At 43.2% G+C, this 288,358-nt stretch overlaps 2 protein-coding genes and 1 non-coding gene across 9 annotated transcripts; 1 reads left to right on the top strand and 2 right to left on the bottom strand.

The window, feature by feature from the left end:
• Nucleotides 1–130,902: 130,902 nt before the first annotated feature.
• Nucleotides 130,903–134,017, top strand: GADD45A (growth arrest and DNA damage inducible alpha). The gene is made up of 4 exons (XM_065928488.1): nt 130,903–131,186; nt 131,712–131,813; nt 132,061–132,298; nt 133,343–134,017. Exons 1-4 carry the CDS (start codon nt 131,143–131,145, stop codon nt 133,454–133,456), a joined length of 498 nt encoding a protein of 165 aa, XP_065784560.1. The 5' UTR covers nt 130,903–131,142; the 3' UTR covers nt 133,457–134,017.
• A 14,763-nt stretch (nt 134,018–148,780) lies between these two features.
• Nucleotides 148,781–281,658, bottom strand: GNG12 (G protein subunit gamma 12). 7 transcript variants are annotated; one of them, XM_065911222.1, is made up of 4 exons: nt 281,524–281,658; nt 228,647–228,699; nt 154,783–154,895; nt 148,781–152,640 (listed from the first exon to the last, which is right to left on the bottom strand). In XM_065911222.1, exons 3-4 carry the CDS (start codon nt 154,873–154,875, stop codon nt 152,515–152,517), a joined length of 219 nt encoding a protein of 72 aa, XP_065767294.1. In that variant the 5' UTR covers nt 154,876–154,895; nt 228,647–228,699; nt 281,524–281,658; the 3' UTR covers nt 148,781–152,514. The 7 variants fall into 7 exon arrangements, with proteins under 7 accessions (XP_065767294.1, XP_065767296.1, XP_065767295.1 ...); XM_065911224.1 differs by having other exon boundaries at nt 281,552–281,656; XM_065911223.1 differs by having other exon boundaries at nt 281,517–281,646.
• Nucleotides 167,668–167,774, bottom strand: LOC136156702 (U6 spliceosomal RNA). Its single transcript, XR_010661189.1, has one exon. It is a non-coding gene; the product is annotated as a U6 spliceosomal RNA (small nuclear RNA).
• Nucleotides 281,659–288,358: the final 6,700 nt, after the last annotated feature.

Below are 288,358 nucleotides of genomic sequence, written 5' to 3'. Positions count from 1 at the left end.
AGGCTGAGTTTAGCCCATTGCGGGATGGAGCCTTTGATGGGTAAACCCCCGAGTGTACACTGGAGACTGGGGTTAAGAAATGCAAAAGGAGGTTTACGAGTATTTACTTAACCCAAGCTCTGGTCCTTACTTCTTTCTCTATGTATCAGTCAGGAGAAGCCAGGTCCTGCTGTGATAACAAGCCTCCCCAGTCTCAGTGTCTTAACACAATAACAGTTTACTTCTCACTTAATGCTGTCATTAGTAGGCGGTGGACTCTGCTTATTTTAGTCCCTCATTGACGCAGGAAGCAGCGGCTTAATTTCAACATGTGCTTCTAAGAAAGGTGGCAGATTCTTAAAGCTTCCATCTGGAAGTGCTATAGACAACTCCCACTCACATTTTATCAAATAAAGCAAGTCACATGACTACACCTAACTTCAAATGGGGGCCGGGAAGTGGACTCCTGCCATCTGATGGCCATTTTAGCATGAAACCAGCTGTGTGACCTCAGGCAATTCAGTTATGCTCTGAAGGTATCTGTAAAATAGGGGATATGTTCACTGGTTCACCGTTCATTCATAAGAACACAAACATTGGAGTCCGCTTACATGACTTCATTCTCAGCTAAATTACACACTACCCATATAATCTTAGGATCTGTGGACCTCAGTTTGCTTATCTGTAAAATAGGAATGATAATATCCAGCTCATAGCATGGTTGTACCGGTACAATGCATGTATTACATAAGTTACATAAAGCAGATAGTGCTAAAAATAGTTCCAGACGTATCATAAGTGTGCTGTGCTTATTAACTTTATTATTCATGTACCATTTATTTAATGAATATTTATTCAGAATCTTCCCCAGTTATCTGAACACTCTTGTGAGGACTGAAGGAAAAACAGATGTAAATCCACAGTGCAAACGATGGGGTATTCACAAGAAAGCCTAATAGGAAGAAGTAGCATTTTTGTAGGACTGGGATTTATTTTTGCTTCCATTTACTGAGCTCCTAGTATGTGCTACTGTGCTCAGTCAATTTAGTTGTGTCCGACTCTTTGCTATCTATAGACTGTACCCCGCCAGGCTCCTCTGTCCATGGGATTTCCCAGGCAAGAATACTGGAGTGGGTTGCCATGCCCTCCTCCAGGGGAGCTTCTGACCCAGGAATCAGATCCATATCTCCTGCATTTCAGGCAGGTTCTTTACCCACTGAGCCACCTGGGAAGCCCAGTATGTGTTAGGCTCTATGCTAAATGCTTTCATAGCAACCCTAAGAGGTAGGTTTATAGGTGAGGAAATTATGGTTTCCGGATGCTAGGTAACCTGTCCCAGGTCCCACAGATGGTGACTGGTGGGACCTTTCCAGGAGATAGAGCCAGGGTATGTCTGCCTCATATGATGATTTTGCTCTTTCTCCTGCATATCCTATTAAGAATCATCTGTTCACTGCTTAACCTGCTGGTTTCTCTAGTAGACTGAAAGGTTCTCAAAAACAGAGGTGTTCCCTTTAATTCTTGGTGTTCTTATGTTGCCCAGCACTGTACCCGCCACATCATGGGGTGGCCATGAGAAGCAGGAGGAGGAGGAGAGAGAATTAAACCAAAGATCAGTGTGTTGGATTAAATCCCCCCTACCTGACTGATAATCTTCAGAATGTCACTTCTCTTTAAGCTCCCATTTCTTAACTGTTAACATCAGTTCCATGGGCCTTTCCATCTATAAAGGCTTCATGAGCCCCAGTTTTCAAACACTTATCAACTTAATAGATACATATTAACTTGACAAGAAGACATGACTGTATTTTAAAGACTTTATCATCAATTTTAGGTCATGTGGCTTTTCTTTGACATACTTCAAAGTCAGAGAAAAAGCGATATTATCTAAGACACATCACATCTTCCTTTACCTGAGCACAAATTTTCCATTTGCCTCAGGTTCTGCCAAAAAAAAACGGGGGTGGATGGGAGGGAGAGAAAGGGGATGTAGCCAAGACTGTGGTACTCACGAGCCCTCCTGCCATGTGTCCAGAAGGAATTTCTCAAAGGCAGGCCCTCACTGGGTAAGCACGTAGACCCAGCCTGACCTCTGGAGGAAAGGTCCCCTTGAGACAGTGTTGCAGAGTCATGCACTCTAGGCTTGCCAGGGCTGCAGAACAATGGGTTCTGGACAACCCCCCTGGTCTTTCCTGCAGATACCAGCCTGTAGAAAACACAGTTTGGGAGCCGCTGGTCGGGGGGACACGGTACGTGCGGCTCTGCCCGGGAACAGCTGTGGTGGTGCGGCAAACAGCCTCTTTCTGGGGGGAAGTGGTGAGGAATCGGCTGGACTCATGGCCACCCCAGACGCTGGGGCTCCACTCGTAATTCTTCCTCTTCCTCACTCACATAATAAGAGCTACTGCTGTCAAGCACCTACGCAGGGTGGGGACTGCTCAGCATCGTGTAGACCTTAATTTTTTAAATCTCACATCAGCCTGTTAAAAATAGGTACATTTCCCCCCATTCTACAGAGAGGACCCCAAAGCTCCGAAAAGCTGCCTCACTGGCCGCTGTTACGTTGGAGAGACTGTGACCAGGACCCGTCCTCCACGTCCACCCCTGAGGTTTCTCACAGAGGAGAGGTCACCTCCAGACCTCACCTCTCTCCCTGGGCAGCTGGGCTCGCTCTGGCCCATCCTCCCCCAGGGAGGACCCCAGGGTCCTGCCGGCGACTTCCCGCCCTGGCTGGCTGAAGATGTATGTACAGCAACACGACTTCCTGGGAAACTTCAGCGGCCCTGGTTTTCCGTGGGCTGAGTCATTGCAGCTTATCCTGGTGTTCTTAGCTGAAACAGTCAGAGGAAAGTAGCTGGAAACTCCCCCAGGTTTTACCCGCAAAGAATTTGTTGAAGACAATTCAGCCACATTCCTCAGGTTTCTCAGACCTCACCTTGCCCCGGGGAGGATGAGAAATGCTGGGAAGGCGCACGAGCTTGAAAATGAGCCCTGGAATTAAGAAGGGCTTTCGGTGCCAGGCTAGGGAGCTGGTTCCTCCTAAAACACAGCCCAGCTAGCTGTGAGGGCCCAGAGACAGTAAACCTGTGTCCAGCACTGCGGTCCTATGGAGAGCTTCCCACAGGAAAGCTCTTCCCATAGCAGCTTGCCAGTCCCTGCGCCATGCTATCCACCCACCTTGTCAGCTAGCATCCAGCGCCTCCTCTGGGCAAGGAACTGAGTTAGGCATCGGGGACAGTAAAGAGCCCCGAGGTTAAGAGGCTGTTAGGCAGATCTGGATCAAAGCTGGGATATGCTGCTTGTTGGCTGTGTGACCTAGGGCAGGTTATTTGGCCTCTCTGAGCCTTATTTTCCTATTTGTCATTTATCAAACCTCATGAGTTTGTTGTGAGGATTAAATGAGTAATGTATATGCTCAGTATAGTGCCTGACACATCCTAAGATTCAAGTAATAGTAGCTATTTTATTATTGCTAAGTACAAAATCATGTCAGACTCTAATGTCTTCAGTGCAGTTCCATGACATGCAGAGAGCACCTGGTCTGTGTCAGGAGCCATGCTTGGCTCTGGGGAGGTGGGGACGTGGAAACCCCTGGTTTCCAGGGGCTCACAGGAGACAGTCCATCAATAAGTCATTAGTATGCAGTGAGGGAACCGCAGCAGCAGAGACACCCAAGGAATGTTGTTGTTATCGCTGTTTAGTCACTAAGTCATGTCCAACTCTTTGTGACCCATAGCCTGCAGACCCACAGCCCACACCAGACTCGCCTGTCCTTTACTATCTCCTGGAATTTCCTCAAATTCATGTCCATTGAGTCGGTGATGCCATCCAACCATCTCATCCTCTGTCGTCCCTTCTCCTCCTGCCTTCAATCTTTCCCAGCATCAGGGTCTTTTCCAATGAGTTGGCTCTTCTCATCAAGTGGCCAAAGTATTGGAGCTTCAGCATCTAGGGGTATTAAGAGGGCAGAGACACAGAAGAGGGGTTAGTACAGGTTTCTGAAGAAGGTGATACCTGAACTGTGTACCAAGGAGAGTAGGAGTGAGCCAGGTGAAGAGATGGAGGGCTGACAGCCCAGGGCAGGGAGCAGGGCATTCCAGAAGAGGCGACAGCTTGAGCAAAGGCAGGTGCAGTAGTCAAGGTGATAGTGTAAATGACCTCAAGGGAGGTGAAATGATCTAAGGCAAAAGAACTCAGGGCTTGATGTAGAAGAGCTGGGCTCCAGATCCACATCCTTCCCTTCCTAACGATTGTTTGCCAAGTCCTTCCCCTCAGAGACTTAATTTCCTCATCAGTAAAGCAGAGATTACACTGGCTACATAACAGGGCTGACTCCAATCGCAAATGCTGCTGTGTTTACACAGTGACAGCTATGTTTGCAGCTGTGTCTCTTGCACTCAGCCGGGCGCCGGGTCACTTGAGTACTCCAAGACCTTTGAGCACTCAAGAGGGCATCACACGAGCTTAGCTAGCAGAGGACTCGGTGTGCACGAGGCGGCAAGGTAAACACCGTGGGAGTCTTCTAGACCTGCGTCTCCATTCTTCCCTTGCAAATTGGTTCACCTGTACCATTTTTGAAATTGAAATTGAAAAGTGAAAGTCTGTCACTAAATTGTGTCTGACTCTTCGCAACTCCCTGGGATGTAGCCCACCAGGTTCCTCTGTCTATGGGATTTCCCAGGCAAGAACACTGGAGTGGGTGCCATTTCCTTCTCCAATATATGTGCTACTATATGATACTTGTTTTTCTTTTTCTGAGTTACTTCACTCTGTGTAACAGCCTCCAGGTTCATCCATCTCACTAGAACTGACTCGAAGTCATTCCTTTTTATGGCTGAGGAATATTCCCTTGCAAAGGGGAGAGTGGGACCAATGGAGAAAGTGGCATAGACATATATACACTACCGTGTGTAAACTAGATAGCTAGTAAGACGTTTCTGTATAACACAGGGAGCCCAGCCAGGGGATGATCTAGAGGTGTGGGATGGGGGGATGGGGGGATGGAGGAAGGCTCAAGAGGGAGGGGATATATGTATAATTATGGCTGATTTATGTTGTTGTAGGGCAGAAAACATGATAACACTGTAAAACAATTTTCCTTCAGTTAAAAAACAAAACAAAACAAAAAAAAAACTCCCAAACATCATAGGAGTCTTATGCAGTTAGGTTTCACACCCCAGAAGCTGAGAACCATCTTGATCCTCTCCTGGGTGTGCCCAGGCTGGCTGAGGGGCTTCCCAGTCTTTGGAAAATCCAGGGTAAACCTGGATGAGTTGGTCACCCAACAAATGCAACAAAGGAATTTACCTAAATATAATCCTGCTGCAGACTGGTGGCCAGGCTGGAATTTGAACCCAGGCCTGTTTGCCCTTAGTACCCAAGTTTTTAGCCACTGCATTATTACTTAACCGATAAACGATGTCCTTTCAAAACAGAGGGATCGCGGAACTCTGATTCATTACCAAACAGACGGATTAATCTTCCCTGTCTCTAAACTTACTAATTCTCCTTCCGCACAATGGGCCTGGCATTCGGTCTTGGGATATGACGCCCATATTTCGAATACTTCAAATATTGTCCTGCGAATGGACTGTAAACAGAGAGGGCAGTGGGGGTAGAAGAGGAAAGAGGGGATGGGATGAGGCCACAGCCACTAGCACCTGTCCTCCTGGGGCCACGGCCGAGTGGTCTCAGGCCCTCTGCCCTGGTCACCTCGCTTCTCTCCAGAGCTGGAGGCATCAGATGCAAATACTTGGCAGGCCCACCCTGGGAGCCTTACAGTTGGACGGCAGCTGTGAAATGAGAGTCCAGGATGGAGAGCGAGCTGAATGGGGAGCAGAAGCCATCAGGACCTTTGCTTGCTGTTCCAAAGCACGTTTGAAACCAGCAGCGCGCTGGTGCGAGGCCGGCGGCCCACGGCGCAGGGTGGACTGGATGCCTGCTGGGCGACAGGCAGGAATTATGACACAGGGGCAAAGTATTATTTACTCCCTGGGAACAGGTGCTGCCCGGGACGCGCAGTCCTCTCTTGCCTGACTTCCCTGCCCACGTGTCCTCGGAGGCAGCTCCCTCCAGCACCCCACGCAGTCCCAGCCCTCAGTGGCGCTGCCTGCTTCTCTAGCCCCCGGCCCTGGCGGTGTGCAGCTCACAGGTGCCCCAAGGATGCCATCGCTGGCCGGCTCCCGCCTGGGGACGTGAGCTTGCTGGAACCAGCTCGTTTTACATAAGCTGTTGCTGAAGATGTCAGGTGATAACAACTTTCGGCTCCAGCTAACCGGCAGCCGCCCTGTTTGTGCCCACGCAGATGCATCAGGCAAAGGGAAAGTCATGGAGGAGCAAAGGAGAAAATAATCCTCCACGCAAGTGTCTTTGTGAACTGGTAAGTTCAGCTCTGGAAAACTGTCCTAGGCTGAACCAAGATCAACTTTTTTTCTTTTTTTTATGAGAGGGGAAACAAACAATCAGGCAGGCAAGCTCCAACTACCACCAGCTGGTTTTTCCTCCCCTGATTATGTGTTATTTCCTTAAAGCACCCGTTGGTAAACATACAAGACTCTTCTGTTGATTTACAAAACAATACAGAAGGCGGTTAAGATTTCTTTGCACAGTTTGATTAAGGACAAATACAGAAGGGAAGTGAGTGAACAGAAGGCCTGGAGGTCTTGTTTGGCTCATGAACAGGACCACATGCTGTGTTCACCCTATGCCCTTCTTTGCAAACCCCATGACCCTCAAAACACATCAGTGCCAACTGTGAACCAGCTCCAGGGATTCAGAGAAAGAAAAGTGCTCTAAACCTGGCAGAGGAAGGAAGACAAATATACAGATAATCACAACACATGGCCCAGGGTGGTGGGGGCCATGAGTGAGGAAAAACATACGCTGTGGATTAAGAAGAGGATAAGGTTGCCTGTGGTTGAGGAGCTCTGGAGAAGATGGCCACATGGTTTCCTAGTTCAGACCTGCATGCTCTCTACTGGAACAAGAAACTGCGTCTTCAACAGCATTCTACTTCCAGGCTTGCCCCCACTCCAACACATCTTGCACTTTGCTGCCAGGGGTGTCTTTCTAACTTAAAAATTAGACACAATCCTCCTTTCATTTAAAATCCTTTATTAGCTCCACTCACTCTAGGATAAAGGCTAATTATCATCATTTAGCCTTTGTCTCCCTCCCCAGCCTCATCTCTCAAACTCATCTTTTCAAACCACTTTTCACTCCAGCAGTGTTGAGCCTTATATCATTTGCCCTTCCTTAGATTGCCTTCCTAAATTGAACTCCTATTCATCTGTCAAAACCCACCTTCCGTATGACTTCCTCACAGTATTAGTCATTCTGTCTTCTGTGCTGTCTTGTTTGTGTTATAATTATGTGACTTAAAATGCTTTACTTTCCTGCTAATGTCTTTCAAAAGACTGGAGCTTCTCAGAGTAAGAGTCATATATAGTTCAAAGTTGTATTCCTGGCATCTAGCACAATGCCTGGCACTTAGTCATGCTCAACACATGTTAGTACCTTTCCTTTCCACCAATGGAAAGTTGATGCCCCACTTGGGGTTGGGCGTACCTAAGGTACTGAGTGTCTACCTTCTTTCTTCTTGGGGCTTTCCTTTGCAGTCCTCACCACACCTTTTCCAAAACTTTATGTTCCCTCCATCTTTAGCACCTTCCTCCCCCTGCCAGGGGGACAAAAAAAAAAAAAAAGGCCTGATCTCAGGTCTCAAGTCTCAAGGGAAGATAATTAAAACTCTTCTAGTGATTTAGTTTGATTTGTTCTGTCTCCAGCTCACAGCCTGTCCCTCATTAGGGAGGTATTAAAGGACTCCTCAATCTGGTGGGCCAAAGAAGAGGGCCCAAAAGAAAAGCGATTAATCATTAATTAATCTTCTGTGTCTCTCAGTGTACCAGTTCTTTTGGTCTCACAACAACGCGGTGGACAGAATATTGTTACTTCCTTTTACAGATTAAGACACTAATGCTCAGAGATGGCAAGGGACTGTCCACAGGTCATTCACCTGATAAATGATCAGCCCAGATTGCCTGATTCCAAAGGGCTTTCCCCTCTCACTGCTATGTGGAGGGAGAATCTGTGGAGCTGGGGTGTGTGACATTTCCCAGTCACTCCCAGTCACTCTCCACACACCAAGATGGAAAGCCACTGTCCTGATCATTTCTCCACCCTGCAGATCCAAGAGGCCCCTACCTGGTTCAGCCAGCCCAGGTTAATCCCATTTTCTGATCTCCTATCTCTTGCTGTGCTGTCTGGTTTGAAATGCATTCTGTATTAAGCTGTTTCTTGTGTATACACATTTTCATCCCAACCCAAAGACTGGAAACATAACTTAGGTTCCCCAGAAAAAATCTCGGACAATGGCAGTCACAGGGCAAGAAGTTAACCTATAAATCCTTTCATTTCCCAGGTGTATCGATTCATAGATGCAGAGACTTTGGTTACACCTTCAACTCCTTTTGTGATCTTGGACAAATCACTTGCCTTCCTTTGGACTTCAGTTTCCTCATCTCTAAAGCAAGAGGTTGGACTAGAAAAATCTCTTATAATAATATTTAACACTTATATAGCATTAACTATGTGCCAGGCATTGTTCTAAGTGCTTTTCATCTACTAACTTGATTAATCCTCAAAACAACTTAGGAAAGGGACCCTCTCATGATCTCATATTCTAGATACAGGAAACCAAAACACAGAGAGGTTAAGTAACTTTCCCAAGGTCACAGAGCCAAGAAGTGGCAAAGCCTGAATTCAAAGCCAAGCAGTCTGGTTCCAGAGTCAGTGCTCTAACCATTATACAATATTTCCTTTCTTAGATTTCCTTTTAAAATGTAAACATCTCTCTTATTCATTTCATAGCCATTTGCTGACTCTGTACCCTATACCAGTCACAGATACAAATTGTGGTGGGCACCAGAATACAAAATTCCATAAACCCTGCCATTGGGGTCCCCCGGGTATGATAAGGAGAGGGAGCTGAGTGACCCTGAGCCATCTAGCTGTTCTGGGGATCTGAGCTGGCTATGGTAAGGCGCAGCTGTCATATGCACCCCAAGTTCAGTTCAGTCGCTCAGTCATGTCCGACTCTTTGCGACCCCATGAATCGCAGCACGCCAGGCCTCCCTGTCCATCACCAACTCACGGAGTTTACTCAAACTCATGCCCATCGAGTCGGTGATGCCATCCAGCCATCTCATCCTCTATTGTCCCCTTCTCCTCCTGCCCCCAATCCATCCCAGCATCAGGGTCTTTTGTACCCTAAAAGTGACCATAAATTGGGTTTTTCAGTACTGTGTTTTATTTTCTCGTGATTCACATTTTAACTCAGAGATCTTTGTCAGGAAGTAGGATTAAGCACTAATAGTCTATGGATGCCCTGTTCTGGCATCTGTACAGTGGCTTGTTGGGCCCACCTGCTCAGGCCTCATTCAAGGGCCTCTCCTAATGGAGTCCAGATTCTCCTGTCACCTCATTCCCCAGAGTCACCCTCCGCACGATTCCCCTGGTCTGGACTGAAGACTCTCTTGCCCTCCTAGCCTTGGTCTCTGCCCATCTTGGTTCCACTCATCCTTCTTGGCTCATCATAGAATCCACCTCTGTGAAGCCTCTCTTGATTCCCTAGATGCAATCACTGCTTCCTCACCCTTCCGTGCAGAGTTCACATTCCTCACAGGCGAGAACATGTTTTATAGGCAATTTTCCAAAGCATGCAATACAGCGATTCCTGGTACAGAGTAGAAACTCTGAGGCACAGTAGAAGGTACAATTAAGTTGGCTACAAAGTCTTAACTTCTAGTCTCTTTTCTATTAGATACTTGGATGACATACAGAAAGTCAATAACTATTTTTTTTTTTGATGTTTGTTTCTTCTGATCACTAAAGAATACAGAGAAGTGTAAAAAAGGTATAAATTATCCATAATTCCCACCATCCAATGATAGCCACTATTGTTATTTTGGTATATTTCCTTCTTATTTCTTCTCTATGGATGGAACACACACAGAAATAAATATATTGTAAATATTAGTTTTCAAACTTTTCAATTAATATTTTAGGAACATTGTTCTTGATAAAAATCTTTTCTACAGAAGTAGCTTTATAAATTTTTTTGCGGTATAATTTACTTATAATAAATGCACCTGGGCTTCCCCGGTGGGTCATTGACAGAGTCTGCCTGCCAATGTAGAAGACACGGGTTTGATCCCTGGTCCAGGAAGATCCCACATGCTGCAGGACGGCTAAGCCCATGGGCCACAACTACTGAGCCTATGCTCTGAGCCCAGGAACCACAGCTACTAAGCCCGTGTTTGGCCAACTACTGAAGTCCATGTGGCTACAGCCCATGCTCTACAACAAGAGGAGCCACTGCAATGAGAAGCCTGTGTTCTGCAAGTAGAGAGTAACCCCTGCTCACAGCAACTAGAGAAAGCCCATACAGCCCGTACGAAGACCCAGCACAGTCAAAAGTAAATAAATATAATTTTTTTAAAAATGCACCCATTTTAAGTGGATAACTTGATGGATTTGGGAAACTGTATGCACTAATGTAATTATTACCACAGTCAAGACATAGAACATCTCCATCATTCTCGAAAATTCCTGAAGACCCTGTTTGAAGTCAGTCCTCATATTCCTCCCAAGCCCAGGCAAACATGGATCTACTTCTACAGATTGAATTTAATGATCAAAATAATATTCCATCATATGGTATTCCCTAATTTGGCCCTTTCCTGATCACTGGACATAGGGATGGTGTCTAGTTTTCCCCTTCAATAAATGACAGCTCAGTGAGTAATCTTTGGTCACTCCTCTGATGATTTCCTTGGGATAAATGCTCAAATCTGAAATCATTGAATCACAGAGCATGCACAGTTTTAAGGTTTATGATAAATGTTTGAGCAAGTTGCTTTTAATCTTGCCAAGGCTGTTTCCTCATTCGTTAAAAAAAAAGGGGGGGGGTTTAAAAATTCCAACCTTGGGGAGTTGTCAGGATTACATGGTATCAGGTATAAGACACTTTGAGTAACTGGTAAAACTAATCCACAAATACATGGGGGAGCTGAGTAGGAGAGAGTGCAATGGATCTCAGTCAGATGACTCTGGATTTGAATCTTGACTCTGCCTTTTTTCTAGCTGTTGAACTTGAGTTAGCTATTTAACTCAAGCCTCCAAGTTTTCACTTGTCAAATGGGAGTAACAAAGGTTGTTATGAAGGGTAAGTGAAATACTCCATGTGAAGAGCTTGGAATAATTCCTAGCTCATAGCTGCTCAATAATTTGCAGTGATTAGTTCCAGTCAGGGTTATTGGTTGCAAATAAATAGGTACCAAGTCTGGTTAACGTAAGGAAAATAGGAAGCTATTGAAAGGATTTTGGGTAGTTCACAGGACCAACAAGAAGGCTGAAGAACCAGGTGTGGAAAATGGGCAGGAACTAAGGTAGATTGGGCAGCTGAGAACACAGGCCAGGTCTAGCCCCAGGAACTGTCTGGTTATGACGCTCACTGCTGAGGCTGCTATCAGACTTCCAAACTGTGAGGCTGTGATTGTCTTGAGCCTTCCCCCTGTCTTTATACCACTTGCTGCAGGTTGAAAGTCCCAGATGGAGACATCCAAATAGCTGAGACAAGGTACAGATCAGAGCTCTGGCTGCCAGGGAGTGGGTTGAAAAGATGCCTGTTTTGTTTCAACTTTTGTTTAAGGAGAAATGTCTCTGCTTCTTCCCTAAACCCACAGAATGAAAGAGTTCCCTAATGTAAGAGGCAGGGTCAGGTACTATGAAGCTGACAGTAAGAGTCTATCCCACTACTATTTTTCATATTATGAAGACTAAATAAATATCTAGTGAATTGTATTTATTCAGTATGGCTAAACATATGCTAAATGCTGTAGGGCAAGCATTATTTTAAAGAAACTTCTTGATGGAGGCTCTGATAAAAGATACAGCAAATTTGCATATTCAGATGGTGTCATACTGGGGTTTCTTCCCATGGGAACAGGTCTGCACAAGATTCTAGTGGTCTGGAGGTGTGTATGCCTGCGTGCAGTGGGGAGTGGGAATGGAGAGAACCAAGGGAAAAGGTAGAATCTCTTGTTTATTTAAGATGAGCACTCTTGATCAAATCTTCAAATCCATTATTTACTTCCTTTTGGTTTGATTTGATGTAATTTTTTAAATTAAAACTCGAGTTCAGTCACCTATGATGAGACAGTCCACTTGCTCATAGATAAGCATGACCTGAGGGGCTTCCCTAGTGGCTCAGATGGTAAAAAATCTGCCTGTCAGTGCAGGAGACGCACATTCGTTCCCTGGGGTTGGGAAGATCCCCTGGAGAAGGGAATGGCAACCCACTCCAGTATTCTTGCTTGGAGAATCCCACCACAGAGGAGCCTGGTGGACTATAGTCCATGGAGTCACAGATAGTTAGACATGACTGAGAGGCTAACGCAGACACACGAGCCTAACCTGGGGGCTGGTTTGATTTCAGTAGGGATCAGTTGAACATTGACTGATTCCTATTATTTATCTTTTTTAAAGCTATGATTTACTGGACCTATCTTCCCTGGTGGCTCAGATGGTAAAGCATCTGCCTAAAACACCGGAGACCTAGGTTCAATCCCTGGGTCGGGAAGATCTCCTGGAGAAGGAAATGGCAACCCACTCCAGTATACTAGCCTAGAAAATCCCATGGATGGAGGAGCCTGGTGGGCTACAGTCCATGGGGTCGCAAAGAGTCGGACACGACTGAGCGACTTCACTTTCACTTTCAATGGGTATTACCTTTAAAAATTCTTATGACCACCCTGTGATGAGAGAACTGAGGCTCAGAGGATAAAGATAATTTTTTTTTTTAAGATCACACAGCTAGTGAGTGAAAATATAGGTATGTGGAACCAGTTCTGCCTGCTGTTGAATTCAAAGCTCTTTGCTATAAGTCCAGCAAAGCAAACAGTGTGCTTATGACTGAGGATCTGCGGATAGGGCCGCAGTGTAGACGGACACGCTGGCTGGGTGGACGCGGCATGAGGACGGAGAATAGAGCTGGGTTCTCTGGGAGATGAAATCTCCAACAGCCATCTCAGGAGTCCAGAGCAAGTGTCCTGAGCGCTCCTCCCCCATCCTTTCAGGGAACTAATATTACTAGTTTTTACATTTTCTTCCTGGTTCTTTCTGTGCATTCACAAATTTAGATAACTATTCATATATCCTTCTCTTGATGACACAAATGGTACCATACTATGTACATTATTCTCCCATTTAACTTGTTCACTTAATGCCTTAGAGATCTTTCCATAAGAGTATATATAATTCTACTTCATTTTTTAACAGTTGCATAATTCTTCTAGGATGGCCATTGTATGAATATACCATAATTTACATGACACTCTCTATTAATAAAGATTTGAGAAGCTTCTCTGACTGGCCCCCAGTCCTTGAGATAGGCACTTTTTCCTCATGTCATTCTGTTTTTTTTGTTTTTGATGTGGAGCATTTTAAAAGTCTTTATTGAATTCGTGATAATATTGCTTCTTTTTTATATTTTGCTCTTTGGGTCAAGAGGCATGTGGAATTTTAGCTCCCTGGCCAGGGATCAAACCCACACCCCTTCCATTGGAAGGCAGATCTTGACCACTGGACCACCAGGGAAGTCGCCTGGTGTCATTCTCTATGCATTTCAATCACTGTGCTTATCATTCTGAAGTGTAATTATTTACACACTTCTACTTTTTCTGCCAGATTGTGAGTTCCTTGAAAGCAGGGACTACACTTTCTGTGTCTCCAACCCAGTACCTGGCACATGGAAGGATCTATAAATATTTGTTAAGTTGAGCTGAATCTATATGCCTAACACTCCACCGGCCGCTTCAAGAATGTAAAGGCTTTGTTACTCTCTGTCTTGTGCCAAATCCTATGTATGAAATACATACAATGTGTATATTCTCACAGAGAAACTAAACAATCCTTGAATTCAACAGTGTAATACTTGAATTCAACAGTGATTAGGAAGGACATAGATGAGGTTCTTTTCTGTCTTGGTCTAAAGAAAAATTGCTATTTACTCTTAGTGCTGCTATAACAAAGCACCATAGCCTGGGTGGCTGAAACAACAGGAATTTATTATGTTACAACTGTAAAGGCTAGAAGTTCAAAATCAAGATTTTGCAGGATTGGCTCCTTCTGAGGGCAGAAGGATCTGTGCCAGGCCTCTCTCCTTGGCTTGTAGATGACTGCCTTCTCTCTCTGTCTTTTCATATTTTCTTCCCTCAGTGCTTGTCTGTGTCCAAATTTTCCCATTTTAGAGGGACACTAGTCGTACTGGATTGGCACCCACCTGAATGACCTCATTTTAACTTGATTACCTCTGTATAGATCCCATCTCCAAATAAGGTCACATTCTGAGAGACTGAGGGTTAGGACTTCAGTATATAAATTTGGGGCAGGGGAGAGACAAAATTCAACCCATCATAAAAAAAAAAAATTCAACCCATCACAGTCTAATTTTGAAAATTATTTAAAAGATCATATCAAAGAATTATGATCAGCAGGAGTCTTCTGGGACTACAAAAATTAATAATAATAAAAAAAAAACCCACCAGTCTTTGAGTCTGTGATTTATAGATGGTGGAGTTTGCTAAAACGTTCCTTTCCCAGCAGGATCTGTGAGTTGAGTCACTCCTTCCCCATTCAAGGCCCACAGCACCTGGAGCCCAAGTTTTCTCCACCCTCGAAAGCGGGAAGTATTCTACTCACGGCTAATTACACTGCCTGCCCTTCCCCACGGTCTTGAAAATATTTCTTTGATGATGTCAAATCCGTACTCCCGTGACTGATAAAAATTTTCAGGTTTCACTCTGGTTCTCCAAGTACTTTTTCAGATCAGGAGAAATCTGACAGACTAGCTATGTGTCATCAGTACGTGTGCTTTATTTAGGATGAGGCTCTATCGTGGAGCCTAGCTTTGGGTCTAAGGGGGACTCCTAGCCTGGGTGCATGTCATGGGCCCCTCCTTGGTGGCCCTGTGCTCACTGGGCTTCTCTCTGACCAGCTTCAAAGAAGATGTAATCATCTCTCCATTCATTTGTCTCTCTCATTGGACTGTCTGTCTTATTCACTGTGTCTCTGATGCTGAGTAGCTGAACTTTCTGGACTAGTGAGCAAATCTCAAACTGCTTGTGTGAGGAGACCCTGACTCCTGAGACAGTATATGGCTTTGGCAAATGACCATCTAGGGGGAAGGGACCCAGAGAGCAAGTGTGGCAGAATGAAAGTTGGAAATAAGGTTGCACATTGAGGGTGTGTGATTGGGAGATTGAAGAGGGGAAGGCAGGAAGAAATGGTCATAGAAGTCTCCCAAAGGGGGTCAGTGGATCCATCTACCCACCCATCTACCCATTCATCCATCCATCCATCTACCCATCCAACCATTCATCTATCCATCTACCCATTCATTTATCCATCTACCTATCCATCCATCCACCCATCCACCCACCCGTCCACCCACCCATCCATCCATCAGCTATTGCTAAGCACCTCCTAGGTGGTAGACACATACTGGGCACCAGGAATGATACAGTGAATAAAACAAGGCCCCTGCCTTTTTTGTGTGGACACAAACAAAACTCGAAGTAATGCAAAGGTGCTGTGCCTGGATGTATACTGTAAAGTATAGTGCTGAAACCCCAAACAGGGAAAGGAGTGTGCTCTTTCAGATTGAGTCCAAAGGAAAGGCTTGTGAGGCAAGGCTGGGCCAATGTATCAAAGCAATTGGAGGGGACCAGTGAGCTGGGAACAAAGCAAGTCAGCAATGAATGGTGATGGTTTAAAGACCTGACTCTTGTAGGGTTTTAAAATTTCTGTTAAGCTAACATTTATTAAGCGCTTACAATGTATCCAACTTTAAGGACTTTAAAGACATTAATTCATTTCTTACACAAAAATTTAGATAGGTATTATTATCATCCCTAGTTTATGAGTGAAGAAATTGAGGTACAGAAAGATGAAATAGCTTGCCCAAACACACAGCTAGGAAGTGCTGGAGCCCAGGTTCACACACTCCAGGCGTGCTGCATAACCACCACCTGCTCTATGGATCACAGCATCCGCTTCAGTTAGACAGCAAAAGCTCCACCCCTTCATCTGCTCCTCTCCAGCGCTGCAAGGAGCAGCTAGTATTCCTTCATTCCCTCAAAATAGTGGGGGTGTTTGCTAACCTCACTATGTAGATGCAGGAGTGCTAGGTGCATGGCAGGAAACAGTGAGGAGGAAGGCAGGAAGTTGAAGAGGTGATGACTGGGTGGTTAGAACTGCAAAGGAGAGAAGCACAGATGTTATGAGCACAGAGGAGGACCACGGAGCCGTCTTGGGGTGAGTCAGGAGTCACAGAAGCCTTCCTAGAGAAAGTGACCTGGAGTCAGGTCATCCCGTGCCCCAGGGGACAGGCATGAAAAGCCTTTCTTTCACCTCTTCTCTCCTGCAGAGAACCTTGCCTGCAACAAATGCCCCATCACTACCGACCACTTTCCAACAATCCACCTTTAACGTTCTACTAATCACGATTATTCTCCCTCCCCAAATGTGTCTGCTTTCTTCCTACCCTTCGCCCTACCTCCTACCTCCTTCTGGGATCTCACGTGTTGGAGCCCCTAAAAAGTGATCCAAAGCAGAGGAACTCTGGAGAGTTATGGCTTTGGCCGGTGAATGGGAATGGGGGAGGATTTTGATGTGGCAGCATTTTTTACAATGCCCCTACCCCTGAAGTCACAGCCTGAAGGCAGGGTGACGAGGCGGTTGGAAACGCCTTGCCTACTCATCAGGCTGGTCCTGGACAGGAGACAAGCAGGCAGGAAGGAACCGCGAGGCCTTGGACGCACAAGAAAGGGAAAACTGACAGCAGGGTCCAGGAACCCCTCGGCCTGGCCGGCCCTGAGGTTTTCTCTGCCAAGCATAAATCCTGGGGGTGCTGCAGCCCACAAGCCCTGGCCCTTACTTTCTTCCTTGGGGGGGGTGGGAGGAAGGTGAGGAAGTGGATCACTCTTAGAAGACTGTTATGATTTCAAAGGAAAAAGGAGCTGTTTTTGATGTCTGCCCAGAGATAGAGCCAGGTCCCAGGGGGCTGCATTTGCGGTTCCGGTAAAAGGAGCCGTGTTGACACGAAATTCTTGGACTGGCCTCATTTCATTAAAAACAAGCTGCCAAACCAAATGGGAAACGGAGTTTAGCAGCGAAGTATGTGCTTGCTCCCCTCCCCCCTCCAAACTTGGCTCCGACTCCAAGCAGCGAACGACTTAGGTTCTGGGACCAAAGTCCCAGCATCAGAGAATTGTGCTGACCCGTCCCCGGGTTCACAGGACATGCAGTTTGCTCTCCCCATGAGCTATTTCCCAGCAGGGTCAGCCTGTGCCCATGGCCTGTCACTTCTCAAACTTCCTGTTCTTTAGTGAAAGAAAAAAATGCTAGGCAGAGAGGTGATTGGAAATAGACCAGCTGCCCTAAGTAGGTGTTCCAGAGTCCATAGATCTCTAAAGAAGTTTCAGACTTCTAATTCTTACTCAACATGTCCCAGGATGGGGGACACTTTTCACACTCCAGTACTCTTGCCTGGAAAATTCCATGGATGGAGGAGCCGGGTGGGCTACAGTCCATGGGGTCACAAAGAGTCGGAAATGACTGAGTAACTTCACTTCACTTCCATGGTTAAAAGTTAGGCCAGGTACCTACGCACCTGTCATGGAAGATGGAAGATTGATTCCATTCCTACTTTGCCACCTCCTGGCTCTGTGACCTTGGGTAACTTTCTTAACCTTTCTGTGCCTTGGTTCCTTCAGCTGTTGAATGGAGATAAAAGATCCCATGATATAGAATATCTCTATCATTTCAGGCAGCCCTATGGGACAGCTCTGGTCTAGAAGACCCACTCAGATAAAGAATAAAGAATCTTAGTGCCAGGTTTTCAGTTCCTAGTTCCAGCTAATGTGAAGCTCAGCTATATATATCTCCTGCACTTAGCAGGTAAAATTCTAAGGTATGGTGTTCACACACAGAAGAACTCAATAAATTGTACTGGTTGCTGTTTTTTTAAATGCTAATATCAAAGTATGTTCTTAGGTAAGATTCTTTTGAATATAAAAAGCTAAAATAAGAACCAAAATCCACTCTAACTAGCTCATGAAAACGGTAGTGATGGGAGATGTAGGGTGGTAGATGGAAATTATAAAGGTACAAATGATCTCATGGAATACAGTGCAGGAGATATATATAGCCAGCTCCACTGGCCCTGGCAGCCAGCGGTTAGGACTCTGTACTTTCACTGCCAAAGGTGCAAGTTCCATCCCTGGTCAGTGAAGTAAGATCCTGCAAAAAAAAGTTCTACATCCATGCAATGCACCTGAGAAACTGAATCTTTAACTTTTAATGTTACTTAAAGAAATTAATTTAAATTTAAATAAATTAACTTAAATCAATTAGTTAAAATTATTATGTAAATAGGCTTCCCAAGTGGCACTGGGGTAAAGGATCCACCTGGCAATGCAGGAGGCACAAGACACTCAGATTCGATCCCTGGGTCGGGAAGATCCCCTGGAGAAGGAAATGGCAACCCACTCCAGTGTTCTTGCCTGGGAAATCTCACGGACAGAGCAGCTCCACTCACCTTCTCATTCCAGGTTGCAAGTTAAAGGCTACTCTACATAAGAAACACTTCCAGGTGAAGTCTTCACACCTGACCATCAGGTCATGGAATCTTACACTTTCTCAGCAAGGGCCAGGTGGGGCTCTCTAGGAGGGGCTGTGTCGAGCTGGTAGTTCAAGGGCGCTGAGGCTTTTGTGCGAGGATGGCAATGATCCAGTGGTTGGTGTTGACACCTTGAGTATGACCATGCCTTTCCCAGGCTTCTGGGGGTGATTCAGGCCTTTGTGAGGAAAGCCCAGAGATCCTGTGTTAACTAGTGAATCTGGAAGGAAGCAGATAAAGTGTGAGCCACACTCTGCCTAGTGTGAGCTGCTGGTCCACACCTAAGTCTGGGTGCACCTAGACTTGGAAATACCAGGTTTAAGAAAGAATGTTTTTACCTGAAACTATCACAACATTGGTAACCACCTATACCCCAATACAAAATAAAAAGATCAAAAGGAAAAGCAGAAAGAATGTTTTGTTTTCTTCCAGGTTCCTAGAGACACACGAACTGTAGCCTAACACGGAGAAGAGAGAACAATAGCAGACTTGGGGACTCTGTGTCACTGTGAGCTCTTGGCTTTGCCCTGCTGATTTAGCTTGACAGGCCCTCTTGGTCAAGCAACTGACCAGAGCCGGCAAACAGCTGCTATGTCTGGGCTTTGTTTTGAGGCCTTTTAATTGGTTTGTCTGATTCTTTGAATAAATGGAATCAATGGGTTGTTTAACTTATTAGTCAGACATCAAATATTATTAAAGGGACAGCTACATGCCCCAAACTGTGCTCAGCTTTGTGGAAGGATATAGAAATCAAATCCCATTGAAAACTGGGGTTTAACTCCCACCTCTCTCGGTCATCGTGAGGGAGTGAAGATTGTGATGACAGACAGCAGAGAAGTGGAGCTAGAACAGGAGGGGGCTGTGGCTTTTCATTGTTGTTTCTAATCCTGCCAAAGGCTGCCCTCCACACAGCAGCCAGAACCATTGGTCATATAGATTCATTGAGGTTTGTTGTTGTTTTGTTGCTAAAGTCGTGTCCGACTCTTTTGTGACCCCATGGATGGTAGCCCACCAGGCTCCTCTGTCCTTGGGATTTCCCAGGCAAGAATACTGGAGTGGGTTGCCATTTCCTCCTCCAGGGGATTTTCCTAACCCAGCGGTCCAATCTGTGTCCCCTGTTTTGGCAGGCAAATTCTTTACCACTGAGCCATCTGGGAAGCTCAGAGAGATAAATAGATAAAATGACTCAATTTTTGTTAAAAGTAGAAAAAAACCTAAAATGCTCTGATGACTTCCCATTGTACTTAGAATAAAATCCAAGCTCTAACTTGCAAGTCCCCTGTTCTGACCCCCACCCCACACCCTGATCCCATCTCCTGTGACTCTTTCCTAGGCTCACTCCACCCCAAACCCCAACTACACAGGCCTCCAATTGCACCTCCACATTAAGCCCCATCTCACCTTAGGGCCTTTGCGCAGGCAGGTCCCATCTTTTCCTGGATTTTTTATTTTTATTTTTGCATGGCTGGCTCATCTTGTTATTCACAACACATCCTCAGAGAGGTCTTTCTTCATCATCCAGTTTCAAGTATCTCCCATCACTCCCGTCACTCTTGATTGTACCTGTCTTGCTTTCTTTTCATTGTAGTATTTACTATTCACTACCTGACATTCTCCTGGTTGGTGTTGTTGGCTGAATTTCTGTCTTCCCCAGTCAAAAGAGCCTCTTCAATAAAAGAAGTCATTCAAGTGGGACTTTGTCTCGTTTGCTGTATGTATTTGCAACTCCCAGTTCTGCGCAAAGCACAGCTGGGTCCTCAGTTATTGTTTGGTGAATAAATAATTGACTTAGTGAGAGAACTAGTTCTGCAAAGATCCGGGTTGTATGTTGTGTTTAATTGTATGATCTAACTAAGGGATTAGCGTTCTTGGCTGAAGGTTTTGGGCTTCAGTTCCCTCTGCTGGCAGTCGTGATTACCCTATCACCTTCCTAGTTCACTAAAAAAAGCATCATTTATTTAGTTATTTGGCTGTGCTGTGTTGCAGTGGTGGCTTGTGAAATCTAGTTACCTGACCAGGGATCAAACCTGAGCCCCCTGCATTGGGAGCATGGAGTCTTAGCCACTGGACCACTAAGATCACTGGACCCTAAATCCCTCACTTTTAAGAAATGCTTGGAAAGGCTGATTCTGGATTGAGTTCAATTCCATGGGTAGCCCCATACTCTCTCTTAAATATCTAGTTGCCCTTGAAACTTAAGCATTTGGATGTTTGCAATGAAGATCAACATCTTCCACGTTCCTTTTCAAAACCACTCCTCCTCCTTTCCCTGTCCCAGCCTTGGAGAGTAATAGCTGGAAATCTGGTCTTAATTCTCTATGCCTGCTTCCCCCTCTACCTTCGTGTTGAGTCAGATTCTACCTCCTATCATTTGAACCTGCACAAATCTGCTTTTGTATCCCATCCCTGGTATCCCACCTTTTATTTCTTGTTTTAGTTACTGAAATAGTCTCTTGCTTCCATCTTTTCTGACTCCATTCTCCATACCACAAACACATCAATTAAAATTTGAATCACAAAACTTTTCCTTCTGTGGTTCCCTGTTGGCCTTGAATGAAAGCTGAAACTCCTGAACATGACCTAAAAGGCCATAGCATTGTTACTTCACTGGCCTTGCTTCTTGCAACCTCTCTTTCCCAATTCACCCTCAACTGTTACCTGTTCTCCAAACAATACATTTTTCTCATCTTCAGTGCTGTCTTTATGCTGTTCTTTCAAGAATATTCTTGCCTTTGTCTTTGCCTGATTGCCTAACAGTTCCTTCAGGTTTGCCTGCATGTCAGGATTTCAGGTCTCCAGCTCTTAGATATGTATCCCCGCCTCAGGACACCATAAGTAATTGGTACTTCTAGAACCACTGCTCGTATTAATGAAATTAAGATGAGTCTTAGTTAGAATATGACAGTTGCTAGGAGCTTAAACAAGATAGAAGTATATCTCTTTCTCATTATTAGACTGGAGGTTGGGGGCTAGGCAGCAGGACACGTCTATCCTCAGGGTGGTAGCCCTTGTTGGCCTGGTCCCAGTTGGCTCACCACCACATCTGACATTCCAGCCATCTAGCCAGTGTGGTGGTTTCTATAGACTGAATCTTTGTTTCTCCCCCCCACCCCCCGGTCTTTGTATGTTGAAACCCCAATCCACAATGTGGTGGGATTCGAAGATGGGGCCTTTGGGAGGTAATTAGTTCATGAAAGTAGATCCTTCATGATGGGATTAGTGCCTTTATAAGAAGAGACATCTCATGTTTTTCTCCCCAACTCCCCCTTCCTACTTTCTTCTGTCCCCTCTCATCCTGCCATGTAAAGATACAATGAGAAGATGGTTCAGTTTGTAAATCAGGAAGAGGGCCTTCACTAAGAACCCAGCTACGCTGGCACCCTGATCTCATACTTTCAAGCTCCAGAGCTGTGAGAAATAAAGATTTGTTGTTAACCCACCCAACCCTTGGCAATCTCTTACGGCAGCCAGAGTTAACTAAGACAGTGTATGAAGGAAAGAGAGCGAGCGCCTTCTGCCCCTGGCTCTAAGGTGTCACCTGGAGGTAAGTAGATAATTAGAGCAGAGAAGAGGAGGACACATAGGACAAGTTGCCGATATTTATAGAGCACTGTGCTGTCAATGCCTTTTCTCATTTGACCCTTTTCACCACCTTATAAGGGTAAGTACTGTTATTATCCTCCCTCCTATTTTTAAGCAAATGATGTTTTATCAACAAGCTGACTTTGCAAATCTGAGAAATAACATGAAGGGCCAGTCAGCCTGGCATACCTGTGATAGTGGTTCTTTCTCAGAAAAGTTTTCATGAGATGGGCACATGACTTTGATGATTGTTAACAAACACAACAAGGAATTCCAGCACTTTCTGTTCTTGTGTGGCTATAATTTAAAGTTCAGTTTTAGTAAGTAAGTAAGTTTATATGTGCAGGTAGTTAAAGAGTCAAAATGTTCTGCATGGTTTGATATAAGAGATGGTCATTATGTCCCTATTCCCTATTCTTTCCCCAAACCTACACAGTGCAGTTTCCCATGGTTCAGAGACAACCACTGTCAACGCTTCAGCTGACTTTTTTTGTGATTCACCTCCATATCTCTCAAAAACATGCTTATGTTGCTACTTTGTGATTTCTCAGTTTCAGGCATCATTTACTGGCTCTCTTCCATGGGAAGATGAGGATTTAGCTGACATCAACCCACCGCCCCACGTGCAACACACATACACACACTTTCTCCCTGTTCTGCTATCTTCTCAATATAGCTGCAACTTAATTTTAGCCAGGTCAGCATTTTCACAACTGTGTCATCTCCCACACTAGATTTTTTATTTTTCTGCACAATTTTTAATTTCCCGTGGAGTCATTTTCTTGTTTTTTTTTTTCAAGCTTGCTTAATTTTCTGTGTACTTAGCTCTAATCCAACCTCAAACCTGTCTGGCAGTTGCATAAATCTTCTCTGAGAAATTTCGAATACATGTGGGATTCTATCAAAGCTTTCGTTTTTCTGTCAGTGCTTTCATTTTGAAGCAGTCTCTCTGGGGGCCTTCTGACCGGCTCTGACCTGGACAGGTGGCCTCTGAGCCTGGTACACAGCTGTCATGCCAGGATGCTTCACCGTCATCCTGGGCCTTCTTGTGCCTGTTAGGTTAAAGCGCCTTAATTCTGGGTCCTGTGCTTTCCTCTTTCTTAGTGTTTCCTTTTGCGGTGTGGGAAAGAGGACATGGGAGGTTTTTGTTTGTTTTAACCATATGCACAGATGTTTGATTTGCCATCTTTCACAGAAATTCGTAGCCTCATGTCAGAGATGAAGCAATTGCAATTCAGGAATATTAAGCAACTTGGAAATTATCCAGTCAGTGTAGGAAGCTATTCCCCCTGTCAGAGCACCCTTCATACTGTGTTTTCTTATCTGTTTTTCCTTCTGATCCATGGGATCCCTTAAGGAAAGAGCTGAATCTGTCTTATTCTTTTATGCATCTCATGTGGCGGGCCCATCCTAGGCACTCAGCTAATGTTTCTGAAGTGAGTTTATGAGGTCTAGTTTTGGAGAAAGTTGTTTATTCCACCCCAGCACTATGCATTTTGATTCTAATATCTGAAACCCAAATTATCTGTGCTTGATGTAATTAATTTTCACCCCCACCACTTGAGTCTGTTCTCATCTTAGGAGAAAGATAGATGTTTTGTCTGTACCGGAAAGAACTCAAGAATTTCCAGGGGAAAGTCTTGCTCCTGCCTTGCTCCTGAATCACACAACCCTCTTCCAGAGTTTATTTGTGTAAGATATACAATAGCATAACGACAAATTATTTTTTCCTGAGAGAACAACAATTACTCAACTGAAAGCAATGCTGTATTTATGACATTTTCCCCCTTGTTTTTAGGATACCTCATGGAAACTTGATAAAACAAAGGATTTATTTTTGTTAGGTTAAATCTGTGTATCAGGCCCCATGTACTTGCTACCCATTAAGTCTGACCATCTCAACTAGGGGAAAAAAAACACTCTGATTAATAAAAACAACCTGAAACAGATCCCTTGAGCCGGGAGTAACTGTGTATTATGTTAAAACGTAATGTAACAAACACGGCCCAGGCGCCCTCCCCAGAACCCACACCTACCACAGCTAAAAATAGCCCTTGGTCTTTCCCTGAAGCTCAAAAACAGGAACAGCAAAACTTGTTTGCCTTATTATGTGTTCTGCACAGGGATCCAAGCCCTTTCACGTCCTGGCTCTTAACACGTGTGAGCAAATTCCAAGTCGGCTGGTTGCAAATCGGAAGGCCAACAATAGGAAGTGAGTTTTGCACAAACATGGCTTCCCGGGTCCTTAAACAATGCCCTGCTCACCCTGGGTTCCCGGATGAGAATAATAACCAGAGCCCCAGCTAGAGGAGGCCGCTGTGAACACCAGCCAGGCTCTGTGGGCACGGGGACAGGCACTCGCATGTATTAACCCTTTTAATCCTTACCGTCCATGAGGGTAAGTCCTGTTACTACCCCCATTTTATAAACAGAAGAGTCAAGGCCTTAGGTGACAAAGGAACTTGCTACTCACCCAACTTGATAGAGGAGTGGTATCCACACCCTGCTGGGTTGACTATTGAGGTCAAACCAAAAGCCCTCACCTGAGCTCCCATAACGCCATGGCCACTTCGAAGTAGGGGAGGATGAAGGAACATCTTTGCTACGCCAACTAACCGTAACTACTGTTGACCCATGAAGATAAAGGTAGAAACTATATTGTCTTGGAATCACGTAGGACTATGAAAATTGTCTATCCTTGAATATCTTTCCTTCTGTAGCAGATCTGACTAGTGCCCACCAACTCCATGGGAAAATCACAGGCTTAGGAATTAGCTAGGCCTGGCTTCACCTCTTAGTTCTCCTATACGTTAATCCTGTGATGTTGGACAACACGGATAGTGATGACAACAAGTAGATAATGAGTGTACTCCATGTGCCAGGCACTGGCTAAACTCTTCTCCATGCATTAAGTGCGTGCTAAGTCACTTTAGTCGTGTCCAACTTTTTGCAGTGCTACGAACCCTAGCCTGCCAGGCTCCTGTCCATCATATTCTCTAGGTGAGAATACTGGAGTGGGTTGCCATGCCCTCCTCCAGGGGATCTTCCTGACCCAGGGATCGAACCCGTGTCTCTTACGCCTCCTGCATCTCAGTGCAATATCTTTTCATTACTCATGACAACCTCTGAAGCATGTCATTGCCCTCATTTTGCAGTTGAAGACCCTGAGACTTGAGGAGATAAAGTAAAGGGGTCACATTAGTATGGTAGTCAAAAGCATAAGCTATGAAATTAAACATCCTTGGTTCAGTTCCTGCTTCCTACTGTGTGACTTTGAGCCAGTTACTTAACCTCTCTGAACCTGTTTCTCCATAAATAAATAGGCATACATAATGATATATACCACATAGCATTATGAGAATGAGAAAACCTTTTGTAATGGGTGCTAAATAATAGTTCCTTGAAACTTTTCCCCTTTTAGAAGAGCCCAATCCTTCTAAGTTCTAATTTTTTGAAAAGCCTTTTTTTTTAAACATTCAAAAAATACTATTGGACTTCTGTCCAGTGGGTAAGAGTCCGCCTGTCAGTGCAGGGGACACAGGTTCAACCCTTGGTTGGTTTGGGAAGATTCCACATGCTTTGGGGCAACTAAGCCCAATGCACAGCAACTACTGAGTTCATGCTCTGGAGCTTATGCTCCGCAACAAGAGGAGTCGCCGCGATGAGAAACCCGTGCGCTTCAACTAGAGAGTAGCCCCTGCTCTCTGCAATCAGAGAATGTCTTCAAACAGCAGTAAAGACCCAGTGCAGTCAAAAATAAATTAATCAATTCAAAAAACTGAAAAACAAAAAAAATACCATTTTCCTCCTATTATTAATACATTGAGAATCTAAGTTTGATGCAGGAACACCAGGAAAACAATAAACTGAATTTTTTAAAAAATCTGAAACATGGTAAAAGTTGAGAATATTTTTCTTGCATATTGTTTTTCTTACAAAATGATAATGTTATCATTACCATTGTGCCATTATTTGTACTGTCATAAATGGCAACCCACTCCAGTATTCTTGCCTGAAAAATCCCATGGATGGAAAAATCCCATGGATGGTAGGCTACAGTCCATGCGGTTGCAAAAAGTCAGATGTGACTGAGCAACTTCACTTTACATGCACTGATTTTAATTATATTATAAGTGGTATATTTTCTTATTACAATAAATATTCTATATATCTTTTATTGCAATAAATATTCTATATATCTTTTATTGAGATATAACTGACATACAACATTATGTTATTTTCAAATGTACAACATAATGATTCTGTATTTGTATATATTGTGGGATGACCACCAAAATAATGTCTGTTAACATCTGTCACTATACATAGTTAGAGTTACTTTTTCCTTGTAGTGAGTACTTCTATAACATGCTTTCAAATATGTAATATGCTATTATTAATTAGAGTCACCATGCTGTACATTATATCCCCATGACATTTATATTATAACCAGACAAACCTTTTCATATTTTGTCTGAAGTTGTACCATTTGACTCACATTTCACCAGCCCCTGACTCCCACCTCTGGCAACCACCAATCTCTTCTCTGTTATCTATGAGCTTGCATTTTTATTTTTTGTTTTTAGATTCCACAGGTAAGAGAGATCATACAGTATTTATCTGTCTGACTTATTTCACTTAACATAATGCCCTCAAAGTCCATCCATGTTGTCGCAAATGGCAAAATTTTATTCTCTTTTATGACTGAATAATATATATATCCCATTTTCCTTATCCATTCTTTCGTCAACAAACAACTTACGACATCGTGGCTATTCTAAATAATGCTGCAATAAGCATGGGGTGCACATATCTTTTTAAGCTACTGTTTTCCTTTTCTCTAGATAAATACCCAGAAATGGATTTATTGTGTAGTAGTTCTGTTTTTAATATTTTGAGGAAACCCCATGACATTTACCATAGAGGCTGCCCCAATTTACATTCCCACTAACAGTGTACAGGGGTTCCCTTTTCTCCGCATCCTCACAGACCCTTGTTATTCCTTGTCTTTTTGATGATAACTGTTCTAACAACTGTGAGGCAATATTTCATTGTGGTTTGTATTTGCTGATGATTACTAGTGTTGAACGCCTTTTCACATACCTGTTGACCATTTGTATGTCTTTGGAAAAATATCTATTGAGATCCTCTGCCCATTTTTATTTGGATTATTTGTGTTTTTTTGCTAATATGATTTGCATTTTTTTTCTCCCATTCAGTAGATGTCCTCTGCATTTTCTTTCTGGTTTCCTTTGACATGTAGAAACTTTTCAGTTTTATGTGTCCGGCTTGTTTATTTTTGCTTTTAATGCCTTTGCTTTTGGTGTCAGATCCAAAAAAATCATTGCCAAGTCCAGTGTCAAAGGGCTTACCTACTTTATCTTCTTTCAGGAAGTTTTTGGTTTCTGGTCTTACATTCCAATCTTTAATCCATTTTGTGTTATTGTTGTGTGTGGTGTGAGATAGTGGCCTGGTTTCATCCTCTTGCATATTGCTGCCCAGTTTTCCGAGCACTGTTTATTGAGGAAATTGCCCTTTCCCTATTCTATATTTTTAGCTCCTTTGTTGTAAATTAACTGACCATTTATGCATGGATTTATTTTTGGGCTCTCTTTCATTGATCTATATGTCTGTTTTTACAGCTACACCATACTTTTTTGATTACTAGAGCTGTGTAATGCAGTGTGAAATCAGGGAGCATGATGCCTCTAGTTTTGTCCTTCTTTCTCAAGATGGCTTTGGCTATTTGGGATCTTTTGTGGTACCATGCAAATTTTAGAACTGTTTACTCTGTTGATCTGGAAAATATCATTGGAATTTTGATAGGGAATGCATTGAATTGTAGATTGTTTTGGGTAATATGGACATTTTAACAGCAGTAATTCTTTCAATCCATGAGCATGGAATATCTTTTCATTTATTTGTGCCTTTTTCAATTTCAAAATGTCTTATATATAGTTATTAGTATATAAGTGTTTCACGTCCTTGTTTAAATTTACACTTAGATATTGTTATTCGTTTTGATGCAATTATAAATGAAATTGTTTTCTTAATTTCTCTTTCTGTTAGTTCATTAGTGGTATATAGAAACGCAAAAAGTTTCTGTATGTGGATTTTATTAGTTTTAACAATTTTTTGGTGGAATCTTTATGGTTTTCTACATATAATATCATGTTATCTACAAATAGTAACAGTTTTACTTCTTTCTTTCCAATATGACTGCCTTTTATTTCTTTTCCTTAACAAATTGCTCTGGCTAGGACTTCCAGTACTATGTTGAATAAAAGTTATGGGAGTGGGCATCCTTATCTTGTTCCTAATCTCAGAGGAAAAACTTTCAGCTTTTCACTGTTGAGTATGATGTTAGCTGTTAGCTGTGGGCTTGTCATATATGGTCTCTATTATGTTGAAGTATATTCCCTCTATACTCACTTTGTTGAGAGTTTTTAATCACGAATGAATGGTGAGTTTTGTCAAATGCTTTTTTTGCATCTATTGAGATAATCAAATGTTTTTTCATGCTTCATTTTGTTAATGAAATGTGGTATTGTTTCTTAATGTGGTATATTAAGTAGATTAATTAATGTATTTGAACCACATTAGCATTCCTAGAATAAATCCCTTTTAATCATGATTATGATCTTTTCAATGTACTGTTGAATTTGTTTTGCTAATATTTTTTGAGGATTTTTGTATTTATGTTCATTGGGAATATTGGCCTGTAATTTTCTTTACTTGCGTCCTTAACTGGCTTGGTATCAGGGTAACACTGGCCTCATGAAATGAGTTTGGAAATGTTCCCTGGTCCTCTATTTTTTGCAAGAGTTTTAGGATTGGTACTAAGTCTTTGAATATTTGGTAGGATTCACCAGTAAAGTTGTCTAGTCCTTGACTTTTATTTGTTGCTCTTGGTTGCTCAGTCATGTCCGACTCTTTGCAACCCCATGGACTATAGCCCACCAGGCTCCTCTGTACATGGGATTCTCCAGCAAGAATACTGGAGTGGGTTGCCATTTCCTTCTCCAGGGAATCTTTCCAACCCAGGGATCAAACCCAGGTCTCCTGCATTTGCTTGTTGAGAGGTTTTAAATGACTCCTTTGCAGGCCTTTTCATATTTTGTCTGAAAATTTTTCTCTTGGCTGTTCATGCTTCCCTCTCACAGTCAGTCCATCTAGCTACAGGTGCAGATTCTGCACTTTGGAATGTAAAACACGTAGTTTATAACTCATTCATTCAACTAGTATGCTTTTGAGTATCAGGTACTCTTCTAGGTTAGTGAACAGGAAAAGGTGTAGATTACAGTGTATGTGTGACAGGTGTGGGGAGAGGGAAGTAGACAGACAATAAATAAATGTTATAAACAGAAAAATTTCAAGTGTTTTTTTCCTTCAACAATTCTGATGAAAAGATAACAAAATAGTGTGATATAAATGACATGCGTATGGTGGTAGAATGATTTTTTTTAGGTTGGATGTTGAGGAAGGGCCTCTTTAAAGATGCCATACTTCACCTGAAACTTGAGAAGGATCCACACATACAGAGATCTACAGGAAGAACATTCTAGGCAGAGTAGAGCTAGAGCTAAGGTCCTAAGATTGGAACAACCTTCCAAGTCCAAGTACAAAGGTCACCAAGTGGTACAGAGTGAGCAAGGGGAAGAGTAGGCAGGGAACCCAGCATGCAGGACTCTGTGAGCTGGGACCAGAGTGTTGATTTTACTCTAAGTCAGATGGGAAGACACTGGAAGATTTAAAGAGCAAATGCTTTACTTTTCAAAGATAATTTGGTAGGAGCATGGAAAATTGATTATAGGAGGAGGGGCAAGAGAAGAGGCAGAGAGCATAATTAGGAATGTTTTTGCAATAGTTCAAGTTGAAACATGCTGCAGACATGACTGGGCATGTTATCAATCATAGTAGAGGGAATGGATACTGGGAATATTTTGGAGAAGAAAGGGAAAAGCACCAGCTCATGGGTATGAGGGAGGGGAGGAAATTAGGACCACTCCTGTTTTTGGTTTGAGTAACTAAGTGCGTGATACTGTCGTTTACCAGAGTTGAGAAGACTAGTGAAGTCCATGGTGGCAGGGGATGAAGGAATGAAGGGCTATGCTTTGACCATGTTAAATTTGAAGGTCTATTTGTTATCCATATGGAAGTGTCAAGAAAGCAGTGGGATATGAGTCTTAGAATCAGCTGAGAAGTTGGTTCTAGAAATAAAGGTTCAGAATACAGACTTAAATTGGTATTTGAACCATGGGATTGAATTGGGTCATCAAAGGGGAGAATGAGTAAAGAAAAGAACTCCAACATTAAAATCAAAGAGGAGAAAGCCAGCAAATGAAATGAAGAAGGAGCTACCAGTGAAATGAGGGTAAAACCAGGAAAGTTTGCTGTCACAGAAACTACAAAAGAAAAAAAAAAAATCTTTTTTTTTTTTTTTTTCAGGAAGGAGGGCCTGGTATCAGAAATGTGCTGCAGATTCTAGTAAGAGCAAAGTGATCAAGGGTTTGGTTATCCAGAGGTCACCAGCCACTTAGCCAAGAGCCATCATTAAGAGAGATGGAGAGCTAGAAGCTCAGAAGGAATGGGGGCAGGGGAGAATAGCATTTGAGGTAGGATAGAGCAGACAGCAGCTGTGGAGAACCACTTCTAAGTGAAGTAGAATAGAGCTTGGGACTGTAGTTGGAGGGGAATGGTAAGCTAAAACATAGTCTGTTGTTGTTGTTGTGTTTTTGTTTTTTGAGAACCTTGATTCTTAACCCTCTGTAGAGGAGGGGGAGAGGAAAGGCAAGTGCAGTGAGCCAGTAGAAAGGAAGAAATTGATGCAGGAAAGAGAGGAGATACTTACAGAAATACTGTCCAAGAGAAGACAAGAGGGGACTCCCCTTGGGCATGGGGGGAGGGATGGGTTGACCTGGGATTGGAGCATGGATGTGCCCTCCATGGAAACAGGAGGAAATGTGCAGAATATGAGCACAGATTGAGTTAGGTTGCCTGTTGCTGTTAAGTCACTAGGTCATGTCTGACTCTTTGTGACCCCATGGACTGCAGCATGTCAGGCTTCCCTGTTCTTCACTATATCCTGAAGTTTGCTCAAACTCATGTCCATTGAGTTGGTGATGCCATCCAACCATCTCATCCTCTGTCACTCCCTTCTCCTCCTGCCATCAATCTTCCCAGCATCAGGGTCTTTAACAATGAGTTGACTCTTCACAACAGGTGGTCAAAGTATTGGTGCTTCAGTTTCAGCATCAGTCCTTTCAAAGAATATTGAGGGTTAAGTTGGAAGTCTTATCAATGAGAAGATGAGGCAGTTTCTAAGTGATTGAACTGTTTCTCTTTTTTTCTCACTGAACTACAAGTCAAAGCTATCATCTGAGATTGAAGGAAGGAGCAATATAGGAAGTTTGAGGAAATGAAGAAATGTGAGCAATAGTTTTGGGAAGAGTTGGGAAGTGAAGATGCTGAATAAATGTTTGCCAGTCAGTGGTGAGAACCCACATGAGATTTGTGTCCCTAAATGTGAGAGGAATCCCATTGTCATAATCTGTGGATTCGTCAAGAACCCATAGCTGCTTGGGTGCTGGAAAGTTGGTGTTTAGCAGGTAAGGCTGTTGGGGGAAGTTTGCAGGGGAGTGGTTGTAAGAGAGAACCATTAAGCTGAGGGAGGTGAGAGAGAGGTAACTGATGAGAAAGTTCCAAGGTTAATAATCATGGAAGGTCTTTGTGAGGTTGAAAACTTACAGGACTAGAGGATCAGATCAAGTCAGCTAGAACATAGAGACTGGGATATTAGAGGTTGAAATTTCAGAGATGACACAGTTAGTGTGGTTCGCAATGTCAAAGGATAGAATTGAGGAAGATGATAGCTAAGTAGGATGGAAGAAAGGGTCATTAGTGTGAGTTGGCTGAAGAACAAGCCAGCCAAGGTATTGGATGGATAAGCCACAGGAGTTTTGAAGTAACCAAGGATGGTAACAGTTGAATGAAATGTAATAGAAAGGGTGAGACATGATGGACCGGAGAGGGTGGTAGTCCAGAAGAGCTGGGTGTACATAGGAGCAGGTGGAGGGGGGAGTCTACTGAAATAAAACTCCATGGAAGAGAAGTTAAAGGAGAAGGGAATAAAATGATTTGGAAGTGGCCATGGGAAGCAAGGCACATACTCATCCTATCTCCTGGTTGTGTGACATGGGCAGGGTATGAGAAAAAGAAAAAAGTCATCTGCTTTCAGGTAGCAGCAATGGAAACAAAGTTTTAGGGCAAATTCAGACACTAGACAGGACAAGAGGTGAGAGAAACACTGTAAGAAGGGATTAAGGATAAAGGAGGGGAGGCTGCTGAAAGGATGGGCAGGGTGGCAATTGGTCAGACTAATAGATGTGCAGAGGACATGGAGCTAAGGTCAGCGTGTTGGTGATTGACTTAGAAGGTATCTTGACTTTCTGTAAGTGACTGAGGTAAAAAGGAGGTGAGAAATGGTGGGAATAATGATGATCTTCTAAAAAAGAATCTGGTTTTGTAGCAGGAAATTTAGTGAAATCTATTCATTTCACTTCTCTAATTAAAACCCTGCAATGGGGGGCAGAAGGGAGGCTCAGAAGGGAGGGGATATATGTATATTTTATGGCTGACTCTTGTTGTACAGCACAAACCAACACAACATTGTGAAGCAATTACTTTCCGATTAAAAGTAAAAAAAAAATAGAAACAAACAAAAACCCCCAAAACACTTCAGTAGCTCTCACTGCCCCCAGGATCAAGTGCAGGCTCCTCAGCACTAAGAACTAAGTCCTGCCTCCCCAGCCTTCCCTCTGGGTCTGCTGCAGCAATTGACTGAACCTGACTGACTTGTTTTTTTTTTTTTTTCTGTTTGTTTGTTTTTGCTTTTCTGAACTCTCAGGCAGCACAGTACAGAGGTTCAGCACAAAGATTATAGTTCTGGACAATCTGGGCTCAAGCCCTGGCTCCACCTCTTTCTGACTTGAGCTTGGACAAGTTATTTAACTGCTCTATGCCTTCATTTTCTCACCTGTAAGATGGAGCAAATCATAGTACCTACCCCAGAGGGCTGTGTGCATGCAGAGCACTTATATCTCCGTTGCATGCTTGGTTATAATAGATGTTCCCTCTGCATGTGATTCCCTTGACCTGGAGAAGTCACAGCCTCCTTGCTGCCCCCAGCCCTACTCTTTCTTCTCCCTTCATCCACCTTCAAGGGTCACCTAAGATATCATTTCCTTTTCTTGGCTCCCTCGAGTGGTCACTGGCTCTACCCCTGTAATCCTATGGCTGCCTGTTCCACTGTGATACCACTGTGCCCTTGTCTGCCTGGCACACACAGGGGGCTCATAAAGGTTTGTGGGGTGATGGAATGAATGGATGGCTCCTCCAGAGGGAGAGATGGTAGGCCCCCAGTTAAAGGGGTGCAGGGTTTGCAGATATTCATGGTGTATGAGTGACAGAGTGTCTCAGCTCAGATCTGCCAGGGTACATCTGGGGTAAGCTCGTCCCCTGGGTACTTGCTTGTGTAAGGAGATTTCTTGGATTTCCATTGTTCTCTCTTTTTAAAATTGTATTTTAATTTAGTTTTGTTTTTTTTTAAAGATGCTGCCCCCCCTGCCCAACCCTAAATTTTGAAAATCACTGATCTTATTGCTCTTTAAATTCTCCCCTAGCTCAAAGGTTTATCATTAGTTCATCAGCATTAAGTTTTTGAGTACTGGGGACACTGAGGGATAGCATTTGTTCCTTTAGAATCTATGTATTCAAATATTGACAAAAAGTCTTTTATGGCATCAGTAGCACAATCAAAAGAAAATGGGTTTATCCATGACTCAGTGAACACAAATCTGAGTAAACTCTGGAAGACAGTGAAGGATAAGGAAGTCTGGCATGCTGCAGTACATGGAGTCACAAAGGGTTGGATATGAACCAGTGCCTGAACAACAGCAACAAAATATGGTAAATGCTTGTAAGAAACATTGAATTTTTAGCTCCCAGACAATGCTGTGTGTGTGTGTGTCTGTGTATTCACAGCCTGCTTGTGACACCCTGAGATGGCTTAGAGTGGTAGCCTTTGGACTGGGAACCTGGAGCCAGGCCTACCCTGAGTTAATACAAACTGAAGCTCTCTGTTCACCAAAATGAGAATAAAGGCCCACAGCTAATTCCAGGGACCTAACAGTGAGAATATCAGCTGCCTTTAAAAATTTGGCTCAGACCAAGCAACTCACTCCTGACCTCTGATGCTGCAGACATGCGTGCTGCCCACCACCCTGGCGGCAGCTTGTTGTAACAGGCGTGGAAGAGTCCAGAAGCACCGCAGCCCACGTGCAGACAGGCATCGTCTGAGCAATGATGTTACTCAGAGGGAGAACTTGAAGATGAAGCACTTGGAATGAGGTCTAGGACTCTCTTATCATCAGGCCTTAGCCAGTCTGTTGGTTTAACAACTGTCAGTTTCTTTTCATAAATATCAGCAGCCCCCAGTGATCACAGGTAGATGGAGTCACAGTGGGGGCATACACTTGATCCCCCTCACCTTGCTACCTGGGGGTATGCCACTAAGGAAGTGGATCTTAGATCAAATTCTGCCAGACTTGTATTTATCAGCAAGTTAGGCAGAAAAAAATCACAGTCAATTCTTCTTAAGTCTTAAGAGGTAGGAAGGGTGAATCCCACAAGCACACTTCATGTACAGTGCACCTTAAAATTTGCTGATTTGTCTACCTTGTTCTGCAAGCACGTGGAACTGTATAGTCCTTCTAGAGAAGCTACTTGGAGCACTGCTCTTATTTCCAACAGAAAATAGTTAATTAATAATTAATTCCTAATGTTAATTAAGAACCCCCCGGGGACTTCTCTGGTGGTCCAGTGGTTAAGAATCCACCTGACAATGCAAGGGACACAGGTTCTGTCCCCTGCTCTGGGAAGATTCCACATGCCATGGGGTAACGAAGGCCCTGCACCACAGCCACTGAAGTCCGGATGCCCTAGAGCTCGTGCTCTGCAACAAGAGAAGCCACCGCAGTGAGAAGCCTGCACACTGCAACTAGACAGTGGCCCTGCTCCCCGAAACTAGAGAAAGTCCGTGCACAGCAGAAAGACCCAGCGCGACCAAAAATAAATAAAATTGTAAAAACTAAAGAAACCCCTCGTATAGATTTCTGTTTGAAAAGTTTAAACAGTCTCCACTACAGTGTGGATTTCTAAATAGGACACTGAATATTTAGCTCCCTGGAGGGTATAGATTAAAGTTAGAATACACACATTGATTCCACTTTTTATACAAACATGCTTTTAGGCCATTGTCAGGCATACAAACAATACAGTCACAAAGATGAAAGGGCCCAACAGACTCTCTAGTCTAGTTGGTTTTGTTCATTTTTCATGTATTCATATAACAGAGCTGGAACCCCTACCTAGGCACTGTTCTGGGCACTGGCGTTAGAGTGATGAATAGGAAATAAAGTCTCTGACATAACTGAACTTACATTCCAGTGGGAGAGGCTAATAATATATAAATGAAATAGAAATATGTCATCTAATGTCTGGTGGTAATAACCCTTATAAAGGGAAATAAAGCAATGTCAGGGGCTAGAACAGATAATATTTTTAATATAGTGTATTCTTGTTGTTGTTCAGTTGCTCAGTCACGTCCAACTCTTTGCGACCCCATGGACTGCAGCACACCTGGATTCCCTATACTTCACCATCTTCCAGAGCTTGCTCAAACTCATGTCTATTGAGTCGGTGATGCCATCCAACCATCTCTCTCATCCTCTCTCATCCCCTTCTCTTGCCTTCAATCTTTCTCAGCATCAAGGTCTTTTCTAATGAGTCAGTTCTTTGCATCAGGTGGCCAAAGTACTGGAGCTTCAGCTTCAGCATCAGTTCTTTCAATGAATATTCAGGATTGATTTCCTTTAGGATTGATTGGTGTGGTAGCCTTGCTACCTAAGGAACTCTTAAAAGTCCTCGCCAACATCAGTTTGAAAACATCAATTCTTCGGTGCTCAGCCTTCTTTATGGTCCACCTCTCACATCCATACATGACTACTGGATAAACTATAACTTTGCCTATATGAACCTTTGTCGGCATAGTAATATCTCTGCTTTTTAATATGCTGACTAGTTTTGTTAAACCTTTTCTTCCTAGGAGCAAACATCTATTAATTTCAAGGCTGAAGTCACCATCTTCAGTGATTTTGGAGCCCAAGAAAATAAAGTCTGTCACTATTTCTATTGTTTCCGCATCTATTGGCCATGAAGTGATGGGACCAGATGCCATGATCTTAGTTTTTTGAATATTGAGTTTTAAGTCAGCTTTTTTACTCTCCTCTTTCACTTTCATCAAGAGATTCTTTAGTTCCTCTTCGCTCTCTGCCATGAGGTTTGGGTCATCTGTATATCTGAGGTTATTGATATTTCTCCCAGCAATCTTGATTCTAGCTTGTGCTTCATCCATCCTGGCATTTCTCATGATGAACTCTGCATGTAAGTTAAATAAGCAGGGTGACAATATACAGCCTTGACGTACTCCTTTCCCTATTTGGAACCAGTCTGTTGTTCCATGTCTGGTTCTAATTGTTGCTTCTTGACCTGCATACAGGTTTCTCAGGAGGCAGTTAAGGTGGTCCGGTATTCCCATCTCTTGAAGAATTTCCCAGTTTGTCATGATTCACACAGTCAAAGGATTTAGCATAGTCAATGAAACAGAAGTAGATGTGTTTCTGGAATTGTCTTGCTTTTTGTATGATCTAACGGATGTTGGCAATTTGATCTCTGATTCCTCTGCCTTTTCTAAATCCAGCTTGAACATCTGGAAGTTCTTGGTTTACATACTGTTGAAGTCTAGCTTAGAGAATTTTGAGCATTACTTTGCTAGTATTTGAAGTAAGTGCAATTGTGTGGTAGTTTGAACATTCTTTGGCATTGCCCTTCTTTGGAACTAGAATGAAAACTGACATTTTCCAGTCCTGAGTTTTCCAAATTTGCTGGCATTTTGAGTGCAGCACTTTTACAACATCATCTTTTAGGATTTGAAATAGCTCACCTGGAATCCTATCACCTCTACTAGCTTTGTTCGTAGTGATGCTTCCTAAGGCCCACTTGACTTCCCACTCTAGTATGTCTAGCTCTAAGTGAGTGATCACACCATTGTGGTTATCTGGGTCATTAAGATCTTTTTGTACAGTTCTGTGTATTCTTGCCACCTCTTCTTAATATCTTCTGCTTCTGTTGGTTCCATACCATTTCTGTCCTTTATTGTGCCCATCTTGGCATGAAATGTTCCCCTGATATCTCTAATTTTCTTGAAGAAATCTCTATTCTTTCCCATTTGGGAAGACTTTCTTATGTTTACAATTTGCAATTTCAAATTTCCTAGTTGTCACATTTAAAAAAGTAAAGAGAAACAGATGGAATTCATTTTAATGATATATTTTGTTTAACCTAATACAGTATGTTAAAAATATTATCATACCAGTTGGTATGATATAATATTTTCACTTCCAGCTCATCTCAGTTTGAACCAACCACATTTCAAGTGCTCACTAGGCACAGGTGGTTAGTGGCTATGGTGTTGGACAGCAGAGAGCTGGGGAGTGAATGGACAGTGGCCTCTTTTTATACAAGCTGTCCAGAGACAGCCTCTTCTCTTAGGAGGTGACATTCAAACGCAGATTGGAAATGAAGTGAAAGGCAAGCCATGTGGATATCTGGAGAGGAAAAATATGAAGAACAAAGGCTGTGAGTTAGGGACTAGATTTTGCCTGACAGACAAACCATAAGAAGCCATGTGCCTTAGCTGCCATGTACCTTTTGCCCTTTCCCTTCCCTTCCTGCTCCTTGGAATGCAGATACAGAACCTGCAGGGGTGGCAGTCATCTTTCCATCCTGAGGACAAGAATAGTCTCTGGAGTTACACTGCACAGGTCAGATCCCAGGTCTGCTATTGCTAAAACTGTCTCATTGCTTATCCAACTACCTGTGGCAAAGGAGCAATTGTTTTCCCCCAATACACTGTTGGTCAATGCTTTTGTAAAATATCTTGAAGTGAAGAACAGTCACCCCTCTGTATTTATGGGTTCTGCATCTGTAGATTCAACCAACCGTGAATCAAATATATTGGAAAAAATATTCCAGAAAGTTCCAGAAAAGCAAAATTTGAATTACAACATACCAACAACTAGCATTTACATTATATTTACAACTACTTACATAACATTTGCATGTATTAGATATCTAGAAATGATTTATGGGAGGATGTGTGCAGGTTATTTGCAAATATGATGCCATTTTATATAAGACACTTGAACAACTATGGATTATGGTATCCTTGGAGGTCCTAGAGCCAATTCTTCTCAAAGACAGAGGAATTCAGTAAAAATGAGATGAACTAGAAAGATAAAAATTCATTTAAAATGAGATAAAATAAAAATAAATGAATATATGAAATATAAGACTAACTTTTACAAATAATTTTACTCAACAGACATATAATTATTGTATCAGATTGCTACAATACACTAATACTCTATTTCTGTACTTACTTTGCAGCAAGCCACTGACAAGCCATTAAGGCCAAGGACAATCCTTTGAGGAGTCTTGAGTTATAGAATCCAGGAGAAGTTGAATAATCCATCAAAGTCTCAGTCTCCTCATCTGAAAAATGAAGTTATAATAGTACCTCCTTCATAGGCTACATTTTGTCATGGATTAAACAAAACAACCCCTATGAAAGCTAGCCGAGCAATGTCAGTAAATGTCAGCTATTACTACTTTTCATACGTTTGTCTCTCCTGCTGGCTGAAAAGCTCCCCCCGAAGACAAGGTCAACCATGGCCTGACTTTATAAATCCAGCTCTCTGAAGTGCCTGCAGATTAGCTATTCAATAAATCACTGTCAAATACTTGAAAAGTACTTGGAAATCCTCAGGTGAAAGACATTTGGAAATAACAACCCTACAGTTTTCATTCCTTTCGTTTATTCATTCACTCATCAATCCATTCATTTACACTGTCCCAATGTAGCATAATGGATGGCAGCTCTGGACAGACCTAAGTTCAAGTCTAGTTTCTTCCACCTACTAGTTTGGGTAAGTCACTTTACCTCTCTGAACTTCAGTTTTCATACCTAAAAAGTGAATATAATAACACCCTATTGAGTTGTTGTAAAGATTAAATGAGATCATATATGCAAAACACCAGGACTCTGTAAATGAAATCTATTGTTCTTGCTCTGCAGAAAGACAGTGCAGAGAGTCAGTGCAGATGGCTGAGCTGGGTGCTGACCGGGGTGCAGGCCTGGCATTTCTGGCTGGGTGAGCATTGCTGAAACTTTTATTGGCAGCCCTGAAAGATGCCAGCAGCTGGTAGCAACCTGGCACCAGTGTCTGGCAGAGACATTAAAAATGAGACCTCACCCCGTCAGACCCTGTTCTTGCCCAACCCTGCCTGGAGGCTAGTTCCAAACACTCCCTGGGCCTGTGGGCTGTGGGTGGTGAGAGGTGTCTGCTTTGTAGTTGGCAATTGCACCCAAAGTTCTCTCTGCTTAAAAAAAAAAAAAAGACAAAAACCAAACAACCACCAACAATAAATCTCTCTGTGTGGCCTGCCACACTGGATGAAAGTCTTGCAATGCTCGGCTCTTCTTTAGAGGTAAAGGTATAGAAACCCTCTCTTAAAGTGCAGTCTGAGGTAGATTCTAAGGTATTTGGGCCTTAACCTCTTCATTCCATACAGTTGATGTACCCGACTTAATCTTCTCTACTCCTCCTGGTAGATTCATGAGCTTCTTTTTTCAAAAAAAACTGTGGTAAGATACACATAACATTAAATTTACCTTCTTGGCTGTTTTTAAGAATGCAGTCCAGCAGTGTTAAGTATACTCACATTGTTGTGGATATCTTTTCATCTTGCAAAACTGCTCTCTGTACCCGCTGAACAACATCCCATTCTCTGCCCCCCACACCTGGCAACCACTCCTCCACTTTCTGTCTCTATGAATTTGACTACTTTAAGTACCTTATATAAATGGGATTATATGGTATTAGTTTTTTTGCGACCGGCTTATTTCACTTGGCATAGTGTCTTCAGGTTTCATCCATGTTGGAGTATGTGTTAGAATGTTTTTCCTTTTTGAGGCTGAATAATATTCCATTATGTGTATAGATCACGGTTTGTTTATCCATTCATCCTTGATGGATGCTTGGGTTCTTTTGACCTCTTGACTCTTGTGAATAATGCTGCTATGAACCTAGGTGTACAGATACCTTTTTGAGAGCCTGCTTTCAATTCTTTTGGGTATATTCTCAGAAGTAGAAATGCTGGATCATATATGGTCATTCTACTTTTAATTTTTTAAGGAAATGCCAAACTGTTCCCCAGGGTGGCTGCACCATTCCCACTGCCAGCGCACAAGAATTTCAAGTTTTCCACATCCTTGCCTATGGTGGTTCTTTTTCTTTTTCCCTTTTTTTTTTTTTTTTTTTAAATAGTAGCCACCCCAAAGAGTGTGAGGTAATATCTCATTTGGTTTTGATTTACTGGTTTGTTTTCTTAAATTGCCATTTTGCAAACAGGAAACCGAGACTTCGAAATATGAGGTAACTTGCCTAAGGTTGTTCAGCTAATGGGTAGAGACGGGCCTGCACCACACAGTGTCCTTGGGGCCAGTTCTGAGCCGCAGCAGCTGACGCCCACAGGCCGAGCACGTGGGCCCTGCTGTACCTGAGCACCCAGCTCTGCAGAACAACCCTCGCACCGCCTCTCCCTTCCTGCACATAGCCGCCTGACGACTGTCAGCGCGGTGGGTAGGCGAGCCTGGCTGTCTGCTCTGTCGTGGCTCTGCTCCTCGCGCCCCCTCCCTAGCTGTAGACTTGCTGGCAAGTCAGGAATCCTCCCGTGCTACATGTTCTACATGTGCAGAAAGTCCTTGGTAAGAGTTCCACCTTGTAAGGTTCCTGCAGGAAAACTTCAGGGAGTGCTGCTTGCCCTGAGCCCAGGTGTAAAAGGCAGCATCAGGCTGCCAGGAACCCCAGTCAGGGACGCTGCCGTCTTGCAGGTCACTGCCCAGCGGGGGAGACAGCCGTTAGCTAAATATTTACACAAACATGTGCTCTGCCGCAGGACTGATAAGTGAGTGCCCGGAAGGAGCGAGGCCAGTGAGAACCAGTCCTCTTCACAGTCACAGGACAAACTCTTCCCCCATATCCAAGCCAACCAGGCTCCTATTTACATAACAGGTGACACTCTGGATAACATACCATGTAGCTGAAGGGGAAAGGTTACAAAATGTACTCCAGCATTTGCACTTTAAAATTCTTGGCTGATTTGGGGTATTCTAAACAAATCCCCTTTAATTCTTAGAGTAGATTCAATTGTCTTTTTCTTTTAGGCAGATATACTTGTGAGCAGGTTTTAGGCTTTTTTTTTTTTTTTTTTTTAGTTAAAAAGTGTTCTCAAGTCTTTTAAGAGAAGAAGGAAGACCCTGGGGGAAGATGTGAGAGTTTATGGAGGTTATTGTCTGATATACACATCAGTCCTGTGAGGGCAGAGGTGTGTCTGTGGCTCATCATAGTACACCCAGGATATACAATGCCCATTCCCCCTGGCCCAGAATAGATAATTCAACAAGCTTTTGTTGAATGAGAGAGTTCAATCCAGTCAGTATTTCAAGCAGCTATTATAGTCCAGGCACCACTATGACTGATTAACATTCATTTTATTTTATTATTATTTTACTTTTTGCTTATTTATTATTTAATTTTTAGCTGTGCTGGGTCATCGTTGCTGTGTGCGGGCTTTCTCTAGTTGTGGTGCATGGGCTTCTCATTGTGGTGGCTTCTCTTGCCGCAGAGCACAGAGTTAGTAGCTGTGTCACAGGGGCTTAGTTGCCCTGAGGCATGTGGGATCTTCCTGGAGCAGGGATTGAACCCATGTCTCCTGCATTGGCAGGCAGATTCTTAACCACTGGACCAAGAGGGAAGTCCTGATTGACATTAATTTTAAAGCACACTTATTCCTGTCCAGCGTGAACAAATCTAAGCTTTGCAACTCTGAGGTAGGAAGTATTATCCCCATTTGGGCCAAGGATGAACCGGAGCCTCGAGGGTATCGAATGTGTGACCTAAATTTTCCCACCTAGTAAGTGATAGTCAGGATTGACCTTGTGTCCCTCATGGAACTCACTTGACCTCTGTGTATCATTAACCCCTGTTCAGGCACATCAGTCCATGTTGAGAAACAAGGGATGGTGGTTGTATCTTTTCCTTTTCTCAGTCAGTTGAGAGAGGGACACACATTTTTTCCTGCACCCATGAAAAGTCACAGAATTCTAAGGCTGAAGGAAAACATGGATGGTTCTTCTATGAGTGCTTGCTGCAGTGTTAGGCAGAGTTTGCAGAAACCCCTCCCAGGAGCTCTAACCAGCTTTCTGGTGAGTCCAGGGGGCAGAGCCCAGCCTGGACGGGCCTGCCTGCGGTCACTGCTGGCCTCGCTAATTAGATCTCTTTTCATCTACTGAGCTCCAAGAGCTTTTACCCACATTAACTTGTTAATCTTAGCCCCATCCTTCTGATGCAGATGACAAGCATAATTAGGTCTAGTCAGGAGACAAAACAGAGTCAGGAGAAAAACACTGGGTCGCTTACTCCTCCTACTCTCTGGCTCACGGTCTCTTCTGCTGACAGAAGTGTTTTTGGTTTGCCTTGAGTTGGCTTCTACCCTGCTTTTCTCTATCCCAATTCTGAAAATAAAGCATAGCTGGTTTGGATCTTAATGCACAAGTTTGGATGTGCAAAAATATCACATTGCTCTCTTTTTAGCTTTAAGTTCACCTCAGTCTAACGTCAACCCTCCAACCCTCTGGGCAGATGGGAGACACCGTCTCACTTTGTGTTAGTGTGGGCTGCCCCCCACGTCCTCCAGAAGCAGGGTTCGTTCTAGGGCCCTTCCTAGTGGCCCTGCCTGTGGTCGTGGATCCACACTGGCAGTGACTGAGATGTCCTTGACCTCCGCCTGGAGGTGCCAGTGCTCTGGTGAATGAGAATTTAGGCCTGGCCAGCCGTGCCAGCTGCCCAGTGGCCACCGTTGGTGGTGCTGCAAGGGGATGGGACTTGGGGTCCCCTTGGTGGCACTCAGATCTGTATCGCCTCTTTCACCTCGGAGAATCTGCCCCTGCCATTTAAGGCCCTCCCAGTTCTCCTCCCCGGACAAGATGCACTGCACAATCTCCTCAGTGAATGCTTTTTTAAGAAAAATTATTTCTTTTTAATTGAAGGATAATCGCTTTGCGATATTGAGTTGGTTTCTGCCATACATCAACATGAATCACTTATAGGTTTGTGTATGCCCCTCCCTCTCGAACCTTTCTCCCCATCCCACCCCTCTAGGTTGTTACTGAGCCGAGGGTTGAGTTCCCATTGGCTGTCTATTTTACATATGGTGGTGTATATGTTTTGACTCTTACAAAAGCCAGGAGGAAAAACTATGTCCTAGCAGCTTTGGTTGAACAGATGACCCTTAGTCAGGGATGCATGGGTCAGCTTGGGAAGAGAAAGGGACACAGACCTAGATTTCTCCTCTTTTACAACAGAAACAGTAAAGCACAATTAACATGACTTAAATTTCCCCACCATCGAGATTAAGACAATGTCCCCAAAGAGGAAACAAGATGTATTAGTTCGCTTGGGCTGTCAGAACAAAACTCCACAGATGGGGGTGGCGGATGGGGTGGGAGGTTGGAGCTAAGCGACAGAATTCATTTTTCCACAGTTCTGGAGTCTGGAAGTCCAAGATCAGGGTGTCAGTCTGTTTAGTTTCTTGAGGCCTCTCTCCTTGATTTGCACGTGGCTGCCTCCCTATGTCCTCACAGGGTTCTTCCTTCCCGTGCCTGCACATCCCGGATTTTTTTTTTCTGTGTCCAAGTTTCCACTTCTTATCAGGACATCCGTCATACTGGATTAGGGCTCACCCTCATGGTCACAATTTAGCTTCATTACCTCTTTAAAGACCCAATCTCCAAATACAGTTGTATTCTCCAGGTACTGGGGCCACAACATATGCATTTTCAGGGGACATAATTCAGCCCTTAACACAAGGGTTAACGGTGGCTATTTTTTAAGACCACTGTGAATTCTACCTCCTTTGCGCTTTGTCAGACTGTCACCTTGTCAGGCTTTGGCATCTTCAGAACTGAATTCAAATCCCTGCTTTCATGTTTCCTAGCTCAGTGGCTTTAGGCAGCTTATTTTGTATATCTGGAAGGCAGGGTCCCCATCTCTAAAATGGAGATCAACTTTGGAAAGTGCTTCAGGGATGAAATGAGACAGTAAAATAGTCAGCAGAGTAACTGGAACATAGTAAGTGCTCCGTAAGGAAAACGTTCCCGCACCCCTCCCTCCCTGATGGGTCGTAATAACTCTGCCTTTGAGGTCTCAGCACAGAAGCCACTTTCTCCAGGAAGTCCTCCCTGATGTTCCAAGCTTGGGTTGGGAGCACCTCCTTGATATCTCTCTGATCATTATACTTAGCACGCTGAGCTGTAAAGGTCAGCTGCAGGATTTGGATCCCTCAGTACAGGGACTCTGCATGAAGCAGATCCCCAGGCTCATCTGTCTCCCTCAGAGCTGCTGGCAGAGGCTGGCATCTTGATTTGTATCACCTACTGGGTGCTAAGAACATGTGACAGGAAAGAAGGGAGGGAAGGCTGGATGGATGTGGGGCAGTGAGGATACATAAGAGCAGTGTTCTCCAGTTCGCATCACTGACCTTTTGGGCAGATAATTCTTGTTGTGGGGGGACTGCCCTGTGCACTGTGAGAGGATGAGTAGCATCCCTGGTCTCTACCCCCTGGATGCTAGTAGCACCACCACTCTCAGAGTTGTGATGAGCAAATGTGTCTCCAGATCCTGCCTAAAGTGTCCTTGGTAGGGAAGAGGGCAGAGGAAAACATAATCCCATTTGGAAACCACTGCTCTATTATTATCATCATTGCATGTGTGCATTCTTAGTTTCTCAGTCATGTCCAGCTCTTTGAGACCCTTTGGACTGTAGTCCACCAGGCTCCTCTGTCCATGGGTTTTTCCGGGCAAGAATACAGGAGTGGGTTGCCATTTTCTTCCTGACCCGGGGATCGAATCCGCGTCTCCTGTGTCTCCTGCATTGCAGTCAGATTCTTTATGCACTGAGCCATATTTATCTGTTTGACTGCACTGGGTCTTGTTTGCATCATGCAGGATCTTTTTTTTTTTTGTGGTTTGTAGGCTCAGTAGTTGTGGCACGTGGCTTAGTTGCCCCGTGGCATGTGGAATCTTAGTTTTCTGTCCAGGGATCGAATCCATGTCCCCTGCATTGGAAGGCAGATTCTTAACCATTGGACCACCAGAGAAGTCCCTAAGAACAACTGCGTTAGAGTGATTAAGGCTTTGATCAGTGGTCTTCAAATCACTGCACTGGAATCTTAGAAACACAAATCGCTGGGCCTCTGCTAGGGTTGGAATGTGTCTCCTCAAAGTTCTTATGTTGAAACCTAACCCTCTTGGTATTGGGAGGTGCGGCCTTTGGGAGGCGATTAGGTCCTGAGAGCAGAGCTGTCATGAATGGCATTCATGCTTTCATAAAAGAGACCCCAGTGAACTCCCTTGGTACTTCCACCATGTGAGGATGCAATGAAATGTGTGTGACCCTCACTCAACCACGATGGCATCCAGACCTCAGACTTGCAGCCTCCAGAACTGAGAAATCAATCCCTGTTGTTTATAAGCCACCCAGGCTGTGGTATTTTGCTCTAGCAGCCTGAAAGGACTAAGATGGCCACATCCCCAGAATTTCTGACTCAACCTGTCTTGGGTGGGGTCTGAGAATTTGCATTCCTAACACGGTGCTGCTGATGCTGCTGGTCTGGAGCCACTCAGGAACCACTGCCCTAGAGCTGGCAAAGCACTGGTCTTGAGAAACGTGTGCTGATCACCTTCTGGCCTGTGAGTAGAGCTGGCAGGGGAAAGAGAAAACCTCAAACTTGGACCCTCTGGAACACATTTACATAAGATTCCCCTCCGGCTGCAGGCTGGGCAGGGACTGTGGGGACAGAGGGAGAGAAAGAGAGCTTCTGAAACTCAGGTCAGCTGGGCTGGGCAAGGGTAGGAGGGGCTCTGACTCCATCTCCACCCCGCCCCCACCCATCTTACTCACAGAGTCCAGCATTCACCAGCATTATTTAATAGATTTAGTGAGCACCAGCCAGGTGGCAGGCACTCTTTGGGTGTGGTAATACGTGAAGGACATAATAGGAAAAAGATTTCTTGCCCTCACGGAGCTTACTTCTGATGTGGTGAGACAGCAAATAATGATAGTGGGCAAATTTGTGTGATATGCTAAAAAGTAAAATGTTCCATGGAAACACCAAATGAAAATAAGCAGGGCTGTGTGTGGGAAGCGGAAGCAGGAAGGTGGGCAGCAGTGGGTCCAATCACTGGTTTTCTGGGTGGAAAAAGTCCAGATTCATTGCAATGGCTAGTTTCAATGGTGTAAATATTCTTGCTCTCCCGATTGAATGCTATGAATGTGACATCATTAAACATGAAATTGGGAAGAAATGCAGAGTAGTGCAATGTTATGTAGTATTTCTACCAAACAGAGTAGATGTAAATAACCTTGAGAAGAGATAATAGTAATGTGTAAAATAATTAAGAAGTGAAGACTCCTCAGTTCAGTTCAGTTGTTCAGTTGTGTCCAACTCTTTGCGACCCCATGGACTGCAACAAGCCAGGCTTCCCTGTCTATCACTAATGGCCAGAGCTTGCTCAAACTCATATACATCGAGTTGGTGATGCCATCCAACCATCTCATCCTCTATTGCCCCCTTCTCTTCCTGCCTTCAATCTTTCCCAGCATCAGGGTCTTTCCAATGAGTCATTTCTTCACATCAGGTGGCCAAGGTATTGGAGTTTCAGCTTCAGCATCAGTCCTTCCAATGAATATTCAGGACTGATTTCCTTTAGGAATGACTGATTAGATCTCCTTGCTGTCCAAGGGACTCTCAAGAGTCTTCTCCAACCCCACAGTTCAAGAGCATCTATTCTTCAGTGCTCAGCTTTCTTTACAGTCCAACTCTCACATCCATATATGACTACTGGAAAAACCATAGCTTTGACTATATGTACCTTTGTTGGCAAAGTAATGTCCCTGCTTTTTAATATGCTGTCTAGGATGGTCATAGCTTTTCTTCCAAGCAGTAAGCGTCTTAATTTCATGGCTGCAGTCACCATCTGCAGTGATCTTGGAGCCCTCAAAAATAGTCTCTCATTGTTTCCATTGTTTCCCCGTTTATTTGCCATGAAGTGATGGGACCAGACGCCATGATCTTAGTTTTCTGCATGTTGAGTTTTAAGCCAATGTTTCACTTTCCTCTCTCACTTTCATCAATAAGCTCTTTAGTTCTTCTTCGCTTTCTGCCATAAGGGTGGTGTCATCTGCATATCTGAGGTTATTGATATTTCCCCAAGCAATCTTAATTCCAGCTTGTGCTTAATCCAGCCTGGCATTTTGCATGATGTACCCTGTGTATAAGTTAAATAAGCAAGGTGACAATATGCAGCCTTGACATACTCCTTTCCCGATTTGGAACCAGCCTGTTGTTCCATGTCTGGTTTTAACTGTTGCTTTACCTGCATACAGATTTCTCAGGAGGCAGTTAAGTTGGTCTGGTATTCCCATCTCTTGAAGAATTTTCCATGGTTTGTTGTGATCCACACAGTCAAAGGCTTTGACATAGTCAATAAAGTTGAAGTAGATGTTTTTCTGGAACTCTCTTGCTTTGTCTATGATCCAACAGATGTCAGCAATTTGATCTCTGGTTTCTCTGCCTTTTTAAAATCCAACTTGAACATCTGGAAGTTCTCGGTTCATGTACTATTGAAGTCTGGCTTGGAGAATTTTGAGCATCACTTTGCTAATGTGTGAGATGAGTGCAGTATTGCGCTAGTTTGAGCATTCTTTGGGATTGCCTTTCTTTGGGATTGAAATGAAAACTGACCTTTTCCAGTCCTGTGGCCACTGCTGAGTTTCCCAAATTTTCTGGCATATTGAGTGCAGCACTTCCACAGCATCATCTTTCAGGATTTGAAATAGCTCAACTGGAATTCCATCACCTCCACTAGCTTTGTTCATAGTGATACTTTCTAAGGCCCATTTGACTTCACATTCCAGGATGTCTGGCTCTAGGTGAGTGATTACACCATTGTGATTATCTGGGTCATGAAGAGCTTTTTGGTATAGTTCTTCTGTGTATTCTTATCACCTCTTCTTAGTATCTTCTGCTTCTGTTAGGGCCATACCATTTCTGACCTTTATTGAGCCCATCTTTGCATGAAATATTCCCTTGGTATATCTAATTTTCTTGAAGCAATCTCTAGTCTTTCCCATTCTGTTGTTTTCCTCTGTTTCTTTGCATTGTTCACCAAGGAAGGATTTCTTATCTCTCCTTATTGTTCTTGGGAACTCTGCATTCAGTTGGGCATATCTTTCCTTTTCTCCTTTGCCCTTAGCTTCTCTTCTTTTCTCAGCTATTCATAAGGCCTCCTCAGACAACCATTTTGCCTTTTTGCATTTTTTTTTCTTGGGACGGTCTTGATCCCTGCCTCCTATACAATTCACAAACCTCCATCCATAGTTCTTCAGGCACTCTGTCTATCAGATCTAATCCCTGGAATCTATTTGTCACTTCCACTATATAATCGTAAGGGATTTGATTTAGGTCATACCTGAATGATCTAGTGGTTTTTCCCTATTTTCTTCAACTTAAGTCTGAATTTGGCAGTTCATGACCTGAGGCACAGTCAGCTCATGGTCTTGTTTTTGCTGACTGTATAGAGCTTCTCCATCTTTGGCTGCACAGAAAATAATCAGTCTGATTTTGGTATTAACCATCTGGTGATGTCCATGTGTAGAGTCTTCTCTTGTGTTGTCGGAAGAGGATGTTTGCTATGACAAAAGGGTGTTTTATATATAGGATGATTCCTGTATGTAAAATAGATAAACAACAAGGACCTACTTTGGAGCACAGGGAAATATATTCAAATCTTGTAATAGCTATAATGTGTGTGTACATGCTCAGTCATGTCCAACTCTTTGTGACTCAATGGACTATAGCCCACCAGGCTCTTTTGTCCATAGGATTTCCCAGGCAAGAATACTGGGAGTATTGGAGTGAGTTGCCACTTTCTCCTCCAGGGGATCTTCCCCACCCAGTTATCAAACCTTTGTCTCCTGCCCCTTCTGCACTGTCGGCAGATTCTTTATTGCTGAGGCACCAGGGAAGCCCTTAATAACCTATAATGGAAAAGGATAAAAAAGAATGTGTGTGTATATACACACACACACACAGACACACACCAATATGTACATATATATGTGATACTATTTGTTGGTATAAATGCACAAAACAAGTGGTGAGTTCAGGAATTTAAAATCTTGATTTCTAGTATAATTCATTTAGTTGTACATTTATATGATTTAATTATCACTAATTATCATGTATACTACCCAGCTTGCAAATTTCCTTAAACCTCAGCTCTCAAGAGTGGAGACTTGCCCGTTCCAGCACGCCACTGGTGATTTGGGAAGGCTTGGTTGAAAATAGGACATTTGAACAGAAACCTGAAAGAGGTGAGGGAAAAGGTGTGTGGATATCTGGGGATGAGCACTCTACTTCCTTCCTGGGAAAAGCAGCCTCTTGGGCCTGGGGTGTCCATGCGGCTCTGCAGATGCTGTTCCCGTAGCGTCTGTCCTCACTGCTGTGCCTACTGACAGTCTTCGAGGCCAAGCTCACAGATGACCTCTTGGGTAAAGTTCCTTATTTCTCCCAGGCCTTCTTAAATCCTCTCTGGAAATGCAAGGGGCTCTGAAGGTGATATGAATAAATCAGTGACCACAAGCAAACAAATGATTAAAACCCAGTTGTTTTACCCATTTCATGATTATTCCGCCCACATGTATCTCCCTGTGGAGCCCTTTTCAGGTGTATGAAATACCAGGCTCACAGCTGATGTTTTGTAAGGGCTTAGCCATTGAGTGGATACTGCTGATCTCAATCTGGGGTGGTTTAAGGCATGAGTGGGTTTTAGTGATGGCCCTTCTGTAGGTTTACTGAAGTCCACAGGCACGGCCCCTGGAGCTGTGGAAATGCTGGTAGCTTGACTGCCTCTCCCTCTCTGCACAGCTGAGGCACAGGAGAGCCCGGTCAAGCTGGCCACAGTCATGACCACAGTTATTCCCAGCAGCAGACACTGCCTAGCAGGCCACAGGCTTGGGGCTTTATTTAGGCACGTTCCTTAATCCTCACAGCAATCCAGTAGGTGGGAGTTCTTATCCCCATCTTACCTATGAGCAAAATGCTTGGAGAGGATAAGTAAGTCACCCAGGGTCACCTGGGTAGTAAGTGGCAAAGCTTTCACTTTGCTGCATAAGTTGAGTAAGAACTGGTTTCAGGTAGCAAGGAGGCCAGCCATGTCAAATATTAACTGTAATAATACCAGGCAGCAGGGCTAAGTGCTCATTAGCACTGCCAGCCACACTTGGGACCAAGGGCGAAGAAACCTGTGATTCCACCTGGGGCACATGGCCAGCAGCACCTCAACCATAGTGGCTTCAGCACTCACTGAGCTGGAACCTCTGGGCGGGGGGCAGGGCTCTGGGCCCTCTTGTTGGGAGCAGAGGTGTTCATGGAAGCTCAGAAGAGAGGTTTTTCATGTAGCTGGCTCAGGATCGACCTCAAGTGCTTTGGGGGCAGTGCCATGTATTCATTTCTTTATTCACTGAAACAAGCTGGTATAATATTTTTTAAATATTAACTTATTTTTTCTCCTTTCCTGATATTTCTCCCTTGAGTCAATATACCAGTCTGGGGCCATGCCTAGGAGGGTAAGCAGAGAGGCAGAGGGAGGGAGTTTATAGTCCTCTTTCTGGCTTTGCTTTCCAAAACCCGAGTTCTTAAGTGACCAGAGAAGACTAGGGTGTCCCCAAAAAGTGCACTAAAGAGAGAGAAAAGATTCCTCCAATCCTGCTGGCTTTGGAAAGGTAGAGGGGGAAGTTAATGACTGGCTGAGGCAGGATGGTCTCAAATGAGGGGTCTGGGGGACCACAGGTCCTCAGAAAGCTCTGGGGAGCCAAGGAACAGTGCTCTGCGTCCTTCCCAGGCAGAGCTCTGGGGGAAATGGGGAACCCATGAGGGAGTGACTGCAGAGATGAAGCCTCAGACTTAACTTGCACACACGGTCCTCCTGCACATAGTAACCACCGATGCTGATCAGGCACTTAACTCTGTGCACATCTTTGCATGGGGGATGCCCTCTGTACCATTTTAGTCAGCTTACTGCTTCGCTGGTGGCTCAGAGGGTAAAGAATCTGCCTGCAATGCAAGAGACCTGGGTTCATTCCCTGGGTCAGGAAGATCCCCTGGAGAAGGAAATGGCTACCCACTCCAGTACTCTTGCCTGGAGAATTCCATGGACAGGGGAGCCTGGTGGACTACAGTCCATGGTATCACAAAGAGTCAGACCCAACTGAGCAACTAATAGTTTCACCTTTCACTGGGGCTTAGAGTTTCTGTTAAGACCACCCAGTCAGTGAAGTGGCTGGACTGGGGTTCAAACCTAGATGGCAGTGATAGGCTATGTTGTGTGCCCCTTCCCACAAAGATGCTGATGGTCCTAACTCACAATATCTGTGAATGCGATCTGATTTGGAGAGAGGGTCTCTAGAGAGATAATCAAGCTAAAGTGAATCCTTAGGGTAGGCCTGATCCAAATGCCTCTGAACATATAAAGGGGGAAGTGGAACACTGACATGGGCATGGACACCTGGAGAATGCCACATGACCATGAAGACAGAGAACAGGGTGCTACGCCTACAAACCAAGGGACACCAAGGATGCCAGCCACCCGCCAGGAGCTGGGAGAGCAGCGTGGAACGGATTCTCCCACCCAGGCCTGAAAAGGAGCCAACCCTGCCAACGCTTTGATTTTGGACTCCAGCCCCCGGAAGCGTCTGATGGCTAAGCCACCAGTGTGTGGTACTTTGCTACAGCAGCCCTAGGATGCTGATGCGGTGGTTGACTCAAGAGCTGGTGACTTAAAACACCAACCGTTACAACCATTTACCTGTACCCTGTTCTCCTGCTCTAGCTGGACCCTGGGGAACAGATTCTGTCTCTCTTTTCTTTCAGCCGTATTGACCCTTCTTCATCACCTCCCACCTCCTTTGCACTATTTTCTCCACGTTTTTGGCATTTAAAAAACTTTTTATTGGAGTATAGTTGATTTAAAATGTTGTGTCAGTTTCTGCTATATAGCAAAATGAATCATTATACATATACACATATCCACTCTGTTTAAGATTCTTTTCCCATATAGGTCATTACAGAGTATTGAGTAGAGTTCCCTGTGCTATATAGTAGGTCCTTATTAGTTATCTATTTTTAATAGAAGTCCCCATATTTTTAATTGAAGTCATCTCTAGTCATTAGTATCAAAAACTTAATTGAAGTGCCCTGTGTTTATACCTTTGTAGGTTACTGGGAATTCCAGTACCTTGCGCTCTCAGACCTCTGAAGTGTATTTCTTGCCTTTCCTTGCCTGACATGCTCTCCATGCATGCCACCTGAAAAACCTTTATCATCCTTCCGGGGTGAGTTCTTTCAATCCGCTTCCATAAAACCACTCCTTCCAAGATACGGATAGACCTAGAAACTGTCATATAGAGTGAAGTGAAGTCAGGAAAAGAAAAACAGGTATCATATATTAGTGCATATATATTGAATCTAGAAACCTGACACAGACGAATCTCTTTGCAAAGCAGAAATAGAGACACAGACATAGAAAACAAGTACATGGACACCAAGAGGGGAACAGGATGTGTGGGATGAATTTGGAGACTGGGAGAGACACATATTGTTGTTGTGCAGTTGCTAAGTCATGTCCAACTCTTTGTGACCCCATGGACTGCACATGCCAGGCTCCTCTGTCCTTCACTGTCTCCTGGAGTTTGCTTAAACTCATGTCCATTGGGTTGGTGATCCTATCTAACCATCTCATCCTCTCCTGCCCGCACTCCTTTTGCCTAGAAAAGGCCTAATGAGGACTTTATGTTAATATCACAGGGCACTCGACTCAATGCTCTGCGGTGACCTAAAAGGGAAGGAAGTTCAAAAAAGCTGATTCACTTTGCTGTGAATCAGAAACTAGCACAACATTGTAGAGCAATTATACTTCAATAAAAATGTTTTAAAAATCCACCGCCACCACCAAAGAAACCCCCAAGCCCACCCCTTCGGGCAGATTGACTGTCTCCTTCCTGTGAGAACAACAGCAGAACATTTTACCACTCAGGATCATTGTTGGCATGGACATGGCTGTCATCTTTGAATGCCTGAAGGATCCTGAATGCCTCGAAGGTCCAGGAATAGTAGGTGTTTTAAAGCTTCCCCACATTCCAAGACAAATGAATCTGTAGACTTCCACCTGGAGTTCCTCATCCCTTCTTCCTCTTCTGCTTTCTCAAGTTTGCCTGCCCATAAAAAAGAAATGTCTTCAAGTTACTCTGTGCTTGGCACATATCTGTCTTATTAACAGATTTTCAATCCAGGCGAGAAAAGTTTATCCCACTTCCTTCCTCTCCCCTTCCTGTGTTTTAACAAGGTTTTGTCATCTCCTTGAGCCAGCCTCAGCAGAGATGATTTGGCTAGGTGAGCATTTTATTTTGGCATCTGCAGATGGTGTTGGTTGGAGCCTTCTGTCCGTATACTGTAAAAGAACACAAATAGAACGAAAACATTCAGTCTGAAGCCGTGGATCCTTTCCAGCTCCAGATTAAGGCAGAGGCCCGGCTCCTCCAGGATAGAGAACAGGCTAGCTCTCCAAGAGCAGAGGAGTAGGGAGCAAGGCTGACGGTGACCACTGCTACCCAGTTGGACACCTGCCCCTGATGGCTGCAGGGGTGCGGAGGAGCTACTGGCCTGGCCTTTTGCAGGGGCTGTGCTGAGAACTCATCTCCTTTTTGGGAAAACAGATCAACATCCTGTGAGGAAACCTCAATCTGGACAGGTTTTCCTTGAGAAGAATCCATTTTGACGTCAGCGTCTCCCTGCTGGCTTTCTGCCTCCGACCTTTGAAAGTTCAGGCCACTCCACACTGCTGTAGCTGCTCCTCTGAGAAGACTCAGCTCTGAATTTTACAAGAGTTGCCCCTAGAACCCTGTACTTGCCTGACTGCAGGGAACAGTGGTGACTTCAATGGTGGTGGTTGTAGTTGCTAAGCCGTGTCTGACTCTCGCGACCCCATGGACTGTAGCCTGCCAGGCTCCTCTGTCCATGGGGATTCTCCAGACAAGAATATTGAAGTGGGCTGCCATTCACCAGCATAGCCCAGTGGGCCTTCAGGCACAATTTGATATAAGAAATGTTTGTAGAGTTCCCAGAGCATGCTTAAAGCATGGGGTGAACTCAAGTAGGGGAGGGGGTCACGGGAGACTTCTTTTTTTAATTTTTTTAAACATTTCTGTACCAGATAGGTAATAGTACTGATAAAACAGCAAGACCCTAAAGCACATAGCCTTCATTTTATTTTATATTGGAGTATAGTTTATTTATATATATATATATATATTTTTTTATTAGTTGGAGGCTAATTACTTCACAACATTTCAGTGGGTTTTGTCATACATTGATATGAATCAGCCATAGAGTTACATTGTTTTGGTTTCAAATGTACAGCAAAGTGATGTAGTTATACATATACATATATCTATTTTTTTCAGATTCTTTTCCCATATAGTTTACTACAGAGTATTGAGTAGCATCCTCTGTGCTATACAGTAGGTCCTTGTTGATTATCTGTTTTAGATTTAGTAGTGTGTGTATGTTAATCCCAGCATCCTAATTCATCCTTCCTCCCAACCTTTCCCTTTTAGTAAATGTAAGCTTGTTTTCTGTTTCTGTTTTGTAAATAATTTCTTTTGCATCATTTTTTAAGATTCCACATATAAATATCATATGATATTTGTCTTTCTCTGACTTACTTAATATGATAATCCCTAGGTCCATTCACGTTGCTGAAAATGGCATTATTTCCTTCTTTTTTATGGCTGTATAATAGATATATATGGCACATAGCTTTTATAAGGTAAAAGATGAGTTCTGTTTCAGTTGCTAGTCCATAGGGAGATTGGCTGCCACTGTCATTGTTTATCTTTTTTCTTAGGAACCCACCCAAATCTCTGTCACCCAGTCAGATGGGGAAGAAAGAAAGATAAGTGCTCGCCCAATTTTCCACTCACATCCCATTAACCAAGTATTGGTAACATGGCCAATCTCTAGTTGCAAGGGACATTGAAAAACGTAGTCTTCAGTGGAGCACCTATGTGCCTAGCTAAATGTAAAATGATTTCCTTTACTGAAGAACAAATATTGATAAACACACACTGCTGCTGCTGCTGCTAAGTCGCTTCAGTCGTGTCCAACTCTGTGCGACCCCATAGACGGCAGCCCATGAGACTCCCCCGTCCCTGGGATTCTCCAGGTAAGAACACTGGAGTGGGTTGCCATTTCCTTCTCCAATGCATGAAAGTGAAAAGTGAAAGTGAAGTTGAGCAGTCGTATCCAACTCGTAGCAACCCCATGGACCGCAGCCTACCAGGCTCCTCCGTCCATGGGATTCTCCAGGCAAGAGTACTGGAGTGGGATTGCCATTGCCTTCTCCAAACACATACTGCTGCTGCCGCTAAGTCACTTCAGTCGTGTCCAACTCTGTGCCACCCCATCCCTGAGATTCTCCAGGCAAGAACACTGGAGTGGGTAAACACATACTAGCCTCTGTCAACTTTTCTTGCCCTTACTCACCCAAACAGTAATTATTTCTTGCATGTCAGTCGTATATTTGGCACTGTTTTTATGCAGTTGCTTACAACCCACTGATGTGTATGGGCATATACTCAGCTAAAAAGTCACACACACTGCCCTGTGTTCCTTAATAAGTAGATGAAATGCTATGAATCTTCAGAGAAGGAAAGACTCATTCTGACCAGAGAGATTCATCAATGTGTCCAACATACTAACTAAGCACTACGGTCGGCCACCTCTAAGATTGCCCTATACCTGCTGGTATGCACATCCTTGTTCAGTCCCTTCCCCCTGAGTGTGGGCTGGACCTAGTGACACAGCTCTCACAAATAGAATACAGCAAAAGTGACGGAATGTTTTTCCTGAGTTTGGGTTACAGAGAAACAGTGAGTCCCATCTTGCTCACATGCTTTAATTCAGGCTCTGTCTCTGTCTCTCTTGAGCCGTTACTCTGGGCAATCCAGCTGCCTTGCTTGAGTGACTATGGAGAGGCTCATGTGGCAAGGGAATAATATCATCAGGCATGCCAAGAGGCACCTAAAGCCTGCTGAATAGCCATGTGACTGAAGTTGGAAGTCAGCCTTCTGAAGCCTGCCAACAGCCTCATGAGCGAGCTTGGAATCAGAGCCTCCTGCTATAACCCTTGTGAGGACCACAGCCTGACTGATACCTTGGTTGCAGGCTCAGGAGAGACCCTGAACCACAATCACCCAAGTAAGCTGCACCTGAACCTGAGTTCCTAACCCACAGAAACTGAGATCATTAATATTGTTGCTTTAAGCTGCTTAGTTTTAAGGCAATTTGTTAGGCAACAGTAAAGAACTGATCCCAGTACCTACTATTTGTCAAGTAGTATGCTAGGCCATTAGAACGTGAAAAATAAGTGACGCCTAATCACTGTATTTGGGGAGGGGGGAGACAGGTCCATGCACAAATGTGGTCCATACAGTGCAAGGTGGTAAGTAGAATGGTGGAGATATGCTGAGTGTGAGAGGGGAGAGCACAGGAAGCGCTCCTTATCCAGAGGAGTAAAGTCCTCCTGGAGAAGTCCATGCTTGCAAGGAAAACTGGGGGAGAGGTCATCCCGTGGAGAGGGAACGTGGGTAATGCCTGCAGGTGAAACAGAGTGCTGTCTGCATGGGAATCAAGAACTATAGTTTGTGGGCACAGCAGAAGTGGAGAAAGATGAGGCCAGAGAAGTGATGAGAGATGAGTCTAGTCTTATGCCAGGAATTTATTTTTGAATAATCCAATTATGAAATCCTGCTTTGAGTGAAAGGAAGTAAAAACAAAAACATTAATAAAGGAACTAGCATGCTCTTCTCAACAGTCCAATACCTGAATTTTAAGAAGCCAAATTCAATTATCTACAGAACACAGACAAGTGTAATTTGCTTCATTGTTTTTGCTCATAAAATTGAGCAGAGAACTGTTGACATGTTTCTGTGGAATAATAGTGGTTCTTACAGAGAAACCAGCTCAGGTGACATTTGATGCTTTTGCAAGTGGGAAATTGGCCCTTTCAGCTTTAGGATTTTATGAATTTATATTCTGAAAATCTGAGGAGAGGTCTGGGTAAATGGCTTTCTTTCTTTTCTCTCCCTTTCTCTTTTGTTCTTCCCCTCCCTTCCTCTCTCATTCCTTTTTCCTTTCCTTCCTTTCTCCTTCTTGCTCTCCATCTCTTTCTTTTTGTTTTTCAGTATGTTGAAGGTTCTAAGCATCAACCTTGCAAGGGATGAAAAGGGAACAAAAGCATACCTTTCTCCCCTGCCTGGAGGATTAGCACTAAAGATAAAGTCTGTGGATGATTCTTTGGATCACTATGGCTCATGAGTGAGTCTAATGATTAAGCAGGTAACAAAATTATCTGAACCAAGGTGGCTACAAAACTGAGCTTGTGGATAGTGGTTGATGCAGAATCAGAAGAAATAAGACTATTTAAATTAACCTTTAAACAATTACAGTCCAAAAATGGAGAAGGCAGTGGCAACCCACTCCAGTTCTCTTGCCAGGAGAATCCCAGGGACGGAGGAGCCTGGTAGGCTGCGGTCCATGGGGTCTCTAGGAGTTAGACACGACTGAGTGTCTTCACTTTCACACATTGGAGAAGAAAGTGGCAACCCACTCCAGTGTTCTTGCCTGGAGAATCCCAGGGACGGGAGTCTCGTGGGCTGCCCTCTATGGGGTCACACAGAGTCAGACACGACTGAAGTGACTTAGCAGCAGCGGCAGCAGTCCAATAATAATTAATAAAAAGGTAAATAAATTAACTTTTAAAATTAAAATGTTTTTTAATACCATTTCAAAATGTCTTTCTGTGTCTGGAGCCCATCACTTCCAACATGAAATAAAATGGTCAGGTGCCCTTGTATCTGGATTGTACAACTCATGCTCCGGGGAGTAGGAGTTTGGGTTTTTAGTAGACTCCTTAGAACAAAACATCACCTGCTCTGTTAGGTTTTGCTAGAGGTTGCATAATCCCCTTGCAGATCTAATCAGGCTCTCTTCACATCATGTCATCAACTTATTCCCTCCTCTGAGCTCCATGTAAGAGTGGCTTGTACCCCTATTACTACCTGTGGGAATGACAGTAAAAATACCCACTGAAAAGGCAAAAGCATCAGAATGGACACAGCACTGGACAGTATCCTGGAGTCTCTCTTGAATGCCAGCCACCACCCTTTTTGTAGGGGGCTCTGGGGTACCATGGCTTTCCAGGAGGCTCACTGGTAAAGAATCTGCCTGCAGTGCAGGAGTCGCAGGAGACTTGGGTGTGATCCCTGGGTCGGGAAGATCCTTGAGAGGAGGAAATGGCAACCCACTCCAATACTCTTGCCTGGAGAATCCCATGGACAGAGGAACCTGGCAGGTTACAGTCCATGTGGTTGCAAAGAGTCAGACATGACTGAGTAACTGAGCACCCCTGCACGCCGGGGATTCCAGAGGAGGAATGAGGAGGCAAGAGGTTCTTTAGGGGCCTTGGGGTTCCTTGGAGACTCAGATTCTAAAAGGCTGAATAACTGTTTTAATGTTTGTTTTCCCCACCAGACTGTGACCAATTTGGAGGTAAAGACTCACTCTTTGTTATCTTTTCTCTCTACTGCCTAACTTGGTATTGGCCCATAGTCATTGGGAGAGCATTAGTTACTCAGTCATATCCAACTCTTTGCAATCCCATGGACTGTAGACTGCCAGGCTCCTCTCTCCATGAGATTCTCCAGGGAAGAATACTGAAGTGGGTTGCTATTTCCTTCTCCACGGGATCTTCCCAACCCAGGAACTGAACCTAGACCTCCTGCATTGTAGGCAGATTCTTTACTGTCTGAGCCACTAGGGAAGCCCAGCCCATAGTAATTTCTTGATAAATATTTGTTGGGCAAAATTGAAATACACCTGTTTGTTGAAGATCTTGTTGTCTACTGAGGCTCTGCCTGGAGTTAACTGCACTAGGCACTCTGAGAGAAGAGATCACATAAGAGAAATAGGAACTGACTTTTCCTTTGATGAGTTTTCAGTCGAGTCACTGGACTCTGGTAGAAACTGTCTCGAGCAGCCTGAAATCCCAGTGCCTGGTACAGTGCTTGGGACAAAGCAGGCACTCAGCGAACATTTGTCAATTAACTGTAACTTCTTGAATCTGAGCTAGTGGACTGGCTCCAGATTGGTCCCTCAAGTGCTTCCCCCCTCCAAACCCCCTCCAAAAATGCTAGCCCAGCAACTAAGTCCAGAAAAATTACTTCCAATGACCCATCAAACTATGATGGTTAGCCAGGAACAAAAGCCACTGGGAAAATAAAGCATCAGTTTCCATCTGGGTGTTTCAAAAGGAACTGAGGTATTAAAATAAGGTCACAGTTGTCCCAATCAGATCATCTTTTCAAAGAAATTGCAGGCTTGTGAGCCAACAGCAACCACATACACCTTTGGAGTCATCAGAACCAGTGTTCTCAACTCTGAAAGCAAAATCAAGTAAACAAGGTTGTGTCGTGGACTTCCTTGACCCAGACTTTCAGGAAGGAGCTGACACACTGCCCAGACTCGCGCTCACCCACATAGCTCCGAAGCCAAACAAACTCGTGTTTTCCCAGCTGTATGATGCACTCAGTTCATGAAGCAACTGGCCAGAAAACAAGGAAAAGAAAAAAAAAATGTGCCTAGCTCAGACCACGCAAGGAAAGTAGAATTGCTTCAGCTGGCTTTTGGGTTTTTTTTTTATTTTCATGAAATATCAAGAAATATAAAGATGGAGGAAATTAGATCTATGGCTTTTGGTTACTAAAAAGGGAACAAAATATTTTTTCCTTTTATAGATCTGATCATGCTGTTACTCTGCTTAAAAACTTCAATGACTTTATACTTTCAAATTTTGATAGTCCTTACAGATCTTTTATGACTTGTTTAAAACAACATTTCTAGCCACATCAGCCCACATTTCCTCCCACTTAAAGATGTTTTTGAGCTTTGCCAGGCTTCTGTTATATTAAATACTTCATGTGCTTTCTTGCTCACATGCTTTTGTTCATGCTATTCCTTCTACACCTTTCCTTGCCTTATTCATTAAGGAAATTCCAACTCATATTTTAAGACTCACCCTAATAGCAGAATTAGCTGCTCTTTCATATGTCTTCCCATAGGATTTGCTTTGCAGGTACCTCTTATTGTATTTAGTCCTTGTATCATTAATTCATTCTTTCCACAAAATTCATTATTTTTGTATTTTGTATCAGATACTCTCTAGGCACTGAGGGTCCAGGTATAAAAGTCCCTAACTAGTGGGGGACTCAGATGAGTAAATTAATTGTTGCAAGACAGAACTGTAAGTTCTTTGGCAAATGTAAGCACAAGATGCTTTGGGAGATCAGAGAGGGTCACATACCTGAGTCTGATTGGTGGAAGGGAATCTGGAAGGCTTCCTAGAGGAACTGGCACATGAAGAGCTAAAGAACAAGGAGTTTTTGTATCCATCTCCTCATGTTTCACAGAGCACTCCTTGAAGAAAGAGATCAGTCACAGATCATATCACATTAGGTCATTTATTCCATATATGTTTGAGTTCTCTGCTAGGAGACAGACAGATGGAGAGAAGGGGATCAGGGAGATATTAGAGGAAACCAAATATGACTCCCAGGTTTCTAGGATAAGTGAACAGATAGATGGTGAATCAGTGCTGCCGTTTGCAGGCGTGCAGGTTGTGGACTCAGAATGAGCAAGGTAATGCAGAAGGAGGAGCAAACTTATGGAGAAGAGTCTTATTCTTCATGCCAAAATAACTATGAATAACACTTAATACATGATGTTGGAGTGGACTGGAAAGAGAGAATTGTTTTGATTTCTTAAAGGCATGTCTTCTGTTCTCTTGGGTGAACTGGGAAGTTTACTTTCCTGCTCTGTTCTCTTGGCTCCTTATTTTCAAATGTCGAGAGTCTCAACTGAACCAGTCAGATCTTTCCCACACCTCCCCTGTCCTTAGATCATTTTGACACCTCTACCAGAGGGAATCTTGGGACTTTTGGCTTAAATGAAGCTTGAAAATTAGTTGCAAAACTGAATAACTTATTCAGTTACAAGTATTAGTTAATAACCAATAAATTAAACTATTATGAATAATATATCAGGTTGGCCAAAAAGTTTGTTCAGGTTTCCTGTAACATGGGAAAACTCAAACAAACCTTTTGACTTTCCTAATATTATTAATAATGTCTCTCCTGATTATTAACCAAAAGTTGGCTTTAGTTATTAGAATTGATTTAAGCTAAAATTTGATTTTACAATAGTTGTGCTAAACTAAAGCTTTATTTTCTTTACTTCTACATCATTTTCCCTTTTATATAGTGGGAAAAGTCTAAGCAGGACTTTGGATCACCAAAAATTCTTTACCGAAACAAGTATTCCTTAAAATTTTAGTGCATCCTTTGGAGAAGGAAATGGCAACCCACTCCAGCATTCTTGCCTCGAAAATCCCACGGACAGAGGAGCCTAGTAGGCTACAGTCCACAGGGTTGCAAAGAGTCAGACATGATTGAGTGACTTCACTTCACTTCGTTTCACTTAATACGTTTTAAGTAATTTCTTTCTTCTGAGAAGTTTGACTCTAAAACATCCCTTGGGCTACCATTTGACTTCCTGTTACATTTAGACAGAAACATAAATCTTTTAATAAATGAACTACTTTAAAGTGAATCCAGGCCTTCCAATAACATCAGATCTTCTTTATTCTTGATTGCTATTGAGTTTTCCATCTTTCCCTAGATCTACTGGGTCCCAACATATGTATCCCATAAAAGTAGACAATACACTCTACAAAAGACAGCTGGGACAGGACAGTTAGCTCTCATCCCTTGGCACTGCCTATTTTTCCTACTCAACTCTAAACTGACAACTTATTTTTCTTTTTGTTATGAATTCTATCGTCTCTTTGGTATTTTGTTCTCCAAATGTATTTTCCTTTTAAGCTACTTGATTGTAGACTATATTATCTTCTTGTCCTCACAATTTAGATGATATCTTATTAATAGATTAATAACTTTAGATTCCAAGCAGCTATCTTTTGTGGTTAAGTGGGAGACAGACATGAGTTTAGCTTTGTGTTATCTATATGTACATGTATAATATGCAAGGTAGTGATTATAATTAGCCTTTTTAAGAAGAAATAATTGTAGAAGCACTATTCCCACAATATCATTTTTAATTACTTAGCATTTTTATTTATTCATGAAAGTGGATTCTCTAAGGCAATGATCTTCAAATTTCTGCCTGTATGCAACCTCCAAAATGTTTAAAGTTGTATACCTATCATCCATTTTTAAAGTAAACTACTAGAAAGTTTCATGATAAGTTTAAATAGTTGCAAAGGATATGATTTCTGATATAAATATTGCCATCTAAAAATAAAGCTCTTACATTACTCTCTTAAATGTTTCCCAAGGAATTCTAAATACCACAGCTGCTTGACACTGACTATGACAATTTGAAATACACCACCATCTAGTTTAAAAGTACATGAACGGGGTTTTTTTTTTATATACATGGTCACCATTTTTCTCCTTTCCTCTTTCCCACAGAATTTTATTATGAAATGATGCTTTAATGCTTAAAGACCTTTACTGGTCACTCCCCATACTTTTGTACACACACACACATACACACACACAAATGTAAGTTGAGAGCTGCGAAGTGTTGTAAAAATTTTTCCTTTGCACTTAGTTATCATTAGCACATAATTAGACAAACAACAGGCATATATTACAAATTCATTATGAAACATAATTATTAAAAATAAAAGTAAATTTTTAATTGGAGTTGCATTCATTCATAAGCTGAGTAGCTCTTTTTCTCAATTGTTTTGTTATTGTTTGTTTTCAGAGAAAAATACTTTACTGAATCATTCAAATTAGCAGTTGTTTTTTGTATCCATTGGTGAGTTATTTATTGCTAGAATGAAACAGGGTGCAACATCCATTCTATTCCTATTTATTATTTTTACAGATTTTATTATTCTCATAATTCATTTATAAATTGTGTTCAAGTAAATAAATAGGTGAGGATAGATTTAAAATCATTGCCACTCACATCTGCTCTGTTTCAAAGATATGAGACAAAGATCACATGGTCATTCATCATTAAAAATGACTTTTATGACTTATCAGCTGACAATTCAATTAGGGTACCCTTCAACTCTGTTGAAAGCAAAGAATTGGGAACCATGTGGTTTGCAAAAGGATGACCCAGCCATTAGAATCCAATTAAACAGCCGTATTCAGAATCACCCCTTTGCAGACAGAGCTTTCTACAACTTTAATGCAATGCATCAGGGTAATTTCTGACCGGGTGGGAGATGCACCTTTCTTTTATAAGGTGGGAAGATGAACATGATGACAAGGCAGGAGGGAGAGAGGAACCATAATGAGGAACCCTTAGGCACATTAACTTTCGGGGAGAGTACTTATGGTAGGTGAGGATCAGAAATTGAGTCTTAAAAAAAATTCTTTTTTTTACACGTATCCTTTGGAAAGCCCTCAGATAGTACACTGTCTTGAAATCACTGTTAAAAGGTCTCTGCCAGGCACCACCATTTGTTCACTTGACAATAGAACATTTTCTTTTCTCAGAATGCCTACTAATACCTGGAAGAACCAAAGTTTCTTGAAATAATCCCTGGGAAATGATACCCTAGAGTTTTAGTTAGTTAATCTCGTCTCCCCCATTAGATAATCAATTCTAAATCTGTGAACTGTAAGTTGTTACAGATGCAGAAGAACAGAGATGATGATTAATTGATTATTGATATTAATTGTGCTTGCTTCACATAGCAGAAACCCCACCAAACACTGGCAAATACCAGTAAGGAGGTATTTATCTCACAGAGATAAATTTCTGGGCAGGTAGCCATGGACCAAAATAGAAGTTCAATGATGTCATCAAGTACCCAGTGCTTTCTATCTTGCTGCCCCATTATCCTTTGTTTATGATCGCTGTCTTGTTACCTCATGACTGTAAGATGGCTGCTCTACCGTTACCCTCATAGTTGAGTTCCAGGCAAGAAAGTAGGGGGGAGGGAGAGAATAGTAAGGACTTGCTGTTAGGAAGTCCTGCCTTCTTATCTGGAAAAGTCAAGGACTTCTACCTATAGTCCACTGGCATAACTGGGTTTTATGGCCACCTAATTACAGAAAAGCTGGGAGTTTGAGCATCATTCCCTTCTCTATTCTCTCTAGTAGAGGAAGGCAGATATTTGAGAAAAGATTTTGAGTGAACCAACGTGCTGGATCTGTCACATCCTTCTATTCTGAGCCAGATACTTTGCATACAACAATGTGCTATAACTTCAATGACAGGTTTTATCCCCATTTTTCAGATAGGGAGACTGAGGCTGACTGAGGCTAAAGTAAGATTCCCAGGTACCATAACTAATTGGTGATGAAACTATTTAATACCATAGTCTGTGCTTTTCACCTCCAATCACTATACAGGCTGCAGCTGTTTTGCTTGGCTTGCTGAATCATTCTATCCATCTCATAGTGCTAGACCTGAACGGTTCTGCTAGTGTGGAAACTCCCACAGCCTGTACCAACTGCAGAGCAGGGTGGCGTGAGAGGCTAGGTCAGAAAGACTGAGCATCCCCCCGCCCCTGCCCCAGTTCTCTTGATCTCAGTAAAAATGGATCAAAGAGGGAAGAGCAGGAGATAGGAAGCAACCGCTCCAAGTCTGGAGGCAGGACACCAGCGAGAGCTCCTTTGCTGACTCTGACCCTGCGTTTAAGGCCGTCTTGACTCTGCAGGCCTCAAGCTCTTCACTTTGCTGTTCGATGTGTATCTGTGGTATGTGACAAGTGGCCAGACTGCAGGACTGGGATCTAGTGGGAAATGGGCGTGACCGCCCGGCCACAGGTCCCAATGCCCTGAAAGCAAATGCCCCCTCAGGCTCTCTGGGCAGGGAAAGGCATGGCTAAGACTCCAGTTAGTTCTCAGCCCCTCAGCCCTGGCGCTGGACTGTCTGCCTCTCCCCTCCCTCCACCTTCGCTCTCCTAGCTACCGGTCCCCCACTCACCCCTGCCCTGGGAATCGCTTTCATCTCAGGGTCTCTGGGCTGTTGTGACCGTCACAGTCAGAGCCCATGAAGCATAAAGCTCCAGAAACTCCCCCCCACAGCACAGACTTTCCAAAATGTCCAGAATTGAGCTGCTTCTCACCAGGGCCGCCTATCCTTTTGGTCCCAGACTCCATCGTCTCCTGCGTGGAGACTATCACGGCCTTCTGGTTTCCCTGAAGCGTCGCTGCCCTACCGTCTATCCTCCACAGAGCAGCCAGAGGAGTTCCATTCAAGCTTCGTACTCTTTGCTCCAGTCCTCCAGTGGCTTTCTTTCCCCTCAAAGTTTTGACAGATGGCCTCTAAGGCCCTATACAATGGCTGCTCCTCTCCCCACTCTCCCCCACTATTTCTCAGACTAGCTTACTTCTCAGACTTCACCTCCTACTACTAGTCTCTCCTCCTCAAGACACTTTCCCACCTCACGGCCATCGTACAGACTGTTACCTCGGCTGAGACCCTGCTTCTCAGGTGTCAAATGGCTCCTCCATCTCCTTTAAGGCTTTGCTCAGTTGCCACCTTCTCAGTGAAACCTTCTGTGACTACCTCGTTTAAAAATGCTTCCCCCGACCCCATCACTGCCTGTCCACCTCACCCTGCTCTCCTTTCTCACGTCGCAGAGGCCACCTACTTGTATAGTGTATAACTTGTTTATTATGCTTATAGACTGTCTCCCCACAAGGAGCAGAAACAGTATTGCTCGCCAGATATTCCATTTGCTCCCCCAGATTTCTTGCCTCTGTGTCATTAGGTGATGAGAGTCCCTGAGGCAAAGTGGGGTGGGGATTTCCTGCAGTTCTGTCCAGCCCAGGGCAAGTTCTCACCTCCCTTCTCTTCCACAGCCGTAGCAACCAAGGAACTTCAGACTGAGATAGTGAAGCCTCCTGGGACCCCGAGTCACTGCCTGAAGGACAGTTGCCCTAGAGAATCACAGCGGACTTTGTGTGAAAGAGAAATAAATGAAGCATTGTTTAGTTAAGTCACTGATGCTTTGCACACTCTCCTGGCTAGTATATCTTGTTAAAATATAAGGTCCACAAGAGCAAGATTTTGGTCTGTTTTTTTCTTCTCTGATGTATTCTTGGCACCTGGCTAAACCCTGGCTGATTATGGCCCCATAGCAAATTTGCTGAATGAATGAATGTATCTCTGGACCCCAGATTAGCACTGCTGACTCAGCTTGGTTTCTAACTTCCTCTGGAGCATAGTTACTTCCCAGATTCTAAGATTGAGAGCTCCTGACAAGTAGGAATTGGATCACCATCATCCTTGCATCATCCTCAGTTACTTGCATGAGGTTCCGTAAATATTATACTAACTAAATGCTAGTGCAAACTTTTCCTGTGATCCTCTGGTGTGAAGATCACAGTAGGAAGAGGCAATCACCAATTCTAGCTCATGTGCTTCCCCATTCTCAGTGCATCATCTTGTTTATCAAGGAATTTTTTGTCTGGTCTCCCGCAGCTCCTCCCTCTCTGACCTAAAATCTCTCCTCACCTCTCTGTTATCCTCTTCCTCCTATTTGAGGGCAATCCCTGTGATTCTGTAGGTGGTACTATTCCTTCTAGTTTCTTACCTCATGTTCATACCTCAGCCCACTGATTTCTAGACTCTGATGCCACAGTTTTATTGAACTTCTTTCTGATAGTGCCCGCTACCTCCTGAATGCCAGGCATGGTGGAATTTCTAAGGGCCTGTGATGACTTAGAGACCTTCAAACCAATCCCCTTGCTGCCCCTTTGGCTCACCTGGAACCACAGTTTGCCTGTTTCCTTCCATCTCTCTAACCATTCTTTCTCTTCCACAGGCTCCTCTTCCTCTGCCTCCTCCTGACATGCTTCCCAGGCTGCTGGCAGCTCACTGCTCTTGGAACTCAAAACACTTTCTCCCTGGTTTCAGCTACCTTCTGTACCCTGATGATTCCCAAATCTTCATCTCCAGCCCCAGCCTCTCTCCAGAGCTTTGGGTGATTCATGCAGCCACCCACTGGACAATCTAGATGTCTCATGGACTGGATGTCTCTTTGCACCATCTCATAGCCCTTTGACCTCACCTCTGAGTTTTGAAATAGCTCTGGAAGGCACCCTGCCCTGGCTTTGATTCAGTTCACATAGTAACTTACCTAAGCAAGTAGCTTCCACCTTGCTTCCTACCTTGGGGCTTCTCTGTTGCTCCTGGACACCTAATCATTCGTCCTGGGCACCTTTGGAAGTGCCTGATGAGGTGGCCGTGAGAAGATACCCCTTGTTCAAGGTAAGGAGCAGCGGCTGCGCTTTGCTAGAGCAGCCATGAAGAGATACCCCACGTCCAAGGTAAGAGAAACCCAAATAAGACAGTAGGTGTTGTGAGAGGGCATCAGAGGGCAGACACACTAAAACCATAATCACAGAAAACTAGCCAATCTGATCACAGGACCACAGTCTTGTCTAACTCAATGAAACTAAGCCATGCGTGTTGGGCCACCCAAGACGGTAGGGTCATGGTGGAGAGGTCTGACAGAATGTGGTCCACTGGAGAAGGGAATGGCAAACCACTTCAGTATTCTTGCCTTGAGAAACCCATGAACAGTATGAGAAGGCAAAATGATAGGATACTGAAAGAGGAACTCCCCAGGTCGGTAGGTGCCCAATATGCTACTGGAGATCAGTGGAGAAATAACTCCAGAAAGAATGAAGAGATGGAGCCAAAGCAAAAACAACACCCAGTTGTGGATGGGACTGGTGATAGAAGCAAGGTCCGATGCTGTAAAGAGCAATATTGCATAGGAACCTGGAATGTTAGGTCCGTGAATCAAGGCAAATTGGAAGTGGTCAAACAGGAGATGGCAAGACTGAATGTCGACATTCAGGAATCAGCAAACTAAAATGGACTGGAAAGGGTGAATTTAACTCAGATGACCATTATATCTACTACTGTGGGCAGGAATCCCTTAGAAGAAATGGAGTGGCCATCATGGTCAACAAGAGAGTCCAAAATGCAGTACTTGGATGCAATCTCAGAAACAACAGAATGATCTCTGTTCGTTTCAAAGGCAAACCATTCAATATCACAGTAATCCAAGCCTATGCCCCAACCAGTAACACTGAAGAAGCTGAAGTTGAACAGCTCTATGAAGACCTACAGGACCTTTTAGAACTAACATTCAAAAAAGATGTCCTTTTCATTATAGGGGACTGGAATGCAAAAGTAGGAAGTCAAGAAACACCTGGAGTAACAGGCAAATTTGGCCTTGGAGTATGGAATGAAGCAGGGCAAATGTTAATAGAGTTTTGCCAAGAGAACGCACTGGTCATAGCAAACACCCTCTTGCAACAACACAAGAGAAGACTCTGCACATGGACATCACCAGATGGTCAATACCGAAATCAGATTGATTATATTCTTTGCAGCCAAAGATGGAGAAGCTCTATACTGTCAGCAAAAACAAGACCAGGAGCTGACTGTGGCTCAGATCATGAACTCCTTCCCAAATTCAGACTTAAACTAAAGAAAGTAGGGAAAACCACTAGACCATTCCGGTATGACCTAAATCAAATCCCTTATGAACATACAGTGGAAGTGAGAAATAGATTTAAGGAACTAGATCTGATAGACAGAGAGCCTGATGAACTATGGATGGAGGTTCATGATGTTGTACAGGAGACAGGGATCAAGACCATCCCCAAGGAAAGAAATGCAAAAAGGCAAAATGGTTGTCTGAGGAGGCCTTACAAATAACTGTGAAAAGAAGAGAAGTGAAAAGCAAAGGAGAGAAGGAAAGATATTCCCATTTGAATGCAGAGTTCCAAAGAATAGCCAGGAGAGATAAAAAAAGCTTTCCTCAGTGATCAATGCAAAGAAATAGAGGAAAACAACAGAATGGGAAAGACTAGAGATCTCTTCAAGAAAATTAGAGATATCAAGGGAACATTTCAGGCAAAGATGGATTTGATAAAGGACCGAAATGGTATGGACCTAACAGAAGCAGAAGATATTAAGAAGAGCTGGCAAGAATATACAGAAGAACTGTACAAAAAACATCTTCATGGCCCAGATAACCACAATGATGTGATCACTGACCTAGAGCCAGACATCCTGGAGTGTGAAGTCAAGTGGGCCTTGGAAAGCATCACTACGAACAAAGCTAGTGGTTGTGATAGAATTCCAGATGAGCTATTTCAAATCCTGAAAGATGATGCTGTGAAAGTGCTGCACTCAATAAGCCAGCAAATTTGGGAAACTCAGCAGTGGCCACAGGACTGGAAAAGATCAGTTTTCACTCCAATCTCAAAGAATGCTAAAACTACCTCACAACTGCACTCATCTCACATGCTAGTAAAGTAATGCTCTAAATTCTCCAAGTCAGGCTTTAGCGATACGTGAACCGTGAACTTCCAGATGTTCAAGCTGCTTTTAGAAAAGGCAGAGGAACCAGAGATCAAATGCCAATATCTGCTGGGTCATTGAAAAAGCAAGAGAGTTCCAGAAAAACATCTATTTCTGCTTTATTGACTATGTGAAAGCCTTCAACTGTGTGGATCACAATAAACTGTGAAAATTCTTAAAGAGATGGGAGTACCAGACCACCTGACCTGCCTCTTGAGAAACCTATATGCAGGTCAGGAAGCAACAGTTAGAACTGGACATGGAACAACAGACTGGTTCCAAATAGGAAAAGGAGTACCTCAAGGCTATATATTGTCACCCTGCTTATTTAACTTACATGCAGAGTACATCATGAGAAACGCTGGTCTGGAAGAAGCACAAGTTGGAATCAAGATTGCCGGGGGAAATATCAATAACTTCAGATATGCAGATGACACTACCCTTATGGCAGAAAGTGAAGAGGAACTAAAAAGCCTCTTGATGAAACTGAAAGAGGAGAGTGAAAAAGTTGGCTTAAAGCTCAACATTCAGAAAACTAAGATCATGGCGTCTGGTTCCATCACCTCATGGGAAATAGATGGGGAGACAGTGGAAACAGTGTCAGACTTTATTTTTTTGGGCTCCAAAATCACTGCGGATGGTGACTGCAGCCATGAAATTAAAAGACGCTTACTTCTTGAAAGGCAAGTTATGACCAACCTAGATGGCATATTAAAAAGCAGAGACATTACTTTGCCAACAAAGGTCCGTCTGGTCGAGGCTATGGTTTTTCCAGTGGTCATGTATGGATGTGAGTGTTGGACTGTGAAGAAAGCTGAGTGCCAAAGAATTGATGCTTTTGAACTGTGGTGTTGGAGTAGACTCTTGAGAGTCCCTTGGACTGCAAGGAGATCCAACTAGTCCATCCTAAAGGAGATCAGTCCTGGGTGTTCACTGGAAGGATTGATGCTGAAGCTGAAACCCCAATACTTTGGTCACCTGATGTGAAGAGTTGACTCATTGGAAAAGACCCTGATGCTGGGAGGAATTGGGGGCAGGAGGAGAAGGGGATGACAGAGGATGAGATCGCTGGATGGCATTACCAACTCGATGGGCATGAGTTTGAGTAAACTCCGGGAGATGGTGATGGACAGGGAGGCCTGGCGTGCCGCGATTCATGGGGTTTCAAGGAGTCAGACGCAACTGAGTGACTGAACTGAACTGAACTGAACTGATATTTATGCAAGTGCAAGCCAAACATGGAGACATGGGACAGGCGTAACACTGCATGAAGAAGCCCTGGACCAATGAGGTACAAGAACCAGCAGATAACAGTTTTCCCTTTTATCTCTTTGGTCGACAATCCTGAGATGCAGTGTAAGTTCCTCAGGAGGCCCCACAAGGATCCAGTGCTAGTATTCCATGGAGAAACTGATATGATACATATCTTTGATTGACTTTCCATCCTGCCTGATATTATCCTCCCTATCCTCTCACTCCTGTTCCTTGGGATAAACTTCCCAGATAAACAGCCAACACATTAATCTGTGTACTGGCCTTGCTTTGGAGGAATCCAGGTTCACATATCCTTTGGGCATCTTTATCTCAAACTGTCTAGATCCTAACTCATAGCCCTTCCCCTGGTGGCTCAGATGGTAAAGAATCTGCCTGCAATGCAGGAGACCTGGGTTTGATCCCTGGGTCAGGAAGATCTCCTGGAGAAGGAAATGGCTACTCACTCCAGTATTCTTGCCTGGAGAATCCTATGGACAGAGGAACCTGGTGAGCTACATACAGTCCATGGGGTTAAGAAGAGTCGTACACAACTGAGTGACTTTCACTTCATTCTTTCTCCCAGCCCCACTCATCTTTCTCCACTCATTCCCCTCAGCCATCAAGGCTGCAAACTGGAGACCTAACCTGACTCTCCCTTTATGCTCTCCATCTGCCCCTTCATTGCTTCCCTACAACCATTGTTTAAAGCCCCATCATCTCACCTTAGCTGCTGCCTCCTTTTAGTCTTCCCTACATCTCCTCCAACTCTCTCACAATCATCCCTCACCTGACCTCCAATGAGAAATACCTCAAGCACAAATCTTGCCATGGTATTTGATTGTTCAAATCTCACCAGCATTTCCAAAGGTAAACTAAAATCCAAGTACCCTAACCTGGGCAGGGGCCTTCTGAGATCTGCTACTCGTCCGCCTCTCCAGCATCCTGTCTGAATTGCTTCTGCTTCCCAGCATGGTCCCCAGTTGCACACTCAACAAAGAGAAAGAAAAGAGCCATACTGAAGAGGTGGCCCATTGTGTCCCCATGGGGAACATCCCAACCGCCTAGCCACTGTGCAGACAGAGCAGAAGTCTTCTCTAGAACCAACAATCACATGGTCTTTCTAGGCTCAGAGTTTCACAGTATAGTGATCACAGGACACAATGTGTATGGAGATGGGTGAGGACCAAAGAGAGCATAGAGGTGGAAGCAGAACACCGGAGTTCAGGGCTGCTCGCCTTGTTCACTGTGTGGCCCTTTGTAAATTGCCTGGTTTCTGCATTCACAAAGCAGGAAGATACGATCTAATTGCCATAGGGTGTGCAAAGTACATATAATATTAATAGAGATGTTCATGGCTAACACTTACTGACCTTTAACCGTGTGAGGAAATGGAAGTAGAGGAAGGCACCTTTGAGCAGGTCTTGGCCCTGCTAACAATTTAGCAATGTTCTCTGAGTAAGTCATTTCCCCTGTCTTAACCTTAGACTCACCCTGGAAACAATGGGGTTGAACTAGTTCAGGACTTTTGGACTGGGCAGTTTCTAACATCCTTTACAACTATAAAATTCTGAGTTTATGAATTGAGCATGCTGAGCTATTTCTTGTCCCAAAGTGGGCTGAGCAGCCATCTCTCTTTAGCTCTGATGTGCCTGCTGGGCACACATAGTGCATTGAAGGTGACCTCACCAGCCCTTACATCAGCCCGCTTCCCCTGGGTGTCACGGAGAAAGGGACCAATTGTGTTCAGTGCCAGACAGTTAGAGACTCTACATATCTTGCAATTTTTTCTTTGGTCCAGTCCGGTAACAATTAGGATAATTCTGTCCAAAAATGCAATCAAGTTTTTTGGCATGAACTGTGCTCTTCAAATCCGTGGAATTTACTCTCATATCACTGCCAAGTTGGACAGATTCTTGTCAGAGCCAGATCAAGTTTGAGTCAAGTCCAAGGCCAGTTATCTCTTGGATGGTGGCCCATCTCCTCCCTTTTCACCCATCATGACCTCCACCCATCTTCCTGAGGATCTGGGGGTGATAGTGGCACTCTGCCCCCACTCCTAATTAGAAACTCCTAGTTGGAGTTTTCTTTTCTTTCTTTTTCTTTTTTTTTTTTCTTTTTGTTATTATATTCTAGTTCGAAGTGAAATGTGGCGGAGTAAACATGTTCTGGATATTTTCTCCTTTCACTTACTACTGGAATTTATACCCCACCCCTCATTTTGGATTAATTTCTTTTCATAGCTATTCATATTAGCATGATTTCAGTAACCTAATATTTGCTACATAATTGAAGCAGTCAGAATAACAAATCCCAGACTGGGTGTGATTTGAAAGACACTTCTCTGAGCATGGTGAGAGTAGTCGACATGCCTCCACACCAAAGAAATCGTGAAGCCAGGCAGAAGGATTGTCCTTTTTTTAATCCCCAAAGCTAGGGGTTCCTGGAAGGGAGGTTCTGGGTACATTTTCATCAGTGAGAGAGCTGAGGACTGAGAATCTAGGAGAATGCTTGACCTTCATCTGGTCCTTGACATCTTATTCCTTTAGGATCTAACTGCGTGCGGGTGTGCCAAGTCGCTTCAGTCGTGTCTGACTCTCTGCAACCTGTGGACTGTAGCCCGCCAGCCTCCTCCGTCCATGGGATTCTCCAGGCAAGAATACTGGAGTGGGTTTCCATGTCCTCTTCCAGTTAGCATCTATTAGATGTTATCAATTACCTGACTGTTGATAGGGTAGGGGAGATTGAGAATGGAGACTTTCCCTCAGGATTCCCATGTCTGAATGAGTGCTAAGAACTTATACTTAAAAGCATGTTATTCATTGATTCCATAAGTAATTGTTGGGTGTCTACTGTGTGCCAGGCCCTGTACTAAACCCTGAAGACACAGTGAGAAGCAGACGTAATCCTTGCTCCACAGGGCAGTCCCAGTCTAGCATAGTAGATGTATACCAGGGGGATATGAACAGTGTCAAGTGAGTTCTGTAGGATCTAGCCCACTTGGCTCCCTTATTCCCAGCATTATTATGAGTGTGATAAAATAATTATTCAAGAAATTACTTGTTAGTGCTGGTCTTTCCTTTTAGAGAAAATATCACATAATGATTTCACTACAACAGCGATCTCTAACAGGATACCTAGCCCTTAGTAATGCTCCAGAAACATTTGTGAAGTAAAGAATAAAGGGAGGAGGGGAGAAGGTAGGATGAAAAAGAGAGAATGAGAGGAGAGAGGAAAAAGGTGGCTTAGTGTCCTGAAAGGTGGGTGAAGTGACACTGTGAAAAAACGCAGGGCATGTGGAAGGAAACTCATGTTGAGAAAGAAAGGAAGTGGTTGAAAGTGAGAGGAGGTCAAGGCAGTGAGTGCCAAGCTGCACAGGAAGGGGGAAGTTTCATTTGGGAAAATTCTGTGGCAGAATGTCTGGAAGCCGCTGTGCTGGAGGCCGGGGACTGGCCACAGCTGTGCCCTGTGCCCTGGGCTGAGAGGCACTCTGAGTGCAGGGAGCCAGGCCTCTACCTTGGACCAGGCGTGACTGTGAACCCAGACCTGTGGTTGGAGCAGTGCCAAGTGGGGCTGAGGACTCAGGACTCTGGACTCAGGCTGACCTGATTCATTTCCAGTCTTTGCTGCCAAGAATCCAGAGTTAAGTTCCGCTAAAGGGCTATTTGGGTGAGGGGATTGTGCCAGGGGAGCTGTGGCCAGCACCTTCTGTTGGAGACAGCCCTGATGCCCTTCATAAAGATGCATTTAGTCTTGGCCAATTGCACCATATGAACCACGATTCTGGTTTACTGTTTCTCATCCCAAGCAATAATAGCACTGTAATTATATTTTTCTCACTGTTTTATAACATAGATGCCTTCTATTTCAACTTGAACTTTGGTCTTACTGATAAAAACCATGTTTTCCAAACAAACACTGGGATGAATGGTCTGAAAATCACAAATGACTTATAGGGAAAAAATAGACAATATTTATGGCATGTATAATATATGCCAGGCCTTATACTAAGAGCTCTCATTGCATTATTTCATTTGATCTTTGCAACAACCCTCTGAAGCAGGTACTATTGTTTTCCCTGGTCAATGGGGAAGGAAACAGATCCAGCTAGCTGAGGTCCCCTCTCTCCAGTCTCTCAAACACAAGTGGTAGAAACAGGCCTCACATGCAGAGCTAACTCTGGATCAGGCCTGGACACCCCAGCCCAAGGCAGGCCAAGATGAGGCAGGCACTCCCGAATGGCTGTGAGCTACAATTTCAGGTAAAAAGTAGACATTTTTATCTTGATAATAATTTTATTTAAATTTTGGTTGTACTAGCTCTTCACTGCAGCATGCAGGCTTCTCTTGTGGCTTGCTGGCTCCAGAGCACACAGGCTCAGTAGTCGTGGCCTGCAGGCTTAGCTGCCCTGTGGCATGTAGAATCTTAGTTACCTGACCAGAGATTGAACCTGCATCTCCTGCATTGGAATAAGGATTCTTAACCACTGGACCACCAGTTGTTACTGTTGTTCAGGGTCACGTCCGACTCTTTGCAATCCCATGGACTGCAGCACAGCGGGCTTCCCTGTCCTTCACTATCTCCCAGAGTTTGCTAAGCTCCTGTCCAGCGAGTCAGTGATGCCATCCAACCATCTCATCCTCTGTCGCTCCCTTCTCCTCCTGTCCTCAGTCTTTCCCTGGACCACCAGTGAAGTCCCTAAATCTGTTTTTAAGGCTTTCTCTTTTATTTTTGACAAGTGACCTTCATTTTTCATTTACTGTTATACAGTTTTACTTCTTTAAGTTTAAAAGTGAATTTAAAAAAGAAAAACCAGAGAAGGAAATGGCAACTCACTCCAGTATTCTTGCCTGGAAAAGTCCATGGACAGAGGAGCCTGGCGGGCTGCAGTCCATGGGGTTACATGACTGGGCATGTGTTGCATGAGGGTGGAGGGAGATGGGTTGGTAACAATAAACTGGTAGAACTAAAAATAAAAAAAGAAAAAAGAAAAACCTTCTGTGAGTAATGGTGGATATATGGAGAAGGAAGGAAGAGTGAAGAGAGACCTGGGGGACAGTCTGTGGAATCTACAGCCTGCCCTCAAGGCTCTGTTTTGATCTTTGTCATTGGACTCTGTAACTCTGTTTGTTAGCCGACACTCACAGGCCAGGTTGCTCGGGCTTGTGGCATCCCATGGGACTTTCCTAATCTCTCTTGCCCCCACGGATCTGTCTAGTCTCTGAGTTCTGGCCACACCCCTTCTCGACAGGGTAAACACCAGGAATTAGGTAAAAGGTGGTTTGGCAAAAGTAAGAAAAGGAATTGTCTTCAATTCCTCTGGTCAGGACAAGGGCATGCTGAGAAGGGACACCAAAGAGGAAGATCTCCACCAACCTCAGCATAGAACCTGGGACCATCTGGAGAGGCCATTGAGTCAGTGCACACACCTGAGAAGGGTCTGGGAGAGAAAGTATTGGTGGTTTACCAGAAGGCTGCAATGTCAGAGATTTCCTGCTATGTCACAGCAAAGGGGACCTGCTCCAGGCTTTGTGGACCGAGGATTCTGACCCTTTACCCTTTCCTTGGGCATAGGCCTCATTCTTACTAGGCATTCAGTAAATTTAATATGGACCCACTCCCTGCACATTTCACTTGGAAACCCTTTTGCAAGGAAGAGGACATTCCATATAGAAGGCCACAATTAAGGTTGATTGGGTGCCCAGCACTATTCCTCCATGACCAAAAACTGGATTAGCAACAGTCTATGTCTCAATGATTTCTAGAAGATTCTTTTTCAAGATCCAGTTCACCATGGCCATTCCCTGGTTGAATTGAAAATCAGGTCTTGGACCTGTAAGGCTCTAATCAGTTCTTGAAAGGAAAATTATAAACCCATCTCTTGACTTGTCCCTGCCCCTATCCCACCCCCACTCTCCAAATCACTGACTAGGTCAAAACACTGCTTTCGTGTGGTCCACTCAAAAGTAATGACCCTCTCACGTTAAATATTCTTAAGCTGTGATATTTAACAACAGGCCAAAAATGTCAAGTCACTTGGTTTACTAATTTGAAAGCAGTGTGCCCCTGGCATTTATTTTCAAGGTAAAGAAGGTAAGGATCTGAGCAAATATTTTTGAATGGATAATTCCTGATGCTGTAATATTAACGGTACTACACTTAAAGATGAAGGCTTTATGGTCACACTCATTTGAGTTTGAATTTCTGTTCCACTAAGGTGCTGTGGCAATTTGGGACATTTATTTCAACTTTCTGAGTCCCTATTTCTTCATAATGCTGAGTTTCTTGTGTTTCAGGGAGCAGAAATTGCTCCATCTGCACTCTAGTAATGACCCTCTGATGATGCCTGACAGGCAAGGCAGGTATCTCATGAAAAACTGAGAGGAAGAACCACCCTATGACTGGGCTTCAGAGATAGGAACTGCATGCCAGTGCAGGAATGTATGGATCTTTTCTCTAGTGCCCATCATTCACTTGGCTAAGCTGTTGCCTAAGAGTTGGCTTCTTCTTTAAAAAAAAAAAAAAACTTTAAAATTATTTTTTGTTTGCACCACGCAGCATGTGGAACTTCCCTGACCAAGGATCAAACTATACCCCCTGCAGTGGAAGCACGGAATCTTAACCACTGGGCCACCAGGGAAGTTCAAGACTGGCTTCTTCTTGAATCTTCTCTTCCCTCTGTGAACCAGTTTTTCCAGCTTGTGCTTCTTTGTACCTTTGCCTTACTTATGCCCTCAAGTTACTCAGACCCATGATGGCCTCACAGGCCTTTCAGTTTTCAACTTCAGTTTTGCAGTTAACTGAGTTGTTTTATACATCCCAACTTGAAGTCTCTCAAAGCAATAATCTGCTTGTACAAGGGTGTTTGTGTTATGATACCCTAAAAACTGATGGCTGGCTAATGGATTTGTTGCTGTTCGGTCCATGGATCAGCCCTGATCTAATCAAAAGTGTGTGTGTGTGTGTGTGTGTGTTTGAGGATAATCACATCAGGTAGATCAGAGCCACTGTAGACACCCTCATTCAAAGAAGGTGGTAGGTAGGGAGTTTCCCTTATGAAGGATGACAGGCAGGGTAATTAGCAAATGTGGTTTTAAAAAAAAAAGCTCATAAGGTTGTTGTGATGATCAAATGAGATGAAACTTGTAGAGGACCTAGCACAGAACTAGGGTACAGACCAAATGCTCAAAAAATGGTAGCTATTATTACATGATTGTTTTTGTTATAATTATAATCTACTAATAGTACAGACTTAGTTCCAAAAGTGCAGGGTAATTTATAGACCTCTAATAGAAGATGTACCTGGGGATTATTTTTCTTAAATATATTTAGGTCAACATTGCTAAAGGGCAAGAAGGGAAGTGGGACCTCTATATGTACATCAAGAATAAAAATCTCCCTGGAGTAAACATTGCAAAATATCTTTAAAACCACAAATATGGTCCCATTCAGTTCAGTTCAGTTCAGTTGCTCATTCGTGTCCGACTCTTTGCTACTCCATGAATCGCAGCACACTAGGCCTCCCTATCTATCACCAACTCCCGGAGTTTACTCAAACTCATGTCCGTCGAGTCCATGATGCCATCCAGCCATCTCATCCTCTGTCACCCCATTCTCCTCCTGCCCCCAATTCCTCCCAGCATCAGGGTCTTTTCCAATGAGTCAACTCTTCGCATCAGGTGGCCAAAGTATTGGAGTTTCAGCTTCAGCATCAGTCCTTCCAATGAATACCCAGGACTGATCTCCTTTTGGTTGGATCTCCTTGCCGTCCAAGGGACTCTCAAGAGTCTTCTCCAACACCACAGTTCCAAAAGCATCAATTTTTCGGTGCTCAGCTTTCTTCACAGTCCAACTCTCACATCCATACATGACCACTGGAAAAACCATAGCCTTGACCAGACGGACCTTTGTTGGCAAAGTAATGTCTCTGCTTTTTAATATGCTATCTAGGTTGGTCATAATTTTCCTTCCAAGGAGCAAATGTCTTTTAATTTCATGGCTGCAATCACCATCTGCGGTGATCTTGGAGCCCAAAAACATAAAGTCTGACACTATTTCCACTGTTTCCCCATCTATTTCCCATAAGTGATGGGACCAGATGCCATGATCTTAGTTTTCTGAATGTTGAGCTTTAAGCCAACTTTTTCACTCTCCTGTTTCACTTTCATCAAGAGGCTTTTTAGTTCCTCTTCACTCTGCCATAAGGGTGGTGTCATCTGCATATCTGAGGTTATTGATATTTCCCCTGGCAATCTTGATTCCAGCTTGTGCTTCTTCCAGCCCAGCATTTCTCATGATGTACTCTGCATATAAGTTAAATAAGCAGGGTGACAATATATAGCCTTGAGGTACTCCTTTTCCTATTTGGAACCAGTCTGTTGTTCCATGTCCAGTTCTAACTGTTGTTTCCTGACCTGCAAAGAGGTTTCTCAAGAGGCAGGTCAGGTGGTCTGGTATTTCCATCTCTTTAAGAATTTTCCACAGTTTATTGTGATCCACAGAGTCAAAGGCTTTGGCATAGTCAATAAAGCAGAAATAGATGTTTTTCTGGAACTCTCTTGCTTTTTTGATGATCTAGCAGATGTTTGCAATTTGATCTCTGGTTCCTCTGCCTTTTCTAAAAGCAGCTTGAACATCTGGAAGTTCACGGTTCACATATTGCTGAAGCCTGGCTTTGAGAATTTTGAGCATGACTTTGTTAGCGTGAGAGATGAGTGCAGTTGTAAGGTAGTTTGAGCATTCTTTGGGATTGGAATGAAAACTGACATTTTCCAGTCCTGTGGCCCACTTTCTTCAATTTAAGTCTGAATATGGACCCATAACCCTATCTAAATTCTTTTACTGACCTCCCATTTTTCTTAAAGATAAATATTGGTCTGCACCCTCTCTCATACACACACACACATTTTGCAGCTTCACTCAGTACCAGTACCATGAACATCCTGGTGGGTATGGCAGCCAAGCCTGGCCTGCTCCCCAGGCCCCACCACATACACTTGATCACATTCGGCAAAGAACCTTTTGACATGATCTTCTCCCTCTCCCTCCCCAGACCCTTTCCTAGTTAGTTTCCACTCCCCTTTTGGCTCTCTGCTAAGATTTCAGGACAGCTTTTCCTAGGAAAAGACCTTTTGTGATAATGCACTCAGAAAGCAAGCACTTTTTTTTTTTCCTTGGGCCCATTGTTTCACTAAAGGGACTCTCTGAGGTCTGTGCTGCTTCTCCCACTAGACCGGGGACTGGCAAGGGTGGACTGTGTCTGTTTTTGTTCATCTTTCTGTCTCCCAAAACCTATGGTGCCTAGAACATGCAGATACTCAGTGAAGATCTGTTGAATAAATGAGTTCAATGTTATCTAATGCAACTAAATTGTTGCCTTTCTCAGAAGTTATGACAATGCTAGAAGGTAAAAATAATGCAATATTAAGTCTTTCTTTTTTAGGTCAAAGCACACATGCAGAGATCACAAAAACTGACTCTGTCCAAAGGAAATAACAACACACTTTTAAAAACTGTTATACAGCCCACATTCATTGACCAGAATGCAATAAATTTAGAAATTAACAAACAAGGAGCAAAAAAAAAAATCTATACTCCTAGACTATAAAAACACACTTCTAAAGATCTCTTGGTTTAAAAAGGAAATAAGCTGCTTGGAACTGGACCACAGTGAAAAAGGACACATCAAAACCAGTGGGATATGGCCAAAGCAGTTTTCAGAGGAAAACACTAGCCCTACATTTACTTATTAGAACATAAAAAAGATTGAAAAAGAAAAAAAAAAAAATGAAGCCAAAGTAAGTAGTAAGAAATGAATTAAGTAATATAGAAGAAGAAAATAATGAAATGGAGAAAATTCATCAAACTTGATCAATAAAGCCTCAGGTTTGCTTTTTTAAGGTAAAAAATTATTTGGCTAGAATAATGGATGAAGAAGAGAATATACTTAATAGGTAATATCAGCCATGAAGAGGTAGGAAATATACACATAAAGAGGGTACTTTTAAAATATATATATATATATATATATATATTTAAGGCTTCAGAAACCTTTATTGGTTTTTGTTTGTTTGTTTTGGCCATATCACACATTCGGCATGTGAGATCTTAATTCCCTGACCAGGAATCAAACCCCATCCCCTGCTTTGGAAGCTCAAAGACTGAACCTCTGGACCACCAGAGAAATCCTAGAAGGTACTATTTAAAGGCAACATTATCAACAACTTATACTAATGAATATGTGATCCATATGAATTGGATGATTTTCCAGGAATATATAAGTAAACAAAATTTGTCCAAGATGTCAAAAACATTAAATCAGTCACCATGGAAGAAATTGAACTGTTGAAAATGTACCTTCTTAAAACAAAAGTGGAAATTGTTTCTGAGTAGTGGAGGCCACTTGAAGCACTGTGTCCAAGCAGGAGGAGAAATTAAAGCTTTATCGAAGAAAAAAAGAAGCACCTTCTTCCAGAGTCAGCAAAGGGCATCAGGATCAAAAAGGCCTTATGGGCATGTTCTTTTCCTTGGCTCTTCTATATATCCAGGAAGCATCAGTAGACATATGGGATCAGTTTAGGGAGGAACTCAGGAGGAGGGAAAGAGTGCATACGAGACATGAAAACCATCTAAAAGGAACTGTATAAACGATCAGATTAGACTACTTAAAAAAAAATATTTATTTTTGACTGCTGCGTCTTCATTGCTACACAGGCTTTTCTCTAGTTGTGGCAAGCAGGGACTATTCTCCAGTTGCAGTACACAGGCTTCTCATTGCAGTGGCTTCTGTTTCTTTGTTGTGGAACACGGATCTAGGGCATGTGGGCTTCAGTAGTTGTAGCATATGGACTCAACGGTTGCAGCTCTCAGGCTCTAGAGCACAGGTTGAATAGTTGTGGCCCATGGGCTTAGTTGCTCTTCAACATGAGGGATCTTCCAGCATCAGGGATGGAACCTGTGTGTCCTGCATTGGCAGGCAGACTCCTTACCACTGAGCCACCAGAGAAGCCCTAGACTACTCTTTAATGCAGATCCACTTCTGAGCAAATCTTTCCTCCCACTCATCAATGGACACAATTTGGTGAGGAATAGCACATCAGCATGGAGATAACTTATTTCTTTGAATATCTGAGTTATGAAGTGAGCATTTTGTGTTACCCTCTGCTTTTTATTTTTCTTTCATGAAAGTACATAGTGAAATGTCAAAGTTCAAAGAGCAAAAGGTATTAAGTTTTTCCAAGAAGCAAAATGATGATTTCATAAAAACAAATTTCAGAAAGCTATTGCATTTTGAAAGTGTGTTCCAAAGACATTGATGATCTTTTACCCCAAGAGCCACACCTCAAGAGGGAAGTGGGGAGTAGGCATGGAGACTGGAAAGCCCTGAGTATTCCTGGGTTGGGGAGGGGAGCTGACTTGTACCAGGGAAAATAAAGCTTTTGTGTTTGTTGTCCTCTTTGTGGTGATGATTAGTGTGTGTTAATCTTATTAAAGAAAGATAAGTTTCAGAATGAGTTTGAACAACTTCCACCCTGATTGGAATAAAATAGCAATAGTAATAATGTTTGGAGTCAGGATTAGTGTACATATTGCATGCATTATCACACTGTGCATTATATTATTGCATATAATAAGAGCACCTATCATTATCTCCAGTTTTACAGATGGGGAAACAAAGGCTTAAAGATGGGTTGTTTGCCAATACGGTCACCAATCCCTCCCCTCCCAGTAAGCACATGGCTCTCCTCCCACCAAGTGATACAGTCTTGTTTCCCCTTCCCTTGAGTCTTTTTTAAAAAATAAATATTTGTTTATTTGGCTGCATCAGGTCCTAGTTGCATCGTGTGGGATCCTTCCTTCCTGCGGAAGAACTCTCTAGTTGTGGCACTCAAGGTTAGCTGCTCCTCAACACATGGGATCTTAGTTCCCTGACCAGGGATAGAACCTGGGTCCGTGTCTCCTGCATTGCAAGGTGAATGCTTAACCATAGAGTCACCAGACAAGTCCTGCCCTTCCCTTGAATCTTTCCTAGCCTGTGGCTATTTTCTTGGCTAGAATAGCTTGGAAGTGATACTGGGCTGATGCTGGCCCTTGTTCTAAGACAGAAGGTAATGTGCATTTTTGTTCTCCTGGAAGCCAATTGCTATGCAAATAAGCCTAACTGTGCTGTTGAAAGAAAGAGGCCTCATAGAAAAGGAGGCCAGTTTTTATGAGAAGCTAAGAAGAAAGACAAAGGTCTGTGTTGTCAAAGCTATGGTTTTTCCTGTAATCATGTATGGATGTGAGAATTGGACTACAAAGAAAGCTGAGCACTGAAGAACTGATGCTGTTGAACTGTGGTGTTGGAGAAGACTCTTGAGAGTCCCTTGGACTGCAAGGAGATACACCTAGTCAATCCTAAAGGAAATCAGTTCTGAATATTTATTGGAAGGACTGATGCTGAAGCTGAAACTCCAATACGTTGGCCACCTGATGCTGAACTGACTCATTTGAAAAGACCCTGATGCTGGAAAAGATTGAAGACGGGAGGAGAAAGGGCTGACAGAGGATGAGATGATTGGATGGCATCACTGACTCGATGGACATGAGTGTAAGCAAGCTCCAGGAGTTGGTGATAGACAGGGAAACCTGGTGTGCTGCAGTCCATGGGGTCGCAAAGAGTTGAATATGACTGAGCAACTGAAATCAACTGAACTGAAGAAGAAAGAAAAGCCCATCCAGTCCCCAGCAATTCCAGCCACCTCAACTGAGATGTCAGCAACCCGAAAGAGGTCTTCTTGGTCCTTTCAACCCTATCCAAGCTCACCGATTAGTGCAGCCATATGAGTGATCCTAGTGAACACCATGTGGAGTATAAGAAGTGACCCAGTGGACCCACAGAATTGAAATGAATAATAAAATGGTTATTGTTTCAAACCACTAAATCTTGGAGTGTTTTGTTATATAGCAATAAAAATGTGAAACAAGAGGTTATCATCATGTCCAAGGTCATGTAAGTAGCAAGGCCAGGACTTAAGGCCAGGTTGTTTTGACTCTATTGTCTGAGGTTTGAACTGCTGAATGACACTAAAATAAGGAGCAGCATGACCAAAGTTTATAAATCATTAGAGATTTGGAAATTATTAGCAGAGATCTACTCAATCTCAGTTCATGAGAGCTGGCAGAAAAATGAGGAAGAGAAGAAAAAAAATTAAAAGTGGAAATGAGCTTCTAGAAGTTAGAAAAGACACTTTTTTTTTTTTTTTTTTTTTTTAATATTATTTTATTAGTTGGAGGCCAATCACTTTACAACATTTCAGTGGGTTTTGTCATACATTGACATGAATCAGCCATATAGTTACACGTATTCCCCATCCCGATCCCCCCTCCCACCTCCCTCCCCACCCGACTCCTCAGGGTCCCCCCAGTGCACCAGGCAAGAGCACCTGACTCATGCATCCAACCTGGGCTGGTGGTCCGTTTCACCATAGATAGTATACATGCTGTGAAAAGACACTTTTTTAATGGTAAATTTTTTTTGAAGTACAGTTGATTTACAATATTAGTTTCAACTATACACCAGTGATTCAATATTTTTATAGATTATACTTCATTTAAAGTTATTATAAAATATTGCCTATATTCCCAGTGCTGTACAATATATCCTTTTAGCTTACTTATTTTATATGTAGTACTTTGTACCTGTTAGTCCTCTATCCCTATCTTGCCCCTCCCCCTTCCCTCTGCCCACTGGTGACCACTAGTTACCCCATGGACTGCAGCATGCCAGGCTTCTCTGTCCATTACCAGCTCCCAGAGCTTACTCAAACTCATGTTCGTCAAGTCAGTGATGCCATCCAACCATCTCATCCTCTGTCAACCCCTTCTCCTCCCACCTTCAATCTTTCCCAGTGTCAGGGTCTTTTCAAATGAGTCAGTTCTTTGCATCAGGTGGTCAAAGTATTGGAGTTTCTATATATGTGTGAGTCCATCAAGTATTTATTATCTGTAATGCACTGCAAACAATGACTGCAGCCATGAAAATAAAAGATGTTTGCTCCTTGGAAGAAAAGCTATGACAAACCTAGACAGAAGCAGAGATACCACTTTGCCAATAAAGTTCCACATAGTCAAGGCTATGGTTTCTCCAGTAGTCATGTACGGATGTGAGAGTTGGACCATAAAGAAGGCTGAGCACCGAAGAATTGATGCTTTCGAATTGTGGTGCTGGAGAAGATTCTTGAAAGCCCCTCAGACAGCAAGGAGATCAAACCAGTCAATCCTAAAGGAAATCAACCCTGAATATTCATTGGAAGGACTGATGCTAAAGCTGAAGCTTTAATACTTGGCCACCTGATGTGAAGAGCCAACTCATCAGAAAAGATCCTGATGCTGGGAAGATTGAAGGATGAAGGAGAAGAGGGTAGCAAAAGATGAAATGTTTAGATAGCATCATTGACTCAGCGGCTTGAATTTGAACAAACTCTGGGAGATAGTGAAGGACAGGGAAGCCTGGTGTGCTGCAGTTCATGGGGTCACAAAGAGTTGGACACAACTTAGAGAAGAAACAACAACAAAGACAGAGAGTGGTGGTGGTGATTTAGTCGCTAAGTCGTTGTCTGACACTTTGTGAACCCATGGACTGCAGCATGCCATGCGATTTCCCAAGCAAGCATACTGGAGTGGCTTGCCATTTCCTTTCTCCAAGGCAGACAGTAGTGAGGGGAATAAATCCAGGTAGAGTGGGGTAGAATCAGGGTGAGGGCTCATCCTGGGTCAGCACTGGATGAGGATCCTCGCATTCTTTGTATCATCCAGTTTTCCCAATAACCCAGGGAGGTAAGTGGTAGTATACCATGTGCTCGCAAGAAGTTAATTTATGGAGTTAATTGCCCATTGGATGTGTCATAAGCACAATTTGTGGCAATGTTACAAATTGATTCAAAAGTTTTAGTAAAGGTAAGCATGCCAGATACAGAATGAATATTTAAGGAAACAGAAAACTAGAAAGTTTAAAGTTAAACAGAAAGCTAGAAAGTTTAAAGTTAAAAACCTTAAGAAAGTTTAAGAAAGCTAGAGGGAGACTAGCTTTAAAAATTAATTCCATAGAAGAAAATAATGTTACTGTACCAACATTTTTTAATATAATTTTATTTATTTATTTATTTTATTTTTGCCTGTGCTGGGTCTTCCTTGCTGTGTAAGCTTTTCTCTAGTTGTGGTGAGTGGAGGCTATTCTCTAGTTGTGGTGTGCGGGCTTCTCTTGTTGCAGAGTATGGGCTCTAGGGTGCTTGGGCTTCAGCAGTTGCAGCACATGGGTTCAGTAGTTGCAGCTTCTGAGCTCTGGAGCACAGGCTCGATAGCTGTGGTGCACGGGCTTAGTTGCTCTGCGGCAGATGGGATCTTCCCAGATCAGGGATCAAACCGTGTGTCCTACATTGGCAGGCGGATTCTTTACCAATGAGTCACCAGGGAAACCCCCCAAATTTCTTTTAAAAGTTTGTTGTTATTTTTCCCATTACAAAAATAGTAAGCAATTATGTATATAATTTTTGAAATATAGACTATACAGAAAAAATTAAAATCCATGCATAATCTCACCCCCAGGGATACACTGTTAATTTCAGTATATATCCTATCAGTCTTCTTTCCCTCTGCATTTATAGCTATTCCTCTGAACTAAAAACATCTGCCACCTATATTTTAATATCCTGAGTTTTAAATCTTAGTATAAAGGGAAACATTTTCTCATATCATGAAATATTCTTTAAAACTTTATCTGTAATGACTTGCTATGATATGGATAATCTCAAATTTTATCACATCTCTCTTATTCAACATTTAGAGGGTTTGCATTTTTTCTCCTTTAAATGGCAGTGCAATATCCACCCACGCATATAAATCTTGACCATATAGCTGATTATTTCATTAGAATAGATTCCTAGAGGTACATGAAATGTTTTGATGCCACTGTCAGAGACAAAGTTATTCAGAGAGATTTTGATTTTGAACCAAGATGGCAAGTATACTATTTTATATGAAGATGCATGTTTGGATTATGCTCTTAAAAAATTATCTATGCCTCTCTTTGCCTCAAATAGTTCACGTAAATTTGTACACAATTTACTTATATTTCAGCTAAATAAGTAATTTATGTATAGTTCAATAAATCCATACAGTTCAGCAATTTATGTATAGTGTACCAGTAAATCTGTATGTATTATTTTATCTCAGCAACTGACATTGCCTAGTAAATAGCAAGTATCCAAAAAGTATTTGTTGAATGTACGTCTATGGAATGAAATCTTTCATAGATAAAGATATTTCCAACATCAACATGAGGATGTAAAATTGAAAATGCACAATTACAGGGCTTTCACTTCGGGGTACGATTCACAGGCCCAGCTGGCTTTGTGCATGTTTCACGGGAAAAGTGCCGTTGTGTGATGATTGCCATCTGGGAGAATGGACTCAGTGGAGTTCGAACAAATCATCTGGCAGAGAGTCTGACGAAAGGCTGCTCCCCAGGCCACGGGAGCGCTGCGCTTCTCTGGCAAGCGGCGTGGGTGGCCGCAGTTTCTTGGTCCTCCTCCAGCTGTGTGCACACAGCCTGCGTTACTCCTGTCTGTTCTATGTCACCAGAGCCCTGGGGAGAGCAAGAAATCTGCCCAGAAGTGTAAAACCACCCTTTTACTGAAAGCACTTTCAGAATGAGAATGTTCACTGAGATGACTGGCAATCTCAGAAAAGAGATACAGGAACAGCAAAATGTGAAATGGAAGGGTCCTCCGAGATTTGGTGTACCAGATCACTGACTTTTCTCTATGAGAGGGCTCTGTTTCCCACAAGTTACTGCCTTTACAGAACCTCAACACGGATATTCCTCCCTGTCCTCTGAGTTTGCAGAACTCACTCCCAGGAGGAAAGTCTCTGTCCTCAGGTGGGCAGGAGAATGTGAGGAGCAAGCAGAGAGTGGAATAAAGGAGGTGATGGTGAGTAGTGGAAAGAAAGAAGGAATGGGATTCCAGGGAACTGGAGACTCCATCTCGTGTTGTTCTGAGTGACCTTGGTCAAGTCTCTGAACTCATGCACCTAGCTAACTTCTGAATGAGCAGCACTGTCAAAATGAAATCTAAAGGAAACCACACATAGGATTTAAAATTTTCTAGCTATGACTATAGAAAACTAAAAAAAAAAAAAAAAGTGACATTAATTTAACAAATTTTACTTAGCTCATTATGTTAAAAATATTGGGTTGGCCAAAAATTTCATTCAAGTTTTTTTGTAAGATGTTATGAAAATACTTGAATGAACTTTTTGGCCCACCAATATTACCATTTCATTGTGCAATCAATATAAAAAGTTATTTATAATAACTTCTCATCCTTTTTTCCATATTAAGTCTTCAAAATCTGGTGTATGTTTTATATTAGGGTACATCCCAATTCAGATGCGAAGTTCTCATTTTGTTGTTGTTGCTCCATTGCTCAATCATGTTTGAGTCTTTGTGACCCCATGGACTGCAGCATACCAGGCTTCCCCATCCTTCACTATCTCCCAGAGTTTTCTCAAATTCATGTCCATTGAGTTCATGATGCTATCTAACCATCTCATCTTCTGCCACCCTCTTCTCCTTTGGCCTTCTGTCTTTCCCACATCAGGGTCTTTTCCAAAGAATCAACTGTTAACATCAGGTGGCCAACATATTGAAGCTTCAGCTTTAGCATCAGTCCTTCCAATGAATATTCAGGGTTGATTTCCTTTAGGATTGACTGGTTTGATCTCCTTGCTGTCCAGTGGACTCTCAAAAGTCTTCTCCAGCACCACAGTTCGAAAGCATCAATTCTTCAGTGCTCAGCCTTCCTTATGGTCCAGTTCTCTCTCTCCTCTGTACATGACTACTGGAAAAACCATAGCTTTGACTACACAGACCTTTGTTGCTAAAGTGATGTCTTTGCTTTTTAACACACTGTCTAGGTTTGTTATAGGTTTTCTTCCAAGGAGCAAGTGTTTTTTAATTTCATGGCTGCAGTCACCATCTGCAGTGATTTTAGAGCCCAAGAAAATAGTCTCATTGGAAGTAGCCAATCTGTATGTAGTTTTCATAAAATTTGCAGTTGGAAAAGTAGATTTACATACCTGAATTGTTCCAAGCATACTTAGAAGTTTCCCAGTAACTGAATCAAGGTTTAAGCTTAAATTAATTAATGTTAAATATAGTTAAACATTAATTCCTCCATCTCATTTCAAATTAGCCATATTTCAAATGTGTGGCTAGTGGCTACTGTATTGGACCACACAATTCTAGAGTTCCTCTAGATTTTAGTTCAGTAGAGAACTCAGGCAAGAAAACTTAGAGCATATCAAAGTACATTTATTCATCAGTTTTGTAGGGTATAGCCAAAAGGTTTTCTCTGAATAAGGTTTTGCTGATTTGAGTTTTGAGATATCAGCCCTCTTGTATAAGTCAGATCTATTATGCAGGAACAATAATTTCCAAGAAATGGGAAAAAATTCAGAACCTGCTAATGAAGGCCAAGGTCAAGGACTGGCCGTAGCCACTGGAGCAGAGACATGGGCAGAGACCCTTAATGCTGCTGAATTACTGTATTTTTATATCATCTCCATTCCCACCTCTGCCAAAGAGAACTCTAGTTTTATTCAGAAAGTGAGTAGAGCTCCCTTGATCTCATGGAAGCTGGGCGTCTACCCCAGAACTAGAGAAAGAATCTTGAGTGACTTAAATCTTTCCCAGTGATTGGCTATAGAGATAAGTGTATGGTTCAGTTCTGGGCAAGATTTCAGGGAAAATCTCCTGAAGAGCTTCAGTCAAAGACTTCTTTCTCAGATGGAAAGACAGAACTTCAGGAGGATAACATCCTTGGCCTTTGCCACCTGCCTTTTTTTTTTTTTCCCTAATTTTTGACCACTCCATGCAGCATATAGGATGTTCATCCCCCAACCAAGGACTGTAAACCATCCTCCCCCTGACTTCTGCCCACACTGCAATGGAAGTGTCTTAGCCACTGGACCACTAGGCAAGTCCTCCTTGCCCCTCTCTTCATGCCTGTAATGACATTCTGTGGGAGTCATAGCTGCTATTATGTGACCATAGGGAAATTAGCTGAAGGACATGAAAAACAATTTCACTGACAATGGCAGAGTGAAACAAACAAAACTTGGGCCACTCAGGATATATGTGGGCAGCTAAAGCAACTGTGGACTTCTTGTTTTGTGTGATAATTAAACATCTCTATTGTTGAAGCCACTGTTAATCAAGCATCCTGTTATGGGAAGCTGAATGCATTCTAAACATGTATTCTTATTCTCCAGGTCACAGAATATATGTTCCAGGTGTGTTCCATGGTAAAGATACCATACAGAATCTGAAACCCATGCCTGACCAATCATCCCAACAACCAGATAGCAGGTGTTTGTCATTATTCTCTTATTCTAGGTGTTGGAAGATGATTAGGATGTCCTTTGTTGATTTTAACATGAGACATCTCTTCTATAGTTTGTCATACATCATGAGATCTCAGTAAATCATCACTAAGCATAAAGATTCATCATTTCCTTTACAATTTTACCTATTCATAAAGGTCCCTTGAGACTCACCTTCTCTAGAAAACCTTTGTGATTCACTCTAGCCCCCAGGGATGCTTCCTCATGGGGACTCATAGTACTTCTTCAATTGATAACTATATTCTCTTGCAGCACCTTTTGTGTCTTTATATTAACTTTATATGTATCTAGCTATCTTAATGGAGAAGGCAATGGCACCTCACTCCACTACTCTTGCCTGGAAAATCCCATGGACGGAGGAGCCTAGTAGGCTGCAGTCCATGGGGTCGCGAAGAGTCGGACACGATTGAGTGACTTCACTTTCACTTTTCACTTTTATGCATTGGAGAAGGAAATGGCAACCCACTCCAGTATTCTTGCCTGGAGAATCCCAGGGACGGAGGAGCCTGGTGGGCCACCGTCTGTGGGGTCGCACAGAGTCGGACACGACTGAAGCGACTTAGCAGCAGCAGCAGCAGCTACCTTGAGGACATGCACTATGTGTTAGACTTTGTATCTCTCATAGCATCTAGCACCAGGCAGGCACTTGGCTGATGTTCAAAAAAACTCTGTAAAATAGGTCAGTGAAAGAATGAAAGAGCAAGGCCAGGTATTTTCACTTTTTTAATCATGGAGTGGTGTGATAATTACCTTAAATAGTATAAGCCAGTTGTGAATGGATGGTCTAGTTGATTGTTATTACATTCTACACAGAACTGATTCTTACATGGATTGTTACATTGAACTCAAATATTCAACATAATATTTATCCTATTTCTTAAGAACTTTGCCAATTTTGTATTCATGATTAACCACTTGAGTCATGCTGTAATTTTTTCCCCTGTATTTCTTTTGCTCATATTGCAAAGAACTTATTCTAAATCTCTTTCCACTCCTTTCTTGAAACTCTTTCTTCTCACATTTCTGCCACCCAGGGACAAGGATCCTGCAGGTATTCCTTGTCAACTATGCTCTACTACCCCATCCACCTCCCAAACCTGACAGCCTCTAAAGGCCTGGACAGAGAGGAAAAGCGTGACTGTAACACCTGGCATTAGATCAAAATGGAACCAAAATTAGTATGGGGTGTTCCGGCTGAAGAAACAAGAATTGAAACAGTCTGAATCCCCAGGGAGTGCTGAGGGTACAAACACAGGAAGCCAAGGGCCCACACTCGTTTCTAGAGGCAAACAGAAAGGTCGAAGTTCAATAGCTCTGGAAAGAAGTAGAAGCAAGTTGGAAATGGAGCAAGGAGTATCCTGGGCATTTCAAAGAGAGCCTGGAGGGGCCTCACTTTCTGTATCAGTCAAAGCCACATGGTGCTCACAGAAGAACAAGGGGACAATTCCTCTTCATCTTTTTCCTTTCCCAGCCCCATGTCTTTATAGGTAACTTGGTCTGGATATTCTGTTTGTTAAACAATGCTTATTCCCTCCATGCCCTCTGATGATTGGGTTGTCCCAGAGTCAGCAGGCCACTTGCCAGGCTGCCTGCGCGTCTCCAGTTGAGGGACACTGTCACTTTGGACAGGGCCACGGACTTCAGCAGGACAGGAGTTTCCCGCGGCTGCCTGCTGTCTGGAGAAACTCTTATATGCCTGCGCTCAACAGGAAGTAGGAAAGGAGTGGTTAAAAAAAAAAGGGGGGGAGAAAGGCTATAAAATGTGGACAGCAAAAAGCTCATGCAAGAGACTGCTTAGAAAAGCAACCAGATCTGTATCTGGTCCTAAAACAGCAGCAATGTCCAGAGGGCGGCCAGAAGCCCAGTGGAGCAAGTAAAGGATGACAGACAGTAAGCAGCAGGCGGCAACTGACAGATTTCTCAGAGCAGGCAGTGGGGAGCCTGAGCAATTATCCGGGGATGAAGCTGAGACCCGCAGAGCAGGGAAAGAGATGGAACAAGGCCAACAGAGACTTCAGGGCAAATGGGGGTATTGCAGGGAAATATGTACAAAGCTTCCTATTTGGCATAAGATACCAGACAAAGAAAGTTCCAGATCAGAATGAGAAATTGGGTCCTCTCAGAGGAAGGGCGGGGGAGGAAGGGAGGAGGATGGGAATGGATTTTCCAGTACAATTGCTTACAAAACTTCTGATTTTTTTTTTTTTCCTTTTTACAAAGATGAGCTCAAAATGAGATCACTGGGGACATTGTCACTGCAGCCCACAGCTGCCACAGTAAAGCAGGAAGGGCAAGGGCTTCTAGAAGTGCAAAGTCACTGCCTTGACTCACTAGGGGACTCCCTGAGGTCTTAGATATCTGTGGCTGGTGGCCCTGGATTGGGCTATGGGCTGCAGTGAGGGAGCAATGAGGCAGGCACAAGGGGAGAACTCTGGTTCTTGAATACATCCACGAGGACCTTGATCTAAGGGACAAGTTTTCACTGATTAGGAAGACAGTCAGTTTAGAGGCAGAGAGGGCTGTCCTCAAAGGAGGCTCTGGGGGGCATAGCAGCTGATCTGATGGTATAAGATAACGTTACATTGTTGATGTATGTGACAGTGACCCTCCTTATTTGTACCAGGAAGCCTCTGCGAGAGCCTGGATCTGTTTAGGTATGCAGTGCTCAGCACTTCTTTGGCATGTAGCCTCCCTTGACCTTCTGCCACATCCTCTGGCCAGTTTCCAAACCTGGATGGTTTCCATGATCCATTTTCTCCACCTTGCCCTGGAGCCCTGAGCCTACCACGTGACCTGGTCTGCCACATGTACGTCTGCCTTGCAGATACCCTGCCACCCTTCTGAAGATTTCTCGTCTGTTTCTGAGCATACTTGCCACCAGTTTTCTTCACTCCCTGCCCTCAGATGAACTTGACTTTAATCAAAAGGAATTCCTAATACTTGCACCTTCTTTTCCCCAACACACACATCATTGGGTCCTTTCTTTGTCTCTGGCCTTCGTTCATCTTCCTCCATCATCTCCCAGTTGCATTTCCTGCACAACTGCTGTGAATCCTTTCTTTCCTCAAGCTCCAACCTCACTTTCGTCCCCGCTCCTGCTTTGGTCAGCGAATGACATCACCTCTACTTAAGGAATTAGGTCATTTGACATCTTCTTCTTTCCAGAATCCTGTGTGACTTTCCTCCTTGTCTTCTGTTGGTTCCTGGCCACATAGACTCCTCCACTGTAGCCAGAAACCCATCCATGCCTGTCCCCTCCTGACCCTTGCATGGTCACTCATTTCCCCAAACACCTATATTTCTCATCATTCTTTTTAACCCTCTTATTCTCTTTTGCATGGAAGAGAGGTTTTCCACCCTAACTGTACTTCAGATCACTGAAACCACCTTAAAAGAAGTGTAGATACACCCCGAAGATTTGAAAACAGGGTCTTGAAGAGCTATTTGCACACCCACGTTCATAACAGCATTATTCACAATAGTAAAGGTCAAAGCAACCTAAGAGTCCCTCTAAGGTTGAGTGGACAAACAAAATGTGCAATATGCACAATGGAATATTACTCAGCCTTAGAAAGGCAGGAAATTCTAACAAAAACTGAATAACATGGATGGACCTTGAAGATATCACGCTGAGTGAAATAAGCTGGTTACAGAAGGGCAAATACTGTGCATGAATCTGCTTAAAAGAGGTACTTAGAAGAGTCAAGCTAGTAGAGACAGAAAGTAGAATGGTGGTTGCCTGGGGCTGGGGGAAGGGGAAATGGAGAGTTATTGGTCACTGAGTGTTGAGTTTTAGTTTCACAATATAAAAGGAGTTCTGGAGAGGGATGGTGGTGATGTCTGCACAGCCAACAGGGTTGTACACTTAAAAATGGTTAAAATGGTAAGTTCTTATGCTATATATATTTCATGATAATTTTTTTTTAGTGGATAAAAGGAAGGATACCCTTTCTCCAGCCCAGATCCCCTACCTCAGGATCTCCAGGTGAAGAATGCTTTTCACCCATCCAACAGACAATGACTCTGTGCCAGGCTCTGTGCTAGGGGCTGGGGCTCCAGACATGCACACACCACCCCTCCTTACAGAGCTTCGGCCAGTGAAGTAAAGTAGCGCAGGATGGGCAGAGGCAAAGCGTGTGGGAGATGAGAGGGCAGCTCTCAGCCTGAGGTCAGAGGGTGGAAGTGAGCAGCACAGGACTCTGACAGGCTGTGCTGAGTGACCTCCACTTCCTTTCAGCCTATCCCCCCTTTCCCACCCTCTCTGCAACTGACGTGTCTGCTCACCCTGCAAAAACGCTGGGCAGGTTTAAATGCCCCCACTTCTCCTCTCATTCCTGTGTAGGCACTCATGTTTTTGAGGGTTTATAATGAGTTCCTAACTAACAACCACTGGCATATTCCATGTGGCAGAGATGATGCTATGGGTTGCCCAGGCACTCAGGAACAGGTGTTTTCTCTTCCTCCACTTCCTGTTAGCTTTGGGGCCATGTGTCTGGGTTCTGGCAGACAGAGTGTAAGAAGAAGTGATGCCAACCATTCCACTCTGAAGCCGGGCTCTCAAAAAATTCCCCCACCCCCGTGCTCCAGCCCCCTCTTCACCTTTCTTGGCATCAACAGCAACTCCTGCTTTACATGGACAAACCACAGCACCCATCTTGCTGTGAGTGAAAAACAAACCTTATGGAGTTAAACCAACTGAGAATTGGGGGGTTTTCTGCTGCAGCTGCTGGCTTTAAATACCCTGATAGTTCTCTATTTATATTCATTTGTTCATACAACAATATTGTGGACTATTGTGCCTGGCATATAGCTGTGAGTCTTCTCACTGCCTTATTCTCTCTTCAGGATACAACTGGGGACCATCCTCCTGACATCTGCTCTTGGAGCCTTGGTCACAGGGCTTTCTGCTGGATTTCCTCTCATTTTCACGGTCTTCTTCATTCTCTTCCTCTCGACACGCAAAAGACAAAAGGTTTTCCCAAGCATTTTCCTGTCCTCCTCCCTTCCTTCCTTCCTTCCTCCCTCCCTCCCTCCCTCCCTCCCTTCCTTCCTTCCTCCCTCTGCCTTCTACCCCCAATTTCTTTCCTTCATTCTCTAAGGGGCATGGCATGTGGGATTTTACTTCCCCAAAGTGAAAGTTGCTTAGTCGTGTCTGACTCTTTGTGACCCCATGGACTAGACCATGGACTTCTCCAGGCCAGAATACTGGAATGGGGAGCCATACCCTCCTCCAGGGGATTTCCAAACCCAGGGATCAAACCCAGGTCTCCCAAATTGCAGGCAGATTCTTACCAGCTGAGTCACCAGGGAAGCCCAAGAATACAGGACTGGGTAGCCTATCCCTTCTCCAGTGGATCTTCCCAACCCAGGAATCGAACCAGGGTCTCCTGCATTGCAGGCGGATTCTTTACCAGCTGAGCTACCAGGGAAGCCAGGGATCAAGCCCACTCCCCTGCACTGGAATTGTGGAGCCTTAACCACCAGACTGCCAAGGAAGTCCCTCCCAAGCGTTTTGTCCTTGGTGTCTCTCCCTGTCTAACTCTGTGTCAGTCCAGGGAGAGGAAGCAGGAGCAGGTGGGGCAAGCCATGTACCATGATGCAGATCTGATGTCTGTGACTGAAGAAGGAATGGAAGGAGAAGTGGGTGGGAAGAGACCAAGCTGTCTGCTGTGCAGCTCAGAGAAAGTGCTGGTGAGGCTGCTGAGCACTGGAGCAGAGAGTACTTGTCAGAGTACTTGTGGAGCAGGAATGACCTGGCTCTGGAACTTTTGACCACACTCTGACACTGGCGGGGAGCAGCCTGGGGAGTTTCACTTCCACATGTGCGCCCTGGGGCAGCTGGGGGCTCATCTGTGCCCTCCTCACACCCTGTGCTCTTGGAGGGAGGCCCGAAATGCACTCTCCTGGCTGCTACATCCTCTCCTCGCTCTGTGCCTCGCTTGCATGATTCCTCCCCCGCGGAGGCTCCCTGGTTCCAGCGTGCCCACTAGCACTTGACCCCCTCCAAGGGTTCAGTGCGGGACTCAGGCATTCTGTGAGAGAGTGCTTGGACATGTGGCTCAGTGCAAACTTAGCCTTTTCTGTGAAGCCATTCTCCCACATGCACCGCTTCCATAAAACTTATACTTCGTTCTGTCACTAAGTCATGTCCAACTCTTTGCAACACCATAGACTGCAGCACACCAGGCTTCCCTGCTTTCACCATCTCCTGGACTGAAACTAAGACTTGTGCACCCACTGCCATCTCAGCACTTGTCAAATTTCTTAAAAAAAAAAAAAAAATTAAGTCTCTTCTCTCCAATGGTGTGCGAGCTTGACACATATTTGTCTTTGCATCCCTATAGCTTGCATTCCTATAACTTTTATGAGACATTCAATAGGTGCTCAATTGTTTGCTGGTCAATTATACAGAACTGATAACTGGGCTGACATCATAAAGTGTGGAAAACTGAATAAGCTGGGAGAAAGGAGTTGTGTTCTAGCCCTAGCTCCGACACTACTAGCTCCATGAACTTGAGCAAGCTACTTGACCATCATATTCTTGTCTACAAAAAGAAAAGGACCTTAATTAAGCACCCACTTTAAAGAAGGCATTTCACAGGTGGTACCTCACATAATGGGAGTTACCTGGCCACTTCAAGAACAAGGTTGTTTTGAGCATCAGCAAAAACCTTGGTTGTGAAAGCCCTAAGCAAACTCTCAAGCTCTGTCCAAATGTAAGCTGTACTTTTTTACCACCTTTGGGCCCACAAATCCCAAATCTTTATTTCTCCCCTAGTCTGTGTCTGCAGTTCCAGGCTTACACATCAGATTATTTATTTATTTTTGGCTGCACTGGGTCTTTGTTGCTGTGTGTGGCTTTTCCCTGGTTGCGGCAAGAGAGGACTACTGTTTGTGGAGGGACTGCAGTGACATCTCCTGTATAGCACGGGTTCAGCAGTAGTGGCACGCAGGCTTAGTTGCCCTGAGGCATGTGGAATCTTCCAGAACCAAGGATCAAACCCGTCTCCCCTGAACTGGCAGGTAATTCTTAACCACTGGACCACCAGCGAAGTCCTGCACACCAAATGAAAGACTCCCCTTGCTCACAGAAACTTACCAGCAAATATCTTGTTCTAATATTTAGTTCTCACCATGTTAGGCGCTAGCCATCTCTTCTGGCCTCACTTTACACTGTTTCCCTGTGAGGCAGAACTTTTATAGGCATCTAAGGGCCTAGCTCCACAAGCAAGCCAGCTCCTCTCTAGACTTAAGCTTTTGCTGGCAATTGCCCTCTGCTTTGTAAAGACTTTATCTTTCACTGCCTGGTAGAAATCTTGCCATACTTAAAAGCCAGTCTCACCCATGACTGATTCATGTCAGTATGGCAAAAACCACTACAATATTGTAAAGTAATTAGCCTCCAATTAAAATAAATTAATTAATTAAAGAAAAAAATAAGTCAGTTTCAAATCCCTCTACCAAGAAGTCTTTTGTGCCTACTCCTCTCTGAGTGATCTCTCCTCTATTCTTATTTCTGCTATTCCCTACTAGTAGCACTGTTCTTTCTGCTACTACCATTACTGTTATTAGCCTGTAGTTAAAAGACTGCCGGGGTTTGTATCCCTTGATTCTACCACGTATTAGTCATATGATCTTTGGAAAATTAATTAACCTATTTATATTTTAGTTCCCTAATCTATAAAGTAGTCATAAGGATCTTCCCACCTCACAGAGTTGCTATGAAGAAACAAATGCAATACTACAGACAGTCTACTTAGTATTGTTCTTATTTTGTGGTTTGTTTTGAATATTTATTTTACTTTCGGTTGTGTTGGGTCTTAGTTGCAGCACACAGGATCTTGCATTGTAGAGCATAGGCTACCCTAGTCATTGGAGTGTAGGTTTAGAAGTTGCGGCGCACAGACTGTCCTGAGGCAAGTGGGATCTTAGTTTCCCCATCAGGGGTTGAACCTGTGTCCCTTGCATTAGAAGGCAGATTCTTAACCACTGGACCAGCAGGGAAGTCCCTCTCCTCAGCATTGTTACAGCACAATTCCCATAATGACCCTGAGAGATAGATGCTTCATTTTACAGATCAGAAAACAACTGCCTGCCCTTTAAATGTGGTATTTAATTAATAGGATAATTTCATGCAGCAGGTCCCAAAATCATAAATTTAGTTGGTTTACATAGACTTCAAATTCAACTCCAAATTGTTGTTTAGTCACTAAGTCATGTCTGACTCTTTTGCAGCCCTCTGGACAGTAGCCTGCCAGGTTTCTCTGTCTATGGAATTTCCCAGGCAAGTATACTGGAGTGGGTTTCCTTCTCCATTTCCTTCATTTCTTCCATTTACTTCTCCGGGGGACCTTCCCAACCTAGCAATTGAACCCCTGCCTCTCCTTCATTGGCAGGCAGATTCTTTACCCCAAGCCACCAGGGAAGCCCTAATATTGTCCTGTGCCATCACCTAAACAAGTATATGTTGTCAATTTGGTTCAGTCGCCTTACCAACAAGATTGTAGGTGACATGAGGGTGGTGGCTATCTGCATTTTTTGCTAAAGCTGTCTAGCAAAGCACTGCAATAAATATTCAGTAAATACATTTTGATTGACTTGCTTATTCCATTATCTATTTATTGAACATGTACAATGTCAGACAGGCAGAAAGACAAAGTGCAAGTTATATACTAAGCAGGAGATAGTGTTATAGTATATCATATAATGTATACATACACATATGTATGGACTGTACTATAGTATAATACAAACAGTGGGACTATAACCGAAGGAGAAATCACCTGATTGACTTAGTACACCTCAAAAACACCACATATAAATGCCTCAAATAAAAAACTACCTGAGAAAACATTCTGTTTAGCAGGGGCCTAGCTGGAAACATTAGATTAGGAAGCAAAATGTTCAGAAGAGGTCTTCCTCACCCTCCATGGATTGCAAAATGCTGTAAACAGATCTCTAGCAATGTTTTTGACTGCAAATCCAGGACAAGGAGACTGCCAGGAAGACAGCTGCCTCCTCTGCTGACTCTTACTCATTACTGAGCACTTCTCCCCACCAGACCACAGTCATGGGTGTAAATAACCCTCAGCCCATGGAGGCAGAGTGTAGCTGAAGTGGGTACATGATGTAGAAGGAAGATGTATATATATCAGACACTGTATTTCATGATGGGATCCTCACTACACTCTCCAGATGTCCATTTCAAACACTCTCCTCCAAAATCCTACTCCTCCCCACTTCTGCTGGTGGTCTTAATCATACTTTATTGAGAAAAGAGAAATTTTCAGAAGGAAATTGCTTCAGCTTCCAATCACTAAGTTCCTAAGCCTAACTGAATCTGTACCCATCTTCTTCCCTCTTGTTACCATGGAGGAAGAGACCTTTCTATGACCAAGGTCCAGTCCTTCCACTTGGTTCCAGTAGCCATTCTCTCTTGCCCTCCCAAGGACTCTGCTCCTTCTTTGTTCCTTTGTTTCTTCATTGTTCTCTCTGTTTCTAATGAGTCATTCTCACTGGTGTAGAAGCATGCTCTAGCGTTTCCTATATTTAAAAATAAACAAACAACAAAAAAAGCTTTGACATCACATTCTTCTGTAGCCACTGCTTTATTTTTCTAAAGTGGTCTGCATGTGTCTACACTTCATGACCCCTATTCACTCATACCTCTATCGTTTTTAGTTAAAACTTAGTATACAGAGAAACTATTAAAAAATCACCAACATTCAATGTTCTTATATGCAGCTATTATATTATATCTCCCTGCTATCTCCTCCCAGCTATTATATTCTATCTCCCTCCCTTCCAAAGGCAACCGCTATCTGAATTTTGTTTTTATCATTCCCTTGGTTTTTCCTTTGTCAGGTATATTATAAAATAATTTGTGCAACGAAATTCACATAATTTAAGAGTACAATTCAATGCATTTTGCTTAATATATACCAGCATGTACCCATCACCATAATCATAATCTGGCACACTTCTTTAACCACCCAAAGTTCTCTTTTCCCTCTGCAGTCAATCTCTACCCCCTCCCTCAGCCTCTAACAACCACTGATTTCTGTAATACAGTCTTGCCTTTTCTAGATTTTTTATAAATAGAATCATACAATATGGTTGTTTTTTGTTTGGCAGTTAGCATAATTTTTTTTTTGAGATTCATCCACACTGTTTTATGTGTAAATATCCAAGGAGGAAATTTCTGGATTCTTTTTTTTTTCATTTATTTTTATTAGTTGGAGGCTAATTACTTAATTTCTGGATTCTATGGAAAGTATATGTTTAATTTCATAAGGAACTACCCAGCTTTTCTCAAAGCAGTTGCACCATTTTTTCAGCCCACCAGTAATATGTGAGTCCAGTTGCTCCATATCACCATTAACACTTGGTATGGTCTGTCTTTTCAACTTTAGCCATTCCAATGAGTGTCTTGTGTGTGTGTCTTTAAAATATTCATTTATTTATTTATTTTTGCTGCATTGGGTCTTAGTTGAAGTATGCAGGACCTTTGATTGCAGGACTTGGACTTTGTGCTTTGTGCACTGGGTCTTAGCTGAAGTATGCAGGATCTTTCATTGCAGCGCTTGGGCTTTGGAGCCCACAGGCTCCAGAGCTTGTGGGCTCTGTAGTTGATATAGCACGTGAGCTCTCTAGCTGAGGCACCAGGCTTACGGGTTCTAGAGCACAGGCTCAGTAGTTGTGGTACATGGGCTTAGTTGCCCCGTGGCATGTGAAATCTTCCTGTAGCAGGGATGACCTCCATGTTTCCTGCATTGGCAGGCAGATTCTTTTTTTTTTTTTAATAATTTTAATTAATTGATTTATTTTCATTTTGGGGTGTTCTGGATGGTTGTGGGGTTTTCTCTCGTTACAGTGCGCAGTTTTCTCTTGTTGCAGGGCATGTGCTCTCTGGCAGGCGGGCTTCAGTGGTTGCTGCGTGTGGACCCAATAGTTGTGGTTTCCAGGCCAATAGTTGTGGTGCATGGGCTTAGTTGCTCTGAGCCACGTGGGATCCTCTCTGACCAGGGATCAAACCCGTGTCGCCGGCATTGGCAGGTGGATTCTTTACCACTGAACCACCTGGCGGGCAGATTCTTAATGACTGGGCCATCAGGGAAGTCCTAACCTCTGCTTTTAAATGTGCTCCTTTGCCAACACACAACTCAGACAGCAGAGAGTGAAGGCCTTGCCGGCTTGAGGTTTCTGAGCATAAGCTCTGCCCAAATCACTGGTGTACCAATAAGATATGAAGATATGGAAGAGACTTTGGGGGAGCTAAGCACTCCTCTTCCAGGAAGCAAAACAAAACAGCAAACCTGAGCAGAACCTTCAATGGCTACATAGTCTAGGGAACTGGGCTTCACAATTTTGAATAGACAAGTTAGTTACCTACTGAAACCATAAAAAGAAAAAAGAATAAAACAAAATCCAAAATCACGACACATATTATCTACGATCTTTGCTTTTTAACAAAAAAATTATGAGATACACAAAGAAACATAAAAATATGACCCATACACAGGAAATGAAAATCAGTTAATAAAAACTGATTCCAGATGGACCTGGGTGTTAGATTTAACACATAGACAAAAATTTCAAAAGTGATACGTGAGTACGTCTGTGCTGTGCTATGCTTAGTCAACTCAGTTGTGTCCAACTCTTTATGATTCCATAGGCTGTAACCCACCAGGCTCCTCTGTCCATGGGGATTCTCCAGGCAAGAATATTGGAGTGGGTTGCCATGCCCTCCTCCAGGGAATCTTCCCAACCCAGGGATGGAACCCAGGTCTCCCGCATTGCAGGCAGATTCTTTACCGAGCTACCTGGGAAGCCCCAAGTATGTCTGAGGAACTTAAAAAATATATGTATTCAAATAATTAAGAGGAAATATGCTAAAAATGGGTGAACAAATAGGGAAACACACCAGAGAAACAGATCCTATTAAAAAGATTCAAGTGGGAATTCTAGAGAACACTGAAATTCTAGAGAAATGCTGAGAAGTATCACATTGAAAGGAAAAATTTATTAGATGAGCTCAACAGATTTGACCTGACCTAAGAAAATCAGTGAGCTTTTAAAATATAAACTATAAATATGAAGACTATAAAGAAAAGAGTTTGAAAAAAATGAACAGAATCTCAGAGACTTGCCTGGATCACATGAAGCAGTGTATCCTACATTTAGTTGAATTTCCAGGAGAGAAAAGAGAAAGAGGCACAAAATATACATGAATAAACAAAGGGTGAAAGCAATGTGATTGATGGTTAACTTCGCATCAAACAATTGAAGTCAGAAAACACTGATGATTCGAATGCTAAAAGAAAAATCTCTCAACCAAGAATTCTATATCTAGACTATTTTTCAGAAATGAAGACAAAATAAAGACAATTCCAAATAAACAACCTGACAGAATTTGTTGTAAGCATATTTGCACTATAAGAAATGCTAAAGGAAGTCCATCAGGCTAAAGGGAAATGACAGCAGATGGTAGCTCAAATCCATAAGAATGAATGAAAAACATGGGAATTGCTAAATATGTGCATTCATAAGGAAGATTATATGTATTTATATATTTCTGCTTTTTTTGCTTAATTTCTTTAAAAGGCATATGACTTTAAAGAAAGCATTTTAACATTTTACTGTGGGGTTTACAACACATAAATATGTAATACATAGCAACAACAGGGCAAAAGGGAGAACAATGTTACTAGACTCATGATGTGTGTGTGTGCTAAGTCGCTTTAGTGGTGTCTGACTCTGCAACCCTGTGGACTGCAGTAGTACATAAATGTTTTCTTGAGGTAGATGATGTATCCTATTGCTGTTGTTTAGTCGTTAAGTCATGTCTGACTTTTGTGACACCTTGAACTGTAGCCCACCAGGCTTCTCTGTCCATGGGATTTCCCAGGCAAGAATACTGGGGTGGGTTGTCATTTCCTTCTCCAGGGGATCTTCCCAGCCCAGGGATCAAACCCAGGTCTCCACATTTTTTACCACTGAGCCAGTAGGGATGCCCCAATATATCTTCAGAAGAATTACTAAAAAATAAGGCAAAGAATAGAGCTATCAAATGAACAAGGATTAAAATAGAATACAAAAGTATAGGAGAGTTCCCTTTTCTCCATATCTCTCTAGCATTTATTGTTTGTAGATTATTTGATGATGGCCTTTCTGCCGGTGCGAGGTGATACCTCATTGTATTTTTTTTTAGTTTTTAAAAAAATGTATTTGTTTTTGTTTCTGGTTGTGCTGCATCTTCATTGCTGCACGCAGGCTTTCTCTAGTTGCGTTGTGCAGGCTTCTTGTTACGGCGGCTTCTCTTGTTGCGCAGCACAGGCTCCAGGGTACATGGGCTCTGTAATTGTGGCACTCTGGTTTTGTTGCTCCACAGCATGTGGAATCTTCCTGGACCAGGGATTGAACCCATGTCCCCTGCATTGGAAGGTAGAATATCATCCATTGTATTACCAGGGAAATCTCATCATTGCAGTTTGGATTTGCACTTCTCTAATAATTAGTCATGTTGACCATCTTTTAATGTGCCTCTGTATATCTTTGGAGAAATGTTGATTTAGGTCTTAAATGGGAAAGAAATCCAAAAAATTGGGGATATATGTAGACATATAGCTGATTCACTTTGCTGTAGAGCAGAATAACACAACATTATAAAGCAGCTATACCCCATGAATTTTTTAAAAAAGGAATACAAAAAATAATTTATAAGCACAAAAAGCAGTAAAGGAGGAATAGAGGAGCAACAACAATGGCAAAAAGGTGAGATGAACAGAAAAAAATAGCAAAACAGCCTACCTCATCCAACCATATTAATAACTACATTGAGTATGAATGGACTAAACACTCCAAACCAAAGTCAGATATTGTTAGATAGGATTTTAAAAAGGAAGATTCAATATACGTTTCCTACCAAAGATGACTTTAAATTCAATGACACAACTGCAATCAGGACATTTTTCACTTTGGATATTATAATTTTCATCTTCAGAAGTTCCATTTGGCTTTTTTTCTTTCATATCTCAAATTCTCTTTCATTATGGCTACATGGCATTTCTTCTACCATCTGAATATACAGAGCATATTTATAGTAGCTGATTTTTAAAGTCCTTAATGTCCTTATCTGTTAGTTCAATCATTGATATACTTTTTGTGTATGTTTCCATTGATTTTTTTTTTTTTTTTGGTCTAGGTTCTGATTCACTATTTTCCTGCTTCTTTGCATGCCTTGTAATGTTTTTTGTTTTTGTTTTTTTTTATCAGATACTACACATTGTGAATTTATCTTGTTGGTTGCTAGATTTTCTTGTATTCCTTTAAATACCATTATATTTTTTCTGACACAGAGTTGTTGGATCACACTTGGATCTTTTCAAACTTATTTTTACACTTTTTTCTTTGGGGTCCACAGCAGTTTTTAGCATGATTTTAGGCCCGTTGCTGAGATGTTTAACCTTTAAGTTTCCTACCTGATGCCTCATATATTATGAGACCTTTCCATTCTGACTTGTGGGAACAAGAACTTTGCTCAGTCCTATGCTAAGACTATTCTTTTCTGAGAGATCTTTCTCTGACCTCGGGTAAGTCCATCTCATTCAAGTATAGATAAGGACTCAGTCATAAACATTTGGTTGACCCTTCTACAGATTTCTGGAGCTCTCTTTCTTCCCAGCTCCCTCGTCTGCAGTACTCTGCCCAGCACATTTTGGCTGCCTTATTCTCCCCTAACTCCAGTCTCTGCTTCTGACTCAGCAAGAAACACTGGGCTCTGTTTGGGTCCCCCCTTTTATGCTACCACCAGGCAGCTCTTTCCAGAGGGTAAGCTGGTGCCGTTACAAATCTCTCCTTATTTGTTTTCCTTCACTCAGGCATTACAGCCCCGCTTTGCTGTTGTCCAGTTTCTGAAAGCTATTGTTTCATATAATTTTCTAGTTTCCTATTTATTTAAGGCAAAGGGTAAATTTACTCTTCATTCCAACAACTTGGCTACAAACAAAACTTTCAATTTCCTTGCTTTTTAAAAATACTTTTACAATATAACGTGTATATACAATTAATTTTTTGAGTATTCTAAGATTATTTAAATACATGGTAAATAATACTGTAAGTTGGTTTTTAAGTATTTGTTTTCTCCACTTACAGTAGGGTTTATAATATTTTCCTTAGTTGGTTTTAGTAGTTACAATTCAGTCATTTTCACCACTGTATAATATTTCATGATGGGACTGCACCAATATTTACTTCACTTCTCTTCTGTCACTGTTTGGATTGTTTTAGTTTTGTGTTATCATGAACAAAGTTTAGTGCTAATAGAAGTATTCTTATGTGTTTCCTAGTAGACAAATGCAAGAATTTCTCTAGCATATATACCCAGGAGTGAAAGTACTGGATTTGAGTGTAGACAATATCCACTTTATAGGATCATGCCCTCCTTTGTATTTTTCAAACTACTAGGCTGATTTCAGTTTCTCAGCTCCTCTTTACCACCTCAGAGCCTTGGCACCAATCACTTCCCATACCCAAAATACATCTGCCCCTTGCTGTTTACAAAGCATGCTCTTTCTGTGTTTTAGATGTCTGCCTATGTGTCACCTTTGCAGAGAAGCATGCTCTGACAACCTACTCCAAGCACGTTTCCCCTCTTTATTCTTTGTTGTTAGCACCTAGTTCATTTATTGCCTCTTTCTTTCACCAGGCTGTAATGTTCATGAGGGCAGGAGCAGTATCTACCTTGTTGAACATTGTTTATCTAGTGCCTAGCTCAAGTGGTTATATTAAAAATTATTTTCTGGAGGAATAAATACATTTGTTGTTCAGTTGCTCAGTTGCTCAGTTGACTCTTTGTAACCCTGTGAACTGCAGGACTCCAGGCTTACCTGTCCTTCACTATCTCCCAGAGCTTGCTCAAACTCAAGTCCATTGAGTCGGGATGCCATCCAACCATCTTATCCTCTGTCATCTCCTTCTCCTCCCATCTTCAATCTTTCCCAGCATCAGGGTCTTTTCTAATGAGTAGGCTCTTCATATCAGGTGAATGAATACATAAGCAGAAGATATTGTAATCTTTTTTTACAAATAAGGATGTTGAGGCTCAGGAAGGGTTATGTAACATAGCAACATGAGACAGTGACTGAAGAACCAGGATTCCACTACAGGACTTGTTTTTGAAGGCTTAGGATAACAGCGTTAAACTAACAGAATCTTCTAATTGTTGTGAAGGCGATCTCTCTTAGTTCCTGGGACCCCCTTCACTATCTAGTGCTCTAGGACTATGGGGAACTTTTGGAGCTAACTAGCCTGTTTTCATAGGCAGTTGGGCATCTCTTACTCTGCACATTGAAGACAGGTACCTTATTAATTGTTGCCATATCATAAAAGAGTTTCTGTGGAGGGTAAGGAGTGGGATAACCAGGATATATTTCACTAATTAAACTTAGACTATTCCACTGACTTAAGATCACCTTTATCTGTGCTTTAAACATAAAGCGGAATGTGTTATCATGGATTTCTCATGTACAGGAACATGTCCTTTGATCTCAGTGTCCTAGATGTCTAACAGAGTAACTGCCTTACAGTAGATACTCAGAACATATTAGGTGAGTGAGAAGGGGATATCATTTCACCTTAAGGGCAAAATAATGCCACTGAGATTTATGCATATGCTTTTCACATTATATACAGACATACCTCAGTATCTCTGCTTGATTCCAGACCAGTGTGTGTGGGTGCTAAGTCGCTTCGTGTCTGACTCTTTGTGACCCTATGGATTGTAGCCCACTAGGCTCCTATGTCCATGGGATTCTCCAGGCAAGAATATTGGAGTGTTGCCATGCCCTCCTCCAGGGGATCTTCCCAACCCAGGGATGAACCCATTTCTGTGACGTCTCCTGCATTGGCAGGCAGGTTCTTTACCACTAGCTCCACCTGGGAAAACATCAGACCACTGTAACAAAGAGAACATCATAAAAAAGTGAATAGCATACATTTTTTAGTTCCCCAGTGCATATAAAAGTTATGTTTACACTATACTGTAGTCTATGTGTGCAGTAACATTATATCTAAAAAATGTACATGCCTAGCTTAGAAACTTTATTGCTAAAAAAATGCTAATTGACATCTGAGCCTTCAGTGAGTTGTAGCAGTAACACCAAAGATAATTGATCACAGATCAACCATAGCAAAACATAAAAATAATGAAAAAGTTTGAAATATTTTGAGAATTATCAAAGTGTGACACAGAGACACAAAGTAGTAAGCAAATACTGTTGGAAAATGGAGCCTATAGACTTGCTCAAGGCAGGGTTGTTTCACAGACCTTCAATTTGTTAAAAAAAAAAAAGAAGAAACTCAGTATCTGTAAAGTGCAATAAAGTGAAGCACAATAAAATGAGGTGTGCCATGTATGTGTGTGTGTGTGTGTATGTGTATATATACACATATGTATGAAAGTAAAGTAATAGCTTGTTCTGAAGACTTACTGTTATGGGAAATGAGCATTATAAATTATAGCAAAATTAAAGTTACTTGACAAAACCCGCATATTCTGGCCAGGAAGACTCTTGAAGCTGTGGAAATATTGGTAGAATTATCCCTTATGACCGAATTAACTACACCCACACACAGACACACAGACACACACAGAAAGTATACTAGGAGAAAAATCCAACAAATATAACTCTGGTAGAGACATGAAAGCAAAACTAAAATCTAAGCATAGCAACATAAACCAGTTGTTACTGTTGAAGGGTATTTGGCATCATGACTAAAAACAGGGACGGGAACATCAACTCTGGGTTCAAACCCAGCTCCGCCTTTTCGTACTGTAAGAACTCAGTGATTACTGCTCTGAGCGTCCATCCTCTCCTCTGCAAAGTGAGGACAATAACATCTACCTTGTAAGGTTATCCTAAGGTTAAATGACATAGTAGGAGGGTTTTAAACACTCCTGGATACATATTAAATGCTCAGTAAATAAGAGTGCTATCACCACTGTTCTCATAATCATCATTATATCATATTGGTAATTTGAGTAACACTCTTTAATGGGCAGCTCATAGAACTGGAGATGTCCTTTGTGACCGCACAGAAAATATTTTTCTATAGACTTGCTGTGCCTCCTTTTTCTCTACTCAAATAGTAAACTATTGTAAAGTACCTGGACAACTGGGTTAATCTGCTATGATAAGTTAATGCCAAATGTATTAGAAATAAAAAGCTACATTAAGGCCCATTCCATGGGGAGAATACTACATCCTCATGATCGTGGAGCACAGAGGGTCTTACTCAACAATTAAAACAAGAAAGACTGAGAAAGGTTTGAGAGTGGGAGAAATACTTCTGCACAGTAAGAGGCAAACAAGCTGGGTAAACGTGTGGTTGAATCCTAGCTCTATCTCATTATTTATAAGGCTTGAAGTTAGATAGTTTTGTGAGCAGTAGTTTCTTCACTGATAAAGTGAGAGTATACCTGCCTATCAAAATTCTGTGGGCGTTATTATAATCACTGCTGGATTACTTGGTGGAGCACCTGGCACAATGTAGACACTGATAAAAAAAAAATGATTTCTTTCCTTCCCAAGTCTCTCGAGTGTTCTAAAGCCTCAGTGGAAGGAAGCTAAAAGAGTCCTTTCTGAGAATACAGGGCAGCTGTTGGAAGTGGGAGAGTGTTGTCTAAGGCCCTGGAGATCTTCCTGTTTTTATAAAATCTTGAAATAAGGAAGCAACAAATAACAGAGTAGCAAAGAAAAGGAATTGCTGTGTGCCCTCTCTTTGATTTTTTTTGTTTTAACTTCAATTTCTGTCTTCCTAATGTACCTTCTTCTTTAAGGTTTTATTGTAGTCTAGATCCTTTTAGAACAAAATGTCCAGGTAACATGATCATACAAGCTGAAATACTGAGTTTTGGAAGCAATGACAAACGTATCATATAGGCATAAATCTTTAGTGGCTATGCATTTCTTTTAAGATTTTCTTTTATGTGGACCATTTTTTTTGGTCTTTATTGAATTTGTTACAATACTGCTTCTTTATTATGCTTCGGTTTTTTTGACCTCAGGGCATGTGAGATCTTAACTCCCCAACCAGGGATTGAACCTGCATGCCCATATTGAAAGGTAAAGTCTTAACCAGTGGACCACCAGGGAAGTCCCATGGTTATGCATTTTTGTAAGGATTAATAAATTCTGTGAAGCTTCATTTCTTCTTTTAACTCACAATTACTGAGAATTCATTATGTATTAGAAACTGTCCCAGATCCCAGTAACACAGACATAACACTATCTTTTCAAGTTGTTTGCAGCCCAGCTCCTTTCCTCTTACCCTCAACCCTTGAAATGTGACTGCAAAGAATATTTACACAAAAACAAAACTCTCCCATACTGATCTCTGACCATTGTCAGCCTTTAAAATGATAGGAAGTCAAAGAAAGGAAATGCCAGAACGCTACAAAGACAAAACAGACGCCCAAGAAAGTGTGACATGGTCAGTCAACGTGGTACAAATTTTCAACTTAATCTGGATATCTTCACTGATTTTTAAAATCATTTCTAGGCCATTATCTGAAAAAATCTACTTTTTGTCTTTCCACTTAATTAAATCAGAAATGTCACTCGCTTCTGTTTTCTTTTTGATCTGTAATAAGAACTCATTCAACTTGAGTCTCTTGAGATTTGAGATGCGTGCATTTTCTTATGAGTTGTGTTCTAACCTCACAAGTGGACTTTGTTAGATTTTTTTGCACTCCGATTCCCTTTGCTCTATCTTTCATTTGTTGTTCAGTCGGTATGTCATGTTCGATTCTTGTGACCCCATGGACTGTAACCCACCAGACTCCTCTGTCCATGGGATTTCCCAGGCAAGAATACTGGAGTGGGTTGCCATTTCCTTCTCCAGGGAATCTCTGCAACCTAGGGATTGAACCCACGTCTCCTGTTTGGCAGGTGGATTCTTCACTGCTGGGACACCAGGGAAGCCCACCCTATGTTTCATAGTTATTTTAAATTAATTTCCCTTGCTACATTGTTTGCGTTATTCTATGCTACCTTAAATCCCTTTGGAATCAAGGAAAGATAAATAGAAATATATGCCTTTGGCTTTTATACTATACTTGTTGAGGATGGTCTTCCTTTGTGTATTCTTTCAGAAACACAACTCAGAAGATTTTTTTAACCTGTCAACAGTTAAAAGATAATGGTTACAATGGCAAATGCTAACTTTACAGAATTTTAATTTATTTTATTAATAAGACTAGTTAGTTTTATTAATAAATAATAGGACAGGGGATTTTTTTTTTATAATAGAATTTCAGAGCCTTTTTCACCTAGGTACAAATAAATGACTATTAGAAAAAAATTATAAAAACATATATTAGCGGATTTATGTTTTAAAGCATTCCAATCTGTTTCTTCCAATCATTTCTGTGCTATTTGACTTGTAATGAACAGGATGGTTAAAGGTTCAAAAAGCCCCCTGGAAGTCTTTCTTTTGGTATACATCCAACTCATAGCATGAAATATTATAGCTGCATAAATTATTAATACCACTTTAAACCTCTATTGGAAACCGCAGCATGAACCAGACTGTTTTACTATGTAAACCACACCATGGGAGCATGTTAAGCACCTTTAGATGCTGTTCTAATTCTTTCAGCACTTAGCACAGTGCCTCCGAGCATGATTGGCTCAATTATACATGTTTTATTCACTGAGTTCCAATCATTTGAGTTCATTTGATCCACTAAATCATTAATAGGGGAAGAGGGGCTCATAGTCAGTTAGTTCAACTCAACAAGCATTTATGGAACACCTATTATGTAATCCGATCATGTCACTCTCATACTTAAAATCTTGCAATTATTCCCTATGGTTTTCAGGATAAAGTTCAACCTCCTCATACAGCATGTGAGGCCCTACCTAATCTATCAGCAATGTCAGATATGTGACATACACGCTCTACTCCGTTCTTCTGCTCCCATTACAAATGGAGCTATTGATTGCATCAATTTTCCCCACAGAGACTGGACATGGCTTCAGGATGCTTCTTAATACAATGTTCCAGGTGGCCACTACCAATAGATCAGAGTGGAAATCTATTTGCTTGTCCTGACAATCTACCCTTCTAGTCTCCCAAAATGTCACCAAACACCTTTTGCTTCAGCCACATTGCAAGAAATATAGTTCCCTAAACACGGAGAACTTCCACACTTGTCTGCCTTTGCCTCTGCTATTTCCTCTTCCTAGAAAAATCTCCTTCTCCATATTTGCTAGCTCATGCATTCTAAACAATTCAGATCAAGCTTCACATGAAGATCTGTATGCCTTTCTTCTCTGCTCTCAAAGAAACCTGCACGTAGTATTTTATCAGGGGGACCATGATTGTTAACTGCTTGTCTCCCTGACTAAAATTAAATTCTTTAAGAGGAGAGGTCATGTTTTACTTCAGTTTGTAAATATTTCAGGCAGCCAGCACAGGGATTCAAAAAATGTTCAAAAAATGAACATTCTAGCCACTGTACTAGGTTCCAGGAACACAAAAGAGAATAGGGTGTAAGGACAGGAAACATTTATTGAGTATTCCTATATACCAGGTCCTATTCCAAGCACTTTACGTGGATCATCTTATTCAAACCTCACAGCAACAACCCTTCAAGGGAGGAGGTATGAGTATCCTCCTTTTGTGAAATGAGGATACTAAGACACAGAGAAGCCAACTGGTCTCTCCAAGGTGATTCTCAGCCAGAGAGTCTGGTTCCAGAGTTCCTCACTATTATGTTCCACTGCCTGGGCCCTGCATGGGCCCTGAACTCCTTAAGGAGTTCAAAGACTAGCAGAGGAAGACAGGCAGGTAAATGACTCATCACCATGGAGCATGGGAAGATTATAGTAGTTGTTCATGCAGCATAAAGGGGTAGCACAAAGGAGGGAGGGGTTAATGTGGTTGGGACAGGTGTTCCGGGAAGGTTTCACTAAAGAAGTGGTATTCAAATCAGCTTTGACAGACTAAGAGGAGATGGAGATGAAGGGAAGGATATGCTAGGCAGAGAGAAGAGTATGTGCAATACACAGAGGAGGGAAGCAATGTGACACTTGGGCACCAGGACCAGCTATATAATTTGCTGAGCCCAGAGGAAGCAGGAAATGTGCGGCCCCTTATTCACAAATTACTAAGAATTTCAAAATGGGTATAGCAGAGAATGAAACCAAACAGCCCTTGTAAGTGCAGGGCGCGGGTGGCATTGTCCCTGAAGCCAGTCTGCTGGGCACCGTGAATGCTTCAGCCTTGCGGGAACAAGAAGTACCTGGGGCAGAGGTACTTTATGAGGCAGGAAATGACACTGCTGAGGTCAGCAGAGGTCAGATCATATGCCCGGCTAAACAGCCTGGACTTTACCCCATAGTTAACAAGAGGCCAGAGAAGGTATTTCAGCAGGGATGCAACCTGATCAGATTCGTTTGCAAAAAGATACTTCTGTCCTCCTATTGGGAGTGGATGGAAGACCAGCAGGAGCATGAGCAATTATGCAAGTCAGAGAGGCTCAGGTCCTGAACTTGGCCTTTTCAGTGGAGACATCTGAGAAAGATAGGTCTGAGAGATGAGTAGGAGGCACAGCTGGCAGGAGCTAACGCTAAGGGTGCACAAGAAGCCTGTGAGGAAAGAAGACTGGACCAAGGCTCAACCAAGGGCGCGGGGTTCAAGAGAACATATCCCCCTTGTGCTTGGGCCTACCAGACCCATTGAAAGCAGTGGTTGATACAATTATTTACCATCATTTGCATCAGGGACACACCCAATCCTTGTACAAACTGTAAGTAATAAAGTCCTGGTGCAGATTTCCAGTTCCTGCAGCTCCCACAAGCAAAGAGGCACATGAAGGGTCTATTTATTTGCTTCTTGATCTCTTTCCAAAGAACCGTGGCTTTTTGGGTCACTCAAGTTTTTCCCATGAAATAGAAAAAGAAATGATCCTAAAAACCCTTCTGATGTGATTTCTCAACAGCCAAACTGTTCCCAAAAGCTTCCTGAGTTCCCTTTGGTTTTCTGGCACTATTTGAATGTGATCTCCAATACAATATGAATAAAATAATGCCTTAGTATTTAGAAATAGAAGTCCAATGTAAATACAGCAATATCAGTTTCATTTATGTGAAGACAGTGAACATACAGATCCTGGGAAGATAATGATGGTTCACAGAACTAATGTATTCACACCACTTCTCCTTAATCTTGGATGCTATTTTCCTTTATTCAGTTTTTCAACCCATTTGTAGACATTTTCCCAATTATGCTAACTTCCCTTTCACTCCTTTGCTAATAAAACTCAGGGAACCAGAATATCAACAGATACAAACTTAAATAGTCAAAACATGGACTTGCTCACAAGTCATAATCATCACTGTTAAATAACTTTTAAAAACAGGAACATTGCAGATTATACTTGGATTTATTTTCTAGTTCCAGGACTGTCACTTAAACATGTTCTTTAATGATCTAAATGCTCCTAAACAGGATAGCAATCATGTAACAATATGCAAACCATCAGGCAGCTTGGTGTAGCTGAAAAGTCATGGGCTTTCAGGGAATAGGGGTTGGTACAGGTATGATCTTGGTCAGGTTATTTAATTTCCCTGACCCTGGGTGTTGCCCTGGGTGTAAACTAGAGTTTATCTCTGCATTGAAGGTTAATGGAAGACTGAGTAAGCTCATGAAAGTATAAATCAATTGTCCCAAAGCATACTTTCAATAAAGTGAGGTTCCTGAGTAGCCTATATGTGTGTTTGGTAAGGCAGCTTAAGTGATATTTAATATCTCTTTATTCTCTACCAAATTTTATTTATTAAAATTAATTTAATTTTGGCTGTGTTGCATGACTTGTGGGATCTCAAGTTCCCCAACCAGGGAACCTCTAATCTACCACGGAATCCCCTCTCTACCTAATTTTAATTGCTTGGTTCTGAGGATTCCTGAGTAGGTTTCTTCCCTTTGGGTGTAACCAAGTGGGAAGATCCTTACAGATCCCAGTTTCAGAACTCAAGTAGGTCACTTGAGGCTAGAATCCACTGTGCCAGGGTGGAATCTGAGACAACCCACCAGCAGCACTTGGAAATTCAGAATCTTTATCCTCCAAACAGCTGGGAGCTCTTCTCTTCCTTTCCTAGGAACTGCTTTTTAGGCTTCACATTCAGGGCTCATTAATTTCCCCAGAGGCCTCCCCCAACCTCCCTGCCCTCTCTATTCCATCAGATCCCATGCCATAAGTTCTCCTAGAGACCTGTAGTTGTTTCTTTGTAGAACTTAGCACAATTATAATTGAGCAATTAATTATGCAATTAGTTGTTTCATGTGTGTTTCCTTCAATGGCACGTGGATTCCACTGGAACTCTTTCTTGTTCATCACCTGTTGGCCTCGTCACTCATGCAAACTCCTGCACATTTTTGTTGTTCAGTCGCTTGGTTGTGTCCAACTCTTTGCAACCCCATGGACTGCAGCACATCAGGCTTCTCTGTCCTTCACCATCTCCCTGACTTTGCTCAAACTCATGTCCTTTGAGTCGATGATGCCATCCAACAGTCCCATCCTCTGTCATCCCCTTCTCCTCCTGCCCTCAATCTTTCCCAGCATCAGGGACTTTTCCAATGAGTTGGCACTTTGCATTGAGTGGCCAAAGTATTGGAGCTTCAGCTTCAGCATTGGTCTTTCCAATGAATATTCAGGGTTGATTTCCTTTAGGATTGACTGGGCAGTCTTTGCTGCCCAAGGGACTCTCCAGATTCTTCTCCAGTACAGAGTAGGTGCTTAATAACCACGTGTGACTAAATGAATGAGGAGATGCTGGGTCCTTTTTAACTGATAAACACAAATAGGATCCATAGTTATACATGATATTATGGGTTAATTTGCTTGATTTGGTGTATACACTTTGAACAAAGGACTAGGCTTTTCACTCAAGGACATTTGTGATTGGTAACCAGTACAGTGCACTTACTGAATTGCTTTTCTCAGGGAGGGGATGAATTTGTGCAGATCTATCCATATTTTCCCCATTAGTAATTGTAGAGTCCAGTGGTATACACTTACAAGTTGGTGAGACAAAATGGCCATCTCTCAAAGATGGCATGTCTTCATGGAGTGGTCAAGTGAGGAGGAGAATAGAAATGAGAGAAACACCTTCCAAATCCATGGTGGTGGCACCTTTAAACTTGCCTACAGAAGTTGAGTACACCCAAGAGTGACCTCCTGAGGACTCCAAGCAATGGAGTCAATGCATGGATGGTGCGTGGATGATCAGTTGCTTCAGTCAGACTCTTTGTGATCCTATGGACCAGGCTCCTCTGTCCATGGGAGTTCTTCCAGCAAGAATACTGGAATGAGTTGCCATGCCTTCCTCCAGGGGATCTTCCCTACCCAGGGATCTAACCTGTGTCTCTTGCATTGCAGGCAGATTCTTTCCGCTGAGCCACCGGGTAAGCCTGCATGGGTGGGGGAGGAAAGCAATTAACAATGAGAAATTACCACACAGGAGACACTGAATCTACTGACACTGATATTTTCCCCCAAACAGAGTTAAAGAGACTGAGGTTCCGAGATCTTAAGTAAACTTTCCAAAGACACCGAATTAGGATCTAAAATAAAGACAACTGATAGAGAGTGAAAAAAAATACTAGAAAAGGACAAGGAAGAAAATAATGGGGGAAATAGAAATAGGATGGGCCCAGCCTACGCAGGCTAAGGGCAGCCTCATTTTTCTAAGAAACTTACAATGGCAACCACTAGCTCTATGACCCATTCAATCTCCCTAATATTCATCCCATGACTGTTAAGAGGCAAAAACTCAAGGTATGTGGAGTCCAGGAGGTGGGACAAAGCACCTCACCTTAAAGCCACTGTTATCAATGATCAATTAGTAGGGATGAATTATCAGATATCTGAAAAGGATATGAGGATTGGTTAAAGAAAAAGAGAAATGTGGGCAAGATCAAGAAACTACCTAAGAGACCAGGTTGTGAGCATAAAAATCCTTCCATCATCATCATTTTGCCGTGCACCAGCCATGCCAAGTCACCACCTTTGCACCTCAGGTCTGCAATGGACTCGTTTTAGATGCTTGGTCTGAACTCTGCTTAACAGAGATCTGACCCTCACCATGGTCAGTCCATGAAGGTGACTTCTTTTGCACATTAAAAGAATGAAATGGTTCCACCATGAACCAAGTGGCCTGTGCCAGGATGTGGAGTCATTCTTGACACCTCTACTTATTTGTTCATCACAACCAATCATTTATTAAGGCTCAGTTCTGCCTCCGAATACATCTTCACTCCATTTCTTTTCATTCCCTCTGCTGCCATCCTCCCCAAGGCCCTCAGCTCCCTCCTACACTATTGTAACAGAATCCTGATTGTCTACTCTTCTGTCCACACTATTCTCTGTCCAAGATACAGAAGACTATTTTAAAACACAAGTTTGATCATGTCCCTCCCCTGCTTAAAACCCTTCAATGGCTCCCTCTTGTTCTTGTGATAAAATCCCCAATACATCTGACAATCAGCAAAGCCTTACCGGCATCACCTTGGCCAACCCTGCAGCCCCCGCTCCTGCCTCTCCACCTCTCACTGCACTGGCCTTCTCTCAGTCTCCAGACTCACCAGGCTCTTTCCTTTTTAACCCTTCACTTGTGCCATTCTCTCTGCCTTTAAATAAAACAGTGTTAATATCAATCTTCCTAACCAGACATGTTGTTGTAAGCTCCATGAAGTTAGGGAATATAGCTACCATACTAAGGGGCCATTGTCTACCATTCTATCTCTAGAGCTTAGCACAATCCATGGCAAATAGTAAGAGGTCATTAAATATCTTTTGGAAGAGTAAATAAATATTTGTTGGAAGAGTAAATAAATATTTGTTGACTAACTGTCAACAAATAATAGCATCCACTTATTCAGTCTACAAATATTTCTTGAATCAGTAGCTCTGCCAGGTAATGTGTAAAGCAGTAAGGATAAACTGAACAAAATAAACATAGTCCCTGACCTTTTAGAGTTTATAGTCCAGCAGACTTTCTCCCTTTCCTGTTGGAATGAAATATGGATCTAAGATCTTGTAAAATCTTGCATGATAATTTTCCTTTTCTCAGAGTTTTCTTGAACTATATGATTTAGCTCTTAAACTCTCTCTCCTAAGCTCTTGTTCTATTATTTTTCTCATCTCCTCACTGACAAGGTAAGATACTTGAAGGCAGGGGATTGTTTCAACTTTTTTTCTTTTTGGTCATATCTCATTTTAAACAGAAGTTTCTTGTAAGAAACAAAAATAACTATACTGTGTTTTTAAGTTAAAAAGTGGCATGCACATCTATGATGATAGAAATCAGAACAGTGGTTTTTATGGTATGTGAATATTGACTGGAAGGGGGTTAGAAGGGAGCTTTCTGGGGCAATGCAATTCTTACATATCGTGATTGGGGTTATATAATTTTTGGGGTTATATCTTGATTGGACTTTATATTTCGCTTGGGTTACATGAATGTGTACATTTGCCAAAACTCATCAAATTGTATGATCTGTGTGTGTCTTTCACTGAAGGTAAAATTATTCAGTTACAAATACTTTAAAAGAAAAGCAATACATGCTTATTATATGAAATTTTATCAAATAAAAGTAAGCAAAAATAGGAAAATCAAAATGAACTGTAATCCCATCATTCAAAGAGGAACATTGACTACACTGTGATGTATGTCTTTCCAAACTGTTTCATTTTTTACACATTAGGACACAATATGGGTTCATACAGAATGCAGTGCCTCCTAATTTGCTTTAAAAAAAAATAGTATACTGAGAACATTCATAAGAGGTTCTTTAGAATTACTTCTTATGGAACTAATTTGCTAAACTAAGTAAAACTCAGAATCTTAAATTTCTTTCCAAAACTTTTAAAGCCTATGATATCCCATCATCATCACCAACAACACTTACTGAACGTGAAATGCCATCCCTGAAGAGATTTCTTAACTAAGAATGCTCTTCAGGCTGTGTGCTAAGATTTCTAAATCTTAGCTACCAGACGATCACTAACAGTAAATCTTTGAACTGGTTCCAAATTTACAATCAGCTTTAACTATGAACAGTCTAGTGACTAAGTATATTAAACATCATCTCAGAATCCATTCTTCTGTCCTCCTCAGATTATTAAGCTATTACAAGATCCAATTCATGGCATGTTACTCATATTTATTGTTTAATTTGTATAGATTCTAATCCAAAACAGGGACCTGTATAATTGTATGGCTAGACTATTGTGATCTACAGCCTCATAAAATTTGCCACAGCATGAGATCATACACGCAAATCTCACATTTATATCAGAAATTCAAACCACATCAAACTTAAGACATAATATCTGAAGTCAACACAGCCACAGCCCACCTCTAACACTTCCTTAAATCTATTGCTAAATCTAATTCCCTAGAAGACATCTGGGTAAATATTCTGGTGAGTCCTTTGTTAGTTTTCTGGTGGTGGAACACAGTACTCAGACAGAAGGAGAATGATTTGGAACTACCCAGAAAATTAGAAAAGTAAGGACTAGAAGCAAAGATCTGTGAGAAAGAGAAATGTCTTGAGCTTTACACTTTTGGCAAGCGATAAAAGGCAGCTTTAGTGACAGCAGCCAGATGGAGATCAAATGACAACTGTGAGTTCGTAATGGTCTCCAGCGTTCTGGCAAACACAGGGGCAGTAGGGGAAGTGGGAGGGATCAGTTTTACTGGTACTACAAGCCAATCTGGTGCACATCAGCGTTATCTGACGTCAGCTAAAACCAGTTCTGAGGCATTACATCAGGGCCAGCTGCTAGATACTGAAAGCACCCTGGCCTGCCTCTGCGTGCTTCCCTGGCTCCCGCTCCTAACATTTACAGGATACTACTACCAGTTAATTTATGTTCTCTGCAGCAGGGAGGACCCAGATGTTGAGGCTGCAGTTGCTGATTTGAAAGGAGTTCACAAATACAGGAAGCTCTCAGAGGATAAAAGAAACATTAAGAGTGTTCTACAGTTTGAAAAACTCATTGTTCTTTATTAACACACACACACACACACACACACACACACGTGCATGCATGCACATACACACATACACACACACACGCAGGGTTTGAATAACATCAAGCCCTGTTCCTTAGCACACCGAAGTACATCACTCAGGCTATCAAAATTGCATAAAGATCTAAAGTGCACAATGAGGGAAAGTTTGCTTCCTCTGTAGTCAGAAGGGAACGTGTATATTGGATTCATCTGCGGCTATATTCAAATTCAGTGGAATTTTTCACAGCATTAGCTGAAGACAGGGAAGTCCAGTACTTTTACTATCAGCAAGCATGCCCCAAATGTCAGAGAAAATGAAAATACAACGTTTGCTTAGATGAAGAAATTGGATAAATGGGTGCCAAATAATTAATACTTACGGTAATCTATGTGTGGTGCACTGTAAGTACTTTACCTACATTACTTCACTTAATCATCATCATAAACTTATGAGATAGGTACTATTTTTACTTAGGAAAGAGACAAAATGGGTTAGGTGATTTGCCCCGGCCTGACTCAAAAGTCTGCATTCTGAATACTATGTCCTGTTGCTGCATAAACTACAGCTGTAGTTTATGAGGATGGAGTTTATGGAGAGTTTAAAGGAGGATGGTCCGCTGCTAAAGAGCTGAGATCTGGGGTCTCTCAGATGTGAATTTGTATCCTGTCTCTGCCCCTTAGCTATGGGTCCTTTGAGTTAGTAACCAAACTCTCCAACAGGCCACAGCTTCTTCAGCAATAACATGAAGATTACAGTATCCACCCCAAAGATGGCTGTGAGAATCAAGTGATATCACATAAATAAAAAGTGCCATGCATATCATAAGCATTTAACAAATCAGCTGTTTTTATTAATAAATCACAAATCTAATTAGAAATCTTCTCAAACATCCCTGGGAGCCAACTTGCTGTTGCATACAGATTTTAGGAGAAATTTTAAAGGGAAGCACATGGATTGAAATCTTCTCATCTCAGATTCTTGGAAATTTCTGCTAAGAAGTGTTTTATGTTAAGAGAAAGTTCTTTTCCTCAATAAAAACCTAGAAAAATGTAAAGAGACATTTATCCATGTCATGGACGACAAGAAGTCACTTGAGAAAAAGCTAATTGCAGAGCACTGCTAAAGGACTGTGTTTAACAGCTTCTCACAGCTAGACCCAAAGACTTTAGGATTTACATTGTGGTTGGATTTAAGGCGAATATAGCTTTAGGATCACAGATGGAGCTGTTTTGATAGTTTATGTAAAAGATATAGGCCCAAACTTATAACATGGAGTAGAGGGTCCAGTTGCTAGGGATAATGAGAGACACGCCAAATTAACCAAACTTGATTCAGATGGTCATTAAACAATGACCCCACCTGGTTTTCAGTCGTTTTACCATCTGTTGTAGCTGTTTCTTCTCAGACGGGAGAGTTCCCACTAGCTCCCAGGTGCAACCTGTTTATTAAGACACAGTGCCAAATCATACTCCATAGCATTTGGTAACCAGGCAATACATTAAGGTTAACAAGGCAAGCTGCAACCTAATCTCGGCTAACCTATTGAAATGGTTGAGATTTTTAAAAATTGATACCACAGCAGAGGGATATGAATGTGTTTTTAATTCTTTAGGCAGATGATCTGGGGATTAAACTTTCAAGGCCCAGAAAAAATAACTTTTTTATAGTTTGTTTTTTATTATTTGTTTATTTTTATTTTGACTGTGCTGGGTCTTCGTTGCAGAGCACAGGCTCTTACTTGCGGCATGTAGGTTTTCTCTAGTTGGGGTGTGGACTCCTCTTGCTGCAGAGCCCAGGCTATAGAGTGTACAGGCTCAAAAGCTGTGGCCTGCAGGCCTCTGTAGTTGTGGTTTACTTGCCCTGCAGCATGTGGAATCTTAGTTCTGGGACCAGGGATTGAACCTGAGTCCTCTGTACTGGAAGGCAGATTCTCAACCACTGGACCACAAGGGAGGTCCCTAGAAAAATAAATTTTTTTGTGGTAAATGAAATATTAAATGTCTTTTGGTGGTTGCTGAAAATTACAGAATGATTATTAGAATAACAAATTATTAAACAAAATAATCAAAGTTGGAAGGGTGTTATAGAACAAACTTTTTAGTTTCCAACCATGATCAACAAAGAAGACGAGTTGAGCTGGGGTGGGGGGTGTTGATAAGAGGAGGCCCAAGCCCGCAGACTTCTGTTTCTCAGCCCCACCCCCATCTGACCACGTCAGCCAGAACACTTCTGCTTTTATTTATCTATGTGTGGGATTATACCTACTACTTCTTTGGGGAAAAGGGAGTTCTCTTCCCCCAAAGGGGAGGGAACTTCTTTCCCATCCCCAAATAACTCTCCAAAGGGAGTTCTCATCCTCATTACTTAATAAATGAGGAAACTGAGATATGAAGAGGGTAAATATCCTACCTAAGATCATGTATCATTCAATCCACCTTCTTAGAAGGACATCAAATTAGATTCATCATGCTGGCTATGTAGGCAAAGTAGCCCCACAGATCTTAATTTTACAGCATCACTTCAAAACATTTCTAAGATACAGATGTAAAATATAAACAATCAAGTGAATCTATAGACAGGACATCTTATATATGATGGTGATCCTTTCCTAAAACAGGGAGGATAGCTTGCCAAGCCAGGGTGATACTCCAGCTGAGAAAGCAAAGTCCCAGACACATTTCTGCTTAGTGGCCAGTGATACTAATGGGGTCTCCCCCTCCTCTGTCTTAAAGGGGATGAGCTACAGCATATGGCAGAAACCCTTATAGGTCAACACAGAATGGTAAACACAATCCATCACTTTGCCACAAACTGATATGGTCCATGAAGCCCAGGAGTAAAGTGTTCATAATGGACAGGCAGATAACAGTCTGCTTACTGCATTCTTCGGTTACTAAAAATGAGGCTACTTTACACCTTTACAATATAAAGTCAAACAGAAGCCAGAAAGAGTACTGTCAGACAACCTCCAGACCAGCCCTGAGAAATGGGTGTTTCAAAAGACTGTTTCCCAGACCCTCTTCAAAAGATCATAGCCTTATAGAGTTTAATCACAAATTGTCCTTTTTAATATTTAATATCTTCCAGACCTAGAGACTGACATTTCATTGCCAAAGTAAAGGAGGACCAAAGCAAAAATGTAAGAATGCATATTATTCACGGAATAGATCTTAAAAGCAATTTCAGTGTCTAAGCTCTCCTGGCAGAAATTTCCAATGACTAGAGATGAAATGCTTACAAGTGCTAAAGCCAGAGAAAGAGGTAAGAGTTCAAATAGTAGTAAAGAAAGCTTTTATTTCCCTTTGTGCCTTATTTCTTTTGCTTACAGTCTCCTAAATATTACTCAGTGCTTTCAATTGTATTTCCATTTGTTTTTCTTGTATGTTGCTTATATAACGAACACCCCATCTCTGCTCTTTTAAATCTCCCACTTCAAAGCTCGCCTTCATAAAAACCTTTCAAGGTTGTTTTCCTCATCATTATAATCTTTTATGCTACAGTGAAAGAACAAGCCTTGAAACTTGGCAATTAAGTACCTTTTAATCTACTGGGTTTTATATGTGCATATGATACAGACTGGTAGAGGCCACAAATCCTTAGTTACAGAATGGGCCAGTTTATAGCATCTGAAAAAATATATTTAAAAAATTGTTGGGGTGAGGGTGAAGGGTGTACAAAGAAGAATATAAAAATGTAGATAAGGGCATACAAACCTCTGTGATTAAAAAAGTACAATCAACAAAAATAGGATTCAGTCAAAATGGTTTCTGATACATGAGACCAGAAGATGTGTAGCTTTATGTTCTAGTTCATTAATTGCATCTTTAAATCTGTATAACTTGTTCATTCAACAATATCTGATTCAATGACTATTTATTCCGGGTCTACCCTGTGCAAGACACTCTTCTAACTACTTAGAAATCAGTCAGTGACCAAAACAAATCCTACTCCATTGACCTTATACTTGGGGAGCAGAGTGGGCAAGAGAGGGAAGCCAGATAATGATATATCAGTATGTTAAAAACATTTTAAAAAGAGAGAGAAAAGGGTTTAGGGGATCAGTAATGCCAGGAGTGGGCAGGGTAGGCCTCACTGAGAAAGAAACTTGAAAGGAGTGAGCAATGTGACTATCAGGAGAAAATATTCATGGCTTTCAGTCAGCGCAGGGCTTCCCTCATGACTTAGACAGTTAAGAATCTGCCTGCAATGTGGGAGATGCAAGCTTGATCCCTGGGTCAGGAAAGATCCCCTGGAGAAGGGAATGGCTCCAGTATTCTTTCGAGAATTCCATGGACAGAGAAGCCTGGTGGGCTACACTCCATGGGGTCACAAAGAGTCAGACACGATAGAGCGATTAACACTTTTAGTTAGTACATAGCCCTGAGGCAGAAGGAAGGTCAGTGTGGCTTGGAAGGAATGCATATGATGGAGAGTAGTAAAAGATGAGATTCGAGGAGGGATTCAGTACTTTTTTAATAACAGGTTTATCGAGATACAATGTACATTACCTACAATTTACCCTACATATACTACTTAGTGACTTTTAAATATATTAATACAGTTGTGTACTGCATGGCATGTGGGATCTTAGTTCCCTGACCAGGGATAGAACCCACATCCCCTGCATTGGAAGCATGGAGTCTTAACCACTGGACCACCAGGAAAGTCACTGGAAAGACTGATGCTGAAGCTCCAATACTTTGGCCACTGGATACAAAGAGCTGACTCATTGGAAAAGACCCTGATGCTGGGAAAGATTGAAGGCAGGAGGAGAAGGGGGTGACAGAAGATGAGATGGTTGGATGGCTGATGGACATGAGTTTGAGTGAACTCTGGGAGATAGTGAAGGACAGGGAAGACTGATGTGCTGCAGTCCATGGGGCCACAAAGAGTCAGACATGACTTAGTGACTGAACAAAAACAGTTGTGTAATTATCACCATCATCCATATTAGAACTTTTCATCATGGTGAACAGAGTTTTGTAGGGCCTCTTAGACCTTAGTAAGGACTTTGGTTTTTACTCTAAGTGAAAAGTGGAGCCATTAGTAAGTTTGGGTCAGAGACGTGACTGTAATCTGACTTGATCTTATAGAAATAGTATATATAGTATTCTATAGTTTATATAGTGCTATAGTATTCTATACTTCAGGGTTTCTCCAGTGGCTCAGATGGTAAAGAATCTGCCTGCAATGTGGGAGACATGGGTTCGATCCCTGGATCAGGAAGATCCCCTGGAGAAGGAAATGGCTGCCCACTCCAGTATCCTTGCCTGGAGAACTCCATGGACGGAGGAGCCTGGGGGGCTATTCTATAGTATATATAGTATTATAGTATTCCATAGTATACAGAATACTTTGACTGCTGGAGGTGAGTCGAGGAAAGACAAGAGCAGAGAGAGAAACCAGTTGCTGCAGCCATCCAAGGGGCAGATGGTGGTGGGGTTGTAGTGGAAGCCTGAGAAATGGTTGAATTATTTTACTTTTTGAAGTAAGTCAGTAGGGTTTGCTGATGGACTGGATGTGGGTTGTGAAGAAAAGAAGTCAAGGATGACACCATGGCTTGGGGACTGAGCAATGGAAAGAAGAGAGTTTCCATTAACCTGTAGGAGGACTATTACCGACTTTTGTCATTGTAAGTTTGAGATGCTTATTGTATATCGACACAGAGATGATGAGTAAGCCTGAGGTTTAGAGAGATGACTGACCAGATTGGAAGTATATTTGGGAGTCATCAGCATATAAATATTTAAGGTCATGAGACTGGATGAGGTCACCAAGAGAGTAAGTGTAGACAGAGAAGAACTAAGCTTTTAAGAGTTAGGAAGGATAAACCTTTACAACGAAGTACATGGGTGAAAAGAATCACCTCTTCTGTTTCAGAGATAGAAAATTCAGAAACCTGGTCATATTACCAGAACACCAATGGCCAATTACCCATCCAGAACACCTATCCTCTTCACTTTTGAGCAGCCCACCAAGTACAGACATTCACAGAGAGGACATTCCTACCATGATAAAAACATCCTGATACACTTAATTCAGTGGGAAGGTGGGGAAATGGGGTGAGGGGGTCCCTAAAAAATGTCCTAGAGAGTCTCTTCATCTGACACCTCAGCTGGATGGCCCCTGCATAGCTGGTGAAATGTGAACAGCTAGTGGCAACACAAGGTGGTCAGCCTAAAGCTCAAAGCAACACCATGCCTCTAGTGCCATGAATATTAATAGTTGAAGAAAATTTCCATAGGGTAAGAATTTATTGAACACACAACAAGATAGTATTAAGGATATTGTATAGGGCTTTGATTCTATATAACAGATTACAAATACCAAGTTACTTAGGGGTTTAAAACAACACTTATGTATTATCACATAGTTTCTGCAGGTCAGATGTCTGGGTGTGGTTTAGCAGGGTGATCATTTTAGAGTCTCACAATGCTAAAATCAGTGTTGACCAGGCTACAATCTCATCTGAAGGCTTGACCATAGAAGGGTATACTGCCAAGTTCCCTCAGGTTGTTGGTAACATCCATTTTCTTGCAGCTTAATGGAAGTTTGTTCCTTCAAAACCAGCAGTGAAGAAAGAAAGTCTCTGATGCTTCCAGTACTTCTTCAGAGAAGGTTGAGCCCTCTTCTAACGGGCTCATGTGATTAGGTTAGGCCCACCTAGCATAATCTCCCTTTTTATTTATTTATTTTTCTATTCTTCTTCAAATTCTTTTCCCACATAGGTTATTACAGAATAGTGAGCAGAGTTCCTTGTGCTATGCTATAGATCCTTGTTGGTTATCTATTTTTAATATGGCAGTGTGTACACAGAAGCCCCAAACTCTCAGTCTATCCCTTCTACCAACCTTACCCCCTGGTAACCATAAGTTCATTTTCTAAGTCTGTGAGTCTGTTTCTCTTTTGTAGATAAGTTCATTTGTATCATTTTTTATATTCTGCATATAAGTGATATCATATGATCTTTGTCTTTCTCTGTCTGACTTCCTTCTCTTAGTATAATAATCTCCAGGTCCATCCAAGTTGCTGCAAATGGCATTATTTTATTCAATGACAGATTATGTATTATATATATGTACCACATATTCTTTATCCATTCATCTGAACTTTAGGGCTTCCCTGGTGGCTCAGGTGGTAAAGAATCTGTTTGAAATGCGGGAGACCCAGGTTCAATCCCTGCGTTGGAAAGATCCCCTGGAGAAAGAAATGGCAACCCACTCCAGTATTCTTGCCTGGAAAATCTCATGGACAGAGGAGCCTGGCATGCTACAGTTCATAGGGTCACAGAGTCGGATATGACTGAGCAACTACCACATGTCTTTGCTATTGCAACAGTGCTGCAATGAACAATGGGATGCATATATACTTTTGAACCAAGTTTTTCTCCAGATAGATGCCTAGGAGTAGGGATGTTGGATGATATGGTAGCTCTATTTTTAGCTTTTTACTGTTCTCCATAGTGACTGTATCAATTTACAGTCAAACTTCCTCCTGATTAACTCAAAGTCAACTAAATACGTATTCTTGCAAAGTACTTTCACCTTTGCCATAGAATATAACATAATCATGGGTGTGATAGCTCAACACCATTGTCACATTCTACTGGTTTGAAACAAGGAATGGGTTCTACCCACATGCAAAGGAAAAGGCTTACACAAGGCTTAACATTGGGGTTAGAGATCATTGAGGCCATCTCAGAATTTGCCTACCAGATGGTCCAAGAAACTAAATGTTTATATTAAATTCAAATGGAAATATTGATCTTAAGAAATTATACATTTTTAGGTGTAAATTGTCTGGTCTTCTCTGAGAAAAAAATTGAGGGAAATTGAGAGGCTGACTTTAGAAACTAACTTTACCAGACTTATACAAAAAAATACTTCAGGAACCTTAGGATTTTTAACGACAAAATGTAATATAATACAGTTCTAGATAAGTATTAATAGTTAATACATCTGTCATAGACTAATTGATATCCTTCAATGTGAAGAATAATATGTCTAATACTGAAATAATAAGCATCATATTTCCTTCAGATGTTAAAGGATTGATGATTTTTTGAAAGAGAAAATTTATCATTCTATACTACAGAACCAGTAGTAAGAATATATGATAATAATGAAAAAAAAAGACTTTTAAGATGTAAAGCATAAAATTATTTGACAACTCTTGAGTATATATATATATTTATCTAACACTCAAATATAACCATTTAGCATCATTATAAATATTACTAGAAGGTCATTCCAGTTCTGTGCAGTTGAAGTACTTGGCGTTACCTGGGATAATTTTTAAAATGATTTTATATATTGGAATTATATTTTAATACAGATTATTTTTTAAATATATGAAAAAAGTACATTTACACATATATACCTATCTAGGGCTAGTCCTCTAATTTATCATTGGATACCATCCTCCCCAGGGACTAATAAGCATTTATGAAAGGTATCATCTAAATTCATCCTAATATATAACTGCAATCAAATGCAGTTCTACTTCCAGTGGGAAACACCAAAATAATCAGTGATGAAACAGTCTAGGTAGACTCAGCAATGAGGCAAAATGGTGTAACATATCTGAGTCAGAAAGTATGACAGATGAATATTTTTGAATACTGGAAGGCTAGGCTTATCTCACAGAGAACAACCCCATAACACTTGAACAAATCACTTTCCCTTGAAATCAAGAAAGAATGCAGTGTACTTGTTGAGTGAGAAACTGGGCCTATATTAAGAAGAAATCTTTTTATACTGCATTTTTACTGCTTATAGTTGACCTGGGTGGGGCACTATTAGGGCTGTGGTTCACTTGAATTGGAATAACAATACATGGGTTCTACTGTCCTACAGTTTCCGTTCAGATGACTAAAGTCATGGGACTTTCAGCATAGCTGGCTGATGACAGTGCATACTATTTTGTCCCAAAACCCAGTTCAAGCATGGGCATAACAATTAGATGGTAAGCACTTTAAAGGCAAAGGGCCAGGAATTGTACAGTTCTTGGTATATTGTAGGATAGCAAAGAAGTTTTTCTGAACTAAAATTAACTGTGGAATATCTTAGAATTCATGCATTGCACAGGACTGCAGTATTCTGAGATCTTATTGTTCAGTTCAAATTCTACTTAACTCAGTGAACACTGGCCATGCTTCCACCAAATGCAGAAATTGTGGTAGGTGCCAAGAATACCACATTGCTGAAGTCACACTCCCTGCTGTCAAGAAACTCACTCGATTCCCTAATTTGCTGTCAGTTTACAGTGATCACACTTCTTCCAAGGAACCTCTAAGAAATACCTAGTGGGTAGAATTTTGGAGTTCCATAGAACAGAGTTCAACAGTCTCCAAATGATGACTCAGGCCCGATTGCATAATTCAGGTTTTGTTTGCAAAACTGAAAATGCTTCAGCACCTACCTTAATTCCAATTTAAAGGAATTCTTTAACAAAGACGCTACATGTTAGAATTTAAGGTATAGATACGAAACATACATTTCTGGGTAAATGACCCACAGATGAGCACCATTCCTTTAGTCAAAACTTGTCCCTTGCTGACAACGCAGTTAGAGATGAAGTGCAAAATGGCAGCTCAAATAAATGAGCCAGAAAACCTGACTTATCACTTTTCTTTTCCTCTAAATTAAGATCAAGAAAGCTGAAGAATATTTTGTCTAGAAAGATATGAACATACGGGTACAAAAACTCCCTTGTAGCTTAGCAGAAAATTATTTCTGTGACCTTTGTCTGTACAGTGACCTTAAAAATGCAAGCATTGTTTTGAAAGCAAGCATATGGGAGTATTTTTTTTTATATACCACTTTTGGTGACTTCAGTAGGTTTAACACATATTTTTGCATTTATTGCATAAACTCATGATACAAAGAACTTTCAACCTATCTAAACTCTACATTCAATTTTGTTTTTCAAAAATGTATAACTACTACTTTCTTTCCACCCACAGATTGCCATTATCTCAAAGGTGAAATTTTAGCCTATGACTAAAAGGACCTATAGCTGCAACTTCATGATTCAGCAACTAACATCAATAATTCACAGTGAGATCATAGGCCCCCTGTGGAAGGTAGTGACATACTTGCCTTATGAAAGGAAGCTGAGGGCATATCCAGAGCATTTTGAGTTTAGATGTGTGGCTTGTGTGGGTGTCAGACATTTGTCTCTTAGCTGGTGCCCTGTAGAAGGATTCTCCTTTGGGGAAGGCTGAGAAAGGTGAACCGGGGTTGTGAGGCTAGGATAAAATGGTTATACATGTGGTAACCAGCTCCTCCTGAACTTGGTTTTCCACAGTTACCCTGGGCAGGTGGGAAGTCTTTCTGCTTTCTGTGTGAAAGATTCCAACTTGGTTTCCTGCCACCACCAAACAAAAATGTGTTGATTTTTTCTTTTTTGAGCTTCCAACCCTTGCAACTTTCCAAAAATATATCAAACCAGCCATCAGGCCACCGAAATAATACCACTACTAATAAGCAGCTTTGCTTAGACTTACATAAACAACACTTCTGAGGTAAACTTTGCCCCAGAGGTCTGGATACACTCTTTTTATATAACCTGCGTACTAAATAATTACTAGACTTGGGTGCATTAACCCTGAAAATAGATGTTAGTAGCAGCCCCCCAAAACAAAAGACTTGAAACGACAATTAAAAAAAAAAGTGCCAGCCAGCTCCAGCGCAAGCTGAAGACACCCTCCTCTCCCCGCCCCCCTACAAAGGTCTTCTCTCCTACCCGCCCCGCCTACCGGGAGAGAGTAGGCCCGAAACCCCGCCCGCCCCGCCCCTAGGCTTTTTTTTCCTCCTGGCCCCTCCCTCTTCCGCTTCTCTCGGCCTGGTTCCTGAAGCTGAGGTCAAATTGTCTGAACAGGCTGATTTGCATAGCCCAATGGCTGCGCGTATGCAAATGAAGAGGATGGTGGTTGGCTGGGGGTTGGCAGGATAACTCCAGCGAGCGGGGCCTTTGTCCTTCAGTGGCTGTGAGGCAGCTGTGGTGTTTGTGTCGCGGTCAGTGGCGAGTGGGTTGCTGAGAGCCGACGAGCCAGCAAGTGAGCGAGCGGGGCGGGAGGGGCGGACGGCGCGGCGGCGGCGGGCGCTGGAGGAGCCTGCAAGGGAGTGTGGAAAGCAGGCGCCCGCGCGCCGGCGGTGGCAGGAGCAGCCCGCACGCCGCTCTCTCTCTGTGGGCGACCTGCAGTTGCAATATGACTTTGGAGGAATTCTCGGCTGGAGAGCAGAAGACCGAAAGGTAAGTCTGCCAGAGCCTCTGCCTGAACTCTGCCTGCCTTCTGCGCGCACTCCGGTGCTGCCGGGCTATGCAAGGTTAATGGGGAGTGAGTGGTTCAAAGTTTGCAGTGGGTACCTCCTATCCCGCCTTTCTTCCTCTGGAACACTCCTAACGCGCGCGTGGACGGGAAGAGCGTACCCCGCATGCAGGTCGAGCCCCTCGAGGCTTTGCAAAGGGCAGAAGTGACCGTCCCTGCCCGTGCGGCTCTTGCGGCCGACAGCCTGTGGCTGCACCCAGCGCCAAGGACTAGCAGTGCACTCGAGAAAGGGTGGCGGGTGTCACTCTCGGGGCTGCTCACAGGATGCCGGGCCTCTGGGCTGTAAGGGTTATTGGGGGAAGGGGATGACATCCCAGGGAGTCCTGGGTTTGCAAAAGCTCGAGGGGCGCGTGCCCTCGGTAGGGAGGGTCGCGGTGCAGGTCGAGGAGGCGGCGACTGCCCGGAGGGACTGAGTGTGACGGGTTTCCCTTGCTTCTTCCCGCGTGTAGGATGGATAAGGTGGGGGATGCCCTCGAGGAAGTGCTCAGCAAAGCCCTGAGTCAGCGCACCATCACCGTCGGGGTGTACGAGGCGGCCAAGCTGCTCAACGTGTAAGTGGAGCCCTCGCGTGACCCTCGTGGCTCTCCTGTTCGCCCCAGCCAGAGCAGGTCGCTTTCACCGGTCTCCCTTCGCCCTGCAGCGCCACTTCCTGCCGCGTTCCTTCTGTTCCGCGGCTCCTTGTCCCAGGGGGAGTGAGCGGACCCGGGCGCGACCCCTGGCACCTGGGCGGGGGGTGCGGGCTGCCACGCGGCGGGTCTTGTCTTTGGGCTCACCCGCCTGTTCGTTCCCTGCCCGCAGCGACCCGGATAACGTGGTGCTGTGCCTGTTGGCGGCGGACGAGGACGACGACAGGGACGTGGCTCTGCAGATCCACTTCACCCTGATCCAGGCATTTTGCTGCGAGAACGATATCGACATCCTGCGTGTCAGCAACCCGGGCCGGCTGGCCGAACTCTTGCTCCTGGAGACCGATGCGGGCCCCGCGGCCAGCGAGGGCGCAGAGCAGCCCCCAGACCTGCACTGCGTGCTGGTGACGGTAAGGGAGAAGGGGACTTGCGGGCAGGTCGAGGTTAGAGTCCTGGCAGGAAGTTCGCGAGGGCTGAGTGAGAGTCGCCCGACTCCAGAACTGAAATGGGCGAGGGTCAAGAGACGGGCGCCTTTGCCCCATTAAAGTGTGTGGCTGGACTTTCAGCCGAGATGTGCTAGTTTCATCATGGGGATTTTCTCTGGGACAGAACGTGTCTACGCACGTTGGAGGCTGCCAGAAGCGGAAGAGATCCTTGTGAGTCAGCATTGTCAGCCCAGCTACTCCCTACCTACTCTGCACTACCTCCCGTGACTAATTCCTTTAGCAGGGCAGATTAGATAAAGCCAAATAAATTCCTGGCTCACCCTCATTAAGGAGTCAGCTTCATTCTCTGCCAGTCAGAGCTAAAAATAGAAATGGTGTAGGAGACAGACCTCATTAATTCCCTAGAAATACATTAAGGGGATAGAGTGGAAATTTTTCTTTGTGATCTTGCAGTTTTTTAAATGTCCCCTTGCCCCCATAAAAACCTTTAAAATGTAGATAAACGTGTGTTTACAGAGGTAAATGTGATTGTTTGACTGATCTACTAAAGTGGCAGCCTCATTATTTTGCTACTCCTGAAAAATACTACTCTCTCTTTTGGGAGGATAACAGGTGGCAGTTTTAGTTAACTGCTCTGCAGCTCTAAACTGCTGGTAGCCCAGCATGGAAGTATTTCTCAGGTGTCCACCAAGGTACCAGTTTGGTAGGACAAGCCTATGAATAATACTCTCATGCAAAAACTGAATGAATATGAAAACATATATATGGCTCAGTTAGTTGCATGTGTTCAGACTTTGCAGAGTATGGCTTCATAGAGAATTACCCCTTAACGATTTTGCAGGAAACCCAACTACTAGAAAAATTATTTTTATGATAAAAAATAAGCAGTCTGTCACACAGCCAAAGTATAGAATGTTCAAGCATCTTCCCCTCAGAAGTAGTATAATTAGTAGCAAAGTCTGACTTTTTTAAAAATAATAATTTTATTTTTTCTAAATTTGTTCCCAGAATCCACATTCATCACAGTGGAAGGATCCTGCGTTAAGTCAACTTATTTGTTTCTGCCGGGAAAGTCGCTACATGGATCAGTGGGTTCCAGTGATTAATCTCCCTGAACGGTGATGGCATCTGAATGAAAATAACTGAACCAAATTGCACTGAAGTTTTGAAATACCTTTGTAGTTACTCAAGCAGTTACTCCCTACACTGATGCAAGGATTACAGAAACTGATGTCAAGGGGCTGAGTGAGTTCAACTACATGTTCTGGGAGCTCGGAGATAGATGACTTTGCAGATGGAAAGAGGTGAAAATGAAGAAGGAAGCTGTGTGGAAACAGAAATACAAGTCAAAGGGAACAGAAATTACAAAGAATCATGCAGGAAGGAAAACAAAACTATGTATTAATTTAGGATGGTTGAGTTACATTTAAATAAACCAAATATGCTTTGTTAAAGTTTAAATGTGCAGCCATAGTTTGGGTAATTTTGGTTTCTATGCCCTCAAGTTTAGGGGAAAAAAAGGGTTAATCATTTTAAAACCATATTTTATTGTATTTTGATGAGATGTTAAATTCTCAAAGTTTTATTATAAATTGTACTAAGTTATTTTATGACATGAAAGGTTATTTATGCTATAAATTTTTTGAAACAATACATACAATAAACTGGTATGGAATAATTGCATCATTTCTTAATGTGTGCTTTTGTTTCTTTTAACTTGTACTTTATTTTCTTTTAAGCAAGTTTTTTTTTTCAGTATGGAAAAATTAAAACCCATGTGAAATCATGTATATATAGTATATGTGCATCTGTATATATAGATGTGTGTGTCTGTATGTATATAAAATACTTTTCTACTCAAAACATTTGGGCTGAACATGGCATAATATTGTTTTTTATTTATTTAGTTGGACGTTTTAGTGATGCCCTGCTCTACCCTACACCAAAAGTCAGAAAAACAGGTGATTTAGGAGTTGGGTTGGAGTTAGGGGAAAGTGGTGTGGGAAATTGCACTTGCAAAACCTGGATAAATACATATAAATGATAACTAGTGCTATAATAAGATTATATGCAACATGTTTCAGAAGCAGAGGGGAAGGGAGTCACCAAAGACCTACCTGCAAGACCAGTGAAGTTTTCCCTGGGAAGATATCATTGTATTTGGATCTTAAAACAGGAAAAAGATATTGCTAGCAGCAGCACTAGTTTCTGGCAAGGTGTGGAGGTCTGAAAGACCAAAACCTGTTCAGGGAATCAAGAGTGATTCTGTGTGTGCCTCTGGCGTAGAAAGATAAGGGAGAGAGAAGGCTGAAAGGTAGGTGGGGGTTAGACCCAGACTGGGAATGGCATTCCATGTCACCCTTAGCATTTGGGCTTTCTTCTGTAAACTTTGGCCAGTCTGCAGACGCCTTCACGCAGGGAGTGACGTGATCAGTGTTTCAGGAAGATAACGCTGGGCACTGAAAGACGGGTTATTGGATAAGCTGCTGTAGGTAAGAAGGCCAATTGGAAAGTGACTGGTACGGTTCAAGGCTGTGCATTTTGCAGAAGCACATTCAGGAAACAGGAAAGTGGCCTGCTGAAGATTCTGGTGTCCTTATTCCCTTTCTAGAGCTGTGTGCCTTCCAGCTGAACATGGGTGCTATGGTTCTGAGGGGTTTGGCTAAATTAGATGGGAGAGGGAAGAAAAGAGAAAAAGAAATGAAAGGCTTTAGCAGGACAGTCATCTTTTACTTGGAACAGTCACTTGATAATTAACTGCAACAATCTTCTGGACATACAGCCAAAGAAAGCAAAAATGCCTACTGAGGAGAGGCCTAATATAGCTTTGGTGCACGGGATTTTTCTTTGCCTACTTCTCAAACCATACCCTCCCCCCCAACACCCGATGACTCCCCGGGTGTTGTCTGTCTCCCACCCTTGTCATGACTACATACAATCTGGAAAAAGTAGAAATCCAAGGAAAGAAATGCCAGCTACCAGTTACAAAAAGCACCAAGTTTCTGCATATCTTAGGAATAACATAGGCACATGAGCCCTTCACCTTGCAATTAAGTTTCTGTTTTTCCACATCTACCAGAAATGTGGAGTTTTAGTCCCTGTTTAGGCTTGTATCTTATTTAAGCTAGTGCCTGATCCAAAACATAACTGCTATTTAATAGTTGCTTTTTACATTATCAAAAGATGGAGAGCAGTAAGTTTTAAACAGATTTTTTTTTTCCCTTCCCATTAAGTAAAAATACTTTCAATTCTTTCTCAAAACTACTTGATTAAAGACCCTCCTGCAAAGATGAGTAAATTAAACTAGAAAGGCAGAGTGGGGAGGAGCAGCTTATGTATGTGCCTAGTCACTCATGTCTGACTCTGATTTACAAATAATTTACGCAAACTACCTGGCACCTGATAGGTGTCATTACAGTGTGTCTATTACTAAAACTTGGGTGATGGCAATAGGAAAACTTCTCAGGCATCAGAGAAATTTGTTGCTTATAACATGATATACGTATTTAAAGAAAAGTGTTTTGAATGTGTATTCTTATTTCATAGTGCTTAGAGATATGAAAGTGGTAGTGTGCATCCTTGAGGTTGTTTGCTTTCAGAGAAATCCCAACAATTCATGGGATTTTGAAGTTTTGGTTTTTAAGTTTCAATAGTTGTTATTTGTTCCTTATTGAACATAACACAAAAGTAACAAGGCATTGAAAAATCCACTCTGAAACAACTGAGTTAATTGTAAACAAGTGTGCAATTACCAGGGTAGATTCTGCCTCTAAATGCTGCTAGTATTTTTCAGTTGTTGCTTTAAATGCCATTAACCCTACTTATTGCAAGTAGGTGGAAATGTTACAGAGGGGACAGAAATTCCCTTCTCTTTCTCAGGTGTGTTGTTTGTGGAAAATACCTACTTTTTCCACTGGCAACTTTACCTCAGTGTCATAAATAGTATTGACTCCTCCCTCCTGCAGTTCATCAAGGCCCTCAGTAAATTAAATTTCTATAATGAAAGGACTCATGAAGGTAAGTAATCTCCCATAATACATATTTTATTTCCCAAGTGTCATGGCTAGGAAAGAGCTGTTTGTATATTGTTAATTGGAAGTATTTTCAAAGCATGTTTTGAGACGCCTTACTATAACCCTTATTAAATCATTGTTTCCTCAATTTTCAACTATATGAGTTCAATTTTATTCTTTGAGATTTGGTAGAAGGCTGCAAGCAGTGAGATGTGGTTCCATTAAATGAAGGAAAATCTCAATGGCATGATTTAACACCAGGCCAGTGTCCTTCAAACTGAATTGAATCTTTTTTTTTTTTCCTTTTAAACAATCCTTAGATAAACATCAGGATTCGCCCAGCAGCTCAGCGATAAGAATCCACCTGCAATGCAGGAGATGCGGGTTTGATTCCTGGGTCAGGAAGATCCCCTGGAGAAGGGGGTGGCAACCTACTCCAGTGTTCTTACCTGGAAAATCCCATGGACAGAGGAACCTAGCAGGCTACAGTCTATAGAGTTGCAGAGTTGGATATGACTGAAGAGACTTAGCACAGAGCACAAGTAAACATAAGAAACTGTGTTAAAAGGTTGTATTCATGAAGAGCACTAAGAAAGAATTTTGTTATTGTTCACTTAGTCATGCCTCTGTGACCCCACGGACTGCAGCATGGCGGGCTTCCCTGTCCTTCACTATCTCCTAGAGTTTGTTCAAACTTACGTTCATTGAGTTGATGAAGCCTTCCAACCGTCTCATCCTGTTTGAGTGCTTATTATGAGCAAGGGCTATGCTGGTTATATTGAAGTCAACAAAAAAAATCAGAAACCTACTCTGACCTCAAAGAGTTTCCAGCCTAGTGAAGTTATGAGACACAAACATCAACAGATAAAATCCAAAGTGCCCAGAGAACTGCTATGAGAATTCAAGGCATAGAAATTTCTGGAGGGCACATGATGATTTGCAGAAAAAGGTTGTGAGTTCTTTGATCAGAAGTTAGCCTCATATTTTGCAAACCACACAAATTACTTAACTGATTGAATATTGATTATAATTCTGCTAGCTGCTACAGAGAATAGACAGAGGTAGCCTCTAAGAGGTAGCACTTGTCCTTAGAAAGTTTATTATCAAATAAGGAAATCAATATCAACACATTCACTTCTTTAATGCTATTTACTGAAAGCCCATCATGCACTGGGCACTAAGTCCCAGGGCTGCAAAAGTGTAAAAACAAGGTCTTTGTCTTTAAGAATGTGTGCAGTTTAGTGTAAAAGACTGACACCTGTGATGCAGGGCAATCAGTGACAATGTGCTGTGTTCAAGGCCTAAGTGTTCCTGGGGGCCGGGAAGGTTGGGAAGATCCAATGAGACCCAAAGGATGAAGAGACTGGCCAGGGGATGGTGCAGGGACACTTGTTCCTGCAGAGGAGCTGTAGCTCTGGAGGGTATATTGAAGCACGTTTGGGGTGAGTTTCTAGGACAGCCACAACCCTCACATAGGGATTTGTTGTTTTGTTTTTGTGCTCAGTCGTGTCTGACTCTTTGCAACTCCATGGACTGTTGCCCACCAGGCTTCTCTGTCTGTGGAATTTTCCAGGCGAGAATACTGTAGTGGGTTGCCATTTTCTTCTCCAGGGGGTCTTCCCAACCCATGTCTCCCACATTGGCAGGTGGGTTCTTTACCACTCAGCCATGAGGGAAGCCCCTGGAAACTGGTGGCCAAGAGAAATTTGCCTCCTGGACTCACTTAGGTTTCCCTTCCTAATCCTTTTAGGCATGTGGGGTCCACCCTTCACTCACCCTCTCCCAGTGACACATATCTCTCATTCTGGGGCTCAGATTCTTCCTGTGTAAAAATAAGGGATTTGTCCTCCAGAATTTCTCACATTTTCCAATAAAAAATGAAGACCCAGGGCTGTATGTTAAAAACACAGCTCTAAGACCCTTTCCCAAGAGCTTCAGATTAAATGGGGCTGGGAAAGGCTCAGAAGTTATTTTTTTTAACAAGTACTCCAGATAGTTCTTATTATCAGGGCAGTTTGACAAACATTGCATGCTTTCTTGGAGTTCTTCCACCTGAAACTCAGTAGAATCACGCTTTACAACCCTTGGGGGAGGGGGAGGGGGAGGGGGAGGGGCAGTTTTCACCGGATCAGTCTCCCTGATATCAGCCCACCAGGAGCTGAGGGATACAGGTTTCTCTGCAAAGATTAAAGAGACTCTCAGGGAAGAGGTATAACCAGAACAATTTGCTGCCTGTGGACAGAGTTAAAATTTACTAGTTTATTATTCTGTACCAGTTAAAAGAATTAGGGCTTCCCAGATGGTACAGTTCTATCAAGAATCTGCCTTCCAATGCAGGAGATGCAGGTTCTATCTCTAGGTCGGGAAGATCCCCTGGAGTCAGAAATGGCAACCCTCTTCAGTATTCTTCCCTGGAAAAATTCCACGGACAGAGAAGCCTGGTGGGCTACAGTCATGGAATTGCAGAGAGTCATATACACCTGAGCACTGAGGAACAGAACTACAAAAGGAGGGATGGTCCGCGAACAGGTTGTCTCTTAGGGCTTCCTTGAATTGAGAGAACAGACCTGTTATGCAGTAGACACAGCGCTGGGCACGTGGACAAGACGAGAAGCTGACAGCACTGCAAAGACAAGCTCTTGTACAGAGGACTGCTCCACGTCAGGCCTAAGGTAAGGCGCTCAGGAAGTGAGCAGTGTTCTTATTTTTCTTCTATCCATTAAGTACTTTCTGGCTTATAACGTGCTTTCACATTTATTAATCCATTTGGTTCCTTGCCAAAGCTCCTGAGGCTCAGAGGTCAAGAGACTCCTCTAAAGCCACATGGCGAGGAAAGGGAAAATCAAAATTCTACTCTAAACTGTCTCTTAGAGGCCAGCCAGATAGCACAGGTTAGCCTAGGGGAGCCTGAAACTAATTGGATCTAATCTTTTCCTTATCTGCTAAGTGGGACAGAACCCTAGGAAAACTAAAGGGGACAAAAACAGGAGAGGATTCTAAGAATTGTTGTCTTTCATCCTAGAACCTCCTCATGGGAGAAGCGACTTTTGTGTCCCTCGGTACTTTATGCTAATATATCTTCTAACAAATAAGTGTCTGAGAACTTGTGCAGAAAAGCAGCAAACTTTCCTACCATTACCACTTAACACCTGATTACATCACCACAGTATCAAAATAATCACTCTGATAAAAGGCTCACGTGGAGAAGAGCCTTCTGATTTCATTTTGGGCTTCTTTGTATAACTGGACAGAGCTGGCAAATGATCAAGAATAAGAGTATAGCAGTTAAAACAATAGGCTTTTCAAAAAATTTATTTTTGGCTATGCTGGTTCTTTGTTGCTGCGCATGGGCTTTCTCTAGTTGCGTCGAGCAAGGGCTGTTTTCTAGTTGAGATCCACGGGCTTCTCATTGCGGTGGCTTTTTGTTGCAGAGCATGGCTCTGGTGGGCATGCTGCTGCTGCTAAGTCGCTTCAGTCGTGTCCGACCTGTGTGACCCCACAGACAGTAGTCCACCAGGCTCCCCCGTCCCTGGGATTCTCCAGGCAAGAACACTGGAGTGGGTTGCCATCTCCTTCTCCAATGCGTGAACGTGAAGTCGCTCAGTCGTGTCTGACTCCTAGCGACCTCATGGACTGCATCCTCCCAGACTCCTCCATCCATGGGATTTTCCAGGCAAGAGGACTGGAGTGGGGGCCATTGCCTCCTCCGCATAGGCCCTAGAGCACAGGCTCAATAGCTGAGGTGCATAGGCTTAGTTGCCCTGGGTTGTGCGTGATCTTCCCAGACCAGGGATCAAACCTGTGTCTTCTGCATTGACAGGCAGATTCTTTACCACTGAGCCAGCAGGGAAGCATTCGACAATAGGCTTTTACAGCCAGAAAGACCTGAGCTTGGGTCTTGGATCTCAGCTAGGACTTGCGAAAGGTAGTGTAACTTCTCTCAACCTCAGGGATTTCTCCCAGAAAATGGGAAAATAAACAAGGCTTATATCATTGGTTTGTTTGTGGGGATTAAACAAAACAATGCATAGAGAGCACTTGGCTCATTTCTTGGAGATACTGAATATATGTGCCCTAATGATAACTGCATCTCCCACTGATGAGTAATTACCCATGTATGTATGTACTTTGTATCATTATTCTATGTTTGCAAATTAGAGGGTGACTTCAGTGAAAAAGAAAGCACCTCCCCTCAGTAAACTACACAACAGAATATGAAAAGACATCATCCAATTAAATTATGTTAATTTCCACTAATCTAGTTTCTTCTCTCCATTTCCATTAACTTAATTTGGTCCTTTATCACTCATTAGGATTATCAAAGCAGAGCAGTTTCTGTTCAAAATCAAAGGTTGAATGCATGCTGTGTGCCAAGTTCTGTGCTGGAACTTGCTATAGAAAGATGATGGTGGTGCAGTTTCGACCTGCAGTCTATGGAGGAGCTGACAGACACAGAATTTTCAAGGTGGTGTGGCGGCCTGGCAAGTCTGGGCATGCGCTGTGTGTGTGTGTTTAGGGTGGTGGTGGTGGTGAGGAAGCCTTCCAGGAAAGGGCGATGCTTGACCTGAGTCCTGAAGCATGGTTAAAAGCGAGGCAGGGAAGAAAAATGCTGTGCACGAGGGACTCTTTTAGTCTGTGGTGTTTGCTAGAGGATTAAGTGTCAAGGAAGGAGTGGAGAAAGGTAGGCTAAAAAGGTAGATGGAGACCAGCTCAGAGACAGCCTTGTATGTCCTTCTGAGGAGCATGACTGTGCCCTGCAGGCAATGAGGGGAATCTGAGGATTTTATTCGGAAGAGTAAAATGGGCTAACAGTGGTCTATGGTTCACTCTTCTCAGATGAATTCAATGAGGCGGATCAGTGTGATGGGATCGGAGGGGAGCGTAACGTAAGGGGACAGTTGTTTGTTGTTCTCGTCTGTCCTGCTCCCCTCCTCCTCCTCCTTTCTGTGACCCTTCTTTCCGGTTAGCACCCCTCACCTCAGCCTCAAAAGGAGATTTGGAATATAGGCTGGGTCATCTTCCTGGCCACGGTGATTGGTTTGGGGATAGATCATGTGACATCAGCTGGGCCAATCAAATCTTCCTGAGACGTCTCTGTCAGAGGAGAATCTCTTTACAGGCTGCCAAGCTGATCGATGAGTCTAGGATTACTGGCAGGCGCTTGCATGCCAGGGAGAGTAAGTTTATTCAAGAGCAAAGGGCAGTCATATTGAGCAAAGTAAGTCAGACAGTGAAGGAGAAATTTCGTATGATAGCCCTTATATGTGGCATCTAAAAAGAGATGATATAAATGAGCCTACTTAAAAAACAGAAGGAGACTCACAGACTTGGAGAATGAACTTATGGTTGCCAGAGGGATGAGGGGAAGGGATAGTTGGGGAGTTTGGGAAGGATGTGAACATACTGCTATATTTTAAATGGATAACCAACAAAGACCTACTGTATAGCACATGGATTTCTGCTCAGTGTTATGTGGCAGCCTGGATAGGTGGGGAGTTTGGGGGAGAATGGCTACATGTCTATGTATGGCCGGGTCCTTCCACTGCTCACCTGAAACTGTCGCTACACTTTTTGTTAATCTGCTATACCCCAATACTAAGCAAAAAGTTTTTAAAAAAGGAAAAGGGCAGAGACGAATCTTGTCGGCAGAGTTTCTGAATCCAGCTGTACCTGAAGGGAGGCCCATGGATTTTCAGTAATGTGCGTAATTTCATTTTCAGTTAAAAATAGGATTTTAGTTTTATTTGCAACTAAGAGTGGGGACTGCGGGATTTCCTGGATGCAAGACTTTCAGGGTCAAAACCGAGACAGTCCCAAGCAAACAGAAAGAGTTGGCCATCCTAATACCAGGGCAACCATGGAGGCTGGAGTCTACATGGGACGCTTTTGCGGTTCAGTCAAGGGGTGATACAGGCCTGGACTTGAAGTTAGGAAAATAAGAGATGGATTTTAGAAGTATCTGGGAAATGAAATAGGTGAGACTGGGTGACCAGATGTAAAGAATGAGGGGGAATTCTTGAATGCCTCCTAGGATTCCAGCTGAGGCAATTTGGAGATAATGTGGCTGTCAGTTAAAGTTTCTGGAGGGGAGATGAGTTTAGTCTTGGATGCATTATGTTTCAAATACTTGTGCAACCACCTGTTAGAAGTGTTCAGTAGAATAGATAAGTTAGATGCTTGGACAAAATTGGGCTGGATGTTTTGATCTCGGAATCCTCAGCATATACCAACTGTGAGAGTGGATGAGATCACCAAGAAGAATGGATAAAGTGAGCAGAGCAGCAGTCAGCCAAGGATAAAAATTTGGGACTCAAGGTAGGATTTCAGAAGGCAGACATAGAGGGGAAATGAGAGTCTTCATGTCATAGAAGCTGGAGGGTGAGTTTACAGAAAAGAATAATTCTGTCAGAGGAGTCCCTAAAGCAGAGACTGAAAGGTTCCATGGAATTTGGAAATTAAGAGTTCACTGTCCATTTCGTTGGGTGAAATCAGTTTCACTGTGTCGGTGTGAGTAAAACCACGTTTCTGTTGATCGAGAAGATGGGAGGTGGGGAAGAGAAGACAGGGAAGGTGGACCACTCTCTGGGGAAATTTTGATGAGAAAGGAGAAAAGAGAAGGGGCTCCAGGAATAACTGGTGGACTTCTCACCTTTGAGCCTGATAGAAGTTATCTGCTTGGGTGTGATGCAGAAATTTGGATGTGGAAATGAAGGGAGTTTTAAAAATTCAGGCCAAATGGCCCCAACATTTTATCTGTTGGGGAAGGCAGGATTATTTACTTGATGGGAAGGGGATAAATAGGGAGAGTTTGAGTAGAGTGATAAAGGTTTGGAATGAAGGAGTTGAACAAAGTTCAATAAAAGAATTCCTGGTGGGGGCTTAGAAATAACCACCGTCAGTTTCTCTTCACTAGTTCTTTCTCTTTATTCAGTCTAATTATCTTTAAGGAAACAAAGCTTAACATGTCAAACCCCTGCTTAAACAACTCTACTAACTCCCTTACCTTGCCTTTATAATCAGTAGAAAAGTTTTGCCTTTGATGACTTGACTCAAGCTTCTTTCCCAACCTCATCAGTCTGATACCCAGACTTCTTTAGAATCTAGCTTGTACACACTATTTTAGCAGCTGAGAATATCCTTTCCCTAGTCTCCACTAACAAACTCCTACTCATCCTTCAAGGCCCAGATGGTACACTGCCTCACCCGTGAAACCTTTTTTGACTCACTCAAGCAGGGCTACTCCTTAGAATAGCATTTACCACATTGCATAGTAATACCCACCCTCCACCCTTACCCTCCCTATCTTGGGAGATCCTAGTCTTTTCTCGGTTTATTCTAGGACATACTTAGCACAGTGCTAGTAGGAGCTACCATACTCCTAGTAGGAGCTCAACAAATGAATGAATTCTTCTTTGTCCTGCTTCTAAAAACCAAATTTTTAAATGCTCTGTTGCTCACATTTAATGTTTGAGTGGCCTATTTTTCTTTTTGTAGTTATAACTCATGAGACATTGTTGATACTTTGAAGAAATTTGCTCATTTAATTCTATTAATTGCTTATATACAAAATACCTTTCTGCAATTCATTTTTCCTTAAAAATTCTTTCCAGTCCTGATGATGAGTCAGTAGATGAAGTATCGGGAAGTGATCCTTTAAATATCTTTTAAATATCTATAATTATACACAGCAAACCCACATTCCCTTCAGTGACCCCATACTCTAGACTTTGGTTCTCTCCCTCCTGGTTTTCAATTGAAGAAAGAAAATGTGAAATGACTGGGGGTGAAGATGGTAAAAAAAGGTGACCCAAAATGAATTGCTTTCCTCCCCCAAATTTGTATAAAATTTAAGACTAGAAGAACTGTTAACAATTACTTAGCCTGAATCCTTCTTTAAAAAATCCCTTTTCTTTTTTTTTCTTCTGAAACAGGGCCAGAAATCATAAAAGTCATAATGTTACACAGCAAATTAGTGGCAATCCAACTACAGCCCACGTTTTCTGCTTCCAAGACCCGTTCTTTCTCTTACTTCATACTGACAACTCAAGAAAAAAATGCAATTTTTTAAAAACATGAATGCATGCTCAGTCGTGTCCAACTCTTTGCATCCCAATGGACTATAGCCTGCCAGGCTCTTCTTTCCATGGGATTTTTCAGGTTGCCATTTCCTCCTATAGGGGTTTTTCCCCCAGGGATCCAACCTGTATCTCCTGTACTGGCAGGTGGGATCTTTACCACTGAGTCACCTGGGAAGCCCTAAAAAGCATATCAAATGTACTTTTGGATCTCTCTGAACTTCCATTACCTCATGTGTAAAATAGGGTTAATAACAATTGTGACCTCATGGGCTTGTAGTGAGAATCAAATGAATCGAGATGCAAAATTTCTGAAAGCAATGCCTGGCCACATTAAGTATCTGGAGTCTACTGTTGTTTATTATTTAAAGTCCAATACATTACATTCTTTTTTTCCCCAAATTTCTTTGTTTCTTTAAGGACATCTACATTTCATGGACACCTTTCCATATCAATAGAAAGCTACTGATGTTTTTAAAGGGTGACATAGAAATACATTACATTCTTGATTGCTAAGGAACTAATTTACTCACTTTACCTTACTTAATTTTATTGAAAAAATTTTTTTTGTTACTGACTTGATGTACAGTGTTATGTTTCAGGTAGTGGTTCGCAATTTTCAAGGTTATACTCCATTTATAGTTATTATAAAATACTGACTATTCCCTATGCTGTACAATATATCCTTGTAGCTTATTTACATAATACATAGTAGCTGGTTCCTCTTAATCCTCTACTCCTATATTATACCCCCCAACCTGCTCCCCTCTGGTAACCACTAGTTTGTTCTCTGTAAGTCTGTTTCATTTTTGTTATATTCACTTGTTTTAGATTCCTCATATAAGTGACATCATACAGTATTTTTCTCTGACTCTCAATCCATCTGTGTTGTTACAAATGGCAAAATTTAATTTATTTTTATGCTTGAGTAGTATTCCATTGAATATACTTATATACCACATCTTCTTTATCCATTTACCTATTAATGGACACAGGTTGCTTCCTTATCTTAGCAATGATAAATAATGCTGCTATGAACATCGGTGGCATGTATCTTTTCAAATTAGTCTTTTCATTTTTTTTTTTTAATGTATACCTGGGAGTAGAATTGCTGAATCATATGGTAGTTCTATTTTTCACTTGATGAGTTTTAAATTTCCCAAAGTTATTTTTTCTCCCCTCTTCATCCCATTCAAGCCATTCTACAAATATGAAGACAGACCATGGGTTGTAGAATCCAGCTGAACTAGGTCTGTGAAATTAGGGTCTGCACTTCTTAGCTATAGGATCCTGCATAAGTTGACTTCTCTGAGCCTCAGTTCCTCCTCTGTAGGACACAGTTAAACTCTACTTTTCTCTTGAGAGTTGTTGTGAGGCTTAAATGGGAGGGTACATGCAGGGTGCCCAGCCTGTGTCAATGTTGGGTCCCTCCTTTCCCCAGTGCCTCACACAAATATCTGTAAATATTAGTAGATGTTGTATGAGCTATATTGCTATGTACTTCATCAATATCAGAGCTATAATGGTTTATCTAGAACAAAGTAATTCTAATGCACTGGCCTTGGGGAAATGTCTCAAGGTTAAAAGTAGAAAGGATCTGCTGCATGTGGATGATTCTTGGAGCACGGTTCTTCAAAGGGATGCTTGCCTTCTGATATACCGTAAGGCTTCTTAACCATTTTTGCCATATCCAAGTACAAACTGTGCTATTATACACACACATTCTTGAAAATGTAAATTGGCTTACTTTTTCTTTGTCTGTTTTAAGAGGAAACTTTATATCACAACTTGCTCAGTGAGTGACAGCTTTAGGCCTGCCCCCGCTTCATGTCAGTTTACAGGTTCACAGGGTGCTAGTGATGACACGTGGCTGCTGTCCTATGTGAGGACCAGACTGCAGGTCTTTTTGTGGCTGGAGCTCCCACTTCTGTCATTAAGCAGTGTGTGTGTGTGTGTGTGTGTGTGTGTGTGTGTGTAAAGATGGGGGCATGATTGGATCTAGAGACTAAAAATTGTGTGTGTGTGTGTGTGTGTGTAAAGATGGGGGCATGATTGGATCTAGAGACTAAAAATTGTGTGTGTGTGTGTGTGTGTGTAAAGATGGGGGCATGATTGGATCTAGAGACTAAAAATTGTGTGTGTGTGTGTGTGTGTGTATGTGTGTGTGTGTAAAGATGGGGGCATGATTGGATCTAGAGACTAAAAACAGCAATTTACACCTAGGTATCTCTGCTGCAGATTTAGCAATTTACACCTAGGTATCTCTGCTGCAGATTTAACTTCCAAACTCAAGACCTTACCATTATATAGCTCAGCCATTCCAATTATTTGCTTTCATAATTGAATAGATTCTCTAGGAGGATTCATAGGGTGTAAAAATGCTTCATATGTAAAATTCTCAATATACTTAAAACTTTATGGTGCACTTCTGCTCCTTTGTGCTAAGTGTTTCTCTCTCCATAGTTTTATTTTACAGTGCCAGTATTCTTCTACAGACTAATACATAGTCATATAGCATTTCATGATGAACTTAGTTGGATGGCATTTTCTTCCAGTGCAGAGAAATTATTGGTTTCTTAAAAATTAGTAGCTGAGGTGCAGGTTCCTGAGACCAACTGTCTATGTTTGCCCAGGGCTGGCCTATATAGCTAAAGGGCCTTTAGCTATATATAATAGATGTGATTGACCCAGATAAAGGAACAGTAATTGGGGCAGTATCTGAAGGCAAAGGTTATTTGCTGCTCACAGTGGTAAAGTGGTTAAGAAGCAAGCAGGGCCAGGCTCTGACAACAAGCTAAAGGCAATAGTCATGCCAGATTGTGCAACGGTGGCTAGAGCTTCTGGGCGGGTATGTTCTGCACAGTCAGTCCTAAGCCCAAAGTTTGTAAATTTAGACATAGAAAAGGAGGCAGAAATACCCTAGCTCTGAGTATGAAGGCTTATGGTGAGTGTCCACATGGATACATGTAACAGACCCTTGCCAATGGAGAAGCTGACCACAGGAGAGCTGGGAGATGACCTGCATCTCCACATTTAGCTCCCACGTTACCTGCAGGCTTGACTTGTTCATACCGTTTAGATCATGTACCATTTCATCTGCCATATTCACTTAGTCTTCTCACTTCATTATCCTCTCTCCCCTATGCATGTTGTGCTCTTAGTTGCTCAGTCATGTCTGACTCTTGTGACCCTATGGACTGTAGCCCGCCAGGCTCCTCTGTCCATGAGGTTACCCAGGCAAGAATACTGGAGTGAGCTGCTGTTTCCTCCTCCAGGGCATCTTCCTGACCCAGGGATTGAACCTGCATCTCCTGTGTCTCCTGCATTGCAGGTGGATTCTACCTGCTCAGTCATCAGGGAAGCCCTACCCAAATCCCATCTACCGCCTTCCAATACAATCACCTTCCATTGCAAGTCACAGGAACTTCCGGTAATTTGGTTTGAACCATGAAAGTGCTGGTCAGTTGCTGCCTATTTTTCATGACTACAGTGTCTAAATGCTTCAGTCCTTTCCTAGAAAGGGTTGAGTGGCTATCTCTGCCCTGACTCTTTGAGAGTGTGTGAGTGCTGGTTTTTTGAAGCAGGGAACATCTCTGTGGCTTGCCCAGCCCATAACCTTGTTGGCTGCCTTCTCCCTTCCGGTGGCTCTCTGGATGGTGTCGTCCCTCCCTCCGTCTCTGAGGGAGTCCCAGCCCTGGAGGAAGGGACTGGGCAGGAGGCAGGGTACCTTCAGCAAACATTTGGTGAGTATGAGTCATCAAGTCTGATGACCTTTCCATTTGTTATCTGTTTCCATGGTCATCGTCAGGTCTCAGGATGGGAAACAGCCTTCGACACAGTGAATCATTACACCACCACTCCTTAACAACTTCCACCCTCTTCCTGTTGCTGGGTGGGTAAGGGGTATGGGAGATGCTCTGCACACTACCTTTGAGCTCACCTTTCTCCTCCTCCTGCAATTCCTTCCCAAGACTGCAGGGTTTCTTTATCTTTCAAGACCTGGCTCAAACCCTACCTCCCTTGGAAGCCTTGTCAAGACTTGGCAGAGGCAGAGGCAGCCCTCCTTCCTCTGGGCCCTCACAGCACTGTGTCCCCCTGAATTCAGGCACATTGCACATGGTACTGTTAGTTTATACACGAGTCACTCCCATCTTCTTTGTTCTAGACTGTGAGCTTCTCACAGGCTAGTGTAAGCCTTATTCTCCTGAGTATACTCAGAGCTTTAGTTCCATACCTGGCTCTTAGCAGGTACTCAGAAAATGTTAACTGAATGAATGCAGGAGAAAGGGAAGAGAACTGGTCTTCTGTTAGTTTACTGAGCAAAATATGGGGAGGAAGATTCAATGAGCCAGACCCAGTAAAGAGAGCAATGGTGTTTTAATGAAACTTTTTCTCAAATCTGCAAACACATTAGTTGTGAAGTAAATGCTTTTATTCTTTCCAGAGAACAGATTTCCAAACAACGATCACAATATTTAGGTTAATAAGATGCTGGACAGATAAGTAGTCAAAGAATGTCCTAAAACAACAATCCCATCAACTAATATATCAAATGCAAATTTACTGAGACATCAAGAGAATATGTTTATAGTTACATGGCTACAAACAAGACTTTATTACTGTAATCAAGTTCATAAAACTAGAAAAAAAAGCCATATAACAAAAAGGCCTTTCATAAGCTATTAAATGGGCACACACAATAGACAAACCGATTTTATTTTGAAGCAGCGTATAGCACCAACATGTTGGCAGGACCAGCAGAGGGGAGGCCACTGGACGGAACAGGAGGGTATCAGCCATCAGCTACTTCAAGCCCCTTATTTTACAGATGGTGAAATGGAGGCTCAGAGAGATGGAGTGCCTTGTCCAAAGTCACACAACACAGGAACACAGGATTGGCTAGACAGTGATCCAGGACACCCAGCTCTAGGTAAGTGCTCTATTTTAACATACAGATAACTCTACTTAATTCAATGTATTTCTTTTTTTTTCTATTAACAGGTCTACCATAAAAAGTCAATACAGTCACAACACACTCTGGTATTATATTTATTGAAAAAGGACTGACATGTACTGTGATTCACTTCTTAGGCCTATATAGCTCTTAAAATTCAGAGTAATCACTCAGATGATACTATCTTAGTTGCAAATTGAGACAAAGGCATTTGGAGGGAAAGTTTGGCACATCTTCCACTACCTAAACTAACTTATGCCTCAAAATTACTAAATCATTGGTATACTTTTTTTGGATAGTTGAAAGATTAGTAAAGTACAAAAATAGTCCTAATAGAGAGAAAGCAAATTCGGTCTTTGCTTTAAGGGGTAAGTATGGCACTTTTCATTTTAATAATAAGGAAATGTAAAAACCTGATTCTTTTTAGGAAAAACTTACAGCTTGTGAACCACGTTGTATAGAAAGTGTTTCTGTCTGTAAAAAAAAAAAAAAAAAAAAGTGTGTGTCTGTAAAATACTTTGGAGTCATGAAAATTCTTGCCATGGTCCTGAGGCGTCAATTGGACTGATTAATGATGAACTAAAGAAGAATCAAGAATGGAAAAAGAGATCACTGTTAATAGAAGCAGAATTAAAGACAAAGTATAGTGAACATATTTAAATAGCCTCATAGATATGAAGCCAGGAAGTTGCATGTATATAAGTGATTGTGTCATTATAGTGGTAGTTTGGAAAAAATAACACACATTGGGCATTTGTCCATCATTATAAACCAGCTGCTGTCTAATAGTTAAACTGTGGCTTTACTAGTAGAATAAAGCCTGATAAATAAAAGTGACTTCTGCATATCATATATATGTATACATATATTTTTCTCACATAGACGTCTCATAATAAGTAAATCAACACTTAGCTACAATTTTTTCCCCCTTGGGTCCAGCATCAAAGGACTTGATATCACTTTTCTTAAACATGCCCTACACCTGGTTAGGAAGTTAGATGATGCTCATACGTGTAGCCTTTATGATATCTGGCTAGCAAAAAAAAAAAAATCTCCTGGGACCTCAAGTCCATTCCTTACCACTACAAGCATATTAACAAATATATAGCAAACCATACTTGTTTTCTAATAGGGAAAAGAACATGTTTTAGTACTAAAGAATAGACTATGCTTGCTACCAAAAATGTGTATATAATAGTATAATAAAAGTAATTTCATGAAAATATTTTGTAACAAGTTACATTATAAATATTTAAAGAAACATGATAAAAATCAGAGTGAAAATAAGATTAGTGTTCTGAAACTATCAGTAGAAAAATACACTTATTAAAAAAAAAAGAATGTCTCATTAAGTGAAGCAGTACATGTAAAGTTGTCTTCTTAATGTATATTTCAAATTTCACCTTTTGAAAGGAAAAAACCTTTCTCCACCAACAGGTGCCTATAATATTCTTGGAAACTGGGCCCTTAGCAGAGCCAAGTGTAGATGACAAGAAGAGAAGGGCAGTGGCATGATTTCCACATGATCCTGGGAGAATGAGGGCAGTTCACAATGCTGGATGGGTGACTTGCAGAAGTATGGAATAGGTTTGAGCAGTCTGGAAACAGTACTGTATTTGTTCACCCACAATTAACATAATACTCAGAGCTCGGGTGTCAGATTTAAAAACAGGCTTGCAATGCAGGGCAAGACTGTACAGAACTAGGGAAAACCATTGTAAATAATTCCTTCTCGGGGTTGAATCCTTTTTGAGAATACTTGTAACTTTCATGAGTAATTTTTAATGAATGGCAACTGAATTAAAATATCAAAGGTCTGGTGCATGGTTTGGGCCCATAAATAAGTGTTTAGAAATACCCTCTCCTCCTCTTAGTTAACAACATGTCTTCTGCCACAGGAGACAACCTTCTTTGGGGATCCCCACTAGCCATTCTGGGCGTGTGTGGCAGTAATATCCAGGCCCAGAGGAAAATCAAGGAACTGTGAGCCCAAGTAGTGAAACAAGCCCCTCTGATGTTGTCAGGACCAGGTAGGGATGGCGCGGATGCTGCAGATACTTGAAAAGAGCTTACGTGTCTGATACCTTTACATTCTTGGTGGGTTTCTTTCCCACCATGATCTACCCACTTGGGGCTGGGGAGGTGGACATTAACTCTGAAGAAATGATCTGGCTGCAGAGGAAAGATAAGAGGGAAGGCAGACAAAGCGAGCTAAATCACAAAGTTAGGCCACAAAGAGTAGCTGGTTTTCACGCATTCCTGCTGCTCTGTCTAGTTCCCATCGTTAAAGTAGGAACTTCAGGTGTCTATCCCCAATCCAGAGGCCATGAGCCCTGGGGCAGAGCTGCCCAGGGTGCCCCCAAGGGCCACCTCCCCTTTCCTAGAAAGACTCAGGATCACTGAAACCTGAAATCGCTTGGTGAAAGGATGCTCATATTATAAAAGGGCTTTTAGTTCAGTTTAAAAATTTGATTGGCAGGTCAGCACGGTTTCAAGAGGAGAGAGATGACTTCATTACTCAGCTACGATGAATACAGGCTGTAAGCTGTTCTTTTTGTACAATAACTACAAGAAAAGAATTCTACCTACACACAGCTTGAGATAAAGGTATAACTTCTGGAGTTGAACTGATAGTATGGAGGGAGAGACATTTTAATTGGGAAATAAGCTTTGAGATGTGTATATACAAACACACACATATATATACACAAAACACTTCTCACCCACATATACTGTACAGATTGGCACAACTCTATTAATAGACTATGACAAAAATTTTAGGACCAGTTATCCTTGGCATTTTAATCTAGATGACTGCTTAGGTAATTTAGGTTTTAACTGGATCACTGATATATTTGTTTTCTTTTTAAAGGCTAGACCAACTTTCCTTCAGCAGTAACTAATAGGACACTGTAGTTAACAAATGAAAAACAAGATTATTATTCTGTATTAATTGAGTAAAAGGCATTTTAGAGAAAGAAAAACTTGGAAGGTAAAGACTTCAGAGTCCATAATTCCAAGTTAAGAGCATTTTAGTTATTAGCAGTGGTTACCAAATAAGCTGAAGGTAAATCTTTTCAAGGAGCTGCTCATCATTTGCTTTGTTGAGAAGAGGGGAGGATCCGCTTCACTACTTCTCTATAAGATGGTGCAGGTCTTCTTATCCTTGAAGGGGTTTTCTGAAGTTGGTATCCCCATCAGCAGGGGGTCATTCCTGGCATGTTCCTCACAGTAGGACATGAGGTCCGCTGATGCCTTTGAAACCTGGTGTGTAGACAAACCCAAGGAAACAAAATATTTACAGGATGCAACCAGAGATGATCATACTAAGTGAAATAAGTCAGAAAGAGACAAATACCATATGCTATCACTTCCATATGGAATCTAAAATACGGCACAAATGAGTCTATCTACAAAACAGATTTATCGATAGAGAGTAGACTTGTGGTTGCGAAGGGGGAGGGAGGGAGAGGAATGAACTAGGAGTTTGGGGTTGGTAGATACAAACTCTTACATTTAGAATGGAGAAACAATGAGGTCCTAATGTATGTAGCACAGGGAACTATATTCAATATCCTGTGATAAACCATAATGGCAAAGAATATATATAAAAAAAGAATATATAAGCTTATAAGTAAGTCACTTTGCTATACAGCAGAGATTGGTACAACACGGTAAATCAACTGTTTAGATAAAAAAAATTTTTTTAAAAAGGAGAATATTTACAAACTTGAAAGGTATCTGCATGCTAACCCATTGGGTGGAAAACTGTTGGAGAACAGAATAACCAGAGTCTTGAAGTATCACTCCCAGGTTACCTGTTACATAGAAAGGGCAAAGGTACTTCCAAATGCAGAAATCTGGCAGATAAGGCCTTCCTCAACCAAGTGATCAAACTGACGTCAGCTGTCTCTTGGGCTGAGTAGAGAAGACATGCCACCAGCCAGCTAGTATTCCTGCCAAAAGCTTTAGCCCGAATTTGATCATCAGCAAACAATTTCATTTGCAGTGAGGCCCATTCTGCAAAGTGAGGGGCCTGGAATCTTCAAAACCAGACTGTGTGTCAGATATCAGCAGCTGCTCCTGAATGTAATAACTGTATTATAGTTATGTAGAGGAACATGCTCTCGTACTTAGGAGGCAAATGGTAAAGTATTAGGGGTGAAGAGTCATGATGTCTGCAAGTGACTTTCAAGAAATATCAGGAAAAATTACATCAGTTTTGTATGTGTGCAGAGACAGAAAACAAATATGGTCAAATGCTCATTGGTGAATCTTGGTAAAGAGTATATGGGTGTCTATTGTTACAACTCTTCTGTAGGTTTAAAATTTCTCAAAATAAAAAGCTGGGAGGAAGGGAAAAAGAAAAGCATCTGATTCAAAGAAAGGCTGTATCTTAGCTTCTACCCAATTAAAAAAAATAATTATAAGGCAGAGGAGAACAGAGTTAAAGCACTGAAATAAGGGCTCAGAGCCAAATCTCAGGAAGAACAGAGCCAAATTCTGGTAGTGTCAAGATTTACCATTAAAGATTGGGGAAATAAAAAGAGGGACAAAGCCAGCATGTAAAGATGTAGCACCTTACTTTGGCATGAGTTAGAAACGGAAATAGCACACCTTCTTCAGAGGTCTGGGTAGGAGACCCGTTAGAATCATCAGACCAGTGTCCTCAGGCCAGCTGAGCCCTGGCAAATACAGGACAGGCAGCCTCCTGTTTTGAAGACAGGTGACTGTCGCCAGGCCCAGAGGAATTTATCAGGTGACTGCTTCAGTATCTAGGAAACAGCATTACTCACAACATTCCCAAGGCACTCACTGCTTCGCCCTCTCTGGGGATTTTTGGGGAAACGACTTCTAAGTCAGGTGACCCATCAGATGCCTTCTGGTTTCCTCCAGGTCTCAACTAAGGCTGGCACTATTCGCTCTGGATGCAGAGTGTGGTCATCAAAGTTGACACACACTGAAAAAGTGCCTTCTCCTCAAAAGGCCACCGGCCCGTTGACTTGTCATGCAAGGCTCCCTCGGCTGCAGTGATAGCTCCAGAACGCTTCATGCATTCCAGAGGGCTGACGAGGGTGTTTATATAAATCCACCTGGAACCCCTGTCCCCAGGAAGAACGCAGCGCCAGAAGGCTCGGCCATGTGTGCCCAGGGAAGGCAAGTCCTCAGGAAATCCTGTCACGGGTTTTAGGTTTTCTGTCCAGACAGACAGGCTCACTTCAGACACATTGGCTTGCCCATGCTATGTAGAAAAGAAAGTTAAGACTCGGAAACTCTCAGCTTGCTCAGAGAAAATCATGGCACCTGGCTGAATTATATGGCATTATCTTCTTAGAAATATGGTCTGGCCTCAGGAGAGCAGAGGGAGATGGTGAGGAACACATCTGACCCATTCAAGGCTCTTACCTTTATTCTTTCGATGGAGGCTTCCATTCTCAGCTGCTGCACAGTCCTCCGCGCCTGGGCGATGTTGTTGGTACTGGCTGTCTTGCTCGACATCTTCAGTTAATGGTTTTCACCTGAAATTTAAGAGAACTTTTTTTTAAAAGGTGAAGAGCAGTCATCTTTAAGTTGTTTAGACATTCGTAATGCTTTGTGTTACTCGAGGGGAAAAGGATGCATTTCCGGCCACCACAGCTTCTTGGAGGCAGTCACCACAAAGTCCCTCGGAAGTGGGAGTGGGGGCCTCAGTGTTTAAGCTGGTAATACTCTTGAGCACCTTCATGAATCTTTCCTCTGCAGAAACCCAGTATGTGGTATGCTTGGTCGCTCAGTCGTGTCTTACTCTTGGCGACTCCATGGACTGTAGCTCGCCAGGCTCCTCTGTCCATGGAATTTTCAAGGCAAGAATACTGGAGTGGGTTACCATTTCCTTCTCCAGAGGATCTTCCCGACTCAGGGATCTAACCTGCGTCTCCTGTGTCTCCTGCATTGGCAGGCGGTTCTTTACTGCTGTGCCAAAAGCCAGTACTAGTAGTTTAATCCTTGTGCCCTATACGCAGCATAAAATAGCCATTCTTAGGACTTTCTAAGGGGAAACACACAAAAACATCCATGGTAATTTCAAGGCCTCCAGCACCCATGGGCCATGTCCCGTGTGCAGAGTAACATAATTACTGCCATGTACCTTAATAGAAGGTTTAGATTTCATTTCGTTTTGGCTCTCTGACCCAACTATTACACTGATGCGAGTCCTGGCAACAGAAAAATGGCAAATGAGAGTGCTTCTGGAAAACTCTGCACAAAGGGTGCATTTTTAGGAGATATCAAGGTTTGCAATCGTTTGGAGAATGTTAGACAGATAAGGAAGCCCTTATTCTGGAAAAAAGTAGGAACCTTTCAGCTGAAAGACTCTCAATGATAGACCTAAAAGTCAAATGGGATCCAGCCTCAAGCCTGAAATATTTAATGGAACTTCATCAGTCCCCTCCCCCGCTGCCCTCTCCCCCTGACTTTGATCTCTCTGGCTTCATCCTGGCGGCCAGGGCACTGGCTAACCCCACATTTCCACTGCACGTTCGTGGGCTGCCTCTCCTCTCGGGCCTGAGCCCGTGGCTTTCAGGCTGCCCTCGGTCTCTGTCTCCCCAGCCAGCTGGTGCAAAGCAGAGGAAACTTCTGGACCTTGAGCTTCGACCTGTTTAGTTGTCCCACGGCAGAGTCCAACAGGAAGGCAGGCTAGGGAAAGGCACTGCCCCATGCCCCTGCCATATATGGCCAGGACCTCTCTCGGTGCAGTGGCACCGGAAGAGATCGCAGAGCTGGCAGGTCTGGCAGCAGTGTGGCAGTTTTATGACTCAGAGCAGGTGGACAGTAGGTGTGTCTCCCCATGCTATGCACGGGGCTCAGCAAAGTCTGGCGCCGGCAGCAAACCCAGGCTGACTCAGCCTTCTGGAGGGGCTGCAATGCACACAGTGTATCTGCTATAAAGGCTCACACCACACAAGGCTCCAGAAAACAAACACCCGCAGCTCCGACGGCACCCACCGGAGATCGACTGCATACAGAATGCTCCGGGTGGTTGAGTTCAAGGACTTGGGTAGGGCTTGCACCCTCTGAGGTCAGAGGCAGCTTTGGGTCAAATGCCCAAACACCACTGTGCTTTTAACTGCCTGCAGAACTTTGAAGTCCTAATTAGCAAGCTTCATGCCCCTGGTTTGGACCCTGCCTTCCAGTTACTAGCTGGGTGAAACTAGGCAGGTTACTTAACTTCTCTGAGCTTATGTTTTCTCATTTGTAATATAGGGATACTGTGACTTTTGAGGATTCAATTCACTGGTGTACATGTAGTTTTTAGCAAAGGACCAAAGCACTCCACACACGCTGTATTTATCCTTGGGGGTCCCACCCAGCAGAAGTAATGGGAATCCCCTGTGTACCTATCTGCCTCCCCCCTGGTCAATAGGCCTCTAGGATTTTGAATGACCAGTCTGGGTGGGCATTGGCCCTAAGCAGTTCTGTGGCACTCTGGTGTCATGGCAGAATGGAATGGCTGGAGACAGCCATCTGAGGATTCCCTCAGAGTAAGGGAGCCCAAGCCACACAGGAAACTGGGAGCAGCCGTCATGTGACAGGACATGGTGGCCTTGCCTTGGGCGACTGGGTTGCAACACATTTCCAGACTAGCTGCCTCTTCCTCCGATTCCTCAGTCATCCTGCCACACCCAACGGAGAGGCCAAGGGTCTCCTGATGACTCTGCTCATACCCAGCGGCCTGGTCCAGCCCCTTCCATGCTCCCAGCAAGCACTTGTTAATAGAGCCTTTGAAATGGGTCTAAGGCAGCAGGCAGCCCCTCTGTGAACGGTCTGAGTGCTCAGATTCAAAACCACACTGGTTTTGTTCCCTAGAGCACGTTAAGCTGGGCTCCCCTGCCAGCTGGCACCGGTTCGGAGGATTGGCCCCCAGCCTCCAGAATGCAAATACGACACCCTTTCTGAGCCGTCTGTGGTTTCCAGGCTGCACCCTCAGGACTTTCTTAATGTTCCCTTCACAGGAAAATAACACCAAGCATTCTCTTCTTTGTCTCAACCTCCAGGGCATAGAGTTTCCAAGGCCTGAGCAAGTTTTCCTGTAACTGTGGAACATTTCACACACGTATCAGGCCTGGGTCAGCCGTGGCTCCCACCCACGTGGCCATAAGCAAATCGTCCACAGTCAGGCTTTATTTATAAAATGCTGGGGTAGGTCCTCCTAAAATTGGTGAGAAACTTTGCATCTGGTACGCAGAGGACTTAACTTCCTGACTGTATTACAGTCAGGATGAAAAAGAGCCAGCGGTTCACAGTTTATGCTTGCCAGCTTGGGGCCCTGACAGCCCTCCCCACTTCTGAGCTCTGTGTTCTCACTGGCTCCTTCACAGAGAGCCTCCCCTCAGAGGGCTGCCTGTTCCCTTCTATTGCAGACCCCTCTAGAAAAAGTTGTTCACTGGGCCACTGGAAAAGTACATCATTTCTTATGATAACATGCTTCCAATGGAGAAGTCAAATCAAAATTATATTGTTTTAACCCAAGGAGCCTCTTCAAGGAACTCGGGTGGCTGAGCTGCCTCACGTGTCTGAGAGCAAGGTCATGGGCTGCTTGACGCCGGGCTGGTGGGCGGTGTTTACAGGAGCGGGAGGTCTCCCGAGGACTTCCTCCCCTCTTGCAGCTGCTCTGCATCGCCTCAACAGCTGGGCTGGGGCAGAACCAGACAGAGAGACTGGGACACAAACATCTCTGAGTCTCTCTGCAGCCTCAGAGGGTTTCTTTGGTCTTCCCTCAACAGCATGGATGTCTGGTTGTTTGTGCTACTACTTGGATTAAAAAAACTTGCTTTATTCTTATTCCAAGAATAGCTTCCAAGACAAACACCACCTGATATTCGTATGGAACCTCAGCGCATAAATGTACTTTCATCTACATTCATCCGTGAAGCCTCACTCTCAGCCTAAAAGGTGTGCTACTTTTTCATCCTTGTTTTATAGATGAGGCAACTACAATTAGGAAAACGTGCTCCCAGTTCATCCAGGTCAGAGACTTGAACCAGCTCGTAAGCTTCTGTATCCTGGAAGCCACACTTGCTACTGTATCATGAAAGGATGCAATTCCAATTAATTAGATTCGCAAACACTCAGGGCATCACTGAACAGTCCATGATGTGGTTCCAATCAAGAGTGACCTTGACACCCCATTTACCGGGAGTTGTGGCCTTGCTGATGGCTTCACATTTGTACAAAACTCTTTCTGGTGCAGAAGGCATCTGTTTGTCTGTCTTGTGCGCTGGGAGACAGGTCTCCCCTGTCATATCCACAAGCAAAGCGAGAATGTTCTTGCTGCAGCTACTAGGCAAGGACTGAGGTTAGCATGTGAACATCGTGAGTCCCCAGGGGTCCTTCCTACCCAGAGGGGCCCAGGCCTGCACCTGCCCTGTCTAGAACCACAGGTCTGACAAAACCCTGGCTCTTGCCTCTGCAGCCTGGTTTTCAGTTTGACATGTGGCTGAGAGATTTGAATAAACACAGCATTAGTAGCAAAGGACAGTTAGCTATTCAAATGCTCTGCATTGGCTCAAATGCGATTATTCATCTGAATTCTCAGCTTCCTAGAAATTCCTAGGAACAAGATGTCACATTAGGGAAATGTGGGCATTTTAATCTTTGTCTAGAGGGGCCTGAAGCAGGGAGGGAGAGAAGGGTGGGGATGGCAAGTGTGACATAGAGCACACTCTGGCAGGAAGGCACCAGGAAGCCCCAGAATCTGAATCACAAGTCATCAAGGCCTGGACAGTAATTGAATCACTGGAGTGAAGCCAACATTCTAAGCAAACACACCCCTTGTGGCTGTAATAAAAGAGCAGGCTACAAAAAAAAAAAAAAAGAAAGAAAAAAAAAAGAGAGAAAATAGGTTTCCACTTAGCCTCTTATCCCTCCTTCAACTATCAATATCAATGTCTTACCCCAGGTTTCTTCCTGCACCTCACCTGCTAAAGGGCGACAGCAATCTATCTCACAGGCTTCTTGGGATACCACGCAGGAGCACCTACCACTAATGCACCTGGTACCATGGGCGTTTAAGTGTCAAGGGGGCGGAGAGATGAGGAAGGCCTGCAAAGAACAGTGGAAGACACAATTTGGGATGGAGAAGAGATAACAAAGTGATAGTGAGAGTCCTTGCTCTTTTAAATTTTGTTTATTTGCAGTGCACGGCGTGTGGGATCTTAGTTTGACCAGTTCTTTGTCTTGCGCCCTCTGCATTGGAAGTGCAGCAGAGTCTTATCCACTGGACTGCTCGGGAAGTCCTGATATTACTTTCCAAGAGAAGTATATATATAGGCTCAGAATAAGCAGAGTGGAAAAGAAAGAGAACAGTTCTCTCTCAAGCTTGATAACAAGACAAAAACCATGCATCCAATGGGAAACAAAGGTAAAAACTCAGCAAAGGAAGAGTTTCAAAGTAATCAGGCGGTAACACCTACTGACAGGGCCTTTGAAGGAATGCAGAGAGCGGACAGTCAAGCCCCTAAGAACTGGTTTTCTATTCTCATAAACACTTATTATTTTCTATCAGAGGCTACAGGCTGAATCCAGACTGCAGATGTGTTTGGTTGGGCCCCACACAGGGTTAACGTGTGTGTGTGTGTGTGTGTGTGTGTGTGTGTGTGTGTGTGTGTGTGTGTGTGTGTGTGTGTGTGTGTGTGTGTGTGTGTGTGTGTGTGTGTGTGTGTGTGTGTGTGTGTGTGTGTGTGTGTGTGTGCGCGCGCGCGCGCGCTAGGGGACTTGGGTTCACTCCTGCCCCCGATCCTTCCTACCTTGAGTGCCCTATGTGACACTTGTACCCTATCTAAACCTCAACTTTCTCATGGGAAGAATGGGGATAATAATACTTCTCTGTCTCAAAGGCATCAGATAAGCATGTGAGTCTGGTAAATATAGAGCAGCTAGTACCTGCATCCTCTGATTGCAGCCCAGGGTAGTGCTTTGAGCACCCACAGGCTCCTGTTCCCTCTCTTCCGGCTGAGCCCTGCTACTGCAGTGTCATCAGCTGAACTGCGTCCCCCCAAGTTTCATAGGTTGAAGTCTTAACTCCCCCAGAATTCAGAATGTGACTGTATCTAGAGGTAGGGTCCTTAAAGAGGTAATTAAGTTAAAATGAGCTTATTAGAGTGGGGTCCTCCTAGGAAGCGGGAATTTGGCCACAGCGGGGGACAGAAGAACGAGCATGTGAAGACACAGGGAGAAGGTGGGCACCTACAAGCCAAAGAGAAAGGTCTTAAGAAACCAACCCTCCCCAACACTTTAACTGCAAACTTCTAGCCTACAGAATTGTAGGAAATTAAATTTCTGTTCTTTCAGCCCCTCAGCCTGTGGCACTTTGTGTTAGTAGCCCAAGCAAACGAATATACCCAGGTGCTCTTGCAGCTAGTGTCTGGATGATGCAGGCTTTGCTGACCTCATGCATTCGAGAGGGATCTGGAAGGTGGAAGTGAGAAGGCCACTTTCTTGCTGCTCGGCTTATTTCTGATGGCTAATCAGGTGGTAGGCAACCTGCTCTTGGCAGAGGTTCTTCGCACCCCAATGTGCAGTCACTTGTAGCATGGTGCTAAGAGGCTGTGGGCTGCAGCAGCCTGCTAATTATGCTGCAGGGCCCCTGGGCGCCGGTTCTGTGGTGGTATCTAGAAGTTGTTCGGGGGGCTCCACTGAGAGCCTATGTCTCCATTCCTTCCATTGACTACACAAGCACACAATCCCCTATATTAAAGCTCATTCTGCTAACACCCCCAAGAGTGCTTTTGGTTTGCTGAACCTAAACCCCAACTGATTCACAACTGTTAATCTATTGTTTTGTAATCTGTAAATAGCTTACAAAGACTAGCTATGATTTCTACTTTCATACTATCGTTGCTGAACACACCAAATTTTACGACTTGAAAAGGAAAGCTAAGGCAGAATTCTTCTTCTTCCCAAACAGAGCTCGCAGGCAAGAAGGCCATGGGTAGTTGAACCTGTGACCAGCTGCCTGCATGTCCTGCCCTGCTCCTGTTCAGTTTTGAGAACAAAGGGCGAAAAGAACAAGTTATTGGCCTATGGGGATGGAAAGTAAGACAAAGATGAAGAAGGCCTGCATGGAATAGTGGAAGACATGCTTTGGGATAGAGAAGAGATAACAAAGTCATGGTGATATTCCTTTCTATTTTTTTGGCTGCACTTTGGGGAATGTGGGGTCTTAGTTCCCTGACCAGCGATTGAACCGCGACCTCTGCATTGAAAGTGTGGCAGAGTCTTAACCCCTGGACTGCCGGGGAAGTCCCAATATTCCTTTCTAAGAGAAGTATATGTAGGTTCAGAATAAGCAGAGAGAAAAAGAAAGAGAACAGTCTCTCTCAAGACCTCAACAGAGTCCTTCCTCTAAAAGCAGATGTTTTTATACTTGTTAACCCTTTGAGGTCCTTGTCTGGTATCTTTGATTAGTTGATTTTACCTGCCATCCAGGGCATCTGTGCTTGAATAATGATGATGTTACTGTCATCATGATAAAACTCAAAAAACTACCAGTACTTGTTGAGTACTGAAATATGTTCCAGGTAAGTAAAATCCAAGAATCATTTCATTTAATCCTCTCAGAGATAAATTCTCTTACCATTTCTGTTTTGTAAATGAAGCACAGAGAGATGAAAAAAGCCCTGCCAAAGATCACACTGAATTACGTAGCAGAGCTGGAACTCAGGGCCACCTGCCTTGCAAGGTCATCCTCTCCATTGCCACCCTATACTGCATGCCTCTGAACACTGAAAGACACAGGAAGGAATTGATAGAAAGCAAGGCCAAGCGTCAGCCCGAAGCACTGGACAAGGAAGACAAGGACTCCCTTTCAGGACCTGTTGCCCCTTCAGTTAGGTGGTCTCCACAGCAGTGACGGTAGAAGTGGGGAGTTCAATGGCCTTGAGAGAAGATCAAAGCAAAGAAGAACTGGGTGCACTTATTTTAAGAGAAGGACTGCCCCAGATTTCAGGTAGGACTATTGCTAAAGACACAGGATGGTTCCCATCCTCCTCCTGTGTCCCAGTGAAGCTGGCAGGAAGCCATGCGCCAATGAGCCAGTCCCGGGTAATAAATCAGAGGAGAGAGCTGCAGAGCCTGAACAGCTGGTTCCTACCTTCACTGTGTATCCAGAACACCTGGGGGCACTTGCTAAAAAAATCCCATTCAGTATATCAGAGGTAGGACCCAAGAATCTGTGTTTATAGGCTTCCTAGAGGACTCTGATATAGGCCCTCCTGAGAAACACTAGTGATGATTATCAGAGTCCTACCTCTGGGTTCTACCCACATTTATTTTTGCTTGAGTCTTAGAACAGGTCAGCTTAAAAGAATGCCACTTCCTACCTATACTTAACTTTTCAAAGGTCTGAACAAGTCCTGGAAAATTCTAACTCCTTCTCATGACCTTAACCTACAGGATTAACCCTCCCTCAGTTTGAAATAGTTCTTAGTACTTAATATCCTTCTTTGTAACTCAAGTCTAAATTTGTTTTCCTAACAACTACTTCCTTCTGGAAAGTGTCTCGTCCCTGGCATCCGGGATGCTAGGCTGCCCTGTTCTTGCCTGTCCAGGGCTATTCCTTTCTGCAGCTCTTGTTCCTTCTTCTGACTTTGGTTTTCTCAGGGGCTCAGTCCTGGAGGGCTGCAGAAAGAGCCTTTATAGTCAGATAAATTCAAATCCTGTCTCCTCATGGACTACTACCCAGAATTGCTTTACTTCTCTGACCTTCAGTTCCCTCATCTGTAAAATGGGAAGGGAAGGGATAATAATAGTACATACCTAATAGGGTTGAACCAGGAGGAAATGAGAGAACATATGTAAATTACTCAGCACCTGCCTGACCCACAGTGGTCCGCAGTGACATAGATGCTTGACCATAAAGGACTTTAGCTAAGACCAACACACTTCCCATGCATATAACCCTGACCTTTTACCTTAATTCCAATGTCTAAATAAAAGCCTATTTTGATTTACACTCGAATGCTGCACAGTTGCTTCAAACACAACACATCTAAAATCCAGTACAACATTGCCACCTGCCCCAGCCTTTCTCGTGTCCCTTTCTCAGCACCACTATTATTCTGGCCACAAGACATCTTTCCAATTCCTAAAACTGACCTTTGTCTGACAGAAATGTGAGCCACATGTGAGGTTAAATTTTCTAGTAGCCACATGAAAAAAAAAAAGAAGAAAGTGAAATTAATGTATTTTAGCTCAATATGACCAAAATTAAAATGTAAATTAACATTAAAAAACTGAGCTATTTTACTCTTTTTGGTACTAAATCTTTGAAACTCAGTGTGCATTTTGCACTTATAGCACATGTTCATTTGAGCCCCACTTTAAGTGCTCACCAGTCACAACGGCGGCCTAACTGGACAGTGCAAAGTTAGACCCTTTCACAGGGCTTCCCTGCTGGCTCAGACGGTAAAGAATCTGCCTGCAATGCAGGAGACCTGGGTTTGATCAGTGCAAATTTAGATCCTTGCACTTTCCAAATTCTCTTGATTCGTACTTTGACAAATCTTGCATTTAAACTTTTCCCCATTTTCCAGTTTCTATTTTACCTCAGTTTTGGCTCCCAGCAGCTCAAATTAGGACCATTGCATCAGTCTTGTAACCATTCATGTTCCTTACTTGCCTCCAATCTAATCTATCCTCACCAGGATATGCTCAGATAAAGTGCCATTTTTAGCTTAAGTCTCTCTGGCTCAGGAAAGTTCCAGGGACTCCCCAGTTCCCACAGGAAGAGTTCAAAGGGCTTAGCTTTGCAGTCAAGATCCTCCCCAATATTTCTGTCCCGTAATAAAAATCCTCATCCTAAAAGCAGTTTATTTCTGCCTAGAGCTTACTGTGTGCCAGACAGCAGCCTGTAAGTCATTGACTGGCAGTACATTATCCCAGTGAATCCTCACAGATGCCCTGTGAGAAATACTATGCATTTTCATCCCCGTTTTATAAATGAAGAAGCTGGGGCACAGAGAGGTGAAGTAAGTACCTAGTGCCACACAGCTAGCAAGCTGCCTGGCTGGGATTTGAGCTCAGGCAATGTGACTCCAGAGCCCCAGCTAGAGCCTCTCCTGCTGTAGCCTCAGGGGTCTGTCACCCCAGCCCTGGCTTTGTGGGTGGTGTTTTCAAGTTCCATCTGGAAATTTCCACCCAAGTTTTCTGCCTGCTTCTCTTGGCCAATTTATTTTATCTTCTAAAAACACTTATGTATTTTATTTGGCTGTGCCGGGTCTTAGTTGTGACATGCGGAATCTCTGTTGGGTCATGCAGGGTCTTTCATTGCAGTGAAGGGGCTTTTCTAGCTGTTGTGCACGGGCTTAGTTGTTCCACCACATGTGGGATCTTAGCTCCCCGACCAGGGATTGAACAAGCATTCCCCTGCATTGCAAGGTGGATTCTTAACCACTGGACCACCAGGGAAGTCTGTTGGCCAATTTCAATCCTCTCTTCTTTTAGGCTACTTCACATTTCTCTCTCTTCCAGGAAGGGCTCCCTAACTATTTTTGCTTAGTGACTAATTCCCCTTATAGATTCCTGCTATTAATATATGTTTGAAGCTCAGGGTCTCAAGGACTCCTAAGGGATGGCCCATGAATGAGATGGGGAGATAGGAAGAGTTGTGAATGAAGTCCCTAAAGCTATACACAAAATGTGGTATGTGTGCCTATGTTTTTTTTTCTGAAGTGAGGATTTATAGCTATCATCAATTGTCAAAAAGCGTCTGCAACCCCGTTGATTTCAATGCTTAACTGTATGTTATTTAATGCTTATTGGTAAGTAACTGACTTTGTGTGCATAGAGATTATCTTCCCACCAAACTGTGGGAAGTTCAGTTCAATAATAATAATTTAGCAAATATATTTATTCATCACTTACTATGCGCCAGCTACTATATCAAGTACTCTCTACAGATAATATTTCACTTAAAACTGTCTGCAACTATAAGGTTGAATGTGTTATACTTATTGAGACTGAAGCTTAGGAAGGTTAAGTACTTTCTGATCTTCGAAGCTCAGACAGCTAGAAAGTGGCAGAAACAGATTTGAACCCAGAGCTTTTCTGCTTCAAAGTCACACCCTTCACCAGGCAGGCGAGTTCTCTGTGCCATCCTCGCTCACATTGATTGACGCAGAGAACTGGGCCTCAATAAATACCTGGGTTAGACTAAGACATGTGATGTAGCAACCAACACAACACAACACATCAGCCAGTGTGAACCTATCACCCTGGGGTGTCAGCGTACCCCACGTTTGTTTTCCTAGAGACGGGATACACCCTGCTGCTCCTTCCCACGTGTACCCTGCAAAATACTGCCTGTTCCAAGCCAAAGGTTACCCACCTGCTTGGTTCCCTTCACAGCTCTGAGGAGCTGGGGTGGAGTCCCTGGGACTCCGACGCACCTGACCAGGGCCAGTTTCTGGGGCTGTGAACATTCACCTCCCGCATGGGTTGGCCACTTGAGTGGTGTCCAGATTCGGAGGGCAATGCCACTGTGCACCCTCAGGCTCTGCCCCACACAGATTTGCAGTCAGTGAAGGTGCGCTGAGGGAACAGCTCTCTGACATGCAAAGTAGGAATGCAGGGCTCCCCATCACCCAACCCCCATATGACAGGCCAGGGTCCAGCCATGCAGAGGCACATGTTTACCATCAAGACTGAGGGTGATCTTTACAAACAAGTTTTACTCTCTACCTCGCATAGCAAGACAAGATATGAGAAATGATGCGCTTATATCTGCATGGCGGGCTGAAGTCAGCTGGATGTCACATCTGTTTATTTATGAATGAATACATAAATGAACAGATGACTTCCATAACTAGTTAGTACTAAAGACAAAGGCTAACACTAACAGTGTGCTTTTTCTGTGCCAGGTACTGTGTTCAGGGCTTTATGTAAAGTTATTCTATTTATTCTTTACAACATTCCTGAAATGGAAACTACTATTATGTCACTAGTGGTAGTATAGTGTTAGTCGCTCAGTCGTGTCTGACTCTTTGTGACTTCATGAACTGGGGCCTGCCAGGCTCCTTTGTCCATGGAATTCTCCAGGCAAGAATACTAGAGTGAGTTGCCATTCCCACTCTAGTGGGAAGATCTCCAGGGAATCTTCCTGACGGAGGGATTGAACATGGGTCTCCCACACTGTGGGCAGATTCTTAACCATCTCAGCCACCAGGCAAGTCCTATGTCACTAACTAATTTTTAAGTTTTAAAAGGATATATGTGTATAGTCCAGATTTTAAACAGTCCAAAAGAGTAGGGAACAAAAACTAGCTGTCCTCCTACTCTAGATTTCACAAGGCAATCACTGTTACTAGTTTCTTGCGTTTTCTTCTGAAGACATTACATGCACATACAAATGTGATTACTCATATATCTGTTTCAAAATATACAAATGGGATTATGTCATATGCATTGCTCTATACCCTGTCTTTATTTTAATATACTTGGGGGTCATGGTGAAGGTGGTGTTATTAACTCATTTTTCAGATGAGGAAACTGAGGCTCTATAGGGCTGAAATCAACCCTGGTGCTCACAGCCATCACGGCACACACTGCACCTCCCGGCAGGTCCTATACGAGGAGCTCGCTGGGGCTGGAGAGAGGAAATGGGAATGATCAGAGAAGCTGATCAGAAGGCTGAGTTCCTGCCTTCCAAGGGCTCACTGCTTTGGGGAGCAAAGGATGCTATCTGAAGTGAGGAAGTCCCCTGAGCAGTGCTTCTCCACCTCTGAGTCAGCAAGTCTGGGCTGAGGGGTTGAGAGTTTGCATTTATGAGAAATTCCCTGAAGAGCTGAAGTTGCTGGTGCGGTGTGGCGACCACTCGTGGAGAAGCACTAATCTAGGGGTTCCTGGCTGGAGTCACCCCTACTCTCAGGCTCCTTCCCTTCACAGATGCTGAGCACCTGGGGGTACAATGAAATGGGCTCTTTGCTATGTTCTTCTGTCATCTGGAAAGCATTTATTTGCTCCCAAAGACACAGGCACTTCACCTTGAGGAAGTTATTCCTGGCAAGGGACGCAGGACCAATCCAAGGAAGGAGGCAGAACATTCCAGATGGCCATTCATCTCTTACCTGTGGCTATGTGGTTGATGGCCTTTTCCTCTTTTTTGTTTTTCTAATTATGAAAGCATGACAACACATTTACAGGAGACTTGGAAAATACAGAACCAAGTTATATACAGTTCTGCTCTATATTACAATTATTTTTAAGTAGATGAGATTTTCAGTTGAAGTTTCAATATCAAACTCTCAAAAATTAATTAAAAATAGGGAACGCTTCACAAATTTGCATACCATCCTTGTACGGGGGCCATGCTAATCATCTCTGTATCTTTTCAATTTTAGTATATGTGCTGCTAAAGCAAGCACAGTTGATGGCCCTTTTATCCCCAAACCCAGACAACTGGTGCCTTCTTCTTCATCTATGTGACCGATTGGTAGTTCTCCCCACCAGCCTTCCTGGGGGATCTGCCTTGCCACCCTCTCTAGCTCCCCAAGTTAAGCAGGGCTGAGCATTGTCTACAATAAGATCTATTACCCGGTATGTTGTCCACAACATAGCCATTCTACCCTTGTTCTTAGTGAGCTGACAAAGCAGCAGAATAGAGATATTTAGGATTCTGGTCATAAAGGCCTAGCATCTGATTGACTTTAAACAGAAGGGCATGTTTTCTACTACTGCTAAGCAGAGAGGAGTTCACCTACTTGCCCCGAGTGAATTAAAACAACCAACCAAGCAACCAAACACCTAACGGGAGAGTTGAAAGTGAGGCAGCAGGCAAATACTGTTCCCCACTTAGGTTAAGCAATTTAGTCATTCTGCTTTGAACGGCACGGCAGCTTGAATAAATGAATGGCACAGCAGCTCGAATGCACAGGGCACCGGAGTGGGTTTGAGAGAGAGAGGCTGAGAAGGACTGAGGCGAGCGGGTGCAGCTCACTGACATTTACAGCCACCAGCTGGGGCTGGGCATGGCTGACAAACAACGAATGTGGGTGTTACACTGGTATTAAAGGGCTTGTGATTCCAACGAGATGGACTAACTACTGAATATGAATAAGGAATATCAGTGGGCCAAAAGGCATGCCAAGTGCAAGCATTAGGAGCTTAGAGAAGACACAGTCAGTGAGGGACTGAGCAAGCAGACATGCACGCAGGACACAAGTCTTAAACGGACCAATCCCCTGAGGGATTGGACGGGTGATGGGAAGGAGTGAGGAGACTCTCTGAATGGTCACTGAGGGGGGCAGTGGAGTGAATGAAGGCTGACTCTGTTACGTGAAAACAGGAGCCACCAAAGGTTACTAAGTGGAATGACAGGCATGGGGAGTGTTATCAGAAAAACAATCGAACAACCTTACGCAGGATGGAAGAGAAGTGGGGAACTGTGAGGGACAAGTAGAACATTTCCGTGGAAGGTCTAGGGGGCAGGCAATTTGTTATAGATCATATGTTTGATCAGATGGAACTGGGTTGAAATCTGCACTCCGTGTGTACACAGAATGAACCACTTAGCCTCACTGAACCTCGAGGTGCTCTATCTGTAATCGGGTAATAAGAATGCCTACCTCACAGGACCATAATGATTAAATTACAGAAAAGACCCTGGCACGTGGAAACCACTCGGTGTTATCTATCAGCCTCACTATTGCTCTTAGGAGTTAGAACATACGATTTCAAACAGATGGAGGCAATTGGAATGCAAAGCAAAAGCTGGATACAAGAGGTAAGAAATGTGAGAATGAACAAGACTTCTCTCTTTGGGCTGAATGGGGATCAGCAGCCCGGAGGTGGCGGCTGAGTGCGGGACTCTGGAGGGAGGGCGTGGAGAGAAGGGCAGGGCGCACCCCTGGGCCTTCCCCGTGTGGGCAGGGACCAGAAAGGCAGCTTTAAAGGAGCAGAGAAGGGGCAGGGTGACACCATCACAAAAGCCAGGGGAGGAGAGGCAGGAAGGACAAGTTAACGCTGTGTAAATAGGTTTAGTCAGTTAGTCACAAATATGTTTAGTTAAAACACACTATATCCAGAAAGCACACTGGAAAAGAATATTCCACAATGTAGCTATCACCAGGGGGTAAGGATTTTAGGGGATTTTTAGTGTTTTGATGCAGTCCTGCAGTGTGCACATTTTTATTCATTTATTTTGCTCTTAATAGCTAATACTTGTACGCTCTTACACTTGCCAAGCATTGTTCTATGAGCTTTACAGATATTAACTTACTTCATCCTTAAAACGGCGCTATGAGGTTCTCACTATTGTTTTCCCTAGTTTAGGATTAAAGGAACTGAGGGAGGCAGATGCTTAGAACACAGACAGCCAAGGTCAGAACGAAGGTAAGTGGAGGCGCCAGCACTGTGACCCGGCAGCCTGGCTCCAGAGGCTGTGCTCTGAACCACGTGTGATGCTTTTATGATTAAAAAAAAAAAAAATCCCAGTAATAGTTATTCACACAGCCAAGAGGAGGGGCAGTTATTAGTCACTTCACAGGGGTAAAGAAAGGAGTGAGCAAGCCTAGCTCATGGAACCTGGTGACTGGGGGCCCCTGAGTGAGTGGTTTTGCACAGTGTGAAGGGAAGGGAGGTGGAAGGATAGGGGAGACCCATTAATTCGGAAACATGGGTGGTGAGCATGGGGCTTCCCCAGTGGCTCAGAGGTAAAGAATCTGCCTGTGATGCAGAAGATGTAGGAGATACGGGTTCATTCCCTGGGTTGGGAAGATCCCCTGGAGGAGGGCATGGCAACCCACTCCAGGGTTCTTGTCTGGAGAATCAATCCCGTGGACAGAGGAGCCTGGCAGGCTACAGTCCACAGGGTCACAAAGAGTGGGACAAGACTGAAGCGACTGAGCAACACAGGCACATGGGTGAAGAGCATAGGGGAATATTTCGAAAAATGTGGCTCAAAGTCTTCTAATTGTCAATGAAAATGGGAATCCAACTACTGGTGCAGCAACAACATGGCTGAACCTCTCAGACATCACCCTGACTGAAGAGAGCCCATCACAGAAGAGCACCTACTAGTTACATTTACATGCAATTCAAGGAAAAATTAACCTGTGGTGACAAACCAGAAGGGTGGGGAGACTGGGTGAGGAGGCAGATGAAGCAAGACTGGCCAATAATGTGTTGCTCATTGTTAAAGCTGAGTGGCAGGTACACGGAATGCACCCTACTTTTGTGTATGTTTGAAAATTTCCAGGGTAAAAAGTTAAAAGTAAGATACTATGATCCAAAACACTTCATAGCCTGTAACACAGTAATTACCAACACTGTAAGATGAGCTCTGTCATTAAAGTGTGGGAGATAGGTTAATTATTATCTACCGTTTCCTCTTCCAGATCACCATCTAGCAAGGATGTCCAATGTCCACAGTGCAGAGGAAGTAATTGCCTTTTGAGGAGTTGCAGATGGGATTAAGACAGACATGATCTGGGCCCTTTGCCCGCTGTATACCGCGTTCAAGCCCCAGGTCACAGATGCCAAAGGGTAACCTGCCAGGAAGCCCCAGGCCCCTCCGTGCATTCACCAACGAAAAACAAAAGGCCCAACTCTGGTCCAGATACCCATAACGTATACATGCTACAGACTACATAATAGGATATTTAATTTTTCTTTCTTCCTTCATCTCACCTTCTCCCCTGAAACTATAGGCAGGGAACATGCCAACGTCCAATCAAACATGTCTGGACCTGATTACGGCTTTGGAAAAAACAGTGTCTATCAAACTCCTGGAGTAACCAGCAAGATGAACGTTCCATGCTGGCCCTCACAGGTAAAGTACTTACTTGTTTGTTTTGAACCTCATGGGACCTGAAAGTGTACATATTTTCAAAGGGAAAGAACTGAAGATACAAGGGGTCCCTGAGGAAGCTTCTTGTAGTTATTCTCTATGTAAAAGGATTAGAACTCTTTCAAAGCAAACCTGTTGATTCTCTCCTTTTCCAAAAAATGTTACTTGAGGGAAAACATGGACTAGGAAACGAAGTCAAGTCGTTTAAGGTCCAAACCTTATTAGCAACATCAATGCAATTTAAATAAATTGGCCCCCAAAAGGTACACTTTTACTGCAGCTCAATTACTTTTGTAAAATTTCAGAATATCTCCGTTCATCTTAAAGGTGATATAAAATTCCTTAAAAACACGAATTAATTCAAATCCATTAAACTTTTTCTTACAATGAGATAGAGAACTTTTGAAAAAGAGGGCTGAATCAAGCAAAAGATAAATCGTGACAGAATGATAGTTAAAACCACTGGAAAGATGACACATTTAAATACACAGCATGTTACTACCAAGAGCTTGCTTGTTAAGGTTTGTTCTCTTAAAGGCAAGAATTTCACAAAACAAGATCATCAAATGGAATGCAGTGGGAAAGGATGCTGCCTGTAAACCCTGAAAAAGAATTTCTATGGCTACTTTCAGTCCCAGATTTTCCAGGCCAGAACTATGTCAAATATTCTGCTCCTCTTAGTGTGCTAGTAACTTACCAGACCACAGGTCCCAAGAGCTGGCTTTACAACTATGGTCATCATACTTCTCACAGATATTTGCATCTACTGCACCCACCAGAGGCCTTCTTTAATTCTCAGTCTGACGGTTGGCCCTTCAGGCAGCCACCCTGTATTACACAGTTCTTTACTTCTTCCATATGCTGTGCACATAAAATAAATACATACTGATTTGGTTTGTTATGGGACACATGGATGGCCTTGGCAGGAAGTGATGGCTTTGCAATTTTTTCCTCTTCATAACTCAGAAAACAGAAGGGAGGATATATTCCTCGGGCTGGACACAGAACAGGAATTCAATAAATACTTTATCCAATAAAATTGACAAGGGATCTGTGGCTGTATTTTAGGTGAGTGATGATAAGGGCCTGAACTCAATGTATAAAAATAAAAAGTCAGAATTTCTGAGACAAATGGGAATCATGTCACATTAAAAAAAAATTTCTTCAGATATTACTTCCTAGATATGTTATCTCCGAATGAAGAGGCTAAGTCAGAGAAACTCACGGTATTAGGCCTGATTCTGTATCAGTTAGGAACCATGACAAACATCTCAAGTATAATATTTTACACAATTCCTTTTGTGTCCTGAGCTCAGCTCTATTTGACTTTCCGAAGTGATCACTAGTGTGTATACTTTCCTCTTTCCTGTAGTTATGAGTGAGGGTGACACAGAGGTTGGTTTTAGGCTACCTGGTACCATTGGTTTCAAAATCAGCTCCTTATCTGGCCTCTGGCCTCGCTGGCACTTTTCCCCTTGTATCGAGGGCAAACATAAGAAAGTACAATTCTGATGCTGCAAGCGCTAGAAAGAAGGAAATTCCTCCAGATGGCTCCATTGCGTGTGCAGGTCAGCTGCTTACAGTGGAGCAGAGCAGGCTGCTTCCCAAGGACGATTCATGTTATGAGTGGCGCTGGGAGTCACACACACTTTCCAGCAAATATTAATACCAATACAATGACATTAGTGCCTTTTATTTACTCATGCATTTAACTGTAAAGTTAAACTTTTCTAACACTTAATGAGTCCAGGGAATAAATTTCTGAGACCGATCACAAGAAATCAGCATTTAGTGGTCCGGAACCAAATATGAGTTTCAGAAGGTTGAAGTAGATTCTATCAAAGTTTGTCCTTGGGGTATTTTCAGAAGTTCAGGAGATTCTTTGGAACAATTTTATGCATAATATAAGTAAAAATAAATGACACATGTTTACTTACATGTAGAAATTGTGAGACTGGTTTTAATAGACTGAGTAAATAAACACATCCAAGTCTTACAAACAGCCATTACCTGTCAGTGTCAACATTTATAAATGAACAAAGGCAGTAATCCCATGGTTGTGGGATGTTCATGCCTTCGCTTATAAATGAAAACCATCCCCAGTTAAATTCTAGGGAAATATAGCTACGTGTCACATGTAGAAGCTGCTGTATGTTTGTTATGTCATTTCTGCCTTGACCTAGTGTTGAAATCTGGTATTCTATTTCTAATGTGGTAGGTCTGGGGTAATCATAATGCCACCAAGATTGAAATTTATGAAATGCTTTCTCATATACCATCTATATCAGAGAGGGCAATTCTTAATTTTAATTTCTATTCATGGACTTGTGTGAACCTCTTGAATTTAACATGCAAATTTATGTGAGTAATAAGTAATAGATTTTTGCAGATAACTGGAAAAGTATAAGAATCTTCTGCCTTGCAAAACTCCTATTTCTTAGTAGCCTAACGGCTGCTTCCCCTCTTACTATTAGTGTAACTTTCAGTTTTAATAATTCCATATACTTCTTAAATAGAGGAAAGTATTGGTCTTTCCTCTCTGAAACACAACCCGTTTAATGACATTTTCTTAGAAGCAGATTATACCTGCCCTTAAGAGGCAGCATGGAGTGAAGCACAGAAACCACAAAGGGTCTAGAAGTTGGGTTTCTAACGGGTTTGCTTTCGGAATCACCTGGGCGGTTCTTTCAATGCACCCCTAACCTCCAGAATCAGAATTTCAGGATAAGTCCTAGGAAAAGTACATTCTGAAGAAGGTCTGGGTGATCTGCAGGCACACGCGGGTGAAAGAGCAAAGGGACTGGGACACAACAGGACTGCTCAGCACAAACACCCGGGACTGGCTGATTTCTCTGCCAAGCTGGTGGCCTCGGCATGTCACTTCCTCTCTCTAGGTCTCAGCTTCCTCATCCTTCACAAAGGACAACAACATACGTGCTCTGCACCTTTTCTTTGCTTCTCTCTGAGTGGTCTCTCTGTCCTGCTCTTCAGAACTACTCAGATCACTGGTTTAAGTGCTTAATACTTTTATGTTGTCATACTGATCAAGACACTGAATCTAGTATCCTGAGAGAATTATGCACATGGGAGGGGGCTGAGGGCAGCACAGGGCTGCTTCTGAAGCCCCAGCACTTCTCTAAGTGGGGGCCAGTCCAAATAGGGGAGGGTGGGGGAGGGAGCTTCCCTCACCAAGTGGGTTCTAAAGCAAGCAAGCATAGGGGAGAGAAAATACTGTTCATGGATGTTTTAAAATAAAGCCATGCTCACAAATACAGTAAGCTCTCTTTTACCCAGAATGTTCTGGGAAAGGCTAGCAGAGCGAACTGAAATTTCTGGTTGAGTTACCATGTGCAAAAGCACGCAGCTGCAAGTTTTCAGAGATAACAGCACAATAATACACTTAGGACCCTGAACACTACTGATGGTTAAGAAGGCACTTCCGTGGAATGCCATGATTCCAGATAAAGCTGAAGAACTCTTGGAATGAGTACATTTTTTGGCACGGACACTGCTGGACTGTCCTGCCCTCCTGACTCTGACTCGGTCTCTGAGCCCTGGCCCTCCCCTGGGCACGTCTTTATGCTTCTGACTGTCCCGCTCTGTCTCCCGGGCTGACATCTTTCTGAGTCCTCCAAGCTCAGTTGTCCTTGAAGATTTGCTGCTGTACTTACTTTTCCTCTCTCTGTCCTCCCTCATTCCATGTCCTTCCAAGGGCTTGCAGAAGACTCTTCTATCTGTGTCTGGTCCCGGAACTGTGTGCAGGACCCCACATCCACACAGCTTGCCTGCTCCTTAAATTTGTTAGAAGTTGGGTTCCCCTTCCTCTCCCCAGTAGGGGGGCCCTTCTCTGGGCTTGGCTTCACAACTTCTCTGCTAATAAAGCAACCTTTACCGTTCGTTGTTATTCGGTCACTAAACCGTGTCCAACTCTTTGTGACGCCGTGGACTGCAGCACGCCAGGCTTCCCTGTCCTTCACTATCTCCTGGAATTTGCTCAAATTCATGTCCATCGAGTTGGTGATGTTATCCAACCATCTCATCATCTGCCACCCCCTTCTCCATTTTTCTTTTCTTTTTTTTTTTAACTGCAGTTACTAGGACTCAAAATTTCAATTCTGTTTCTGAAACTAGCCCCCTGCTTCCTGACATTCAAAGGGGTGACCTGTCCTACAGGTTCTATTTTCCTATCTGCACCTTCCTCTATGGTGTCCCTATCGTCAGCCTCTGGATCAGGACCTTTCTTGACATGGGTTTGGAGATGACTAAAACCGCTTTGCTTTTTTTGGTTTCCCTGAGCTCTGCCCCAACAGCTGTCAACTTGTGAGACTGCTGGCCATAGACTAGTAATTCTAGATAATGGTAAAAGCTAATTAAACAGACAGGAGCACACCTGCTCTGCTGGAAGACGGCTGTGGATGAGGAGCTCAGAGCACGACTACTAACTCAAGTCTCCCTTCTCTCTGCTAGGTGGCAGCCCCTAAGGGGACTCTGCAGATTCCCAGGGCTCTTAGAAACAAAACACAACTTGAAACCACTGCTCTGAGCCATCAAAGATACCACAGCCAGATAAATCTTCCTAAAATTCTGCTCTAATCTTAGGATGCCCCTCAGAATCATCAACTGGATGGGGGAAATACAAAATATGGCACTATTCACTTGGGAAGAATATTTACATATTGCCATCCCAGTCCAAGGTGTGTACCTAACAGAACTGTGTACACATATCTACCAAAAGAATGCATTAGAATGTTCATAGCCGCCCCCAAATGGAAACTGCCCAAACGACCCAAGCAGGAGAACAACAACTCACTCAGAGGAATATTCCATAGCAAATGACCATGAACAAGCTTCAGATGCATGCAAAAACATGGATGAATCTCACAAATATAATGTTGAGTGAAAGAAACCTGTGTGTGTGTGTACACGTGTGTACATGCTCAGTTGAACCCCAGTCTTTGTGACCCTTTGGACTGTAGCCCTCCAGGCTCCTCTACCATGGGATTTTCCAGGCAAGAATATTGGAGTGGGTTGCAATTTGAAAGAAGCCAGACACAAAGAATAAAAAGAAGGACCTACCTTATGAGGTCACTAAGCACAAAAACAGGTGAAACTAATCTATGCTGTTAGATATCAGGCTAGTGGTCACTCCTAAAGGGGAAGGTGGTAAAGGGGACACCGGGGACTTTTCCAAGAGCTGGTTACTGTGTGTGGTTAACTTGAGGAAAAAATCGTTATGATTTGGCTCAGTAGCTGTAAGATATTATAGTTCAAAAGAAAGTAAAAAAAAAAAAAAAAAGAAAAATCAACTGCTCCCAATTTAACTGCTGAAGTAAATGCATTTTCATTGTGGCCCTGAAACCCTTCACAGTATGGATGTAATCTACCTTTCCAGTCTTCAACTAGTTTTTTTCTTTGGGGATTCTTATTCCCTCAAAAGTCCAATGCCCCCTGTGAAACAGTGGGTATTTACATTTTTCAGGGAGAAGGTCCATAGCATTAATCAAAGGGGAACCACCACCAAAAAGAGGTGGAGAAAAATCACCTAACTTGCAGCCCTTCGAAAGGTCCCTGGACTTGAACTCTGACTTCCTCAACCCCCTTTGAGATGTCACCCCTGTTTCCAGGTTCTGTCGGGTTACTTCTACCCCCAAGTCTCTACTGATCCTCCAATCAAAAGCTACCCCCAACCCTCCCTCTCACAGCTGTTTATCGGGGGGTAGGCTAGCTGTTTATTGGGGAGCTGCTCTGATGCTTTGGGAAGTGTTGAGCATGTACAAATAAACAAACCCTCAAGGAGCTTTCCATCCAGCAGAGGGAAAACTAGTGCGTTCACAAATAACCTAAAGCAGAAAAGCTGCATCAGGAGAGACAGAGAGGGCAGCAAAAAGGGAGTTCAGAAGACGGAGTGATTCCTTCTGGCTAGGGGAAATCTGGGCAGGCTTCAAGGGGGAGGTGACACCGTACTGCAGGCGTGGGAGCTGGGAGGGTAGGGCATTCCAAACCGAAGGGCCAAGGCTATGAAAGCCCTGGTGCTGTGCAGGGAAAGGCAGGTAGCAGTTGGGTTCACCAGAGCAAAGACACCACGAAGAAGAGCTGGAAGGGGTGTGGGAGAGAGTCAAAGGGTAGGCTGCCAGGCTCCGGAGTTGGGATTTCATGCTGGAGGCAACTGAGAACCACCGAAAAATTTTAAGCAGGGAATGATATGATCAGATAGGTCTCTCCTGGGTCCGTCAGATGGAGAAGAGTTGTTCCTCTTTTGAGGGTCTGAAACACGTCGTTGCACCTTTTGGGCACTGAACGGCCTCTGGTTTTGTAATGGGGTTATCTGTGTGCTTATCTCGCGGCGGTCCCCACCCCCTCTGAACTTAAGCCAGTGAAAGACAGACACGGTTTTAGTGCTGGTGTGCTGTCTTACGCATGGTGGCACTCAATAAATATTTACTTAACAAATGAAGGTGCAACATCGCTTTAGTTTCTGAGTGAATGAGGAAAGAGTGGGAAGGTGAGGCAGAAAAAGCCCACAGGGCGTAGCATAAATGAGCTGGACAAGTTCAGGTGTGCCATTCAACCGGACAATCTGATATCTCTACCCAGATGTTCATCACACTGCGTGACTGACATCTGGAGGGAAAACCAGTAAACCCTACAGGAAGTATCTGTGAGGAGTAGAGTTCCACTCCAAGTCATTCTTCAACAGATGCTGACAACCAGTTACAGCTACCCTCACAATAAGGGACTGTTGCATGAGGAGGGTTCGGTTAAATGCTTAGAACGTGGCGTCTGAGAGTCCAGCCTCACTTTGGACCCTGTTCCCTGACTTCTGGTGGGATCTGGGAAGGTGGGAAAAAGAGACAGATCATTCTGTGAGCAAACTCCAAGAGATGGTGAAGGACAGGGAAGCCTGGTGTGCTGCGGTCCATGGGGTCGCAGAGCTGGACACAACTGAGTGCTTGAACAATAACAACAAATTCAACCTCTCAGGTCCTCATGTTTCTTATCTACAAAGGGGATTCCTAGGACTGCAAGTACTTTGAATGCTGCAAAGGAAGGGGCTCTGCTTTCAAATCAATGCAGAAAGTGAACGCTGTGTTGGGAGAGAAATCAGTTCAGGCACTGAGCACCAGTACCCTGCCCCACCCCCGCTTCCCAGCACAGCACTCTACTACTAATATCCAAAGGCCAGTTTTTCTTTCAAATAGCCACCTTAAAGAAAGAAAAAAAGTCACCTTTTACCTTTTGAAGCTCTTTCATCTCTACTATCACACCTCCAACTGCCCTGTAATTAAACTACTTTGTAAGGCTAGCATCTGAGAAAACTAAGGCAAAAGGAAATTTGATTTGTCCAAGACCCCTCAGAATTGGGAAAGGACCCCAGTTCCTGAATTTGAGACAAGGCTCTCCCTACTCCGCCTCACACTCTCGAATCTCTCCACCCGCCCCCCCCCCCCCTGCCGAGCAGGGATCCAAGCTTTGGGGCAGGAGCTTTCTCAGGGAAGGAGGACTCTGCAGAGGTGACCCAGTGATAACAACGGCCCTCCTGGCAGTCAGGGCCCACTTGTGTTTGAGCTTGGGGAGGCCCCCATGCTCATGATTAAAGTGCTTTCTCATGGCCAAGGGCAGTACAGGGGGAGCTGAATCCCCGAGGACCCCGGCAGCCTGGGTGGCTTACCGGAGGGAAGGCGTGGGAAAGGAAAAGCAAAACTTAGGCCACTTGTAACTGCACAGGCTCCAAAGCCACCCACTGCATGGCTGAGCGAGCCGGCGCTGTGCTGACTGGGACTGGAACTGGCCCATTTTCTGGTCTGGCCTGAGTTCCCTTCCTTCTCACTGCAAAGCCTCCCAGCCCAGGCTGACAACACCCATTATTAACCACTACTATTTAGTCTAGCCCTATTTTTGGAGCTAGCTAGGGGGTGTTTCCCTTTTATTATTTTCTTCTTCTTTTAATAACAAAAGAAATATGTTGAAAAATTCAACCTATATGCATGTGAGTAGGATAAAAAGTTAAAATTCTTTCCTTCTAATTTTACTCCAAAAAGGTAACTACTGTCCCCAGTCTGTTTACTTCCTTGCACACCTTCTCCTGGCCCTTCCTAACATAACCATCACACACATATATGTAGATTTTCAAACAAATGGAATTATATTTATATATAGTTCTGCAAATTTCACTTTTTACTCAATAATAACTATATCATGGACAACCAGCCTTGCTCATACAGAGGACTGGTGCATTTTGCTAATCTGAATTTCTCATTTTGAGGCATTTAAAATTTAGAGAAAAATCACCGGGGGCAACAGCAAGTCATTTTAAAAAATTAGCAAATTCCTGTAATTGCTCTACTGCTCCCCAATGGACTTCTCTCTGATCCTTCTCGGGGAGTCAATGCACAAGCAACTTTGGAATATGCAGGGAAGGGGAAGAGCAGGGAGCCCCACCAAAACGCTATCTGGCTGCTGCAGGACTTTGCACGAGGTGGCTCAGGCTGGCTGGGTGCTGAGACACTAGCACCAGAATCCGAGCCTGCAGAACTGTAAGTCCTCTCATCCACCGCTAGAGCCTCTTGGAGCAGCTGCTCTGGTGAGTGGCAGGTGACAGGAGGAGCAGCAAATGCAGTGAAAGTGCAATGCTTTCCAATCATCTTCCCCTTCTGGAAATTCAGGGGCCAATAGCATGCAAGGGCAGCTGCCTTGATGAAACCCAGGGAACTTGAGCTCCTTTCTCACCAGCATACTCTCTCGGCAGATTCTGCTGGGGCCACCCACAAGCGTGTGGCTGACACCGATAGCTGTCCTCTGTCCCAGCAAGAGTGCATGCTAATCTTGACTCAAAGGGAGAGAGACCCAAGCCCAGCTCTGAGCTGCTATCAGGACCAACCAGATGGTGAAAGGCAGAATCTAGGGCAGCTAGAGAGAGTACTGAAGGCAAGAGGGAGGGTGTGCTTCCTCTGTTGTGTTTTCTAAACATCATGAAATAGCATTTTGGCTTTGGCCAGACCCCACAGGTAGCAAGTGTTTTGATTCATTCTTCTACATTTAGAATCAGTACTTCCTACTGATATCCTAGGTCTTCTAGATGTATTGGCTAATTTAGTCTTCACTATCACCCTGTGAGAGAGTGCTATTATATTTCCCCATTGTATAGATGGGAAAAGTGAGACAGAGGAAGCAGATATGGCTTACCCACATAGTAGCAGATATGGTACATACCCCAGGTATTTTGACTCCAAAGCCCACACACTCAATAACCTGGTTATATACTTTCATATACCAGGGTGGTGCATCTCAAAATGTGTTACCACTTAACAGGTATACAAGGAGATAAGGGTCCATTTCACATCTATTTTGAAAAGCCCTAGTTCAAACAAAGTAGACCGAGCAAGAGCAAGACTTCTTCCACGCAGGACTTCTCAGGGTCTTTCCACATGAAGACGCAGTTATGGTCTGCAAGAGACATGCGGTTTACAGCATTTCCCCTAGTTATTTGAACACAGTTACGTTTTCCTAGGAACATCTCATGAGATCAAAGGTCTGCTGACATACTTTCTGTAAATGCTGGCAAGGAACGTGATTAGGAACAGGGCTTCAGTTCTGGCGTTTGCCAGAACTAACTTTGAACTAACTTTGTGACTCTGGATATTGCTTAACCAGAGCTTAGTACCCCTTATCTGCAAACTGGGAATAACAATAGACCCTCTACCTCACGGAGCTGTTGTGAGGGTTAAAGGTGTATCTGAAGTTTTTAAAAGGGTGCCTGCCTCTGAGCATTCAATACACGGGAGCTATTCACTACTATAATGAATAATTTAAGAACAAGGGGATTATGAGAATTCCATGAAAAGGAGCAGAGAGTCCCCCAAATATTATAAATTCTCAGTTGATCTTCATAAGCAAAAGTTTCTGTCAGAAAACCATGAACAATTTTTACACAAAAGAAAATCCTAAAAAGCCATAGAGTGCATTACCATCCCAAGAAGAGAAACAAGGGAACATACTTGAATCAAAATAAAACAAAAATGAAACACCAAATGAAACCTCAGACAGAAAGTTTCTTTGGCAGAGGGTTCTCTGATCCCATCACAGAGGCAGCAGATCAGGACATGGCCAGTTTCCTGAGCACTAAACCAAGCTGTGTCCAGGGCCATCCTTCAGAGGGGCCAGAGCCAGGTGCTAGACCCCACTGCGCTGGGGGAGATGCACGCTGAATGCTAATTTTTCCTTTTCCTTGGGGGGGGGTGTGTGTAAATTCTCATAACTGAACTGAAAATGGCTTGGCATCAACAGGATGTCTTCCTGTTCCCGTCTCACGCGGTGACTCACGCCTCTGCCATTTCGCTTGCAGCCACTGTGGGAGAACTCTGCGGGGGAACCCTGACTCCACAAAAAGCACCCCCCGCCCCACCCTGCCTCCTGGTCATGGCTGCCAACACGTGACAGTGGACAAAAACCAAAGCAACCTCTCACCCTCCAAACCCACCCCAAGTTGCAGGAGGAGGCTGCTACTCCGCACGGCAAATGCCGAGGCGAGGGCACGCCCTCAGCTGCAGGGCCGGGGCACCTGGAGCCTTGGCTCTCCATGGGCCAGCTCGGCCCCGAACGCCCGCCCGCTTCCTGTTGTGCAACAACTGTGAGTGAGCCCGTGCTCAGGCTGGGGCCAGCTGCGCCGGGTGGCGGGGATGTGTGATTAATGAACCCACCGGGGCAGCCTCTCGGTGGGACCTGCTGGGGCAGGCTACAGGCTCAGACTGTGGTGATGCCAGCCCCGGGGCCGGGCCCCCGCTGGGCACCCTCTCCTCCACCAGGGAAGCTGTCCAGGTGGTGTGGCTGGGCAATTTCCTGCAAATGCAGCCTGGAGGAAGTTGGGAACCAGGAACATCAGGCGACAGCGACTGAGTCGGGGGGCGCAGTTAAAACCTAGGGGATTGGGACTGCCAGCTAAACTCACAATGGTCTCTTTGGGTTACTTCTAACAGACCTCAGCTTCCTCATGTGTAAGATGTGAGGGGTTCCTCTCTTTCCCCAGGGCCTCGCCTGTGCAGACATCAAATAGTGTGCTTTCTAATGTCCTCATTAGAAAGGAAATCTCTCTCTCCCCATTTTGCAGATGTGTAAACTGAGGCCTGAAGGACTGCGTTAGCTTGGCCAACATGGTCTGTACGGGTAATTGAGTTGTGGAACCAGGATGTGAACTGAAAATTGTGGATATTCAGATGTGTCCTGTCCAGATGTGTCCATGGGTCTCTCAGCTTCCTTAAAATGATGTTTGCAACTCAAATCAAGTTTTAATTTTTCGACATGAGAATTACTTACTTGGTAAATTATCTCCTGCAAATTAAACATTTTACTTTCAGCGACCCTTCCTCGACTACTTATTCTTTTGCATTGCCAAAAGGAATGTGCTTAGGGAATTGTAAATGGATTTTGAAATTAGCTAAAGCAAAGTCTAATTATAATTCTCATATTAAACTACTTGCAAAATAAATCACTAAAATAATTCCATGGCCAAAAATAAATGAGTTCTGTTCTAAGACAATACCTCAATTACTGGTCTGAAGAAAGTTGGTGCTGAGAGTCAGAACAGAGTTTCAGGCTCAGGTTAAAGAGACCGAGGGGTCTATCCAGTCATTAATTAGCTGTGTCACTTATGCAAGTCACCAATCCCACTCCCCTTCCCTTTCTGTATCAGTAAAACAAAAGGGCTTGGATTAGATCCGAGTTTCCCACCCATTTCAAGACAAAGACTCCTAAAGTACACTCACTCACTAAACTCTCCCTTGCAAAGACACTTGGATATTGGAGTTATTGTTGAGGAGAACATGTTGCTCTTATTTTACTAACTGCAACAGCTTTATATACTTGAACAAGAGTAGTGCATTGATGGTCAAGACATTATTTATTCAGTTTACTGTCACTGTGTGGTCCCTAAACACTCTCCTACCCTTGGCAATAAACCATCTACTTCCCTTACCATGCCCTCCCTCCACAATTTTGAACTTTTCCATTAAATGGCCTCAAAGATTCCTTTCAGTGTCAAGCTTTGATTCTATCATATGCTAATTACTTAAGAAACTACATACTTTCTATTTTTGGTCTGGAATAATAAGGCAAACTTTTAGTTAGTACTTTTGTTTTGCATGAAACCATATTCATCATGCAACAGTTTAATGGCCACAGATTAGTTTACTCATCACACACATACTGAATGCTCGTGCTGAGCCCACTGAGGTCAGTGAAACAGACACAGTCTCTGTCCTCACAGAGCTTTGGTCTCTGTCAAGTTTTGCCCGTGATCCCGAGAGCGCCCTCTATTTATGGCCAGCTTCAACCTCCCCTGGACCTCTGCCTTCTAATATACACCTGCCTGCTTAACATTTGCACTTGGATATCTCTGACGCATCTCAAACTTAACATGTATAAGGTGACGTCTAGATTTAGGTCCCCCCACCTGCCTACACCCGTCCTTTCTTAGTGTTCGCTGCCTCTGAAATGGCAGTGTCATTCACCCAAATACTCAGGCCCCAAACACCCAGAACATCTTTGACTCCTTTCCTCTTCTCATACCCAGCAGTTACTCCCAGAGAAAGCTCTGCTGACTCCATCTACAGAAACACATCCTGAGCCCAGTGGCTTCTTCTTCACCTCCTCGCTCCCAGCAGAGTCCAGCCCACTCTCATTACTCTCCCAGATGCCTGAGAGAGCTTTCCCACTGTCCTGTCCTATTTCTTTTTTGCTGCCCTACAGTTAATTTTATAATCAGCAGCTGGAGTGAAGCTTTCTAGATTTAATCTGATCACATTGTTCTTTTTGCTCAAAACCCTCTGGTGGTTTTCATTATTCCTGGAGTAATTCCAGATTTTGGTATGGTTTATGAGACCCTAGATCTGGCCCCTGGCCACTGTTCCACTATTCTCTCCCAATCCTTAAGTCTACTTGCTTTTTCATAAACATGTCAGATGGCTCCTGCCTCAGGGCCTTAACATTTGCTGTTCTCCTGGCCTGGAATGCTCTTTTCTTGGGTGTGTCCATGGGTAATGCTTTGCTTTTTTTTTTTTTTTTTGGTTTCTGCTCACATCACCTTTTCAGAAAGGCATTCCTTGCTTGCCTGCAATAGCCACCGCCCTATCCTACCTGTCACTTTCTTTCCTTTTATCCCGCGCTTTGATTTTCTTCTGAACATGGGTCACTTCATGACATTGTAGACTACGTGTGTTTGGTCTGCTTTTGCTGCTAGAATCTGAGCTTCATGAGGACAAGTTCTGTCTTTTTCAATGTTGTCTGCCCAGCTCCTAGAACAGGGCCTGGTATGTACATACTGAATGAATGACTGAGTGATAGAATATCGATACTCTAAGTATCATTACCTGTATCTTATGTGCCAGCTTCTGTTTTCACCATATCTCCAGCCCTTGCACTAACCCTACCAAGTGTATAATATCATAACTATTCCACAGACAAGGAAATGTGCACAGAACGTGTACGGAGACTGTTGGCAGTCTCTCGGGCGCTGACTGGTGAGGCATGGGTGGGGCCAGGATTTGGGTCTCACAAGTGAGATAAGAAGCCAAGAAATGGCAGTGTGTGTCTGGCTAACTCAGTGACTTTGTTGGGTGGGCCTGTGGCTGGTTAGTGGAGTCCTGATGTCCTGTGAGGAGGTCGTGGGAATTACTCTAGCAGCTCCTGAAGAAGTAGCAGGAACTCCTGAAATAGATTTGGTGGTGACTGGGGGGTGGGGAATTCTGAATCCCTGGCCGTGCTGTGGCTGGACCAGTATTAACCATCCTGCAAGTCCTGTCTCCCTTCAAGCTCCCACTCACATTGGTCTTTTTCTCCCTTATTAAAAAGAAGGGGTTCCAGGTTTGCCACACCCCAGAGCCCATTCTCTGATCACACACAGTCAGCTCTCGTCAGGGCTAGAGACAGTCCTCTGGCAGGAGGAAGTGGTCACGGGAGGTGCCTGAAAGGACTACTGCCAGCTACCCTGCTCTGTGCTCGGGCTGGGTACCACCCAGTGAGGACCCGGCCATCAGCCTAGGACGCACCTGGGCATGTTCTGAAACTCCGTCTGCGGCCCCTGAGGGGATCCTCTCAGGAATGAAATGTGCTAGTCCAACTCAGAGAGACAGACAGATGCCAGTGGGGACCCTCCTCACTGTACTGGGCAGCCCTCTGTGGGATCAGGTGTCTCAGGGGAGGTGCCAAATGACTGGGTGGTCTTGTGGGGGAGCACACAGTCCAAAGAGAGCTGAGAGAGAGCTCAGTCTGGTTGCAGCAAGACCCACAGGCCTCTGTCCCTCCAGCAGGGCCACTTCTTCAGTGACCTTAGATCAGCAGGTCTCTGCCCTGCACAACTGTGATCATGTGCTACTGTAGGGCTTACTGTGAAAAAAAAATCCATGTAGAAGTGACCTGTGTGGTTCAAACCCATGTTTTCAAGGGTCAACTGTCTATGTAAAAACTGAGCAGTCAGAACATGGGAAGATGAATTTATTTGCTACTGGGACTATGAACACACTTGCTATTGCTTGAGCAAGGATAATAATTAAGGATATATCAAATAAGAAACAAAATATAAACAAACGAATTACCAGTACTGAAATTGAATCAATAATTTTAAAAACTCCCAACAAACAAAAAGTCCAGGACCAGATGGCTTCACAGATGAATTTTACCAAATATTTAGAGAAGAGTTAATACCTATCCTTCTGAAACTACTCCAAAAAATTACAGAGTAAGGGACACTGCTGAACTCATAGTATGAGGCCACTAGCACTCTGATACCAAAACCAGAAAAAGGATCACAAGACAAGAAAATTACAGCCAATATCACTGATGAATATAGATGTAAAAATCCTCAACAAAATACTTGCAAACTGGCTCCAACAGTACATTAAATATGTTAACTGATTCCAACATAAATCATGATCAAGTGGGATTTATTCCAGGAATACAAGAATTTTTTTAATATCTGCAAATCAATGTGCTACACCACATTAACAACTGAAGAATGAAAATCATATGATCATCTCAATAGACGTAGAAAAAGCTTTTCATGAAATTCAACATCCATTTATGATAAAAACATTGCAGAAAGTGGGCTGAGTAAAAATATCTTGACATACACAACACACACACACATATATATAAAATGACATATATAACAAACCCACAGCTAACATCATATTCAATGGTGAAAAAAATGAAAGCATTCCTATAAGATCAGGAACAAGACAAGGAATCCCATTCTCACCACTTTTATTCAACATAATTTTGGAAGTTCTAGCCAGAGCCATCAGAAAAAGGAAAAAAAAAAAAGAAAAAGAAAGAAAGAAAAGGAACCCAAATTGGAAAAGAAGTAAAGCTGTCACTGGACAGAGGTGACAATGCTTTACATAGAATATCCTAAAGATGCTACCAGAAAACTAGTAGAGCTCATGAATGGATTTGGTAAAGCTGTTGGATATAAAATTAAAATACATAAATCTGTTGCATTTTTATACACTAACAACAAAATATCAGAGAGAGAAATTAAGGAAATAACCCCATTCACTATGATATCAAAAAGAACAAAATATTTAGGAATAAACCTACCTAAGGAGGCAAAAGATCTGTACTCTGGAAATATAAGACTCTGATGAAAGAAATCAAAGATGACATGAACAGAAGGGAAGATATGTTATTGGGTTGGAAGAATCATGATGTTAAAATGACCGTACTACTCAAGGAAATCTACAGATTCAATGCATCTCTATCAAATTATAAATGTTATTTTTCAAAGAACCAGAACAAAAAATTTTAAATTTGTATGGAAACAAAAAAGACCCCAAATAGCCAAAACAATCTTGTAGAAGAAGAACAAAAGTGGAGAAAATATGCTCCTTGACTTCAGACTACACTACAAAGCTATAGTGATCAAAACAGTACGTTACTGGCACAAAAACAGACATACAGATCAAGAAAGTCCAGGAAAAAACCCACACACACTTATAGTCAACTAATCAATGCCAAAGGCAGCAAGAATATACAATGGAGAAAAGGCAGTGCTATCAATAAGTGGTGCTAGGAAACCTAGACAGCTACATGTAAAAGAATGAAATTAAAACACTCTCTAATACTGTATACAAAAATAAACTCAAAACGGGTTAAAGACCTAAATCTAAGACTGGATACTATAAAACTCCTAGAGGAAAATATAGGTTGAATTTTCCTCAAAATAAATCAATAGCAGTATTTTCTCAGATTTCTCTCCTAGAGTAATGGAAGTAAAATCAAAAATAAAAAAGTAGGACCTAATTAAACTTAAAAGCTTTTACTCTGCATAGAAAATCATAAACAAAACAAAAAGACAACCCACAGAATGTGAGAAAATACATGACAACAAGGCAATCAATAAGGGATTAATTTCCAAAACATACAAAGAGCTCACAGGTTAATATAAAAAAAAACAAACAACACAATAAAAAATGGGCAGAAAACCTTAATAGATATTTCTCCAAAGAAAACGTATTGAAGGCCAACAAGCACATAAAAAATTCTCAATATCACTAATTATTAGAGAAATGCAAATCAAAACTACAATACAGTACCACCTCACAACAATCAGAATAGTCATCATTAAAAAAAAAATCTACAAATAATAAATGCTAGAGAGGCTGTGGAGGAAAAGGAACCCTCCTACACTGTTGGTGGGGATGTAATTGGGACAACAGTATGGAGTTTCCTTAAAAATTAAAAACAGAGTTACCATATGCTTTTGCAATTCCACTCCTGGTTATAAATCCACATAAAGTTATAATTCAAAAAGATGCATGCACCCCTATGTTCATAGTAGCTGTATTTACAATAGCCAAGACATAGAAGCAACCTAAATGTCCATCAACAGACCATTGACTTAAGATGTCACACACACACACACAATGGAGTATATTTAACCCATAGAAAAGAATGGAATAATGTCATTTGCAGCAACATGGATGGACTTAGAGATGATCATATTAAGTGAAGTCAGATAGAGAAAGAAAAAAATCATATGATATCACTTATACGTGGAATTAAAGAAAATGATACAAATGAATTTATTCACAAAACAGAAATAAACTCATAGACATAGAAAACAAATATATGGTTACCAAAGGGGATAGTGGGTAGGGGAGGGATAAATAAGGAGTTTGGGATTAACATATACACACTATTAAATATAAACAACAAGGACCTACTACATAACACAGGGAACTGTGGTCAATATCTTGTAATAATCTATAATGGAAAGGAACCTGAAAAAGAATAGATATATAGAAAAAGTGAAAGTGAAGTCGCTCAGTCGTGTCAGACTCTTTGCAACCCCATGGACTGTAGCCCACCAGGCTCCTCCATCTGTGGGATTCTCCAGGCAAGAATACTGGAGTGGGTTGCCATTTCCTTCTCCAGGGGATCTTCCCGACCCAGGGACCAAACCCAGGTCTCCTGCATTGCAGGCAGACACTTTAACCTCTGAGCCACCAGGGAAGCCCTAGATATATAGATATATGTATAAATGAATCACTTTGCTGTGTACCTGAAACTAATACGACATTGTAGATCAACTATGAAAGAAAGTGAAAGTGAAAGTGAAGTCGCTCAGTTGTGTCCAACTCTTTGTGACCCCATGGCCTGTAACCTGCACCAGGCTCTTCCATGCATGGGATTCTCCAGGCAAGAATACTGGAGTGGGTTGCCATTTCCTTCTCCAGGGGATCTTCCCGACCCAGGGATCAAACCCAGGTCTCCCACATTGCCAGCGAATGCTTTACCTTCTGAGCCACCAATTTAAAAATGGTTTAAAAAGTAAAGTGATTTCCCAAGTTAAAAAGAATATAGTAAATAAACATAATTATGTCTCTCATACTTCTTCCTCAGTCACCTAGAACAGGGGTCTGCAAATTATAGTCTGTAAGCCCACCAGCCTGCTGACAATTTTTGCAAATAAAGTTTCATTGAACCATAGGCATGCCCACTTAATGTTTATGCATCACCATGGCTGCTTTTGTGCCACAATGGTGGAACTGAGTAGTTGTGACAGAGAATCGATGATCTACACAACCTAAAATGGAACTATCTGGCCTTTTACAGAACAGATTAGCCAACCTCTAATCTAGAGTAAGGGCTTCCCTGGCTCAGGGGTAAAGAATCCACTTGCCAATGCCAAGAGATACAAGTTTGATCCCCTGGGTTGGGAAGATCCCCTGGAGAAGGAAATGGCAACCCACTACAGCACTCTTGCAGGGAAATCCCATGGACAGAGGAGACTGGCATGCTATAGTCCATGGGGTCACAAAGAGTCAGATACAACACAGCAACAAAACAATGACAGCTCAATAATCTAGAGGAAAGAAAGTCCATCACTTCACTCAGAAGTCCATCACATATATAACTGAACAGGTACTTCATGAATATGGATAAATAAACAGGGAATTGTCTGTTTTATACTTCCATCCACAAGTTCTTAAAAAGAATAAAATAAAATGAATTATCTCCCCAAATACATCTTCCCACTGCTTGTTTCTGCTTCAACTTGGATAAGTTGGCCCTGTATTAATCAAATAGTTTATCATCTAATTTGGACCTCAGTTCATTTTTATAAAATACACACTGGGGAAAGGAGACAGAGAAATACTTCTTAAGTTGAAGATTAGTGCTAAGAACTGAAAAAGCATTTCTTATGCTTTTTTTTTTGGTTTGCTTTTTAAAGCTTCTCTGGCCTTTTGGAAGAACAAACAAGTTAAGAGTTCCTGGCTATTCTGACTGACTGCACACCTGGATTTCAAGGCCACTACCTTCTTGTATAAGGTCACTGATACGTGCAGCCAACATGGACTTTCTTTCCAAGCTGTTCCTTATTGCCTTACAAAAAGGCACTGACCCTGGACGAGAGTTCACCGTATTCTAACTGAAGTTCTTACCAGGTTACCTGTGCTGTTAACTGCCGGCATCTGCTTCCTTTGTTTGCAAAGAGGGAAAAGATTGGAGTCTAGATTTTAGGGTTTATTCCCATGTTTTGGAGGAGCTGGGATTCCCCCACAGAAACTGACCACCAAAGTTACAAATCATTCTTTGACTCCAGCATTCTCAAGAGTTCGTAATAGTTAAACTAGCTTGTTTGACAGGAGAATAAGTTGCTGAAAAAAGAAAATACTGTTTATCTATGGACAAATTCTGCTATCAATCAAGGAAGCAAAATCTAAGTCAGAAGTCTCATACTGGCATCTGGAGGGCTGGAGCTGGCAGCAGACCTGTTTAATTTGGCTCACAAAGGATTATTTAAAAACAAAACCAGCAACAGAGCCAACATCTAGATATTGGGAGTTTTCACATAAAATCCAGATTTTATGAGACACCACATTCTCACATGGCTGCAGACCTCGAGGTAGAGCTCAGCTTCACCCAAGGCTATGCTGTCCTGGGCTGGCCCTTCAGTGTCTGAGTTTCCAACCATGGGGAAAACGACCTTTAGGAAAACTGCTCTGCTCTTTCAGGCAGTGATGAGACCAATGACAGTTCAGGAATCAAAACCCCCAAAGTCCTGAGACTGAATTTCAGTTCTTTCTCCTTCTCCACTTAGGGGTGGTATGAATGAAGGGGAACTGGCCAGAGACAGATTCTCCAACCCCTTTTCAGAGATGACTTGAATAAAGGTGGTCCAAGGTAGCTCAGCTGGTAAAGAATCCACCTGCAATGTGGAAGACCAGGGTTCAGTCCCTGGGATGGGAAGATCCCCTGGAGGCGGGCTGGTAACCCACTCCAGTATTCTTGCCTGGAGAATCCCCGAGGACAGAGGAGCCTAGAGGGCTACAGTCCATGAAATCGTAGGGAGTCAGACATGACTGACTGACTGACTGACTAAGCACAGCACAGGACATCACTAAGACTCATCTACAATAATATGCATTAATAAGCCAACATCAAGAAATGTCTTATCCTCATGACGCATTTCTGTTTATTTCCCTGACTATTCTACCACTACCTTTTTAATCATTTGATAAATAATGTGTTGGGCATCTACTGGAGGCAAACCAGTATATTCTATACTCAACGAATTCAGGAATTCTTTGATGCCTAGGATCTGATCAAGTCAGCTAGGAAGAAAACACCCACACAGATCAGAGAGGAACTAACAGCCCTAACTTTGTGCCAGGCACCGTACTCAGAGCTTTCATTCTCATAATTTACTCTAAGAGATAAGATGATTCTTATCTTAAAAGAGGAATACACTTTAGAGCCTTAAATGGTAGGTAGAGGCCAAAGAAACTGAAGAACATTGGTGCAGAACAGTGTGTATAAAGTGACACACACCACCTAAGAAAAAGTATTTATTATAAAGTTGTTACAATGAAATTACTAGCAAACTATACCATTTTGACTGTTCTCTACATTAAAGAGTGCTATTTTCCACTCTTTGCAACGTGCAATAATTTTTGGTGGTACACATGCATCTGTTCTTTAATAATAATGGCTAGTACTTACTTTAATGCTTAGAAAAAATAGAATTAAACATCACACCAAAAATAAATAAATAAATAAACATCACACCAGTGGTTTTACTGATGATATCGTTTGAGAAAAGACTAAAAAGTGAGTTAGCTTAAAAACAGATTTAAAGAAAAATATTAAACATGACATTTGATACATAGATATGATAAACACTCTTGATGGTGGTATGCAACAATACTGGTGTTTTATATATATTTATATTGGAAGAGTAAGACACAAGCTGTATATTTATTAATTAGAAAGAACAAAGCTCTGATTGCTTAGTGCAAAATTCACAGCCACATAGGATTCCCTAACAATACTGTCTCTGTGTAGAGTGTTACCACTGAAGCTACTTTCTGGAATCTGAAGTAGGGAAGGAGTGGAGGAAGCTGTGAGAAAACAAAATGCTGTCTAGTAATTAAATCCTGGATTTGTAGCATCAAGATTTAGTATGTATTGTACTTAGTACCTGAAGGAGAAGCAAGGTTCTTCTTGACAATGTCAGCTAGGTTGGCAAAACAGTGTCAAACCACAGCTAAATAACACAAAATGCAACACACTTTTGTTAACAAACCATAAAACTGTACCTATGTACAAATGTTTCTATATAGCAGATGCAGGTATTTTTTCTTATTTGTTGCTAACAAGGCCTAAGGCAACAGAATGAGAATGAAACCTAGATAATAGTTGGATTAGATAAACAGGGTTCAGTTCAGCTCAGTTGCTCAGTTGTATCCGACCCTTGTGACCCCATGGACTGCAGCACAACAGGCTTCCCTGTCCTTCACCAATTCCTAGAGTTTACTCAAACTTATGTCAGTGAGGCCATCCAACCATCTCATCCTCTGTTGTCCCCTTCTCCTCCCGCATTCAATCTCTCCTAGCATCAGGGTCTTTTCCAATAAGTCAGTTCTTCACATCAGGTGGTCAAAGTATTGGAGCTTCAGCTTCAGCATCAGTCCTTCCAATGAACACCCAGGACTGATCTCCTTTAGGATGAACTGGTTGGATCTCCTTGCAGTCCAAGGGACTCTCAAGAGTCTTCTCCAACACCACAGTTCAAAAGCATCAATTCTTCGGGACTCAGCTTTCTTTATAGTCCAACTCTTATATTCATACATGACTACTGGAAAAACCAGATAAGGAGGGTAACAGGCCAGAATGCCTATGTATATAAGGGCACTGCAAAGTAAGGCCCTGGGGAAAGAAGACATTTAGGTCTCCTCACACCTGTCTATGCCTGAATTTGCTTTTTGACCCCATCACGGAGGGAAAAAGAAAAAAAAAAACAAAAACAACAAACATACCAAAATCCTATTTAAACATATGACATCTATTGTTTAAACCTCAGAAAACTCAAGGAGCAATGAATAAAGGTTACTGTCCTGCTTAAAAAATAATTTCATATTTGTATTTATCGATAAGCGAAATTCGTTGTTTTAAGAAACATACTCAGTCATGTCCCAGCTCTGTGATTCCACGGATTGGGGCCCACCGGGTTCCTCCATCCATGGAATTTTCCAAGCAAGAATATTGGAATGGGTTACCATTCCCTTCTCCAGGGAATATTCTGAACCCAGGGATTGAACCCAGATCTCCCATATTGCAGGCAGACTCTTAACTATCTGAGCCACTAGGAAAGACTGTTTTAGGAAACAGGAGCTAATAAATTAGGAAGCAGGGCAGTCAACCCAGTTTCTTTCAAACGTCTTGGTACCTAAGAGATATGGGAACATCAATCAGATGCCAAGTAATTTTCTGGAAATATCGGTTCAGTTGCTCAATGGTGTCCGACTCCGCAACCCCAAAGACTGCAGCATGCCAGGCTTCTCAGTCCATTACCAACTCCCAGAGCTTGCTTAAACTCAAATGCTGGAAATACATCAAGCTGGAAAAAACTGGTATTTATCTGTGATTACTGAAAACGGTTAGTACTATAATAATGTAAGAAGCCACTTCGGGTGTGTTAGTGTATGTGTGGGTGGGAGGAAGGAAGGAAACGAGGCAGGTAGGGAGAGTGAGGGAGGTGAACATCCTCTAAGGTCTTTGCTTGAAGGACAGTAATAGTGACAATAATCTGAACAGTTTCAGTTCAGTTCAGTTGCTCAGTCACGTCCAATTCTTTGCGACCCTATGGATTGCAGCACACCAGGCTTCCCTGCCCATCACCAACTCCTGGAGCCTCCCGAGTTCTCAATTAAGCAGCAGGCACTGTGCTAAGTGCTGCCCAAGGACCATCTCATTTAATCTTCACCGTAATCCCACGGGGGAACTGCAACCATTGGCACTTGATATAAGGAGGAACTCAGGCATGGAAAATCAAGTAGATTGGATCTAATACACTGCAGTACTGGGACCTGACTCCAAACTTTCACTCTTTTTTTTTTTTTTTTTTTTTCATCATATCACCATCACTCTGACTTTTATTCAAACTTTCTGGGTCTATTCAAACTTTCACTCTTAAACGCTAGTCCGTTAGCTGCTTTCTAAGCAAGATGGGTCCGGGTTAAGCAGGGTTTGGGAACTGCCAACCACTGTATGCAAGCCTAGAGTCCCAGCTAAAGTTCTCAGGGTTACCTGTGGCGTTTCTTCACTGTGCCCCCACCCTCTCCGGTACCTCTCTAAATAATTGATTTATTTAGCACCTCTCTAAATAATTGATTTTCAGACATGTAAAGAACGTTCGAGGGGGGTTTCCCTGGTGGTCCAGTGGCTGGGAATCAGCCGTGCAATGCAGGGGACAGCGGTTCAACTCTTGGTCAGGGAACTGAGATCCCACATGCTGCAGAGCAACTAAGCCCATGAATCACAACTAGAGAAGCCCACACCACAATGGAAGATGCTGCAACTAAGACCCGAAGCAACCGAATAAATAAAATATTAAAAAAAAAAAAAAGAGCATTTGTGGGAAGAGATGCCAACCTGTGGTCTGCTGAGAGAGCTCACGTATCTTAGTGCAGGTTTACGGAAATGGATCAGCAAAGCGAAGCTCCAGCATCACAAATGTGTAACCACTTCTCAATGAGCAGCTTCTCTCATTTCCTTGCTAGTGGCAGTAGTATTAGACTCTTTGTGACCCCATGGACTGTAGCCCACCAGGCTCCTCTGTCCATGGAATTCTCCAGGCAAGAATACTGGAGTGGGCAGCCAGTCCCTTCTCCAGGGAATCTTCCCAACCCAGGGATCAAAACTGGGTCTCCTGCATTGCAGGCGGATTCTTTACCATCTGAGCCCCCAGGGAAGCCCCTCAATTTCCTTACTATGACCCTACAAGATGTGCATTAGTCCCATGTTATACATGGAAGAATGAGGCCTGAAGAGGTTCAATCATTCACAACAAATCACAATCCAGTAAGGGGTAGACCCGAGATTTGAACTGAGTTCTCTCCAGCTTCACACTCTCTGGTCCTTATAATATTTCACTTAAAGAAATGCAGATTGCATAGTTAATTGGCAATACACCTACCCCCCTCAAGTTAAAAAGATTAAAATTAAATAAATTAAAAAAAAATAAAGGAATATGGGATCCCATTTATACAACAGCAGGGAGTACACTCACAGATGAGCAGCCAGGTGGTGGGGGCTTCAGCTCTGCCCCCCGTTAGCTGTGTAAGTGAGGGTAAGTCACTCATTTTCTTTGTGCCTCTTTCCTCATCTGTAAGATGAGAATAATAATGGCACCTGTCCTCTTGGGTTGTGCTGAGGAATGAATGATTTAGTATTTGTAGATTGTTTATTTACATGTTTGGGAAATAAAAAGATAAATTTCTTTTATGTGAGCAAGGATGACAAACAGCCAGGGGTAGTGGACATATTATCAATGGAAGATGTATCTAAACAAGTTTCCACAGTGGCCAACAGTGCAAGCCTACCACAAATACTAGCTGTGGGGCTGGTTTTTGATCTGAGTTGCTGCACCGAAGAACACATTGGGAATAAAGTCCTAGGCTTTAGTCCTAGATTGGATATGAATCAGTTATATGAGGAGGAGAAGGCATTTCACTCTTCTGGGCCTCAGTTCCTCCCATGGAGACTGGATGGCCTGGCAGGAGAGAGAGGACAGAAACAGGCCCATGTGCGCTGGGTTCTGGTTCTCCCGCATAGGAATTTTATCACTTTCGACATACAGCTTCATCTTTGAATTTCAATTTCCTCTCCTCTTTTTATTAATGTCAAAGAAGCTGAAGTTGAATGGCTCTGTGAAGACCTACAAGACCTTCTAGAACTAGCACTAAAAAAAGATGTTCTTTTCCTCATGGGGGACTGGAATGCAAAAGTAGGAAGTCAGAAGATACCTGGAGTAACAGGCAAGTTTGGTCTTGGAGTACAAAATGAATCAGAAAAAAGGCTAACAGTCTTGCCAAGGGAACGCACTGGTCATAGCAAACGCCCTCTTCCAACAACACAAGAGATAACCATACACATGGACATCACCAGATGGTCAATACTGAAATCAGATTGATTATATTCTTTGTGGCCAAAGATGGAGAAGCTCTATATAGTTAGCAAAAACAAGACCGGGAGCTGACTGTGGCTCAGATCATGAACTCCTTATTGCAAAATTCAGATTGAAATTGAAGAAAGTAGGGAAAACCACTAGACCATTCAGGTATGATCTAAATCAAATCCCTTATGATTATACAGTGGAAGTGACAAATAGATTCAGGGGATTAGATCTGACAGACAGAGTGCCTTAAGAACTAAGGACAGAGGTTCGTGACATTGTACAGGAGGTGGTGATCAAAACCATCCTCAAGAAAAAGAAATGCAAAAAGGCAAAATGGTTGCCTGAGGAGGCATTACAAATAGCTGAGAAAAGAAGAGAAATGAAAGGCAAAGTAGAAAAGGAAAGATTACCCATTTGAATGCAGAGTTCCAAAGAATATCAAGGAGAGATAAGAAAGGCTTCCTCAGTGATCAATGCAAAGAAGTAGAGGAAAACAATAAAATGGGAAAGACTAGAGATCTCTTCAAGAAAATTAGAGCTACCAAGGGAACATTTCATGCAAAGATGGGCACAATAAAGGACAGAAACGGTAGGGACCTAACAGAAGCAGAAGATATTAAGAAGAGGTGGCATGAATATACAGAAGAACTGTACAAAAAAGATCTTCATGACCCAGATAACCATGATGGTGTGACCACTCACCTAGAGCCAGACATCCTGGAATGTAAAGTCAAGTGGGCCTTAGGAAGCATCACTATGAACAAAGCTAGTGGAGGTGATGGAATTCCAGCTGAGCTATTTCAAATCCTGAAAGATGATGATGTGAAAGTGCTGCACTCAATATGCCAGCAAATTTGGAAAACTGAGCAGTGGCCACAGGACTGGAAAAGGTCGGTTTTCATTCCAATCCCAAAGAAAGGCAATGCCAAAGAATGTTCGAACTACTGCACAATTGCACTCATCTCACACACTAGCAAAGTAATTCTCAAAATTCTCCAAGCTAAGCTTCAACAGTATGTGAACCCAGAACTTCCAGATGTTCAAGCTGGGTTTAGAAAAGGCAGAGGAACCAGAGATCAAATAGCCAACATCTGTTGGATCATAGAAAATGCAAGAGAATTCCAGAAACACACCTACTTCTTCTTCATTGACTATGCTAACTCCTTTGACTGTGTTGATCAAAGGCGTTGTAGAAAATTCGTAAAGAGATGGGAATACCAGACCACCTGACCTGCCTCCTTAGAAATCTGTATGCAGATAAGGAAGCAACAGTTAGAACTGGACATGGAACAACAGACTGGTTCCAAATTGGGAAATGAGTACATCAAGGCTGCATATTGTCACCCTGATTATTTAACTTATATGCAGAGTACATCATGTGAAATGCTGGGCTGGAAGAAGCACAAGCTGGAATCAAGATTGCCGGGAGAAATATCAATAAATTCAGATATGCAGATGACACCACCCTTATGGCAGAAAGTGAAGAGGAACTAAAGGGCCTCTTGATGAAGGTGAAAGAGGAGAGTGTAAAGCTGGCTTAAAATTCAACATTCAGAACATGAAGATCATGGTATCTGGTCCCATCACTTCATGACAGACAAATGGGGAAACAATGGAAACAGTGACAGACTTTATTTTGTTGGTCTCCAAAATCACTGTGGACAGTGACTGCAGCCATGAAAATTAAAAGACGGTTGCTTCTTGAAAGGAAAAGCTATGACGAACCTAGACAGCACGTTAAAAAGCGGAGACATTTCTTTACTGACAAAGGTCCATATAGTCAAAGCTATGGTTTTTCCAGTAGTCATGTATACATATGAGAGTTGGACCATACAGAAAGCTGATCACTGAAGAATTGATGCTTTTGATCTGCGGTGTTGGAGAAGACTCTTGGGAGTCCCTTGGATTGCAAGGAGACCAAATCAGTCAATCCTAAAGGAGATCAGTCCTGAGTGTTCATTGGAAGGACATGTGGTGAAGCTGCAGCTCCAGTACTTTGGCCATGTGCTGTGAAGAACTGACTGACTGGAAAAGACCCTGATGCTGGGAAAGATTGAAGGCGGGAGAAGAAGGGAACGACAGAGGATGAGATGGTTGGATGGCACCACCGACTCAATGGACATGAGTTTGAGCAAGTTCCAGGAGTTGGTGATGGATAGGAAGCCTGGTGTGCTGCAGTCTATAGGGTCACAAAGAGTTGGCCATGACTGAGCGACTGAACAAAACTGAACCTGGCCCCCATATTCTACAGGGGTGCAGACAAATAAGAATTTCTGTTAATGCCTGTTGCATCTGCTAACATATGTAATAAAATTTTCAGTTTGAATAGAAAAAAAAGTTGCATGAGGTACAAAAACATAAAACTCAAACCAAATGAAAACAACAACAAAAAAACTGAAGTAAAGATTTTAATTAAAGCCCAAAGTACCAAGAAAAAGAAAGAAAGATATGCAGGTACAAAGCTCTCATGTATCTCCAGACTCCTCTGAATTCTTAGAGGAGGTGGTTTGGGTGGGAGACTGATTGAGTTAAGAATCTTTACCGTCTGAGCCACCAGGGAAGCCCCTAAGATACTATAAAGTGGTTAAATTAACATACTCAGCAGGTACATGGGCTTTCTAAAGCTGAATGCCAACTGGGATAATTAAAGGCTAGAGCCCTCTTCTTTTAAAAAAACTGACTCCCCTGTAAACTGCCTGCTGACAAAGGCATGATTGTACGAATACATAAGGAAACTTTTCTCCTCCATTCTTAATCTAAAGAAAAAGAAACACACAAAAAAGTCTTACCTTACCCCCAAGCTCAAGGAGCACACAAATCCACTAGAACTAAAAGGGAAGTTACAAAACACTTTTTTCTTTTTTTTTAAATTAAGTACTGCAACATCCTTGCTTTGCAGTGACCAGTCTGTTGGAGGCTGGGAAATAGCTAGGGCTGGGGAAGGCATCAGGAGGGAGTCAGGCAGGGAGGTGGTCAGCCCAGCTCTGCCCCGAGGGATGGAAGAATGCCCAGGAGCCTCCTCCGTGGCTGTTTGGCCGAAAATAAAGTCTGCCATTTTTTTTTTTTTTAATACAGTTCTAAAAATAGGGGTTTGGCTTAAATCCTCCAGTTGGTGTTTTGATTTTTAAATTATGTGCAGATGATCATGGTTAAACCCAAGTGAGTACTGGTAAATAATTCAGGGAGGCTGCAATTTTATTTTGATTTCAAGGCTCTAAAACATTTCTTCTTTTAGAATCCAGGAAAGGTGAAAGGAGATCAAAGGAAGGTGATAAGAATGGAGAAGGCTTAAATTCCAGTTTGAAAGCAAAAGGCAGCTGAATATCCCCAAAGCGAAAAACATATTTTAAAAGTTTTATTTTTGGGGAGGGGACTAAAATTCGCTCAAAATAAGTGGAAGAAAAACTGGTGAGTTTCATCTTACTCATACCTTTCCTAATGTCATTTCTGGACTCAAACTTCCTGTACACAAAACTGCAAAAATGCCACTTTTAAAAGCATAAAGACTCTTTTGAATGTTGGGTGATACAGGATTTGGTTTTGGAGATACCAGTTTTAAAGTTTCTTTGATTAGGTACCAATCATAACCAGAATGCATTTCAAGATTGATATGTTATTATAACATCTTTATTAATGAAGATTAATTTCACATGAAATCGGGCTTTTTTTTTAGGGGGGGATATTTCTAAAAAGCTTTCACAGAATGGGACACAATGGGTGTGGTTGGGGAGCATTATAAAGAAGCAAGAATTAATGCTATGTGCTTCCAGATAAAATGACTGAAGCAAATGTTTGACTTGTGAATTTTACAGATGCAATTTGCATCTCTAATCTCTAGAGAATAGAGGTTTGGAATTTGGGGTGTGTGTGGGTAGCATCATGTGTGAACCATGAAAGTCACCGTCTCTTCCCCTCTCCCCGGAACAAACACCCACAAACCGATGGGGATGCTCTGAAGGTTAAATTGGATAGTTCAATTGTCCAGGAATGTACGCTATGCAAACAATGTCGGCTCCCTGTGCCAAGGCAGAGATACTGTGGGACTTGAGGCTGCTGGCCACGAGGACAAGGATGGTGGGGCATAGTTCTAGTCACTGGGGCCAAGTGGGAACCCAGGGAGAGTAACTGCAATGTTTCAGTCTCCTAATCTGCAAAAGACAAATAATTACAGAACTTGCTATATTAAAACCAGACTGTGAGCCGGCCTGGGGCGGGGGTTGGTGTAGAGAGGGAGGGCAGGGATAAAGAACCTTTCTTTTAGGGAGGGTAAAAAGAAGAGAAAACCTGCAAAGTGTTCACTTTGCATGGAACTCTTCTGCTTTGCAAAATGTGCTTCTAAAGGGGTAAGTCCTGGGTATTCAGGAGTTGGGTTAAAGATCCATAAAGAAATCCCTGACTTTCCAGATGCTGGAGGCAGAGAAAGTAGTACTATGTTGCCAATCAAAGATCGATCCGCCTCGAAGGTCAGAGAAGGCCAGAGGGGATACCTAGGCTTCTGGGAAGATGCAGTTGCTTTACAAAAATTTCCTTTAGGCTTTTTTTTTCCCCCCAGAGAAACACAAGGGATGTGGAATGTTCAACTGAGGCAGCAAGAAGGGGATGGGATGCTGATGGGGGTGGGGGGGTGGGGGGAGCAAGGAGAGAGAGGGTAGAGGAAGGGCCCTGTCTCTCCTTGGGATGGCTGGTGTTTTATTTGCATCCTCTAAGAGTTCCTGAAATAATTAACATGTGCTGCCATTCTTGTTTTTCCAGTGGTGATTTCATCCTGTCCCTGCAGAAACTCAGAATTAAATCTCATGGTTTTGTTTTTTGGAGAGCAACTCTCCCCCATACAGGGGAGTTCTGCATACCCGTGGAGGGCACGTGAGGCCTGCAACGTTCGCAGAGCACTAATCATTAACACGCTGCTTTTGCAGGCAGGGCTCCCCTTTCTTTGCTGACTATCACATTTCCTTCCATTGGATCCTGCCCTGTCCTGGTTTACTTTCTGTTTCTCCCACTCATTTCCATGCATTCTTCCCTAACACACGTGGAGTCCAGAACAACCTCTCCCTTTCAGCTGGCCAGCTCAACACTTCCCTCACAAACCCTCCTTTTTCAAAATAAATCCATCTCTGACTTATTTTTCCAAGGCCTCTCCCTCTTCTTACTGCCCTGGGAGAAGAAGTTCTTTTCCTTCCCAAATAATGCAGGAGAAGTAGGAGCAAGATTTGTAAGAAACTGTAAATAAAAAGTTTTCTGAGAGGAAGAAATATCTGGTAATTAAATGTGGAGGCAGACAGATCCGTGTGTGTGTCCCAGCTTTATGTCATTTACTAGCAGCGAGGCTCTGTAGAGGTTACATGACCTCCCTAAGCCTCAGTTTTCTCATCTGCAAAATGGAGATAATAATGCAAAAACTCTGTTAAGGGCTATAAGGAGAACTGAATGAGGTGAATCACATGAAATGCTTCCAGTTCCTGGAATATAGTAAAGACTCAAGAAATCTTTGCTGCTACATTACTATTACTATTTTAAACCTTTTGAATAGGAATGTCACCACCCTCACCCTATTTGCCCCACTGCATAAACAGTAAAAAGGACTCTGCCTCTAAAAGCTAAAGAACAGAACCATAAGGAAGCCTTGGGCACAATTATTTGCTGATCCAGCCTCTGGGAAGCACTTCTTGGAGACAATGTACAGAAGGGAGCAAACAGTCTATTTTTAGGTATTTCCCATCAGGACACAGTGGTTGATCTGGATGCCTTACCTGGCAGGCCAGCCTGGGTCACAGCCCCCCTCTCTGCAGGCTGTCAGCATTCCTGGGGGGATGGAACACAGCCCCGGACTCAGGAATTTTACAGTCAATTTGCCCCCCTCCCGATGTCCCTTCTCCCTTTTGGTGACCTCCAGGCTGGAGCTAAATGAAAAGCCAAAGCTCTGTCTCACAAGTAAGGCAAGCGGCCTGTCTGCTGCTGTTGAGTCACCGCCTTCTCATGTGTAGAGTCTCTGAGAAAAAGACACCCCAAACACACACAGTCAGGCTCCAAATCTCAGAAAGACTCGGATTCACTAGGGTGGGCTGAAGAGCTGGAACTCTGGGCACAGGAGGTACATCCCTGCCCAGAGTGCCAAGAGTCTACCTACCTTCAAGACAGAGAGACAGAGAGAGAGAGAGAAGAAAGGAAGACAGAAAGAAAGGAAAAAGGGAAGAAGCCCGAACCTTTCCTTATAAGGTAACACCGCATGCCAGTTGTGGTTCTGAATGGCTCAGCATCCTAGGATCATGTGACATTCCCTGCAGCCATGCCTTCACGCTTCTGGGAGGCTCTCGGGGGCAGAATGGGAAAGTCTTTGGTGTGCCTATGGGGATAACAAACAAATAGGGACAGGCTCGGCCGGGGGGCCCACATTTTCCTGATTAACCACAGGGCCTCACATCCCTCCTTCACGCTGCGGCCTGCAGGACCCCTGCCTTGTAGCTCGGGTGCTGGGAATGCTCTCGGGTTGCTCTGCAGGGATGTTTTCCTCTCAGGCTAGGTACAAGTTTCTTGAGGGCAGAAACCCTCCTTTATTCCCTTTGTTTCACCCTGCCATGCTTATCAGAGTGTAATCCACCCAGCAGTTACTCAATAAATGCTTGATGATGGACTCGGGCTGAGAATTCTACGCATCAGTAGGTGATCGCTTTATATCATTAACCCCCAACTTATAAATCGGCAGGGTTTCAAAAGTTGGCTTTCAAAGAAGGCACTTAGGGAGCATATTTTCCCATAGAAACAGTGTTATAACTGGGGATTAGGTTTCTAGGCCCACTCGTTTCTCAGAATATCCTACACATATTTATATACCTTCTTATTGAGCCATATAATTTGTCTCGACTCACATCAGACTGGCAAGTACATGTGCTTGAAACTTCAGTTCTTTCAGTTTAATGATTCATTTCAGTTACAGCATCAGGGCCTTGTGTAGATTCCCACCCACCTTCCCTGCCCTGATTGCATATATTTCATATTTTATGACACTTTATGTAGCATCAGGTAACATGTTTGACACTCTAAAAATAACATTAAGAGGGAAATAAGTATTTTTTGCTCATCATAAAAAAAAAAAAAAGAAGAAGAAAAAGGCTTCCCTGATAGCTCAGTTGGTAAAGAATCTGCCTGCAATGCAGGAGACCATGGTCTGATTCCTGGGTTGGGATGCTCCCTTGGAGAAGGGATAGGCTACCCACTCCAATATTCTTGGGCTTCCCTGGTGGCTCAGCTGGTAAAGAATCCACCTGCAATGCAGGAGACCTGGGTTCGATCCCTGGGTTGGGAAGATCCCCTGGAGAAGGGAATGGCTACCCATTCCAGTATTCTGGCCTGGAGAATTCCATGGACTGTATAGTCCATGGGGTGGCAAACAGTTGGACAAAACTGAGTGACTTTCACTTCAAAAAGAGATGCATACACTTTTGCTTTTGCTTTTATATTAAAATACTTTTTCAATAGTTTTTAACTACTTTATTACTTGGGCCACCTGAACTTACTCAACCACACACACACATACACACACTCCTATACATGTACTCACATTCTATCCACTTTCAAAAAAACATCTGTAGTAAGAATCACAGTCTCCAAGAATGGCCATTTATGTTTCTGTATAAATATAAATGTGCTCTCGGGCAGCACTGTCCAGGATGGGGCCTTCCAGTAGGTCAGGGTTGCTGTATTTAGGGTCATGAGTTCAAACGTACATGCACTTCCCCCAAAATACACTCACCCAATGCCTGAGGTCATACTGCTCCCTACAATATTTCACGGACACTTAAAACCAAAACAGCCATACCTTGGCCCTTGTTCTCATTCAATAGCATCCCCCAAAGATACATCTAATTGATAATCCAGCATGAAAAGCGAGACCAGTGGAAAGGAATGGACACTCCAGAAGAGGCAAGCCCAAACAACAGGCAGACAGGCTGGGAGCAGACCGCACATGCCAGTAAACTCACATACTAAATGTGCCTCTCCCTACCTTTTAGCATTCAAGGCTGCTTTCTAACCCAAACCAGCATTTAACGCAGCCCAATAGAGACGTCAGGTTAATGACCGTGAAGCGTGACAAGTACCAGTGCATTTGTACCACATCTGTCTTTCAGCAAGAGTTATTACCAAGACACAAGGAACTGTGGTCTCTCCTCCGCCCCTCTGCGCCTGGCTCATCCCTGACTGAACGTGCTGACCCTTTGATGGGAAGCTCTGAATAACTGGATGTTCTCGTTAGCAGCTCTTTCCCTGCATCTGCACTTAAGGAGAACCTAACATATGTTCCTCTCCTCTCCTGCCACCGGGAGAAATACAACTTAATCATCGTAGGAATTAATTATCCTATATTTATCTTTCCGTGGAGTTTCAGGATGTGGCTCTGCTTCCAGCTCCCATCAGTGACAAGAGGGCAGCTGTCTAAGGAGTATAGGAGACTGGGCTGAAAAAACTGGAATTCCGATAGACAACTTTGAAAGTACGATGGTGTACTTTAAAAAAAAAAATTCACGTACAAACAGAGCACTTTCGTCTCTGAAAAATGCCAAGTGTGTAGGGGTGGGATTAATAGGTTTTATGTTGCCAGATCCCAATGATTTGATCTATCATTCTAATCTGAGGATGGCAAATGATGGCCTGCCTGCGACCCCTCCCCCACTGCACCCGTGGCTGACATCACTAATAGATCACATGCTCGTTTCTCATTGGGCCCAGACATGAGCGAACATCCGCTTTCAACACCTGGCTCCAATCAACTGTAGGCGACACATAGGTTGAAAACAATTGGCTAGTCCTGTTCTGAACGATTCAGCACTTTAACTTTTTTACCTTTCATGCACCTGGTAGTTGACTGAGGTATCATTATTTTAGCAACATCCTGTCTGTTCTCAGCTCATCCCTGAGCTAATCTGCGCTGCAAATAATATTAGCTATCAGACACTTAATGTCTAAGCACCAATTTATATCCGTGTATCCCTACAAAACTCCCAAAGCAGGCAAGGCTTGCACAAACCTGATCTGGATCACAGCTTCCAGCAACTTTCCCTGGTGACTCCCTGGCTGAGCTGGTGGCCTCCCCTCAGCCTCCTACAGCGCCACCCCAGCACTGACCGTGGACCACAGAAGCAAGCTCACGGGGTTGTCTTGTCTTCCCTACTCAACTCCACAAAGGCAAGACCTCATCTTACTCCCCTTTGATGCCCAGCCCCTGGACCACGGCTGAGTACGTGGTGGGTGTCTGATAAACATACTGTAAGAATGTTTTTGCTTGGTTTTGAAAGCTCCTGTTTTCAAATATCTCCAAGCTTTAGCTCATGTTCTATACTGAAGAGGTGATCCCTGACCACTGCTACCTCTGGTGGTCATTTACATCATAATGCAAGGTGTACTGGTGGATGGAGGGAGCCACCACTGAGGTAGGGACCTGGGCAGCCCCCAGAGGCTTGCTTGGGTCCAGCCTTGGCCCCACCCTCCTCTGAGCAGTCCAAAGCCCCACAGTCCCTCATTCTCTGTTTCTATCTCCACTCTACACTGCATTTTTTCCCCCCTTTTTTCGCCTTTTTCTGCCTCCCAAATGGGATCATATTCTCCCCAGCTCTGTAATCCCAGCACTTACTAAAGTGCTTGGGCAGGGTGAATAAAGATTCTGCAGGGATTTGTAACTGGTAAAAGGAGCACTGGCCTGAGCGGGGAGAGCAGGGAGCTGCTTCCGGGGCTGCATGGACCCCTCTCCCTGGGTGAGTCTCCTTGCCCGGTGGTGTCTGTAATTCTTCATGTGCAAACACCTGCCCCAGCAGGCCAGGCAGCACACAGAAGCTGGGGCGGTGCATCTGCCAGGTTAAAAGCAGGGTACCACGGCTCTCGCACGGACAGGGCCCAGGCGTCACCAGCACACCCCATCCCTCGTGGGCCTGGCCCGGCTTCCTCCGGTCCCCGCAGAGCAGCCCGCTTCCCAGTCACCTGTGAGAACAGACGTGCCCTGCCCCGTGCCCTTCCTACCACGTGACTTGCCGCACATTCTCGCTTCACTTTCTCCCCACCGGCTGCCTGCACAGATTCTTAGGAGGATCAAGTGTAGCCTCCTAGCGGGACCCCGGGCGCACTGACTTTGGACTACCTTTAAGCTCTTTCCAAGCCCACTCCCAGTCCGCGCTGAGCCCCGATGCCACCTGCACTCGTCGCCCACCCCCACCACTTTATCCATCACCCCCTGATGCCCACAGCTGTGGTCTCCTGCTCGGGGAGCAATGTCACCATTGGCAGCTGCCCAACCAGACATTCGGGAGTCACCCTGGGCTCCCTCCACCCACTGCACCTCGGCTTCTTCTTCCTGGTCCTGCTCACTCGACCTCCCTGGTATTTCTCAAGTGGGTATGTTTTTATCCCCCTCGCCACCATGCTACTGAGGACCACGACTATTATAGCAACACTGCAACAGCTCCCTGGCTGGTCTGCCTTCCAGAACCCACCCCAACCTCTTCTTCACAGCCAGTGGTTTCTGAAAGAAAAATCTGATCCTATCCCTCCCCTCTAGAGACTTCTGCCCCAACTTAGATGTCGCTTCCTCCTGGAAACTTTGCTCCTGGAAGCCTGCTCTCACAACACCTGCATTTCGTCCCTTAGAAGCCTGGGGAGGAGGGGGGCTTCTCCACTGAGGAGTCACCTTGATTCCCTCAGAACAACGTGAGCTATTTAACAATTCCGTCTATGCTTAGCACTCTAGCCTGTCACTCAATAGCCATCCCCCTGTTTCCTCGGTACTGGCAGAACAGGGGCATCATCTCCTCATGTGATTAGGGAAAATCTAGATTGTTCGAGGGCACATAAATGACTCCATCCTATTTGTCACGGCTGAATTTATGAATGAGCGTGTGTCTCAGTGCTGATCTACACAAATACCGGGGAGTTGGTTGGGGGCTTTTGAAAGATCTCTTTGTTCTTAAAGAGGGCTGCATAAGAAATGGTTATCTGCTTTGGTACTGGAATGAGGATGGGATGCCTGCAGCCTTTCTGTACCTATGAGGAGAGTTAGCTGATGCTCTGAGGTTGACTTGATACCTAGAACCTGATGTTGTCAATGAGCACCAAATTGGTCAACTGGGAACAGCCTACCTCTGGACTTCTTTTCTTAGGTGAGAGACCAAGTCCCCTTTTCAGTTTAGGCCAGTTTGAGCTGGGTTTCCTATTACTTGTAGCCCAAACAGATACAGCTTCTTAGGGCATTTTTCACTTTCTATTTTGTCTTAGAGGCACTTAGGTATAAACCTTGTTTCTTCTGTTAGACCTTTGACCTTTCAAGGACAGGGTTTGTATTTTATGTATCCTTGTATCTCCCAAAGAGGCTTATCCCACTCCTATGCTTGAGTGAAGAGAAACCACTATCTTCTGGGCTCATACTGTGAGGCGCCAGTGCTTTAAAGTGTTCAACATAGGAAGAAATATGAACAAAAAATTTAAGTCAACTCCAAGAGGCACAACCCACCCCACCCATCCTTATACACCTTATAGTGCCAAGAACATGCTTAGTACCAAGTAGATGCTCAAAAATGTTTGCTAAGTGAATAATTTAATTTGCCTCTGATGAGTCAAGGGCACTTAAGAGTTTTATAGTGTCCTAGGGTCATAACGATGAGCAGTAATTATGAACAAATTGTGCTAAATATAGCCTGGTCCTGGGACATCACTAGTGGTAAGTTGTTGTTTATTTATATGAGAGCCCTGATACCACCAAGATGCTAAGGCATTTAAAAGAACAAGCCGCAGAGCCAGGCATTGGAGAATGAAGCAAAAACTAAAGTTCAAGCAGCAGACGTGAAGGTGCCGAATGTGTACTGAATGCTCTTGCTGTCTGTGCCCGCTCTGGGGCCACAAACACTAATCAAACATGCCCACCATCCTAAGGGGCTTTGCATCTGCAAGGCAGGGGGAGAAAAACAGACAACTTCCAGACCATGTGGTCAGGGTTAGGAGAGGTAATGGAGAGGGTACGGCAGGGATGCCCAGACCAGACGTGCTGAGTCAGCAAGGTCCCCCAGAGGAACATTAATGCCGCACCTGAATGCAGCAGAGGAGCTAGTTAATCCAAGGGGCACGGAGAGAGAAGGAAAAAGGAGTAGCATGAGCAGGTTTGTAGTTTATAATAAGCCCATTTTGGCTATGTTATTTGGTACAAAAGGCAAGGCTGGACTCAAGAAGACCAGTTGGGAGGCTACTGCAATAATTCACTGTGGAATAACAGGGGTGTCTCAGACTAGAAACAGCCTGACGACAAATGACATCATGTTCCCTAAGATCTCGGGGTGCTGTGGTCTTTGCGAAAGGGCAATGACTCTGAACGCCAAGCCTCTCGAGTTCAGGATGGGGAATGGGTTTGAGCTGTAGGCAACCTGGTATAGCCATGTGGCTTAAAATTTCTGTTTGGTTGTAAAACACTGCATTAGAATGAGATATGAAACCCTGATACTTTAAGAGAAGTGTAGCCCTGTGTGTATATGTGTATGTATCGATGTAAACGTGTGCACACATGCATGTGTGTGTGATGTCATGCCTCCTCACTCACACTGATCCCACAGTTACGTGTGCACAAGGATGGTTCTGATCCCAACAAGGTGACCCAGCTCAAGCCTCTTTGACCCTCAGTTTTTTCAAAAGTCCCACGAAGGGGCTGGACCTCAGAATCTCTAAAATTCAACACTTGCCTTGAATTTCCAACTTCTGGCAGCAAAAGGGTTTGGTAAATTAAGAGTCGTGGATGATGAGCATGGGGGTAATCTGATGATGACTTTGAGGGTGATGATCCTGTAGCTCAGAGCCTCTCAGGCAGCACCCCTGGGTTAAGGTTCAGGGGTGCCCCAGGTGGCCGAGCAGGGCCTGACTGTCCAGAGCCTGGAGCTGTGGGCATCTCTCTCCCTACCCTGATATGATGTTCCACGTGAGAACAGGCAGGAAGCGCTGCTCCAGACAGGAGAGAGGAAAACACCCACAGGAGTCCAGCATCGCCTTTGGCCTCTCACTTCCACCTCCCCTGCCTCACACGTGTCCGGCAGCTCGTTAAAGACACAGCAGACATCCACCCACTTCCAACTGCAACTTGGAAACGTGAGCGAAGGACCGACATGGCCGGAAGGTGACAAGTCGTGGAGATAACGGAGCAATGGCAAATGGGAGCCTTTCTACCTGTGCTCTCAAACTTCCACCTCTGCCTGCCTGGGGCCCTTGCTCTGGGGACCATCACCTCCCCCCCGACAGTTCCAAACTCTGTCTCCTCTGACATGCACAATTTTTGTCACAGTGGAGGAAAAAAAAATCTGTTTTGAGGGAGAAATATTCAGAGAGAGAAGCACTGCTTTCCTTGAAAAGACTGAACCTGAGGCCTACAGCTCACCCCCACCCCCGCCCTCAGAGATGCCGAGAAGTTCCGAGAAGATGCCAGACGGCACAGTTCACTTACAGAGAAGCGGCAGCAGACGGACGCTTCCATAAACAAGTCTCCGTGCGCAGAGTCACAGGTCTGGGGAGGAGGTTTTAGTCTAACTTCTTTCGGGTTTCCTATTTCAGCAACACACGCATAGAAAAACAAGCAGCCAAACCCCTGGGACTGAATTATTAGACCCAGAGAATGATTTAAGAGGCCCGGGTCCTGTCCTTTCTCAGACCTCACTGGCACCGTGACAATCAAAAACACCGCCTGGCCTCCGCGGCCAGCTCGCTACCAGAGGCAGCAGGTCCCCTCTGCGGCTCACATCCCCCGGCGCCGGCCAGGGGTCAGGGCAGGGAAGCAGGCCCGCTTGGGTGCCCGACGCGCACACGGCCGTGTGTGCAGGGCTGGCTTGACACCCTGCAACCCCCTGGCCTTTTGAGGCTAATGAGATGTGGCTGGCCACCACTCTAGCAGAACAAACAAGGCCAAGGAACGCTTGCCAGAAAAGTGTGAAGCAGATAAAGTTCTCTGAGATGCTCCCTGTGGAAGTGTTTCCTGGAAACATCTGTCATGATGACAGAATTTTCCTGACTGTTCCAATGGACGAATATCCTATTACTGACAAAAAGTCAGGAGCAAAATCCAGCACATGGAGCTGCATACATATCCCATCATGGAGGCCGTAGTGGTTTTTGGGTGGGAGTGTGACGACGGGTACAGTTCTTCCTTAAGGAGTCTTCTCTGTGTTGGCTAATTATAGTCTGAGTGGAAGAGTTCAACCCAACAAACACTTATCAAGCTGTTACTGCATACAGTGTATTGTGGGAGGCAGCACAGTGCAATGGTAAACAAACCAACAACTCTGGAATCGCGTGGGTTGGGGTTTGTATTCTGACTTCCATTCACTCCCTGTGTGACCTTGGCAAGGTTGCATAACCTCTCTCTGCCTGTTTCCTTCTCTGGAAAATGAAGGTAATAATAGCATCTGACTTAGAGGAGGAGTGTAAGGATGGTACTTAAAGCACTCAGAGTAACTTCTGATCTCTAGTAAGTAGGCAGTATCTGTTTGCTATTATTATACTCTTTGCACCTCAATTTCCTCATCAATAAAATGGGCATGATAACCCAACCAACCTCATAGGGTTGCTGTTGAGGATTAAATAGAATAATGAATGTATGGTGTTGAGCACAATACTTTGCACATAGTAAGTTACATAACAAATGCTAGTCACTGTTATTCCTAGGAGAGTGTCCCCAAACTATTTTAAAAATAAGACACTCAGATCTGAATAAAAGTCCAGGAAACAAAGAAGTTCTTTCTTTGAACAACTTGAGCAAAGGGCGTTTTGTCACTATCCCCCACCATGCCCTTCCCCTCTGAGCTCCACTTATGCACAAAACTCTGTTTTGTGCTGAGTAAGCCCCATAGGGACTCTCTCAGGAGTTCTGATGCCCCTCCAAATATTTCAGGCTTCCCTTTAACCCGATTCTGACATGCCATTCACTTTTCCATTTAAGGGGCTATTTTAAATTCTGGCTTCGTGAAACAGGGAGCAAGGCACAGACATCTCCTGCAAAGGCTTCTCAGGCCCATCTACTTGGCTTGGCAGGGAACAGAAAAGTGGTGTTTCATGGTATCAAAAGTAGACTCATCACTGCCAACCTTGCAGAGCTCCTCCTCTACCCCGAGAAGCGCTGAGCATGTTATATGCATGACATCACTGAAACAAGGGCCCCGGGGAAGTTTCAGGATGTCTAGTTGGTAGGAGCAGAGCTAACCCACACTTGGCTCCTAACTCCATGCATGCAAACCCTGGGATCCCTGCCTCCTCCTCAAGGCAAGCCTCCCACCTCATCCAAGAGCATAAGGGTATCAGATCACTCCTACTGTTCTCTTGGTAGGGCCATCAATCCCGTTTCCCACCCCCCACCCCCCACCCTTTGTCTGCTATTTGGCCAACCACGCCACCTAGTGGCCATCCGAGAACACAACCACAGGTCTTTGTGACAGGCCGGCAGACGACACCCATTCTCGCCACAGGAGGGATCTGATGATCAAATTCAAGGTGCGCAGAGGAATGAAGCCCAGAAAAATGAAGCAGGTTGCCTCAAGTTAAAGGGAAAGGGGTCTGCACCCTAGAATCAGGACATGGTTCTGATTCAGACTCTGCCTAAATCCTACCTTCAGCAAGATGCTTCCTTCAGTTGTTCAACAAACATAGGTTGGGCACCTACTGTGCGCTCATCACTGTGCCAGAGAGTGGGGACAGGACAGTACGCAAAGAGGACAAGTCTATCTTCATAGACCAATGGGACAGGAAGATAATCAAACCGAGAATCAACGTGACAACACTAGTTAACAGAAATTAAGGGCTTACTCCGCGATTACTACTCTTGCTTTAAAAATGAATGAAAGGACATGAAAGCTGTGATTAATAAGCCTTTTGCAAGGTTCATTATACCTCTCTAAGCATCTGAAAATGAGGTTGTTGGACTAGATGCTAAAAAAATTTCTAAGGCCACTTTCCAGCTCTGTTTCTCTTTACTTCTAGGACCTTTTGGAGTTTAGACTAGAAAGCAGGTCACTTGACCAAGAATCCAGTGCTTTCTCTTCATGTACTGTGCTAACTAATGCTTATTAATAATAACTGGTAGGAATCAAACACTCAGTATATATATTATATCCTGAATTAATATCAACTCATGCAGTCCTTAACAAACTATGGAAATATGAAAGTAATACAAGTGAAAATATCATGCTCTAAAATGGTTAAAAGTTTCCAAGACAGATGGAGAAGCTTCCAGCCGAACTCAAGTGTAGGGTTCTTAACCACTATTTTGCCTCTGATTGATCTAGTTACATGGTGGCTTAACAAATACTTACGTACTGGGTGGCCCCAGGCTCTAAGAACTGGAAAGGATAATGCGCCCAAGCAAATGAATGGCTCAAAGAATAGTTACTGTCCAGGGAACACATTTCTCAAGAAAAACATTTCTCAACCACAACACTGCTCTGGGGTAACTCTGGGACTACCGATACTGTGAGGCCACATGAGCAGACCTGACCCCTTGCAGAAGGGTCTGATACCAAATGAATAAAGTAAGTTCCAGGAATTCCACTGAGTAGATCAGAGATCAGCAAACTCTCCAACATGGTTCTGCCATCACCTTTATTCTATCCTCCCTGGGTACCTATGCAGCATCTGCTTTCTTGGTGGGGGCCATCAGGCAAACTCCAACAGTGATTCTGCACATGGAGGCCTCAGGTTCACAAAGAGCCTGTCTCCAGAGCCACACAAAGCTCCCCCTGCTTCCTGCAGCGGGACCACTTCCTCCAACACCTGGGAAAGCAGACCCTGTGGAACTGGAGCTTCCTGGGTTTTGTAAAACTCTCACCTGTCCAGCCAGGGTCTCCAGAGTGACATGCCAGTGGGCCAGAGTGCGGACATATGCTAGACACACAAGAATGCTTAGCCCACAATGCTCTGCTATCCTTTTCCAAATGGCAAGATTTCACTTAAAATTCTAGGTCTAAGATTCATCCCTGCCCCAAGCCAGGTCCGCCCATTGTAAGAGCTGCTATGCTCCTATAGTACCTAGCAAGGGATTGCAATCACTGATTGGCCTGTCTGTGGGGCCTGGGTAGCTTTTCCATCCTACACATTTGGTATCTAGCACCCTGTCTGCATCGCAGAGGTGTTGACTTCCAAAGAACTGGAAAGAAAAGCCAGGAATTTCACGGCTAGACAAAGCTTAAGAGGTCATCTTATTTCAGGTACTGCCCAATACAGGATTTCCTTTGAAATATCATTGCTCATGCTTGTGCTCAATAGCTAAGTTGTGTCCAACTCTCTGTGACCACACAGACTGTAGCCCACCAGGCTCCTCTGTCCATGGGGTTTTCTAGGCAAGAATACTGCTGTGGGTTACCATTTCCTCCTTTAGGGGATCTTCCTGACCCAGGGATCAAACTCACATCTCCTGTGTCTCCTGCATTGGCAGGCAGATTCTTTACCTCTGAGCCACCCGAGAAGCTGAAATATCAGTAATGAAAAACAAAAGTTTAAAAAAGTCTGTGTATGTATATGTGTATATCCATACGTATACAGTGTCCTTCTAAGAATGAGGTGCGTGGCGGTAAAGACACAAAGTGCAAGATTCACTCAGGTTTTCTCTGAGAGTTAGCCAGCATCTTTCTTGAGAAATCTTGTTTTCTCCTTATTTTTCAAGAAGTGCATGCTATTTATAGAAAAATGTGTGAAATACATTAACATGGATATACGATAACAAAAGCTAACATGTTGCTATATTTCCTTTTACTCTTTTCTCTATGAGTTTTTAAGGTAGCTGAAATCACACTCTATTATGTAATTTTGTTTTTTTTTTTCAGCAATGACATTTCCCTAAGTGATTATAAATTCTTCACAAGCATCCTGCTTTAAAACTTTTATTTTGACATAATTTCAGACCTAAAGAAAAGTTGCAGGACCAGTACGAAGAATTTTCTGATTCCCTTCACCCTGATTTGGATTCCTCAAACGTCAACATTTATAATTTACTTTAATCCCTGCACACTCCCTCTGAGGCGGGGAAGTGGAGAGAGAATGTTTTTTATCCTGAAATACTTCCCTGTGTATTTTCTACAAATAAGGAGTTCTTTTAAATAACCTCATTACAGTTAATACACTGCTGTTATCCAATCTACAGCCTCATTCAGAATTCAGCAACAGTCCCAATAAAGTCCTTTACGGCAAAAGAAAACCCAAAATTCTACACAGTCACTCAACTGTTAGATCTCTGTGTGCAGGCTAAATTACTTCAGCTGTGTCCGATCCTTTGTGACCCCATGGACTGTAGCCCTCCAGGCTCCTCTGTCCATGAAATTCTCCAGGCAAGAATACTGGAGTGGGTTGCCATTCCCTTCTCTAGCAGATCTACATGACCCAGGGATTGAACTTGTGTCTCTTATATCTCCTGCACTGGCAGGACAGTTCTTTAGCACTAGCGCCACCTGTGAGGCCTTTGGTTTCCTATAATCTGGGACAATTCCTAAGTCTTTCTTTGTATTTCACAGTATTGATATTTTTAAGAATAAAGGGCCAGTTACTTTATAGAATGCTCCTCAGTTTGGGTTAGTTCATCTCTTTTCTTCCCGATCAGATGTATTTAGGCTTTGCACTTTTAGCCCATACAAGTGAATACACATAATTTTTAATGATTTCAGAAAGATTTCATTTTACATAGGCATTTCCTGATTGCAGAATCTTGGGAAGTTGTATAATTTTGCTACAGTGCCAAAATGCAGCTCTTTCTCTTTCTTCCCATCAACTATCTATTGACCTTTCTCCATTCATTTGTATATTTAAGGATATATTAACAACTTTTTCCAAGACACTCCTGTCAATTTGCAGTCCCACAGCTGATAACTGACATATTATATTTTAATTTAGGGAGACAAAAACTAACATTGCACTGCTGTTTCACTAGACTTCATCTTAAATTATGGTTACAAAGAGTGCTGTTCCTCTCATGACTGACCCAGAATAACTGTGTCTGTTTGTTCATCTGTTCCGTCTAGTTTGTGTGTTCCTTGATTCACTCAACAAATCTTCAGAGTGTCTGCTCTGTGCCAGTATTCTTCCACATGCTGACATCAAGCTCTTGTGGGGAAAAAATAAGTATGGTAACACATTATACAAGGGCGATGAAATACCCCAGCATCAGGTGATGGAAGGGGGTGCTCGTGGTGGAGAGGCAAGAGCCTGGAGACAGACACAGAGCGGCGTGTCTGCAGTCAGGACACACAAAAGGGGAGCCTCTCCACTGACACCCCATGGCACTATCACTTTGATCCTCCAAATGCCTGCAAAACCTGCTCTTTACTCAAAACACGAACCCCAGATGGACCAAGTTCAAATACACATTTCTAAAGTCTGACCTTCTCCTTCCTGGTCAGCAGCGTCTGAACTTGAGAGGGCTGCCATTTGTGAGTAATAATGACAGCTTGAAAATGCCCTGAAATTAGAGGGAACTTACAAACCACTCTGATGTTGCTCGGCCTTGCAATTATCTGCATATCAAGGAGTCATTAATGAATCAGGCTGTCTCAGGGTTAGATTAATGGCCAGTTTCAACAGTGGAAACAGGACAGATGGCCAGGGGTATGTGTGTGTGTGTGTGCTGGCCAGGAATAAAGAAAGGTAGGTAGGTGTGGGGGGTGTGTGTGTGTGTGCTGGCCAGGAATAAAGCTAGGTAGGTGTGTGTGCGTGTGTGATGGCCAGGAATAAAGAAAGGTAGGTGTGTAGGGGTGTGTGTGTGTGCTGGCCAGGAATAAAGAAAGGTAGGTAGGTGTGGGTGTGTGTATATGTGTGTGTGTGATGGCCAGGAATAAGAAAGCTAGGGGTGTGTGTGTGTGATCTCCCCTCAAATAACGGGTGGTGGTTGAAACCAGGGGCAAGGACAGAAAAGCAACCAGCTTGTGCTATGCGTGAGGCTCGGTCAGGAGGAAGTCCAGATCCCAGGCCCATTCCCTCCCTTGGGCTTTGTCACAGTGAGGCAAACAGCAAGAAGCTAGAGGAATCTCACAGCAATTAATTCTGGGGCAAGCATATGTGTCTGTGAGTGCGTGCTCTATCGTGTCCGACTCTTTGCGACCCCCATGGATTGTAGCCCTTCAGGCTCCCCTGTCCATGGAATTTTCTAGGCAAGAATACTGCAGTGGGTTGCCATTTCCTATGCCAGGGGATCTTCCTGAACCAGGGATCCAATCCACATTTCCTGCATCTCTTGCACTGGCAGGCAGATTCTTTATCACTGTGCCACCTGGGAAAATATAATCCCCACCTCAACCACTAAGCAATTCCTATTTGGTGCTTAGGACAGTTGATTTCCATATAGCTGGGGAAAAAGCAAACAGATGATATCACCAAAAAAAATTTTTTTTCTTACATAAAACTTACATGATGTTAAAAAATTAGACAATATATATACAAATGTGATCAATAATCATTAGAAAACTCTATCAAATATTGAGAAAATTATAATAACCTACAAGGTTATTCTTTTCCTTTCACATCTTCCTTTTGAGGAAAAACAGCCCCAAGTAGGCAATTAATTTGATGCATGAGTAATAAACAATCTCTTACAATGCCCGGCCTTCAAATCTTAAGTGCATCTAAGGGTTTCTGAGAGCAGAGAAAGGAAAAAAAAAAAAGACAACTATTAAAAGCATTATTAATATAAACACTATGGCTGTATCCTCCACTTGGGGGATGGAGATCCAGGACAAAGGAGAAGATAAACATTTACCAGGGACACAAACTATACTTGGTGGACAAAGGACAGCTGATGAGATTTCAATTATGAAGGCTCTTGTTACTGAAGTTACAATAGAAGCTAAATAATCAGGTTAGTTCTGGCAATTAAAAGCAGCTGAGTAATTTACAGAGGACTGAGAAAGGTGACAAGATAAAATCATATTTCAACATAAAACGACATATATGGGAAAGTTTTTATATTTCAGCCATTATCCTTCTAAGTCTGTTCTGCATTTTAACTCTAAGAATATATAAAGAGGTGTAGGAAATAGTGAAATAACTATCACCAGTTAGCCCAACTGTGACTTTCTGGCAACTGTAAGAAGTAAGTATAAATGAACTGAAGCAAATAATTAAACTAGCAGGACTAAAGCAAAAGGTATCAATGTGGGCAGCAGTGAGCTGGAGTTTGCAAGTCAAGATCACTAATAGATATCCAGTTAGTGGTTGAAATTCATGTTTTCTGGTTGGTGTTAGGTCTCTGTCACAATCTCAAGGAGTAAAAGAAGCCCATAGACTGGTAAGGATTTGCCATAACCAGCACTGGTGGCAGAGTTTTGGCAAAAAAGTCCACTGCAGTTTTTAACAGCAGTAACCCTTAAACCTAGTGGCATTTTAACCATTTTACTTTCTAGAGTTATTTTTTTTAAATCTAACCGAAGCTTAGAATAACTGTTTCAAGACAAAAAAACTCATTCCCCAAACCTTAGAGACCCAGCTCCTTTCAGTGTCCTAACTCATCACAGGCTGACAATTTCCAGATCATCAGCCGTAACAATGTGCATTAGCTCATTTTATACAGTTATCTACTTATCCACCAGGGGGCGAAGTTGGCCACTATTTGACTGAAAAGAGAAAATTATTTTCAAATTTGGATACCCATTTGCACAGTGGTAGAAAGATATTCACATAAAAAAGGGCCTTTCCCCTCTTCTCTCTCCTTCCCAGTACATTTCGTCCTGACTGATTAGCAAAGCACTCCAGCCCTGTGCAGACTAAGAGGAAAGGGACATACATGAGCACTGCTGAGAGTGAGCTAGCACACATGGTTAGCACACTCCTGTAGGCTGGCTGGCCCATTCCCCCAAAGCTTGATGTGAGAGTTACGGTTTTGCCAAAGTCGAAACAGTTTCAGGGATAGTCTCTCTTTTTCTTTTTTAAAGGAGAATCTTCCACCAGGCCTCATCCAGCCAGCTGATGCTTCATGCAGGGCTGGCTCCCCCTTGCCTGGCTCCTTTCAGGGCCTTCCCAGCAATCACAAAGCCACAGGAGGGCCTGCCTTCCTGCAGGGATGGTGGGACCCTTCCACCCGAGGGAGGGTGTCTGGTGAGGAAGAAGCTCAGATGGCAATCAGTGGCTGGGACTTCCTCCCCCTCACTCACGGGGTTAGGAGCTCCTAGTGGGAACTCAGATCTGGCTGGGTCTAGCCACAGCAGAGGACACACAGGGGCAAAGCCTGCTCCTGCTTTCTTGCCAAGTTGCTTCAGTTGTGTCTGACTCTCTGTGATCCTGTGGACAGTAGCCCGGAGGCTCCTCTGTCCATGGGATTCTCCAGGCAAGAATATTGGAGGGGGTTGCCATTTTCTTCTCCAGGGGATCTTCCTGACCCAGGGATCGAACCCACATCTCGAGCGTCCCCTGCATTGACATGCAGGTTCTTTACCACTAGGGCCACCTGGGATGCCTGTTCCTGAGGGAGAAGCAAACTGGAGTTTCAGCATCTCGGTGAAGGTGAAACTGGGTGCAGGGAAAGACCCAGAGTGTGTGCTAGTTCTCCCAGCTCTGGGGACAGGTCCACTTTTTTGTGAATCCTGAGTTTTATACAATTTGGGAACCTCTTGAAGAAAAGAATGTGAAATTAGGAATAGCACATGTGCAATAGGACATCAGAAGGGGTCCTTGCAGTGAGAGATCCTTAGGCTTAAGCTTCATAATGCCAGCAGCTCCATCATGGGCCCTGCAAGTTAAGGATATGGAGGCAGGGGGTTTCCAAGAACCTTGTCCACAGAATGGCAATGGGAGATTTCTCTAAGGCCACATGGCTCAGCCCCTGCCTCAGGGAGTGGGTCACGGAGCAGGGCAAGGAAGAGGGCAAGAGGTTCAGTTCTACTCTCTGCTTATCCTGCCTGAGATGCTCCATAAACACTTGTTGACCCACCAACCCAAGTGGCCCCGCTGCTTGGTCCCCTACCCGTTCCTCCCTTCTCTCTTGAGCTTCCTGGCCACATTTCAAGTTTCCATATCAGGGAAGATCATTGTACTGAACTGTCTGATCAGTGAAGATCAGACAGGAAGAGCACTGATCGCTGAACTGTCTGCAAGGGCGAGTTACTCAGACCTAACCTATAAGCAGGTGTCCTGTTCACTGGGATGATTCCTTCATTGAAGGTGTCCAAGCATGAGGGACACAAACTTCAAAATCAGCCCAACAAATAGTGATGTCATCATTATTTCCTGCAGACTTGCTATTTGGTGCCGCAAGTGCACTGGTCAGTAAAAAGCAAGGAGACAGGAGCTCTGCCGGCTCAGGACTGCCCACTGCTTCAGGACGGCCCTCGGGACTAGCTGCTCCGTGGAGCGCAGGCATTGCCCTGTGTCAGGAGCAAAGCTCTCCGGCAGGAATCCCCATTCTGCCCTGCGACAGGGGCAAAGCCCCCCACCAGGGATCCCCGCTCCGTCCTGTGTCAGGAGCAAGGCTCCCCATCAGGGATCCCCAGCTCTCCACCTTCCTGACCAAACCCTGACCCCCAGTTTGGGTCCTCTTGTTATAGCTCAGGCCTTGTCTTCTCCTCCATGTCCCCTTCCAAGTCCTCTTCAGGTGCCATGAAGGTGCCTACCATGCATCTTTATTGAAAGAGCACAAAATAAACTGATCTGAATTTACAGCATCTAGTTAAATATAGCTATGTTTGCATATTTCCACAGAACTTGTAAAAATAATATGTAAACTTCTCTAGAGTGATAAAATCACTTAACCAAGACTTAACAAGGAAAGGAGGTGAAGCCTAAAAAACTGGAAAGCTGTTTGGTTTAGTTACGTAGCCTGCTTTCATATATGCTACACTTTGGTATTTATAAGCAAGCCAATGACTAAATGTTCCTGTTCTTTTTTGAACAAAACAGTGAGAACGATTTCTTATATATAAAAGTGTCTTCATGAAGCCATTCACCACAGGAATAAAGGGTTCTGCAAATTCTTATCTGTAAAATGAAGGTAATGAAGGGATGGGGAAATGATGGCCACCATTTTTTGGGTGCTTACTATGTGCCAGGGCTGTGCTGGGCATTTCCTATAGATTATTTCACTCAATCCTCTCAATACTCCTGTGAAGGATTATCCTCCATTTATTAATGTCAAATTTAAGACTTAAAAGAGTGACTTGCCCAAGTACTGCTTGAGAACTGATACTTTTTCAAGGCTTTAACATTTTTTTAGAAATCATCACAATAGTCAAATACAAACAATGGTAATATTGCATTTATTGAATATATACCATGTGGCAAGCCATTGTGCTGAACTCATTACATGCATTGGTTTCTCTAATACAGCTCTCTTGTAAGGCAACTGTCATTATCCCCATTTAACAGATAAGGAAACAGGCTCAAAGATGCTAAACCGCTGTGCTCAAAGCATGTCAAGTGGCTGAGGAATGGTCCGAAATCTAGTCTATCTGCTTATACTATGTTACTTCCTACTGTAAAATACATAAATAGAAAGCTTGCTTTAGGTGACAGCCTGTTAGCTATTTTAAATATCTAGATTTTTCAGTGGCCATATATATATAAATATATATATATATATATATATATATATACATATATATTTTTTTTTTTTCTTCTTCTTTCAGGCCAAGAGAAGAAGATTAGGTGAGCAGTGCTAGGCCAGATCAGCTGTGCCCTCTGGTTCTCTGTCTCCAATGTTATCTGGGGCAGGAGAGGGGACCCAAGGGCAGGGGAGGGGAGGGGAGCTACAGGTCGCCAGCTTTGTAGACAGCCATGAAAAGTAACACGAGGACAGAAACCAGGTTCACATCTGGATATGTAAGATTGAGACTGGCCAGGAAAACCAGTCCATCATGGAACAACCCAAAATGCATTTAATATTTTCTTAGGCTGACATCCCCAAAGTGACTTCCTACCCTTTAGCTGATCAAAGTGTCTTGCTAGCACCTGCCACTTGCTCATCTGAGATGCTGCCCTCACCACGGGGTGGGAATCTAAACACAGAGTGACCTGCCCACTGTGGGATCCACCATCACAGTGGTCCAAGTTGCTCACGATGCACAAGGGCACCTGGAAGAGAGACCCTTCCACATGCTGGGGCTGGACAAGGCAGACCAGCAGCTGAGTCCAAAGGACACTTAAACATAAGAGAAAAACTGCAAAAGAAAGTGGGGAGGGGTATTTGGGAGGGCAGTAGGGCACATTCTGCAAGGCTTCTATGTGGAGAGTTCATAAACTGTGGATGCCCCCGTGGAACCCAACAGATCAGCTCTCAGATCAAAAGAAAAGATATTAGGGTCATGGGCATGAGAAATGATGCTTGAGCAGAGTTTCCTAATACTCGCTTTCTGTCGGGGTTAAGTCAAGTGCACCTTGGTGTGACAGTATGGGGAAAAGACCCAGAGATGAGGTCAGCGGCCTCCCACTGGGCTTAGAGAATGGAGTGTGGGTGCAAGCCTGGCTGCCCCTCGAATCCCCCAGGCAGATTTTCTCAGATGACCCTCACACACACAGTTCTGATCCCATTAAAGGGAATGTTATGGGGACCCAGGCTCAGCTTCATGGGAACAGCATCTTTCCAACAATGCCAAGCATCTGAAAGTCAGAATGGGATGCTTGGGAGAGAGGGAAGAGGGAGGTTTCCATGACTGGACAGCTTTCAAGCACAGGTTGAAAGACAGCTTTTAGGGCTGTTGCAGAAGAGTTCCCTGAACTGGGCCAACAGTTAATATAATAAGATGCTCAAGTGGAAGTTTCCATTGAGGCAACACAATTCAACAGATGGGAAATTCCAAAGCCAGGAGCCAGACCATTACATGGAAATTTCTAAGAAGTTGACCTAGCTGGCTCAAAGGTCCACAAGGAGGATATAAACAGGTTCAGGACAGTGGAAAGCGATGGAGGATTTTGTGGGGCCGATTCCTTGCTAATGCTCTCATTCCCACCCTCCCTGAGCGGGGTGGGGTGGTAGGAGTACACTTTTCATCTGAAACCTGGAGACAAGGGTTTCAAAGGCAACATGTGGCGGGCTTGATACGTGTCTAAGGAGTTTGGGGACTGGTACGTGACACCCACCCGAGGATGGGAGGGGGCTGAAGAGACACAAGGTGACAGAGGAAAAGAAAGCGCTTGCTCGCTCCCTCCCCTGATGGGAGGTTAAAGGGCATCAGGAATGTCAGCCTTGGTCTCCTTGAAACAGATTCCACCCACCAGGACTTCACACTGAGGATGAGTGAACCCCAAAGCGAGAGTTTGAATGGGAACCAGAAGGTGCTGGGGGATGGTAGCAGACAGCAGGAGAGGCAATGCCTGAATCTGGGAGATCCAGATGGAGAGTGCTGGCAGGGGAGTCCTTCGGGGAGTCCCCGGGGCTGCCTCAGAAGCAGCCAGAAGAGCGACAGAGTCCATCCACCCACCCACCAGCCAGGCTCAGAGAACCCAGCACCAGGCCTGGCAACAGGGGTCAGATAAGAGCTTCCCTCTCTCTCTGCTTCACCAGGGCAGGCCTGACTGATGGGCAAGATTGAAGAAGTCTTCTCTTGGAGTGAAAAGTGACCATACACATACTAACGTGAGCATTTTCAATTCCCATAAAGGATGGTACTTATGTGTGTGTGCGTGAGTGCCTGTGTGTCTGCTGAAGAAACCATAGGACTTTCAATGGAAGGACTGATGCTGAAGCTGAAGCTCCAATACTTTGGCCACCTGATGCAAAGAGCTGACTCACTGGAAAAGACCCTGATGCTGGGAAAGATTGAGCGCAAAAGGAGAAGGGGGCGACAGAGGATGAGATGGTTGGATGGCATCACCAACTCAATAGATGTGAGTTTGAGCAAGTTCCAGGAGCTGGTGATGGACAGGGAAGCCTGGTGTGCTGCAGTCCATGGGGTTGCAAAGAGTTGGACATGAATTAAGGACTGAATGTAGGACTCTTTGTTACCTAAGAGTAACCAGAAACATCACAAGCCTGATCAAGTTCTCATCAGGAAACAGAAACACATCCCAGTGAATCAACTTTAAAGGCACAGTGAGAGACAAGAATAAAGCTGTGTCTTAATTACGTTTCACAAGCTGTGTTGCGCTGCATGTTAGTCACAACTAACCTCTGCATCGCTACCTGTATGCCAGGCACTGGGATGAGGACTTTAAAGATGTGACCTCATCCAGGTCACCAACAGCGCCATGGGGCAGGAATTATCACCCCCTTTGACAGAAAAGGAAACTGTGGCTCAGAGAGGTGAGGCAACTTTCCCAGAGTCACACAGGTAGGTGACCAGAGTAATACCTTGGACTCAATCTCAAGTCTCACATGGAACCCTGGACTCTGCGCTCCCAGATGAGTGGTTCTCAGCAGCCAGTGGTGACTGAAACCCGACAGGGTGAAGGGACCTTTCCATCCTCTACTCTCAGGAGTCCCTGAGCTAGAAAAATAGAGAGCTGAGTTTGAAAATCACTGAAGTGCCTGATCTCAGCAGTCTCCTCCAATCCCGGGATTCTAGGATTCTATCATCTGTGGGTGCGGCATGGAGAGACGCAGACCCCCACAAGAAGACATGGGGAAGAGGGAAAAATCCAGAGACAGCTGGAGGAGCTGGTTCTAGCAGGTGGTACCGTTACACACCCGAGGTTCACAGAATTGCAGTCACATGCATAAATGCACAGTTCAGAAAATGCACGTAAAGCACTTAGCAAGGGGTGAGCACCAGAGTAAGTATTAGGTAAGTGGCAACTACGACTGTGATAAGTTTACATACATTCCTAAAAACCTCAACGTGCAATTTGATGCAACATGCTCAGCCACTGACATCATCGTGTCTGCTCCATAAGGAGCTGTGTTTATCATGGATGCTAAACTCTACCAGTTTAGCCAAGAAAAGAAACGAACACATAGGATTAAGCTAGCCAAATCTAAAATAATTCAAGCAAGTCTGAAGTACTGGCTCTTAAGCAGTAGGGAGCTGGGGAGTCCCATTAAAAAAAAAAAATGAAGGAAGCATGATCCTTTTCTCCAGTTAAAAAAAAAAAAAAGTATAACACACCACTTTGCAAATAATTATAGAAGCCCATTCATTGATTCATTCAACGGATTACAGATCCACTGAAGCCCATTGTCTTCAGGTTAATAATCTAGATCTGGAGGATGCAACATGAGGTGCTCAGGCCAAAAGCTGCCTACTTGACCCCACAGTGGGGTCATCCACCCTCCTCCTCTCCATATGCTCATTGCTGCTAGTCTCCATCATGATACCAAACTTGGAATAGGTAGTCAATGTAACTGAAGCCAAATCTAACTTTTAACCTTTCAAGCTTAATGGATCCCACATTAAGAATTTCTAAATCAGTACACTCCGGTACCTAAAAATTTTATTTGCTTGGCATGCTCTTTCGTTCTTCTTCTGGAAACAAACAAACAAACAAAAATCCTCATTCCTCCTTTTTTCCTAAGGACCCTACTTCATGTGATTCTGGTGGGATTCATCCTTTCTTGGGGAACACATGAACAAGCCCTGGCCAAACAGATGCTGCTTACTGTCTACTGCCTACTCCTGGGATTGAGGCAAGGAATCCAAATAGGGCCAAACCTCTTCGGTAATACTAATAGAACAAAGACAAAAGAGTCACTTTCTATTTGCTGAGATCTACAGCTGTGAAGATGATGGAAATGTAATGCTAGTGCCTACCTCTGCAAGGTACCGAGGGGGATCTTGCCTGAGAATGATGCTCACTGAGTTAAGCAGAGTCAAGAGATGAGGAGAGTGAAGGATAACAGCCTGATAATTTTTTTTGAACCCATGCATACACCCATGCCTGAAGTCCATGCCAGCATGGACATTTTAGTAGTCAAGTCATGACACCAGTTTACACTGAATTTCTGTTCCTTGCAACCAAAATAACTCTAAGAAAACTGATCTAAAGAAAAACAAAGCCCAAAAGGAAATTCCCATCTGTGGGCAGTCCTCATGGAATTCTGAGCTCCTCGCTGATAAAATTTTTTCATCTTATACACACTACTCTCACATCACCCTCTGTTCCTGCTGGTTCATCTTACCAGCGCTGCCAACCAATAAGACCCATTACTCTTGCAAAAATTTATAAAAGTTAAAGTTGGGAAGAGGAAAATTAGAAGTAGACAATATATAGCTCAGTTTATAGTTTGCTGCCATCCAACACATCCTTGGACTCCACTAATCGTATTCCAATAAGCTTCCCAAACTGCCCTGGTTCCCCCAAAGGTACAGAACACCCTGATATCTAAGATGACATAGAGCCACAGGGCTCAAAACAGAAGCAGAGAGACACATGGAGCAAGGACAGTGGGCTGCACAGGTCACAGTGGACAGGGTTCATATAAATTCTGTGCATCAAAAAACCATTCTGCAGACTGAGTCAGGACATAGCATGGTTTGGAGTTGGGAGAAATAACATTCACTGAGTACTTCCCAGGAAGTTGTTTATTATTCTTTCAGAACTGGGCTGGTAAGGAGATTGCAATGCATGTGCCAAGTCTGGTCCACAGCCAACTGTCCAGGCTCAGCATCAAGAGGTGTGACAGTCTCAGACGTGCATCACAGGGGAAGGGGTGGGGATGAATGTATGCACTTGTTTTCCAGTGGAAAATACTACCTTTTATACTTGGATGAAGCAAGGCCAGCAGAGAAATGTACACCCAGACTGAAAGCAAACTTCTTGGGCTGCACTTGGGTGTCAACACTGCAGTTCTACACCGAGGGTGGTCCTTATTAGTCATTCCTAGAGGGAGGTTGTTTGCTGCCTTCTGTGGCACCCACTTCATAAACACTGGGGAAGATTACTCCAAGTTTCAAAAGAATCACAATCAACCTTGCTTCTTCTGAGTAACTAGCATGCTTTTATCCTCAAGCCACCAAGAACTCTTAGCTGAGTATGCTTTCCTAGCACTGACTTATCAGAAGCTCAGAGGCAAGACCCTGGGACCTGCTAGTGCATGTACAGACTTCTCACTTAAGAACTGGGTGCCTAACCTTATCTCTGACTTCACCTTACTTTTCCTCCCCCACAAGTTTCCTCCCTTCCTTCTTTTTCTGGATCTTATTGTATGTGTATTTAGACGTCGCCTCAAAAATCTTTGAAAGAAGACAAGCACGTATACTAGATCAACAGCAAACAAAATAATGTGTAACAAGTCGGATGGTGAATGGAGGACAATTTTTACAAATGCTGCTTGTTCTGACGGCTGGTATGGGGAAGTTCCAAGGGAGCAGGGTGAGAAGGTGATGGCCTTGGACCCGGAATAGCCCTGGGTCAAACTGTCAGGTCAGCAAATGTCTCAGACAACCCCCCACTCTCCCGCCCTCCTGCAAACCTCTCCCTATCCCCACTTCATCCTTCCTTGGGCAACTGGGTACTCTCTTACCCATTCCTACACATCCCACACCTACTCTTTCATTAATACTGCTGGTTGCTCTCCCTTCCCCAACTTCTCCCACCAATCAAAGCAGCTGACACTTCTATAGCACCTTGGACTTGACAATGATAAGCTGTCAATGGCTGACAGCAGCTTTAACACCTATTTCTCTCAGGAATGAAGAGGAAGAAATCAAAGGACTAAATCACCAATAGTGGAACAGGTTGCAATTATGATAGAGATGCAACTGAGTGAGATGAACTTCTTGTAAATTTCAAATAATTCTATGTGAAGCAGTTAGCAAAGTGCCTAGCACACAGTCTGTATTCAATAAACAGTAGATGCTAATTATGACTATTGCTATTGTAATTATTAATCTTTCTACCACTGGATATTCATTGTCTATTCCTCAATCACTACCATGATTACCTCCAGGAGGGAACTGCCCCTTTCAAAAACACTGGCGGGTCACAGTTTCATAGTCAGTTAATGTATTTTAATTACATTTTATGATTGATAAAGCACTTGCACATACATCATTCTTTTTTTATCTTCTGGACAATCCTCAAGTGAAATATTATTTCAACTGGTTGCTGTTGGAGAAATGGCAGACGGGCTAGTTTGGCTAGAAAAAAGAGGAATAGTGGGAGAGGACAGGCCAGATAATGGAAGCAGGGAAACTAGAGAGAAGTCTAGACTGGTGTGCTGGATGACATGGAGGCAGTGACAGCTTCTGAGCAAGAGAGTATCATCCTGAAAGCTGAACTGGAGGATGACTAGTGTGGTGGTTCTATATCGTGATGCAAGGATGGGAGTGGAGACCTGGTATCAGCAAGACCACCCAGGATCCTGCTGAACTGACCCAGATGCCAGGTGACAAATCACAAAGCCAGGGTGAGGGGATGGGCTATGAGATGGGAGCACGTCCTGAGCTCTCTCATCCTCCAGGTGATTTTCATTCCATCACAGATGTTTCCATAAATACTGTAGGGTGGACTACAGAAATGGCCACAGATCTTCCCCTCTCTGTCCTCCCTGCAGTGTGATTCTGCAGCTCTTCTCACCAAGAGGCAGAATCTAGTCCTGTACCTTTTGAATCTAGGATCGCCCCAGAGCTTGTTTTAGCCAACAGAATGTGTAGAGGCAATGTGGTGGCAGTTCTGAGCCTCGGCCTCGACACTTCTGTTGTCTCTCTTGGTACTCTGCCCAAACGCCAGGCGCACAAGCTCAGGGGAGCCTGCAGAACACTGAGACATGTGTCTCAGTCATTGTCATCACTCTAGCCGATAGCCAGATGACCCCCGGCCTAGCTGACCTGGACCTGCAGTTAACTGAGGACACATGAATGGTCCCAGCTGAAATCAAAAGAATCACACACCTAGGCCCACCTCAAATTGCCAACAGAATTATGGTACGAATTAAAAAAAGATTGCTATTTTAAGTCAGAAAATTTTGGCTTATATTTCTGGCAGCAAATTTTGGGGGAGGTTTGTTATGCAGCAAAAACTAACTGAAATACACCGCAAATAACAGTAATGCCACATATCAGAGAGAGTTGCCACATGAAGCCTCAGAAGTTTTTTTTGCTTAAATACATTACTTCCCTAGGTCTAAAGGAAGTTTTCTATCACTAGAGAACTGTTATCTCGTGATAATCACACTTAGGTTTAAGGAGAGATGTGAGGAAAACATACAGCAATAAGAAAGCTCGTAAGTTACAGCTGAGCCAATTTTCATTATAACAGGCTGCAAGGGACTGTCTGAATTCCTTGGCTGAAGTAATACTTTGTTGTTTTGGATACTGTTTGAAACAAGCAGACCATCAACAGGGGTCTGGAAATAGTTTCATTGCAAAAAAAGTTTTTATTTTAATAATATTTGGCATGTAATCACAGATCTTTTCCCTGACCATGTTCCTAGCAAAAGAACATGGATTGATCTGTTTTTTTTTTTTTTAGGGCCCGGAAACATTGTGAATCATTTCAGAGGGCCAAAAAAAAACCAAAAACAAAACAAAAACAAAGCCATGAATAAATAGACATCTAATCATAGCACCAGTAAGGATGCATTTAACTTAGAAGTGTGAATATCATTTCAAAAATAATGTCAGATGGTCACTTTGTTTTAAAAATGAAAGAACACTTACCAGTAAGACTCTGTGTGGCCCACCGTCACCAGGTTTTAGGTGATGGAATGAATCTGAAATAGAATGAAACAAGCATCCCGTAAGAAAATCACATTTGGAAAGGGTGTGCCTTCGATCCCAGCGACTGCCATCCTGGTGAGTATTTATTCTTTTAAAGATTAACAAAGCTTTTTCTGGCTCCTGATGGAATAGGGAGAGTTTTTCGCCTACATATTTCAACTTCCTCAACAGAGCACATTCCCTCATCTCCTTCAGGGAGTTTGGAAAGTCTAAAGCCAGTATAACTATAAATGGTAGTGTTTTCATCCAAACCCCTCCAACTCGGCAGAAGCCTTCCGGGTTTGTTGCTCGTGCCTTGGCCCCTCCACTCCCTTCTGCAAGGACCATGCCCTGACTTCCTTTATGGAACCAGTGAAAAAACAGATGGTCCAGCATGACCTGAAGGGTAATGGGAAGAGTACACAAGGCTTTCCAACAAAGGTCACCTGTTTTCAGATAATCACAACCTTTTCTGTGACTGATAACGGTGAGTCAAAAGCCCTGCTGTTCAACAGTAATAAAACACAAACCACATTGATAACTCTACATTTACTAGTGTGTGCGCTATGTCTAGTCATTGTGACTCCATGGACTGTAACTCACCAGGCTCCTCTGTTCATGGAATTCTCCAGGCAAGAATACTGGAGTGGGTTGCCACTTCCTCCTCCAGGGGATCTTCCCAACCTACGGACCAAACCTGCATCTCTAACATCTCCTGCATTGGCAGCAGGTTCTTTACCACTAGAGTCACCTAGGAAGCCCAAATTCTTTCTAGTAGCCACATTAAAAAAGCAAAAATAAGGACAATTTTAATATTTATTTAACTGAATTTATTCAGAGTATTATCATTTCAACATGCAACTAATAAAAAAATGATTGAGATGTTTTGCATTTTTTGTGTGTGTCACCCTAAATCTTTAAGAACCAGCGCATTTCAACTCAGGCTGGCAGCAGTCCAAGCAGTCAGCAGTCACAGCAGCTAGCAGCTTCCATAGCAGACAGTACAGGTCTGGGCAATCTGTGCTTGGTCTTCAGGTAGGTACTGGCAAGACTCCAAAGTGACTGAAATGCACGGAGAGATTTTGTTCATCTATTCTCCTGCTCTTAGGAATCCATCATTAATTACCCCATTTCAGGATGTCATTTAGCATAAATTATAACATAATAATAGCAGATACTGGGTTGCCCAAAACATTCATCAGGGTTTTCCATGCAATGCTACGGAAAAAGCTGAACGAGTTTATCGGCCAACCCAATTCAGCACTCACTGTGTGTCCCTGGCAAGCTCCCTTGTTAGTTTAATGAACCCTCACAATAACTTCATGTTGTTGTTCAGCCGCAAAGCCATGTCTGACTCTTTCCGACCCCATGAACTGCAGCACGTGAGGCTTCTCTGTCCTTCACTACCTCCTGGAATCGGCTCAAACTTGTCCACTGAGTCAGTGATGCTATCCAATCATTTCATCCTCTGTCACCCACTTCTTCTCTTGCCTTCAATCTTTCCAAGCATCATGGTCTTTTGTAATGAGGAAACTGAGGCACAGAGAGGTTAATGAGATACTAAAAGAGCTGGGATTCTAATCTACTTAGCTGGCCTCCAGAGCCCATGCCTGTAGCCACTATACTCTCAAGTTAAATTTGAACGGCTCAAAATAAGATATTAGTAATTACTTTCAGTTTTAATTATAACCACCAAGTGATCCAAGGCTGTTCCCATGATACATGGTCGGATAATAGCAGCGATGGCAGACGGAGGAGTTAAGGGATGTGCTAGCAAATTAAAATAATTTGGGGTGGGAATGCAAAAACCACAGGCAAGCCTGTGGTCGAAAAGACTGCCTTTGCATCCAGGGGGTCTGTTTGGATAATCAAGATGGGGGTGCAGGCGGAGGGCAATGTGGGGTATCCGGAAAATTGTATCTGTGATTTTTCTGAGGCAAGAGTCAGTCTATCACTTTCATGTGATTCTCAAATGAGTCTGTACAACAGACATCTCTGTGCCTGTCCCAGCAGGGGTAGGTGGTAGAGAAGAACTAGGCAAACACACTATTCACTTGATTAATATGTGCCCTTCTCCAGTGGAGCTCATTTTGTGAGGTCCACTGGAAAAGGGAAAGGCAAACCACTTCAGTATTCTTGTCTTGAGAACTTCATGAAAAGTATGAAAAGGCAAAAGGATAGGACATTGAAAGATGAACTACCCAGATTGGTAGGTGCCCAATACGCTACCGGAGATCAATGGAGAAATAGAAAGAATGAAGAGACGGAGCCAAAGCAAAAACAATACCCAGTTGTGGATGTGACTGGTAATGGAAGCAAGGTCTGATGCTGTAAAGAGCAATACTGCATAGGAACCTGGAATGTCAGGTCCATGAATCAAGGCAAATTAGAAGAGGTCAAACAGGAGATGGCAAGAGTGACTGTCGACATTTCAGGAATCAGCGAACTAAAATGGACTGGAATAGGTGAATATAACCTGACCATTATATCTACTACTGTGAGCAGGAATCCCTTAGAAGAAATAGAGTAGCCATCATAGTCAACATAAGGGTCCAAAATGCAGTACTTGGATGCAATCTCAAAACGAATGATCTCTGTTCATTTCCAAGGCAAACCATTCAATATCACAGTAATCCAAGTCTATGCCCCAACCAGTAATGCTGAAGAAGCTGAAGTTGAATGGTTCTATGAAGACCTACAAGACCTTCTAGAACTAATACCCAAAAAAGATATCCCTTTCATTATAGGGGACTGGAATGCAAAAGTAGGAAGTCAAGAAATCCCTAGAGTAACAGGCAAATTTGGCCTTGGAGTACAGAATGAAGCAGGGCAAAGGCTAATAGAGTTTTGCCAAGAGAACACACTGGTCAAAGCAAACACCCTCTTCCAAAAACATAAGAGAAGACTCTACATCACCAGATGGTTGACATCACCAGAAGGTCAACACCGAAATCAGGTTGATTATATTCTTTGCAGTCAAAGATGGAAAAGTCCTATACAGTTGGCAAAAACAAGACCGGGAGCTGACTGTGGCTCAGATCATGAAGTCCTTATTGCCAAATTCAGATTTAAAATGAAGAAAGTAGGGAAAACCACTAGGGCATTCATGTATGACCTAAATCAAATCCCTTATGATTATCCAGTGGAAGTGACACATAGATTTAAGGTACTAGATCTGATAGACAGAGTGCCTGATGAACTATGGACGGAGGTTCATGACACTAAACAGGAGACAGGGATCAAGATCATCCCCAAGAAAAAGAAATGCAAAAAAGCTGAACTCTCTAAGTAGGCTGTCTAAGGAGGCCTTACAAAGAGCTGTGAAAAGAAGAGAATCAAAAGGCAAAGGAGAAAAGGAAAGATATACCCATTTGAATGCAGAGTTCCAAAGAACAGCAAGGAGAAATAAGAAAGCCTTCCTCAGTTATCAATGCAAAGAAATAGAGGAAAACAATAGAATAGGAAAGACTAGAGATCTCTTCAAGACAATTAGAGCTACCAAGGGAACATTTCATGGGCTCAATAAAGGACAGAAATGCTACGGACCTAACAGAAGCAGAAGATATTCAGAACAGAAGAACACACAGAAGAACTGTACAAAAAAGATCTTCATGACCCAGATAATCATGATGGTGTGATCACCCACCTAGAGTAAGACATCCTAGAATGTGAAGTTAAGTGGGCCTTAGGAAGCATCACTATGAACAAAGCTAATGGAGGTGATAGAATTCCACTTGAGCTATTTCAAATCCTAAAAGATGATGCTGTGAAAGTGCTGCACTCAATATGCCAGCAAATTTGGAAAACTGAGCAGTGGCCACAGGACTGGAAAAGGTCAGTTTTCATTCCAATCCCTAAGAAAGGCAATGCCAAAGAATGTTCAAACTACTGCACAATTGCACTCATCTCACATGCTAGTAAAGTAATGCTCCAAATTCTCTAAGCCAGGCTTCAACAATACATGAACCATGAACTTCCAGATGTTCAAGCTGGTTTCAGAAAAGGCGTAGGAACTAGAGATAAAATTGCCAACATCCGCTGTATCATTGAAAAAGCAAGAGAGTTCCAGAAAAACACCTATTTCTGCTTTATTGACTATGCCAAAGCCTTTGACTATGTGGATCATAAGAAACTGTGGAAAATTCTGAAAGAGATGGGAATACCAGACAACCTGACCTGCCTCTTGAGAAACCTATATGCAGGTCAGGAAGCAACAGTTGAAATGGACATGGAACAACAGAGTGGTTCCAAATAGGAAAAGGAGTATGTCAAGGCTGTACATTGCTACCCTGCTTTTTTAACTTATATGCAGAGTACATCATGAGAAACACTGAGCTGGATGAAACACAAACTGGGATCAAGATTGCCGGGAGAAATATCAATAACCTCAGATATACAGATGACACCACCCTTCTGGCAGAAAGTGAAGAAGAACCGAAGAGCCTCTTGATGAAAGTGAAAGAAGAGAGTTAAAAAGTTGGCTTAAAGCTCAACGCTCAGAAAACTAAGATCATGGCATCCGGTCCCATCACTTCATGGCAAATAGATGGGGAAACAGTAGAAACAGTGACAGACTTTATTTTGGGGGCTCCAAAATCACTGCAGATGGTGACTGCAGCCATGAAATTAAAAGATGTTTGCTCCTCAGAAGAAAAACTATGACCAACCTAGACAGCATATTAAGAAGCAGAGACATTACTTTGCCAACAAAAGTCTGTCTAGTCAAGGCTATGGTTTTTCCAGTAGTCATGTATGGATGTGAGAGCTGGACTGTGAAGAAAGCTGAGTGCTGAAGAACTGATGCTTTTGAACTGTGGTGTTGGAGAAGACTCTTGAGAGTCCCTTGGACTGCAAGGAGATCTAACCAGTCCATCCTAAAGGAGATCAGTCCTGAATATTCATTGGAAGGACTGATGTTGAAGTTGAAACTCCAATACTTTGGCCACCTGATGCAAAGAACTGACTCACTGGAAAAGACCCTGATGCTGGGAAAGATTGAAGGCTAGAGGAGAAGGGGACGACAGAGGATGAGATGGTTGGATGGTACCATGGACTCAATGGAGGTGAGTTTGGGTAAACTCTGGGAGTCGGTGATGGACAGGGAGGCCTGGTGTGCTGCAGTTCATGGGGTCACAAAGAGTCGGACACGACTGAGCAACTGAACTGAACTGAATCTGTACCCCTCCTCTCCCTCCACATAAAGAAATCGTAACTAATGAGCAAAATCAGATCTGCACACACGGGGTCTTAGCCACTGTACTACCAGGGAAGTCCCCCTGGTGGCCATCTTGTCCTTTACCCACACAAACCTATTTATAGGTCCCTAAATACTACCCCCTTCCCACTTTCTTACTTCTTTGCATCTTTGCCAAAGACTGTGTTCTTTCTGTCAAGAATGTCCTTTCCCTGCGGTATCTGTCTGCCTCTAAGTCTCAGTTAAAAAAAATCAAAACCTCCGGGGAGCCTGTGTGAACTCCCTTGGCTAGTGTAGGGACAACTTCTCTGCAGGAGAAGCAGTAAAGCATTATTCACTCAATTCAACCAATAATTATGTACCATTACTACAGATAATAACAAAAGCTGATCTTTATGGAGCCACATGCCAGGCACTATTTCAAGCGCTTTACGTGCTCCTTTAATCATCTGAGGAACCTCATGAAATGGGTTATTTTATTACCCCACTTAGCAGGCAAGCACACTGAGGCAGAGGTCAAGTCAGGAGCCTAAGGTCACACAGTTTACAAATGGCAGAGACAGACTGTGAACCCAGGCAGCTTGGTTCCAGAGCCTATATTCTTTTTTTTGAAGTATATGTGATTTATAGTGTTGTGTTAGTTTCAGGTGTACAGCAAAATGATTCAGGTGTATATTCAAAATGACTCTTTATACATTTTATAAATGTATAAAGATTATAAATATATATATATACACATTTCAAAATACTCTTCCATTATAGGTTATTACAAGATGCTGAATAGACTTCTCTGTGCTTATACAGTAGGTTCTTGCTTATCTATTTTATATATCGTGGTACGCATCTGTTAATTCCAACCTCAATTTTCCCCTCCCCACCATTCCCCCTTCGGTAACCACACGTCTGTTTTCTGATCCAGAGCCTGCACTCTTAACGCTGCACCGTGCTTGCCTCTCACTATGTTCCCCTGCCTTCTACCCTCCTTGCTCATGCACGTCTCTCTGTTAATCCAAGAGGCTCCTGTGTCTCAGTTTTCCATTTACTGGCCTCTTTGCTACCTTGCTTGCAGAGTCTCCGGAGGATGAGAATGTGTCTTTCTAGAACCTTGCAAGGTGTTTGGTATACAGCAGACGCTCCATAAAGGCACACACACGAAAACACTGGCACAGCATTGGAAGGACGGGGATGAGGGCTACAAACCTGGGCATAAGAAAAGCACACAGGGAGAAAAGTCTCCAAATACACACTCGAATAAAGCAAGCTCTAACTTCATCTTTTAAATTTAGCCTGCGCTGAGAGCATAGTCATTTCCTAGGCCTGTTTAATACCAGAGGGAACAGAAGCAACTCAGATCTTGGCTGACTTGACTGTACTCCCAAGTTCATCAGTTTCATTTTACTTTTGCACATGGATTTAAGTAATAATACGCCCTCTAAAAAGCTTTGGCTGGCCATTATAAAGAAATGCCAGAAAAGACATTTTCCTTTAAAAAAGGCAATATTCAAGCAAAAAAGGACACAAAACCCTATTTATTAAAGGTTTCCTTGGTTTCAAATAATTGGCTATAAGTATATTCCAAATTGTTTTTTTTTAAACAACAGCCTCATGTTCAAAAACCTCCTTTTGCTGTTCAGACATGGCTGTGCCATTTTCTACCCTAGAATTTCATAATGTATTTCTTTCCATAAATATCTAAACTTTCATTGGATGGATATAAAATCCCTGTAGAAGGACACTCTCCTCTTTCTATAACAATAGGAAAGACAAAAACTTCAAGATCTGGGACATACATAGACTTCTAGAGAACAAAAGAACTTCTTCTGGCTCACATCCGACATTGCATCAGGACTTTGGCCCAGCCTATCCACTCAGAGATAAATATTAATACAATTAGCCATAATACCCACCTTTCCTACTTGCATCCAGAATGTAAAAGAAACCATCAACTTCCCATGAATATGGATGTCAGCATCCTCTCAGACATTAACCACCAAATTGTAAATCTTCATTTTTGATTCTTGCTATCTCATCTCCTTCCACAATAAACAGTAATTTAATTATTCTTGAGAGGTTTACAGGGTGCAAATCAAGGGCCAGGCACAGTCGTTGGTGCTAGAGATAGAGCTGTGAATGAGTTAATAGGGTTCCTGACATATGGGTCCTTATATTGCAGTCAGTCGGTCAGTTCAGTCGCTCAGTCGTGTCCGAATCTTTGTGACCCCATAGACTGCAGCACGCCAGACCTCCCTGTCTATCACCAATTCCTAGAGTTTACACAAACTCATGTCCATTGAGTCGGTGATGCCATCCAACCATCTCATCCTCTGTCATCCCCTTCTCCTCCCGCCCTCAATCTTTCCCAGCATCAGGGTCTTTTCAAATGAGTCAGCTCTTTGCATCAGGTGGCTAAAGTATTGGAGTTTCAGCTTCAACATCAGTCCTTCAAATGAACATTCAGGACTGATCTCCTATATTGCAATAGGAGACAGAAAGTAAGTGTACAAACAAGAAAGTAAGAGAAATTCCAATGGTGATAAATTCTACAAATTCTTTCATACAAGCACGGAGTGATGCAACCCAATGAAAAGCTTAACCATGTCTCTTTGGAAGCTGTATGGAGGAGTCTAGAAAAGGCAACAGTGAACGAATAGATCAGTGGTAACCAATTCTGAGGTCACTAAACTGTGCGAAAGATATATGATGGTACCTTGGCCTAGGGTGGTAGCAGCAGAGATGGGAGAAACAGATGGATTCAGTACAGGTTCTGGAGGTAACATAGCTAGGACCTGCTGATAAAGTGGGTGTAGGAGATGAGAGGAGGAAGGTGCTGAGATGATACACAGGTTTCGGTTTAAGCAACTAGGTCGATGATGGCTTTATTGGGGGAGAAACAGGTTGAGGGAGGAAGGAAAATCAAGAATTCTGATTTGACCTTGTTCACTTGAAGACATCTAAGTGAAGATGGCAAGAAAGTATTGAAAAGTCTAGTACTGTGTTGTCCAATACTAAAGCTGTTAGTACATGTGGGGATTTAAAGTTAAATAAACACAGTTAAAAACTCATTTCCCTAGTTGCGTGAGTCGCAGTCAAGGGATCAGGCCGACAGAAGCAGATACCGTCCTGAATAGCACAGGTGTAGAATGTCTAATCACCATAAAAAAGTTCTACTGGGCAGGACTTGTCCAGAATGAACATGATAACTTGCTAGACTCCTTTCATTATTATAAAGCTTACTGCAATTACAAAATATAAAATTATAATTCTCGGAGACCTTTAGCTTTGAATGGCAATTGGACTCTGATCTGTCTGCAAGTATTTGTTTCTAATTCTCAAGAAAAATATCACAGTGAGAGAATGAACACTAGATTTATAAACCTGGCTTCCAGTTGTCTTCACTGCCAATGATTTCCAGCAAAATCACTAAACATCTATGTGCTCAATTTCCCCTACAAAACAGAGCATGATCTGGAATGGACTATATTGAGAAGTATGTTGGAGAATGTTTCCACCTCTGCAGACAGCCCCATTGTTCTCTGGTCATATCTATTATGTTTTCACTTGCAAATACTGACATGATGTTATCTCAGATGGCAAAACAGATATAAAAGGGCCTTTGAAGCAGAAAAGACCCTACTGTAGCATAAAAGGTACATGTTCCATAAAGGCAAGACAGAGCCAAAAGAAATATACCCCATGCCTTGAGTATGCCACAGAAAGTTGTGTGTTTTGGGATGCTGGCAGGGTTACTGACTTGATAAAGTAATGCCATGTGTGTTAGGGCATCATGAACCAAGTGTTGATCCCCAAAGGTAAAACACAGTAGACAGTCACCAAAATGGTAACATTTTCCCTTCTTGTTTAAGGTTTCTGTCCCAGGGAAGGGCACACCTGGAGTGGGCTACCTGGCCTACTTTAGCCAAATGGTGCCCCCCACTTTCCCCACCTCAGGATTACCTCCCGGCTGGAAGAACTGGTCTGGGCTGTTCACTGGGAGAAACTTCTGTATCTTGTCATTGGTTTGAATCTGCATAGAGTTTCTAGTGACTTAAAAAAATTTTCTGAGGACCTGGTGGTATATATCCTCAACTAAGTGGTGGATAGGTTTGGAGAAAGTGTTCTCATAATACAAGTAAGAAATTGTTAAAAAAAAAAAAAATATATATATATATATATATATACATATGTTGCCAAACTTTAGGAGAATATATTAAAACAATTAATTATGAAATGGTACACTGGACATAATTTTTTTTCTCTTTTTCTACTGACAGGGCAATGACAATTTTTTGTTGGTTTGTTTCTCTCAATGGCAGTTTTTTTTAAAGGATAGCATTCTTTGGAACTGCCCAGATTTCTACCATCCTAGAGCTACAATTTATTTCTGCCTGTTACCCCTGATAGACATTTGTGCTAAATGACTATGGCCACCATTTGTAGACTATTGGCAGCAAGGCTTTCAAGTTTGACAGATCTAGGTTTGAGTGTGGGCTCTCCAGCTATTGTGAGTCCTGAGACAAAACACCCCTAAGCCTCAATTGTCTAACATGTAAAGTAGGACTAATATGCCTTTTGCATATTGTTGCTCTGAGGGGAGGAAAAAAGGGAGGACATGGAGAGCCATCAGGAAAAAAAAACCATGTATGACGGCTGTTATTTTCTTTTTCCATTTAACTTTCAATTTCAAATCTTTTTTGTGTGTTTCTATCTATATTCAAAATGACTGCTGTAGGGACCTAAATCTCTCCCCTAATGCTGGATATATAAATTATTGCCAGTTTTTATTACTATAAATAAGATTACGTTGGAAACCTTCATGCTTCTGCTTTTTTCATCCCTTTAACTTGTTTCCCTAGCTTCCCTAAATTCCTAACAGTACAATTCATAGGTTTTGCTTTTAAAGGGGCTTTTAATTAATATACGATAATATCATCAACTGAGAATTTCTGAGACTGACATTTTATAGACATTTTATCATAAAATGGTATTCCTAATGCTGCTTTAGTCTGTATTTCTAACATAATTGGGCTTCCCTGGTAGCTCAGTTGGTAAAGAATCCACCTGCAATGCAGGAGACCCTGGTTCGATTCCTCGGTTGGGAAGATCTGCTGCTAGAGAAGAGATAGGCTACCCACTCCAGTATTCTTGGGCTTCCCTAGTGGCTCAGATGGTAAAGAATCCGTCTGTAAAGTGGGAGACCTGGGTTTGATCCCTGGGTTGGGAAGATCCCCTGGAGAAGGGAATGGTTGCCCACTCTAGTATTCTGGTCTGGAGAATTCTGTGGACTGTATAGTCCATGGGGTTGCAAAGAGTCAGACATGACTGAGTGACTTTCACATACATACATAAGATAATTAGTGAGGATGGACATTTTTTACTGTTTATTAATGATTTGTAACCTTGAGAAACAGTAAGTCTATATACTCTTTGCTTATTCATGTAGTAGGATCTTGATTTTTTCTTTTGAATTTGAGTTTGTTTTTTTTTTAAATATTATTTTATTAGTTGAAGGCCAATCACTTTACAACATTTCAGTGGGTTTTGTCATACATTGACATGAATCAGCCATATAGTTACACGTATTCCCCATCCCGATCCCCCCTCCCACCTCCCTCTCCACCCGACTCCTTTTTGTGCACAATAATCAAAAATTAGTATATGTATTTGCTACAAAAATATTTCTGATATTTTGCAATGTAAAGATAACCATTTTTTATTTATATAGCATTTTAATAACTAATAAGCAATAGCCATATTTTGTATAAACCTCCTGAGCTATGACATTGCTTTGTGGCAAAATGTTTGACTTTTGACTGCTTTTCAATGTCTGTTGACACTCTGATTTTCCCAGCAACCCTGTGAGTGAGCTGGGGAGGATGATAATTCCCACTCTAGAGCAGAGAAAGTGAGACCCAGACAGGCCAGGTAACTTATAGAGGGTCCCCAAATCCTGAGGCTATCCAAGACTGGCCTCAGTCCTTTGCTCTGTGAACCCAAGGGCTCCTCATGAAAGGAAGCTCTCCATGTAAAATGAAGAGACGTATTTTTTGCAAAATGGATTATTATCCCCAACACCAATTCCACACTGCCTTTGATTTAAAATTCTTTATACAAAAAAAACAAAAACAAAATAAATAAAATTCTTTACACAGAGGATGAGAAAGGTGGATGGCATCATTGACTAAATGGACATGAGCTTGAGCAAACTCAGGGAGATAGTGGAGGACAGAGAAGCCTGGCATGATACAGTTTATGGGGCTGCAAAAAGTCAGGCACGACTTAGCAACTGGACAATGAACAACAACAACTACACAGCATCAGAGCCCTATGCCTGCTGCACTGGAGGCACTCAAGAAATCTTAGTATGATTTTAGCAAATCCTCCCAAACAATGGCTTACATTACGGACCATCCTTGCAGAGTTTTTATGTAGTTATGATAAATTAAATAACTTAGACCTAAAGTTAGTGTTGCTTTGTTTTTTAACTGAGCTCGAGTACTTCTTTCCCCAACTATTCCTTCCCTCTTTGGCTGCATGAAACCACTCTCCTTGAATTTTGACAACTGCTACCACTTTCTACCTGTCATAATAGGTGCTTCAGAACATGTTTGAGCTCTTCTATGGGAGAATCCATCTGCCAATGCAGGAGATGTGGGTTTGATATTTGGGTCGGGAGAATTCCCTGGAGAATGAAATGGCAACCCACTCCAGTATTCTTGTCTGGGAAATGCCATGGACAGAGGAGCCTGGCGGGCTACAGTCCATGGGGTTGCAAAGGAGTCAGACAAGACTTAGTGACTTATCAACAACCAAAGGCTCCATATAATATGTGTGTGTATCTCCCAAAGAGCCTAGCACCCTGCTCAGCATACAGATGGCACTCAACTCAGTGTTTTATAGGGAGGTGGGGGAAGAATGTTATGAGCTAAGAGACAATGGAAAAAACAATGACAGTTTAGTTAAAGATCGGGGCACTGAAATATAGTTTGCATGAACTGTGCGCCTTCTGCTACGCCACTCTTTATTTTGGCAAGCACACTATCATGGAACAGTTCTAATGCAGTCTTAAGCCAGAAGTCTACATTAGCTAAACAATACTGAACTACATTAAACAGAACATCCAAAAGTGTTTCCAGCCTTGGACGAATCTGTATAATTCTGTAGATATATCTGTTATGTTTTTACTTGAGAATTCTGATATAACTCATTCCTCAAAAATTCACTGTGAACACACACACACAAATACACATAAAAGTCCTGGTTCAGCATTTGGAAAAAAAAACTCAAGATAAAAATATGGAACATCTGCTTCCTAATATCAGGAAAATTCACAGGAAACGATTAATGTCCACCAGAAAAATAATCTGGATCACATTATGAAATGAAACATCCAAAATTCACAATTTAATACAATATAGCCTGCAAGTCATCAGATCTTCAGAACTGAGGGGAAGATTTCACATTTTATTAAAACTTGCAAGAGGAGAAATATTTTTACGACATGTACATACGAATAAACATAAAATGGAATGTCCTCACCCTACATAGTATTCTTGGGTCCTGTGTCTCCCCTACTGATATTTACATCATGTTTGGCAGCTGGGTTGTTTACCTCACATGTATTTTTGTAATGTGCTCAGTGTCTTATAGGGCAAACGAAGACCTAACTAAATTAGATGGTGGTCCATGGATGAAGAGGATGTAACTATTTTGAGAAAGACCTAGAGTGGCTTATGTCTCCCAGGAGGACTGAAAGGACAGTCAGGGTCACTGCAAGGCCAAAGCCACTGTATACAAAAGTGGTCTGCTCCCTGGCAGCTCTTCCACGGTCCTGCTCCTTATAAGCCTCACTATACCTACTATGAGCCTGGCAATATGGAAGGCTCTGTGGATAAAACAAAGAACAAAATACATCCCTTCTCCACATGGAGTCTACCATGAGTCACAGAGATGACTGATCAGACAATGACAACTCCAGAGGCATGTAATATACCATGTTAAGTCCAAGGAGCTCCAAGAACATAGAGGAAGGGTGCCTATGCCAGTCTGGGATGATCACGGAAGGCATCCAGGGAGAAGTGGGATCAAAGTGAAAATGTAAAGGATGACCAGGGTGAGCCAGAAGATGAAAGGAGGGAGGCATGAGCAAGGCAGATGGAACAGTCTGTACAAACGCTGGAGGGGAAGCAAGTACCTTCGTTTGCTCTGGCTGCAATTTTGAGAGTAAGGATTTCAGTGAACACTGGGGTATATGTATCTTTTAGAACTGGATTAAAATATACACACTACTATATATAAAATAGATAACCAACAAGGACCTACTGTATAGCACAAGGAAGTATACTCAATAGCATGTAATAACCTATGTGAAAAAAAGAATGCCTATATTTGTGTATATATATGTGTAACTGAATCACTTTGCTGTACACCTAACACTATAAATCAACTATATTTCAATAATTTTTTTAAAAATCTGAAAAAAATATTCAAGCATTTCTCCAACCAACTGTATATGCCAAGTGATATGGCAAATTGAAATAATTAAAGACTTCATATATATATATTTTTTAAAAAAGCAAAGAGTTTCAAATCAGTGAGAGGCCTTATTACGTAAGAAGCAGTAGCAGGTAAAACCCAAAGGGGATAACCACAGTGAGAAGCATAAGGCCAACAGAAAGAACTCAGGCTCTTTAGCACCCTCACACCAGAAAGAGCTGGCACTGATTCATCCAGAGTGAACAGTCAAGGACCCCTTAGGTGACAGGCCTCTGGAGGAGGGCAAGGAGACAGACTGCCCCATCAGAGATGATGCTGGTGCCCAATTCCAAGGAAAAACACACAGCCAGCTTCCCAACCTCATGATAGGAACAGTGAACGGCCTTATCACTACCCCCATGGGGAAGACAGAATCATCTCATTCTACAGAAAAGTTGCTGGTTTTAGACGACAGTATTCCTTGATATTCCTTTCTGTTAAATGATCCCACATCTGACTAGAGAAACCAACTCATCTTGGCATGGCTAGAACATTCCAGTGCTAACATTAAAAAGTCTCATGTACCAGGAAATCCCCCTCAGTGCCATATAAACTATGATGGTGGTCACCTACTCAGAGTTTGCAAGGTACATGAAGTGGACAATAGGGTTTATGCCCCAGGCTTTTATATTAGAACTGGTGCAAAGTTAAATGTGATCTAACCTCCTAGAAGCTAATCTAGACTCTTTGAGCTACAGGACCCTCCTGGACATCTCAGGGACTTGTCTGGGGACCCTGTATCATTTGCAATAATTCACTCTGAATTATATTTGCAAAGCACAATGATTAGCTTAGGGCCTAGTATCACTAGCTGTTGGGCTAAAGGGAATCACTAACTAAATGCTTACCAAACCCAGTAATCAGCCAAAAGATGGGTCTGAATTTAATTTCTGTGTTTCCTGTTGTTGACTGAGAATTAACCAAATACCTTTCAAATTTAATACTGCAAATCATCCTTAAATAAATGAAACTATTTACTTACACAGAGTCATAAACATATTTCCATTACTTTGTTGACTGGAGACCTAACCCATTGTAACGGCTTATCTTCTTACTGGTCAACAGAGAGTTAAGAAAGCGGAGAAGACAAAGAAAAACAACAACATGGTCTCCAATAACCATAGGTCCAATAGGATATTACTTTATGGCAATATCTGAAAGGCAGAGAGCAGCTAATAAATCTTTATAGAATGATTGGGGGTGAAAAATTGGGCCACGGAGAACTACAGAAAAAAAGTACCCAGGTTTGTGGATTAGATGATGGCCATACTTGAGTTTTCTCTTCAGTGCTGTTGACTCAGACAGCTACAGCCCACAGCTCTTGTCTGATAAAAGGAAACACAATCTCTTCAAGAGCACTGCTTTCCTTGCAACAGGGTGATGAGTAAAACAGCCCCCGGGGTGTGTAGTCAGCAGAAGATGCAGAAAGACTTCAAACTGATAAGAGCCAAGGGCCCACCATTCAATCCTACTTCAAAGGCACCCCCCCACCCCCGCACAAAGCTCAGCTAATGTTAGCAAGGCTCAGTGCTCCTTGTGAAGATTCCTGAAACAGGAATGGATGGAGAGATGACCTTAGACTCTTTTTTTTTTCTGCAATAGACAATGATCTCCAATACATTTCTGATTAGTTTTCAAGGAAAAAAAAGACACTATTTTCAAAATCCAATCGTGCTTGAACATAGCTATTCAAGAAAGAAAACCATTCAGTAGGGTTAAATTTTATTAGCCTCACAAAACTTTTTAAAAAGAGTGAAACGTAGCAGCATTTATCACTGGTAACGTGTATTAGAACGATGCTTCCCTCTAACAAGTCCAAGGTATTCTGGGTAACGGAGCTTCTGCAGATATAATGAAAATAATCGTTCTCTCCATGAGCCCTCGCTCTCTAATCATAGCACTCCTCTCCACGACACACTTTCCATCAGACACTGAGACAGAGAGATTCATCGCAGAAATATTCGGGTTATGTCCGCTGCACAGAGTCAGGCAGCACCACGGGGGCAGGATGCAGCAAAGGGCACAGCCCTAAGCCTGGGTCAGAAAAACAGGACGGAGGTTTTGTTTTCACTCTGCCAGACTTTGCTGTGGGTGAGTGTACGTCTGCAGGCCTTGGACTCAGAGGATACGGAAATGACAAGTGGTCCTCAAGTTAGCCTGTGAGCGGCTCTCTCCAAGTCGCCTGTGTTCACAGTCACATGAGTGCCATGCTATGAAACATCCCACCCTGGCTTGGGCACTTGGACTCTCCTGGATGGTTCAGTCTTCCACTGTAGCCACCAAAGACATGCCTGGGCATTGAGAATCTTCTAGGAATTGTTCATCTTTATCCCATATTATCAAGAGACCAACAGCTTAAACAAACAAGCAAGCATATCCAACTATGTTCAATATAATCCACTCAAAGCCACCATTCAACAAGAAGACAGCGCCTAAGAAAATTGGTACAAACTTCCTGTTTTTACACCTACCACTTGTACTTGCTTTCTGGGTAAAGCCATCTTTGCTGCCTCTATTCTTAGGTTGTATCCCACTCCAGACATTCTCACGGACATTCTCATGCATTTTATACACATTCTGGACACAAACTGCTGACACTATCTCAGGGAAGTATAAAGGCATATACCCACTGCACCCCCACCCCCACCCAGAACCAAGAAAAAATGATCTGCCACTCACATACCACTGGGACGATTTTGAAGGCAGTCCAGGGCATTCAGCAACATTCTGACTGTGGGTTAGCCATTTCCATGCCCAACCTTCACCTTGAACCTTCACGTATCTCATTTCTTAATGCGTCTGCATGGACAACTTGATTATAAGGTCCTCTGACTACACAGACCATACTTTAAATTTCCATGTATTTGTTTTCCTTCCCACAAGAATGAGTTCTTTATTTAACACATCCTAGGCTTCCAATAAAATTTTAAAAATTTAAAATATGTAAAAGATTACATATTTCTATCTATCTAAACCTAAGAAGTTCACAGTGGTCTAGGAGAAGCTCAACAGACAGCCAGTTCAGAAATCAGCTATTTCCTATTTATCTTCTATTGGCAAAGCTAGATTTTATTTCTATGAATATGTCTTCCTTGATTCTGGGAACAGCTGCGGATACTGATGATGTAAGACAGTCTTTTTTAACCTTTTAAAACTTACACTCATTTTTGATAACCATAAAAACTTTCTCCTTCCCTTTCCCAAACAGATTCTGATGTGTCCTTCCTAAGCTGTTTTAGGAAACTATGATATCTACCCCTTGGCTGGATTCTCTCCTCTTCCCTAAATCTGTAAAATCTACAAGTCCATTCCCAGGCTCTTCTCTGACTTAACATCTCCTCAATGAAGCCTTATTAGGCATCTCAAACTTAGAACAAAGGCCACAGCCTAATTAATAATCTCCCCATATGGCTCATCCCCTGGGGCTGCCAGTGCTGAAAGGGGGACACCACCATTCACACTTCCTGCTCAAGGCGAAATCCTCAGTCATCTTAGGCTCCATCCTTACCTACTCTACGTCCAGTCAGCTGTCAGCACATCCTGTCAGCCCTACCTCCAAAACATCTCCCAAATCCAGTCACATCTAAGCATCCCTCCCTCCCTTCTTCCTCGTCCAAACAGGTAGCATTTCTCACCTGGTGACATCTCTTGCTCCCTCCGGCAGGGGGCGCTGGCGTCCTCAGAGGACTTAATTCTTTGCTAATACCCTCCAATGGCTTCCCAGCATGCTTCGCACACCCACTACTGTCAACCCTTTGTCTATCAGGCTCTGTAGGAACCGGACCGGGTCACTCTATCCGGTCACAATGACCTCCGCTTTTCTCAAAGACACCACACAATCTCTGCTTCGAGCCTCGACATCGATCCTTCACGCTGGTGGCCTTCTTGCAGACACCACAGGCCTGCACACTTGGTGGCCTCCCTGCTGGTCTCTGACAAGTGTCATCTCTCTTTTCCCCTACCCTGATTTGCTTTTCTTCATAGTACTTAGCACTCTATTTTCTGTCCCATTGAGTTATGAGCCATGTCCTCCACTGGAATGTAAACTCCACGAGAAAAGGACGTTGTTTGTTCCCTGCTGGACCCTCAGTGCCCGAGGCGACGCCTGACACAGACTAGGCATTCCATAAAATAACCTTTTTTTGTTACTGAATGAATGCATATTGTCAACTAACCAGAAATGTTTTGTTGAACTTGATTTTCAGATGTTTGTGTGATGAAAGTAAATATTCCCCCTTTCCCCAAGCGAATCATAAGACATGATTTTTAAATAACCCCACCCCCCACACACATTTTAGATTCTGGTATGTCTGCCCTTCCTTAAAACACCCCACCAGGGGTTGGGCTAGGGTGCCCCATCCCCTTGAGGATCAGCGGTGTGGTCACCCAGTTCAATGCATACAAATTCATAGCTATACTCTGAGTTTTTACTAAGCGTCTGACATGTTTTACAGTCTTCTGCCTCTTACTAAAGCCTTAAAGCTTTATTATCTTCAAAAAATGCTCAGAGAATTCAACTAAGAAAGAGAACTGTCTGCCTTATTTATGATAGTGGCAGTGGTTTCTTTCAGCTAATTCTGAATACAGCTGGCTCGGATTTCATTGCCAAGTGGCTGGCTACACTACTTTTGCTGTATGCTTCCCAGGGAGTTTGGACCCCAGTGGTGACAGAAAATACTGGGAAATATTAAGGAAACTCTTTGGAAGAGACAGAAGGAAGGAGACACATATCCCTCTTGCCAGGCATCCCCTATACATCTGGGTTTTCTGGTTGCTTCTTCAATATGGGTGCTTTGCAGAAGAGCAGTGTTTCCTTCATGAATGAGCTCCATTTATGATGAGGCACCAAGTGGTCAGTGTGAGCTCCGAGGGGACAGCCATTCCCAGGCCTCTGGCATTTTCCCAGTGTGGCAGTGAATGCAACCCCGTAGGGACTAGTATCTCTCTCTGAATTCCACCCTTTTCTCCTTGGCCTCTTGGCAAACCTCCCCTTCAGAGAGTCTAGTCAACTGGCATTTGTCTACTGTGTCTTTTCTTCCTTTTCTTAAAGTATCATCTTTCGGGAGCTTTTACACGTGAGATTTTGAAATCCTTATATAAAAACAGGATATTATTCATCTCTAGTCACTTGAGAAATAGCACAGTTTAGGGATATGGTCAAATTCTAAGAGCAAAGATAACATAAACATGAAACACTGATTGGTATCAGTTCTGCCCTTTTACCTCTTCAATGAATGAAATGCAATAAATCAAATACTGCAAGTCTTGGTGAACTTCTACTGACATGTGCATTTTTTTTAAAGCTTAAAAGTTTTGATGTCTGTGACATGAAATCCTATTTATTTAGGAATGTAAGTTGTTGGATTTCTTCTTCTCCAAAAGGGGAAAATGGCAGACATTGATTATTAAGAATTTTGTCATCCAAGTCCAAAGCTCCACAAAAATACTTTGATATATATATGTGTGTGTGTGTGTGTGTGTATGTGTTTATGTGTGTGTGTGTGCGTGTGTGTTTTAAACCACAATCTGGATTCCTAGACTGTGTGTATGTGTAACTTAACTCTGGGCTTAATCCTACTGTAGTCTTTGCATCCTCCTCAGGCTAGGCAAGTGGTGTCCTTTCTTCCTCTGCTCTCTGAGCATTGAACCTGAGCAGAGCCAGCATAAACTGCACACTAGTGAACAACTCTTAAATTCCTGCACTTCCTGCAAAGTTTCACTGCCAACCCTCCTGTCAGAGTATCTACCCCCTCCGCCTCTGCCCATACTGTTTTATATTTTCTTCTCTTCATTTAGCTTGGTTGGGAAGTATTTTGTTAACAGTTTTTTTGGCCAGTTTCAGCACAGGGCTTCTGGCAAGTCAGGGTTGCAGCATTTCAGAGGCTTTGCACTAACTCCAGAAAATATTTTCCTACTTTAACTCTTCCTCCTCTTTGCTTCTGCCACTCAAAACAGAAGAGGAGGAAAAAAACCTTCACACACACACAATAAAGAGACATATAGTCACAAAAACATTTCTACCCAGCTTAAAACCAGCAGAATCTTAACACCCTAATTAGGGTCTTGCAAACTCTGAATCTCCTAATACATATTACAAAGTTTTATAAGATAATCATATCCATTAAAGTTGAACTTTTGCTTTTTTTTTTTAACCAGTTCACTCCTGTGAAAATAGGACTCCACACAGCCCTCCACATTTCCCTGCTAACAGAACCCTAGTCTATTTGTGTGCAGATGCTGTGAGTTCAGGAAAGGTGGAAGCACTGGCCTAAGGGTGTCCACTGCTGTCAGCTCAGTAAGTCCTGAGGGGACATAGTACAAGGATGCTGTGCCTCCTCACAAAAGACTAGCAAACTAATGCTCAAAATTCTCCAAGTCAGGCTTCAGCGGTACATGAACAGAGAACTTCCAGATGTTCAACCTGGATTTTGAAAAGGCAGAGAAACCAGAGATCAAATTGCCATCTGTTGGATGATAGAAAAAGCAAGAGAATTCCAGAAAAACATCTACCTCTGCTTCATCGACTAGGCTAACGTCTTTCACTGCGTGGATCACAACAAACTCTGTGGATCACAACAAACTGTGGAAAATTCTTAAAGACATGGGAATACTAGCCACTTTAATTGCCTCTTGAGAAACGTGCTTGCAGGTCAAGAAACAACAGTTAGAACCAACCATGGTTCCAAATTGGGAAAGAAGTACGTCAAGGCTGTATATTGTCATCTAGCTTATTTAACTTATGTGCAGAGTACATGCACCTCTTGAACGTGAAAGAGGAGAGTGAAAAAGTTGGCTTAAAACTCAACACTCAGAAAACTTAAGATCATGGCATCCAGTCCCATCACTTCATGGCAAATAAATGGGGAAACAATGGAAACAGTGACAGACTTTTTTTGGCGGGGGGACTCCAAAATCACTGCAGATGGTAACTGCAGCCATGAAATTAAAAGACTTGCTCCTTGGAAGAAAAGTTATGACCAACCTAGACAGCATATTAAAAAGCAGAGACATTACTTTGCCAACATAGATCTGTCTAGTCAAAGCTACAGTTTTTCCAGTGGTCAGGTGCGGATGTGAGAGTTGGACTATAAAGAAACCTGAGCGCCGAAGAATTGATGCTTTTGAACTGTGGTGTTGGAGAAGACTCTTGAGAGTCCCTTGGACTGCAAGGAGATCCAACCAGTCCATCTTAAAGGAAATCAGTCCTGAATATTCATTGGAAGGACTGATGCTGAAGCTGAAACTCCAATACTTTGGTCACCTGATGCAAAGAACTGACTCATTGGAAAAGACCCTGATGCTGGGAAAGATTGAAGGCGGGAGGAGAAGGGGACAACAGAGGATGAGATGGTTGGATGGCATCATCGACTTGATGGACATGAGTTTGAGTAAGCTTCGGGAGTTGGTGATGGACAGGGAAGCCTGGCGTGCTGCAGTTCCATGGGGTCACAAAGAGTTGGATATGACTGAGCAACTGAATAACAACAAAAGACAGGAGCCATGCCTCTTGGTCCTCAACTTGAAACTGGTAGTAAAGCACAGAACTGTGATCACCCTGAGAAAGCAAGTTTAAATTTCAAAAATGGTAGATCCAAGGAATGAAAAGGGCGCAGATCAGTGGCAAATTAAAGAAATGACCATCTCCTCTGGCTTCTGAATATGTAGGGGAAAAAGTTCCTACTTGTTAGGGCCATATTAGTCATAATTTCATTTCTGTTATTTATAACCTTGATATGAATGAGATGACAAAAGAGAGGTTTATGGCTTATTAATTTGATCCCCACTAACTTCAAAGTGAGAAATCTAGTTTGGCAAATTTCAAGCTAATAGGGCAAATACGACTTGTTATAAATGACTTATAATCTTTTACCACAGAGGTTCTCAGTCTTTCTCCATCCATAGTAATTGCTTCATCCATTCATCCAACCATCAATCATTGATCTATTTAACCACCCATCCATCCATCTAACTAGCCACCCAACTAACCATCCAACCATCCATCCTTTCTTTTTTTCTGCCAACAACCAACTGCTGAGCCTCTATCCAGCGCTAGGCACTGAACTAGGCACTGGGAATATAAACAATGCCAAAAGATAGAAAATACTACACCTGTTTTAGAGGTAAGGACATTTGAAGTTCAGCAAGTTTAAATGTTTTCCCCAAAACTACAACCCAACATGTGGCAGAGTTAAGAGCCAAAACTGGGGCTGTCTGAACTCACAGGCCTTGCACTTTTTGCTCTACCATGCAGCTTTGAACCTGGCCATTACTGTTAGCCCAATTTAGAAATAAAAAAACATTGTATTGCTTTTTAATATTCTACAATTTTGATTGCCTCTTACCCCACCCTGTGCAGTTAATCTGAAGTAGTAGTTACACTGTATACTGCATCTAGACCCACCCAAACCAAATATCCACTTTTCACCTGGAAGTCTGACACTGTGCTTACAGGACGGCAATGTCACCATGACAACGTCTGCTTCCACAACACTCATCTTGCATCTGCTGGCCCTGTATGCACCGTTAGCTGGAGACCTTTTCTACCTTGCTCACCAGTGCCTGGTACTCTCTTGCACACGCTAGGTCCTCCCTACATATCTCCTAATTATATAAAGAAAAATAAGCCAAATAATAAGATGCTGTCTCAGGAACTCCTGAGTGCCAGTTCTCAAGCTCTTAATTTAATGAGCTGATATCACTTATAAGACCTTTCCAGACAGCACCATTCCAGAAGGTGCACAATAAGTCACTGACTAAGCAATCTCTACACTGTATTTACAGCAAATATGTTCCTCATTATGAAACACTGGCAACAACCCAAATGTCTACCATTTGGATACAAAGGTGAATGGATGGCTACTTATCAGTACAGGAGATCATTTTATTGATAACCCAAGGAGAAAGCGGTGGAATGAAAGGAAACAGGAAAAGGGCAACATCCACCAGGGTTAGATTCCAAAGCAGATCAACACAGAAGATGTACACACAGACACAACTATGCAAAAATAAACATGCTGGGAAAACTGGCACTAGAATGTCAGGACTCATAAGAATAGTTCTAAAGTGTCCAATGAAAATTCAGGATAAAACCACTCACAATTGACTCTTCTACTTTATCTTCGTAGTTCTTCCTATGATCAATATTACAGAATTCTTACAAATGCATGTTTACAATTTAACATGTGACCAACTTGAAAAACATGCCTGCTGAATGCCTATCATGAAAATGAATGCCCTTGTGATAAAAGACACCCATTTATTTGCCAGCTTAAACATATACATTGTTGGCAGTGCCTGAAGACCACATAATGAATGTTCTCTCTGTGTGTGAAAAGCATAATACATGACTCTTTCCAAACTGTCCATTCAGATAATCCAGTCTTTGCCAGGGACAGCCCTTCCTTGCTGAGACTACTGCAGTTAGGAGGCTTTCTGCTTGAGACCTGGATTTCTATACTCTTCCTCTGGCTAACTCTGGTTTGTCCAAGAATTTCTGAACTTGGGTGCACTTCCATCAAAAACAATAACAACAACGGGTAACATTTACTGAACATTTTACTACCTACTAGGCACACTTGGAAGTACTTTTCTTTGAGCCCCATTTCAATCTTGGTTTCTACTGTAACCACAGGCACAGAGTAAATGACATATAGTAGATTCTTAATAAATACCTGTTTACCAATTGAATTACACTTTAGTTCATTTAACACTTATGTCCACACTAAGAAGGGGATATTTTAATTATCAACATTTCATAGATGGGGTGCAGAGAAGTAAAGGCAATTGCTTAGCAGCTAATAATTTGCTAAGGTTAATAAAATGGAATAGCTTCTTACCACAGCTCACCCCAACTCAATACCCAGCTCATTCTAACTTGGAAAATCACTTTTATGTGTTAAAAATTAATTAACTGGCAAAACACAAAAAGTCATGCTCACTATAACAATTTCGAAGATTCTTTTTCTGCTCATCTCCAGTTTGACCTCCCAATGAAAACATGGGTCCTTGAAATGCAGGGACCCCCTTCCCTTTCAACGTTACTGAAAGGATGAAATGCTCTAAGATGCTACCACATACAAGACAAGCTATGGTCAAAGCTATGGTTTTTCCAGCGGTCAAGTATGTATGTGAGAGTTGGACTACAAAGAAACTGAGCCCCAAAGAATTGGTGCTTTTGAACTGTGGTGTTGAAGAAGACTTGAGAGCCCCTTGGACTGCAAGGAGATCCAACCAGTCCATCCTAAAGGAAATCAGTCCTGGGTTTTCATTGGAGGTACTGATGCTGAAGCTGAAACTCTAACACTCAGAAGAACTGACTCATCTGAAAAGACCCTGATGCTAGGAAAGATTGAAGGTAGGAGGAGAAGGGGATGACAGAGGATGAGATGGCCGGATGTCATCACCAACTCAATAGAGATGAGTTTGGGTAAACTCCGGGAGTTGGCCATGGACAGGGAGGCCGGGTGGCTGTAGTCCATGGGGTCACAAAGAGTCGGACACGACTGAGCGACCAAACTGAACTGAACTAAAGTTTTCCCAGCAGACCAGGCTGTCTGTCAGGCTATGGCTTCCGTAGGGTCAGCGGTTCCTCTTGACCAAATAATCTGGGGCTAAGGGAGAAGGGCCAGGGGAAAAAGTCATATTAGTTAGGAACATGACCACTCCATCTTTAACTAATAGTCCAGGCTGCTTCCCTTAGCAGAAATTGGACTTTTTAGAAGGCACTGACACATTTATTAGTCTCTTGGGTGAACTGCTCTTCTTCACATCTCTAATATATTAATATGCGTTCCAGGCTTGGTATGGATGCCAGAGCACCGTACACTAGTCTATAATCCTTTCATGACTATTTGAACTGATTTTGTACTTAGATCATGCCAGAAAATCCAGAATCACAGTGATATTCATGGATAAACTTCACTGCAGGAGGGACTTAATTTTCACTGCTGTATGCCAGTGATTCAGTTCAGTTCAGTTGCTCAGTCGTGTCTGACTCTTTGCGAACCCATAGTGACTAGAACTGTTCTAATTCAGCAGTTCTCAAAAGTGTCTGGTCTCAGGATCCCTTTACAGTTTTCAAAACTGGGGTCACAAAGGGCTTTAGTTTACTTTTTTACTCTATTGATATACATATCTATATCCATATATATATATATAGACACACACTATTGGAAACTAAAGCAGAAATTCTGAAAATATTTATAATGGACTAAAAACATAGCTACGATAAGTCCATTAGATCTTAATAAAAACAGCACATTGTGAGAAACTTTTTCAAAACAAAAGAAGATAAAGTGAGAAGTGTAGAGATGTTTTAACTTTTCTTAAATCTCTTCAATGTCATCTCTGCAAATCTCTCTAATAGAGCACAGCTGGATTCTCACTTTTGCCTTTAAGTCCAATCTGTTGTGATACGTTGTACTGGCTCAGTATATGAAGTTTGGCCTCACACAGATAGAGAGGGATGTTTCTGACACCACCACAACTTAACAAATGATTTCTCAAAGGTTAGCTGAAACCCTTCCAAAGATCTTTTCATATACTGCTATTTAAGAACTACTTAATCTATCTCTCATTTGAATTGACTACTATGCAGGGCTTGTAACATCACAAATTGGTCTTTGAAAACTATCAGTTCACTGAATTATGCAGGTTTTCCATATCTGGACATATTTCATCACTTAGCACCAAGAAAAAACACTTGTTAACATCACCACCAATCTCATTAGGAAAGTCATTAAGTATACTTTCTTAAGGTATGTTTGAGATGTCATCAAGCTCATGGCAGCAGATACAAATTTTCCAAAAAGAAGTCTTAGCCTCCACTGTTTTTGCAGCATTACTCCAAAGGTCAATACACTAAAAAAGAATTATGTAAGAATATTATAAAGAGACTTGAGAACTCCCTGAAATGTTCTTGAGCCCCTCAGGGTCTATATACCACATGTTGGAAAACAACTGTTCTAAAAAGTGTTTCCTAAGTATTTTTTAATTCTTCAATGAATGAATAAAACTTCATATTAAGCAAGGAGGTTCTAGAAAGGTTTACAGGATAAGATACTTTTCCAGTTGGGCCAGCAAGATAACATAGAATGTTTAAAAGATGAGAGGAGTATAAGAAACATATGGAGCTAGAAAAGTGCAGGGAACCTTACCGGAATTGGAGCAGAAGAAAATATAACTTCAGATGATCAGCACCTTACATGGAGCAAAGCATATTCATGCCCATCACCTCTGTCAACTCTAAGCAACAGTCCAGTGAGACAAAAATCAGCATAATCCTCATACAGATGAGAAAACCGAGTCCAGTCTGGAAGCTCTTTGAAGGCAAATATCATGCATGTTTTCCTCACATTCAAAACCCTCACACAGAGGCCAGCATATCAAAGGCACATGAATATATAAATATATAAATATTCAATAAATAAATGAGGCTCAGAGAAAGCTGCTCAGGATCACACATCTAGAAAGTAGTGGTTCCAGGTTTGGACTGAGCCCAGGTCTTCTGAAATCAAATCCCAGATTGTTCCCACCATACTCTGATGTCTTCAAAGGGTTTAAAAAAAAATAAAAAAACCAGGGGCATGTGGCTGTGGGGGACTTGGAGTTACATGATTAGAGCTTCCCGTAGCTCAGATGGTAAACAATCTGCCTGCAGTGTGCTACACCTGGGTTCTATCCCTGGGTCAGGAAGATCTCCTGGAGAAGGAAATGACAACCCACTCCAGTATTCTTGCCTGGAGAATCCCATGGACGGAGGAACCTGGTGGGCTGCAGTCCACGGGGTTGCAAGGAGTCAGACATGACTGAGCAACTGACACTTTCACTTTCTTTCACTTTACATGACCACGTTTGTGCCATCGAGGATCAAATCCAGCAGGATCTGGGAAGGCTTGGAGTGGAGAGGGGCAGGAAGAAGAGAGACCCATTTGGATTTTTCCAGTGGTTTACGTGAAAAGCATGACCTGAGGGGGTATCAGACACCACAGATTCCCCCTAACTCTGACACGTAACTGTGTAAATTTGGACAAGTTACTCTTCCCATTTGATCCCTCCTTTTCTTATCTGCAGGAGGGGATAATAATGTACAACTTCACAGAGCTATTGTGACAGTTAAATGAAAATGATGTGCACAAAGCAACAGCCCAGTTCTTGGCTCCTTACTAGCTACGAAAAAGAGAGGAGTGAGAGGGAGGAAGGGCAGGGGCAGGAAAAGAAGAAGGAAGGGGAAAGAGGGCTAGGGGAGGAGAGGAAGGGGGAAGAAAAACAGGGAGGAGAGGGAAATATTTGTTGAATGCCCAAGTGAAGGTGGGCAGTGCCAGAGGGAGACAGAATCTATTACACTCTCTGTGGATTCTTAGGGCAACAAAAAGAGAGAATAAGGAAGAAGATCATCCTAGGGTTTCAAGCCTGGGTGGCCACTGAATGAGCTGGTATGCTGGTGCCCACAAGGCATGCAAATGGAGGTGCCAAGGAGGCTGGTTCTATGGATGCCAAAGGTCAGACTTCCAACAAAGACCTGGACAGTCAGGGAAGAGCACCAAGTAAACGATCAATTAATATCTTCGGGACAGGCAGCATCAAAAGTGAAGGCAAATGGGAGAAAAAGGAGGAAACCAGATCAGAGACCCAAAAATAAAGCACCTGCTTTAAACCATTTACTGGCTCCCAACTCTCGAATGCAAGGCATATTTAGACTCTCCCTATCTCCAGCCAGCCACTCCTGCTCCACCAAACCTGACATTTGATGCAGTGACAGCACCAAATTCTGTTCTCTCTGCCTGCAAGTCTTTCACTGCTCTTCCCCAGAAGCATAGTTTCTCAAAAAGTGGTACTTGTGGTTTTTAAAGTCATATTTTAAGATTACGGCCAAACAAAACAATTAGGAATAGCAGTCTTCAAAGTGGTCCATTTGAAGCTCTGGCTGCTTGCCTCTCCCTGCACATGCCCACCACACACTCACCTCTCCTGGCTCGTTTTTCAGTTTCACTAGACCCTGTTCCTTCTGCCCACCACTCTTCTCCTCCTGTGATAAAATGAGGTGTGACTTTTCCCCTGAGCTGTGACCCTGTCCTGAAGTCTCAGATGTTCAGTCCCAGTTGTGTGGCCCAGGAAAACAGACAGAGGAGTCATTACAGCATCAGCAGGCAAAGGGCGGGGTACCACTGGCCAGAGGTATGAGGAGAGATCAAGGATGGCAGGTCCAGAGGAAGCTGGTGGGTTTCACAAGTAAGAGACTCTTCGGGATCTAAGGCATGTACTCTCATTGGATGGGGTATTGCCCACTCCCCCTCCCCAAGGTGGGTGCAAACTGGCTCTTGGGCCAGGGTAGGAAGGGTAAACAATTCTTAATATGACAATGTTTGTGGCCCACTATAGCTCACACTTTTGTAATAAGATTTTCACTCCTTAATGTTTAACTAAACCAATTAACCTATTTTTTAATCTTTCTCCTTTTCTGTTGTTCAGTCACTCAGTCGTCTCCGACTCTTTGCGACCAATGGGACTGCAGCACGCCAGGCTTCCCTGTCCTTCACCATCTCCTGGAGTTTGCTCAAACCCACGTCTGTTGACCTGATGACGCCAATGAACCATCTCATCCCTTCTCCTCCTGCCCTCCATCTTTTCCAGCATCACTGTCTTTTCTCCTTATGGGTGATAATGAAAAAATGTTGGGAAGCACTGATCTAGAAAGTGGTTCAATGAAAGGGGCGTACTCTGGAGGAGGGTACTCTCTAAGGACTGAAGGCAGGAGGAGACGGTGGAGGAAACTGCAGTGACAATGAGTTTTCCCTCCTTCCCTATGTGGGGAAGCCTCTTGACCCATAACCACCCTGCGTACTTACTTACGCACCTCAGGCCCTGCAGGAAGTGCTGTACCTGTATTTTTACTTTTATCTTCACAACAGCCTTAGGAAGTTATGTTCCCTTTGTACAGATGCTTAGAGAATGTAGGCAGCTTATCCAAGGACCTGTGGTAAATGATGCAAGTTTAGTCCTTAGCCCAGATTGGATATACCGTAACTATGAACAGAGCTGGTAGACCCAGACACATCTATAGAGAGAGGGGAAGAACTGTCTGCTACACAGTGAGTGTACAAAAAAAAAAAAAGTTATTTGAATGAGACAGCAGAGACGTGAAAGGCAACTAGGAGAGGAGACAGCTTATGGGAAGAAATCCAAGCAACACTACATGACAGAGACCAGGAGGAAGGGGTGGCCTTGCCAGCAGCAGAACAGGGAGGGAGGAAAGAAGTGGAGAAAGCAAGTTCAGGGCCGGGGGGCAGGGCTCGGGGACAGCAGGAGTGGGCAAATCCTGTCCCCACTGGGGCCGGCAGTTGCAGGCAGGCTGTGAAGAGTCCCTGGTGGAATCCATGCACACGATCACATTACTCTGTGCAGCAGTCTTCTCAAATGAGTTCTCAGTTCATACTATGTCTCCCTCCTCTTTCCCCAAGGCCCAGATTTAGAAAAGGCAACCGGACACCAATGCTTTAGTGAAATAACTTCCAATCTTTTCTAGTATGAAAAAGAACTTCTTGCCATCAGAAACAAGAAACAAAACAATGGCCCAGACCCTCAGTAATAATTGTAGCTGTTGTTTTGGTGTCCACTTGTGTGAGAAAATGCTCGCTTCACATTAGCTGTGTTCAGCTGAGACACTTAAGATGACTTCACAGGAGTGCATTTGTGCAACAAACATCCAACATGTGAGACTGTCTGCAGGCCATGCAGACTGGATTTGCAAACCCCATCCTCACCTTGGGCCACAGGTTGGGAAGAACCAGTCTACACGAAAGGCAAGTGATATCCTAGATGGGGGTGGGGTCTGGCATAACCCTGACCTCACTGCAAATTCCAGCAATTTAATGATGAATGAATTATTGATACACAGTTTGTAATGCCTCAGTTTTTGCCTTTGTAAAATGGGGATATTAATAGAAGGTTTTTAGGTTCATTTAAGACTGAATTTATCACTTTTTTTAATCACACAGTACCCAACACAGAAGAGGTAGCAACTATGATTACTTTAGTTCTGTACAATCAACCAGTGGTTCAGTTTTTTAAACTGTGGGTCCATGGACCAGCAGCATCATTGGGGAACTGGTTAGAAATGCAATTTTCAATGCAGACACACTGACTCCTCAGGAGATGGGCCCAGCAATAACAAGCCTTAACTAGCCCTTCAGGGGGGCTTTAACAAGCCTTCCCAGTGATTCTGGTGCTAAAACCTGAGAACCACGGCTCTATGGCTGTGGTTTTCAGCTTTTTAAAAAATAAACAGAGGAATCCTTTATAGAAAAAGTTCTTCAAAAGGTTGATTTGTGAAATATGAATGCTTGAAACAGCTTTGAAGATGCTGGGTAGGGAGAACTCGGACAAGTACCCTCATTCCACCCAGCCAACTCGATGGACCTCAGGAGGAGTAAACAGGGTCTCTGACTTAAGTTACATACAGATGCTACAATTTTGGGTGGCATCACTCAGAAAAATACCCTGATGCTAGGAAAGATTGAGGGCAGGAGAAGAGGCTGACAGAGGATGAGATGGCTAGATGGCATGACTGACTCAATGGACATGAGTTTGAGCAAACCCTGGAAGATAGTGAAAGACAGGGAAGCCTGGCGTGCTACAGTCCATGGGGTTGTGAAGAGCTGGACGTGACTGAGCGACTGAACAACTGAAAGAACTAAAGACTCAACACACCACTAAATTGTTCAAGCATAATTAGAAGGCACACCCAGCTGCAATAAAATATTGCTTCCCGGGGTTGCCATGGCATCTGCAGCTAAGCCACTTCACCCTGGGTCACCCCCCACTCCAAGGTCACCCTCCAACACCTCACTGCTGGCCCTACTTGGCTTCTCGTATGCTGGGGGGCAAACTTCCCACAACTGCCAACTTAGCCGTCTGTTTTTGGCCCCAGCTTGATGTTATACTGCCTGTTACTCAGAACAAGTTTTACTCCACTCACGCCAGGCTAGAAGACCCACTTCTTCTGTGGAAGGAAGGTACACTACGCCTTGACCAAGACTTGGCGGCACACTTCTGAAGAGAGTCGACGCCCACCGGTGCCTGCCAGGGGTGAATCACTGCCTGGGGACAAGGTTTGAGAACCGTTAAAGGAGAGGCTATACCAGGAGCCCTGAGAGGGCTTTCTCTGTTTACTGACGGCGACATGGTCCCATGTATTCCACAGGGGGCTTAACGTAGGCTGTTGTGAGAAAAAGAGCAAAAGGAAGAGACAGCAGGAGGAGAGTCACTCTGGTTTCTCATATGAAACGCTGACTGTGCAGAGACAGATTAGGGATCGCTTCATTAAGCAAGGTTATCAGGAAAAACTAGCACCCACTGATCAAATCAGTCATCTGTCACCAGGACCATATCTCCCAGCTCCTATTTCATAGGGGTTGTGTGGTGTTTGTCTCTACTCTGGTGATGGGGATCACTTTGACGCACTAAGTTTGTCAACTGTGGCATCTCAGAGAAAAGAAAACCCACCTAAGACTTCTATCCAAACCAAAAGTATTTCCAGACACCAAAGACCATTAAAAAAATGCTTGCAAACGGGATTTCTTCTCCTTGATTTCCTACTCTGAGCCTCTCCCAGTATTATGTAGAGGCAGCAGCAGAAGAGGTATTAACTTCAGGTGACAGATGAGAAGCAGGCAGAGGGAAGCGACACGCCCTTCTGAAGGTCACACTGCTTATAAGTGGAGAGCCATGACTACACACAATGAGATACAATTCAACCCCCTATTTCACAGAGGAGCTGCTTTTCATCCAGAAAGAGGGGGTGATTGGCCCAGGCTGATTCTCCAGGGTGGTCACAAAACCAGGCATATCTGAGCCACTGGAAAGGCGAGCCTCTCACCTAGTGAGAATAAGGCAGGAGGTGAGGACAGACCTTTTTCTCCTCCTCAATGTCTCCAAAGCTGGGCTGTCCACAAAGGTCATCAGTAGCCACATGTGGCTAAAAAATCTAAAATACTAAGATCATGGCATCCAGCCCCATCACTTCAGAGCAAATAGAAGCGGAAAAAGTACAAGCAGTGACAGATTTTCTTTTTTTTGGCTCCAAAATCACTGTGGATGGTGACTGCAGCCATGAAATTACAAGACATTTGCTCCTTGGAAAGAAAGAGATGACAAACCTAGATAGAGTATTAAAAAGCAAAGGCATCACTGACAAAGGTCTGTATAGTCAAAGCTGTGGTTTTTCCAATAGTCATATACGGATGTGATAGTTGGACCATAAAGAAGGCTGAGCCCTGAAGAACTGATGCTTTCAAACTGTGGTGCTAGAGAAGACTCTTGAGAGTCCCTTGGACACAAGGAGGTCCAACCAGTCCATCCTAAAGGAAATCAGTCCTGAATATTTATTGGAAGGGCTGATGCTAAAGCTGAAGCTCCAATACTTTGGCCACCTGATGTGAAGAGCTAACTCACTGGAGAAGATCCTGATGCTGGGAAAGATTGCGGGCAAAAGGAGAAGGGGATTCAGAGGATGAGCTGGCTGGATGGCATCACTGACTCGATGGACATGAGTCTGAGAAAACTCCAGGAGATTGTGAAGGACAGGGAAGCTTGGCAAGCTGCAGTCCATGGGGTGGCAAAGATCTGGACATGACTTAGCGACTGAACAACAACAACAACAAAAATTAAATGAAGCAAGAAAAAAAAATCCAATCACTTAATTTCAACAGTTGTATTTCAAGTGCTCAGGGGCCACATGAGGCTGGTGACTACCATCCTAGACAGACTGAACATTTCCATTCTGCAGGAAGTCCTACTGTACAGAGCCGCTAGAAAGTACACTGATGACAAGTGTGTATCTGGGTGGAACAGGTATCTGGAACCTGGAACCAGGAGTCCCAGGGAGCCATCAATGAGTTCTGTGAACTCAGGCCAATCTCTGGGCCTCTGTTTCCTCATCTGTAAAAAGCAGAAGTTGGGCTCCATGATCACAATGGCCCACTTCCGCTGTAATCTCTCTTAATTCTGTACCTAAAAATCCCCGATGGCAGGCTCCTGACTCTGTCCAGTCTTCTTCCCTAGGACCTCCTGGCTGGCCCTTTATCTCTTAGATCAAGAGAACAATGCACTTGAACTTAATTATTTCTGGTAGAAACACAGTCATTGAATGAGTATTAAATAGCATCCTTCTAATTACTTCAAGGGTTAACAGAAGAAATGGTCACGAGCAAGTATCTCCAAACATTTCCCAGGAGTAACTGCTGAAGATCCTCAGCAATCTACCTCCAGGGTACCTCACATGGATCTATGACAAGTCTGCTCATGTTTAGAGTCAGCAAAAAAGCATATTTCTCCAGAAAACAATTCCTTTCACCACAGAATGAAAACCACACTGTTCACTCTGATTTGGGGGGAGTTGGTGGGGAGGGTGCTGGCTTCTCAGAGGAACAGGTGATCCCACTCAGTCAGTACCCAGGCCCAGGACCCGTCTGTCCAGCACCTGGATCAACGACATCTCGTGCCCAGAGCTCCTGACGGCTTCCCCATGACCATAGCTTTGCCCCATGACGTACGGTTTCAGCAGAAGCCACATCTAACACTGTTTGAAAGTACACCTGGAATTACAACATGTCTAAAAAACAGCTTAACGATCTTCCCACTATACTGTGTTGTGGTATAAATTGGGAGTACTGTGAGAATAAAACACATGGATTTCAAGTTATCGAGCTAAACAGAATTACCTCTTCTGGCAGAACTCGCAAAAGGCTGGCTCTATGGCACCTTAACATCCCCTTCCCAAATTGTCTCCATTAGCCCCTACAATTAGGTTAATTAAACTCCCAACTAATTAAAAGAACAATGGCAAAGCATTTACTGGGCATCTAGATTACTCAGTGTCAGTTCTATGCACTTTATATGTATTAACTTACACTTCACAATAATCCTAGAAAGAAGACACAGTATAATCTTCATCTTCCAGGAGAGGAAACTGAGGCACTGAAAGGTGAGGTAACTTGTTCAAGGTCACCCAGTAGCAAGTGGCAGAGTTGGGATTAATCTCTCTGCTCGTTAGGTTCCTCCTCTCTGCCATTGCTGAACCCTGTCTCAATTTATCAAGTATAAATTTTAAAACATTTCTAGAAACTATTACAAAAGCATGCAAGCCAAGCAAAAAAAAAAGAAAATTGTTCTTGCTTAGCATACACAACTTCCAGATCTGTCCCCTTGCACCCCTCGCAGTCTGCCAGCTCTGAGCCTTTCCTGTTTAGAAATTCTGGAGAATGCCAACACTGTAATTCTGTCATTTTTCCAACATCTACTCTAAACTACCTCAGCATTGTTTTCTGGTGAAACAACCAAAACTTGTGCAGTCAATGCTACCATCAACCAAAAACATACTAACAATCAGCAAGGCTGTTCCTACCTATTACAATGCCGTGTTTAACAAGTGCAAGTCACAAATAATAAAGACAATTGAGCTGGGAACTGATAATTCCAGTCTTTGCAGCTGTTATGAGTCAGTTTAAAAACAAATTCACATGAATGATTGCTGGGCTGTTTATAAAGAGGGTACCTGCCAGGAAGCAGTTCCACTTTCTCTTCTCTGAACTTTTTGTCCTCCCATCCATGCTGACTCCGTTAGGCCTCAGGTTTTACAATGCCTTTATGTGTTTTTATGTTTTATATGCTTCTCAAAGCAATCTTCTATGGACGATAAAAGTAAAGTCTCTTAAAGCTACTAGAAAATTAACTCTTATGGAGTTAAGTGCATTTTTTTTTTTTTTTTTAGTACTAGAGAGCAGAATGGTGGAGTCTGACGGACACACAGATTTGAACTATGGCTCTGCTCCTCATGATCTGTGCAGTTGGACAAGTTACTGAACTTCTCTGAGTTGTGGTTTCCTCTTCCATAAAATGAACTAATTATACTTCCTTTATAAGGCTGTAATAGTTGGTCAGGAGCAGGCACACAAAAACGTTACTTCCCTCTCCTCATCATCCAAGTTGTAAAAAGGGAAGTTAGTTTCAAAACCTAGTGGCACTCCAGAGATCTCATTTTAATTTGGTGTGTGGCCATAAGAGTTACGAGGGACTGCCACTTTCAGATGTTTCTGGAAGGCATCACCATACAGAAAACTTCCAGCTCTCAAAGGGGAAGGGGGATATCTATGTGGAATAGACATTCAATCCAAAATAATCTCTCTCTAAAAATAAAATTGTACTTGTATCCAGCAAAACAAATCCACAAATCATTTCCATGAAAGTGAATTTCACATTTCACAATTTTGCCTTTACTAAAATCCCTGGCAAAAATAAAAGATGCTACTGGACATAAAACAAAATGAACACTGATTATTAAATCCATTTCTAGTCAAAACTCAAGAGCCTATATATGTTCCTCCCAAACACTAATTTGTTCCTAGGCTCCACATGACGAATCTGGCCATGAGGAACACATGTTGAACATGACTCAGAAGACACAAGAGTGGAATGGATCTAGCTTTCTTGAGAAAACAGTCCACAGAGGGTGTGATCTGTCAGAGACAGAAGCCTTGACTGAGAGCCCTCCTGCACCCAGGGATGCTGTGCCCGTCCACTGGGGGTGGAACTGTGGGAACGGTGACGTTCTCCTTCTAGAACACTCCTGTTTGTCTTTACCTAATAGGATACACCAGTAATTTGTTCAGAAGTGGGAAGAGCTGGATTAGACCGCTCAATGGTACAGCTCAGCATGTCTCAAAGAAGGGGCTCTGTGGTTGATGTGGAGAGAGGATTTGCGCTCAGAGGCTGCTCCAAACTTCACAATTAGATAAGGAAATGAGCCAGGACCTGTAAGAATCATTGGCGGCCAAGTCACGACTTCTGTCAATCTGCACTGCAGAGACCTGGCACTAATGTGGGCAGCAAGAAGGCCATCCTCCGGCACTGCCCCGCTACGCTTGACTCTGCCCTGAGGCCACCTGGGAGCTTTACAGGAATGGTCACCCTTTAGCCCCATGCCTGAGGGGCTGACTTAACAGGTCTGCAGGCAGCCAGGGCTCCAATTGTCAAAATCACTCCCAGCTGATCCTAGTATGCAGACAAGTGTGCAAACCACACCCTTGGTTTCTGGCTGTTTTCCAGAACACCTGAGCCACAGATCCTACTCCCTTTGAGAATTCTTTTCCTTTTTTTTTTTCTAATGAAAGATTAAAAAAAAAGAATGTCTGAAGTCATAAATTTTGAACTTTTCTCAAGGGAGTCTGAGGTCAGAATTCACCACTCCACCCTGACCTCATAATAAAGATTACAACCCAATCAAACTGATGAGAGCACAGAATATACTCCTCAGCAGAGGGCCAAGGATGCCCCTTTCATAGAGGGGGTGAAGGGAGATGCATCAGAATGTTCCTGGAGGGGAAATGAAGTCTAAGAAAGCTTCACTGCTTTTGGACAGCCTTATGAGAGTTTTTCCACCTCTCCTGCCTCTTGACTTTACAGGGTTCCTCCTTGACTCAGTCCTGTAGTCTTGCTACAAATCACTCACTCTTAGTAAAGGTCCTCCTGCCTCCCTCAGGTCTGCTCGGTCCCCCACCTCCAACCCAGGTTTCCACGTGGACGCTCACTGCCAAGGGTGTGGCCCATAAACACTATTGAGGCAGCTGTAGCAAAATGGGTGGAGAGAGGTGGGGAGACAGGGTGTGTCTAGAGGTCTCTCCAGGCCTGGTTCCTGCCTACCCAGCTATTCTTATACAGGCTGGTTGGATGACAAGAGCCTCTGAGACTGGCCAGCACCCAGCCAGACCCCCGGCTCACAGGGTGGATTTGACAAGGTGGTCCAAAACAGGGAAACAGGAGATGTGAGGTGTTCTAATCTCATCTCTGCTCTTCTCGAGCTCAATGACCTTGGACAAGTAATAGAAACTTTCTAGAAGGAGCCTCAGGTTTCCCATCTGCAAAGCAGTAGCTAATGTTTGACCAGTCCATACAGGCTGCTGTAACAGAAATGCCATACACTGGGTGGCTTAAACAACAAACATTTACTTCTAACAGTTCTGGAGGCTGGAAGTCCAAGGTCAAAGTTCCAGTAGATTCAGTGTCTGGTAAGAACTTGCTTCCGGGTTCACAGACGCCATCCTTTCACTGTGTCCCCTCACAGTGGAAGGGATGGGGCAGCTCTCTGGGGCCTCTTTCATATTAAGTGCACGAATCCTTTTCATAAGGGCTCCACCCTCATGATCTAATCATCACTCAAAGGCCCCCACCTCCTAATATCATCATACTGTGGGGGGGATGGTGGTTAGGATATCAACCTATGAGTTTAGGGAGGACATAAACATTCAGTCCTTAATAACCGGACTCCACAAAGCTTTTTGACAAGAAGTGCTCAAGTTTAAATTTTAATACAATATAAATTCTCTAAATATGCTTTGAGTCTTCTATGACTTGAACACTGTCTGCCACTGGCAGTAGAAAGAGGGAAAACTGTTACTAACTTCAAGAGGTGCAATACATTCTGGAGAGGAGGCAGAGAATGGCAGGTAAAACTACACACCTCCCTGTGGTCATCAGTATGCTGGCTGAAGAGTGCCACTGGAAATCCAGACAAGGGAAAATTTAAATATGTGTTCAAAGCAGGAGATCAATGGGAGAAAAAAAAAAAAAAGACAGTAATAGCCAGAGTGATAACATCTAACAATTGCAGAGCTGTAGATGTCAGGCTCGGTTCTAGGCGTATTATATATACAATAATTTCAGGTGACTCTCAGTCTTATGGGTGGATTGGTACTGCTATTCCCATTTTACGGATGAGGAATCTGAAGTTCAGGGAGTACTATGGCTTGAATATCTCTCCTCAGAATTCAAGTTAAAATCCTAAACCCAGTGTGACGGTATCTGGGGGTGGAATCTTGAAAGGTGATTAGGTCATGAGGGTGGAGCCTTCATAAATGGGGTTGGTGCTCTTATAAGAGATCCCATAAGTGATATAATATTCTCTAGTTCCATCCATGTTGCTTCAAATGGTGATATTTTATTCTTTAATATTCCCCTTTGTGTATGTGTGTGTATACCATATCTTAAGCCAATCGTCATGATATTGTAAGTCAACTGTACTTAGATAAAAAATAAAATAGATTCCACATACTAAGAAGACTGCTGTCTATGAATCCAGAAGTGGGTTCTCAGACACTGAAACTGCAGGTATATTTAGCTTGGATTTCCCAGACTCTAGAACTGTGAGACATAAATTTCCATCATTTATAAGCCACATAGCCTATGGTATTTTGTTTGAGCAGCCTGAACTGACTGAGTCAGTCACTCAAAGTCACATCACTAGTGAGTGGCAGAGCTGGGCTTTGAGCCTGGTTTTGGATCTTCAGTTTTTGATGACACTGCCTCCACTGTACCTGTGAAACCATTTCCGAGCTCCCAACCCCTTGTCTGGCCAAGGTAAAGTCAGATACAACATGCCCACAGTTCACTTTTCTTGCTAACCCACCCACCCTGGTGTATATGTGCTCAGTCGCATCTGACTCTCTGCCACCCTGGTGGACTGTGGCCCACCGGGCTCCTTTGTCCATGGGGTTTTCTAGGCAAGAATATTGGAGTGGGTTGGCATTTCCTTCTCCAGGGGATTTTCCCAATCCAGGGATCAAACTCATGTCTCCCGCATCTTCTTCTGTTATTCATAGGTGGATTCTTACCATTGAGCCACCTGGAAAGCCCAACCACCCATCCTATTATCATTGTTTTTGTGTCTGTTCACACGGTCCCCCCACCACTTGACAGTCCTTAAGGGCAGGAGCAGAATGTTATCAAGGGCCTCATAAACAGTTGATATTTAATAAATTTTTTTTTAATGGGTGAAAGAAAGAACAAAATTAAGCTAGGTTTTAAAACACAGGCAAGAATTCACTGGGAAGTTGGAGGGAAACTTCCTCAGAGTAGAGGCAGTATCTTACTCACTCTTCTATCCCCAAACCTAGAACTTAGGTGCTGAGTAAATGTGTAATAAACTCTGGGCAGCGGAAGTGCTGTGAAGAAATCCAGAGAGATTTAAGGCTACACAGTGAATATGGATAACCTGGCCAGGATGAACCAACTAGACAGGGTGTATGGGAACATAGAAGCACTTCTCAAACTATCCTTGGTGAAACATCAACTTTTTGGTTTTGTTTCCAATTCATCATAGACCAATACTTTTTATAAGATGCAATAAAAAGAACTGCTAGAAAAATGAAATATAAAATGCAAGTCCAATTTTTCATTAGATTTAAGAGATGTAAGATGACTGCCAAGTTGCTATGAAAAGGTCTAAATGTATGCTCTCTGTGTGGGTACTCACTGAGTGTCTGATCATTAGCCAAGCGTCTATCACAGAGCAAGCTTTGCGTGAAACTGAGAGGGTGGGAGGATGAGGTGCAGATCAGCAGGGAAGGGGAGCTCCAGTCCTGCTATCAAGAACTGTGGGCAGAGGGCTTTCTGTGTGCCAGGCAGTTCTAATTGCTCCACACATATTAACTGATTTAAATTCTACAGCCTATCTGTAAGGCTGGTGCTTTTATTACACCCATTTTAGAGACAGGGAAACTGAGGCACAGGGTAACTAAAAAACTCTTTCAAGATTCCAGAGCTTGTAAGAGCACAGGCAGCCTTGAACTTGGAACTTTTAACTATTAGCCTGTGATGCTTTTGGGGAGCTGCCAGACAGGAAGTGGCATATTCAAATCCATGATTTAGAAAAACCCTCCTGAAGGCAGTGTGGCGAGGAAAGATCAGTTAGGAAGCCATGGTGACAATCTAGATGGGAGGCAGCGGGGGTAGCAGAGATCAGACCAGATGTGTGGGCTAGTTAGGAAGTGGATGTGCAGGCTTTGGTGGGGGCCAGGGGTGTCTGAGCTGGAGGGAGGAGGAGAGGAGGGAAGGGTTTTGGATGACTCAAGGGGCCAGAGGTTCCTGGGTGGATGAAGATGTCCAATGACAGAGAAGGCAGGAAGAAAAATAGGCTTTAAGGGCAAGATGATAAGGTTGGTTTTCAAGGGTGCCTAACTGAATTTGAAGAGCCTAAGACAGTCTGCAGCTGTCCTGAGAAAATGCCAGAGGCTGAAATCTTAAGAGCAGTTTACTGCATTCAGGGCAATACTATTTTACTCCAGTTCTGCTAAACCTCTCTCTCTCTCTCTTCTCCCCTCCTCCCTGCCCCAGTGACACTTAAAACAGTTTAAAAGATAGAAATCCCCCAATGCTAACTTTCCTCCCTTTGAAAGTCACACACAGTATATAAAAGTGTTCTGGTCACTAATTCCAATTTGTGGCAGAGGCCTCCACATAGCCAAGCAATCGCTGACGCCAGCTGAGTATCCTACAGTTCAACTCAGTTCTGACATTATCTCCCTGGAGATAGCATCGGATTCCACAGATTCAGAGCGGAGTCACAGAACTTTTTACCTACTAGATCACAAAGTTTATTATAAAAGGATATGACTCAGGAACAGCCAGATGGAAGAGATGCAGAGGGAAAGATGTGGGGGAAGGGCATGGACCTTCCATACGCCCTTAGCAAGGACCACTTTACCCCACATCTCCATGTGTTCACCAACCCGAAACCTTCCGAACCCTGCCTTTTTGAGTTTTTACGGAGGCCTCATTACATAGGCATGATTGATTGAATCACTGGTCTTGGGTGACTGATTTCAGCTTTCAGTCCCTCTCTCCTCCCTGGAGGTCTGAGAGGTGGGGTCGAAAGTTCCACCCTTCTGATCACATGGTTTATTCTCTAGACAAACAGTCCCCAACCTTAGGTGTGGTCCCAAAGTCACCTCAATAACAGAGCAAAAGACACTTCTATTACTGTCATCATTTAGGAAATTTCAAAGGTTTTAGGAGTTCTGTGATAGGAAGTATACAAAGATTGTATATATATTTCTCCTTATAAATCACAATATTGTTCATAGCTGTATCCTCACAGAGTAGGTAGAAATGCCTTGTGAATGAAAAAAGATCACTTTTGTGTTTATTGAAAACTGAAAAAAGGACAGAGAGACAAGATCTTTACCTTTGATGAATTAAACAGTTAACAGCAAATAAACACCTGCATGCAAGAGAGATACATCACAAGGCGATGTCTCTTCTCCCGTGTTCCTTCTTCTTCCGGGAGGCCACCCCCTCCAGCTCACACACCTGGTGGGCATCAGAACAGGTAATGTGGTGCCATGAAGAGCACAGACTGCAAAGCCAGGCAGCCGTGGATTCAAAGCAAGAAGCCACTTACTGCTGAGCTCTAAAGTGGTATTCAAACCCCTGAACCCGTTTCCCCACCTATAAACGGAGCCAGCACTGCCTACCTCAGAGGGCTACTCAAGGCCTGTGAAAGGTCCCAGTACAGGTCAGCACGCAGGAATCACTCAAGGAGTAACTACCACCATCACTGTCATCAAATTAACCATTGGCACCCTACGCTCTCTCAATTAGGGTTTGTCAAATGTATTTAACTCTTAGAGTAACTTCAATTGAAATTAAAGATGATGGGCATTATTTGAGCACTATAATCATAATATTAATTATAATAATAATAGTTAATACCTAAGCACTTACCATCGACCCCCTGAATGCTTTATATAGGTTAAGTAGCTCTTTTAAGCCAAAGACAGTATTTAGTCAATTCTAAGAAATATATGCTGTTCACATTTTAATATCTCTGATACCAGGGTGACTGTGGTAGTCAGAATGGCCCCTCAAAGATGTCCTTGCCCTAATCCCTGAAACCTATGAATATATCTCACAGCAAAAAGAACTCTGCAGATATAATTAAGGGACAGGAGCCTCGGTTGTTCAGGTGGGCCCAACTGAATCAAATGAGCCCTAAAAGCAGGGAACTTTTTCTGATGGAGGCAGAGACAGCAGAGGAGACCTCAGAGAGATTCCAGGCATGAGAAGGATTCATCGTACTATTGCTGCCTCTGAGACATAGGGTTCAATGCAAGAAGTAGAGAAGTCTCTAAGAGCTGAGGGTGGCTTCCCCCTCTGACAGCCAGCAAGGAGGTAGGAACCTCAGTCCTACAACTGCAAGGAACGGACTTCTACCAACCTGAACGACTCTGCAAATGGATTCTTCTCAGAGCCTCCCTATAAGATTTCTGACTTGTAAAATCCAGAGCACAACAATGAGCCAAACCCATGATGACTTTGGAACTGTGAGATAATATATATGTGCTGCTTTAAGCAGCTAAATTTATGGTACTCTGCAATGGCAGCCAGAGAAAACAAATACATTCTTAGGGTTGAAGTGGGTTACAGCTGATAGTATATAGTATAATGGCATAATGGATGACATCTTAGATTTGTTGAAATATGGTACCATAACAGGCTCTTTAAGGTCAGGTGTCATGCCCAGGTGAATCAGATTGAAGGCTCGAGCTGTAAGCCATCACACACACTGTCAAAGAGTGCACAAGGCCTGGAGCATCATGCCAAAAGGCCAAGGAAGGGCTGACATGACCTCCATCCCAGGCCTGTGTCCAACATGGGATCCCTAACACAGCTGACCGCAAAGACCCAAACAGGTCCAGAAGGCACCCACCCTCAGCAGCATTCATTCATCCATTAGTGGAGCATCCCAGGTGCCAGGTACCCTTCCAGATCCTTAGCTAGATCAGCCACCTGTCTTGCGAGAGCAGACACTGCAGTGAGGTCAACACTACAAAGGCAGGAGGGCTGGAAGTAAAACAAAGCATCCAGAGTGCTGAAAACCCACCTTCACAAGGTTACAATCCACACATTTAGGGCTTGGAAAACCAGACCCTCCTTTCCAGAACTTTCATGGGCCTCTGTTAAATGTGGGAATCCTGAGAAGGAAAGACTGTTGTGGTGGTGGGATTTTCTTGTTCTGTTTTGCTTTGCTTTTTGTTGATGGAGATGGAAGCCAGCTTTACACCAGACTGCCTCATATGAATTTCTAAAAGCAAAAAATCAAAAAACAAAAAACCCCACAAGCCACACACAGTCACCTTTTCACTCAACCAAAGATTTTCTCTCTTTTGATGGATTTCATTTTTAAAAAGATGAAAATTAATTTCATATTAAAAGAGCATCCCAAGAGCTAACTGAAAGAACATTTCAAAAAGAAAGATGATTCAGTGTAACTCTAACCTCATGCCCTTCATCGAACCCTGAACTCTGGCTGGTCTCCTTACCTGGTACTTTTACTTGCCTCTTTTCTTTCACCCTGGAAATAAGAGTAGACAACTCTCTGATGGTGAAACCAAAGGGTGAATAGGAGGCCTATTCAGCAGGTACACAAAAAATGTGGCATGTATAAGCTTTCAGGAGATGCATGTGAAAGGAAAAATCTAGATTTCTAAGAAGATTTTGCAGAAAATGCCACTGAAATTTATATATTCTCAATCTCTCTTGTTTTTGTTTGAGAGTGAGAAATTCTAGACTAGAAGGTCATCTTCATAATGGTTTTGGAGAAGTCCCAGTTTAATACTACCATTAGCTGAAAACTATTTATAAATCAGACATTAGCAACTGGCATAAAACCCTACTTTCCACTTCTCTCGATTTTGCACTGACAATTTGGCAGCCCACTCTCCCCTTAGGCCCAAAAGAGCTATCACATTCCTGAGTCTGTATTTAAGAGATTCTGACAGTGATGTAGGCAAGAGGCTTGCTTCAGGAGGAAAGGTCAACATATGCCCACAGGGAGACTGGCAGGCCTGGACTGCCCATGGGAGAACATATACAGATGACTCCAATCCTCTCACCCGTTCACAATTCGAAAAATGTAACTGACCCTAATTACCATTTCTCACCACTGAGACTAGCAAAGATAAAAAGAGCTGACACCCTCCATGCTGGTTGGGCTGTGGGGAAGCAGGCCGTCTAATGCATGGCCGGAACAGGGCGAAATGAGGCAAGCCTTCCTGAGGGGATGGTAGGCCCCGTGATTCAGCAGTCCTGTTCCAGGAATCAATCCTCTAGGTTACCTGCACAAAGGCAAAATGACACCTTTATCTGCTGCAGCGCTGTGTGTATTAGCGACAGACTGGGAACAATTCAAAGGTCTAGTCGTAGGCGACTAGTCAAATAAACTGTGGTCCATCCTCACAATGGAAAACAATTGTGCTGACAGAGATCTCCAGGACAGACTAATTTTAAAAAGCAAGACACGGAACAGTATATATAAATATACCACCTTTCGTGAAAAACATTTACATATATATGAGGATATATATGCTCATTTATATATATGAGCAAATGAGGATATATATGTGCGTGTGTATATATATATATTTGTGTATATATTTGCTTATATTTACAAGTTGCAACCAGTAGGGAGTGTGGTAAAGGCTAGGATAAGAGCAAGATATCTCAGTGTTTATCTTTTTATATGATTGTGAGCTTTGGGGAGTAACCTATAAAAACATCACTGAAGTCCATGGGATGGCAAAGGATAGGACTCAGTTAGAACTGAGCACACATGTGTGCTCACTGTATATACATGACCAACTCTTTAAAAATGGAGACGTTGTCTAAGGCATCTTCTCACAGGAGCGTAAAGACTACCACGAGCCCAGCATGGAAGACACAAAGTTGAAGGGCCATCTGAGGTCTGGGAAATGCGGGCTGAGGCAGGTGAACTCACGTCGGCATTAGTAAATCAGAGGAAGCTGGGTCCAGGGTTCAGCAGGTGAGCATGGACAGCTTGGTCTCTGCCCTGGGTTATGTCACTGCGGGGTGTGGCTGCCCCTGAGCCCCATGACATTTATGACGACAGGAGGAAGTCAGAAACCTGGAGGCGAAAGAGAGGTAAAGGCAGAAATGCGAGGATTCCCTCCCAGGCAGCATGGCAGGTGCATTTATTTGCTTTCTGGATTTGGACAGTAATGGCTGAAGCATGCTGCTCATCAAATATTTATGTTGAAAAAGAGGGCAAAACATGTGCCGGAATTTTCTGCCTAATTCAACAGAGAGATACTCCTGAAAAGTTGAGATTCCTGGAGTTTTATAAAAATCAAGTCATACTGTAAATGCAACAGGTTAAGTCTGCTCTCTCAAGAGATTCTGTGGGGAATCCTTCTTTAGGAACTGTTACTTCCTGCGATTTCTTGTTTTGAGAATTGGAGCTTGCCTGAAGAAAGCTGAATTGAACCAGATGAAATGTGAAAGGCATTCATGTTTCTGCACCCGTGGGCATTTTTCACAAGGTGCGGCCACTCCATAAAAACAGGAGAAGGCCAAGGTCCTAAGTGCAAGCCAGCACCTCTATCCTTCGAACCACTGTCTTAGCAGTCTGACCCACTACATGTGGCTGACCCTATCTGCTATGCAGATTACCTCTCAGGAGAGGAGCCACGAGGAAGGTAACTCTGACAGCCTGCTTCTAAAGGGTCAACTTAAGAGAGAAAGCATGCAAGCAGCACCAGCTGGCACTGTGAGGGACACAGGCAAACCCCTTTTCTCAGTTATTGGTGGCTTTAGCAACAAACCTCTCCACTTCTCACTCGAAACTAGAGAAGCCTTTCTACGTGAGCAGCAGCCGCTCAGAGGTAAATTCCCAAGACTCTTGCAGTCACTGTCCTTTGCATCCTGTCCCCGAGAGGAGGGCCCACAGCTGGTCAATAATACCACAGATGCCTCTGTCTGTTCTTAGGAGACACCACGGCAAGTATTGGGCAATGCTGAGCAAGCCTGTTTGTTGGTGTTCAACTCACGGTAAACAATGTCAGTGTTGTTTCAAGTGCTGGTCTCAAGTGCTGGGTTTACCTGCCCCTTAGGAAACGATGAACTGAAGCAGCAGCCTGTCTGAGGGAATGAGCACCACCGAATGTGCAATTCCCAGTAGATACCATCAATTTTACCTTTGATTAAAAAGAACATTCGCTCATCTACTTCACTGTGTGCAGAGAATGTGGTTTTTCATTCATTCCAGTGGCATTTAATAAGTACCTACTATGTGCCAGACTCTGCCTGCTCATGGCATTTAGAGGGTTACTGTGGCTGAAGGAGCAAGGAGGGGTCGGCCTGCTGCTCATCAGATTGTGTCTTTGTGTGAAGTAGGAAAAAGCCAGCCCTCCAAGTGGACCCAGTCTTGCAGAAGTCACAAAGAAGCATCCCCTCCTCCTGGCAGAGGCAATTCCAGCCCCGACACATGGCTTTGGGAGTAGATCTGAGCCCCAACTTCACTTCCTTGACCAGCTACTCCTGTGCAGTGAACAATCTATTGCTCAAAGCCGCCTTGTCAAGAAATCGCAATTCAACTCTTCTGCTCCTTGGCGAGACATTCAACCTTCCCCTGATAACTTGTTTGAGCAGCTGACTGTGACCTTACACACCCATAAGAAGCCTCACGGTCTAATGTACAGGCAACAGTCTAATAGTGCAAAAGTCTGGGTGGCTTAGGTACAGGACAGGCACCAAGTCTGCGGCTTTCAACACTTTGCCAATTTGCCTGAGGTTCTGGTTGAATAAACCTGGCATGATGGTTTCATATCAAAAAAATTGTCATGATGTCTCAATAAGGTCCAAGAAGTTTTGGGATTTTGATCCCTCTTTCCATCCTTAAATTTCTTTTGTTCATGATGAGAGCTAAACTGCAGTAATTTCTCTTGGAAAAGCAGAAAATTTGCAGTCACCGAAAGCTTGGGATCTTAAGTCAAAGTCGGGGGGCTAAAGTGTTAATGTCCAGTGTTCAGAGCCTTTTAGGCTGGTGTTTGCTCAGTCACTCAGTCGAATCTGACTCTTTGAGACACTATGAACTGTAGTTCACCAGGCTCCTTTTTCCATGGGATTCTCCAGGCGAGAATACTGGAGTGGGTAGCAATTTCCTCCTCCAGGGGATCTTTCCAACCCATGGATTGAACCTGTATCTCCTGCATTGCAGGCAGTCTTTACTGCTGAGCCACAAGGAAAGGAGGTAGCATTTGCAGCTAAATGAGAGCCTGGTTATTCTACATGGGTAAAGTTAAGATTCCACCCCCATGGGCTCACATGGGTTTGCACACAGCCACTGGGAATGAAAGCAATTCTCTGTACATGGTACGTGAGTGCGGCAACGATCACTGACTCAGAGCCCTCTCCAGGGAGCACTTGTGATGACACCAACCCCAGTTAAATCAGAGCTTACGCTCCTCTCCTCAATCAACCAAGGGGATGCTATGTCAGTTACATGACACCGATTAAAAGGGGAATGGTAGTCTATTCTGTAAGAAAACAAAGGGAATATAAGACCTGCTGGCCCCAAAGTCACCTGCATACAATAAACGCACATGAAAAATGACAAAAGATACTTAGCAACTGATTCACTAAATCAGACCTAAAAGAAATTCTTCTTTGAGCTACTAATTCTCCAGCAGAGTTGAAAATATCAAAAGTCTTAACAGTCTACAACACCCTGGTTTTTATTATAGAGTAATCCTCTGAAATGCAGACCCATTAAAAGAAGACAAAAACCCTCCCTGTCAGAGGATGGCAACCAGACACTCCCAGTTAAGCAGTTTTACGATACCCAATAAAGCCTGACACAATAAACCAGACATTTAAGTGACACTAGAAATGATTTTCAAGAGACTTGGGATTAAATGGAATAATCCATCTAGAAGCAGCCTTCAGTCAAATCACCTCCACCCTCTGCCCTGTGCTCAGGCCACCCGGCTCACCGCTCTTGCCTATATTCCCTAGAGAGAAGTGGGGAGACGGGACCTGCTAGTGTGAGCTTGTTCTAGAGTAGGACTCATGATCAGGGCCCCCACTTCCTCTCAAGGTCCTCTCTGGGAGTCCAGGGGTGGGAAAAGACAACTATACAGATCCCTTCAGGTCTGCTGCATCTCTGAGGCAATTGTGGAAGCTTCAACTTCTATGGCTGCAGAGGCAGTGAGCCCACTGGCGAGGTGCTGGTAATACTCCTCAGGTGGGTCATCTCACCTCTAACAGGAGCCCTCTCCCCCCCTCCTGTTTCTCTTGGTTTGATTTATAGCGTCTAAACAACACTTCCTCCATAAAGCCCTCTTCTCCCTACCCCACTTTTAGCTGGATGCACCTCCACTGAAGTGGTTGCAGAGTGCTTAGCCCATGGGATGTGCAGTCAGAACAACTCCAGGTCACAGTCTCATCTTGCTGCCTGGGGAGCCTCAGCTTCCTCACCTATGCTGCTGTGAGGACTACACAAGATCATAAACATAAAGGAATTAGGGTGGGATGATCTGAGAAAAAAGCATTGAAACAAGTATACTATCAAGTGTGAAACAGATCGCTAGCCCAGGTTGGATGCATGAGACAAGTGCTCAGGGCTGGTGCACTGGGAAGACCCAGAGGGATGGGATGGGGAGGGAGGTGGGAGGGGGGATCAGGATGGGGAACACATGTAAATCCATGGCTGATTCATGTCAATGTATGGCAAAAACCACTACAATACTGTAAAGTAATTAGCCTCCAACTAATAAAAATAAATGAAAAAAAAAAAAAAAACAGGAATTAGACTTGGACTTGGGATATAAAACAGCTCCATCAAAGGAGTCACACAACTGTGCTATATATTTTTTTTACCTATTGACCTTTCCCATTAAAATAAGTGCCGTTATGTTTTCCTTGTGACCATCTCAGAGGCCTCTGACATGTGGCAGGTGCCATATGCACACAGCTCCTCCAGCCAGGCTGGGACGTAACAGATCTGGGAAGTGACAGTTTCCATAAAGTCAGGGCTGGCTGTTCAGTGAGTCTGCACACAAACCCGAAGTTCAAACATCTTTTAAGAAGATAAACCTACTACGAACTTCCAAAACAATCTCTCTTACTGCTAAAGAATTCTCAAATGTAAGTCCAGAACCTTCAATTGCTTATGCAAGCTGGTGTTTTTTTCCTAAACAAAACCCAAATCCTGCTATTTACAGCTAATCAGGTTTTACTGATTGTTACACAAATAGACGATTATTTATTTTCTATACATGCTCACTGGAGAAATTATGGGGAGAAGCACCCCAATTCTACCATCCATTTGTCTGTACTTTGTTTTCTATGCATAGTTAAACTCTTTAAACATCAGTTGCAATTGTAATAATGCACTGTAGCTGGGCATACTGCCCTTCCACTATTAACTTATCCTAAGGTGGACTTCATGGATCATGGATTTTTCTTCAAGTATCTAATAAGAAAGGAAAATGGGATTGCAATCCAAGAGAATTAATTTGTTGAGCAAATCAACACTGCAATCCACTTCATGTTTAAAAGACACAATGTCAATTGCCTGATGGTATTCTCTTACTTCTTGAACACTGCTTGATAGGATTTTATCAATTACTGAGCCTTTTTAGATTCGGGGGAAACATTAAAATTTCATATGGTTGTTGTCCTGTTACAAAAACAATGCATGCTCATAACATGTAGAAAATCTTAGTAAGCAATAATTTAATGCTAATATTTATTGAGGATAGACTATGTTAGGCACTGTGCTTTAGAGAGAGAAACTCATTTATCCCTCCCAACATCTCATTGAAGCCAGAGGTATTAAGGAACTTGCCCACATGCTACATGCCTAGAAGCCTGAGCCTGGAATCCATCACTGTGCCATAGTGTTCTAAGAGTGAAAGGAATCAATAATTTATTCAATCAAGTCCTCCGCTGCTTCAGAGTATAATGTCATAGGCAAGAAATGATTCATAATAATGCTGTATCCCTTATAGTTATTTAAAAATATTATAAGCATGATCTCTGAGTCCCTATGGAACAATTAGTAAAATGAAAAGTCATCTGTGGCACAAGCTGCAATTCCAATCGGCCCAATTCTAAGCACCTGACGAGCGTGAAGAAAACAACAGGCGCTTAAAAGGGTTTGTTTTAAAGATGGAAACATTTTTCTAAAATTCTGCAAATGAGTCAGTGATGTGATGAGTAGATTCCCTGAATTAATTGGACACCCAGTCTCACAAAAAATTTACCATCAGTCACAATGCTTTTATAAAACATTTATGAACTGGGTCTGCATGCAAACCCAAATTTCAAACATCTCTTAAGAAGATAAGTCCATAAATTTCCGAAAGGGTTTCTCTTTTATGGTTAAATAATGCTAATTATTCCTAAACGCTTCTTATGGCTTATCTGTTAGCACTGGACATCAGTACATGAAAAATAACTGGATACCCTGGGTCACATTTTTTCATACTTTAAAGAAAAATTATACTAGGTTTCTGTTTATAGCCTACCCAGGGTTAATAAGCATAGCTTTTTAAATATAAAGTTCTCCTTAAATTTAAAATACGATTAATGGAATGCTTCTGATTGCCTGGCTCTAAAAATATTACATGACTATAACTTCACACTAAAAGCACATTAAAAAACTGTTAACTCTAGTAATTGTAATTATTCATACTGCTGTTGAAAATATATGACACACACATGTATACAAATATTTCAGATATGTAGACAGATAGTTGGCTATATAGATATCTAGATCTACATATCTATAAAACCTGGCAACTTCTTTGAAATTTAATTGCTCTAGTATTTCTAGAAGCTCTATCTATCTATCTATCTATCTATCTTAGATATCTATCTATAAAATCAGATGCCTTCTTTACTTTATGTCTCTATCTATGTTTCCAGAAGGTTCAAACTGCCATCTTTCACTTTATCTGATGACTGGCTGCTAGAGTCAGTTGATAAAACATCTAATAATCTTGAATATTATCTATGTATTAGGTGCAGTGTTCTCCAAAGATTGTTTCACATACTTTCATAAAAACACTTGAGACTGAGACCACACTCATTCTCATTTTACAAATCACACTGAAAATGGTTAAGTGACTGATATTCCCATCCACATCTGTCAAGCACCAAAACCATACCTCAAACCACTGTTAAGCTGCCTCTCTTCCAAATCAGACTCCAGAAAAATTTGACTTCCACCATTTGCCTCCTTAAATTAAGCTTAAGCTGATATATAAAACTTAAAAAAACATCCAACACGAATCCAACAAAATAAACGACATAATTCCTAATCTGATTTTTTTCCGTGAGGGGTTTTTAACATAACAAAACTAATCTGATATTTGCTAGCCATTTCTTCAAGTGTGTTGATTATGCAGCTTTCTGCTGTCACAACTGGACAAATCACCCATGTCCTTCAACAAGTGACAACACAAGCCCAGCGCTGCAAATCTCACTGTTAGAGAGCTAAGCTTTCAAACGAGACTGGAGCCTGCTACACTGAAAATTTTTATTGCATTCATCTTTTTGGTTTCTTGTGAAACACAGACCAACATCTTAATGTATTTCTAGACAAATCTAAATTCTGTCTGGATTCAACATCTTCCTGAATTACCTGGGTTAAAAACAATAAAAACATGACTTTTTTTTTTTCCTCTTAAGGCCTAAAGGAGCAGTCCTTAGACTGTTTGGCATTTTTTGGACTTAAATCAGGATTTTATCGTGCTAATTAACTGTTAGAGAGGGCAAAGAAACTGAACAGTCGATCCCAAAAGTCATCTTATCACTGAAGTCTCCGTAAAACGTTTGATTACTTTAAAAAATTATGTATGTGTGAATCATTAGTTTGTTTATTGAAAAAAGGGCTTGCTGACACATACACTTTGGTTTTTTTTTTTTTTTTTTTTTTAAGAATCAAAACAGCTCCTTACTTGAGTGTGACTGTTTTGGCAACAGTTAAACTCAACCCCGTCATTCTAGCGCTGCCTGCCTTCCTGGTTCTCCTAGGTGAGGGCCGCCATCCTGCGATAATTTACACGCAGGGCTAAGACGCCCCAGCACTGGTGCAGTGTGGCGACGAGCAGTTTAGCAACAAAGCCAAACTCCGCTTTTAAAGCGGAGAACACACGGACACAGTTCCCGTCCCTGACAACGTCCAAAAGACTCCTCATAGGCAACCCGCTCAGACGAAGCCACAGCAGCCCCAGGAAATATAAACAGAGTCCGCAAAGACCGGGGGGAGGGGGGCCGCCGGGGGGACAGGAAACAACTGATGGGAAGGAAACTAATCCTGTGAAGTTTGCCCGACTCCACTCGGTCTAATGCATTCCGGTTTGTTTCCACTCAGAGCAGCCATTAAACGTGCCCTGACACGTGGGCGCAGGGGACCTCCCTTCTCGCCGGTTTTGGGCCGTTTCCTTCACTGTGCGCTTGTTTGTATACAACCTCGTCCGGACAGGGGGTGATCACAAGATGACAGGCCTCGGCAGTTCCTTCACTCGAACTTCTAGTTGTCCAAAGTTTCACGCCACGGCGGGGATTTAACGAGAATCACGAGGTCCTTTCCGAAAGTTATGAATGGTTTAAGTTTACAGAAGGCGAGGGACGAGCGAGTGCCGGGCGATTTCAGCCGCGGCGTTTTAAAAATTAGCTTTAATTGATACGCCCTAGTAAAAATTAAAAAGGGGGGTGGGGAGTCACTCTGATACACGCAGTGTGTGTCAGGGGCAATACTTTTTAAAAAATCACTCAAGACTCACGTCCGAGTCTTGACTTACTCATATCACCTGCAAATAGTCTCCTGGCCACTCACTGCTCGGGGGTCCCTCGCGGGATGTGTGATCGGAGTCCTCTCGGTGACCCGCTATTTCCCCGCCAGACCCCCAGCGCCTAGCGGGTTCCAGGACCGTGCACTCGTCGCCTAGTCCCCATAAAGAGCGGAAGAAAGTAGGAAAGAGGGGCGTGGCGCCCCGGTCTCCCCCAGCTGCCTGCCCTCCTCCCAAACCTGGCACCGCCGCAGCGGGAGCTAGCGGGGAACCCCGGAGCCTTCCAAGCCCCAACCTGGCGCGGGGCGCACGGCTGCGGGCCGGCCGCGGAGCCAGCGAGCGGGGAGACCTCTCCTCCCGCTTCAGCCCTCGTCCCCGGGACCGCGTCCCCAGACCTAGCCCCGCAGGACCCCCGGCTTCCCGGGCCATCTGGACGCCGCCCGTCGAGGGCGAGCGCGCCGTCCGTCTCCCGGTCTCGGCGTCCCTTGCCCTCCACCCCCATCGCGGTCTCCGGCGCCCTGTGCCCCGACCAGTCCCCGCCCTCCGGGACACTATTCCCTCCTTCCTTCCTTTCTCCGTTCCCTCCCTCCATCTCGCTTCCCAGCACCAGGAACTGGGAGGCGGCTCCCGAACTGGTCGGCCGGCGCCCCGCGCTGCGCCCCTGTCCCCTCGGGGGCCGGACTTGCCACCTGCGCCCGCCGCTCGCTGCTCACTCGCCTGCCGGTGCGCTGCCCCTGCCGCCACCGCCGCTGCCGGGGACTCGGTCTCTAAGGGCTCCTGGAGACGACTCCGACCTCTCCTCCTCCTCCTGCTCCTCCGGGCGGGGGCCGGCTCCGCCTCGCTCGGGGTAGGCGGGGCGGACAGCCCGACGGGCGGGGCGGCGGCGGCGGCCCAGGACTCCTTCCTCCCGGCCGGCCCGCCTCCCTCCTGCCCAGATGCCCTGGCTGTTCCCTGGGCTGGCTGCTGAACCCGGGTCGAGCCTGGGCCGGCAGAGGAGAAAAGTCAGCAGCATTGAAGCCCAGCAGACATCTGGCAGCCTTGGCCACCCCTCAGGGTCCCTTCCTCGAATTCCCCGAAGCTTTGGAAGTTCAAGGACTCTCGGGTCCCCCACTTAGCGACCCTCCACAGGGCTGCTCTGACTCCTGAGCAGTTTCCTTCCCTTGCAAACTCTAGGCACCCCTTCTGCCAACCGTCCCTTAGGCCATGAATATGCCAACCCCCTACATAAAAGTTAGGCTCTACTCCAGGAATTTCTAAAGAAAGCAGTCACAGTAAAATTTAAAGGGCCCTGGGGCAACCGGGAGATTTTGCTTCCCAGAAAATGGAGCTATAACTGCGGGTTGTTGAGTATGAAGATTCCCCTCCAGCTCTCGCCATGAGATTTGTGTTTCCGAATGCCCAGCACCTGGCAGAATTCTGCTTATTGATTCAATTAATTAGATTTGGTTAGTCTTTTCCGGAGGGACTCAGGGTGAGGTAGTTTGAAAAGCCACTTCTATTTCCATGAACTTCAGACTATTCCTAAACATTCAACCAACGTTCATTGAGCACCTGTATGTGCCCAGCATTGCAACAAAGGTAGCTGGAGAGAGACGAAGATGATTCAGTCACGGGACTCACCCTTAAAAAGTCCACAAAGAGTGAAAAAGACAAATGTGCAGAAATATTACCACCCAGCAGACTTCTTGCATGCTCCTAGGAATCAGCTTTCTTGTTTGACAGGGTGTAGAAAAAGGAGGAGAGGAGGCCAAAGGAGGACACTTAGAACCAGTGTGGGTCGAGTCTGTACTTGAAGTGGAGTCTTAAAGCATTGGTGAAAGATCCCTGTGTGTTGAGCTTCACCCGCTGAAGAGGAATAAGGCCTAGGGAAGTAAGGGGCCAAGTACGGGAGGGAGGACACTGCCTTTCATTTTTCCCTCCTGACCTCTACTCAAGTACCATTCTTGGTGAAATCTTCCACTGGGCTGCAGAAACGGGGCTATGGATATAGGAAGTCAGTGGTTGGATGCCTTGTCCCAGGACTGTGGTTCTTGCAACCTGTGGATGGCAGTGGTTGTTGGGATGCAAGTCACAGCCTGCCAGGGGAGCTCAGTATTCCTTGCTTTGTACAGTGGTAGGAATTGTTTGACTGGTTCACAGATGCTGACAGTTCCAAGGATATATGCTGAACAGAACAGTCTAATGCCAACTGGGACTAAGACCATCATATACTGTATCTTCCGGCCACAGACCACAGAATCAACTCCTAAAGCCCTACCAATAATTTCCATTTCTGGAGCACTTTAGAATTTAGTCAATGCTTTCATGTATGTAATCTCATCTGGAAACTGAGGTGGCAAGAAGGTTTTGAATTATTGAAGCTTTTCTAGTGTAGTGTTATTCAAAGTGTGGTCCATAGAACAGTGACCGTCTGGGAACTATTACCCATCTGTGATGGGATAAGCATAGACACTGAAGGTAAACATGTAAAAACTTATATAGCAATTTGAGTAATTTTCCTGCCTCTTGAACTTAATAACCAAAAATATGGCCTTGTATTCTGTATGTCTCTTTTCTTTTCCTCATTATCCATTTCGTATTTATCATGTTGAATAAAAGCATCAGCCACAACAGATTGAAAATAAAATCCCATAGACAGTTTGAGATGCACTGATCTAGGCAGGAGCAAGGCAAGAATAATAAGAGCTAACGCTTTCACAGCAGATGTTGCTTTAAGTGCTTTCCATATATTAACTCTATTAATCCTTGTAGCCACCCTAGCAGGTAGGCTCAGGGAGGTGAAGTAATGCGATCCCAAAGTGGCAAGATCAGAATTTCACTCGAAGAGTCTGGCTCCAGACTTCATGCTCTTACCTATGGCCCTTTAGCCACTGTTCTTTTTGCTCTGCTGTGTCTAAACTTCAGTCATTCACATTTCATCTACATATTGCTCTACCTCCTGTATGATTTTTAAAATTTATATTTTTGATTGACTTACTTTTGTGATTTCTTGCATATATGATGCTTGTGGTTAGTAATTTTACCAGTAAAATAATGACTCTGGTAAACTAGCATCAGTCTCTCACTTTGGATCACAAGGAGGTATATGCTTAACTCCAGCAGTTGCTGTCAATGCTCCACCATCTCCCCTCTGACCCTTCTCCGGTTTCGTGCACGCTGGCTCCAGGTGTGGGTTCATTCCTATCACCCAAGCCTGGCACCTGCATCTCATTGTCAAAACACCATCCTCGGCTGCATGATTTACTTGGCCAGCTCACAGAACAGCTGAAAGTACCTGGGAATTAATGTTCCCCTACCCCTGCCTCAGTCTTTAAACAGTGACTAAGGACTATGGTTGTATAAATACTCTAGTTCCTTTGCCCTCAGTTGGGATAACTTCAGGGTGGATCTCCAGGGTCTACCGGGCTCCCTACAAGACTTGAGCCAAATTCTCTCGCCACTTCTATGGGACTGATGCCACATTCTTGCTTGTTCTTCTTACGCTTCTGGGACCTGCTTCTCACTCCCTCATCTAGGAACATTCTAATCAGGACAAATTATATAATTTGTAGGGCCTGGCACAGGATGTTTAAATATTCATGAATTATTAAGAATTTGAAGGTAGCAACAGACTATCATCCAAGTACAGGGCCCCATATGACTGCACTGGTGTGCCACTTTACAGGTTGCATGACAGCGATGCTGGCCTGAACACTAATAAGTAATTTTCACATGAGTTCTCATCTCAGGGTCTGTTTCTGGGGAATCCAAAGCTAAGATCACAACTACTACAGTAAAAGCCAGCACATTCAAGGACTATCAGAATCATCTTGTCTAATACACTGGTGGTCAGCATTCCATAACTTGCAAGGCCATCTTTTAGGAGGACAGGTCATGCAAGGTTGTATGTAAAGAGCTTTAACCACGGGAAGCAGTATAGCAGATGAGAATGGTCTAGGTTAACAAGTGATGGGGCAAAAGATGTGTATTTTCTTGTCAATTCTGACACTGAGTGATACACAGAAAGTGTGAATTTGAGTAGTATCTTAGACTGAGTTATCTGCAAACATACCTTGCATGAAAAAGGCTTATTGATGAGTGACTAAAAAGATATACCTGTAAGGAAGTGAGGCTGGCAGGATAGGGGAGAGGAAGATGCTGACTCTCAACATGGTTATGGCTAGACCTGTAGTCCAAAGGCAACTGAAGATGGGTGGCTCTTCAGAAATGGACCAAATTGAGTACAAGGTATTAGACCTTTATATCTCCATATCCTGCATTCCTGGGCAGAGGTGTAGCATTGGGCAAAGCAGTTCCCTGAGGGCAATGCTCACTGATAGATACAGCTGTGACTGGCCAGAAACCAATATTACCAACAACTCAGGAACAGGTGTGCCCTGAACAGAGGGTCTGGGAGAAGTTGCACAGTATACAGGACAGGTGGGATATCTCTAAGATCACACTTGAGGTTATACCCAGTCATAACTGGCATACTCAGCCCGGCCCAGGAATGCCTGACCCCTTGGTCTTCCTTGGAGCACCCAAGCAATGCTTGGTTGCATTTTGCCTTCTTATTTGCTTTATACTAGGAACCTATTTAATTTCCCATTTTTCCTTTCTCCAGACATTTTAAAACTCTTTTTTTCTTTCCCTTTCTATTTTCTGGTCCAACTATTTTCTACCCTCCAATAGCACCTGAGACAAATCAATCAATCAGTTGCCTATGAAAGAATGGCAGTGTAGTGAAGTAAAATCTTACGCATAAAGAAACAAGGCCCTTGAGATTAAGTCCTGGCTTTGCCACTAACGAATTTGGGGCAAGCACATCACCTTATGGGGTTGTTGCTTGTCTTTAAAAAGAGATTTACAATGGTCTCTGAGATTCCAGTTCTTTGAAATTTTAAAAAATGTTTTAACAGTAGCCCTATATGCAAAACAGAAAAAGAGACACAGATGTACAGAACAGAATTTTGGACTCTGTGGGAGAAGGCGAGGGTGGGATGTTTCGAGAGAACAGTATCGAAACATGTATATTATCTAGGGTGAAACAGATCACCAGCCCAGGCTGGATGCATGAGACAAGTGCTCGGGCCTGGTGCATTGGGAAGACCCAGAAGAATCGGGTGGAGAGGAGGTGGGAGGGGGGATCGGGATGGGGAATAGTTGTAAATCCATGGCTGATTCATGTCAATGTATGACAAAAACCACTACAATATTGTAAAGTAATTAGCCTCCAACTAATAAAAATAAATGAAAAAAAAAAAGAAAATAAATAAGAAAAAAAAGATGACTTTCTCTGCTGTATTATCATTATCCCTCATGAAGCATGAAAGACAAATAGTTTTATAACTCAGAACAGCTGATTTTTTAATTTAATTGCTATTTGTGATGTAAACTTCCACTCAGTATTCAATGACAATACTTTAACCACAGGTTCAGTCAGAAGATGGGGGAGGAGAGGTGAAAGAATGAGGCAGATTAGTCAGTCTGTGGGTGATTGGATCTCCACAGACTTCAGAACAATTTATCTGGCATATCAGAGTTGCTTCCTAAGGATTTTACTTATCTCAATGCACATGGCCACACTCTTTGTCTGAACCTGCCCTAAAAGTTATGGAGAACTGCCTCCTTTTGAATAGGTTACCTGGGTTGGTGTTTCACAAACTGGTTTTTCTGCTCAGTCAGAGGCTGCCATCTTCTCGTGTAGAAGTTAGATCAGGGAGAAGCACCCACAATCCTGGAAATCCCCAAGTAACTTGTTGAAACATGTATGGGCAGAGGCAGGAGCTATGACATAATCTATGACTCTAGATCAGTAGTCAATTCAAGGCCCTGCCATTCTCAAATGGATGGAAGCCTCCAGAGGCCTGGGTGGGAGTGGCCCAAAACTGAGTCATTAACTCAAGTTAGTTGATTACTTACTCAAAATGAGGTTTCTGACTTATTACAGAGCTAGGCTCTCTAGCTCTGGAGAACGGAAGTCCCAGACACTGTTGTATAGAGGTCAAGTATGTGAGCTCAAGAATTAGCAAAATTTCCCATCATTGGAAGGATTCAACCACTAGTCAGCTAGGAAGCAGAGATATAGAGGTTATCAAGGGAAGCAACCCAAATGTCCACTAGAGGAGATATGATACCGCCATCTAAAGTACTCTGTGAAAAGAGGAAGATCTAAATATATTCACATGGAAAGATGCCCCAAATTTATTTTTGAGCATAGAAAGCAAGTAATAGAAGACCATGCATAGAATTTCCCACTCATGTAAAGCATATATACACCAGCACAAATGTCTGTATGAGTAAATCTGTGATGATGTTTGGCAAAACGTTAGTAGTGATTTTCTCAAGGTGGTACGGTCTTGAGTAACATACACTTTTTTTTTTTTATAGTGCATGGTTTTTTCTTTTTGCCATGACAGTATATCTTTTCTTTGAATGACATGGGGTTTCTCTCTCTCTCTCACACACACACACACAAACACTTACCTTTTCATGTTATAAATAGAATAAAAAAGGCACTTTGTCAATCAGTGGTTGGAAAACTATGGCCAAGAGGGCTAGACCACCAACTGATTTTGTAAATAAAGTTTTGCTGGAATGCCACTACACCCATTCTTTTATCTATTGTCTTTGACTGCTTCTACTTACAGAGCAGAATGGTTATGACAGAAATCTTATGGGTCTCAAGGCCTAAAATAGGTATCTGCCTCTCCAGAGGCAGAAAACTTGTGGCAATCCCTGGTGTAGACAATTAGAAAACTTTTTCAATATGGCAAATTGAAGCCTAGATTTCACTAATTCTTCAGATTTTAACGTATCTGAATTTTCTTAAAAAATACAAAACCTAAACATGGTCTGTATATTTTAAAGTACCTCCTAGTTCTGAATGGTGATTACAATAACACAGCAAAGAGGCAAAATGTATCTTTCGTCTTCCTTTCACTCCTTCTTTTCCTCCTGCTCTTTCCTGTCCTCCTCCTGGTCCTACGCATTCTTCCAAGGAGATGTGGTAAGTCTCATGCTCTCCATTTTGCCCTCAGATGATTTTCTCACTTGAGTGAGAACTAGATGGAGAACGGGGGTTCCTCTCTCCTTCTGGCTGGGTCTCTCCAAGATAAAATGACTGGGGAAGTTCTGGACAAAATAAATTATCCTGTGAAAGGAAGGGTGAGCTCCCAAAGGATCCACCCAGACTTGGGTGAAAGCAAGCCAGGGGAGTTACAGAGGATCAGATAGTAGCACACTCCAGAGGGGAAGCCTGGGAACTGGATGGAACAAGTCCCATCTCTCACTCTTCTCATTCCTCTATCACACGATCCTCCACTTTTCCTGAAAGCTTCCCTTCCTGCATAATCCATCTGGCCTCAAGGTACGCAGAGGAGGTTTGGGATGTTTCACCTTCACCATCAGTGGTACCCAGCATGAACACCTTCAGTTAGAGATCACACAAGCAAGGATAGCTAGTGCCAGTCTGGCCAAGCCAGGCCCTTGCTCACTGCCAGAATTTGGCCAGAGGAGCTGGATGTTGGCTCTGATGTGGAATGT

This window comes from Muntiacus reevesi, chromosome 1 (assembly GCF_963930625.1).
Source record: "Muntiacus reevesi chromosome 1, mMunRee1.1, whole genome shotgun sequence".
Lineage (NCBI taxonomy): Eukaryota > Metazoa > Chordata > Mammalia > Artiodactyla > Cervidae > Muntiacus > Muntiacus reevesi.
The sequence above is the reverse complement of the archived record's forward strand: the minus strand, read 5'-3'. Positions and strand labels throughout refer to the sequence as shown.

Excerpts from the sequence above, each read along its gene's own strand:
- GNG12 (XM_065911222.1), bottom strand. The coding sequence starts at position 154,875 with ATGTCGAGCAAGACAGCCAGTACCAACAACATCGCCCAGGCGCGGAGG. Across the intron at positions 152,641-154,782 it reads CCTCCATCGAAAGAATAAAG|GTTTCAAAGGCATCAGCGGA; the intron begins GTAAGAGCCTTG and ends TCTACACACCAG.
- GADD45A (XM_065928488.1), top strand. The coding sequence starts at position 131,143 with ATGACTTTGGAGGAATTCTCGGCTGGAGAGCAGAAGACCGAAAG. Across the intron at positions 131,187-131,711 it reads GGAGAGCAGAAGACCGAAAG|GATGGATAAGGTGGGGGATG; the intron begins GTAAGTCTGCCA and ends TCCCGCGTGTAG. Across the intron at positions 132,299-133,342 it reads TGCACTGCGTGCTGGTGACG|AATCCACATTCATCACAGTG; the intron begins GTAAGGGAGAAG and ends ATTTGTTCCCAG.